The 285,348-nt window shown below is 50.5% G+C and overlaps 10 protein-coding genes across 13 annotated transcripts; 6 read left to right on the plus strand and 4 right to left on the minus strand.

The window, feature by feature from the left end:
- Positions 1 to 4,711: 4,711 nt before the first annotated feature.
- ALKBH6 (alkB homolog 6) lies at positions 4,712 to 16,206 on the minus strand. 2 transcript variants are annotated; one of them, XM_038767252.1, is made up of 6 exons: positions 16,122 to 16,206; positions 14,660 to 14,728; positions 12,981 to 13,041; positions 11,023 to 11,174; positions 9,443 to 9,571; positions 4,712 to 4,993 (listed from the first exon to the last, which is right to left on the minus strand). In XM_038767252.1, the coding sequence occupies exons 1-6, from the start codon at positions 16,173 to 16,175 to the stop codon at positions 4,730 to 4,732; spliced, it is 729 nt and encodes a 242-aa protein (XP_038623180.1). In that variant the 5' UTR covers positions 16,176 to 16,206; the 3' UTR covers positions 4,712 to 4,729. The 2 variants fall into 2 exon arrangements, with proteins under 2 accessions (XP_038623180.1, XP_038623181.1); XM_038767253.1 differs by lacking the exons at positions 12,981 to 13,041; positions 16,122 to 16,206 and having other exon boundaries at positions 14,660 to 14,711.
- Positions 16,207 to 27,415: 11,209 nt separating this feature from the next.
- On the minus strand, positions 27,416 to 47,973 carry CLIP3 (CAP-Gly domain containing linker protein 3). Of its 2 annotated transcripts, none has more exons than XM_038767133.1 (14): positions 47,938 to 47,973; positions 44,778 to 44,947; positions 41,101 to 41,240; positions 37,830 to 37,923; positions 36,287 to 36,448; positions 35,759 to 35,877; positions 34,291 to 34,527; positions 33,025 to 33,160; positions 31,973 to 32,104; positions 30,828 to 30,959; positions 30,621 to 30,744; positions 30,177 to 30,241; positions 29,299 to 29,371; positions 27,416 to 28,296 (listed from the first exon to the last, which is right to left on the minus strand). In XM_038767133.1, exons 2-14 carry the CDS (start codon positions 44,923 to 44,925, stop codon positions 28,242 to 28,244), a joined length of 1,617 nt encoding a protein of 538 aa, XP_038623061.1. In that variant the 5' UTR covers positions 44,926 to 44,947; positions 47,938 to 47,973; the 3' UTR covers positions 27,416 to 28,241. The 2 variants fall into 2 exon arrangements, with proteins under 2 accessions (XP_038623061.1, XP_038623060.1); XM_038767132.1 differs by having other exon boundaries at positions 30,828 to 30,962.
- Positions 47,974 to 53,928: 5,955 nt separating this feature from the next.
- On the minus strand, positions 53,929 to 66,483 carry THAP8 (THAP domain containing 8). The gene is made up of 4 exons (XM_038767392.1): positions 66,347 to 66,483; positions 61,204 to 61,396; positions 56,339 to 57,097; positions 53,929 to 54,568 (listed from the first exon to the last, which is right to left on the minus strand). Exons 1-4 carry the CDS (start codon positions 66,427 to 66,429, stop codon positions 54,425 to 54,427), a joined length of 1,179 nt encoding a protein of 392 aa, XP_038623320.1. The 5' UTR covers positions 66,430 to 66,483; the 3' UTR covers positions 53,929 to 54,424.
- A 5,288-nt stretch (positions 66,484 to 71,771) lies between these two features.
- WDR62 (WD repeat domain 62) lies at positions 71,772 to 125,227 on the plus strand. The gene is made up of 30 exons (XM_038767675.1): positions 71,772 to 71,930; positions 74,718 to 74,809; positions 75,922 to 75,984; positions 79,671 to 79,728; positions 80,238 to 80,408; positions 86,959 to 87,096; positions 92,726 to 92,908; positions 95,232 to 95,395; positions 95,516 to 95,690; positions 97,235 to 97,372; positions 98,257 to 98,432; positions 100,997 to 101,088; positions 103,178 to 103,303; positions 104,692 to 104,759; positions 105,058 to 105,179; positions 105,465 to 105,540; positions 106,903 to 107,014; positions 109,865 to 109,928; positions 112,689 to 112,811; positions 113,642 to 113,778; positions 115,396 to 115,448; positions 115,605 to 115,817; positions 119,303 to 119,442; positions 119,839 to 119,948; positions 121,285 to 121,425; positions 121,536 to 121,688; positions 122,595 to 122,712; positions 123,267 to 123,354; positions 123,518 to 123,584; positions 124,572 to 125,227. Exons 1-30 carry the CDS (start codon positions 71,772 to 71,774, stop codon positions 125,225 to 125,227), a joined length of 4,176 nt encoding a protein of 1,391 aa, XP_038623603.1.
- Positions 125,228 to 128,174: 2,947 nt separating this feature from the next.
- On the plus strand, positions 128,175 to 128,693 carry LOC119945906 (WD repeat-containing protein 62-like). Its single transcript, XM_038767179.1, has 2 exons — positions 128,175 to 128,341; positions 128,434 to 128,693. Exons 1-2 carry the CDS (start codon positions 128,219 to 128,221, stop codon positions 128,677 to 128,679), a joined length of 369 nt encoding a protein of 122 aa, XP_038623107.1. The 5' UTR covers positions 128,175 to 128,218; the 3' UTR covers positions 128,680 to 128,693.
- A 7,221-nt stretch (positions 128,694 to 135,914) lies between these two features.
- OVOL3 (ovo like zinc finger 3) lies at positions 135,915 to 138,709 on the plus strand. Its single transcript, XM_038767676.1, has 3 exons — positions 135,915 to 136,038; positions 137,939 to 138,276; positions 138,411 to 138,709. Exons 1-3 carry the CDS (start codon positions 135,917 to 135,919, stop codon positions 138,665 to 138,667), a joined length of 717 nt encoding a protein of 238 aa, XP_038623604.1. The 5' UTR covers positions 135,915 to 135,916; the 3' UTR covers positions 138,668 to 138,709.
- Positions 138,710 to 141,755: 3,046 nt separating this feature from the next.
- POLR2I (RNA polymerase II subunit I) lies at positions 141,756 to 147,936 on the minus strand. 2 transcript variants are annotated; one of them, XM_038767406.1, is made up of 6 exons: positions 147,865 to 147,936; positions 146,926 to 146,980; positions 144,332 to 144,405; positions 144,140 to 144,214; positions 143,201 to 143,252; positions 141,756 to 141,907 (listed from the first exon to the last, which is right to left on the minus strand). In XM_038767406.1, exons 1-6 carry the CDS (start codon positions 147,912 to 147,914, stop codon positions 141,845 to 141,847), a joined length of 369 nt encoding a protein of 122 aa, XP_038623334.1. In that variant the 5' UTR covers positions 147,915 to 147,936; the 3' UTR covers positions 141,756 to 141,844. The 2 variants fall into 2 exon arrangements, with proteins under 2 accessions (XP_038623334.1, XP_038623333.1); XM_038767405.1 differs by lacking the exon at positions 147,865 to 147,936 and adding an exon at positions 147,078 to 147,169.
- A 23,040-nt stretch (positions 147,937 to 170,976) lies between these two features.
- Positions 170,977 to 178,731, plus strand: LOC119946049 (sphingolipid delta(4)-desaturase/C4-monooxygenase DES2-like). Its single transcript, XM_038767420.1, has 3 exons — positions 170,977 to 171,088; positions 175,511 to 176,262; positions 178,327 to 178,731. Exons 1-3 carry the CDS (start codon positions 171,007 to 171,009, stop codon positions 178,525 to 178,527), a joined length of 1,035 nt encoding a protein of 344 aa, XP_038623348.1. The 5' UTR covers positions 170,977 to 171,006; the 3' UTR covers positions 178,528 to 178,731.
- A 7,184-nt stretch (positions 178,732 to 185,915) lies between these two features.
- Positions 185,916 to 195,044, plus strand: TBCB (tubulin folding cofactor B). The gene is made up of 6 exons (XM_038767268.1): positions 185,916 to 186,093; positions 191,230 to 191,373; positions 192,883 to 192,979; positions 193,224 to 193,415; positions 194,243 to 194,315; positions 194,632 to 195,044. Exons 1-6 carry the CDS (start codon positions 185,980 to 185,982, stop codon positions 194,744 to 194,746), a joined length of 735 nt encoding a protein of 244 aa, XP_038623196.1. The 5' UTR covers positions 185,916 to 185,979; the 3' UTR covers positions 194,747 to 195,044.
- A 5,022-nt stretch (positions 195,045 to 200,066) lies between these two features.
- Positions 200,067 to 202,522, plus strand: SDHAF1 (succinate dehydrogenase complex assembly factor 1). Its single transcript, XM_038767416.1, has 2 exons — positions 200,067 to 200,139; positions 201,406 to 202,522. The coding sequence occupies exon 2, from the start codon at positions 201,563 to 201,565 to the stop codon at positions 201,809 to 201,811; it is 249 nt and encodes an 82-aa protein (XP_038623344.1). The 5' UTR covers positions 200,067 to 200,139; positions 201,406 to 201,562; the 3' UTR covers positions 201,812 to 202,522.
- Positions 202,523 to 285,348: the final 82,826 nt, after the last annotated feature.

The raw sequence follows: 285,348 nt of genomic DNA on the forward strand, positions 1-285,348 counted from the left end.
AGGGCATCAAGGCACACCAGAGAGACGCCCCCACGATCCCTACTTCCAGCCGGCTTCCAGGAATCTCGAGTCCTCTCTCTCTCTGGGCCCCAGTTACCTCTTCTGTAAAATGGGGATTAAGATTGTGAGCCCCCGTGGGTCGACCTGATCACCTTGTAACCTCCCAAGTGCTTAGAACAATGCTTTGCACATAGTAAGCGCTTAATAAATGCCATTATTATTATTACCACCTGGAAAGTACTTGGAGATCCCACCCCTCCCTTCCTGAGCCCCCCTCCTTCCTCTCCCCCTCCTCCCCCTCTCCATCCCCCTGCCTTACCTCCTTCCCTTCCCCACAGCACCTGTATATATGGATATATGTTTGTATGTATTTATTACTCTATTTATTTATTTACTTTACTTGTACACACTTATTCTACTTATTTTATTTTGTTAATATGTTTTGTTTTGTTCTCTGTCTCCCCCTTCTAGACTGTGAGCCTGCTCTTGGGTAGGGACCGTCTCTATATGTTGCCAACTTGGACTTCCCAAGCGCTTAGTACAGTGCTCTGCACACAGTAAGCGCTCAATAAATACGATTGAATGAATGAATGAATGAACCGAGCCCCCAGTAAGCAGTAAACCTATTCTGTAGAGGGCATCAAGGCACACCAGAGAGACGCCTCCATAATTCCTACTTCCAGCCGGCTTCCAGGAATCTCGAGTCCTCTCTACCTGGAGAGTGCTTGGAAATCCCCCCCCTCCCCTTCCTGGGGGAACCGAGCCCCCAGTAAGCGGTAAATCTATTCTGTAGAGGGCATCAAGAGAAGCAGCGTGGCACAGTGGGAGGAGCCCAGGCTTGGGAGCCAGAGGTCATGGGTTCGAATCCCGACTCCGCCACTTGTCAGCTGTGTGACCTTGGGCAAGGCACTTAACTTCTCTGAGCCTCAGTTCCCTCGTCTCTAAAATGGGGGTTAAAACTGTGAGCCCCACGAGGGACAACCTGATCACCTTGTATCCCCCCCCAGCGCTTAGAACAGTGCTTTGCACATAGTAAGCGCTTAACAAATGTCATTATTATTATTATTATTATCAAGGCACACCAGAGAGACGCCCCCACAATCCCCACTTCCAGCCGGCTCCCAGGAATCTCGAGTCCTCTCTACCTGGAGACTGCTTGGAGATCCCCAGGGGGTGAGGGAAGAGGACCAGACCCCCTCCATCCATCCGCCCTTCCCAGACTGAGCCCCTTCCTTCCTCTCCCCCTCTCCATCCCCCCATCTTACCTCCTTCCCTTCCCCACAGCACCTGTATATACGTATATATGTTTGTACATATTTATTACTCTATTTATTTTACTTGTACAAATCTATTTATTTTATTAGTATGTTTGGTTTTGTTCTCTGTCTCCCCCTTTTAGACTGTGAGCCTACTTTTGGGTAGGGACCGCCTCTATATGTTGCCAGCTTGTACTTCCCAAGCGCTTAGTCCAGTGCTCTGCACACAGTCAGCGCTCAATAAATATGATGATGATGATGATCCACCCAGTGGGGATCCCAGGGGGTCTCAGGGAGAACGAAGGCCACCCCCATTCCCAGCCCGGGTTTCTGTGGCTCCTTTTCCCCCTTCCTGCTTCTCCCAGCTCATTTTGGGGGGGACAAAGATTAGCAATGGCTGGAGGAGGGAGAGGCGGGACACCCTGCGGGGAAATAAGGGGGCAACTTTTGGCCAAGGAGGGAGTCCAATGGGGCCTGGGGAGGGGAGGGAGTTGTGGCAGTACACCTGCTACAGGGGAGGGGCCTCCATCTCACCTGGGCATTCAATCCGCCCAGTCCACCCCCAGTCCACCCCAGTGGCGTCCACCCCAGTCCCTCTTACCGTGGCTGGAGGAAGGGGAGCAGCTTGAAGGCCTCAGGGCCGTTGGGCTTCCTCCTCCCCTGCCCCAAGGCCTGGAGGAGGAGCGGGGGACCCAGGTAACCGGATCCCCAGGTGAGTCAGGGTGTGGACTCCACCCGCCTGCTTAACCCCTCCCTCCCCGAGGGACGGTTTAAGCCAGCCAGTTCATTCATTCAGTCGTATTTATGGAGCGCTTACTACGCGCAGAGCGCTGGACTAAGCGCCTGGGAAGTCCAACTGGGCAACGGGCCCTACCCGACAACGGGCTCCCAGTCTAGAAGGGGGAGACAGATCATCATCATCATCATCAATCGTATTTATTGAGCGCTTACTATGTGCAGAGCACTGGACTAAGCGCTTGGGAAGTACAAATTGGCAACATATAGAGACAGTCCCTACCCAACAGTGGGCTCACAGTCTAAAAGGGGGACACAGAGAACAAAACCAAACATACTAACAAAATAAAATAGAATAGATATGTACAAATAAAATAAATAAATACATAAATAGAGTAATAAATATGTACAAACAGATATACATATGTACAGGTGCTGTGGGGAAGGGAAGGTGGTAAAACAAAACATGTGGACGGGTGTCAAGTCGTCAGAACAAATAGAATTAAAGCTAGCTGCACATCATTAACAAAATTCATTCATTCAGTCGTATTTATTGAGCGCTTACTACGCGCAGAGCACTGGAGTAAGCGCCTGGGAAGTCCACCTGGGCAACGGGCCCTACCCGACAACGGGCTCCCAGTCTAGAAGAGGGAGACAGACGGTAAAACAAAACATGTGGACAGGGGTCAAGTCGTCAGAACAAATAGAATTAAAGCTATCTGCACATCATGAACAAAATTCATTCATTCAATCGTATTTATGGAGCACTTACTATGCGCAGAGCACTGGACTAAGCGCCTGGGAAGTCCAACTGGGCAACGGGCCCTACCCGACAACGGGCTCCCAGTTTAGAAGGAGGAGACAGATGGTAAAACAAAATATTTTATCCTGAGGTAAAACCCTTAGCCCTAGTCCATAGAAGACCCCTCCAATTTCAGAAGAGTCGTTGGCACCGATCACCTTCTATTTATTTTATTTTGTTAATATGTTTTGTTTTGTTGTCTGTCTCCCCCTTTTAGACTGTGAGCCCGCTGTTGGGTAGGGACCATCCCAACTTGTACCTCCCAAGCACCTAGTACAGTGCTCTGCACACAGTAAGTGCTCAATGAGCCCCCTCCTTCCTCTCCCCCTCGTCCCCCTCTCCATCCCCACCGTCTTACCTCCTCCCCTTCCCGACAGCACCTGTATATATGTATATATGTCTGTACATATTTATTACTCTATTTATTTATTTTACTTGTCCATATCTATTCTATTTATTTTATTTTGTTAATATGTTTGGTTTTGTTCTCTGTCTCCCCCTTTTAGACTGTTTTAGACTGTTTTGTTCCCCCTTTTAGACTGTGAGCCCACTGTTGGGTAGGGACTGTCTCTATATGTTGCCAACTTGTTCTTCCCAAGCACTTAGCACAGTGCTCTGCACACAGTAAGTGCTCAATAAATACGATTGATTGATTGATTGTCTCCCCCTTCTAGACTGTGAGCCCACTGTTGGGTAGGGACTGTCTCTATATGTTGCCAACTTGTACTTCCCAAGCGCTTAGTCCAGTGCTCCGCACACAGTAAGCACTCAATAAATACAATTGATTGATTGATTGATTGATTGAATGAATGAAATGAATGCATACTGTCCCCAAACCGCCCTTCCCAGGCCCCTCCACCACCATCCCAGACAGGGCCACGCATCAGCAGGGACAACACAGTTTATTCTTTTCACTTGATACAAATGTCTTTGGCTGGGGGACTGGAAGGGGAGGGCGAGGCAGGCCTGTCCTGGGCCTTCCCCACTGTCCCCCAGTTCAGATTGGGAAGCCAAACCTAAACCAGTAACTTCACACCCAATGGTCTCCTGGAGGTGGGGGGCTTGGAGAGGGTCTCCTGGAGGTGGGGGGCTTGGAGATGGTCTTCTGGAGATGGGGGGCTTGGAGAGGGTCTCCTGAAGGTGGGGGGCTTGGAGATGGTCTCTTGGAGGTGGGGGGCTTGGAGAGGGTCTCCTGAAGGTGGGGGGCTTGGAGAGGGTCTCCTGGAGGTGGGGGGCTTGGAGAGGGTCTCCTGGAGGTGGGGGGCTTGGAGAGGGTCTCCTGAAGGTGGGGGGCTTGGAGAGGGTCTCCTGAAGGTGGGGGGCTTGGAGATGGTCTCTTGGAGGTGGGGGGCTTGGAGAGGGTCTCCTGAAGGTGGGGGGCTTGGAGATGGTCTCTTGGAGGTGGGGGGCTTGGAGAGGGTCTCCTGAAGGTGGGGGGCTCGGAGAGGGTCTCCTGGAGGTGGGGGGCTTGGAGATAGTCTCTTGGAGGTGGGGGGCTTGGAGAGGGTCTCCTGAAGGTGGGGGGCTTGGAGATGGTCTCTTGGAGGTGGGGGGCTTGGAGAGGGTCTCCTGAAGGTGGAGGGCTTGGAGAGGGTCTCCTGAAGGTGGGGGGCTTGGAGATGGTCTCTTGGAGGTGGGGGGCTTGGAGAGGGTCTCCTGAAGGAGGGAGGCTTGGAGATGGTCTTCTGGAGATGGGGGGCTTGAAGAACTGCCCCATGGACTTGAGTGCCTGGCTCTTCCCCCACCCTCACTGGGCAGGGGACACTGAGGTGACATTCCCCACCTCTGGCCCACTCCCTCCCATAACAGCAGGTCGGAACCAGGCGTCCCGGCTCCCAGTCCCTTGTCCCCGCTCACGGCCCACCTGAGCGGGGAACGGAGGACGGAAGGAGCCGGTGGACCGGTAGTGGGAGGCCCCCCCATCTTCCTCTGGTGGTCACTTGCCCAGGAGGAGGCCGGTCTGGAGGACCTGGGGCACGTGGCGGACCGTCAGGGAGACGCGGGTGCCGCGCGGCAGGGTGGCACCGGGCTGGGCGGAGGGGCAGGAGGGCAGGTTGGCCACGGGGCCGGTCAGGGTATCAGCGGTGACCGGGCGGATGCCGTGGAGGAGCCGCGTGTAGGCGGTGCCGGCCAGGACCAGCAGGCTGCGGCGCTCCAGCAGCAGGGATGAAAGATGGCGTTGCTGCTCCGTCTGGGGGCCCTGGGGGGCCGGGGGACGGAGGGGAGGGGGTCAGGACCCTCATTTTGGGGGGCCCGGGGTGGGACTCGACCCACTGTCTGAGGGGCCTGGAGGCGGGGGCTAGAGGGATCAATGGAAAGAGCACAGGCTACGGAGTCAGAGGTCACGGGTTCAAATCCTTGCTCCGCCAACTGTCAGCTGTGTGGCTTTGGGCAAATCACTTCTCTGGGCCTCAGTGACCTCATTGAATGAATGAATGAATTTACTATTCTATTCATTTTATCCTGTTAATATGTTTGGTTTTGTTGTCTGTCTCCCCCTTCTAGACTGTGAGCCCACTGTTGGGTAGGGACCGTCTCTAGATGTCACCAACTTGGACTTCCCAAGCGCTTAGTACAGTGCTCTGCACACAGTAAGCGCTCAGTAAATACAATTGAATGAATTGAATGAATGAATCTGTAAAATGGGGATTAAGACTGTCGCCCTCCATCCCCCCCACCTTACCTCCTTCCCTTCCCCATAGCACCTGTATATATGTATACATGTTTGTACGGATTTATTACTCTATTTATTTTACTTGTACATGTCTATTCTATTTATTTTATCTTGTTAATATGTTTTGTTTTGTTCTCTGTCTCCCCCTTCTAGACTGTGAGTCCATTGTTGGGTAGGGACCGTCTCTACATGTTGCCAACTTGGACTTCCCAAGCGCTTAGTCCAGTGCTCTGCACACAGTAAGCACTCAATAAATACGATTGATTGATTGGTTGATTGTGAGCCCACTGTTGGGTAGGGACCGTCTCTATATGTTGCCAACTTGGACTTCCCAAGCGCTTAGTCCAGTGCTCTGCACACATTAAGTGCTCAATAAATACGATTGATTGATTGATTAGAACAGTGCTCTGCACACAATAAGTGCTCAATAAATACGATTGAATGGATGAATGAATGAATAGCAAGCGCTTAACAAATGCCATCAAAAAACAACAACAAGGAAGAGAGTGGCGAAGTGTTTTGTCGTCTGTCTCCCCACTTCAAGACTGTGAGCCTGCTGTTGGATAGGGACTGTCTCAGTCTGTTGCCGAATTGTACTTTCCAAGCGCTTAGTACAGTGCTCTGCACACAGTAAGCGCTCAATAAATACGATTGATTGATTGATTGATTAGAACAGTGCTCTGCACACAGTAAGTGCTCAATAAATACGATTGAATGGATGAATGAATGAATAGTAAGCGCTTAACAAATGCCATCAAAAAGCAACAACAAGGCGAAGTGTTTTGTCGTCTGTAGGGACTGTCTCCATCTGTTGCCGAATTGTACTTTCCAAGCGCTTAGTACAGTGCTCTGCACGCAGTAAGCGCTCAATCAATCAATCAATCAATCAATCGTATTTATTGAGCGCTTACTGCGTGCTGAGCACTGTACTAAGCGCTGGGAAAGCACAAGTTGTAACTTGTAACTTCCCCAGCGCTTAGAACAGTGCTTTGCACAGAGTAAGCGCTTAATAAATGCCATTATTAATTACAAGTTGGCAACACAGCGCTCAATAAATACGACTGACTGAATGAATTGAATGAGGGAAGGGTGGCCTGCTCTCCCTGTTCTACCCAGCAACGGGTCTGGACCAATCAGTGAGTGCTACGTAGGGCTACAGCTGAGACGACTTGGGCAGATAAAAAGGCGCTCGTTTGTAGTGGAAGAAAAGCAAGGCAAGAAGAAAGTCCTAAGCAGGAGAGTAGAACCTGGAAGGAAAAAGAAGAAGCATCCGACAAAACGGGCTCCTTTGGCCAGAAGACTGGTACTGGACACCTGGTGAAGTGAGTGAGTGTGTTTGTCATTCCCCTGCACGTCGGTAAAAACTAAATAATAATAATAATAATAATAATGGCATTTATTAAGTGCTTACTATGTGCAAAGCACTTTTCTAAGTGCTGGGGAGGTTACAAGGCGATCAGTTTATCCCACATGGGGCTCACAGTCTTCATCCCCACTTTACAGATGAGATAACTGAGGCCCAGAGAAGTGAAGTGACTTGCCCAAAGTCACACAGCTGACAATTGGTGGAGCCGGGATTGGAACCCATGACCTCTGACTCCAAAGCCCAGGCTCTTTCCACTGAGCCACGCTGCTGCTGATGGCATTTATTAAGCGCTTACTATGTGCCAAGCACTGTTCTAAGCGCTGGGGAGGTTACAAGGCGATCAGGTTATCCCGCATGGGGCTCACAGTCGTCATCCCCATTTTACAGATGAGGGAACTGAGGCCAGAGAAGTGACTTGCCCCAAGTCACACAGCTGACAATTGGTGGAGCTGGGATTTGAACCCATGGTCTCGGACTCCAAAGCCCAGGCTCTTTCCACTGAGCCGCAGAAAACCTTCCCCAGTAACCTTGGTAGTTGGGGCAGTGGTTGGACTCTACTGTGTGTCACTGTGGCTCCCTTGGTCCAGGAAAGTCCCGGTTGGTAATAATAATCATAATGATAGCATTTATTAGGTGCTTACTATGTGCAAAGCACTGTTCTAAGCGCTGGGGAGGTTACCAAGTGATCAGGTTGTCCCACGGGGGGGGGCTCACGGTCTTCATCCCCATTTTCCAGATGAGGGAACTGAGGCCCAGAGAAGTGACTTGCCCCAAGTCACACAGCTGACAATTGGCGGAGTGGGATTTGAACCCATGACCTCTGACTCCAAAGCCCGGGCTCTTTCCACTGAGCCACACTGCTTCTCTAAAATGGGGATTAAGACTATGAGCCCCACGTGGGACAGGGACTGCATCCAACCTGATACCCTTTTTCTACCCCAGTGCTTAGAAGAGTGGTTGGCACATAGTAAGCACTTAACAAATACATTATTTTTATGATCTCATGTTCCACTGTGGATAATAATAATGGCATTTATTGAGCGCTTACTATGTGCAAAGCACTGTTCTAAGCACTGGGGAGGTTACAAGGTGATCAGGTTGTCCCATGGGGGGCTCACAGTCTTCATCCCCATTTTATAGATGAGGTCACTGAGGCCCAGAGAAGTGACTTGCCCAAAGTCACACAGCTGACAGTTGGCGGAGTCAGGATTTGAACCCATGACCTCTGACTCCAAAGCCCGGGCTCTTTCCACTGAGCCACGCTGCTTCTCATGGATGAAGACTGCGAGCCCCCCGTGGGCCAACCTGATCACCTTGTAACATCCCCAGCGCTTAGAACAGTGCTTTGCACATAGTAAGCGCTTAACAAATGCGCGTGGCTCAGTGGATAGAGCCAGGGCTTTGGAGTCAGAGTTCATGGGTTCAATTCCCGGCTCAGCCCATTGTCAGCTGTGTGGCTTTGGGCAAGTCACTTCACTTCTCTGGGCCTCAGTTACCTCATCTGTAAAATGGGGATGAAGACTGTGAGCCCCCCGTGGGACAACCTGATCACCTTGTAACCTCTCCAGCGCTTAGAACAGTGCTTTGCACATAGTAAGCGCTTAATAAATGCCGTTATTATTATTACAAGCCCGGGGCTTGCAGCAGTATTCCCCCGCGGTACTTAGTACAGTGTCTGGCACACAGTAAGTGCTTAACAAATGCCGTAATTATTATTGTTATTATTAAGTGACTTGTCCAAGGTCACACACCATCATCATCATCAATCGTATTTATAGAGCGCTTACTGTGTGCAGAGCACTGTACTAAGCGCTTGGGAAGGACAAGTTGGCAACATCTAGAGACAGTCCCTACCCAACAGTGGGCTCACACACCCGACAAATGGCTGAGCTGGGATTAGAACTCAGGTCCTTCTGGCTCCCAGGCTATTTCTCAGATATGACAAGATGTTCTGAGGGGCCTAGGAGAGGGGGGTTGCCACAGAGCACCACGTAGAGAGGGGGACAGGACACTTTGGGGGTCCTGGGAGCCCAGGAAAGGAGGGTGGGGAGCTGCCATGATGTTTGGGGGCAAAGAGTGGGGCAGGACCCTCCATTTGGGGGTTCGGGGGGCAGTAGCCGCCGCGGAGCGCAGGGAAGGTGGTGAATGATGAGGGGAAGACGGAAGGAGTGTGGGGAGCTGCCATGATGTTTGGGGGCAAAGAGTGGGGCAGGACCCTCCATTTGGGGGCTCGGGGGGCAGTAGCCGCCGCTGCCGCGGAGCGCAGGAAAGGTGGTGAATGATGAGGGGAAGACGGAAGGAGTGTGGGGAGCTGCCATGATGTTTGGGGGCAAAGAGTGGGGCAGGACCCTCCATTTGGGGGATCGGGGGGCAGTAGCCGCTGCCGCCGCGGAGCGCAGGGAAGGTGGTGAATGATGAGGGGAAGACAGAAGGAGTGTGGGGAGCTGCCATGATGTTTGGGGGCAAAGAGTGGGGCAGGACCCTCCATTTGGGGGTTCGGGGGCCAGTAGCCGCCGCCGCGGAGCGCAGGGAAGGTGGTGAATGATGAGGGGAAGACGGGATGGCCCTCCACTTGGGGCTGGGATGGTGGGGTGGTGGGGGGGCTTTACCTTCTGCTCTTCCTCCTCGGCCTCAGGCCCCAAAGCAGAACGGAAGGGCCGATACAGGTCCAGGAGCGTGTGGGAGCCCAGGCTGATGGTGCTGACGCGTGGGTAGTAGAGGGGCCCATCCTCGTGGGGCTGGGGCGGGTGGGTGGAAGGGGCACAGTTGAACTCAGAGGTGGGGAGGCCCCTCCGCTCCCACCCTCACTTGCCCCAATGGTCCTCCTCCCCGCTCGGCCACAGAAGACCGTGGTTAAGTGCTTACTATTCATTCAATCGTATTTATTGAGCGCTTACTGTGTGCAGAGCACTGGACTGAGCGCTTGGGAAGTACAAGTCGGCAACATAGAGAGATGGTCCCTACCCAACAGCGGGCTCACGGTCTAGAAGACCGTGGTTAAGTGCTGACTATGTGCCAAGCACTATACTAAACACTGGGATAGGTATAAAATAACAGGTCCCACACCGGGTTCACAGTCTAAGTCGTCGGGAGACTAGGTGTCGAATTCTCATTTTGCAGATGAAGGAACTGAGGCACAGAGAAGTTAAGTGACTCGCTCAAAGGTCACACAGCAGATAAGTGGCGAGGCCGGGATTAAAACCCAGGGCCTCTGTTTCCTCGGCCCATGCTCTTTCTACTAGGCCGTCCTGTTTCCCATGTTTTTGACTGTGAGCCCGCTGTTGGGTAGGGACCGTTGGGTAGGGATACGTCACCAACTTGTACTTCCCAAGTGCTTAGTACAGTGCTCTGCACACAGTAAGCGCTCAATAAATACAACAATGAATTTGCTATTCTATTTTATCTTGTTAATATGTTTTATTGTCTGTCTCCCCCTTCTAGACTGTGAGCCCGATGTTGGGTAGGGACCGTCTCTCTATGTCCCCAACTTGTACTTCCCAAGCGCTTAGTCCAGTGCTCTGCACACAGTAAGCGCTCAATAAATACGATTGAATGAATGAATTTACTATTCTATTTATTTTATCTTGTTAATATGTTTTGTTTTGTTGTCTGTCCCCCCCCTTCTAGACTGTGAGCCCGCTGTTGGGTAGGGACCATCTCTATATGTCGCCAACTTGGACTTCCCAAGCGCTTAGTCCAGTGCTCTGCACACAGTAAGTGCTCAATAAATACGATTGAATGAATGAATTTACTATTCTATTTATTTTATCTTGTTAATATGTTTTGTTGTCTGTGTCCCCCCCCCCCCTTCTAGACTGTGAGCCCGCTGTTGGGTAGGGACCGTCTCTACATGTCGCCAACTTGGACTTCCCAAGCGCTTAGTCCAGTGCTCTGCACACAGTAAGCGCTCAATAAATACAATTGAATGAATGAATGAATTTACTATTCATTTTATCTTCTTAATATGTTTTGTTGTCTGTGTCCCCCCCCCCGCCCCCTTCTAGACTGTGAGCCCGCTGTTGGGTAGGGACTGTCTCTACATGTCGCCAACTTGGACTTCCCAAGCGCTTAGTCCAGTGCTCTGCACACAGTAAGCGCTCAATAAATATGACTGAATGAAGGAATGAGGGTGTTGTTGGGGGAGTTATCACGATGCCCGGCGGGGAGGGAAGGGGCGGGGATGACTTACCATGATGCCCTGGCCGGGCTGGTACTCATTGATGAGGACGTGGTTGGCATGTCGGCCCCCGAACACCCCCAGGCTCGAGATCTTTTCAGTGTAGCGCTGCAACCAGGCAGGAAGTTGCTCCGGCACCATGCCCCGCGGATGGGGCAGCCCACCTGGGTGTGGAGGGGACAGTGGGAGAGTCGGAACTGCCCCCAGTTGGGCTTCCATTTCATTCATTCATTCATTCAATTGTATGTATTAAGCGCTTACTGTGTGCAGAGCGCTGTACTGAGCGCTTGGGGAAAGTACAATACAATGATAGTGCCCATAATGAGCTCGCCGTCTAGATGCGGGGAGACAGACATCGGTACAAAAAGAGAAAAGTATGGATCTATGCGTAAGTGCTGTAAGGTGGGATGGGGGGGAATCAATCAATCAATCATATTTATTGAGCGCTTACTATGTGCAGAGCACTGTACTAAGCGCTTGGGAAGTACAAATTGGCAACATATATAGACATACATATGTACATACATATGTCTATAGACATATAGACATATATAGAGTCTTTTAGACTGTGAGCCCACTGTTGGGTAGGGACTGTCTCTATATGTTGCCAATTTGTACTTCCCAAGCGCTTAGTACAGTGCTCTGCACATAGTAAGCGCTCAATAAATATGATTGATGATGATGAAGAGGAAAGGGAGCAAGTCAGGGCGAAGCAGAAGGGAGTGGGAGATGAGGAAAAGTGGGGCTTAGTCCGGGAAGGCCTCTTGGAGGTGATGGGAGACTGCTTACGGGAAGCAGCGTGGCTCAGTGGAAAGAGCCCGGGCTTTGGAGTCAGAGGTCATGGGTTCGAATTCCGGCTCCGCCAATCATCAGCTGTGTGACTTTGCACACAGTAAGTGCTCAATAAATACGATTGATTGATTTTGTTCAGTCTCCCCCTTCTAGACTGTGAGCCCACTGTTGGGTAGGGACCGTCTCTATATGTTGCCAACTTGTACTTCCCAAGTGCTTAGTACAGTGCTCTGCACACAGTAAGCGCTCAATAAATATGATTGATTTGGGCAAGTCACTTCACTTCTCTGGGCCTCAGTTCCCTCATCTGGAAAATGGGGATGAAGACTGTGAGCCCCACGTGGGACAACCTGATCACCTTGTAACCTCCCAAGCGCTTAGAACAGTGCTCTGCACATAGTAAGCGCTTAATAAATGCCATCATTATTATTATTAGATGGGCCTTCAATAAAGCTTTGAAGGAGTCATTGTAATAATAATGTTGGTATTAAGCGCTTACTATGTGCCAAGCACTGTTCTAAGCGCTGGGGTAGATACAGGGTAATCAGGTTGTCCCACACGGGGCTCACGGTTTGAATCCCCATTTCACAGATGAGGGAACTGAGGCCCAGAGAAGTGAAGTGACTTGCCCCAAGTCACACAGCAGATAAGTGGCAGAGCCAGGATTAGAACCCATGACCTCTGACTCCCAAGGCCGGGCTCTTTCCACTGAGCCACGCTGCTTCTCTATTGTCTGTGGGATTCGGAGACGGGTGAGATGGAGGCCCAGTGAGAAGTTTAGCTCTAGAGGAGTGAAGTGTGCGGGCTACACTGTAGGAGGAGAGAAGCGAGGCGAGGTAAAGACTGTGAGCCCACTGTTGGGTAGGGACCGTCTCTATATGTTGCCAACTTGGACTTTCTAAGCGCTTAGTACAGTGCTCTGCACACAGTAAGCGCTCAATAAATACAATTGATTGATTGAGGTAAGAGGGGGCAAGGTGATGGACTGCTTTAAAGCCAATCGTGAGGAGTTCTTGTTTGCTACGGGGGTGGCGAGGCGACCACTGGAGATTTTCGAAGGAGGTGAGGGTGACGTGTTCTGACTTTTTTTTATGGGAGATAATCCGGCCTCACCCTCGATTCCCCCAAAATGGAGCTACGTCCCCCTGATGTGGGGAGGGAATGGAGGAGGAGCTTACCCCAGTTCTGAAGTTTTCTCCCCGACAGCTGCGTCCACTTGGGCTTGGGGGCATTGTAGACCTGGGGGGGAGGTGGAGGGTCTCAAGGAGGATGGCTCCCCCCACATAGCCCTGGATTTCCCCATCCCTCCCTCCCTCCCTCCCTCAGCAGCAAGCCACTGCCCACCTTTCCTTTCCACCCGAGGTATGCCATTCACAACTCTAAGACTGTAAGCTCCTTGTGGGCAGGGAATGTGTCTCATAATAATAATAATTTTGGTAATAATAATAATAATGATGGCATTTGTTAAGCACTTACTATGTGCAAAGCACTGTTCTAAGCGCTGGAGAGGTAACAAGGTGATCAGGCTGTCCCACAGGGGGCTCACAGTCTTAATTCCCATTTTACAGATGAGGTAACTGAGGCCCAGAGAAGTGAAGTGACTTGCCCAAAGTCACCCAGCTGACAAGTGGCGGAGCCGGGATTTGAACCCATGACCTCTGACTCCAAAGCCCGGGCTCTTTCCACTGAGCCACACTGCTTCTCACTGTTCTAAGCGCTGGGGGGAATACAAGGAGATGAGGTTGTCCCACGTGGGGCTCAGAGTCTTAATCCCCCTTTTACAGATGAGGGAACTGAGGCCCAGAGAAGTGAAGTGACTTTGCCCAAGGTCACACAGCAGACATGTGGGGGAGGCGGGATTCGAACCCATGACCTGTGACTCCCAAGCCCGTGCTCTTTCCACTGAGACACGCTGCTATGGTATTAAGCGCTTAGTACAGTGCTCTGCACACAGTAAGCGCTCCATAAATATGATTGATTAAGCGCTTACTATGTGCAAAGCACTGTTCTAAGCGCTGGGGAGGTTACAAGACGATCAGGTGGTCCCACGGGGGGCTCACAAGTCTTTATCCCCATTTGACAGATGAGGGAACTGAGGCACAGAAGGGAAGTGACTTGCCCAGAGTCATCTAGCTGACAAGTGGTGGAGCGGGGATTTGAACCCATGACTTCTGACTCCAAAGCCCGGGCTCTTTCCACTGAGCCACACTGCTTTGTAATAAACTCGTCTCTGACCTACACTTTTCTAAACACAATGCAGAGTCTGTGAGGATTTTTCTTCCGCAGGGCCTATGCGGGGCTCACAGGAGAGCGAGAACAGGAATTAAAGCTCCATTTTGCAGATGAGGGAACTGAGGCCCATTCATTCAATCATATTTATTGAGCGCTTACTGTGTGCAGAGCCCAGGGAAGTTGTGACTTGTCCAAGCAGATATGTGGACGAACCAGGATTAGAACCCAGGGCCTCAGACTCCTAGGCCTGTGCTCTTTCCAACAGGCCATGCTGCTTTCCAAACACAGCCAGAGAACAGCAGACTCGGAGAGACCAAGCCCGTGAATAGCCCAGCGGGATAGAGCACAGACTTGGGAATCAGAAGATCGTGGGTTCTAATCCCGGCTCTGCCGCTTGTCTGCTGTGTGACCTTGGGCATAACACTTCGCTTCTCTGGGCCTCCGTTTCCTCATCTGTAAAATGAGGATTAAGGCTGTGAGCCCCATGCGGGATGCAGATTGGGTCCAACTTGTATCTACCCCAGAGTTTAGTACAGTGCCCAGCACTAAGTAAGTGCCTAACAAATACCATTTGGGGGGGGAAAAAAAAAGAGGAAAAAAAGCAGGGTCCAGGGCCCCCACATACCTGCCGCAGAAGATACTCCTCCTCCTCTTCGGACACAAAGTCAGGCATGTAGTAGATAGTAGGGGGAGCCTGCAAAGAAATCCCGCTCCTAAGAGCCTGGCCCCGACCCTTCGCCTTATTATTATTATTATTATTATTATTATTATTATATTATAATTAATAATTATAGAAATATATCATTATATAAACCATATATAAATGTTATATAGTGGTATGATATTATTATTATTAATAATAATAATAATAATAAGATCCAAGCCTCCCTCTCCCAACTCCACCCCCTCCGGCTCCAAATTCAATCTTCTCCAACATCCTGCTGCTCTAAGACCCCTGAGTTGGGTTCCAGGGCTCCTGGGACCCTGGAGGAGAGACTGAGGCCCAAGGAGCTGACTTTTTTTATTTTGGACTGGGGGAAGACAGGTAATAATAATAATAATAAGATGGCATTTATTAAGCGCTTACTATGTGCCAAGCACTGTTCGAAGCGCTGGGGGAGATACAAGGTGATCAAGTTGTCCCACGTGGGGCTCACAGTCTTAATCCCCATTTTCCAGATGAGGGAACTGAGGCTCAGAGAAGTGAAGTGACTTGCCCAAAGTCACACAGCTGACAAGTGGCGGAGCTGGGATTTGAACCCATGACCTCTGACTCCAAAGCCCGGGCTCTTTCCACTGAGCCACGCTGCTTCTCTATCTGACCTGATCAAGGGTTGCTGAATTTTTTTTTTTGGGGGGGGGGGGAGGTACATTGTTGGGTAGGGACCGTCTCTATATGTTGCCAACTTGTATTTCCCAAGCGCTTAGTACAGTGCTCTGCACACAGTAAGTGCTCAATAAATATGACTGAATGAATGAAAGGGGGAGGGCCCATAATAATAATAATAATGATGGTATTTGTTAAGCGCTTACTTTCATTCATTCAATTGTATTTATTGAGCGCTTACTGTGTGCAGAGCACTGGACTAAGCGCTTGGGAAGCACAAGTTGGCCACATCTAGAGACGGTCCCTACCCAACAATGGGCTCACAGGCTAGAAGGGGGGGACAGACAACAAAACAAAACATGCGGACAGGTGTCAAGTTATCAGAATAAATAGAAGTAAAGCTAGGTGCACAGCATTAACAAAATAAATAGAATAGTAAATATGTACAAGTAAAATAAAGTAATAAATCTATGTGCTAAGCGCTGGGTGGGGGGGGGGGGGATACAGGGTGATCAGGTTGTCCCACATGGGGATCACAGTCTTAATCCCCATTTGACAGGTGAGGTCACTGAGGCCCAGAGAAGTAAAGTGACTCACCCAAAGTCACCCAGATGACAGAGCCGGGATTAGAACCCACGACCTCTGACTCCAAAGCCCGGGCTCTTTCCAGTGAGCCCCGCTGCTTCTCTGTCCCTGATGGCCCAGCTGTCCCTGGGGTTTAGCCCTGCTCTTGGGCCCCCTTTCCTTTCCAACTCATTACCTGCTTCACCCGGAATGGCTCCAGCGCAGGGATCCAGGCGCCCAGCTCCTCCATCGTCCAGCTCCTTGCCGGATTCCAGAGGTCAGCCTGGAAAAAGCAAGGCAGGAGGAGAGGGGCCGCAAATTCCCACCGCCGTTCCCCCTTGGACTGGTCCGTATTCCACACTCCTCTCCTAATCCCATGGCAAGTCCACATCATCGTCACCCTGCAGACTGTTTTATATGCCCTTTTTCTCCTGTATACCTGTATATATGTTTGTACGTATTTATTACTCTATCAATCAATCAATCGTATTTATTGAGCGCTTACTGTGTGCAGAGCACTGTACTAAGCGCTTGGGAAGTACAAGTCGGCAACATATAGAGACAGTCCCTACCCAACAGTGGGCTCACAGTCTATATTACAGTTTATATTTATTTATTTATTTTACTTGTACGTATCTATTCTATTTATTTTATTTTGTTAATATGTTTTGTCTTGTTCTGTACTAAGCGCTTGGGAAGTACAAGTTGGCAACATCTAGAGATGGTCCCTACCCAACAGCGGGCTCACAGTCTAGAAGGGGGAGACAGAGAACAAAACAAAACATATTAACAAAATAAAATAAATAGAATAGATATGTACAAGTAAAATAAATAGAGTAATAAATACGTACGAACATATATATGTATATACAGGTGCTGTGGGGAAGGGAAGGAGGTAAAGCGGGGGGGGGATGGAGATGGAGAGGAGGGGATACATGGTGATCAGGTGGTCCCCCGTGGGGCTCACAGTCTTCATCCCCATTTTCCAGATGAGGGAACTGAGGCACGGAGAAGTGAAGTGACTTGCCCAAAGTCACACAGCAGACATGTGGCGGAGCTGGGATTAGAACCCATGACCTCTGACTCCCAAGCCCAGGCTCTTTCCAGTGAGCCACGCTGCTTTGGATACAACCAAATTGAGCTGGACACAGTCCCTGTCTCCCAGTCTCGATCCCCATTTTAAGAATGAGGCAACGGAGGACCAGAGAAGTGACTTGTCCAAGGTCACGCAGCAGACGAGTGGCAAAGCGGGGATTAGAACCTGTGACCTTCCGATGCCCAGGACTGTGCCCTTCCCAGTAGGCCACACTGCTGCTTATCCCACCCTTCCCTGCGGACTGCTCCATTCGCCCTCTTTCCTCGTCCCTCCCATTCATTCATTCAATCAATCGTATTTATTGAGCGCTTACTGTGTGCAGAGCACTGTACTAAGCGCTTGGGAAGTACGAGTCGGCAACATATAGAGGCGGTCCCTACCCAACAATGGGCTCACGACGGTGCGACAGGCCAGAACGAGGTACAGTGAGGACCCTCTCGCTCCCCCTTAGGACAGTCCCTCAGTCGGATTTGGTTGTATCCACCCCAGCGCTTAGTACAGTGCCTGGCACATTCATTCATTCCTTCAATCATATTTATTGAGCGCTTACTGTGTGCAGAGCACTGGACTAAGCGCTTGGGAAGTCCAAGTTGGCAACATATAGAGATGGTCCCTACCCAACAGCGGGCTCACAGTCTAGATGGGGGAGACAGACAACAAAACATATTAACAAAATCAAATAAATAGAATAGTTATTGGCACAAAGTAATGGCACACAGTAAGCACTCAACAAATACCATTATTATTATTATTATTATAGCTTGGATCAAGCCATTGTCATTATTATTATTATTACTTGAATCACAGCTTGGATCAATCCATTGTCATTATTATTATTATTTGAATCACAGCTTGGATCAAGCCATTGTCTTTATTATTATTATTGTTGTTGTTATTTGAATCACAGCTTGGATCAAGCCATTGTTATAATTATTATTTGAATCACAGCTTGGATCAAGCCATTGTCATTATTATTATTATTATTATTATTATTATTATTATTTGAATCGCAGCTTGGATAAAGCCATTGTCATTATTATTACTGTTATTTGAATCACAGCTTGGATCAATCCATTGTTATTATTATTATTATTTGAATCACAGCTTGGATCAAGCCATTGTCATTATTATTATTATTATTATTATTATTTGAATCACAGCCCCCTCCTCCCCCTCCCCATCCCCCAGCCTTACCTCTTTTCCCTCCCCACAGCACCTGCATATATGTTTGTACGTATTTATTACTCTATTAATTTTACTTGTACATATTTATTCTATTTATTTTATTTTGTTATACTATAAATATATAAATATAATATATAATATAAATATATTTTGCTACATAATATAAAATATAATATATATTTTATAATATAAATATTTATTTTATTTTGTTAATATAATATAAAATTATATATCCCCCTTCTAGACTGTGAGCCCGCTGTTGGGTAGGGACCGTCTCTCTATGTCGCCAACTTGGACTTCCCAAGCGCTTAGTCCAGTGCTGTGCACACATTAAGCGCTCAATAAATACAATTGAATGAATATTTACTATTCTATTTATTTTATTTTGTTAATATGTTTTGCTTTGTCGTCCGTCTCCCCCTTCTAGACTGTGAGCCCGCTGTTGGGTAGGGACGGTCGCTATATGTTGCCAACTTGGACTTCCCAAGCGCTTAGTACAGTGCTCTACACGCAGGAAGCGCTCAATAAATACGATGGAATGAATGAATGAACAGGTTGGATCAAGCCATTGCCATTATTATTATTATTATTATTATTATTTAGGTTATCTTGTTTCTACACCTCTGCTTAGTAAGTGTTTGGTACAAGGTGAGTGCTTAATACATACCTCCTTCCTCTCCCCCTCCCCATCCCCCCCGCCCTCCCTCCTTCCCTTCCCCATAGCACCTGTATATGTTTGTACAGATTTATTACTCTAATTTATTTTACTTGTACATATTTACTATTCTATTTATTTTATTTTGTTAATATGTATTGTTTTGTCGCCTGTCTCCCCCTTCTAGACTGTGAGCCCGCTGTTGGGTAGGGACCGTCCCAACTTGGACTTCCCAAGCGCTTAGTCCAGTGCTCTGCACACAGTAAGCGCTCAATAAAAACGATTGAATGAATATTTACTACTCTATTTTATTTTGTGAATATGTTTTGTTTTGTCGTCCGTCTCCCCCCTTCTAGACTGTGAGCCCGCTGTTGGGTAGGGACTGTGTCTATACGTTGCCCACTTGTACTTCCCAAGCGCTTAGTACAGTGCTCTGCACACAGTAAGCGCTCAATAAATATGATTGATGATGATGATATTTGTTAAGTGCTTACTATGTGCAAAGCACTGTTCTAAGTGCTGGAGAGGTTACAAGGTGATCAGGTTGTCCCACGGGGGGCTCACATCTTCATCTCCATTTTCCAGATGAGGGAACTGAGACACAGAGAACGATGATGATGATGGTACTTGTTAGGTGCTTACTATGTGCAAAGCACTTACCTCCTTCCCCTCCCCGCCGCACCTGTATATATGTTTATACATATTTATTGTACTTGTAGATATTCATTCTATTTATTTTATTTTATGAATATGTTTTGTTTTGTTGTCTGTCTCCCCCTTCTAGACTGTGAGCCCGCTGTTGGGTAGGGACCATCTCTACATGTTGCCCATTTGGACTTCCCAAGCGCTTAGTCCAGTGCTCTGCAATCAATCAATCAATCAATCAATCAATCGTATTTATTGAGCGCTTACTATGTGCAGAGCACTGGACTAAGCGCTTGGGAAGTACAAATTGGCATCACATAGAGACAGCCCCTACCCAACAGTGGGCTCACAGTCTAAAAGGGGGAGACAGAGAACAGAACCAAACATACCAACAAAATAAAATAAGTAGGATAGAAATGTACAAGTAAAATAAATAAATAAATAAATAAATAGAGTAATAAATATGTACAACCATATATACATATATACAGGTGCTGTGGGGAAGGGAAGGAGGTAAGACGGGGGGATGGAGAGGGGGACGAGGGGGAGAGGAAAGAAGGGGCTCAGTCTGGGAAGGCCTCCTGGAGGAGGTGAGCTCTCAGCAGGGCCTTGAAGGGAGGAAGAGAGCTAGCTTGGCGGATGGGCAGAGGGAGGGCATTCCAGGCCCGGGGGATGACGTGGGCCGGGGGTCGATGGCGGGACAGGCGAGAGCGAGGTACGGGGAGGAGATTAGTGGTGGAGGAGCGGAGGGTGCGGGCTGGGCTGGAGAAGGACAGAAGGGAGGTGAGGGAGGAGGGGGCCAGGTGATGGACAGCCTGGAAGCCCAGGGTGAGGAGTTTCTGCCTGATGCGCAGATTGATCGGTAGCCATTGGAGGTTTTTGAGGAGGGGAGTAATATGTCCAGAGCGTTTCTGGGACCTGCGCTGGTACAGAGGAATCCTTGGTAGGGGTTGAGGGGGAGCCGTCTTGGTGGGTGAGAGGGAGGGAAACAGCTGGGTGGTAGAGGGGAAGGGGAAGGTGAGGAATGGGAATGGCAGTTGGGAGCAAGGGAACTGAAAGTTCATGGTGAGGTCAGCAGGGCGAGTGACAGTACCGCGGGGGGTTAACAATTGAGATGCAGAAGCAATAAAACAGTAGCAATGATAAAAGTAGGCGGTGGCATCACAGGGTGTAGTTGAGCAATCAATATGCTATGGCAATAATAGAATTGGCAGACGATGATGCCACAGAGAGCAGATACAAACTATTAAGAGCTGGAGTAGGGTGGGCCAGTTAAGGGGGGTCAGGGAGCAGAGATACCTGGGGAGGGGAGCCAACAGTCAACTAGCATGGGAGGGCTGAGGAGGTGGGAATGAGGTTGTCGTTAATGTAACATGTAACATGGTGCTAACAAGGGCTTTTTACCTGGGGGCGGGCGGGGGGAGAGTCAGTCAGGACCGGACCGGGAAGGTGGGGGGGGGATGAGGGGCACTTTACGGAAGGCCTCCGAAGTGGGGGGGGTGGAAGCAGGGGGGGCGTCCGTGGGGGCGCTGAGATGGCGGGAGGGTGGGCGGCCAGGCCTCTCGGGAACAAAGGCCCGGGCGTCAATGGCGGCGCCCTGAGGAGAGGAGCCTTCCGGGAGCGGCAAGGCCTCGCAGTGTGATGGGGGCGGGCGGGCGGGCGGGCCTCTCGGGAACGGAATCCCGGGCGTCTATGGCGGCGCGCACACAGTAAGCGCTCAATAAATACGATTGAAAGAAAGAATGAATCCCCCCCGCCTTACCTCCTTCCCCTCCCCACAGCACCTGTATATATGTATATATGTTTGTACAGATTTACTACTCTATTTTACTTGTACATGTTTATTCTATTTATTTTATTTGGTTAATCTGTTTGGTTTTGTGGTCTGTCTCCCCCTTCTAGACTGTGAGCCTGCTATTGGGTAGGGACCGTCTCTAGATGTTGCCAACTTGGACTTCCCAAGCGCTTAGTCCAGTGCTCTGCACACCAGTAAGCGCTCAAATACGATTGAATGAATGAATCCCCCGCCTTACCTCCTTCCCCTCCCCACAGCACCTGTGTATATGTATATATGTTTATACAGATTTATTACTCTATTTATTTTACTTGTACATATCTATTCTATTTATTTTATTTGGTTAATATGTGTTGTTTTGTTCTCTGTCTCCCCCTTCTAGACTGTGAGCCTGCTATTGGGTAGGGACCGTCTCTCTATGTTGCCAACTTGGACTTCCCAAGCGCTTAGTCCAGTGCTCTGCACACAGGAAGCGCTCAATAAATACAATAGAAGGAATGAATGAATGAAGAGCTTGGATCAAGCCATTATTATTATTATTATTATTATTATTATTATTAGAATCAAGCCATCGTCCCTCAACCCCGGTTCGGTCTGCGCTCAGTAAATACGATTGAATGAATGAACAGCTTGGATCAAGCTATTATTATTATTTATTATTATCATTATTATTAGAATCAAGCCATCGTCCCTCCACCCCGGTTCGGTCTGCGCTCAATCAATAAGTATGATTGAATGAATGAACAGCTTGGATCAAGCCATTATTATTATTATTATTTATTATTATCATTATTATTAGAATCAAGCCACCGTCCCTCAACCCCGGTTCGGTCTGCGCTCAGTAAATACGATTGAATGAATGAACAGCTTGGATCAAGCTATTATTATTATTTATTATTATCATTATTATTAGAATCAAGCCATCGTCCCTCCACCCCGGTTCGGTCTGCGCTCAATCAATAAATACGATTGAATGAATGAACAGCTTGGATCAAGCTATTATTATTATTTATTATTATCATTATTATTAGAATCAAGCCATCGTCCCTCAACCCCGGTTCGGTCTGCGCTCAGTAAATACGACTGAATGAACGAACAGCTTGGATCAAGCTATTATTATTATTATTATTATCATCATTATTATTAGAATCAAGCCATCGTCCCTCCACCCCGGTTCGGTCTGCGCTCAATCAATAAATACGATTGAATGAATGAACAGCTTGGATCAAGCTATTATTATTATTTATTATTATCATTATTATTAGAATCAAGCCACCATCCCTCAACCCCGGTTCGGTCTGCGCTCAGTAAATACGATTGAATGAATGAACAGCTTGGATCAAGCTATTATTATTATTTATTATTATCATTATTATTAGAATCAAGCCATCGTCCCTCCACCCCGGTTCGGTCTGCGCTCAATCAATAAATACGATTGAATGAACGAACAGCTTGGATCAAGCTATTATTATTATTTATTATTATCATTATTATTAGAATCAAGCCATCGTCCCTCCACCCCGGTTCGGTCTGCGCTCAATCAATAAATATGATTGAATGAATGAACAGCTTGGATCAAGCTATTATTATTATTATTATTTATTATTATCATTGTTATTAGAATCAAGCCATCGTCCCTCCACCCCGGTTCGGTCTGCGCTCAATCAATAAATACGATTGAATGAATGAACAGCTTGGATCAAGCTATTATTATTATTATTTATTATCATTATTATTAGAATCAAGCCATCGTCCCTCCACCCCAGTTCGGTCTGCGCTCAATAAATACGATTGAATGAATGAATGAATGAACAGCTTGGATCAAGTTATTATTATTATTAATAATATTATCATTATTATTATCATTATTATTATCATCGTCCCTCAACCCCGATTCGGTCTGTAGGCCAATTGGTCCCCTCCCCTCCCCCGTTTCACCCCCGCCTCCCACCACAGGGGGGCGGGCAGGAGCCGCCATGTCTCACCTGGGCCACGGCGCTGAGTCACTTCCGGGGTTCGCCCAGGAGTGACAGCCCTGTCGTCCAATAGAAATCGAGACTGTGCCCTGGCCCCCGCAGGCAGACCAATGGGCGGCAAGAGGCGGGTCTCGGGCCAGCCACTGGGAAGGCGGCGGAGGCGGGACGTTGCCTTTCTCCCTCCAATCCCCTCCCTTCCCTCCTCCTCCCTCAGATCCAGGAGCGGCGTGGCTCAGTGGAAAGAGCCCTGGCTTTCGAGTCAGAGGTCATGGGTTCGAATTCCGGCTCCGCCAATCAATCAATCAATCAATCAATCAATCGTATTTATTGAGCGCTTACTATGTGCAGAGCACTGTACTAAGCGCTTGGGAAGTACAAATTGGCATCACATAGAGACAGTCCCTACCCAACAGTGGGCTCACAGTCTAAAAGGGGGAGACAGAGAACAAAACCAAACATACCAACAAAATAAAATAAGTAGGATAGAAATGTACAAGTAAAATAAATGAATAAATAAATAAATAAATAAATGAGTAATAAATATGTGCAACCGTATATACATATATACAGGTGCTGTGGGGAAGGGAAGGAGGTAAGACGGGGGGATGGAAAGGGGGACGAGGGGGAGAGGAAAGAAGGGGATCAGTCTGGGAAGGCCTCCTGGAGGAGGTGAGCTCTCGTCGGCTGGGTGACTTTGGGCGAGTCGCTTCACTTCTCTGGGCCTCAGTTCCCTCATCTGGAAAATAGGGATGAAGACTGGGAGGCCCCCCCCCCCCCCCCCCCCCCACGTGGGGCAACCTGATTACCTTCATTCATTCATTCATATTTATTGAGCGCTTACTGGGTGCAGAGCACTGTGCTAAGCGCTTGGGAAGTCCAAGTTGGCAACATATAGAGATGGTCCCTACCCACCAACAGGCTCCCAGCCCAGAAGGGGGAGACGGACAACAAAACAGATTAACAAAATAAAATAAATGGCATAAATAGGTACAAGTAAAATAAATAGAGTAATAAATATGTACAAACATATATACAGGTGCTGTGGGGAGGGGATTTGAAGAGGGAGGGCATTCCAGGCCAGAGGCTAGATGTGACATCTCCTCCAAAAGGCCTTCCCAGACTAAGCCCCCACTTTCCTCTTCTCCCATTCCCTTCTGCGTCGCCCCGACTTGCTTCTTCTCTTCTCTCCCCCGCGCCAGCCCCCCAACACTTATGTCCATATACCCGTAGAGAAGCAGCGTGGTTCGGTGGAAAGAGCCATGTTTGTACATATTTATTACTCTATTTTACTTGTACAAATCTATTCTATTTATTTTATTTTGTTAGTATGTTTGGTTTTGTTCTCTGTCTCCCCCTTTTAGACTGTGAGCCCACTGTTAGGTGGGGACTGTCTCTATATGTTGCCAACTTGTACTTCCCAAGCACTTAGTACAGTGCTCTGCACACAGTAAGCGCTCAATAAATACGATTGATTGATTGATTGATCTGGAGTCAGAGGTCATGGGTTCAAATCCCGGCTTCGCCAATTGTCAGCTGTGTGACTTTGGGCAAGTCACTTTTCTGGGCCTCAGTTCCCTCACCTGGAAAATGGGGATGAAGACTGTGAGCCCCCCCAGTGGGACAACCTGTTCACCTTGTAACCTCCCCAGCGCTTCGAACAGTGCTCTGCTCATAGTAAGTGCTTAATAAATGTCATTATTATTATTATTAGGTATTTATTTATATGTATTGATGTCTGTCTACCCCCGCAAGACTGTAAACTCTTTGTGGGTAGGGAATGTATCTGTTTATTGTAGTATTGTGCTCTCCCAACTGCTTAGTGTAGTGCTCTGCACACAGTAGGTGCTCAATAAATACGATCGAATAAATGAATGTGAGTGAGAGGTGGGCAGTGAGCAGAAATGAACAGAAGCTCTCCTCTCTTGCTGTGCTCTCAATTTTTGTTTCCCTCACGCTAAACTACTTATAGTGCCTCGCTCACTCTCTTCCTCCTACGAGAACTATCACAGACGACAAACCACAACAGTCTTCGTCTTCAAAGCCTTTCTGAAAGCCCAGCTACTCCAGGAGGCCTTTCCTGATTCATTTCTCCTTTCCACGGATTTATCATCCTCCTCCTCAACGGCATTTATCGGGCAGTTACTATGTGCAGGGCACTGTGCGTAAGAGAGTGCGCTTGGGAAAGTACGATACCACATAATTGGCAGACACATTCAATCAATCAATCGTATTTATTGAGCGCTTACTGTGTGCAGGGCACTGTACTAAGCGCTTGGGAAGTCCAAGTTGGCAACCTATAGAGACGGTCCCCACCTACAGTGAGCTTACAGTCTAGAGGGGGAGACAGACTTTTTTTATATGGTATTTTTTAAGCGCTCATTACGTGTCGAATGCTGTTCTAAGCTCTAGGATAGACACAAGTCAATTAGGTTGGACACAGGTTGGACGGTAAGAGAAATAATTTATAGTATATAATTTGAGGATATGTATTTAAGTGATTTATCCTTTCAACTACCATCCCAGCTGCTTCTTCCCTCAGTCACCTGCAGGACTTTGGTACATGTTCTATCTCTTAAGGGGTCATTCACTTAAATATCCCATCTTCTTCTTCCCTCAGTCACCTGCAGGACTTTGGTACATGTTCTATCTCTTAAGGGGTCATTCATTTAAATATCCACTCTCCTCCTTTTTTTTTTAATGGTATTTGTTTAACACTTATTTTGTGCCAGGCACTGAAATAAACGCTGGGGTAGATACGAGCTAATCAGGTTGGACTCAGTCCCTGTCCCACCTAGAGCTCACAGCCTTCACCCCCATTTTACAGATGAGGTAACTGAGGCACAGAGAAGTAAAGGGACTTGCCTGAGGTCACCCAGCAGACAAATGGCGGAGCTGGGATTAGAACTCGGGTCCTCCTGACTCGCGGGCCCGGGCTCTATCCGCTGGGCCATGCTGCTGCTTTCTATCCGTAAATTATCTCAGGGCGCGTCTCCCTTGCTAGATTATAAACTTTAGTCCCTAGACTTTAAACTCATCGTGGGCAGGGAACGTGACTACCAACCTCCCTCTAGATTGTAAACTCCTACGGGGAGAAAATGTGTCTACTAATTCCGTTGCCTTGGACTCTCCCACGTACATAGGACACTGCACATAGTAAATGCTCAAAAAATGCGATTGATTATAGTGTCCGCTCCCAACTACTTAGTACGGTGCTCTGCACCCAGTAAGCGCTCAATAAATACGATTGATTGATTAGAAAATCCTGCAGGGCGAGGATCACGCCTTCTCGCTTTATGGTGACTCTCTCTGCTCTGCAAACAGGCACTCATCAATCAATCAATCAATCAATCGTATTTATTGAGTGCTTACTATGTGCAGAGCACTGTACTGAGCGCTTGGGAAGTACAAATTGAACTTATGTCAACTGAACTCATTGATTACCACTGATTGACACAAGTTCAAACTTCCATAGGGCTTTCTGAGGGCCAGGAACTTAAAAATGAGGGATCTGAAGGCGGGGGAATCCTCCAGGCGAGGAAGAATCCATCAGTTCCTAATGCCACGTGGCGGAGAAGGAAAGGGGGGAGGCTGCGGGAAGAGGAATGGAGGTTAGAGCTGAGGTAGAACTTCCTGATATGTTGCCAACTTGGACTTCCCAAGCGCTTAGTACAGTGCTCTGCTCACAGTAAGCGCTCAATAAATATGATTGATGATGATGAAGGTGAAGTGGGGAAACACAGGATTGAGAGGGAGAAAGAGAGGCCGTCTCTTCTCCCGGAGACCGTTCTGCAGAGTGGACTCCCCCCATCCTGGCGGGCTGGAGAACCGAGACACGGGGAGGGTTGGGATGATGACGATGATGGTGGTATTTGTTAAGCTCCTACTATGTGTCGAGCGCCTGCTCTAAGCGCCGGGGTAGATACAAGCTGATCAGGTTGGACACGGTCCCTGTCCCACTTGGGGCTCCCGGTCTCAAAGCCCATTTTGCAGTCGAGGTAACCGAGGCCCAGAGACGTTAAGTGACTCGCCCAGGGTCACACAGCAGCCAAGTGGCAGAGCCGGGATTAGAACCCAGGTCCTTCAGGGACGACCCCAGAAGGCAGCAGGGTGGGATTGCAGCAACGACGGGAGTCCGGTGCACATAGAAACACTCTTTATTAATGCTTGGGAGGTGAGAAGCGGAGAGACAGACTGTTCTTGTCATGCTGTTTCTGGAGAGTGGGGGGCCGCGGGCTGGGGGGCATGCGGGGGCGCTCAGAGTGGTGGAAGGGGCCAGAGCAGCAATGCACTCACCGAACAACGTAACTCGGATCGAGAGAATAAAAAAAAGGGGGGGGAGAGGAGAGGAGGGGACCTCAGAATACGTTAGAGGCGGAGAAAGAGGAAACGGGGCTTGGGGAGACCCCTCTCCCCGACCCCAGGTCTCCACCCCCATGGACCAACAAGGGTACGCTGAGTCTGGAGAGAACTTGGGACACAAGCCACCCCCTCCACAGGGCCCTGATTTTGGGGGGGGCTCTGGAATCGGGGTGGAAGAGAGGGTGTCCAGGGTCCCCCCAGGTTGTCAGTCCTCTGACATCCCACCCCAATTGACAGCGAGTGGGCGATGACTGCGTGAGAGGGGCCTCTCACGGCCCTGTCCACGGCCCCCCGGGAGGAGAGGCTTGGATGGGCAGGTGTTGGGAAGACTTGGGAGCCAGGATTCCTGCCCCTCCGCCCTTCCCCTGCCCCTTCAGCGGGGCAGGGAGAAGGAGGGGGGCAGCCCAGTTCCGACTGGGGCTCCCGGTGAAGGGGGAAGGGAGAGACCGTTATTTTTAAAAATAGACATTTCTCTAAAAGAGCAAGAATGAAATATCCAGACATTTTTTTTTCTGGGGGGGGTGGGAGGGGCCACGGGGAAGAGGGGCACCTGCTCTAGGGGGGGAGACACATTGTGGGGTGGCCCGGGAGGTTTGGGGGTCCGTTTAAGACTGCATCTCTGCTCTCAACATCCACGGGAACCAGCAGCAGAAGAGCAACCTGGGGAGAGAGGTGGACAGGGGAGGGGTCAGCTGGGGGCTCGAATGGGCTGGGACCATCTGGATCCTCTCCCTGGGGCCAGGAAGAAAAGGACTTCTGTTGCCCCCTACAAAACAGGGACCCCCAGAAGGAGCCCCCCGGAAATCGAAGGTGGGGTGGGACTCGGGGAGAGGTAGCCTGGGGGTAGATCTGAAGCTTGTTGAAAGGGGAACGTCAAGTCTTGGGATAATAATAATAATGCTATTTGCTAAGTGCTCTGCACACAGTAAGCGCTCAATAAATACGATTGAATGCAAGCGCTTGGCACATAGTAAGCGCTTAATAATAATAATGACGGCATTTGTTAAGCGCTTACTGTGTGCCGAGCACTGTTCTGAGCGCTGGGGGGGATACGAGGTGATCAGGCAGTCCCACGTGGGGCTCACGGTCTTCATCCCCATCTTCCAGAGGAGGGAACTGACGCTCAGAGAAGTGACTTGCCCAAGGTCACACGGCAGACACGTAGCGGAGCCGGGATTAGAACCCACGCCCTCTGACTCCCAAGCCCGGGCTCTTTCCGCTGAGCCACGCTGCTTCTCTAGGTGCCAAGCGCGGTTCTAAGCGCTGGGGTAGTTACGAGGTCATCAGGTTGGCCACAGTCCCTGTCCCACGTGGGGCTCGCTGTCTTCATCCCCATTTGGCCGATGAGGTAACCGAGGCCCAGAGGAGTTAAGTGACTTGCCCAAGGTCACACAGCAGGCAAGTGGCAGAGCTGGGATTAGAACCCACAACCTCTGGCGCCCAAGCTCTCGCTACTAGGCTGTGATGCTTGAGCCCATTCTTCTAGACTGTGAGCCCACTGTTGGGTAGGGACCGTCTCTAGATGTTGCCAACTTGGACTTCCCAAGCGCTTAGTACAGTGCTCTGCACACAGTAAGTGCTCAATAAATACGATTGATTGATTGATTCCCTGGGTGAAGGGCAGACCAGGAGATGGGGGTGGGAGCCGGGGCCGAGCTGTACCTGGAGATCGAGTTTTCCGACGTGATGTCCTTCGGGGTGCGGACGGCAGTGAAGTTGCGTTTTGGCTGCGTCACTGCGAGGGAGATGGGGTGTCAGTGGTGCCTCCCCCCCTGCATCTCCCTGGCCTACACATATGCTCCTCCTGGACTGTAGCGGGAGATGGAAACGGGAGGCCATCTCCTCCAGGAGGCCTTCCCTGACTAAGCCTCCCCCCCTTCTTCTTCTTCCACTCCTTTCTGACTCGCTTCCTTTGTTCTTTCCCCCCCTCCCAGCCCCACAGCATTTATATACACATCTTGAATTTATTTTATTTCTATAAATGTCCGTCTCCCCGTCCCTGCAGACCATAAGCTCACTGTGGGCAGGGAGTGTTTCTGTTTAACAATAATAATGTTGGTATTTGGTAAGCGCTTACTATGTGCAAAGCGCTGTTCTAAGCGCTGGGGGAGATACAAGGTAATCAGTTTGTCCCACGTGGGGCTCCCAGTCTTCACCCCCATTTTCCAGATGAGGGAACTGAGGCCCAGGGAAGCGAAGTGACTTGCCCAAAGTCACACAGCTGACAAGTGGCGGAGCCGGGATTTGAGCCCACGACCTCTGACTCCAAAGCCCGGGCTCTTCCCACTGAGCCACGCTGCTTCCCTTATTGTTGTACTCTCCCAAGTGCTTAGTCCAGGGCTCGGCACACAGTAAGCGCTCAATAAATACGACTGAATGAATGAAAGGAGGCAGGGGTTACCAGGTGTTGGTGGAAGTAACCCTGGGACGAGGTGGGGGTAACTGGAAGGAGGGAGAGAATTTGGGGTGGGGGGGAAAGTCAGAGAGGAACGGATGCAGCAGCCCTTCCTGTCCCCTGGGTCATTGTGGGGGGCACGTACTGGTGACTTGATGGACTTTTTTCGCCAATGCACCGTCGCTCTGGGGGTCTTTGGGGCCGCCGAGCCTGCAGGGAGACAAGGGGACAGGCGACCCTCAGGGGAGGGAGGATGCTGAGGACAGCGGTGGCGTCACAGAAGAAAGAGAGAGAAAGAGAGAGTTCCCAGGAGGGGGACAGGGTCAGAGGGAAGCTGAGAGGGAGTGCTGAAAGACGGGGCCTCAGAGCCAGAAGCGAGCTCCTCCTTTAGACTGTAAGCTCCTTGAGGGCATGGAAAGTGTCTACCGACTCTCTTTCATCGTGCTCTCCCAAGCGCTTAGTGTTCAAAAAATACCATCGATCGATTGATTGATCGATAACCCCGGTGTCCCTAAACCACTGGCTGGGAAGGGGACCCCCCCCCCACCGCCCGCCGCCTTCTTCCCCGACCCCAACGCCTCCCCTTCACCTCTGCACGCGCGAGGCGGGGGCGAAGACTCCGTGCTTCGGGGGGCAGGTGAAGTAGCGGACGCCGAAGACGGAGCCGTCGTGCTTGCCCGTCGGCCGGTCCAGCTCGATGCCGAACCAGTAACCTGGCGGGGACGGGGGGGCCGGAGTCAGGGCACCCCGTCCCCCCACCAGATCCCGACCTCTGACCCCCCCGGCCCCAACTCACCGGGAGCGAAGTCGGTCTTGCCGTAGAAGCGGATGACTCCCTGCTTCTGTCCCGCCACCAGAACCTGCTCCCCCAGTTCGATCTTCACCCCGTCACGATCCAGGCTGCCCACCGAGGGGGACTTCTTCTTGACTGCTTTAAGGGGACAGCGAGGCAGAGCCGGCTCCATCAATCCATCAATAATAATAATAATATATGGTATTTGTTAAGCGCTTACTATGTGCCAGGCACTGCACTAAGCCCCGGGGTGGATACAAGCTAATCAGGTCGGACACAGTCCCCGTCCCACATGGGGCACTGAGTCTCAATCTCTACTTTACAGATCAATCAATCAGCCGTATTTATTGAGCGCTTACTGTGTGCAGAGCACTGTACTAAGCGCTTGGGAAGTCCAAGTTGGCAACATATAGAGACAGTCCCTACCCAACAGTGGGCTCACGGTCTAGAAGGGGGAGACAGAGAACAAAACCAAACATACTAACAAAATAAAATAAATAGAATAGATAGGTACAAGTAAAATAGAGTAATAAATATGTACAAACGTATATACATATATACGGGTGCTGTGGGGAAGGGAAGGAGGTAAGATGGGGGGATGGAGAGGGGGACGAGGGGGAGAGGAAGGAAGGGGCTCAGTCTGGGAAGGCCTCCTGGAGGAGGTCAGGATGAAGAAACTGAGGCCCAGAGAAGTGGAGGGAATTGCCCGACGTCACACAGCCAACAAGTGGCAGAGATGGGATTAGAACCCAGGTCTTTCTGATGCCCAGGCCCATGCTCACTAGGCCACACTCATTCTCAATCGTGAGCGAACCCGGGCATCCGCGCTCTCCCGCCTCCCAGTCCCTGCATTCATTCATTCAATCGTATTTATTGAGCGCTTACTGTGTGCAGAGCACTGGATGAAGCGCTTGGGAAGTACAAGTCGGCGACAGATAGAGATGATCCCTACCCAACAAGGGGCTCACAGTCTAGAAGGGGGAGACGGATGACAAAACAAAACATGGAGACGGGCGTCAAGATCGTCAGAACGGGGGAGGGCAGGATCCCCGGGGCCACTGAGGAGGGAGGTGGGAGGCCAAAGACCAGGGTCCTCGACTCGCAGCTGTGGGGGGGCTCGGATGATGCCGGCCCCCTCCCACACTGACCTTTCTTGTCCTTGCGGCCTTTGCCCGTAACCCGAGAGAAGTCCATCCGCGGAGTGCGGGGGGTGGAGGTGACTGAGGATGGCGTGACATCCGTCATCACCTTGGAGATCTTGGACACGGATGCGAATATACCTGTAGGGAACAGGGCAGCGACTGCTTCCTGAGGGGCGGCGGGGAGGGAGGGAGGAAGGACGGACGGGGAAGGGGGCTGCCCGGGACAGAACCCGGCTCCTCCGGGGATCGGCCCGACCTCAGGATTGTCTTCCTGACCCCTTGGCTGGTGGAGGCGTCGGGGTGGGAGTGGGCCCTTGTAATAATGATGGCATTTATTAAGCGCTTCCTATGTGCAAAGCACTGTTCTAAGCGCTGGGGAGGATGAGAACAGAGGCTGAGGAGTTGGGGACAGATGCTTGGCCGGTGTCACGAGTCACCGGTTGTCCAACCTAGGCCTGACCCACTGTGACCGTCTCAGAGACGGTTAGGGAAAGGGTATTGCCAGCTTGGGTCTAGATGGCTACCAGTTTGGGACAGGAAGTGGTAATGGTTTGGGGTGGGTAGGGCTACTGGTATAAGACAGGAAATGGAACTGGTTTGAGACAGGAAGTCGTGCCAATTTGGGACAGGAGGTGGTCCTGGTTTGGGTCCAGTTTGGGACAGGAGGTGGTCCTGTCCAGTTTGGGATAGGAGGTGGTCCTGGTTTGGGTCCAGTTTGGGACAGGAGGTGGTCCCAGTTTGGGTCCAGTAGGGGTGCTGGTTTAGGGCAGGAACTGGTACTGGTTTGGGACAGGAAGTGGCACCAGCTTGGAACAGGAAGTGGAACCAGTTCAGGACAGGAAATAGTCCTGGTTTGGGTCAGGATGTGTCCTGGTTTGGGTCAGGAGTGTCCTGGTTCGGGTCAGGAAATGCCCTAGTTTGGTACAGGAAGTGGTGCCCGTCTGGAACGGGAAATAGTACCAGTTTGGAACAGTGCATGGTCCAATTTGGGGCAGCAAGCGGTACTGTTTTGGGACAGGGAATGAATGACATTCCTTCCCCCCACTATCCCAACTCACCCTGCTTGGGGGGGCAGTTGAAGTAGCGGATGCCCCCAACGCTGCCATCATTCTTGCCCTCGGGTTCGTCCAGCTCCACGCCCACCCACTGGCCACTGGCGAACTCTGTGGTGCCACAGAACCGCAGGGTCCCAGCCTGGGCGAGAGGTGGGGGCGGGTGGGGAATTCACACTCAATAAGCAGGATCGATTAAGCATCTCTTGTCATAATAATAATAATAATAATTGCGGTATTTGTTATGTACCAGGCACCATACTAAGCACTGGGGTGGATTCAGCCCATGTAGAGTTCATCGTCTCAACCCCCACTTTACAAATGAGGTAACTGAGGCCCAGAGAAGTGAAGTGACTTGCCCAAGGTCACACGGCAAAGTGGCAGAGCGAGGATTATTATTATTATTACGGTATTTGTTAAGTTCTTAATATGTGCTGAGCACTATTCTAAGCTCTGGGGTAGATACAGGTAATCAGGTTTTCCCAAGGAGGGGGTCACAGTTTTAATCCCCATTTTACAGTTGAGCTAACTGAGGCCCAGAGAAGTGAAGTGACTTGCCCAAGGTCACACAGCAAAGTGGCAGAGCAAAGATTATTATTATTATTACAGTATTTGCTAAGTTCTTAATATGTGCCGAGCACTGTTCTAAGCTCTGGGGTAGATACAGGTAATCAGGTGGTTCCAAGGAGGGGGTCACAGTTTTAATCCCCATTTTACAGTTGAGCTAACTGAGGCCCAGAGAAGTGAAGTACCTTGCCCAATGTCACACAGCAAAGTGGCAGAGCAAGGATTATTATTATTATTATGGAATTTGTTAAGATCTTAATATGTGCCGAGCACTGCTCTAAGCTCTGGGATAGATACAGGTAATCAGGTTGTCCCAAGGAGGGGGTCACAGTTTTAATCCCCATTTTACAGTTGAGCTAACTGAGGCCCAAAGAAGTGAAGTGACTTGCCCAAGGTCACGCAGCAGACAAGTGGCGGAGCCGGGATTAGAACCCATGACTTGTTGACTCCCAGGCAAGTGGTCTGTCCATTATGCATGCTGCCTCTTGTGTGCTGAGCACCCCACTAAGCACTTTTAGGAGGATAACGGAGTTAGCATCCGTGGTTATTGTTGTATTGTCCTCTCCCAAGCGCTTAGTACAGTGTACCACACCCAGGAAGCTGTCGATAAATACGATCGGATGAACAGTAGTCCCCGTGTTTTCCCCTTCGCAGGCCCGAGCCCTGGACCGCGGGTGTCTGCCCCCCGGCCACGATCGTGCCCACCTTCTGTCCGTCCACCAGCACGCGGTCCCCCAGCCTTAGGCCCAGAGCGCTGAGCATCAGGTTCCCGGGGATGTTATCGTAGTTGGGCAGCGTGACCCGGGGCAGGGCGCAGCTGAGGGGCACGGCCTCCTGCAGCAGTGTCCGCAGCTCCTTGGCCACCATGGCGGCCTCCGCCTTGTCCAGCGTCATGTCCATGGGGTCGGGCACCACGTCGGCCGGCACCTGCCCCTTACTGTTCTGCGGGACCGGGGAGAGGGGCGGCGGAGGGAGGGGTGAGCCGCGGGGCAGTGCCACCGGACCCGGGGGCGGTCACTGCTCCACGAATCTTGGAGTCCCTGCTGTCCAACTCGTCCTTCCCCGCTCGCCCCCTGCCCCTCCCTGCTAGTCCTTCCCACTCGCCCCTGCCCCCTCCCTTCTTGTTGGTGGCCCTAGCCCCCTGCCCCTCTCTGCTAGCCCCCAACCCCTCTTTGTCCACCCCAGTTCCTCCCCACTTGTCCCTCTCTCTACTCACCCAACCTCTGCCCGCTCGCCCCTGCCCCTCTTCCTGCTAGCCCTAGCCCCTGCCCCTCTCTGCTAGCCCCTAACCCCTCTTTGTCCATCCCGGTTCCTCCCCACTTGTCCCTCTCCCTACTCACCCATCCTCTGCCCGCTCGCCCCTGCCCCTCTTCCTGCTAGCCCTAGCCCCCTGCCCCTCTCTGCTGGCCCTTAACCCCTTTGTCCACCCCAGTTCCTCCCCACTTGTCCCTCTCTCTACTCACCCAACCTCTGCCCGCTCGCCCCTGCCCCTCTTCCTGCTAGCCCTAGCCCCCTGCCCCTCTCTGCTAGCCCCAACCCCTTTGTCCATCCCAGTTCCTCCCCACTTGTCCCTCTCCCTACTCACCCATCCTCTGCCCACTCGCCCCTGCCCCTCTTCCTGCTAGCCCTAGCCCCCTGCCCCTCTCTGCTGGCCCTTAACCCCTTTGTCCACCCCAGTTCCTCCCCACTTGTCCCTCTCCCTACTCACCCATCCTCTGCCCGCTCGCCCCTGCCCTTCTTCCTGCTAGCCCTAGCCCCCTGCCCCTCTCTGCTGGCCCCTAACCCCTTTGTCCACCCCAGTTCCTCCCCACTTGTCCCTCTCCCTACTCACCCATCCTCTGCCCGCTCACCCCTGCCCCTCTTCCTGCTAGCCCTAGCCCCCTGCCCCTCTCTGCTAGCCCCAACCCCTTTGTCCATCCCAGTTCCTCCCCACTTGTCCCTCTCCCTACTCACCCAACCTCTGCCCGCTCGCCCCTGCCCCTCTTCCTGCTAGCCCTAGCCCCCTGCCCCTCTCTGCTAGCCCCTAACCCCACTTTGTCCACCCCAGTTCCTCCCCACTTGTCCCTCTCCCTGCTCACCCATCCTCTGCCCGCTCGCCCCTGCCCCTCTTCCTGCTAGCCCTCCGGCCCTCTGGCCGCTGGCCCCTCTGCCCGCCCGCTGGCCCCCGGCTCACCCTGAGGGCAGGGTTGGCTCCGTGCTCCAGCAGACACTTGGCGGCCCCCAGGCAGAGGTTGGAGGCGGCGATGTGCAGGGCGGTGCCGTGGTTGAAGTCGCTGCAGGTGGAGTTCACCACTGGGGAGAGTGGGGAGGGGGCGTGGAAGCGGGGTGGGGGGGTGGGCATCAGCCCCCAGCCGCCCTGCGGACCCCCCCCAGCACCGGCCAGGCCGCCCCCCGGCCCTTAAAGAAGCAGCGGAAAGAGCCCAGGCTTGAGAGTCATAAGTTGTGGGTTCTAATCCCGCTCCGCCACCTGTCTGCCGTGTGACTTTGGGCAAGTCCACTTCTCTGGGCCTCAGTTCCCTCCTCTGGAAAATGGGGATGAAGACTGGGAGCCTGATCACCTTGGATCCCTCCCCAGCGCTTAGAACAGTGCTTGGCACATAGTAAGCGCTTAACAAATGCCATTATTATTCTCATTAACCCCCCCGACTGTCTCCTCCTGTCCCCGCTCCCGGCCACGGGTCCGGTCCCCCGGGACTCCCACCGCGGGGCCGGGCGCTCTTGAGGAGGATGCGGATGAGGTCCGGCACGTCGAAGTAGGCGGCGTAATGCAGAGCGTTCATGTTAGTCCAGCGGCTGCGCAGGGTCACGTCCACCCCCAGGGCCAGCAGCTGCTGCGACAGGCGCACGGCCGCCACCGGGTCCCCTGAGGGTGACAGGGACGGGAGGGACGGAGGGTCACCCCAGCTCTGGCCCAGCCCCCCACCCTCCAATGCGACGGAGAGCCTGTCCAACCTGATTACTCCCAGCGCTTAATAATGATAATAATGCTGGTATTTGTTCAGCGCTCACTATGTGCCGGGCACTGTTCGAAGCGCAGGGGAGATACATGGGCATCAGGTCCCACATGGGGCTCACAGTCCTCATCCCCATTTGACAGATGAGGTCACTGAGGCACAGAGAAGGCAGTGACTTGCCCAAGGTCACACAGCTGGGATTCGAACCCATGACCTCCGACTCCCAAGTCCGGGCTCTTTCTGCTAACAATAATAATGTTGGTATTTGTTCAGCGCTTACTATGTGCCAAGTGCTGTTCTAAACGCTGGGGGAGATACAAGGTCATCAGGCTGTCCCACATGGGGCTCACAGTCCTCATCCCCATTTGACAGATGGGGTCACTGGGGCACAACGAAGGCAAGTGACTTGCCCAAGGTCACACAGCTGGGATTTGAACCCACGACCTCCGACTCCCAAGTCCGGGCTCTTTCCGCTAACAATAATAATGTTGGTATTTGTTCAGCGCTTACTATGCGCCAAGCGCTGTTCTAAGCGCTGGGGGAGATACAAGGTCATCGGGATGTCCCACTTGGGGCTCACAGTCTTAATCCCCATTTTACAGATGAGGCAACTGAGGCCCAGAGAAGTTAAGTGACTTCCCCAAGGTCACACAGCTGGCAAGTGGCAGAGCTGGGGTTCGAACCCCATGACCTCTGACTCCCAAGCCCGGGCTCTTTCCACTATTCAGTCATTCGATTGTATTTATTGAGCGCTTACTATGTGCAGAGCACTGTACTAAGCGCTTGGGAAGTACAAATTGGCAACAACGGGCTCACAGTCTAGAAGGGGGAGACAGACAACAAAACACGTGGACACTCAGCCACGTTGCCGCTCAACAGTGCGCTGAACAAATACCACAACACACAAACCCTTCCTCGTGAGGAACCCTCCACCCCTAACACCTTCCCTGCACCAGAAATTGATCCTGGGACGGGACCCCCCCGGCCCCCCCCCCCCAAATCATTATCAATCGTATTTATTGAGCGCTTACTATGTGCAGAGCGCTGTACTAAGCGCTTGGGAAGTACAAATTGGCAACATATAGAGACAGTCCCTACCCAACAGTGGGCTCACAGTCTAAAAGAGTGGGCCAAATCTTGGGGAAACCAAGGCAGGCCAGGGTTGAGGGAAGCTGAGATTTAGGGGACAGACAGGAAGGGGGATCGGGGTTGGGGGGTAAACTGAGGAATCTAGCGTGGGGCTCCGGGTTCAGAACCCCTCTCTCTGCCCGCCGGGGGTTCCCCGCTCACCCACGCCATGCGCCCCGGCCTTGCAGGCGTAGTGGAGAAGGGTCATATCTGTCAGTCCATCCCGGTCGTTGACGTGGCAGCCGCGCTTCAGGATCTAGGAGGGAAAATTGTGGGGTGCAGGGGGGTCACCTGGGCTCTTCCACCTCCCTCACCCCCTTTCCCGACGGTGGCCATTCCCGGGAACCCAAGACAGAGGAGTGACACTGAGAGAGGAAAGGGGAGAAGAAGAGAGAAAAGACAGAGAAGGGCCCCTGGGTGGGGCAGGGCGTCATCTAAAGTGGCAGGGGAACCTATCCCGCTTCACCCCCAAAGATGAGGGGCCGAAAGAGAAGGCCTGCAGCAAGAAGGATGGAGGGTAGACTCCAGCAGAAGGACTTCCTGATGAATGGGGAGTGGGGGAAGCTGATGGAGATCTCTCCACAGCGGGGAGATCCTGCTTGGTGTAGGGTTAGGGAATGGAGCTAAGGGGAGGGATGGGATGAGAAGCAGTGGGGTCTAGTGGAAAGAGCATCACCCTGAGCGCCAGAGGACCCGGGCTCTAATCCCGGCTCTGCCACTTGTCTATTGTGTGACCTTGGGCAAGTCCCTTAACTTCTCTTTGCCTCAGTTTCCTCATCTGTAAAATGAGGATTAAATAATAATAATAATGATGATGGCATTTATTAAGCGCTTGCTACGTGCAAACCACCGTTCTAAGTGCTGGGGAGGCTACAAGGTGATCAGGTGGTCCCACGTGGGGCTCACAGTCTTCATCCCCATTTTACAGATGAGGTAACTGAGGCCCAGAGAATAATAGTACTACTACTAATAATGGCATTTATTAAGTGCTTACTATGCGCAAAGCACTAAGTGCTGGGAAGGTGACAAGGTGATGAGGTTGCCCCCCGGGGGGCTCACAGTTTTAATCCCCATTTGACAGATGAGGGAACTGAGGCACAGAGAAGTGAAGTGACTCGCCCAAACTCACACAGCTAACTGGCAGAGCTGGAATTTGAACCCATGACCTCTGACTCCAAAGCCCGGGCTCTTTCCACTGAGCCACGTTGCTTCTTTAAATCCCACTCCCTCCTACCAAGACTGTGAACTCCATGCAGGGCAGGGGCTGTGTCCAAACTAATAACCTCATATCTACCCCTCTAGACTGTAAATTCCTTGTGGGCAGGGAATAGATCTGTTATATTGTTATATTGTACTCTCCCAAGCACTTAGTACAGTGCTCTGCTTAGTAAACTCTCAATAAATAGGAATGATTGATTGATTGATCTACCCCAGTGCTTAGAACAGTGGTTGGCACCCGAGTAAGCGCTTAACAAATATCATAAATATAAATGATTATTATGACATTTAGGATTGGGCCCTTTAAACATTTTGGTGCCCTTGATTTATGTCCACGTCTTTATACTCTGCCGCGTCCCCACTCCGTAATTTATTTTTATGTCTGTTTCCTTCTCTACACTGTAAATTCCTTGTGGGCAGGGACCTTATCGACCAACTCGACTGGACTGTACTCTCCCAAGTGCTTAGGACAGTGCTCTGCACGTGGTAAGCACTCAATAAATACCATTAATTGATCGATGATTGAGACAGGGTCCCAGAGGCTGGGGAAGGAGTTGGGGTCCTGGAGCGGGGAGCTGGGATTGTGAGCTGGTGTGAACCTCCAGGAATTCAGGTGTCCTGAACCTTCATGGGGGTTTGGCGGGGGAGAGTGGTGGTGGCCCACTTGGGAGGGTTTTTTTATTGTATTCAATCAATCAATCGTATTTATTGAGCGCTTACTGTGTGCAGAGCGCTGGACTAAGCGCTTGGGAAGTCCAAGTTGGCAACATCTAGAGACAGTCCCTACCCAACAGTGGGCTCACTGTTCTAAGCATTGGGGTCGAGACACGTTAATTAGGGCTGACACGGTCCCTTGTCCCAAAAGGGACACACAGTTTAAGTAGGAGTTGTTGCTAGGAAGCCGAAGCGGAAAGCCAGCCGGGGAGGGAATTCCCCGACGCCGGGGGTGGGAGGGAGAGGCCACAGGGAATCCAGTTCCCCGCCCCTGCCGAGGCTGAGCGAGGCCCGGGATCCAGAGATTGCCGACTCCCAGTCATCATCATCATCATCATCCTCAATCGTATTTATTGAGCGCTTACTGTGTGCAGAGCACTGGACTAAGCGCTTGGGAAGTCCAAGTTGGCAACATCTAGAGACGGTCCCTACCCAACAGTGGGCTCACAGTCTAAAAGGGGGAGACAGAGAACAAAACCAAACATACTAACAAAATAAAATAAATAGAATAGATATGTACAAGTAAAATAAATAAATAAATAGAGTAACAAACATGCACAAGCATATATACATATATACAGATGCTGTGGGGAAGGGAAGGAGGTAAGTCAGTCAGTCGTATTTATTGAGCGCTTACTGTGTGCACAGAGGACAAAATAGTATAACAGACACATTCCCTGCCCATAGTGGGTTTACAGTCTGGGCCCGGGGGGAGACAGACATTAAAATAAATAGAATGACAGATCTGGACGTAAGTGCTGCGGGGCTGGGAGGGGAGATCATCATCATCAATCGTATTTATTGAGCGCTTACTATGTGCAGAGCACTGTACTAAGCGCTTGGGAAGTACAAATTGGCAACACATAGAGACAGTCCCTACCCAACAGTGGGCTCACAGTCTAAAAGGGGGAGACAGAGAACAAAACCAAACATACTAACAAAATAAAATAAATAGAATAGATAGGTACAAGTAAAATAAATAAATAAATAGAGTAACATGCACAAGCATATATACATATATACAGGTGCTGTGGGGAAGGGAAGGAGGTAAGTCAGTCAGTCGTATTTATTGAGCGCTTACTGTGTGCACAGAGGACAAAATAACAGTATAACAGACACATTCCCTGCCCACAGTGGGTTTACAGTCTGGGTCTGGGGGGAGACAGACATTAAAATAAATAGAATGACAGATCAGGACGTAAGTGCTGCGGGGCTGGGAGGGGAGATGAATAAAAGGAGCAAGTCAGGGCGACGCAGAAGGGAGTGGGGGAGAAGAGGAAAGGAGGGTTTAGTCAGGGAAGGCCTCTTGGAGGAGATGGGCCTTCAGGAAGGCTTTGAGGGAGGGTGGGTTGGCGTGGGTGCCGGCCTCGGGCATGGAGCTGGGCGTCCTGGATGGGTGGCACCGCCCCACAGGGTGCTCTCTGCCCCCACCCGGCCCCCAAGCCATCGCCCACTTCCTCGTGGTCCGTCCCTTCCCTTGCCCCCGGCGGACTCTCCTGACCTCGTTGCCAATGACGTCGATCTTGTGCTGCACCTGGGGTACCCACTGGCGGATGATGGCGAACAGCTCCGGCACTGTGGTCTGCGGGTCGAACAGGATCTCCTGGCAGGCGGGGTCGTTGGGGTCGAAGAAAGTGAACGCTGGGAGGAGGGGACAGGGGAGAAGCCAGGGGCGTGAAACGGGGGCAGGAGAGGCTGGATTCCCAATACCTGATCCTCCTCACCCCCTCTTTCCCACCCCCTCGATCCAGTCTGTCCCCTAAATCTCAGCTTCCCTCAACCCTGGCCTGCCTTGGTTTCCCCAAGGAGATTTGGCCCCCTCTTTTAGACTGTGAGCCCACTGTTGGGTAGGGACTGTCTCTAGATGTTGCCAATTTGTACTTCCCAAGCGCTTAGTACAGTGCTCTGCACATAGTAAGCGCTCAATAAATACGATTGATGATGATGATGATGATGATGATTTCTATTTTATTTTGTTAGTAGATTTGGTTTTGTTCTCTGTCTCCCCCTTTTAGACTGTGAGCCCACTGTTGGGTAGGGACTGTCTCTATATGTTGCCAACTTGGACTTCCCAAGTGCTTAGTACAGTGCTCTGCACACAGTAAGCGCTCAATAAATACGATTGATGATTGATTGATTGATTTCACCCTCCCCATAGGGTGGATGGCCCTGGTTCCCAGACAAAAATCTCTCTCCTCAGACTGGAACCCTCCAAATTTCTGGACCAGATCTTACTCAAAATTTTTTCTACGGTATTTGTGATCAGTACTACTCTTACTACTACAACTAATAACAATTACGGCATTTGTTAAGAGCTTACTATGTGCTAAACACTGTACTAAACACTGGGGTAGATACAAGTTAGGTTGGATTACTTCTACAACTAATAACAATTACGGTATTTGTTAAGAGCTTACTATGTGCTAAACACTGTACTAAACACTGGGGTAGATACAAGTTAGTCAGGTTGGATTACTACTACAACTAATAACAATTACAGCACTTCTTAAGAGCTTACTATGTGCTAAACACTGTACTAAGCACTGGGGTAGATACAAGTTAGGTTGGATTACTACTACAACTAATAACAATTACGGCATTTGTTAAGAGCTTACTATGTGCTAAACACTGTACTAAACAGTGGGGTAGATACAAGTTAGGTTGGATTACTACTACAACTAATAACAATTACGGCATTTGTTAAGAGCTTATAATGTGCTAAACACTGTACTAAACGGGGTAGATACAAGTCAGGTTGGATTACTACTACAACTAATAACAATTACGGCATTTGTTAAGAGCTTAATATGTGCTAAACACTGTACTAAACACTGGGGTAGATACAAGTTAGGCTGGATTACTACCACAACTAATAACAATTACGGCATTTGTTAAGAGCTTACAATGTGCTAAACACTGTACTAAACAGTGGGGTAGATACAAGTTAGGTTGGATTACTACTACAACTAACAACAATTACGGCATTTGTGAAGAGCTTACTATGTGCTAAACACTGTACTAAACACTGGGGTAGATACAAGTTAGGTTGGATTACTACTACAACTAATAACAATTACGGCATTTGTTAAGAGCTTACTATGTGCTAAACACTGTACTAAACACTGGGGTAGATACAAGTTAGTCAGGTTGGATTACTACTACAACTAATAACAATTACGGCATTTGTTAAGAGCTTACAATGTGCTAAACACTGTACTAAACACTGGGGTAGATACAAGTTAGTCAGGTTGGATTACTACTACAACTAATAACAATTACGGCATTTGTGAAGAGCTTACTATGTGCTAAACACTGTACTAAACACTGGGGTAGATACAAGTTAGGCTGGATTACTACTACAACTAATAACAATTACGGCATTTGTGAAGAGCTTACTATGTGCTAAACACTGTACTAAACAGTGGGGTAGATACAAGTCAGGTTGGATTAATACTACAACTAATAACAATTATGGCATTTGTTAAGAGCTTACTATGTGCTAAACACTGTACTAAACACTGGGGTAGATACAAATTAGGCTGGATTACTACCACAAGTAATAACAATTACGGCATTTGTTAAGAGCTTACTATGTGCTAAACACTGTACTAAACACTGGGGTAGATACAAGTCAGGTTGGATTACTACTACAACTAATAACGATTACGGCATTTGTTAAGAGCTTACTATGTGCTAAACACTGTACTAAACAGTGGGGTAGATACAGGTCAGGTTGAATTACTACTACAACTAATAACAATTACGGCATTTGTTAAGAGCTTACTATGTGCTAAACACTGTACTAAACACTGGGGTAGATACAAGTTGGTTGGATTACTACTACAACTAATAATTACAGCATTTGTTAAGAGCTTACTATGTGCTAAACACTGTACTAAACAGTGGGGTAGATACAAGTCAGGTTGGACAACGTCCACGTCCCACATGGGGCTCATGGACGTAATCCCCATTTTACAGATGAGGGAACTGAGGCACAGAGGAATGAAGTGACATGTCCAAGATCGCACAACAGAAAAGGGGCAGTGTGAGGATTGGAAACCAGGTCCTACTAACTCCCAGGCCTGGGCTCTATCCACTAGGCCATACTGCTTCTCAACCCCCTTGGAAGAGTTTCCTCAGCCTCCAGGTTGAGGAATGATCTGGAACCCTCCAGATCTGGTGATCTCATTCCATCTCTGGACTACATCCCGATTCCTCTGATAATAATACTAATAATAATACTAATAATACTAATAATAATAATATTAATAATAGGCCATACTGCTTCAACCCCCTTGGAAGAGTCTCCTCAGCCTCCAGGACCAGATCTCATTCCATCTCTGGACTACATCCCGATTCCTCTAATAATAATAATAATAATTCTGGTATTTGTTAAGCAGCGTGGCTAAGTGGAAAGAGCCCAGGCTTTGGAGTCAGAGGTCATGGGTTCAAATCCCAGCTCCGCCAATTGTCAGCTGCGTGACTTTGGGCAAGTCACTTCACTTCTCTGGGCCTCGGTGACCTCATCTGGAAAATGGGGATTAAGACTGTGAGCCCCCCACCGTGGGACCACCTGATCACCTTGTAACCTCCCCAGTGCTTAGAACAGTGCTTAATAAGAGCCATCATCATTATTATTATTAAGCACTCACTGTGTTCCAATTTGTACTTCCCAAGCGCTTAGTCCAGTGCTCTGCACATAGTAAGCGCTCAATAAATACGATTGATTGCTTAGTCCAGTGCTCTGCACATAGTAAGCGCTCAATAAATACGATTGATGATGACGATGATGCCAGGCTGGGCTGGGGTGGGTACAAGGGAATGGGGTTGGACACAGTCCCTGTCCCACCTGGGGCTCCCAGTCTCAACCCCCATTCTTCAGATGAGGAAACCGAGGCCCAGAGAAGGGAAGTGACTTGTCCAAGGTCACACAGCAGACAAGTGGCAGAGCTGGGAGAAGGGAAGTGACTTGTCCAAGGTCACACAGCAGAGCTGGGATTAGAACCCACTGTCTTCCGACTCCTAGGCCCGAGCTCTGGCCACGAGGCCGTGCTTCTAAGTGGTTCTCCTTGGGTCTGCCAGGCTAGGGGAGCCTCGGTTCCGTTGCCCTGGTGACCCAGAGGATGGGGTCAGCGGGTCTGAGGGGTTATCCTTTGGACGGGCAGGGTGGGTAGTTACCATAGTCCTTGGGCAGGGGGGCCGGGGCCGAGGGGTGCACCACAGGCTTCTGTCTCCGCTCCAGGATGGGGCTCGGGGGGTCCGGTGGGGCCGGGGCCAGCGGCTTCTCCTCTTCAGGGACCCCGGCCACCGAGTCGGTTTTGGTCATGGTCCCAGTCCGGCCCCACCACCTGAATTCCCAGATGGAGGAGAGGAGGCGGGAAGTCGGGGGGAGGCTTCCACCCCCGCCCTCCCCAGGCCACGCTGAGGGAACCTGGGGAAGGGAGCCCACCTCACCCCCACAATCAGTGGGTTTTAGTGAGCACTCGCTCTGGACTAAGCGCTTGGGAGTGGACAGAAGCACAGACCATGGCAAGCGTCGTCCCCAGGAGTCCTGGCTCCCAGCGCTCGCTGGCTCTTCTAGACTGTGAGCCCGCTGTTGGGTAGGGCCCGTCTCTAGATGTTGCCAACTTGGACTTCCCAAGCGCTTAGTCCAGTGCTCTGCACACAGGAAGCGCTCAATACATACGACTGAATGAATGAATGCTTCTCCCCACTCCAACCCTCCCAGCTGGGAATAGATTCCATTCCAGATGAGTGGCACAGTCTAGGCCTCTCCCCCATTCTCCCCTCGGGCCCTGGCCCTGCTCCCCCCTCCCCCTCTCATCTGGGAACAGATTTTCGGGGTCTGGCTGCCCAGTCCTGCCCCGGGACCCTCTCCCCTCCGACCCCCAGCAGGCTCCAGATGCCCTTACCCTCCCTGCTGCCCCTCCCCATCTCCCCCACCCCAAATCCTGATCGTCTCCCCTCCGGACCCCCATCCCAGAAAGTAGGGTCTCTTCTCCTCCCCAAACCAGCCCCATCCCCCCCAATCCTCCTTCCAGTCCCAGGCCCCCGGGGTGGTCCTCCGAGGCCCCGCCCCTCCCCAGGCGGTACAATGGGCCCTCTGTGTCTGCGCCCAAGCCGATCCAGTCCCGAGGGGGGGGAGGAGAGGGAGATGGAGAAGAGGGGAGTCCCCACCAACAGCTTGGCCCCTTCCCCTCCCTCCTATCTCCCCTCTCCCCAGGACCCTATTTCTCCCCCCCAACCCAGTCTCCACCCATCAACGCAGAGGCTTCAGCCAAGGCCCAGAGAGCCTTCCATCCCTCCAACCCTGCTTTTTAGGGGGTCTTTTTTTGGAGAAGAAGGGGTCCCCACCGGCAGCTTTGCCCCTTCTCCTCCCTCCTATCTCCCCTCCCCACCCCCCAGGACCCTATTTCTCCCCCCCAACCCAGTCTCCACCCATCAACGCAGAGGCTCCAGCCAAGGCCCAGAGAGCCTTCCATCCCTCCAACCCTGCTTTTTAGGGGGTCTTTTTTTGGAGAAGGGGGTCCCCACCGGCAGCTTTGCCCCTTCCCCTCCCTCCTATCTCCCTTCCCCACCCCCAGGACCCCCAGCACCCTATCTCTCCCCCCGAGTCTTCACCCATCACTGCTGGGGTTCCAGCCAAGGCCCTGAGAGCCTTCCATCCCTCCAACCCTGCTTTTTAGGGGGTCTTTTTTGGAGAAGAAGAGGGTCCCCACCGGCAGCTTTGCCCCTTCCCCTCCCTCCTATCTCCCCCCCCCCCACCCCCAGGACCCCCAGCACCCTATCTCTCCCCCCGAGTCTTCGCCCATCACTGCTGGGGTTCCAGCCAAGGCCCTGAGAGCCTTCCATCCCTCCAACCCTGCTTTTTAGGGGGTCTTTTTTGGAGAAGAAGAGGGTCCCCACCAGCAGCTTTGCCCCTTCCCCTCCCTCCTATCTCCCCTCCCCACCCCCCCAGGACCCCCAGGACCCTATTTCTCCCCCCCAGTCTCCACCCATCAACACAGAGGCTCCAGCCAAGGCCCAGAGAGCCTCCCATTCCTCCAGCCCTGCTTTTCTGGGGGTCTTTTTTGGAGAAGAAGGGGGTCCCCACCGGTAGCTTTTCCCCTTCCCCTCCGTCCTATCTCCCCTCCCCTCCCCACCCCCCAGGAACCCCAGGTCCCTATCTCTCCCCGACAGTCTCCACCCATCACTGCTGGGGTTCCAGCCAAGGCCCAGAGAGCCTCCCATCCTTCCAACCCTGCTTTTTAGGGAGTCTTTTTTTGGAGAAGTGGGTCCCCACCGGCAGCTTTGCCCCTTCCCCTCCCTCCTATCTCCCCTCCCCTCCCCACCCCCCAGCACCCTATCTCTCCCCCCGAGTCTCCACCCATCACTGCTGGGGTTCCAGCCAGGGCCCAGAGAGCCTCCCATCCCTCCAACCCTGCTTTTTAGGGGGTCTTTTTTTGGAGAAGAAGGGGGTCCCCACCGGCAGCTTTGCCCCTTCCCCTCCCTCCTATATCTCCCCTCCCCCCAGGACCCTATCTCTCCCCCCCAGTCTCCACCCATCACTACTGGGGTTCCAGCCAGGGCCCAGAGAGCCTCCCATCCCTCCAACCCTGCTCTTTAGGGGGGTCTTTTTATGGGGAAGAAGGGGGTCCCCACCGGCAGCTTTCCCCCTTCCCCTCCCTCCTATCTCCCCTCCCTCCTATCTCCCCCCCGCCAGGACCCCCAGGACCCTATCTCTCCCCCGCAGTCTCCACCCATCACTACTGGGGTTCCAGCCAGGGCCCAGAGAGCCTTTCATTCCCCCAACCCTGCTTTTTAGGGGGTCTTTTCTTGGAGAAGAAGGGGGTCCCCACCGGCAGCTTTGCCCCTTCCCCTCCCTCCTATCTCCCCTCCCCACCCAGGACCCCCAGGACCCTATCTCCCCCCCAACCAATCTCCACCCATCAACGCAGAGGCTCCAGCCAAGGCCCAGAGGGCCTCCCATCCCCCCAACCCTGCTTTTTTTTTCCAGAGGGGACCATGGGGGTCTTTTTTTTGGCGGGGGCGTCTGGGAAACTCCTGTTTCTACCCATCAGAAGGGGGATGGGGGAAGGAGGAGCGTCCGGGCCTTCCAAGATGAGAAAGGTAGGATGGAAGAGGCCGAGGGCTGGTCAGGACGGCGACAAGCGCTTAGAACAGTGCTTTGCACCTAGTCGGCGCTTAGTCGATGCCATCCCAAAAAAGAAAAACGGAGGAAGAGGCCGTTATCCCCCCTCCCCTCCCCCTCAGTTTGTTTATCCCGGGTGTGAGGATGCTCCAGCCGCCTCCCTCGGCCGCCCCCCTCCCCCAGCCCCTCCGGGGGGCTTCTTCCTACCTCGGGGTGGGTCCTGGGGGGCCTGGGGGGCCCGGGGAGCAGAGGGAGGAGGCAGCAGCAGCAGAGGGACAGGGCGAGAAGATGCCACTGCGCATGCGCCGGCTGACCCCCCCTCCCCCTTCCCAAACACGCCCCGAAAGGGTGGGGGGCGCAGGGGGAGGGGGAGGGGAAGAGGGAAAGCGAGGACCCCCCCTAGGCCCAACCTGACAGCCCCTTGTTGGGCAGGGACCGTCTATGTTGCCAACTTGGACTTCCCAAGCGCTTAGTACAGTGCTCTGCACACAGTAAGCGCTCAATAAATATGATTGATTGATTGATTGATTAGGCCAGTGCTCTGCACACAGTAAGCGCTCAATACATACCACAGAATGAGTGGATGCACCTGGGGAGGGGGAGGTCTGCTTCCCCCCCAACAGGCCCCTTTTGACCCCAGCCCCCTCCCCTCCAAGCCCCCCCGATAAGATAATAATAATAATGATGGCATTTACTAAGCGCTTACTATGTGCCAAGCACCGTTCTAAGCGCTGGGGAGGTTACAAGGTGATCAGGTTGTCCCACGTGGGGCTCACAGTCTTCACCCCCATTTTCCAGATGAGGGAACAGAGAGGTCTGGAGAAGTGAAGTGATTTGCCCAGTCACACAGCTGACAATTGGCAGAGCAGGGATTTGAACCCATGACTTCTAATAATAATAATGATGGCATTTATTAAGCGCTTACTATGTGCAAAGCACTGTTCTCAGCGCTGGGGAGGCTACAAGGTGATCAGGTTGTCCCACAGGGGGCTCACAGTCTTCACCCCCATTTTCCAGATGAGGGAACCGAGGCCCAAAGAAGTGAAGTGATTTGCCCAAAGTCACCCAGCTGACAATTGGCAGAGTGGGGATTTGAACCCATGACTTCTAATAATAATAATGATGATGGCATTTATTAAGCGCTTACTATGTACAAAGCACTGTTCTAAGCGCTGGTGAGGCTACAAGGTGATCAGGTTGTCCCACGGGGGGCTCACAGTCTTCACCCCCATTTTCCAGATGAGGGAACCGAGGTCCAGAGAAATGAAGTGATTTGCCCAGTCACACAGCTGACAATTGGCAGAGCAGGGATTTGAACCCATGGCTTCTAATAATAATAATGATGGCATTTATTAAGCGCTTACTATGTGCAAAGCACTGTTCTAAGCACTGGGGAGGTTACAAGGTGATCAGGTTGTCCCACACGGGGCTCACAGTCTTCACCCCCATTTTCCAGATGAGGGAACCGAGGCCCGGAGAAGTGAAGTGATTTGCCCAAAGTCACCCAGCTGACAATTGGCAGAGCGGGGATTTGAACCCATGACTTCTAATAATAATGGTGATGATGGCATTTATTAAGCGCTTACTATGTGCAAAGCACTGTTCTAAGTGCTGGGGAGGTTACAAGGTGATCAGGTTGTCCCACGTGGGGCCCACAGTCTTCATCCCCATTTTACAGATGAGGGAACTGAGGCCTAGAGAAGTGAACTGACTTGCCCAAAGTCACACAGCTGACAAGTGGTGGAGCTGGGATTCAAACCCATGACCTCTGACTCCAAAGCTCAGGCTCTTTCCACTGAGCCACACTGCTTCTCTAAGCACTTATTAATGCTATAATGCTAAATGATAGCATTTATTAAGCGCTTACTATGTGCAAAGCACTGTCCTAAGCGCTGGGGAGGTTACGAGGTGATCAGGTTGTCCCACATGGGGCTCACAGTCTTCGTCCCCATTTTCCAGATGAGGGAACCGAGGCCCGGAGAAGTGAAGTGATTTGCCCAAAGCCACCCAGCTGACAATTGGCAGAGTGGGGAATTGAACCCATGACTTCTAATAGTAATAATGATGATGGCATTTATTAAGCGCTTACTATATACAAAGCACTGTTCTAAGTGATGATGATGATGATGATGGCACTTGTTAAGCGCTTACTATGTGCAAAGCACTGTTCTAAGCGCTGGGGAGGTTACAAGGTGATCAGGTTGTCCCACATGGGGCTCACAGTCTTCATCTCCATTTTCCAGATGAGGGAACTGAGGCCCAGAGAAGTGAAGTGACTTGCCCAAAGCCACCCAGCTGACAATTGGCAGAGTGGGGATTTGAACCCATGACTTCTAATAGTAATAATGATGATGGCATTTATTAAGCGCTTACTATGTACAAAGCACTGTTCTAAGTGATGATGATGATGATGATGATGATGGCGGCATTTGTTAAGCGCTTACTATGTGCAAAGCACTGTTCTAAGCGCTGGGGAGGTTACAAGGTGATCGGGTTGTCCAACGTGGGGCCCCCAGTCTTCACCCCCATTTTCCAGATGAGGGAACCGAGGCCCAGAGAAGTGAAGTGATTTGCCCAGTCACACAGCTGACAATTGGCAGAGCAGGGATTTGAACCCATGGCTTCTAATAATAATAATGATGGCATTTATTAAGCGCTTACTATGTGCAAAGCACTGTTCTAAGCGCTGGGGAGGTTACAAGGTGATCAGGTTGGCCCAGGTGGGGCTCACAGTCTTCACCCCCATTTTCCAGATGAGGGAACCGAGGCCCAGAGAAGTGAAGTGATTTGCCCAAAGTCACCCAGCTGACAATTGGCAGAGCGGGGATTTGAACCCATGACTTCTAATAATAATGGTGATGATGGCATTTATTAAGCGCTTACTATGTGCAAAGCACTGTTCTAAGCGCTGGGGAGGTTACAAGGTGATCAGGTTGGCCCAGGTGGGGCCCACAGTCTTCATCCCCATTTTACAGATGAGGGAACTGAGGCCTAGAGAAGTGAACTGACTTGCCCAAAGTCACACAGCTGACAAGTGGTGGAGCTGGGATTCAAACCCATGACCTCTGACTCCAAAGCTCAGGCTCTTTCCACTGAGCCACACTGCTTCTCTAAGCACTTATTAATGCTATAATGCTAAATGATAGCATTTATTAAGCGCTTACTATGTGCAAAGCACTGTCCTAAGCGCTGGGGAGGTTACGAGGTGATCAGGTTGTCCCACATGGGGCTCACAGTCTTCGTCCCCATTTTCCAGATGAGGGAACCGAGGCCCGGAGAAGTGAAGTGATTTGCCCAAAGTCACACAGCTGACAATTGGCAGAGTGGGGATTTGAACCCATGACTTCTAATAGTAATAATGATGATGGCATTTATTAAGCACTTACTATGTGCAAAGCACTGTTCTAAGCGCTGGGGAGGATACAAGGTGACCAGGTTGTCCCACGTGGGGCTCACAGTCTTCACCCCCATTTTACAGATGAGGGAACCGAGGCCCAGAGAAGTGAAGTGATTTGCCCAAAGTCACACAGCTGACAATTGGCAGAGTGGGGATTTGAACCCATGACTTCTAATAGTAATAATGATGATGGCATTTATTAAGTGCTTACTATGTGCAAAGCACTGTTCTAAGCGCTGGGGAGGATACAAGGTGATCAGGTTGTCCCACGTGGGGCTCACAGTCTTCACCCCCATTTTACAGATGAGGGAACCGAGGCCCAGAGAAGTGAAGTGACTTACCCAAAGCCACCCAGCTGACAATTGGCGGAGCGGGGATTTGAACCCATGACTTCGGACTCCAAAGCCCGGGCTCTTTCCACTGAGCCGCGCTGCTTCTCCTGAGGGCAGGAGAAAGGCTCTCCCAGCCCATCCTGGATTCCTTCATTTATTCAATAATATTTATTGAGTGCTTACTGTGTGCTGATGATGATGATGGCATTTATTAAGTGCTTACTATGTGCAAAGCACTGTGTGCAGAGCACTGGACTAAGCGCTTGGGAAGTACAAGTCGGCAACATATAGAGACGGTCCCTACCCAACAATGGGCTCACAGTCAAGAAGTCTGTCTCCTGGATGGGAAGACACCAGGAATCCTGAGTCCTAATTGCATCGGGACATTCACATTCCGTCGTATTTATGGAGCGCTGACCGTGTGCGGAGCACTGGACTAAGCGCTTGGGAAGGACAAACCGGCACCATATGGAGACGGTCCCTACCCGACAACGGGCTCACAGTCTAGAAGCGGCGTGGCCTGGTGACAAGAGCCCGGGCTTGGGAGTCTCAGGTCATGGGTTCGAATCCCCACTCTGCCCCTTGTCAGGTGACCTCACTTCTCTGGGCCTCATCTGAAAAATGGGGATGAAGACCGTGAGCCCCCCGGGGGGGGGCAGGGACTGTGTCCAACCTGCTGTATCCCCCCCCCCCCCCCCCAGCGCTTAGAACAGAGCTTGGCACATAGTAAGCACTTAATACCAACACTATTATTATTAATAATGATGGCATTTGTTAAACAGGCACATAAGCTCTTAATACCAACATTACTATTATTAATAATGATGTCATTTGTTATGCGCTATGTGCTGGGCAAGTCACTTAACTTCTCTGGGCCTCAGTTCCCTCATCTGTAAAATGGGGATTAAAATTGGGAGCCCCCCGTGGGACAACCTGATCCCCTTGTAACCTCCCCAGCGCTTAGAACAGTGCTTTGCACAGAGTAAGCGCTTAATAAATGCCATCATTATTGTTATTATTCTAAGCGCTGGGAAGATGGGCTCACAGGGGTAAAAGTGCTCGGCCCGTAGCAAGTGCTTAATAAATGTCATCATCATTATTATTATTATTTTTATGGGGGCCTGTAGCAAGAGCTGAATAAATGCCATCATCATTATTATTATTTTTAGGGGGGGCCCGTAGCAAGTGCTGAATAAATGCCATCATCATTACTATTATTTTTAGGGGGGCCCATAGCCAGTGCTGAATAAATGCCATCATCATTATTATTTTTAGGGGGGCCCGTAGCAAGCACTGAATAAATGCCATCATCATCATTATTATTTTTAGGGGGGCCCGTAGCAAGCACTGAATAAATGCCATCATCATTATTATTATTTTTAGGGGGGCCCATAGCAAGCGCTGAATAAATGCCATCATCGTTATTATTATTTTTGGGGGGGGGGGCCCGTAGCAAGCGCTGAATAAATGCCATCATCATTATTATTATTTTTAGGGAGGCCCGTAGCCAGTGCTGAATAAATGCCATCATCACTATTATTTTTAGGGGGGCCCGTAGCAAGCGCTGAATAAATGCCATCATCATTATTATTATTTTTAGGGGGGCCCGTAGCCAGTGCTGAATAAATGCCATCATCATTATTATTTTTAGGGGGGCCCGTAGCAAGTGCTGAATAAATGCCATCATCACTATTATTATTTTTAGGGGGGCCCGTAGCAAGTGCTGAATAAATGCCATCATCATTATTTTTAGGGGGCCCTGTAGCCAGTGCTGAATGCCATCATCATTATTATTATTTTTAGGGGGGCCCGTAGCCAGCGCTGAATAAATGCCATCATCATTATTTTTTTTAGGGGGGCCCGTAGCCAGCGCTGAATAAATGCCATCATCATTATTATTATTTTTAGGGGGGCCTGTAGGAAGCGCTGAATAAATGCCATCATCATTATTATTTTTAGGGGGGGGGGGCCCGTAGCCAGCGCTGAATAAATGCCATCATCATTATTATTATTTTTAGGGCGGGGGGGCCCATAGCAAGTGCTGAATAAATGCCATCATTGTTATTATTATTTTAGGGGGGGGCCCGTAGCAAGCGCTGAATAAATGCCATCATCATTATTATTATTTTTAGGGGGGGCCCGTAGCAAGCGCTGAATAAATGCCATCATTATTATTATTTTTAGGGGGGCCCGTAGCCAGTGCTGAATAAATGCCATCATCACTATTATTTTTAGGGGGGCCCATGGCCAGTGCTGAATAAATGCCATCATCATTATTATTTTTAGGGGGGCCCGTAGCCAGCGCTGAATAAATGCCATCATCATTATTATTTTTAGGGGGGCCCGTAGCCAGCGCTGAATAAATGCCATCATCATTATCATTATTTTCAGGGGGGCGTGTGTAGGTGGAGAAGGGCAGAGGACCCCCGGCCAGCTCCGGCCCACACAAGCACAGAGACCGCTGCCCGTTTCCGCGTTTTATTGGAACCTGAAAGAGGGTTGGGGGCGTGGAGGGCGGGGAAAGGGGGTCCCAGCCCCCCCCAGGAGCGCTTCACAGCATCCTCCGAGGGCTTCCCCCGGCCCGCGCCCCTTCCCTCAGCAGCAGCAGCAGCAGCAGCAGCGTGGGTGATGGGGGCCGCAGGAGAGGCCTCCCCCAGCCCAACGCCCCTCCAGCCCCTTGCCAAGGCTGAGCCCAAAGAGGAGGCCGGGGGTAGATTGGGGGGCAGGTGGGCCAGGTCCTCCCCCTGCCCCGTGGCAGCGTAATTTAGGAGGGAAGGGAGCATCTAAGGCAACCGTTCCTTGACCTGACTCCCTCCGGCCCACCCCCTGGTAAGGTGCCACAGCAGTAAGGCCACCAGGCAGATGCCCCTTCCCACCCCCTGAGGTGAGGAAGAAGCCAGCCACCCGTCCCTGAGCGATGCAGGGGTGAGGGCGGGCCAGGGGCTGGACGCCCCTCGCCCCCCGCTCACTCCTCTTCCATGTGGATGAAGGGGCCCGGCTCCTCGGGTTGAGGGGGCACCGTGTAGACGAGGGCTCGGTCGTCTTCCTGGCAGATGATGGCGACTGTGCCCCCGCCCTCGGGTACCACGGCGCCCGTCTGGAGGCAGGCCTGGAGGCGAGAAAAAAAGGACTTAACACGCGGACTGAGGCGTCTTCACAATGGCTTGGTTTTCTTGCGGGGTACCTATTAAGCGCTTACCTCCCGCCGGGCACCGCCTGTACCAGTTTATCAGGTTGGACAGAGTGTTTTTCTTGTGTGGCGCCTATTAAGCGCTTACCTCCCGCCGGGCACTGCACGTACAAGTTTATCAGGTTGGACGGAGTCTCCCTCGCCCGTGAGCTTCACGCGCTTAATCCCCGTTTTACGGACGAGGTAAAAGAGGCGGAGAACTAGCCGGAGCGAGAAGCGCCAGCCAGGAGGACCTGGGTTCTCATCCCAACTCCGCCACTTGTCTGCTGTGGCACCTTGGGCCAGCCGCTTCACTTCTCTGGGCCTCAGTTCCCTCAGCTGCAGAATGGGAATAAGAGTGCGAGCCCCGTGTGGGACAGGGACTGCGTCTAACCTGATTATCTCGTCTCCCCCCCAGCCCTTAGAATAATAATTTTGGTATCTGTTAAGCGCTTACTATGTGCAACGCACTGTTCTAAGCGCTGGGGAGGATGGGACAGGGACTGCGTCTAACCTGATTATCTTGCCTCCCCCCCAGCCCTTAGAATAATAATTTTGGTATCTGTTAAGCGCTTACTATGTGCAAAGCACTGTTCTAAGCGCTGGGGAGGATGGGACAGGGACTGCGTCTAACCTGATTATCTCGCCTCCCCCCCAGCCCTTAGAATAATAATTTTGGTATCTGTTAAGCGCTTACTATGTGCAAAGCACTGTTCTAAGCGCTGGGGAGGATGGGACAGGGACTGTGTCTAACCTGATTATCTTGTCGTCTCCCCCTCAGCCCTTAGAATAATAATTTTGGTACCCGTTAAGCGCTTACTATGTGCAAAGCACTGTTCTAAGCACTGGGGAGGATGGGACAGGGACTGCGTCTAACCTGATTATCTCGTCTCCACCCCCAGCCCTTAGAATAATAATTTTGGTATCTGTTAAGCGCTTACTATGTGCAAAGCACTGTTCTAAGCGCTGGGGAGGATGGGACAGGGACTGCGTCTAACCTGATTATCTCGTCTCCCCCCCAGCCCTTAGAATAATAATTTTGGTATCTGTTAAGCGCTTACTATGTGCAAAGCACTGCTCTAAGCGCTGGGGAGGATACAAGGTGATCAGCTGTGTGACTTTGGGCACGTCACCTCTCTGTGCCTCAGTTACCTCATCTGTACAACGGGGATGAAGACTGTGAGCCCCCCGTGGGACAACCCGATCACCCTGCAACCTCCCCAGTGCTTAGCACATAGCAAGCGCTTAATAAATGCTATCATTATTATCAGGTTGTCCCACGTGGGGCTCACAATCTTAATCCCCATTCTCCAGCTGAGGTAACGGAGGCCCAGAGAATCAATCAATCGTATTTATTGAGCGCTTACTATGTGCAGAGCACTGTACTAAGCGCTTGGGAAGTACAAACTGGCATCACATAGAGACAGTCCCTACCCAACAGTGGGCTCACAGTCTAAAAGAGAAGTGACTTGCCCCACGTCACCCAGCTGTCGCTTGGCGGAGCGGGGATTTGAACCCACGACCTCCCAAGCCCGGGCTCTTTCCGCGTAAGTGCTTAGCAAGTATCATTATTCTGATTAATAGGGTCTCACGGCGGACAAGTGACGCCGGGGAGGGGACACGGAGGGAGCGGGCGTGTGTTTGGGGGGACGCCGGCCTCCCCGCCTGCGGCCTCCTCGCCCCTCCGCCGCCCACCCTGCGGGCACCCACCATCTCCAAGAGGCGCAGCTTCTCCTCGGACACGAGGTTCTCCTTCCGCAGCTGCTCCACCAGCCCCTCCATGGCCTCCAGCTTGGCGCAGTGGCGCCTGTGCCGCTGCTGCAGGCCCTTGACCTTCCGCTGCAGCCCGGCCACCACCCCGGCCAGCTGGGCAGCGCTCAGCTCCGCTTTATGGTAGCCGTGCTCCGCCTCCAGCCGGCCCTCGGGTTCGGGCTCCCCGCCGCTGTCGCCTCGCTCCCCGTCGTCCTCCTCCTCCTCCTCCTCCATCTCTACCTCCCCGCCCAGTTCCCCGGCCCCGTGGTTGGAGACGATGGGGACGGTGGAGACGATGGGCAGGCTCAGGGCGGACGACAGCACCGTCTCCGGCGGGGGCGCGGGGGCCGGGGTCAAAGGGGCGGCCGTGGGGATGGTCTCGAAATAGGCCACCATGGGGGCGGGCGAGGCCGGTGGCAGCGGGAGGGGCTCCGGGAAGGGCTCGATGGCCACGTTCTCGATGACCAGGGCCCCGGGCTCCCCGGGCGGCTCAGCCCCCACCAGCTGCAGCAGGGGCACGAGGCTCACGGTGCCCAGCAGCGGGGCCCGCGGGCCCGGCTCGCCCGCGGCCTCCACGTAGACGGGGGCCGAGGCCAGGCCGGGGTCGATGGCGATGGCCAGGGCCCCCAGGGGCCCGCTCGCCGTCGGGCCGGCCTCCCCTTCCGCCGGCCTCTTGGGCCCCGGCTCCGCCGGCGGGCGGCCCGGGCTCTTCCGTTTCTGAAAGGCAAAGGCGGATCTCGTGAGCGGGCTTCCGTCCCCACCGTCGGCCCCGGATCCGTTGAGGCCTCACCCCGGGGTCATCATCATCATCGTCGTCAATCGTATTTCTTGAGCGCTTACTGCGTGCAGAGCACTGGACTAGGCGCTTGGGAAGTACGAGTTGGCAACATCTAGAGACGGTCCCTACCCGACAGCGGGCTCGCGGTCTAAAAGGGGGAGACGGAGAACAAAACCAAACATACTAACAAAATAAAATAAATAGGATAGATATGTACAAGCAAAATAAATAGAGTAATAAATATGTACAAACATATATACAGGTGCTGTGGGGAAGGGAAGGAGGTAAGATGGGGGGATGGAGAGGGGGACGAGGGGGAGAGGAAGGAAGGGGCTCAGTCTGGGAAGGCCTCCTGGAGGAGGTGAGCTCTCAGCAGGGCCTTGAAGGGAGGAAGACGGCTAGCTTGGCGGATGGGCAGAGGGATTGGGGGCATTCCAGGTCAGCTCCCATCCCCTAGCCGGCCACAGCCGGTTCCATCCGGGGGGGGGGGGGGGGGGATCATCATCGATTGTATTTATTGAGCGCTTACTATGTGCAGAGCACTGTACTAAGCGCTTGGGAAGTACAAATTGGCAACATATAGAGACAGTCCCTACCCATCAGTGGGCTCACGGTCTAAAAGGGGGAGACGGAGAACAAAACCAAACATACTAACAAAATAAAATAAATAGGATAGATATGTACAAGTAAAATAAATAGAGTAATAAATATGTACAGACATATATACATATATACAGGTGCTGTGGGGAAGGGAAGGAGGTAAGATGGGGGGATGGAGAGGGGGACGAGGGGGAGAGGAAGGAAGGGGCTGAGTGTGGGAAGGCCTCCTGGAGGAGGTGAGCTCTCAGCAGGGCCTTGAAGGGAGGAAGACAGCTAGCTTGGCGGATGGGCAGAGGGATTGGGGGCATTCCAGGTCAGCTCCGATCCCCTAGCCGGCCACAGCCGGTTCCATCCGGGGGGGGGATCATCATCGATCGTATTTATTGAGCGCTTACTATGTGCAGAGCACTGTACTAAGCGCTTGGGAAGTACAAATTGGCAACATCTAGAGACAGTCCCTACCCAACAGTGGGCTCATGATAGCCTCCACCCCTCCCTCAGTCTAGGCAGCACGCCCCGCGCCCTACAACAGGTCTGCCCCAGTCCCACCCCACCTCCCCGCTCATCCAGCGGGGCTCAGTGGAAAGAGCCCGGGCTTTGGAGTCAGAGGTCATGGGTTCGAGTCCCGACTCCGCCACTTGTCTGCTGTGTGGCCTTGGGCAAGTCACTTCACTTCTCTGAGCCTCAGGTCCCTCATCTGGAAAATGGGGATTAAAACTGTGAGCCCCACGTGGGACAACTTGATCACCTTGTATCCCCCCAGCGCTTAGAACAGTGCTATGCATAGTAAGCGCTTAACAAATGCTATTATTATTATTATTATCCAGGCTGCTTAGAACAGTGCTTTGCACATAGTAAGCGCTTAACAAATGCCATTATTATTATTATTATTATCCAGGCTGCTTAGAACAGTGCTTTGCACATAGTAAGTGCTTAATAAATGCCATTATTATTATTATTATCCGGGCTGCTTAGAACAGTGCTTTGCACATAGTAAGCGCTTAACAAATGCCATTATTATTATTATTATCCGGGCTGCTTAGAACAATGCTTTGCACATAGTAAGCGCTTAACAAATGCCATTATTATTATTATTATTATTATTATCCGGGCTGCTTAGAACAGTGCTTTGCACATAGTAAGCGCTTAACAAATGCCATTATTATTATTATCCGGGCTGCTTAGAACAGTGCTTTGCACATAGTAAGCGCTTAACAAATGCCATTATTATTATTATTATTATTATTATTATTATTATCCGGGCTGCTTAGAACAGTGCTTTGCACATAGTAAGTGCTTAACAAATGCCATTATTATTATTATTATTATCCGGGCTGCTTAGAACAGTGCTTTGCACATAGTAAGCGCTTAACAAATGCCATTATTATTATTATTATTATCCAGGCTGCTTAGAACAGTGCTTTGCACATAGTAAGCGCTCAACAAATGCCATTATTATCATTATTATCCGGGCTGCTTAGAACAGTGCTTTGCACATAGTAAGCGCTTAACAAATGCCATTATTATTATTATTATTATTATTGTTATTATCTGGGCTGCTTAGAACAGTGCTTTGCACATAGTAAGCGCTTAACAAATGCCATTATTATTATTATTATCCGGGCTGCTTAGAACAGTGCTTTGCACACAGTAAGCGCTTAACAAATGCCATTATTATTATTATTATTATTATCCAGGCTGCTTAGAACAGTGCTTTGCACATAGTAAGTGCTTAATAAATGCCATTATTATTATTATTATCCGGGCTGCTTAGAACAGTGCTTTGCACATAGTAAGCGCTTAACAAATGCCATTATTATTATTATTATTATCCGGGCTGCTTAGAACAATGCTTTGCACATAGTAAGCGCTTAACAAATGCCATTATTATTATTATTATTATTATTATCCGGGCTGCTTAGAACAGTGCTTTGCACATAGTAAGCGCTTAACAAATGCCATTATTATTATTATCCGGGCTGCTTAGAACAGTGCTTTGCACATAGTAAGCGCTTAACAAATGCCATTATTATTATTATTATTATCCGGGCTGCTTAGAACAGTGCTTTGCACATAGTAAGCGCTTAACAAATGCCATTATTATTATTATTATTATTATCCGGGCTGCTTAGAACAGTGCTTTGCACATAGTAAGTGCTTAACAAATGCCATTATTATTATTATTATTATCCGGGCTGCTTAGAACAGTGCTTTGCACATAGTAAGCGCTTAACAAATGCCATTATTATTATATTATCCAGGCTGCTTAGAACAGTGCTTTGCACATAGTAAGTGCTCAACAAATGCCATTATTATCATTATTATCCAGGCTGCTTAGAACAGTGCTTTGCACATAGTAAGCGCTTAACAAATGCCATTATTATTATTATTATTATTATTATTATTATTATCTGGGCTGCTTAGAACAGTGCTTTGCACATAGTAAGCGCTTAACAAATGCCATTATTATTATTATTATCCGGGCTGCTTAGAACAGTGCTTTGCACACAGTAAGCGCTTAACAAATGCCATTATTATTATTATTATTATCCAGGCTGCTTAGAACAGTGCTTTGCACATAGTAAGCGCTTAACAAATGCCATTATTATTATTATTATTCAGGCTGCTTAGAACTGTGCTTTGCACATAGTAAGCGCTTAACAAATGCCATCATCATTATTATTATTATCCGGGCTGCTTAGAACAGTGCTTTGCACATAGTAAGCGCTTAACAAATGCCATTATTATCATTATTATTATCCGGGCTGCTTAGAACAGTGCTTTGCACATAGTAAGCGCTTAACAAATGCCATTATTATTATTATTATCTGGCCTGCTTAGAACAGTGCTTTGCACATAGTAAGCGCTTAACAAATGCCATCATTATTATTATTATTATTATCCGGGCTGCTTAGAACAGTGCTTTGCACATAGTAAGCGCTTAACAAATGCCATTATTATTATTATTATTATCCGGGCTGCTTAGAACAGTGCTTTGCACATAGTAAGCGCTTAACAAATGCCACTATTATTATTATATTATTATCCGGGCTGCCGACGCGTTTCCCCCTCACAGGGCGCACACGGTGACCCCCCCATTCACCTCCTCCCGACTTCCCACCCCTAGGCCCGGCCTGATCCCCAAACTCCCGGCTCGGGATCTTCGGAGAGATGCGACGGCTGACTCGGGAGGCCGGGAATCCCCAGGAGAAAACGTGGTGGAGTACGTATCTATTCTATTTATTTTATTTTGTATGTTTGGTTTTGTCCTCTGTCTCCCCCTTTTAGACTGCGAGCCCAATGTTGGGGACTGTCTCTATATGTTGCCAATTTGGACTTCCCAAGCGCTTAGTACAGTGCTCTGCACATAGTAAGCGCTCAATATGATTGATTGATTGATTGACTGGGGGAAGGATGGGCCGCCGGGCGACCCCGGGCCTCTCACCGTGCCGCCGGCCGAGGCTCGGAAGATGGTGGGGACGGCGTCGGGCTTGAGGTAGCGGACGCCCCAGCGCCATTCGAAGCAGGACGGGGCGAAGTGGTCGCTGCACAGGTGCTGGTGCCGCGTGGGGACCCACTGATCCTGCCGCATCTGCTGCAGCCATTCCTGCAGCCTCGCAGGGTCCTGCAAGGGGAACCTGCGGGGGGGGAGAGGATGTCAGCGGGGCAGGACCTCGCACTCGGCCCCTGGGACCCCCTGGCTTTTTCGCCCCTCTCAGCCGGAGATGGTAGGGGCGGGAGATGAGAAGGGTGAAGGAGATGGACGGCAACGGTTTCCTCCCTGAGCCTGTCAGTGGGCCAGTGCCCCCTGCTCATTTTTATTTATTTATTTTACTTGTACCTATCATCATCATCAATCGTATTTATTGAGCGCTTACTATATGCAGAGCACTGGACTAAGCGCTTGGGAAGTCCAAATTGGCAACATAGAGAGACGGTCCCTACCCAACGGTGGGCTCACAGTCTGAAAGGGGGAGACAGAGAACAAAACCAAACTTACTAACAAAATAAAATAGAATATTTTCGCCCCTCTCAGTCGGAGATCATCATCAATCGTATTTATTGAGCGCTGTTATTTATTGAGATGTTAGGGGCGGGAGGCGAGAAGGGCGAAGGAGATGGACGGCAGCGGTTTCCTCCCCGAGCCTGTCAGTGGGCCAATGCCCCCTGCTCATTTATTTATTTTACTTGTACCTATCTATTCTATTTCTTTTATTTTGTTAGTATGTTTGGTTTTGTTCTCTGTCTCCCCCTTTTAGACTGTAAGCCCACTGTTGGGCAGGGACTGTCTCTAGATGTTGCCAATTTGGACTTCCCAAGCGCTTAGTCCGGTGCTCTGCACACAGTAAGCGCTCAATAAATACGATTGATGATGATGACGGGAACTGGAACCACGTGAAGGTTTTCACCCCTCTCATTCGTTCAGCCCTATTTATCATCATCATCAATCATATTTATTGAGCACCTACTTTAATCCTGCACCCTAACCCAGATCAATCAATCAATCAATCGTATTAGTCCAGTGCTCTGCACACAGTAAGCGCTCAATAAATACGATTGATGATGATGATGACGGGAACTGGAACCACGTGAAGGTTTTCACCCCTCATTCGTTCAGCCCTATTTATCATCATCATCAATCATATTTATTGAGCACCTACTTTAATCCTGCACCCTAACCCAGATCAATCAATCAATCAATCGTATTAGTCCAGTGCTCTGCACACAGTAAGCGCTCAATAAATACGATTGATGATGATGATGACGGGAACTGGAACCACGTGAAGGTTTTCACCCCTCATTCGTTCAGCCCTATTTATCATCATCATCAATCGTATTTATTGAGCGCCTACTTTAATCCTGCACCCTAACCCAGATCAATCAATCAATCGTATTAGTCCAGTGCTCTGCACACAGTAAGCGCTCAATAAATACGATTGATGATGATGACGGGAACTGGAACCACGTGAAGGTTTTCACCCCTCATTCGTTCAGCCCTATTTATCATCATCATCAATCGTATTTATTGAGCGCCTACTTTAATCCTGCACCCTAACCCAGATCAATCAATCAATCGTATTTTTTGAGCGCTTACTATGTGCAGAGCACTGGACTAAGCGCTTGGGAAGTCCAAGTTGGCAACATATAGAGATGGTCCCTACCCAACAGTGGGCTCACAGTCTAAAAGGGGGAGACAGAGAACAAAACCAAACATACTAATAAAATAAATAGAATAGATAGGTACAAGTAAAATGAATAAATAAATAACTAGAGTAATAAATATGTACAAACATATATACACTGTCCTAAGCGCTGGGGAGGATACAAGGGGATCAGGTTGTCCCACGGGGGGCTCCCAGTCTTACTCCCCATTTTACAGGTGAGGGAACTGAGGCCCAGAGAAGTCAAGTGGCTAACCCAAAGTCACACAGCTGACAATTGGCAGAGTCGGGATTTGAACCCATGACCTCGGACTCCCAAGCCCGGGCTCTTTCCATTGAACCTCGACATGTGGACAGGTGTCAATTTATCGATGATCAATTTATCGATTTTAGAGAAGCAGCGGGGCTCAGTGGAAAGATCACGCGCTTTGGAGTCCGAGGTCGTGGGTTCCAATCCCGGCTCTGCCCAACTGCCAGCCGCGTGACTTTGGGCAGGTCACTTCATTTCTCTGGGCCTCACTTCCCTCATCTGTAAAATGGGGATGAAGACTGTGAGCCCCCCGTGGGACAACCTGATCACCTTGTAACCTCCCCAGCGCTTAGAACAGTGCTTTGCACACAGTAAGCGCTTAATAAATGCCATCATTATTATTACTACTATCGAGCGCTTACTGTGTGCAGAGCACTGTACTAAAGCAGCGTGGCTCAGTAGAAAGGGCCCGGGCTTGGGAGTCAGAAGTCATGGGTTCAAATCCCAGCTCCGCCCCTTGTCAGCTGTGTGAGTTTGGGCAGGTCACTTCACGTCTCTGGGCCTCAGTGGCCTCATCTGTAAAATGGGGATGAAGGCTGATGACCTTGTAACCTCCCCAGCGCTTAGAACAGTGCTTTGCACATAGTAAGCGCTTAACCAATGCCATCATCATTATTATTATTGGGAGTCAAAAGTCATGGGTTCAAATCCCATCTCCGTCCCTTGTCAGCTGTGTGAGTTTGGGCAGGTCACTTCACGTCTCCGGGCCTCATCTGTAAAATGGGGATGAAGGCGGATGACCTTGTAACCTCCCCAGCGCTTAGAACGGTGCTTTGCACATAGTAAGCGCTTAACCAATGCCATCATCACTATTATTATAGGGAGTCAAAAGTCATGGGTTCAAATCCCATCTCCGCGCCTTGTCAGCTGTGTGAGTTTGGGCAGGTCACTTCACGTCTCCGGGCCTCATCTGCAGAATGGGGATGAAGGCTGATGACCTCGTAACCTCCCCAGCGCTCAGAACAGTGCTTTGCACATAGTAAGTGCTTAACCAATGCCATCATCACTATTATTATAGGGAGTCAAAAGTCATGGGTTCAAATCCCAGCTCCATCCCTTGTCTGCTGTGTGAGTTTGGGCAGGTCACTTCACGTCTCCGGGCCTCATCTGTAAAATGCGGATGAAGGCTGATGACCTTGTAACCTCCCCAGCGCTTAGAACAGTGCTTTGCACATAGTAAGCGCTTAACCAATGCCATCATCACTGTTATTATAGGGAGTCAAAAGTCATGGGTTCAAATCCCATCTCCGCCCCTTGTCAGCTGTGTGAGTTTGGGCAGGTCACTTCCCAGGTCCCATCCCTTGGGACAACCTGATCACCTTGTAACCTCCCCAGCGCTTAGAACAGTGCTTTGCACATAGTAAGCGCTTAATAAATGCCATCATCATTATTATTATCTCCGTCCCTTGTCAGCTGTGGGAGTTTGGGCAGGTCACTTCACGTCTCCGGCCCTCATCTGTAAAATGGGGATGAAGGCTGATGACCCTGTAACCTCCCCAGCGCTTAGAACAGTGCTTTGCACATAGTAAGCGCTTAATAAATGCCATCATTATTATTATCATCTCTGCCCCTTGTCAGCTGTGGGAGTTTGGGCCTGGTCACTTCACGTCTCCGGGCCTCATCTGCGGAATGGGGATGAAGGCTGATGCCCTTGTGACCTCCCCAGCGCTTAGAACAGTGCTTTGCACATAGTAAGTGCTTAACCAATGCCATCATCACTGTTATTATAGGGAGTCAGAAGTCATGGGTTCAAATCCCATCTACGTCCCTTGTCAGCTATGTGAGTTTGGGCAGGTCACTTCCCAGGTCCCATCCCTTGGGACAACCTGATCACCTTGTAACCTCCCCAGCGCTTAGAACAGTGCTTTGCACATAGTAAGCGCTTAATAAATGCCATCATCATTATTATTATCTCCGTCCCTTGTCAGCTGTGGGAGTTTGGGCCTGGTCACTTCATGTCTCCGGGCCTCATCTGTAGAATGGGGATGAAGGCTGATGACCTTGTGACCTCCCCAGCGCTTAGAACAGTGCTTTGCACATAGTAAGCGCTTAATAAATGCCATCATCATTATTATTATCTCCGTCCCTTGTCAGCTGTGGGAGTTTGGGCCTGGTCACTTCACGTCTCCGGGCCTCATCTGTAGAATGGGGATGAAGGCTGATGCCCTTGTGACCTCCCCAGCGCTTAGAACAGTGCTTTGCACATAGTAAGCGCTCAACCAATGCCATCATCACTATTATTATAGGGAGTCAAAAGTCATGGGTTCAAATCCCATCTCCGCCCCTTGTCAGCTGTGTGAGTTTGGGCAGGTCACTTCCCAGGTCCCATCCCTTGGGACAACCTGATCACCTTGTAACCTCCCCAGCGCTTAGAACAGTGCTTTGCACATAGTAAGCGCTTAATAAATGCCATCATCATTATTATTATCTCCGTCCCTTGTCAGCTGTGTGAGTTTGGGCAGGTCACTTCACGTCTCCGGGCCTCATCTGTAGAATGGGGATGAAGGCGGATGACCTCGTAACCTCCCCAGCGCTCAGAACAGTGCTTTGCACATAGTAAGCACCTAACTAATGCCATCATCACTATTATTATAGGGAGTCAAAAGTCATGGGTTCAAATCCCATCTCCACCCCTTGTCAGCTGTGTGAGTTTGGGCAGGTCACTTCCCAGGTCCCATCCCTTGGGACAACCTGATCACCTTGTAACCTCCCCAGCGCTTAGAACAGTGCTTTGCACATAGTAAGCGCTTAATAAATGCCATCATCATTATTATTATCTCCGTCCCTTGTCAGCTGTGGGAGTTTGGGCCTGGTCACTTCACGTCTCCGGGCCTCATCTGTAGAATGGGGATGAAGGCTGATGACCTTGTGACCTCCCCAGCGCTTAGAACAGTGCTTTGCACATAGTAAGCGCTTAATAAATGCCATCATCATTATTATTATCTCCGTCCCTTGTCAGCTGTGGGAGTTTGGGCCTGGTCACTTCACGTCTCCGGGCCTCATCTGCGGAATGGGGATGAAGGCTGATGACCTTGTGACCTCCCCAGCGCTTAGAACAGTGCTTTGCACATAGTAAGCGCTTAACCAAATGCCCCCTCATCGTTAGTGTTCCTTACTTGTAGAAGCTGATGCGTCTGTTGTCGGCGCTGAGGTGCCCGGCTGTGTTGGAGCAGTTGGGCGCCCGGCAGTACTTGGGCATCGCGCCCGGCCTGGCCGGGATCTAAGGACCACAGCGCTATAAGGAGCGGCGGCCCTGCCGGGATAACGCGGTCCCCCCCCCCACGCTCCGCCCTCCTCACGTGACCCCCACGCTCCACCCCCGTCACGTGCCGGGGGCGGGGGCGCCGCGGCGCACGCGCGGTCGAGGCGCGAGGCCCGCCCTCGCGCCTGCGCGGACGGACGGCGCCGCCGGCGGCGTGACTCTCCTCACGCAACCTCTGCGGACGGTACCATTTGTGGCCGGAGGGGAGGTCGAGGGCCGCCCCATCCAACCGCGGGGGGGTTTTCATTCATTCATTCATTCATTCATTCAAGCGTATTTAATCAATCAATCGTATTCATTCACTCAATCGTATTTAATCAATTAGTCAGTCGTATTTATTGAGCGCTTACTGTGGGCAGAGCACTGGACTAAGCGCTTGGGAAGTACAAGTTGGCAACATATAGAGACGGTCCCTACCCAACAGTGGGCTCACAATCAATCAATCAATTGTATTTATTGAGCGCTTACTGTGTGCAGAGCACTGTATTAAGCGCTTGGAAAGTACAAGTTGGCAACATATAGATACAGTCCCTACCCAACAGTGGGCTCACAATCAATCAATCAATCAATCAATCAATCGTATTTATTGAGCGCTTACTGTGGGCAGAGCACTGGACTAAGCGCTTGGGAAGTACAAGTTGGCAACATATAGATGCAGTCCCTACGCAACAGTGGGCTCACAATCAATCAATCAATCAATCGTATTTATTGAGCGCTTACTGTGGGCAGAGCACTGGGCTAAGCACTTGGGAAGTACAAGTTGGCAACATATAGATACAGTCCCTACCCAACAGTGGGCTCACAATCAATCAATCAATCAATCGTATTTATTGAGCGCTTACTGTGTGCAGAGCACTGGACTAAGCGCTTGGGAAGTACAAGCTGGCAACATATAGAGACAGTCCCTACCCAACAGTGGGCTCACAATCAATCAATCAATCAATCAATCATATTTATTGAGCGCTTACTGTGTGCAGAGCACTGGACTAAGCGCTTGGGAAGTACAAGTTGGCAACATATAGATGCAGTCCCTACGCAACAGTGGGCTCACAATCAATCAATCAATCAATCGTATTTATTGAGCGCTTACTGTGGGCAGAGCACTGGGCTAAGCGCTTGAGAAGTACAAGCTGGCAACATATAGATGCAGTCCCTACCCAACAGTGGGCTCACAATCAATCAATCGTATTTATTGAGCGCTTACTGTGTGCAGAGCACTGGGCTAAGCGCTTGGGAAGTACAAGTTGGCAACATATAGATGCAGTCCCTACCCAACAGTGGGCTCACAATCAATCAATCAATCAATCGTATTTATTGAGCGCTTACTGTGGGCAGAGCACTGGACTAAGCGCTTGGGAAGTACAAGTTGGCAACATATAGATGCAGTCCCTACCCAACAGTGGGCTCACAATCAATCAATCGTATTTATTGAGCGCTTACTGTGTGCAGAGCACTGTGTTAAGTGCTTGGAAAGTACAAGTTGGCAACATATAGATACAGTCCCTACCCAATAGTGGGCTCACAATCAATCAATCAATCAATCAATCATATTTATTGAGCGCTTACTGTGTGCAGAGCACTGTATTAAGTGCTTGTAAAGTACAAGTTGGCAACATATAGATACAGTCCCTACCCAACAGTGGGCTATCAATCAATCAATCAATCGTATTTATTGAGCGCTTACTGTGTGCAGAGCACTGTATTAAGTGCTTGGAAAGTACAAGTTGGCAACATATAAATACAGTCCCTACCCAACAGTGGGCTCACAATCAATCAATCAATCGTATTTATTGAGCACTTACTGTGTGCAGAGCACTGGACTAAGCCCTTGGGAAGTACAAGCTGGCAACATATAGAGACAGTCCCTACCCAACAGTGGGCTCACAATCAATCAATCAATCAATCGTATTTATTGAGCACTTACTGTGTGCGGAGCACTGCACTAAGTGCTTGGGAAGTCCAAGTTGGCAAGATATGGAGACGGTCCCTACCCAGCAGTGGGCTCACAGTCTAAAAGGGGGAGGCAGAGAATAAAACCAAACATACTAACAAAATAAAATAGAATAGATATGTACAAGTAAAATAAATAGAGTAATAAATATGTACAAACATATACATATATACAGGTGCTGTGGGGAAGGGAAGGAGGTAAGAAATAATAATGGTGTTTGTTAAGCGCTTGCTGTGTGCAAAGCACTGTTCTTTCTTTGTAGGTATTTATTACTCTATTTATTTATTTTATTTGTACATATCTATTCTATTTCTTTTATTTTGTTAATATGTTTTGTTTTGTTGTCTGTCTCCCCCTTCTAGACTGTGAGCCCGCTGTTGGGTAGGGACCGTCTCCAGATGTTGCCAACTTGGACTTCCCAAGCGCTTAGTACAGTGCTCTGTACACAGTAAGTGCTCAATAAATACGATTGATTGATTGATTGTTCTAAGCACTGGGGAGGTTACAAGGTGATCAGGTTGTCCCCCGCGGGGGGCTCACGGTCTTCATCCCCATTTTCCAGATGGGGGAACTGAGGCACAGAGAAGTGAAGTGACTTAGCGCTTACTGTGTATTAATAATAATAATAATAAGGGTATTTGTTAAGCGCTTACGATGTGCAAAGCACTGTTCTAAGTGCTGGGGTGGTTACAAGGTGATCAGGTTGTCCCACGGGGGGCTCACGGTCTTCATCCCCATTTGACAGATGAGGTCACTGAGGCCCAGAGAAGTGAAATGACAAAGTCACACAGCTGATAATTGGAGCTTCCCGGACTGAGCCCCCTCCTTCCTCTCTTCCTTCCCCTCCCTACAGCACCTGTATATATGTGTATATGTTTGTATATTTATTATAAATACAAATACAAATAGAGTATTTATTACTCTATTTATTTTATTTGTACATATTTATTCTATTTATTTTATTTTGTTAATGTTTTATTTTGTTTTGTTTTATTTTGTTTTTAATATGTTTTATTTTGTTGTCTGTCTCCCCCTTCTAGACTGTGAGCCCACTGTTGGGGAGGGACTGTCTCTATATCAATCAATCAATCGTATTTATTGTGCGCTTACTTTGTGCTGAGCACTGTACTAAGCGCTTGGGAAGTCCAAGTTGGCAACAGAGAGAGACAGTCCCTACCCAACAGTGGGCTCACAGTCTAGAAGGGATGTCAGATCTGTTGTATTATTCTTTCCCAAGCGCTTAGTACAGTACTGCTGCTGCACACAGTAAGCGCCCAAGAAACCCCATTGATTGATTGATTGATTGATTGAAAGAGATTCTGGAAAAAAAGGCGGCTATCGAGCAATATTAGGGAGCGGGCCCTGAGCCCAGAGGACAAGGGGTTCCTTTCTATCATAGGTTCAAATCCCGGCTCCGCCAAGTGTCAGCTGTGTGACTTTGGGCAAGTCACTTAACTCCTCATTCATTCATTCACTTATTCATTCATTCATTCATTTTCTGTGCTTCAGTTCCCTCATCTGTCAAATGGGGATTAAGACGTGAGCCCCCCGTGAGACAACCTGATCACCTTGTAACCTCCCCAGTGCTTAGAACAGTGCTTTGCACATAGTAAGCGCTTTACAAATACCATTCTTCTTCTTCTTCTTCTTCTCTGTGCCTCAGTTACCTCATCTGTAAAATGGGGATTAAGACTGTGAGCCCCCCGTGGGACAACCTGATCACCTTGTAACCTCCCCAGTGCTTAGAACAGTGCTTTGCACATAGTAAGCACCCCTCCCCACAGCACCTGTATATATGTATATATGTTTGTACGTATTTATTACTCTATTTATTTTACTTGTACGTATTTATTCTATTTATTTTGTTAATATGTTTTGCCGTCTGTCCACCCCTTCTAGACTGTGAGCCCGCTGTTGGGTAGGGACTGTCTCTATATGTTGCCAACTTGGACTTCCCAAGCGCTTAGTACCGTGCTCTGCACACAGTAAGCGCTCAATAAATACGATTGAATGAATATATCCCCCCTCCTCCACCTCCCCACCTTACCTCCTTCCCCTTCCCGCAGCACCCGCATTATATTTGTGTATTTATTACTCTATTAATTTATTTTACTTGTACATATTTATTCTATTTATTTTATTTTGTTAATATGTTTTGTTTTGTTGTCTGTCACCCTCCTCCAGACTGTGAGCCCGCAGTTGGGTAGGGACCGGCTCTAGATGTTGCCAACTTGGACTTCCCAAGCGCTTAGTCCAGTGCTCTGCACACAGGAAGTGCTCAATAAATACGATTAAAGGAATAAATGCCACTATTATTATTATTATTGTTATTATTATTAATCAATTAATGGTATTTACCCTTGTACATATCTATTCTATTCATTTTATTTTGTTAGTATGTTTGGTTTTGTTCTCTGTCTCCCCCTTCTAGCCTGTGAGCCCGCTGTTGGGTAGGGACCGTCTCTAGATGTTGCCAACTTGGACTTCCTAAGCGCTCAGTCCAGTGCTCTGCACACAGTAAGCGCTCAATAAATACGATTGAAGGAATAAATGCCACTATTATTATTATTATTCTTATCAATTAACGGCATTTACCCTTGTACATATCTATTCTATTCATTTTATTTTGTTAGTATGTTTGGTTTTGTTCTCCGTCTCCCCCTTTTAGACCGTGAGCCCACTGTTGGGTAGGGACCGTCTCTAGATGTTGCCAATTTGTACTTCCCAAGCGCTTAGTCCAGTGCTCTGCACATAGTAAGCGCTCAATAAATACGATTGATGATGATGATGCTTACTATCCCCCCGCCCTACCTCCTTCCCCTCCCCACAGCACCTGTACATATGCTCGTAAAGATTTATTACTCTATGTATTTTACTTGCACGTATTTACTATCCTATTTACTTTGTTAATGATGTGCATTTAGCTTAAATTCTATTTGTTCTGACTTGACACCTGTCTTCTTGTTTTGTTGTCTGTCTCCCCCTTCTAGACTGTGAGCCCGTCGTTGGGTAGGGACCGTCTCTAGATGTTGCCAACTTGGACTTCCCAAGCGCTTAGTACAGTGCCCTGCACACAGTAAGCGCTCAATAAATACGATTGAATGAATGAATCTTAAAGACCTCTCTGTGTGTATTTACGGCGCCAAAGGCGAAGGGGCGGCGCCGCGCGCATGCGCGCGCGCGCCCCTCCCATTGGCCGGCGGCGGGGCGGTGTCGCCTGGCTATTGGCCGCCGCCCGCGGGCGCCGGCCAATGGGGGCCCCGAGCCGGCTTTCCCGCGTCGGTTCGGAGCTCGGCGTCGTCGGGTAACGGCCGCTGGGTGCGGGGCGATGGCGGCCCCCGGGCCCCTGGTCGCGGCCGGTCCAGTCCCTGGCCGCAGGGGCCTCGGCTCCTCCTCCCCCCCGCCGCCTCCGCCGCCGGCCGCGCCGCCCCATCAGCGCCGAAGAACCCGCCTCCAGGGGGCGCCCGAGGAGACCGTGCAGAGCAGGGTGAGGCGGCCCCGACAACGCCCCGGCCCCGCCCCCAGCGGCCTCTCATCCTCTTGGTCCCGCCCCTTCTCTTCCCGACTCCGCTCCTTCTGGCCCCAACCCTCAGCGCCCTCCCCTCCCATTGGCCCGCCCCTCATCCGCCTCCCCTCCCATTGACCCTCCCCTCCTATTGGCCCGCCCCTCATTGCCCTCCCCTCCTATTGGCCCGCCCCCCCAGTGGCCCGCCCCTAAACGCCCTCCCCTCCTATTGGCCCGCCCCTCCTATTGGCCCACCCCCCCAGTGGCCCGCCCCTCAGCGCCCTCCCCTCCCATTGGCCCGCCCCTCAGCGCCCTCCCCTCCTGTTGGCCCGCCCCTCAGCGCCCTCCCCTCCTATTGGCCCGCCCCTCAGCGCCCTCCCCTCCCATTGGCCCGCCCCTCACCGCCCTCCCCTCCCATTGGCCCGCCACTCAGCACCCTCCCCTCCCACTGGCCCGCCCCTCAGCGCCCTCCCCTCCCGTTGGCCCGCCCCTCAGCGCCCTCCCCTCCCGTTGGCCCGCCCCTCACTGCCCACCCCTCCCATTGGCCCGCCCCTCAGCGCCCTCCCCTCCCATTGGCCCGCCCCTCAGCGGCCTCCCCTCCTGTCGGCCCGCCCCTCAGCGCCCTCCCCTCCCGCTGGCCCGCCCCTCACTGCCCTCCCCTCCCATTGGCCCGCCCCTCAGCTCCCTTCCCTCCCATTGGCCCGCCCCTCAGCGCCCTCCCCTCCCATTGGCCCGCCCCTCAGCTCCCTCCCCTCCTATTGGCCCCCCTCAGCTCCCTCCCCTCCCATTGGCCCGCCCATCAGCGCCCTCCCCTCCTATTGGCCCGCCCCTCAGCTCCCTCCCCTCCTGCTGGCTCGCCCCTCAGCGCCCTCCCCTCCCATTGGCCCGCCCCTCAGCGCCCTCCCCTCCTATCGGCCCGCCCCTTCCTCGTATCCCAACTCCGTCCCCTTCCGGCCCCGCCCTTCCTCTTGGCCCCGCCCCTGCACTCATTCATTCATTCAATCGTATTTGTTGAGCGCTCACTGTGTGCAGTGCACTGTACTAAGCGCATGAGAAGTCCAAGTTGGCAACGTAAGTTGCCACACTCCTCCCGACCCCAGCCCTTCTGGCCCCTCCCCCCCACTCCGCTCCTCCCGGCCCCGCTCTCTCCTCCCCGCCTTCCCTTCCTTTGGCCCCGCCCCTCCACCCCCCTCCTCCCGACGGCGCCCCCTTCCGGCCTCGCCCCTCAGCGCCCTCCCCTGCTCTTGGCTCCTCCAATCCCCCGCCTCCTCTTTCTTTCAAACTCCGCCCCTTCCGGCCCCGCCCTCGCCCCTCCGCCCTTCCTGGCCCCGCCCCTTCACTGCTCCCGGCTGCGCCCCCTTCCGGCCTCTCCCCGCAGCGCCCTCCCCTCCTCCCGGCCCCGCCCTCCCCTCTTCTGGCCCCGCCCACCACCCCCTTCCGGCCCCGCCCCTTCCGGCCCCGCCCCCTCAGCACCCCCTCCATGGAGTGGGGGTGGGGGGAGGAGTCCGGGGAATCGCCCGCAGAAATAATAATAATAATAATAGTAATGGTATTTGCTAAGCGCCTACTACGTGCCCAGCACTTTTCTAAGCTCTGGGGTAGCAACAAGGTCATCAGGTTGTCCCACACCCACAGTTTTCCTCCCCATTTTCCAGATGAGAGAACTGAGGCCCAGAGAAGTGACTTGCCCAAGGTCACACAGCAGACCAGTGGCAGAGGCAGGATTAGAACCCACGTCCTCTACCTCCCAAGCCCTTGCCGTGTCCACTAAACCACGCTGATGTCTCTCTATGTTGCCAACTTGTACTTCCCAAGCGCTTAGTACAGTGCTCTGCACACAGTAAGCGCTCAATAAATACGATTGATGATGATGATTCTTGGTGTTGGATGTGACAGTGCCTCTCCCCCTCCTTCAAAGCTTTCTTGAAGGCCCGTCTCCTCCAAGAGGCCTTCCCAGATTAAGCCCTCCTTTCCTCTTCTCCTCTTCCCTTCTGTGTCCCCCTGACTTGCTCCCTTTAATAAGAATGCTTGTATTGAGCGCTTACTATGTGCCAGGCACTGTACCAACCACCGGGGTGGACACAAGCAAATCAGGTTGAACACTGTCCCTTGTCCCATGTAATAATTATGGTACTTGTTAAGTGCTTATTATGTGCCAAGCGTTGCTCTAAGCGCTGGGGATAGATACAAGTGTGAGCCCGCTGTTGGGTAGGGACCATCTCTATATGTTGCCAACTTGTACTTCCCAAGCGCTTAGTACAGTGCTCTGCACACAGTAAGCGCTCAATAAATACGACTGAATGAATACAAGTGAGGTTGGACACAGTCCCCGTCCCACAACGAACCTACAATCCCGCGTCGGTTCAGTGGGCGGTTGTGGTCCCCTCGTCCCCCTCTCCACCCCCCCCATCTTACCCCCTTCCCTTCCCCACAGCACCTATATATATGTATATATGTTTGTACATATTTATTACTCTATTTTACTTGTACATATCTATTCTATTTATTTTACTTTGTTAGTATGTTCGGTTTTGGTCTTCTAGACTTGGACTTCCCAAGCACTTAGTCCAGTGCTCTGCACACAGTAAGCGCTCAAGAAATGCGATTGTGGTGGGTAACGGCCACACTGTAACGGCAGGGAATTTGTTTATTGTTATATTGTACTCTCCCAAGGGCTTAGTACAGTGCTCTGCACACAGTAAGCGCTCAATGAATACGACGGAATAAAGGAACGGATGAATGAATCGTGTTTGGTTTCCCTTGGAGCAGGTGACCCTGGAGAAGGTCCTCGGCATCACGGCCCAGAACAGCAGCGGCTTGGACTGCGACCCCAACACAGGCCAGATCGCCTACCTGGCCGGGTGAGTGCGGGCTCGTCTTCCCTCAACCGAGTTGCTGGGATGCCGACGCGCTGGGTGACCAGTCGCTTATTCCTCAACCTCTCTGGTGGACTGGAAGAGAGGGTGATGCTCCGTTAGATTTTTTTTAGATAGCACTTATCAGTGATAACAACAACAATCGTGGTACTCGTTAAGCGCTTAATATGCGCCAAGCACTGGTCTAGCGAGGGAAGGATACAAGGTAACCAGGTTAAACACAAGCCCTTGTCAAGCCCTTACTCTGTTCCAGGCACTGTACTAAGTGCCAGGGTAATAATAATAATAATAATAATAATGGCATTTATTAAGCGCTTACTATGTGCAAAGCACTGTTCTAAGCGCACGGGAGGTTGCGGGCTGATCATATTGTCCCATGGGGGGCTCACAGTCTTAATCCCCATTTTCCAGATGAGGGAACTGAGGCCCAGAGAAGGGAAGTGGCTTGCCCAAAGTCACACGGCTGACAAGTGGTGGAGCCGGCATTTGAACCCGTGACCTCTGACTCCAAAGCCCGGGCTCTTTCCACTGAGCCACGCGGCTTCTAATCTAGCTAATCTAATCGGACAAAGTCCATGTCCCACAGTTCTGAATTCCTATTTTCCAGCTGGGGTAACTGAGGCAGAGAGAAGTGAAGTCTTTTAGACTGTGAGCCCGCTGTTGGGTAGGGACTGTCTCTATACGTTGCCAACTTGGACTTCCCAAGCGCTTAGTCCGGTGCTCTGCACACAGTAAGCGCTCAATAAATACGATTGATTGATCGAAGTGACTTGCCTGGGATCACAGAGGAGGCAAGTGGCAGAACCAGGATTGGAACCCAGGTCCTTTTGACTCCCAGGCTGTATCCACTAGGCCGCACTCCTTCTAATGAAAGGAGAATGGTCATAGGGCTTGGCAGATTATTATTATTATTATTTGTCATATTTATTGAGCGCTTACTGTGTGCAGAGCACTGGACTAAGCGCTTGGGAAGTCCAAGTTGGCAACACATAGGGACGGTCCTTACCCAACAGTGGGCTCGCAGGCTAGAAGATTAGGGGTGAGGGAGTGGATGGGAGCGCCTTCCCCGCCTGACATGTCCTCCTCCACCTCTGCAGCTGCGTGGTGGTGATTTTAAACCCCGAGAAGAACAAACAGAGGCACATCCTGAACACATCCAGGTAAGGGAGAGGTGGGAATGGGGTGCGGCAGGAGAGAGGGGCGCGTCTCCTTTTTCCCCACCCACCTTGGCCCGTGCGGGACCCATCCTTCCTGGGACCAGGTTCTCCCTGTCCCCATCAGAGCCAGGGGGCGGGTGATAATAATAATAATCATGATGATACTCGTTAAGCACTTACTATGTGCCAAGCACTGTTCTAAGCACTGGGGTAGAGCCAATCCAATCGTATTTATTGAGCGCTTACTGTGTGCAGAGCACTGTACTAAGTGCTTGGGAAGTCCAAGTCGGCAACATCTAGAGACGGTCCCTACCCAACAGCGGGCTCACAGGCTAGAAGGGGGAGGCAGACAACAAAACAAAACATATTAACCAAATAAAATAAATACGAGTTAATCAGGTTGGACACAGTCCCGGCCCCACGTGGGGCTCACACTCTTAATCCCCGTTTTCCAGATGAGGTAACTGAGGCCCAGAGAAGTGAAGCGACTTGCCCAGGGTCCCACATCAGACACGTGGCAGGGCCGGGATTAGAACACAGGTCCTCCGGACCCTCGAGCCCGTGCGCTATCCATTAAGCCACGCTGCTTCTCCGTGCCCCTCTCCGTCGCGTGGCCTGGACTGCTTGCCAAATCCAACGGCTCATACTCTGTCCTAATCCTCCTCGACCTCTCAGCTGCCTTTGACACTGTGGCCCACCCCCTTCTCCTCCACACGTTATCTGACCTTGGCTTCATAGACTCCGTCCTCTCCTGGTTCTCCTCTTATCTCTCCGGTCGTTCTTTCTCAGTCTCTTTTGCAGGCTCCTCCTCCCCCTCCCATCCTCTTACGGTGGGGGTTCCCCAAGGTTCAGTGCTTGGTCCCCTTCTGTTCTCAATATACACTCACTCCCTTGGTGACCTCATTCGCTCCCACGGCTTCAACTATCATCTCTCCGCTGATGACACCCAGATCTACATCTCTGCCCCTGCTCTCTCCCCCTCCCTCCAGGCTCGCATCTCCTCCTGCCTTCAGGACATCTCCATCTGGATGTCCGCCCGCCACCTAAAGCTCAACATGTCGAAGACTGAGCTCCTTGTCTTCCCTCCCAAACCTTGTCCTCTCCCTGACTTTCCCATCTCTGTTGACGGCACTACCATCCTTCCCGTCTCACAAGCCCGCAACCTTGGTGTCATCCTCGACTCCGCTCTCTCATTCACCCCTCACATCCAAGCCGTCACCAAAACCTGCCGGTCTCAGCTCCGCAACATTGCCAAGATCCGCCCTTTCCTCTCCATCCAAACCGCTACCCTGCTCATTCAAGCTCTCATCCTATCCCGTCTGGACTACTGCACTAGCCTTCTCTCTGATCTCCCATCCTCGTGTCTCTCTCCACTTCAATCCATACTTCATGCTGCTGCCCGGATTACTCCCCTCCTCAAAAACCTCCAGTGGCTACCGATCAATCTGCGCATCAGGCAGAAACTCCTCACCCTGGGCTTCAAGGCTGTCCATCACCTGGCCCCCTCCTACCTCACCTCCCTTCTCTCCTTCTCCAGCCCAGCCCGCACCCTCCGCTCCTCCACCACTAATCTCCTCACTGTACCTCGCTCTTGCCTGTCCCACCATCGACCCCCGGCCCACGTCATCCCCCGGGCCTGGAATGCCCTCCCTCTGCCCATCCGCCAAGCTAGCTCTCTTCCTCCCTTCAAGGCCCTGCTGAGAGCTCACCTCCTCCAGGAGGCCTTCCCAGACTGAGCCCCTTCTTTCCTCTCCCCCTCGTCCCCCTCTCCATCCCCCCGTCTTACCTCCTTCCCTTCCCCACAGCACCTGTATATATGTATATATGGTTGTACATATTTATTACTCTATTTATTTATTTATTTATTTATTTTACTTGTACATTTCTATCCTACTTATTTTATTTTGTTGGTATGTTTGGTTCTGTTCTCTGTCTCCCCCTTTTAGACTGTGAGCCCACTGTTGGGTAGGGACTGTCTCTATGTGATGCCAATTTGTACTTCCCAAGCGCTTGGTACAGTGCTCTGCACATAGTAAGCGCTCAATAAATACGATTGATTGATTGATTGATTGATTGACTGGGGGCTTTGGAGAAGGGAGCCCCCATTCCCAGGATAGGGGGGCTCCGAAGCCTGTGATGAGGCCTACTGCCAGCACGGGCACTGGGCATTGGGTCGAGCGCCAGATATTCATTCATTCATTCATTCAATCGTATTTATTGAGCGCTTACTGTGTGCAGAGCACTGGACTAAGCGCTTGGGAAGTCCAAGTTGGCAACACATGGAGACAGTCCCTACCCAACAGTGGGCTCACAGTCTAAAGGTTGCTCCGCGGTAGCCTTTCCCTGGAACGGCCTTGGGGTGGGGAGGAGCTCGTTGTGGGCAGCGATTGTGTCTGTCTTTGTGTTGTAATAATAATAATTATGATATTTAAGCGCTTACTATGTGCCACGCGCTGTTCTAAGCGCCTGGGTGCATCCAAGCAAATCGGGTTGGACACAGTCCCTGTCCCACGTGGGGCTCACAGACTCAATCCGCACTTCACAGATGAAGTAACTGAGACCCAGAGAATAATAATAATAATGATGATGATGATGATGATGGCATTTGTTAAGCGCTTACTATGTGCAAAGCACTGTTCTACGCGCTGGGGAGGTTACAAGGTGATCAGGTTGTCCCACGGGGGGGCTCACAGTCTTCATTCCCATTTTACAGATGAGGGCACTGAGGCCCAGAGAAGTGAAGTGACTTGCCAAGGTCACCCAGCAATCAATCAATCAATCAATCAATCGTATTTGTTGAGCGCTTACTGTGTGCAGAGCACTGGACTAAGCGCTTGGGAAGTACAAGTTGGCAACAACTTGTTGCAGACATGTGGCAGAGCCGGGCTTAAAACCCAGGTCCCTCTGGCTCCCAGTTCCGGGCTGTATCCACTAAGCCACGCTGCTTCTCGATCCAGAATAATAATAATAATAATAATATAATAATAATAATAATAATAATGGTATCTGTTAAGCACTTCTATGTGACAAACACTGTTATAATAATGGCATTTATTAAGCGCTTACTATGTTCTAAGTGCTTCGGTAGATAGGAGATAATCAGGGTGGGCCCAGCCCCTGCCCCACATAGGGCTCACGGTCTTAATCCCATTTTCCAGCCGACGTACCTGCGGCCCAGAGAAGTGAAGAGCCCTGCCCGAGGTCACCCAGCAGACATTTGGTGGGGTCGGGATTAGAACTCCCATCTTTCTGACTCCCGGGACTGTGCTCTATCCACTGAGCAACACTGTTGCTGCTGCTCTCAGGCTTGGGTCAGGACCCCCAGGTGACAGCACCCCTTCTCCTCTCCCCAAGGACTTTTACTGGGGCTCTCCCAGACCGCCCATTCTCCGGAAGGGATGGCCGAGAGTTGGCAGACTCAGCTCTCAGACTCAGTAGTAGTAGGGTTGATGCTTACCTTTACCTCTACCTGTGCCATGGACTGAATCCGACAAACGCCACCACCATCATCCAACCTAATTAGCTTGTATCAATCAACCAATCGTATTTATTGAGCGCTTACTGTGTGCAGAGCACTGTCCCAAGCGCTTGGGAAGTCCAAGGTGGCAACATATAGAGTTCCTCAGGTGAGGAACTAATGCCGTTCTCGCTCTCTCCCCGTCTCCTCCTGTCTCTCTCGCGGGCCCCAGGAAGACACTGAGCGCCGTCTCCTTCTCTCCAGACGGCAAGTTCATCGTCACGGGGGAGGTGAGTCTGTGTTGGATGTAGCGTTGGGCCCGAGTCCTCCCCCTTCCCTTCTCCCTCTTCCTCCTCGTCCTCCCTCGAGCCCGACCAGCTCCGCCTCCGAGTCAGCGGACGGGGGCAAAAATCAGACCCTTTTCGCTCTCCCTCCTTCCTCCCTTTTCCCCTTTTCCCCACCCCGACCCGGGCAGGAAGAGCAAGTGAAGATCGCGTGGCCGTGGGCTGTCTGAGCGTGGGTCTGGGGCCAGTTATCCTTTGGGGTCAAAGGTCGCGCTAATCCGGCGTTGGGATCGGGAGCAAAATCCCAGTGACACACACACACACATGCCAACGTTACCAATCCACGCTCATGTTGTGCCCGGCTAAGCTGAGCAACCAGGCCGCCCTTTCGAGGTCGTGGGATCCAGCCCCCTGCCTCTGGGCGGGTGGTGCGTCTTCTTTCCGGGCCGGGGGGCCGCGGGCGCTGTCGGGTGGCCCACCCTCGCCCACGGCTCCTGCCCCCCGACCTCTTTCAGAACGGGCACAGACCGGCCGTGCGCGTCTGGGACGTGGACGAGAAGGCGCAGGTGGTCCAGCTGCTGGGCCATAAGTACGGCGTGGCCTGCGCGGCCTTCTCCCCCAGCATGAGGCACATCGTGTCCGTGGGCTCCCAGCACGACATGGTGGTCAATGTGTGGGACTGGAAGGTACCAACCGGGGACGGGGACGACGGGGTGGCGGGGTCAGGGACCCCTGAGCCCCTGCCGCTTCGGGCCCCTCGTGCGGAGCCGGCTCTTCGGCCAGGTGACTCGATCTCCGCGAGCCTCGGTTTCCTGGCTTCCTCATCCCTACGGGAGGCAGCGTGGCGCCGCCACGGAAGACCCGCGTTCCTGAACGCCGGAGGTCCCGGTTTTGAGTCGTTCGTTCATTCATTCAATCGTATTTATTGAGCGCTTACTGTGTGCGGAGCACTGGACTGAGCGCTTGGGAAGTCCAAGTTGGCGACAGCTAGAGACGGTCCCTACCCAACAGCGGGCTCACAGTCGAGAAGGGGGAGACAGACAACAAAACAAAACATATTAACCAAATAAAATAAATAGAATAGTAAATTCATTCATTCGATCGTATTTATTGAGCGCTTACTGTGTGCGGAGCACTGGACTAAGCACTTGGGAAGTACAAGTTGGCGACATACAGAGACGGTCCCTACCCAACAGCGGGCTCACAGTCTAGAAGGGGGAGACAGACAACAAAACAAAACATATTAACCAAATAAAATAAATAGAATAGTAAATTCATTCATTGATTGTCGTATTTATTGAGCGCTTACTGTGTGCGGAGCACTGGACTAAGCGCTTGGGAAGTACAAGTTGGCGACATATAGAGACGGTCCCTACCCAACAGCGGGCTCACAGTCTAGAAGGGGGAGACAGAGAACAAAACAAAACATATTAACAAAATGAAATAAATAGAATAGTAAATTCATTCATTCATTCATTCAATCGTGTTTATTGAGCGCTTACTGTGTGCGGAGCACTGGACTAAGCGCTTGGGAAGTACAAGCTGGCGACATATAGAGATGGTCCCGACCCAACAGCGGGCTCGCAGTCTAGAAGGGGGAGACGGACAACAAAACAAAACATATTAACAAGATAAAATAAATAGAATAGTAAATATGTACAAGTAAAATAGAGCAATAAATATGTACAAACATGCATATATACAGAACCTCCGTTCTGCAGAGGAGGGAACTGAGGGACTTGTACTTCCCAAGCGCTTAGTACAGTGCTCTGCACACAGTAAGCGCTCAATAAATACGATTGAATGAATGAATGAGTTTACTATTCTATTTATTTTATCTTGTTAATATGTTTTGTTTGCTCTGCTCTGACACCCGTTCCCCGTGTGGCTTTGGGCAAGTCACCTCACCCCCCCCCCCCCCCCCCCCGTGCCTCAGTTTCCCCAACTGTAAATTCGGGGTAATAATACCTGACCCCTATCTCGCAGGGGTGTTGCCAGGAGCAAACAACCAAACAACGTGAGGCGCTTTGGTAATAAAAGCACCACCCAGAAACACAAATATTATTACTAGAGTCTTTCAGCACTTTGAATGATTCTGGGCACGTAGTAAGCGCTTGACGAATGCCGTCATTATTATCGTTATTATCCCGAATGCCGTCATTATTATTGTTATTATCCCTCCTCCCCGCTCCCAGGAGCGTGGGAGCAAGAAGGAGGGAAATCTAGCCGAGCTGCCCTCAGGGGGTAGCTCCCTTATTTAGTCATTCAGTTCGATAGTAGTTATTAAGCGCTTACCGTGCGCAAGAGCACTGTACTGAGCGCTTGAGAAAGTACACCCTGCCTTACCTCCTTCCCCTCCCCACAGCACCTGTACATCATCATCATCATCAATCGTATTTATTGAGCGCTTACTATGTGCAGAGCACTGTCCTAAGCGCTTGGGAAGTACAAATTGGCAACATATGGAGACAGTCCCTACCCAACAGTGGGCTCGCAGTCTAAAAGTCTCGCCTGTATATATGTATAAATGTTTGTAGGTATTTATTACTCTATTTATTTATTTTATCTGTCCATATTTATTCTATTTATTTTATGTTGTTAATCTGTTTTGTTTTGTTCTCTGTCTCCCCCTTCTAGACTGTGAGCCCGCTGTTGGGTAGGGACCGTCTCTAGATGTTGCCAACTTGGACCTCCCAAGCGCTTAGTCCAGTGCTCTGCACACAGTTAGCGCTGAATAAATACGATTGAATGAATGAATGAATACAATCCCACAGTTAACAGTGACATTCCCCCTTCTAGACTGTGAGCCCACCGTTGGGTAGGGACCGTCTCTATAGGTTGCCAACTTGGGCTTCCCAAGCGCTTAGTCCAGTGTTCTGCACACAGTAAGCGCTCAATAAATACGATTGATTGATTGATTGATTCCCTGGGAGGTCGATGGCCAGTTGGTGTCCATTCAGGGCTCTGGAGAAGGAGGGGAGCGGGAGGCCTGATTGCGCCGTAAGAGGGGAACTGTTACCCTCCTCTTAGGAAGCGGGTGACTGTCTGACTGGCTCAGTGGAGAAGAGCCCGGGCTTTGGAGGCAGAGGTCATGGGTTCGAATCCCGGCTCCGCCCCATGGCTGCTGTGTGACCTTGGGCAAGTCATTTCACTTCTCTGAGCCTCAGTGACCTCATCTGTAAAATGGGGATTAAGACTGTGAGCCCCACGTGGGACAACTTGATCACCTTGTATCCAGCGCTTAGAACAGTGCTGTGCACATAGTAAGCCCTTAACAAATGCCATCATTATTATTATTCAGCGCTTAGAACAGTGCTTTGCACATAGTAAGCGCTTAATAAATGCCATCATTATTATTATTCAGCACTTAGAACAGTGCTTTGCACATAGTAAGCGCTTAATAAATGCCATTATCGTCATCATCATTATGACTGCCCTCCTGGAGCAGTCAGCTCCGATATTGCTGTTACTATTACAGGCTTATTCAGTCTCATTCATTCATTCATTCAATCGTATTTATTGAGCGCTTACTGTGTGCAGAGCACTGGACTAAGCGCTTGGGAAGTCCAAGTTGGCGACACATAGAGACGGTCCCTACCCAACAGGAGGCTCACAGTCTAGAAGGGGGAGACGGACGACAAAACAAAGCATATTAACAAAATAAAGAGAATGGTATATATTCATTCAATCGTATTTATTGAGCGCGTGGCTCCATGGAAAAGAGCCCCGGGCTTTGGAGTCAGAGGTCATGGGTTCAAATCCCCGCTCTGCCACCTGTCAGCTGGGTGACTTTGGGCAAGTCACTTCACTTCTCTGGGCCTCAGTTCCCTCATCTGGAAAATGGGGATGAAGAGTGGGAGCCCCCCATGGGACAACCTGATCACCTTGTAACCTCCCCATTAGTAATACTATTACTATTACTCTATTTATTTAATTTGTACATATCTATTCTATTTATTTTATTTTGTTAATGTGTTTTGTTCTCTGTCTCCCCCTTCTAGACTGTGAGCCCACTATTGGGTAGGGACCGTCTCTATATAATAATAATAATAATAATAATGACGGCATTTGTTAGGCGCTTACTCTGTGCAAAGCACTGTTCTAAGCGCTGGGGAGGTTACAGGGTGATCAGGTTGTCCCACGGGGGGCTCACAGTCTTAATCCCCATTTTACAGATGAGGTAACTGAGGCTCAGAGAAGTTAAGTGACTTGCCCAAGGTCACCCAGCAGACATGTGGCGGAGCTGGGATTCGAACCCATGACCTCTGACTCCAAAGCCCGGGCTCTTTCCACTGAGCCACGCTGCTTCTCTATATGTTGCCAACTTGGACTTCCCAAGCGCTTAGTCCAGTGCTGTGCACACAGTTAGCGCTCAATAAATACGATTGATTGAATGAATGAATGAACGGTGCTTTGCACATGGTAAGTGCTTAATAAATGCCATTATTATTTTTATTATTATTATCACCCCACTTCTCCCCACACCCCTCAACCCTTCCAACCAGGCTGGCCCTGGGATTTTGACCCACACAGGACTCAGTCAGTCTTTTAGACTGTGAGCCCACTGTTGGGTAGGGACTGTCTCTATATGTTGCCAACTTGTACTTCCCAAACGCTTAGTACAGTGCTCTGCACACAGTAAGCGCTCAATAAATACGACTGAATGAATGAGATCCTGGTAGCGAGCAAGCACCACTGGCGCTAGAGCAGCAAAGTGCCCTGGCTGGGCCGTGGTAGAGAAGCAGCGCGGCTCAGTGGAAAGAGCCCGGGCTTTGGAGTCGGAGGTCATGGGTTCAAATCCCGGCCCCGCCACCTGTCAGCTGGGTGACTTGGGGCAAGTCACTTCACTTCTCTGGGCCTCAGTTCCCTCATCTGGAAAATGGGGATGAAGACTGGGAGCCCACCGTGGGACAACCTGATCACCTTGTAACCTCCCCAGCACTTAGAACAGTGCTTTTCACGTAGTAAGCGCTTAATAAATGCCCTTATTATTATTATTATTATTATCTGGGCCTCGGTTCCCTCATCTGGAAAATGGGGATGGAGACTGGGAGCCCCCCGTGGGACAACCCGATCACCTTGTAACCTCCCCAGGGCTTAGAACAGTGCTTTGCACATAGCGCTTAATAAATGCCATTATTATTATTGTTATTCTCTGGGCCTCAGTTCCCTCATCTGGAAAATGGGGATGAAGACCGGGAGCCCCCCATGGGACAACCTGATCACCTTGTAACCTCCCCAGCGCTTAGAACAGTGCTTTGCACATAGTAAGCGCTTAATAAATGCCATTATTATTATTATTATTATTCTCTGGGCCTCAGTTCCCTCATCTGGAAAATGGGGATGAAGACCGGGAGCCCCCCGTGGGACAACCTGATCATCTTGTAACGTCCCCAGCGCTTAGAGCAGTGCTTTGCACATAGTAAGTGCTTAATAAATGCCATTATTATTATTATTATCATTCTGTGGGCCTCAGTTCCCTCATCTGGAAAATGGGGATGGAGACTGGGAGCCCCCAGTGGGACAACCTGATCACCTTGTAACCTCCCTAGCGCTTAGAGCAGTGCTTTGCACATAGTAAGTGCTTAATAAATGCCATCATTAGTTGGAGATAAGTGAAGTAAGGTAGGAGTAGGTGAGCTGATAGAGTGTCTTAAAGCCACTGGGAAGGCGTTTCTCTGTGGGATGCGGAATGGATGGAGCACGAGCCTGAGAGTCAGAGGGACATGGGTTCAAATCCCGGCTCCGCCACTTGTCTGCTGTGTGATCTTGGGGAAGTCACTTCACTTCTGTGAAGTGAAGAAGGAGAAGCAGCGTGGCTCAGTGGAAAGAGCCCGGGCTTTGGAGTCAGAGGTCATGGGTTCAAATCCCAGCTCCGCCACTTGTCAGCTGGGTGACTTTGGGCAAGTCACTTCACTTCTCCGGGCCTCAGTTCCCTCATCTGGAAAATGGGGATGAAGCCTGTGAGCCCCCCGTGGGACAACCTGATCACTTTGTATCCCCCCAGCACTTAGAACTGTGCTTTGCATGTAGTAAGTGCTTAATAAATGCCATTATTCTTATTATTATTCTGTGGGCCTCAGTTCCCTCATCTGGAAAATGGGGGCGGAGGCTTGTGAGCCCCAAGTGGGACAGGGACCGTGTCCAACCCGATTTGCTTGCATCCACCCCGGCGCTTAGCACAGTGCCTGGCACACAGTGAGCGCTTAGCAAATACCATTATTATACATTGAAGCGGCGTGGCTCAGTGGAAAGAGCCCGGGCTTTGGAGTCAGAGGTCATGGGTTCGAATCCCCGCTCCGCCACATGTCTGCTACGTGACCTTGGGCAAGTCACTACACTTCTGTGGGCCTCAGTTCCCTCATCTGTAAAATGGGGATTAAGACTGTAAGCCCCACGTGGGACAACGTGATCACCTTGTATTCCCCCCACCGCGCTTAGAACAGTGCTCTGCACATAGTAAGCGCTTAGCAAATGCCATTATTATTATTATTATTATATTAATTACTTCTTGAGGAGTGGGGCTTAGTGGTTAGGGCCGGGCCTTGGCGTCAGAAGGAACTGGGTTAATAATAATAATAATAATTATGGTATTTGTTAAACGCTTACTCTGTGCCGAGCACTGTTCTAAACACTGAGGTATGTACAAGGTAATCAGGTTGGACGCAGTCCCTGTCCCATATGGGGTCACGGTCTCAATCCCCATTTGACAGATGAGGCCACTGAGGCCCAGAGAAGTGAAGTGTGAGTTTCAGTGAAGTTTTCGACTGTGAGCCCACTGTTGGGTAGGGACTGTCTCTATATGTTGCCAATTTGTACTTCCCAAGCGCTTAGTCCGGTGCTCTGCACATAGTAGGCGCTCAATAAATACGATTGATGATGATGATGATGAAGTGACTTGCCCAAGGTCACACAGAAGACAAGCGTCTTGTGAATATGTTTTGTTTCGTTTCTCCCCCTTTGAGACTGTGAGCCCGCCGCCGTCGGGTAGGGACCGTCTCTAGATGTTGCCAACTTGGACTTCCCAAGCGCTCAGTCCAGTGCTCTGCATGCAGTAAGCGCTCAATAAATACAATTGATTGATTGATTGATTGATTGGGGCGATGCGGACTGAAGGGCCGAGACCGGCCCAAGGTCCGGGCAGGACTCGACGCCACCGGGACGGTGGGGGGAGGATGAGGGGGGCAGCGAGACCGGGGTTGGGGACCCACCACCCTCTTCTCCGACCCTCCGCAGAAGAGCAGCGTGGTGGCCTCCAACAAGGTGTCGTGTAAGGTGGTGGCTGTCTCGTTCTCCGAGGACAGCAGCTACTTTGTCACCGTGGGGCACCGGCATGTCAAATTCTGGTTCCTGGAGGCCTCCAAGGAAGCCAAGGTGAGACCCCCCTGCCCGCCGGAGTCCCCCGGAAAGATGGGGATATTGGGGAGGGGGAGAGGGGCCTCCCTCATCTGAGCCATTCCGGATCCCGGCTTTTCCTTGTCCCAGTCCGTCACCGTTCGGTGCCAGTCAGTCCGGGAAATCCCGATCGGCTCGGGGGTTGGCGTGATTGACAGCCGATGGCCTGAGGGGCCTCCCGGGCTGTAGGAAACAAGCCATTCCGGATCCCGGCTTTTCCTTGTCCCAGTCCGTCACCGTTCGGTGCCAGTCAGTCCGGGGAATCCCGATCGGCTCGGGGGTTGGCGTGATTGACAGCCGATGGCCCGAGGGGCCTCCCAGGCTGTAGGAAACGAACCGTTCCAGATCCCGGCTTTTCCTTGTCCCAGTCCGTCACCGTTCGGTGCGAATCAGTTTGGGAAATCCCGATCGGCTCGGGGGTTGGCGTGATTGACAGCCGATGGCCTGAGGGGCCTCCCAGGCTGTAGGAAATGAGCCATTCCGGATCCCGGCTTTTCCTTGTCCCAGTCCGTCACCATTCGGTGCCAGTCAGTCTGGGAAATCCCAATCGGCTCGGGGGTTGGCGTGATTGACAGCTGATGGCCTGAGGGGCCTCCCAGGCCGTAGGAAATGAGCCATTCCGGATCCCGGCTTTTCCTTGTCCCAGTCTGTCACCGTTCGGTGCCAGTCAGTCCGGGAAATCCCGATCGGCTCTGGGGTTGGCGTGATTGACAGCCGATGGCCCGAGGGGCCTCCCAGGCTGTAGGAAACAAGCCATTCCGGATCCCGGCTTTTCCTTGTCCCAGTCCGTCACTGTTCGGTGCCAGTCCGTCCGGGGAATCCCGATCGGCTCGGGGGTTGGCGTGATTGACAGCCGATGGCCCGAGGGGCCTCCCAGGCTGTAGGAAACGAGCCGTTCCAGATCCCGGCTTTTCCTTGTCCCAGTCCGTCACCGTTCGGTGCGAATCAGTTTGGGAAATCCCGATCGGCTCGGGGGTTGGCGTGATTGACAGCCGATGGCCCGAGGGGCCTCTCGGGCTGTAGGAAACGAGCCATTCCGGATCCCGGCTTTTCCTTGTCCCAGTCCATCACCGTTCGGTGCCAGTCAGTCTGGGAAATCCCGATCGGCTCGGGGATTGGCGTGATTGACAGCCGATGGCTCAAGGGGCCTCCCAGGCTGTAGGAAACGAGCCATTCCGGATCCCGGCTTTTCCTTGTCCCAGTCCGTCACCATTCGGTGCCAGTCAGTCCGGGGAATCCCGATCGGCGCGGGGGTTGGCGTGATTGATTTTATTTTATATTGATATATTGATATTTATTTTATTTTGTTAGAATGTTTGGTTTTGTTCTCTGACTCCCCCTTTTAGACTGTGAGCCCACTGTTGGGTAGGGACTGTCTCTAGATGTTGCCAATTTGTACTTCCCAAGCGCTTAGTACAGTGCTCTGCACATAGGAAGCGCTCAATAAATACGATTGATGATGATGATGATGATTGACAGCCAATGGCCCGGGGTGGGCGGCTCGGGGGTGGGGACCCCGTGAAGCGGCTAGAGAGTCAAAGGAGTGAGGTGTGACCCCAGACTAGAGGTGGGGCCCCCCTGGCCGGCCCAAGGCCCAGGGCCGTTAGTCCAGTATGGACTGGCTGCCAGGCTGCCCCGCCTGGGATCCAGCGTGGAAGCAGCTTGGCTCAGCGGAAAGAGCCCGGGCTTTGGAGTCGGTGGTCGTGGGTTCAAATCCCCGCTCTGCCGATTGTCAGCTGTGTGACTTCACTTCTCTGGGCCTCAGTTACCTCATCTGGAAAGTGGGGGTTGACCGTGAGCCCCCCGTGGGACAGCCTGATCACCTTGTATCCCCCCAGCGCTTAGAACAGTGCTTTGCACGTAGTAAGCGCTTAATAAAGGCCATTATTATTATTATTATTATTCCGGTCAGAATAGAGGGAGCGAGAGACAGAGAGACTCCGTCGTTGGTTTCTGTTGGTTCACCTGCCCGATCCCAACGCTTCTTCCCGCGTCTCGTGGTATCCCAGGTGTTCTTGGGACTCCTTAGTGACGACCCCCCCCCCCGGCCTCGCGATCTGGAACCAAAAGTTGTCTTGGCTGGCCTCTGCCAAACCCGGCCTTCCCCCAACCTCCAAACGTTCCCGCGAAGCCCACCTCCTCCGGGAAGCGCTTCCGTTCTCAGCCCGTCTCATCCCCTCCCTCCTCAAATCCTACAGGCAATCAATCTCCCCCTCTTCAAAGCCTTACGGAAGGCCCATCTCCTCCGAAAGGCCGTCCCTGACTAAGCTCCCCCTTTCCTCTTCTGCCTTACCCGAACTTGCTCCCTTTGCTCACCCCCCTCCCCGGCCCCACAGCGCTTACGTCCATATGTGTAATTTCCCTTCAAGGCCCTGCTGAGAGCTCACCCCCTCCAGGAGGCCTTCCCAGACTGAGCCCCTTCCTTCCTCTCCCCCTCGTCCCCCTCTCCATCCCCCCGTCTTACCTCCTTCCCTTCCCCACAGCACCTGTATATATGTTTGTACATATCTATTACTCTATTGTACTTGTACCTATCTATTCTATTTATTTTATTTTGTTAATACGTTTGGTTTTGTTCTCCGTCTCCCCCTTCTAGACTGTGAGCCCACTGTTGGGTAGGGACTGTCTCTAGATGTTGCCAATTTGTACTTCCCAAGCGCTTAGTACAGTGCTCTGCACATAGTAAGCGCTCAATAAATACAATTGATGATGATGATGTTTGTACATATCTATTACTCTATTTCACTTGTACCTATCTATTCTATTTATTTTATTTTGTTAATACGTTTGGTTTTGTTCTCTGTCTCCCCCTTCTAGACTGTGAGCCCACTATTGGGTAGGGACTGTCTCTATATGTTGCCAATTTGTACTTCCCAAGCGCTTAGTACAGTGCTCTGCACATAGTAAGCGCTCAATAAATACAATTGATGATGCTGATGTTTGTACATATCTATTACTCTATTTCACTTGTACCTATCTATTCTATTTATTTTATTTTGTTAATACGTTTGGTTTTGTTCTCTGTCTCCCCCTTCTAGACTGTGAGCCCACTGTTGGGTAGGGACTGTCTCTATATGTTGCCAATTTGTACTTCCCAAGCGCTTAGTACAGTGCTCTGCACATAGTAAGCGCTCAATAAATACAATTGATGATGCTGATGTTTGTACATATCTATTACTCTATTTCACTTGTACCTATCTATTCTATTTATTTTATTTTGTTAATACGTTTGGTTTTGTTCTCTGTCTCCCCCTTCTAGACTGTGAGCCCACTGTTGGGTAGGGACTGTCTCTATATGTTGCCAATTTGTACTTTCCAAGCGCTTAGTACAGTGCTCTGCACATAGTAAGCGCTCAATAAGTACGATTGATGATGATGATGATGTTTGTACATATCTATTACTCTATTTTACTTGTACATACCTATTCTATTTATTTTATTTTGTTAATATGTTTGGTTTTGTTCTCCGTCTCCCCCTTCTAGACTGTGAGCCCACTGTTGGGTAGGGACTGTCTGTATATGGTGCCAACTTGTACTTCCCAAGCACTTAGTGCAGTGCTCTGCACACAGTAAGGGTTCAATAATCAATCAATCAATCAATTGTATTTATTGAGCACGTACTGTGTGCAGAGCACTGTACTAAGCGCTGAGAAGCAGCGTGGCTCAGTGGAAAGAGCCCGGGCTTTGGAGTCAGAGGTCATGGGTTCAAATCCCGGCTCTGCCACTTGTCATCTGGGCGACTTTGGGCAAGTCACTTCACTTCTCTGGGCCTCAGTTCCCTCATCTGTAAAATGGGGATTAAGGCTGTGAGCCCCAAGTGGGACAACCTGATCACCTTGTATCCTCCCCAGCGCTTAGAACAGTGCTTTGCACATAGTAAGCGCTTAACAAATGCCATCATTATTATTATTGTTATTATTATTACTAAGCACTTGGGAAGTACAAGTCGGCAACACCTAGAGACAGTCCCTACCCAACAGCGGGCTCACAGTCTAGAATAAATCTAGAATTTATAAGTCTAGAATAAATACGATTGATTAATTTATAGTAACGTCTGTCTCATCATCATCATCATCATCATCAATCGTATTTATTGAGCGCTTACTATGTGCAGAGCACTGTACTAAGCGCTTGGGAAGTACAAGTCGGCAACACCTAGAGACAGTCCCTACCCAACAGCGGGCTCACAGTCTAGAGTGAATCTAGAATTTATAAGTCTAGAGTAAATACGATTGATTAATTTATAGTAATGTCTGTCTCATCATCATCATCATCATCAATCGTATTTATTGAGCGCTTACTCTGTGCAGAGCACTGTATTAAGCGCTTGGGAAGTACAAATTGGCAACATATAGAGACAGTCCCTACCCAACAGTGGGCTCACAGTCGTCTGTCTCCCCCCTGTCTAGACTGTAGCTCACTGTGGTCCGGGAATGTATCTGTTTCCTGTTGATTGGACTCTCCCAAGCGCTCCATACAGTGCTCTGTATGCAGTAAGCGCTCAAAAAATATGATTGAATGGGGGGGGGGGGGTGCTCGTCTGCCCTCTGACACGATGAGCCGGTGGCCAGAATCCGAATTTTAGAGCCGCGGGGGTTGGGGGATATGAAGTCGCCCGCCGACCGCTCCCTCCCGCGGGCTCTGCTGCCGGGTTTCCCTGGGTCTCACCACTCCCCTTGGCTCGCGCCTTGGGGCCCGTTTCCCGAAGCCCCTCGGCCCCCCATCAGTGGTCCCCGATCTGAATTTTGCGGTCCGGCCCCCCCCTTCTCGACCGTGAGCCCGCTGTCGGGTAGGGACCGTCTCTAGATGTTGCCAACTCGGACTTCCCAAGCGCTTAGTCCAGTGCTCGGCACACAGGAAGCCCATCAGCGGTCCCCGATCTAAATTTTGTGGTCCGTCCCCCGCTTCTCGACCGTGAGCCCGCTGTCGGGTAGGGACCGTCTCTAGATGTTGCCAACTTGGACTTCCCAAGCGCTTAGTCCGGTGCTCTGCACACAGGAAGCCCATCAGCGGTCCCCGATCTGAATTTTGTGGTCCGTCCCCCCCTTCTCGACCGTGAGCCCGCTGTCGGGTAGGGACCGTCTCTAGATGTTGCCGACTTGGACTTCCCAAGCGCTTAGTCCAGTGCTCTGCACACAGGAAGCCCATCAGCGGTCCCCGATCTAAATTTTGCGGTCCGTCCCCCCCTTCTCGACCGTGAGCCCGCTGTCGGGTAGGGACCGTCTCTAGATGTTGCCAACTTGGACTTCCCAAGCGCTTAGTCCAGTGCTCTGCACACAGGAAGCCCATCAGCGGTCCCCGATCTGAATTTTGTGGTCCGTCCCCCCCTTCTCGACCGTGAGCCCGCTGTCGGGTAGGGACCGTCTCTAGATGTTGCCAACTTGGACTTCCCAAGTGCTTAGTCCGGTGCTCTGCACACAGGAAGCCCATCAGCGGTCCCCGATCTAAATTTTGTGGTCCGTCCCCCCCTTCTCGACCGTGAGCCCGCTGTCGGGTAGGGCCCGTCTCTAGATGTTGCCGACTCGGACTTCCCAAGCGCTTAGTCCCGTGCTCTGCACACAGGAAGCGCTCAATAAATACCCCCCGTCCCTTGTTCCCGGCCTCACAGGTGACAAGCACCGTGCCCCTGGTGGGGCGTTCGGGCATCCTGGGCGAGCTGCACAACAACGTCTTCTGCGGGGTGGCCTGTGGCAGAGGGCAGCTGGCGGGCACCACCTTCTGCGTCGCCTGCTCGGGCCTCCTGTGCCAGTTCAACGAGAAGAGGATGCTGGAGAGGTGGATCGACCTCAAGGTAACGGGCCTCTCCATCCAGTCCGGGCCCCCCTCGTTTCAGTCATCGTCGTCGTCATCATCATCATCATCATCATCAATCGTATTTATTGAGCGCTTACTATGTGCAGAGCACTTTACTAAGCGCTTGGGAAGTACAAATTGGCAACATATAGAGACAGCGTGAAGCAGCGTGGCTCCGTAGACCGTGAGCCCGCTGTTGGGTAGGGACCGTCTCTCTATAATAATAATGACATTTGCTAAGCGCTTACTATGTGCAGAGCACTGTTCTAAGCGCTGGGGGGGGATACAAAGTGATCAGGTTGTCCCGTGAGAGGCTCACAGTCGTCATCCCCATTTTACAGATGAGGTAACTGAGGGTCCCCCTCTCCATCCCCCCCATCTTACCTCCTTCCCTTCCCCACAGCACCTGTATATATGTATATATGTTTGTACATATTTTTTACTCTATTTATTTTATTTGTACATATCTATTCTATTTATTTTATTTTGTTAGTATGTTTGGTTTTGTTCTCTGTCTCCCCCTTTTAGACTGTGAGCCCACTGTTGGGTAGGGACTGTCTCTATATGTTGCCAATTTGTACGTCCCAAGCGCTTAGTACAGTGCTCTGCACACAGTAAGCACTCAATAAATACGATTGATGATGATGATGATGATATATGTTTGTACATATTTTTTACTCTATTTTATTTGTACATATCTATTCTATTTATTTTATTTTGTTAGTATGTTTGGTTTTGTTCTCTGTCTCCCCCTTTTAGACTGTGAGCCCACTGTTGGGTAGGGACTGTCTCTAGATGTTGCCAATTTGTACTTCCCAAGCGCTTAGTCCAGTGCTCTGCACATAGTAAGCGCTCAATAAATACAATTGATGATGATGATTATTATTTTTATTCCCTGTCCCACAGAGGGCTTTCAATCTAAGTAAAAGGGAGAACCGGTGTTTAACGGATGAGGAAACTGAGGCACAGAGAAGTTTCCAGGGGCTCTTGGCGCTTCAAGAGAAGCAGCGTGGCTCAATGGAAAGAGCCCGGGCTTGGGAGTCAGAGGTCGTGGGTTCAAATCCCGGCTCCGCCAACTGTCAGCTGTGTGACCTTGGGCAAGTCACTTCACTTCTTTGTGCCTCAGTTACCTTATCTGTAAAATGAGGATGAAGTCTGTGAGCCCCACGTGGGACAACCTGATTACCTTGTATCCCCCCCAGCGCTTTGCACATATTAAAGCCCTGTATTTTATTTGTACGCATTTATTCTATTTATTTTATTTTGTTAATTCGCTTTGTTCTCCGTCTCCCCCTTTTAGACTGTGAGCCTGCTGTCGGGTAGGGCCCGTCTCTAGATGTTGCCGGCTTGGACTTCCCAAGCACATAGTCCAGTGCCCTGCACACAGTAAGCGCTCAATAAATACGATTGAATGAAGGACTAGTGAGCGCTTAACAAATCATCATCATCATCAATCGTATTTATTGAGCGCTTACTGTGTGCAGAGCACTGGACTAAGCGCTTGGGAAGTACAAATTGGCAACACATAGAGACAGTCCCTACCCAACAGCGGGCTCACAGTCTAAAAGGGGGAGACAGAGAACAGAACCAAACATACTAACAAAATAAAATAAATAGGATGGATATGTACAAGTAAAATCAATCAATCAATCAATCAATCAATCAATCGTATTTATTGAGCACTTACTATGTGCAGAGCACTGTACTAAGCGCTTGGGAAGTACAAATTGGCAACACACAGAGACAGTCCCTACCCAGCAGTGGGCTCACAGTCTAAAAGGGGGAGACAGAGAACAGAACCAAACATACCAACAAAATAAAATAAATAGGATGGATATGTACAAGCAAAATAAATAAATAAATAAATAGAGTAATAAATATGTACAACCATATATCCATATATACAGGTGCTGTGGGGAAGGGATGGAGGTAAGATGGAGAGGGGGAGAGGAAGGATGCCATCATTATTATGCCATCATTATTATTATTAAAGAGCCCCGTGGACGGGAGAGTGGAGGGAGGGCAGCGTGTGTGTGTGTGTGTGTGTGTGTGTGTGTGTGTGTGTGTGTGTGTGTGTGTGTTGGGGGTGGGAGGAATCTTGCTGTTAGCTGGAGTCGGGTGCTCTGCATCCTCGTGGGGTGTCTCAGGAGGGGGATTTGGTTTCAGGAAGAGCCTGGTGAGCCCCATGGAGCCCCAGATTCGGCCCAGCCCAAGCCGTAAGGATTTCCCCACCTCCAGCCCCTCTCCCGGCCCTCGTCCCCTTCCCCATCCGGCCGCGGGGCCCGCGGCTCGGGGCCCTGCCATGCCGCCGACCCCCCCAGGTCTCCCTGTCCTCCTGCCTGTGCGTAAGCGCCGACTCCATCTTCTGCGGCTGCACGGACGGGACGGTGCGCATCTTCCGGGCCCGCGACATGCACTACCTGCTCAACCTGCCCAAGCCCCATCACCTGGGCGTCGACGTGGCCCAGGGGCCGCAGCCCGGCAGGTACGGAGGGGCGGGCGGGCGGGCGGGGGGATCGCGGGGTCCCGGCGTCCCCCAACCGCCCCAACCCCTTGGTCCGAGGGGGAAGGAAAACGGCCTCTTCCTCGGCTTCCTCTTCCCCAGGAAAGCGGAGTCAGTATACCCGGACACGGTGGCCCTGGCCTTCGACCCCTGCCGCCGCTGGCTGTCCTGCGTGTACAAGGACCACAGCGTCTACGTGTGGGACATCAGGGACCTGAAGAAAGCGGGCAAGGTGTGGTCCAACCTCTTCCACAGCTCCTACGTGTGGAATGTGGAGGTGAGCGGCCCCTCGGCGTTCCCGGACCCTTCGCCCTCCTTTCCTGCCAGCCCCCAGCTGGTGTCCCCTGAGGGGAGGGCTCTCCCGCCAGAAGTCTCTCGCTCCAGTCCCCTGCCTCCGGACCACCTGGCAGTACCTCCCTCATCTGCCCGCTTTCCCGTCTCCTCCCCTGGCGATCCCAAAGGCCTTCCCGTGTCTGTCCGCTCGCTCCGCTGGCACGGCGGAAACCCGTTTCCCCTCGTGTGGGCCTCCGGGCGCCCGGAGAACCTGGGCCTCGTGCCTCTCCCGCCTCCTTCCATGAGTCCCCCTTCAGTCGGTCAGTCAATCAATCAATCAATCGTATTTATTGAGCGCTTCCTATGTGCAGAGCACTGTACTAAGCGCTTGGGAAGTACAAATTGGCATCACATAGAGACAGTCCCTACCCAACAGTGGGCTCACAGTCTAAAAGGGGGAGACAGAGAACAGAACCAAACATACCAACAAAATAAAATAAGTAGGATAGAAATGTACAAGTAAAATAAATAAATAAATAAATAGAGTAATAAATATGTACAACCATATATACATATATACAGGTGCTGTGGGGAAGGGAAGGAGGTAAGACGGGGGGATGGAGAGGGGGACGACGGGGAGAGGAAGGAGGGGGCTGAGTGTGGGAAGGCCTCCTGGAGGAGGTGAGCTCTCAGCAGGGCCTTGAAGGGAGGAAGAGAGCTAGCTTGGCGGATGGGCAGAGGGACTGGGGGCATTCCAGGCCCGGGGGATGACGTGGGCCGGGGGTCGATGGCGGGACAGGCGAGAGCGAGGTACAGTGAGGAGATTAGTGGTGGAGGAGCGGAGGGTGCGGGCTGGGCTGGAGAAGGAGAGAAGGGAGGTGAGGTAGGAGGGGGCGAGGGGATGGACAGTCTTGAAGCCCAGGGTGAGGAGTTTCTGCCTGGTGCGCAGATTGATCGGTAGCCACTGGAGATTTTTGAGGAGGGGAGTGACATGTCCAGAGCGTTTCTGGACAAAGATAATCCGGGCAGCAGCATGAAGTATGGATTGAAGTGGAGAGAGACACGAGGATGGGAGATCAGAGAGAAGGCTAGTGCAGTAGTCCAGACGGGATAGGATGAGAGCTTGAATGAGCAGGGTAGCGGTTGGGATGGAGAGGAAAGGGCGGATCTTGGCAATGTTGCGGAGCTGAGACCGGCAGGTTTTGGTGACGGCTTGGATGTGAGGGGTGAATGAGAGAGCGGAGTCGAGGATGACACCAAGGTTGCGGGCTTGTGAGTCGTATCTGAGCGCTTACTGTGTGGAGGACGCTGTACTAAGCGCTTGGGAGAGGACGATATAACAGACACATTCCCCGCCCACAGTGAGCCTCCTGTCTAGAGGGCTTCCCTCTCAACCCCCTCTCAGGGCTAGAGACCCCACTCTGTCCCCTTTTTGCCTGGCAACCGCATTTCTGTCCTTGTCGTGGCCCTCCATGGCCTCTCTCCCCGCCTCCCCTGGTCTGAGGGTCTCGAGCCTCGCCTCTCCCCGTCCTCCCCGGGGCCCTGCAGGTGTACCCGGAGTTTGAAGACCAGCGGGCCTGCCTCCCGTCGGGCTCCTTTCTGACCTGCTCCTCGGATAACACCATCCGCTTCTGGAACATGGACGGCGGCAGCAGAGCCGGCGACCGGAGGAACGTCTTCAGCCACGTGAGCGGCTCGGGTTGCTCCTCCCGGGATCCCGGCGCCAGAAGAGTCCTCGCGAGGAGAGGCCGGCCTGAGGCCCAGGCCCGGCCCAGCTCCTTCAGGGCTTGAAATGGTTGGGGCCTCATGGGGTCGGGGGCCAGGGGGAGGTGGGGCCGCAGAGACCTGGCTCTTCCTGGGGGATTCGTAGCCCCGATAGTCCACGGGGCATCCCCTGCATGAGCACGAACGGGCCGAGGGGGTGGGACCGCGCCGCCCACCCCGTCTCCCGGTCAATCAATCAATCAATCAGTCGTATTTATTGAGCGCTTACTATGTGCAGAGTACTGTACTAAGCGCTTGGGAAGTACAAATTGGCATCACATAGAGACAGTCCCTACCCAACAGTGGGCTCACAGTCTAAAAGGGGGAGACAGAGAACAGAACCAAACATACCAACAAAATAAAATAAGTAGGATAGAAATGTACAAGAAAAATAAATAGAGTAATAAATATGTACAACCATATATACATATATACAGGTGCTGTGGGGAAGGGAAGGAGGTAAGACGGGGGGATGGAGAGGGGGACGAGGGGGAGAGGAAAGAAGGGGCTCAGTCTGGGAAGGCCTCCTGGAGGAGGTGAGCTCTCAGCAGGGCCTTGAAGACGGTCGGTTCACTGCAGGCCTCGGCTTCCGGCCCCAACTGTCCGGGCCCCTCTGCCCCCTGGAAGGGTTTGGTCGCCCTCATACCCTGGCTTCCCGCCCTGATTCCCAGCCGGGCAGAGCGGGTCCTCCGGGAACGACGGGCTTCCGTCTGCCCGCCCGTCCGTCCTCCAGCCGAGCCGGGGCCCCGGCGGTCTCCCGGCTGACGGTGACCCCCGGCCACATGTGACTCCCCCCCCGCCCCCAGGACTTGCTGAAGGTGGTGTATGTGGAGAACGACATCGAGCACCTGCAGGACGGGGCGCACCCCCCGGACCGCAGCGAGGCCGGCGGCTGCGTGGACGTCAAGGCGGGCGTGCGGGTCATGCAGGTCAGCCCCGACGGCCAGCACCTGGCCTCGGGCGACCGTAGCGGGAACCTCAGGTGCGTAGGCCTCCGTCCCACTCGGGCTTCCGGGCCTCCTGGCCTACCGGGTGCCCATAGGGGATGGGTTCGGGAAACTGAGGCCCCTTCCCCTGCCGTTCTCCACGGCGCCCGCTCCCGGACCCTGATTCTCAGCCTCCCTTCTCCCCCTCCCACCCTCCCTCACGTTTGCCACCATGTGTACCCCCGATCCTGTGCCCGCAGACGTTGTACCTCCTCTGTAAAATGGGGATTAAGACTGTGAGCCCCCCCCACCCCCACTGTGGGACAATCTGATCACCCTGTGGCCTCCCCAGCGCTTAGAACAGTGCTTTGCACGTAGTAAGCGCTTAATAAATGCCATTATTATCATCCAGGGCACCAGGATCCGTTGGCGAGTCCGGCTCCCAGGAGGACAGCCCTTCTAGACTGTGAGCCCACTGTTGGGCAGGGGCCGTCTCTATATGTTCCCAACTTGTACTTCCCCAGCGCTTAGTACAGTGCTCTGCACACAGTAAGCGCTCAATAAATACGATTGAATGAATGAGGAGAGGGACGGAGGTAGCACGGCCTAGAGGGAAGAGCACAGGATTGGAACTCAGGAGACCTAATTCTTGTTCCTGCTCACCCTGGGGAGAGCCACTGTACCTCTCCTGGCCTCAGTGTCCTTGTCTGTAAACTGGGCATGAGATGCTCGCTCTACCCCTCTTTTGGACTGTGAGCACTGCATAGGATTGGATCTGGCTGCCTTCTAATAATAATAATAATAATGGCATTTATTAAGCACTTACTATGTGCAAAGCACTGTTCTAAGCTCTGGGGAGGTTACAAGGTGATCAGGTTGGCCCATTTTAATCCCCATTTTCCAGATGAGGTAACAGGCCCAGAGAAGTGAAGTGACTTGCCCAAAGTCACACAGCTGACAGTTGGTGGAGCTGGGATTTGAACCCACAACCTCTTTCATTCATTCATTCAATCGTATTTATTTAAGCACTTACTGTGTGCAGAGCACTGGACTAAGCGCTTGGGAAGTCCAAGTTGTCAACATCTAGAGACGGTCCCTACCCAGCAGTGGGCTCACAGGCTAGAAGGGGGAGGCAGAGAACAAAACAAAACATATTAACAAAATAAAATAAATAGAATAAATATGTACCAATAAAATATATAAATAAATGGAGTAATAAAGACGTTCAAACATATATACAAACTCCAAAGCCCAGGCTCTTTCCACTGAGCCACGCTGCTTCTCTGTTAAGCGCTTACTGTGTGCCAAGCACTGTTCTTAGTCATTCATACATTCAATTGTATTTATTGAGCGCTTACTGTGTGCAGAGCACTGTACTAAGCGCTTGGGAAGTACAAGTTGGCAACATATAGAGACAGTCCCTACCCAACAGTGGGCTCACAGTCTAGAAGGGGGAGGCAGACAACAAAACAAAACATATTAACAAAATAAAATAAATAGAATAAATATGTGCCAATAAAATAAATAAATAAATGGAGTAATAAAGACGTTCGAACATATATACAAACTCCAAAGCCCGGACTCTTTCCACTGAGCCACGCTGCTTCTCTGTTAAGCGCTTACTGTGTGCCAAGCACTGTTCTTAGTCATTCATTCATTCAATTGTATTTATTGAGCGCTTACTGTGTGCAGAGCACTGTACTAAGCGCTTGGGAAGAACAAGTTGGCAACATATAGAGACGGTCCCTACCCAACAGTGGGCTCAGTCCTGGGGTAGACACAAGTTAATCAGGTTGGATGCAGTCCCTGCCCTACACGGGGCTCACAGACTTAATCTTAATGATTAGAAAAGCAGCATGGCTCAGTGGAAAGATCATGGGCTTTGGAGTCCGAGGTCATGGGTTCAAATCCCAGCCCCTCCAACTGTCAGCTGTGTGACTTTGGGCAAGTCACTTCACTTCTCTGGGCCTCAGTTCCCTCATCCGTAAAATGGGGGTGAAGACTGCGAGCCCCCCATGGGACAACCTGATCACCTTATAACCTCCCCAGCGCTTAGAACGGTGCTCTGCACATCATAAATGCCGTTATTATTATTATTATTATTATTATTATTATTATTATTATTAATCCCCATTTTACAGACGAGGTCGCTGAGGCCCAGAGAAGTGAAGTGACTTTCCCCAGGTCACGGAGCAGACGTGTGGCGGAGGTGGGATTAGAACCCAGGTCCTCATTATTATTAATCCCCTTCTAGACTGTGAGCCCACTGTTGGGTAGGGACCGTCTCTATATGTTGCCAATTTGTACTTCCCAAGCGCTTAGTACAGTGCTCTGCACATAGTAAGCGCTCAATAAATACGATTGATGATGATGATGATGATGATGATGATGATGATTATTAATCCCCATTTTACAGACGAGGTCGCTGAGGCCCAGAGAAGTGAAGTGACCTTCCCCAGGTCACGGAGCAGGCATGTGGCGGAGGTGGGATTAGAACCCAGGTCCTCCCGACTCCCGGGCTCTTCCCACTAGGCCGCACCGCTCCGATGGTCTCGCGGGGACCCCAGCGCCCGCCCCAAGGGCTAAATGAAGGGTGGGCTTGGGGTGGGCTGTCCCGCAGAATCCACGAACTCAAGTTCATGGGCGAGCTGATCAAGGTGGAAGCCCACGACGCCGAAGTGCTGTGCTTAGAGTATTCCAAGCCCGACACCGGTAAGGCCCGGGCCCCCGGGGTGAGGCGCGGGAGGTCGCCGGGGCCCAGACAGCAAAAACCGCTGGAAAATGAGGGTCAAAACCGCAGTAACCGGGGGGGCTTCGGTCGAGGACTTGCGAAACGCACTGTCGTAAGCGTTGTGTCTTCGCTGAGGGCGTGGGGTTGCCAAGCGACCGCTTAAAAATAAAACCCGGGCGCGTGTAAATGATCGGGATTTGTCAAGTTTTTACTGATGGGCGGAACGCCAGGTGAGTCAATCAATCGTATTTATTGAGCGCTTACTGTGTGCAGGGCACTGTACTAAGCGCTTGGGAAGTCCAGGTTGGCAACATATAGAGGCGGTCCCTACCCAACAGCGGGCTCACAGTCTAAAAGCGGGGGACAGAGAACAAAACCAAACATACTAACAAAATACTATAGAGTGGTTAGACGCCGTCCCTGCCCTTGAGGGACTTAGTGCTGTAGTGGAAGGAACCGAGGTACAGAGAAATGAAGGGACTTGCCCAAGCGTGGCCCAGTGGAAAGAGCCCGGGCTTTGGAGTCAGAGGTCATGGGTTCGAATCCCGGCTCCGCCACAAGTCTGCTGTGTGACCTTGGGCAAGTCGCTTCACTCCTCCAAGCCTCAGTGACCTCATCTGTAAAAATGGGGATTAAGGCTGTGAGCCCCACGTGGGACTACTTGATCACACTGTATCCCCCCCGGCGCTTAGAACAGTGCTTTGCACATAGTAAGCGCTTAACAAATGCCATTTTTTTTTTAAAAAAAGGTAAGTCAGCAGCTGAGTGGCAGAGGCAGGGTTGGGTAGGGGCCGTCTCTATACGTTGCCGAATTGTACTTTCCAAGCGCTTAGGACAGTGCTCTGCACACGGTAAGCGCCCAATTTATTCTATTTATTTTGCTTTGTTTTGTTGTCAGTCTCCCCCTTCTAGACTGTGAGCCCGCTGTTGGGTAGGGACCGTCTCTATTTGTTGCCAACTTGGACTTCCCAAGCGCTTAGTCCAGTGCTCTGCACACAGTAAGCGCCCAATTTATTCTATTTATTTTGCTTTGTTTTGTTGTCAGTCTCCCCCTTCTAGACTGTGAGCCCGCTGTCAGGTAGGGACCGTCTCTCTATGTTGCCAACTTGGACTTCCCAAGCGCTTAGTCCAGTGCTCTGCACACAGTAAGCGCTCAGTAAATACAATTGAAAGAGTGAATGAATGAATATATTGACACGTGTCCACTTGTTCGGTTTTGCTGTCTTTCTCCCCTTTTTTGACTGTGAGCCCGTTGTTGGGTAGGGACTGTCTCTATATGTTGCCGAATTGTACTTTCCAGGTGCTTAGCACAGTGCTCTGCACACAGTAAGCACTCAATTTATTTTATTTTGTTTTGTTGTCTGTCTTTGCACATAGTAAGTGCTTACCAAATGCCATCATTACTAAGCGCTTGGGAAGTCCAAGTCGGCGACATATAGAGACGGTCCCTACCCAACAACGGGCTCGATGGCTAGAAGGGGGAGACAGACGACGAAACAAACCATGTGGACGGGTGTCGAGTCGTCAGAATAAATAGAAATGAAGCTAGATGCACAGCATTAAGAAAATAAATAGAATAGTAGATATGTACAAGTAAAATAAATAGAGTAATAAGTCTGTACAAACATATATGCAGGTGCCTCCAGGAGGCCTTCCCAGACTGAGCCCCTTCCTTCCTCTCCCCCTTGTCCACCTCTCCATCCCCCCATCTTACCTCCTTCCCTTCCCCACGGCACCTGTATATATGTATATATTTTTGTACATATTTATTACTCTATTTATTTTACTTGTACATATCTATTCTATTTATTTTATTTTGTTAGTATGTTTGGTTTTGTTCTCTGTCTCCCCCTTTTAGACTGGGAGCCCAGTGTTGGGTAGGGACTGTCTCTATATGTTGCCAACTTGGACTTCCCAAGCGCTTGGTCCAGTGCTCTGCACATAGTAAGCGCTCAATAAATACGCTTGATGATGATGATGATGCCGTGGGGAGGGGAAGGAGAAAGGGGGCTCAGTCTGGGTTGGGGGCTCCAGAGGGTCCACCCCAGGGCCCTGTCCCGCACTCTCCAGGGGTCACCCTGCTGGCTTCGGCCAGTCGAGATCGGCTCATCCACGTGCTGAACGTGGAGAAGAACTACAACTTGGAGCAGACCCTGGATGACCACTCCTCCTCCATCACCGCGGTGAAGTTTGCCGGTGAGCTGGGGGTGGGCCGGGGCGGGGTGGTCCCCTGGCAGCCGGAGCCCCGGGGCGCCGGCCCGGCCTGGCCCCCGGTGTGACCCTGGGAGAAGCAGCGTGGCCCAGTGGAAAGAGCCCGGGCTTTGGAGTCCGAGGTCGTGGGTTCGAATCCCGGCTCCCCCGCTTGTCAGCTGGGTGACTTTGGGCCAGTCACTTCTCTGGGCCTCAGTTCCCTCCCCTGGAAAATGGGGGTGAAGACTGTGAGCCCCCCGTGGGACAACCTGATCCCCTTGTAACCTCCCCCGTGCTGAGAACAGTAATCCGGAAAATGGGGATGAAGACTGTGAGCCCCCCGTGGGACACCCTGATCCCCTTGTAACCTCTCCCATGCTGAGAACAGTAATCTGGAAAATGGGGATGAAGACTGAGCCCCCCGTGGGACACCCTGATCACCTTGTAACCTCCCCCGTGCTGAGAACAGTAATCTGGAAAATGGGGATGAAGACTGTGAGCCCCACGTGGGACACCCTGATCACCTTATAACCTCCCCCGTGCTGAGAACAGTAATCTGGAAAATGGGGATGAAGACTGTGAGCCCCACGTGGGACACCCTGATCACCTTGTAACCTCCCCCGTGCTGAGAACAGTAATCTGGAAAATGGGGATGAAGACTGTGAGCCCCACGTGGGACAACCTGGTCCCCTTGTAACCTCCCCCGCGCTGAGAACAGCGCTCTGCACATAGTAAGCGCTTAATAAATGCCATCATCACTATTATTATTAGGGGAGAGGGAGTCTGGGGACCTCAGTCGCTTGCTGTGTGACTCTGGTCAAGTCATTTCGCCGCTCGGGGAGAGATCCGGTACCCGTCCTCCCTCCCCCTCCAACCGCGAGCCCCACACGGGACAGGGACTGTATCTGACGTGGTCATCTTGGCTCTACCCCAGCGCTTAGCCCAGTGTTTGGCCCCCAGTAAGTGCTTGACCAATGCCACCGTTACTAGTAGCGGCTCCGCCACCTGTCAGCTGTGTGACTTTGGGCAAGTCACTTCACTTCTCTGGGCCTCAGTCCCCTCGTCTGTAAAATGGGGGTTAAAACTGTGAGCCCCCCCCGTGGGACAACCTCATCACCTTGTAACCTCCCCGGCGCTTAGAACAGCGCTTTGCACATAGTAAGCGCTTAATAAATGCCATCATTATCATTAGTAGTAGAGGCAGGAGTGTTCCCTAACCTTTCTGGGCCTGTTTCCTCCCCGTTTAAGCGGGAGAGGACGACTCTTCTCCCCGACCCGCCAGGGTGAGCGCGGAGGCCCCCGGGGAAATGAGGCAGAGGGTGAAGGCGGGGGTCCGCCCGCCGGAATCAGAGGGCCCCCCCGTGCTCTCCCCCAATCCCTTCCCCTCCCCGCAGGGAACCGGGACCTCCAGATGATCAGCTGCGGCGCCGACAAAAGCATTTACTTCCGCAGAGCTCAGCAGGTGAGGAGCCTCAAGGCCCGGGGGTCGTGGCGGTAGGGTGACCGGCTCGGGGCGCGGTGACCAGGCCCCGGGCTCGGGGCTTCGGGAACACCACGGGACCCAGGGAACGGGCCCGGGGAGGGGTGATCCGGGCTTCCCAGGGGCCCGAGGTTGGAGATGGATGGAGTCGCGGGGGCTTCGGAGTCTGGGGGGAAGATGGGACCCGGGCCAGGCGGCCCTCGCAGGGTGGCCGGAGGCCAGGCGAGAACGGAAACCCGTGCTGTCCCCCGCGCCCCCGTCCCACCTCTCCGGAGCCCAGGTCTCGGACAGCCTGCACTTCGTCCGCACTCACCACGTGGCCGAGAAGACCACCCTGTACGACATGGACATCGACATCACGCAGAAGTACGTGGCTGTCGCCTGCCAGGACCGGAACGTCAGGTGCGGCCCCCCGCCCGCCTTCCCCTGGCGGCCCCCACCCCCGCCGACATCCTCCCCACCTCCCCGGTCCACCGGCGGCCGGAGGCCTCGCTGGGCGGGGGGTGACGAGTCGGTCTGGGGGTGGTCCCCACTGCGGAGGAGGTGGAGTGACGGGAGTGAGCCAGGACCCCTCTGGCGCTGCGGGGCTTTGTCCTCCTCACTTCCCGGGCTGGACACCTGCGGGCACAGGGCACGTCCGGCGTCCCCGACTCGCCCCAATCCCGGCCCACCCTCCCTCCACCCCAGGGTCTACAACACGGCCAGTGGGAAGCAGAAGAAATGCTACAAGGGCTCGCAGGGGGACGATGGCTCCTTGCTGAAGGTGGGCCGGGGGCCGCCGGGGCTGGGCTGGGGACTCTAGTAGGGAAGCATCTATTAAGCCCTCGCCGTGTGCGAGACACTGTACTAATCTCTGGGAGAGAGGCACGTGGGTGGGAAATAGGCGACGTCAGTGACCCTCAAAAAGCTCCCAGCTGTAGGGGAGTGGGGTTGCGGGGGGTTGGCATGCATCAGGGAAGGAGGAACCCGAGTAAGGAAAGATGCGCGGTGCCCGCGCTCCCCGGGCAGGGGAGTGGCCGGGCCCGAGTGGTGCCCCTGGGGGGCAAGTGCCTGGCTTAGCTGGGCTTGGGCAGTCTTCTATCAATCAATCAATCAATCAATCGTATTTATTGAGCGCTTACTAAGCGCTTGGGAAGTCCAAGTCGGCAACACATAGAGACAGTCCCTACCCAACAGCGGGCTCACAGTCTAGAAGGGGGAGACAGAGAACAAAACCAAACACACAAAATAAAATAAATAGAATAGATATGTACAAGTAAGATAGATAAATAAATAGAGTAATAAATACGCTTACTGTGTGCAGAGAACTGTACTAAGCGCTTGGGAAGTACAAGTCGGCAACACGTAGAGATGGTCCCTACCCAACAGCGGGCTCACAGTCTAGAAGGGGGAGACAGACAACAAAACAAAACATGTTAACAAAATAAGATAAATAGAATAGATATGTACAAGTAAGATAAATAAATAGAGTAATAAATATGCTTACTGTGTGCAGAGCACTGAACTAAGCGCTTGGGAAGTACAAGTCGGCAACACGTAGAGACAGTCCCTAACCAACAGCGGGCTCACAGTCTAGAAGGGGGGGACAGAGAACAAAACCAAGCACACTAACACAATAAAATAAATAGAATAGATATGTACAAGTAAGATAAATAGAGTAATAAATATGTACAAGCATATATACATATATACAGGTGCTGTGGGGAAGGGAAGGAGGTCAGATGCAGGGGGATGGAGAGGGGGACGAGGAGGTGAGGCCTCCTGGAGAAGGTGAGCCCTAGCACAGTTCTAGACTGTGAGCCCACTGTTGGGTAGGGACCGCCTCTAGATGTTGCCAACTTGTACGTCCCAAGCGCTTAGTGCAGTGCTCTGCCCACAGGAAGCGCTCAATAAATACGATTGAATGAATGAATGACTGAAGGGAGAAGAAGAGGTGGGTCGGGGCTGCTGACAGGGCACTCGCTGGCCTTCGGAGCGGGGGCTGAAGGGAGCCGACGTTGGCACTCCTCCTTGTCATTCATTCATTCATTCAGTCGTATTTATGGAGCGCTTACTGTGTGCAGAGCACTGTCCTAGTCCTCCTCCTCCTCCTCTTCACCTCTCCCGCTTTCCTCACCCCCCGCAGGTCCAGGTGGACCCATCGGGCACCTTTCTGGCCACCAGCTGCTCCGACAAGAGCATCTCAGTGATCGACTTCTACTCGGGCGACTGCATCGCCAAAATGTTCGGCCACTCGGGTATGTCCGCGGCTTCTGGCTCGGTCTCCGTTCGGGCCCGCCCACCGGCCTCCGGGGAAAATCTCCTCCTCCAGGAAGTCTCCCAGATAGCCCCTTCTCCCCCCCCACCCCCCGACACCCACCAAAGGCAGGAAGCTCCGCCCTGAGGACGATGCCTGTCTTCCAACTTGTACTTCCCAAGCGCTTAGTCCAGTGCTCTGCACACAGGAAGCGCTCAGTAAATACGATTGATTGATTCCCATCCCACTCCTCAGGCTTCACCCGACCGCGTTTTTGGTGGTCCCCTTCCCCCCAGTAGATTAGAAGCAACTGGAGGGTAGAAGGGTGTGAGCCTCCTTTTGAGAAGCACTGTGGGTTAGTGGTTAGAGCCGGGCCTTGGCATCAGAAGGAACTGGGTTAATAATAATAATAATAATAATTATGGTATTTATTAAGCGCTTACTCTGTGCCAGGCACTGTTCTAAACACTGAGGTATATACAAGGTAATCAGGTTGGACGCAGTCCCTGTCCCATATGGGGTCACAGTCTCAATCCCCATTTGACAGATGAGGCCACTGAGGCCCAGAGAAGTGAAGTGACTTGCCCAAGGTCACACATGAGCCCACTGTTGGGTAGGGGCTGTCTCTATATGTTGACAATTTGTACTTCCCAAGCGCTTAGTACAGTGCTCTGCACATAGTAAGCGCTCAATAAATACGATTGATGATGAAGTGTCTTGTTAATATGTTCTGTTTTGTTTCTCCCCCTTTTAGACTGTGAGCCCGCTGTTGGGTAGGGACCGTCTCTATATGTTGCCAACTTGGACTTCCCAAGCGCTTAGTACAGTGCTCTGCACACAGTAAGCACTCAATAAATATGATTGATTGATTGTTTTGTTGTCTATCTCCCCCTTCTAGACTGTGAGCCCGCTGTTGGGTAGGGACCGTCTCTAGATGTTGCCAACTTGGACTTCCCAAGCGCTTAGTACAGTGCTCTGCACACAGTAAGCGCTCAATAAATACGATTGAATGAATGAAGTGAAGCAAGCAGCGCGGCTCAATGGAAAGAGCCCGGGCTTTGGAGTCCGAGGTCATGGGTTCAAATCCCGGCTCCGCCAATTGTCAGCTGTGTGACCTTGGGCAAGTCACTTCACTTCTCTGGGCCTCAGTTCCCTCATCTGGAAAATGGAGATGAAGATTGTGAGCCCCGCGTGGGACAGCCTGATCATCCTGTATCCTCCCCAGGGCTTAGAACAGTGCTCTGCACATAGTAAGCGCTTAACAAATGCCATCGTCATCATCAAGTGGCGGAGCCGGGCGGGATTAGAACCCCCGTCTTTTGACTCCAAGCCCGTGTTTTTGCCACTAGGCCATGCTGCTTCTTTAAACCGGGTTCTAATCCCAGCTCTGCCACCTGTCTGCTGTGTGACCTTGGGCAAGTCATTTCACTTCTTTGGGCCTCAGTTCCCTCATCTGGAAAATGGGGATGAAGAGTGTGAGCCCCACGGGGGACAGGGACGGTATCCAGCCCGACTCACTTGTATCTACCTCAATCAATTAATCAATCAGTGTGGCCGTTACCCACCACAACCGCCCACTGAACTGACGCGGGACTGTAGGTTCATTGTGGGACGGGGACTGTGTCCAACCTAACTTGTATTCATTCAGTCGTATTTATTGAGCGCTTACTGTGTGCAGAGCACTGTACTAAGCGCTTGGGAAGTCCAAGTTGGCAACATAGAGAGACGGTCCCTACCCGACAGCGGGCTCACAGTCTAGAAGGGGGAGACAGAGAACAAAACCAAACGTATTAACATCATCATCACCATCATCAATCGTATTTATTGAGCGCTTACTATGTGCAGAGCACTGTACTAAGCGCTTGGGAAGTCCAAGTTGGCAACATATAGCGATAGTCCCTACCCAACAGTGGGCTCACGGTCTAAAAGGGGGAGACAGAGGACAAAACCAAACGTATTAACAAAATAAAATAGATAGAATAGATATGTACAAGTAAAATAAATTGAGTGATAAATCTGTACAAACATATATACATATATACAGGTGCTGTGGGGAAGGGAAGGAGGTTAGACGGAGGGGATGGAGAGGGGGAGGCTCGGTCTGGGAAGGCCTCCTGGAGGAGGTGAGCTCTCAGTAGGGCCTTGAAGGGAAGGGCCTCAGCACTGCGTGGCACATAGTAGATCAATCAATCAATCAATCAATCGTATTTATTGAGCGCTTACTATGTGCAGAGCACTGTACTAAGCGCTTGGGAAATACAAATTGGCATCACATAGAGACAGTCCCTACCCAACAGTGGGCTCACAGTCTAAAAGGGGGAGACAGAGAACAGAACCAAACATACCAACAAAATAAAATAAGTAGGATAGAAATGTACAAGTAAAATAAATAAATAAATAAATAGAGTAATAAATATGTACAACCATATATACATATATACAGGTGCTGTGGGGAAGGGAAGGAGGTAAGACGGGGGGATGGAGAGGGGGACGAGGGGGAGAGGAAAGAAGGGGCTCAGTCTGGGAAGGCCTCCTGGAGGAGGTGAGCTCTCAGCAGGGCCTTGAAGGGAGGAAGAGAGCTAGCTTGGCGGATGGGCAGAGGGATTGGGGGCATTCCAGGCCCGGGGGATGAGATGCTTAACAAGTACCATTATCATTATTTTTATTATTGTCCCACTCGCGTCGGTCTGCCTGGGGTTTGCGTTGGCTGCCACACTGTACGCCGCGGGACTGTCTCCCCTCCCCGTCGACGGAAGGGGGTCCGGTCCGGCCGTCTTGGTGGGTGGGCTGTGACCCCCTGACACGTCCAAACGGGGGGCCGGGGGGGGGGGTGTCTTCGGTTGGGTTCCAGAGATCATCACGGGGATGAAGTTCACGTACGACTGCCGCCACCTGATCACCGTCTCCGGGGACAGGTAACACGACCGGGGGCAGCGTTTTACCAGGCAGTAAGTGGGGAGGGATGGGCGGGGGGTCAGGGGTCGCAAACTAATCCCGTTGGTTTGTAAACTCAGTGTAGACGGGAAATGTGCGGTGTATTTATGTTGTACTTCCCAAGTGCTTAGCGCAGTGAACTGCACTCAACGTGTCGTCATCCTCTTCTAGACTGTGAGCCCGCTGGTGGGTAGGGACCGTCTCTATATGTTGTCAACTTGGACTTCCCAAGCGCTTAGTACAGTGCTCGGCACACAGTAAGAGCTCAATAAATACGATTGAATGAATGAATGAATGAACCAGCGGCAGCGTTGGCCAGGCAATAAATGGGGAGGGATGGGCGGGGGGTCGGGGGTCGCAAACTAATCCCGTTTGTTTGTAAACTCAGTGTAGACGGGAAATGTGCGGTGTATTTATGTTGTACTTCCCAAGTGCTTAGCGCAGTGAACTGCACTCAACATGTCGTCATCCTCTTCTAGACTGTGAGCCCGCTGGTGGGTAGGGACCGTCTCTATATGTCGCCAACTTGGACTTCCCAAGCGCTTAGTACAGTGCTCGGCACACAGTAGGCGCTCAATAAATACGATTGAATGAATGAATGAACCAGGGGCAGCGTTGGCCAGGCAATAAATGGGGAGGGATGGGCGGGGGGTCGGGGGTCGCAAACTAATCCCGTTGGTTTGTAAACTCCGTGTAGACAGGATATGTGCGGTGTATTTCTGTTGTACTTTCCCAAGTGCTTAGTACAGTGATCTGCACTTAACATGTCGTCATCATCTTCTAGACTGTGAGCCCGCTGGTGGGTAGGGACCGTCTCTATATGTTGCCAACTTGGACTTCCCAAGCGCTTAGTACAGTGCTTGGCACACAGTAAGAGCTCAATAAATACGATTGAATGAATGAATGAATGAACCAGCGGCAGCGTTGGCCAGGCAATAAGCGGGGAGGGATGGACGGGGGTCAGGGCTCGCAAACTAATCCCGTTTGTTTGTAAACTCCGTGTAGACGGGAAATGTGCGTTGTGTTTCTATTGTACTTTCCCAAGTGCTTAGTTCAGTGAACTGCACTTAACACGTCATCATCATCTTCTAGACTGTGAGCCCGCTGGTGGGTAGGGACTGTCTCTATGTCGCCAACCTGTACTTCCCAAGCACTTAGTACGGTGCTCTGCGCACAGTAAGCGCTCAATAAAGACGATTGAATGAATGAAAACACGGAGACAGGTGTCAAAATCGTCAGAACAAATATTGAGCCCGCTGTTGGGTAGGGACCGTCTCTCTATGTTGCCAACTTGTACTTCACAAGCGCTTAGTCCAGTGCTCTGCACGCAGTAAGCGCTCAATAAATACAATTGATTGATTGATTGATTGAGAGGGCCGTGGGCATCCCGGGGAAGGTGCCGGCTCCAGCCCTGTCCCGGCCCCCGGCGGGTGGGACGATTCCGGCGGCGGAGGCGTCGCCCCGGGGGATCCCGTTTCTCCTTCCCGATTCCTCTCGCTCTCATTCATTCATTCAATCGCATTTATTGAGCACTTACTGTGTGCAGAGCACTGGACTAAGCGCTAGGGAAGTACAAATCGGCAACATATGGAGACGGTCCCTACCCAACAACGGGCTCACAGTCTAGAAGGGGGAGACAGACAACAAAACATATTAACAAAATAAAATAAATAGAACAGTAAATACGTGCAAGAGTATGCACATTCATTAATTCATTCAATCGTATATATTGGGCGCTTACTGTGTGCAGAGCACTGTACTAAGAGCTTGGGAAGTACAAATCGGCAACATATAGAGATGGTCCCTACCCAACAACGGGCTCACAGTCTAGAAGGGGGAGACAGACAGCAAAACATATTAACAAAATAAAATAAATAGAATAGTAAACATGTCCAAGAGTATGCACATTCATTCATTCATTCAATCTCATTTATTGAGCGCTTACTGTGTGCAGAGCACTGTACTAAGCGCTTGGGAAGTACAAATCGGCAACATATAGAGACGGTCCCTACCCAACAACGGGCTCACAGTCTAGAAGGGGGAGACAGACGACGAAACATATTAACAAAATAAAATAAATAGAATAGTAAACATGTCCAAGAGTATGCACATTCATTAATTCATTCAGTCTCATTTATTGAGCGCTTACTGTGTGCAGAGCACTGTACTAAGCCCTTGGGAAGTGCAAATCGGCAACATATAGAGACGGTCCCTACCCAACAACGGGCTCACAGTCTAGAAGGGGGAGACAGACGACAAAACATATTAACAAAATAAAATAAATAGAATAGTAAACATGTGCAAGAGTATGCACATTCATTCATTCATTCAATCTCATTTATTGAGCGCTTACTGTGTGCAGAGCACTGTACTAAGCGCTTGGGAAGTACAAATCGGCAACATATAGAGACGGTCCCTACCCAACAACGGGCTCACAGTCTAGAAGGGGGAGACAGACGACAAAGCATAGTAACAAAATAAAATAAATAGAATAGTAAACATGTGCAAGAGTATGCACATTCATTCATTCATTCAATCTCATTTATTGAGCGCTTACTGTGTGCACAGCACTGTACCAAGCGCTTGGGAAGTGCAAATCGGCAGCATCTAGAGACGGTCCCTACCCAACAACGGGCTCACAGTCTAGAAGGGGGAGACAGACGACGAAACATATTAACAAAATAAAATAAATAGAATAGTAAGCATGTAGAAGAGTACGTACATGTGTGTGCTGTCCCCAGTTGCGTGTTCATCTGGCACCTGGGCCCGGAGCTCACGTCCTGCATGAAGCAGCACCTGCTGGAAATGGACCCCGGCGAGCAGCGGCAGGCGACGGAGGTCACCGAGTGGGCTGAACCCAGCAGGTCCGGAGCGCCCCGGGGGCCTGGGGGGCATGGGAAGCGCCGGGGATCACTGGAAAGAGCCCGGGCTTCGGAGTCGGAGGGCGGAGGTTCAAATCATCATCATCATCAATCGTATTTATTCAGCGCTTACTATGTGCAGAGCACTGGACTAAGCCCTTGGGAAGTACAAGTTGGCAACATCTAGAGACGGTCCCTACCCAACAGTGGGCTCGCGGTCTAAAAGGGGGAGACAGAGAACAAAACCAAACATACTAACAAAGTAAAATAAATAGAATAGATATGTACAAATAAATTAAATAAATAGAGTAAAAAAAAATCCCGGCTCCGCCGCTTGTCAGCTGGGTGACTTTGGGCAAGTCACCTCCCTTCTCTGGGCCTCAGTTCCCTCAGCTGGGAAATGGAGATTAAAACCGGGAGCCCCCCCGGTGGGACAACCTGATCACCTGGGAACCTCCCCAGCGCCTAGAACAGTGCTTTGCACGTAGTAAGCGCTTAACAAATAACCATCATTATTATCAGCACTTAGAACAGTGCTTTGCACCTAGTAAGCGCTTAACAAATCATTCATTCGTTCATTCAATCATCATTCAATCATTCAATCGTATTTATTGAGCGCTTACCGTGTGCAGAGCACTGGACTAAGAGCTTGGGAAGTCCAAGTTGGCAACATCTAGAGACGGTCCCTACCCAACAGCAGGCTCACAGTCTAGAAAGGGGGGACAAATAAATGCCATCATCATTATTATTATTATTATTATTATTATTATTATTATTATTATTATTATTGGGCTGGGCCTGAGGACCCCCCCGCCCTCTCCGGTTACCTCTAGGCCGGAGACCTACTTATCCGTGCCCTGCCGGACTCTGTCTCCGCCCGAGCAGACGGAAGATGAGATGGAGGAGGACGACGACGACGACGAGGAGGAGCCGTCGCTGCAGACGCCGGCCAAGGACAGCTTCGATTCCGGTGAGAGTCGGCTTGAACTGGGGGAGACCAGAACTCGGTGCTGGGAGGCCCCCATTCCCCGTCCTCGCCAAGCTTCCATCATCGTCATCATCATCATCAATCGTATTTATTGAGCGCTTACTATGTGCAGAGCACTGTACTAAGCGCTTGGGAAGTACAAATTGGCAACATATAGAGACAGTCCCTACCCAACAGTGGGCTCACAGTCTAAAAGGGGGAGACAGAGAACAAAACCAAACATACTAACAAAATAAAATAAATAGAATAGATATGTACAAATAAAATAAATAAATAAATAAATAGAGTAAAAAAAATATGTACAAACATATACATATATACAGGTGCTGTGGGGAAGGGAAGGAGGTAAGATGGGGGGGATGGAGAGGGGGACGAGGGGGAGAGGAAGGAACGGGCTCAGTGTGGGAAGGGCGGATGGAGGAGGTGAGCTCTCAGCAGGGCCTTGAAGGGAGGAAGAGAGCTAGTTTGGCGGAGGGGCAGAGGGAGGGCATTCCGGGCCCGGGGGATGACGTGGGCCGGGGGTCGATGGCAGGACAGGCGAGAACGAGGTACGGTGAGGAGATCAGCGGTGGAGGAGCGGAGGGTGCGGGCTGGGCTGGAGAAGGACAGAAGGGAGGTGAGGTAGGAGGGGGCGAGGTGATGGATGGACAGCCTTGAAGCCCAGGGTGAGGAGTTTCTTCCAGTGGGGAGGTAGGGCGGACCTGGAACCGGTTTATACCTGGGGCCAGAGCCAGCCAGGAGAGATGGGCTGGGAGCGGGAGCGGCCCTACTGAGAGCTCACCTCCTCCAGGAGGCCTTCCCAGACTGAGCCCCTTCCTTCCTCTCCCCCTCGTCCCCCTCTCCATCCCCCCATCTTAGCTCCTTCCCTTCCCCACAGCACCTGTATATATGTATATATGTTTGTACAGATTTATTACTCTATTTATTTTACTCGTACGTATCTATTCTATTTTATTTTGTTAGTATGTTTGGTTTGGTCTCCCCCTTTTAGACTGTGAGCCCACTGTTGGGTAGGGACTGTCTCTCTATGTTGCCAACTTGTACTTCCCAAGCGCTTAGTGCAGTGCTCTGCACACAGTAAGCGCTCAATAAATGCGATTGATGATGATGACCCGGGATCAGGGTGGGCTTGCGGATGAGGGTCGGCCCGGGCCTCCGGCTTCCCGGGGAGTTGGTTGCCGATCGGGGAGCCACACCGGGTCACGCGCGGTTTCCGCCGTGGGCTCCTCCTGTGTGGCGGAGTTTCCTCCAACTCGTAGACCGTAGGGCCCCGGGGCAGGGGACGGTCTGCGCGTCTGTCATCATCAATCATCATCAATCGTATTTATTGAGCGCTTACTGTGTGCAGAGCACTGGACTAAGCGCTTGGGAAGTACAAATTGGCAACATAGAGAGACGGTCCCTACCCAACAATGGGCTCACAGACCCCGAGGGCCTCCTTCAGGGCTCTGCCCCTGCCGTGCGTCTCCCCCCTCCCTCCCTGGGGGTGAAATTTCCCCGGGCGTTGAAGGTGGCATTCGGGGCATTCAAACCCCCCCCGCGCCCCGGGCCGCCCCGGGCCCGGCGCTTGAGCGGGACCCTCCGGGCCTTTCGTTCCAGACCCCCGCTGCCTGCTGACCAACGGCAGGCTGCCCCTGTGGGCCAAGAGGCTGGTGAGTGGGGTCCGGCCGGGTGTCCCGCGGGCTGCCCCGTGGATCGGTGGAGAGCGGCCGGGGGGCGGGGGTGAACCGGGGGGCTTGGTTCTCCCTCGGGGCGGGGGGCCGCGTTCCAGGGAAGCGGGCGACACCGGCCCCGTGGCCTCTCCCCAGCTCGGGGCCGAGGAGGCCGCCGACGGTGCAGCCCCGCACCCCAAGAAGAGCTACCAGCCGCAGGGACGCTGGGCGGAGCGGGCGGACAGAGACCCCATCAAGACCATCCTGGGCCCGCAGACCCTGGACTACTGTTTTACCCCCCTGCGGCCCAGGGCCATGGACGACTTGGACACGATACGGCCCCGGACCCTGGGCCGCCTGCTCTCCGAGGTCGGGACCGGGTTCCCCTCCCCTGGGTCAGACTTCTCCCCCCCCGGGAGTCCTGGGGGGCCTGGAGTCAGTCAGTCAGTCGGTTGTATTTATTGAACGCTTCCTGTGTGCAAAGTACCGTACTAAGCACTTGGGAGAGCACACTACAGCGTTAAACAGACACATCCTCTGCCCAGAACGAGAGCCGGGGACCCCTGGGCAGGTACGGGGCTCTCGGCTGCTTCTGGGGGCGGATCTGGGCTTAGAACAGCGCTTTGCACATAGTAAGCGCTTAATAAATGCCATCATTATTATTATTATCTGGGGTGGATCCAGATCTTTTAGACTGTGAGCCCAATGTTGGGTTGGGACTGTCTCTATATGTTGCCACTTTGTACTTCCCAAGCGCTTAGTACAGTGCTCTGCACATAGTAAGCGCTCGATAAATACGATTGATGATGATCCAAAGCCCCGAGTCCTGTGAGCAGTAGAGGTTTGAGCTAATAATGATAATTATGGTGTTTGTTAAGCGCTTACTATTCATTCATTCAGTCGTATTTATTGAGCGCTTACTGTGTGCAGAGCACCGTACTAAGCGCTTGGGAGAGGCAGCGTGGCTCAGTGGAAAGAGCCCGGGCTTTGGGGTCAGAGGTCCTGGGTTCAAATCCCGGCTCCGCCAATTGTCAGCTGTGTGACTTTGGGCAAGTCACTAAACTTCTCTGGGCCTCAGTTCCCTCATCTGGAAGATGGGGTTGAAGACTGGGAGCCCCCCGTGGGACAACCTGATCCCCTTGTAACCTCTCCAGCGCTTAGAACCGTGCTTTGCACATAGTAAGCGCTTACTAAGTGCCATTATTATTATTATTATTATTATTATTATTATTATTGGGAAGTCCAAGTCGGCAACGTATAGAGATGGCCCCTACCCAACAACGGGCTCACAGGCTAGAAGGGGGAGACAGACGACGAAACGAAACATGGAGACAGGTGTCAAAATAGAACAAAATAGAATTAAAGCTATATGCACAACATACTATGTGCCAAGCACTGTACTAAGCACTGGGGGAGATACAAGCAAATCAGGTTGGACACAGCCCCTGTCCCACATGGGGCTCACAGTCTTTACCCCCATTTTACAGATGAGGGAACAGGTACAGTGCAAGTTAAGCAAGTCGCCCAAGGTCACACAGCAGACAAGCGGTGGGGGCAGGATTAGAACTCAGGACCTTCTGACTCCCAGCCCTGTGCTGTATCCTCTAAGCCATCCTCTTTCTCACGCTGCTAGAATGCTAGAGAAGCAGCGTGCCCTAGTAATAATAATAATGATGGTATTTATTTAGCGCTTACTATGTGCAAAGCACTGTTCTAAGCACTGGGTAGGTTACAAGGTGATCACGTTGTCCCACGGGGGGGCTCACAGTCTTAATCCCCGTTTTCCAGGTGAGGGAACTGAGGCCCAGAGAAGTGAAGTGACTTGCCCAAAGTCACACAGCGGACAATTGGCGGAGCCGGGATTTGAACCCAGGACCTCTGACTCCAAAGCCCGGGCTCTTTCCACTGAGCCACGCTGCTTCTAAAGCCCTAGCGTGTAGAGCACGGGCTTGGGAGTTAAAAGGATCTGGGTTTTATGTTGGCATTTCTTAAGCGCTTACTATGTGCAAAGCACTGTTCTAAGTGCTGGGGAGGATACAAGGTGATCCGGTTGTCCCACGGGGGGCTCACAGTCTTCATCCCCATTTTACAGATGAGGCAACTGAGGCACAGAGAAGTCTTCTAGACTGTGAGCCCACTGTTGGGTAGGGACTGTCTCTAGATGTTGCCAACTTGTACTTCCCAAGCGCTTAGTCCAGTGCTCTGCACACAGTAAGCGCTCAATAAACATGATTGATTGATTGATTGAAATCTCTATATGTCACCAACTTGTACTTCCCAAGCGCTTAGTCCAGTGCTCCGCACACAGTAAGCGCTCAATAAACACGATTGATTGATTGATTGAAGTCTCTATATGTCGCCAACTTGGACTTCCCAAGCGCTTAGTCCAGTGCTCCGCACACAGTAAGCGCTCAATAAATACGATTGAATGAATGAAGTGGCTTGCCCAAGGTCACACAGCTGACGAGTGGCTGAGCAGGGATCTGAAGCGCTTAGTCCAGTGCTCTGCACACAGTAAGCGCTCAATAAATACGATTGCTGATGATGATGATGATCTAATCCCAGCTCCACCACTTGTCTGCTGGGTGACCTCGGGGGAGTCACTTCACTTCTCGGTGCCTCAGTTCCCTCATCTGCTAAAAGGGGATTAAAACTGTGGGCCAGGGACGGTCCAACTCGATTAGCTTGACTCTCCCCCAGCACTTAGAACAGCGTTTGACACGTAGTAAGCGCTTAACAATTACCCTCACCGTCATCGTTATTATTCTCAAATCCCGCCTGTGGTCAACCGTCCGTCCTTTGGGGTGGGCTCCTTGCGGGCCAGGACAGCCGCCCTTCTCCTTGTGATGTAGAGACCCCGGGTCACTGGCTTCCCCCAAACGTGCGCACACGTACAAAAATATGCACGTGTGCACCCTTTCTTGGCAATCAGTCAATCAATCGTATTTATGGAGCGCTTACTGTGTGCAGAGCACTGTACTAAGCGCTTGGGAAGTCCAAGTTGGCAACATCTGGAGACAGTCCCTACCCAACAGCGGGCTCACAGTCTTAAAGGGGGGGACAGAGAACAAAACCAAACATACTAACAAAATAAAATAAGTAGAATAGATATGTATTGTCCACACCCAGACCAGATTTACTGGCAACTCCAGTCTGTGATTTATGCGGACGGGACGTGGGAGAAAGGGACGGGCGAAGGGGACGCACCCAACTGCCATCAGTCACAGTGGGCGCTCAATAAATATGATTGAATGAATGAATGAGCCCCCCCATCCCCCCGGCCTCACCTCCTTCCCCTCCCCACAGCACCTGTATGTGTGTGTATATATATATATATATATATATATATATATATATATATATATATATAAATATGTGTGTGTGTGTGTTTGAACGTATTTGTTACTCAATTTATTTATTTACCTTATTTCTACATATTCTATTTATTTTATCTCGTTAATCTGTTTTGTTTTGTTGTCTGTCTCCCCCTTCTAGACTGTGAGCCCGCTGTTGGGTAGGGATCGTCTCTCTATGTTGCCAACTCGGACTTCCCAAGCGCTTAGTCCAGTGCTCTGCACACAGTAAACGCTCAATAAATACGAATGAATGAATGATGGGCAGGCCCAGGGGTCGGTAGGAGGGGAAGGGGACGGGAGAAGGTGGGTGGGGGAGAGGGGCACGCGTCCCCGGATCTGGGAATGGCCGAGCAGAGAGGGAGAGTGAGAGAGATGCCCCCTCCTTGTAGACAGAGAGGAGGGGTGTTGGGACTCAGGGCAGGGAGGAGGAGGAGAGGGAGGGATGGGGGCAAACTGCGGCCTCCGAACCCGGCCTGAGCCCCCGAAACCCTCCCACAGGCCGGCAGCGGGGACCCGGCCAGCCCACCGGAGGACCCGGCCCCGCCGCCCACGTTGGACCGGGCTGCCTCCCTCCAGGTGCTCACGGCGAGCGGCAGCGCCCACTTGGACCCCGGGGAGATGTCGGGCGACACCGACAGGTGGGTGCCCACCCCCGGCCGATTCTCGGGGGGCCCGGTTGCAGGTGTTCCTGAGACGGAGGGACGGTTTTGTTCTCCGTCTCCCCCTTCTAGACTGTGAGCCCGCTGTTGGGTAGGGACCGTCTCTATATGTTGCCACTTTGTACTTCCCAAGCGCTTAGTACAGTGCTCTGCACACAGTAAGCGCTCAATAAATGCGATTGATGATGATGATGACAAACCCCGCCGATCGGGAGGGTGATGCCGCCCCCCGTCCACTTACGCGTCTCCTTTCCCCGACCGGGGGCTGGAGAAGGCCCCTCTCTCCGGGCTGGGAGCAGGGGCGGGCAGAGGAGGTCCCAGACTTCCCGGTGGGGGAGTGGGGGGCCTGGACTCAGTGGAAAATCTTTTCCCAAGCACGTATTGCGTGAAGGACGCGGAGGGCCCGACCTCGGGGCGGCCGGCCGACAGCTACTCGCTCACCTCCGGGGACTCAGACACTTACGCCCTGGAGCGTCCGCTCGAGGGTAAGTCGGGAGCGGGGGCTACTTGGGGGGTGCCACAGGGACAGGATTTGGGGGGGATGGACATCTCTCCCTGCTCTGTGAGTCCCCGACCGGGCGGGGAACGTTTCTACAAACTGTTATACCCTCCCAAGCGCTTTCTACAGCTTTCTACATATTTATTACTCTATTTATTTATTTATTTATTTGTTTTACTTGTACATTTCTATCCTATTTATTTTATTTTGTTGGTATGTTTGGTTCTGTTCTCTGCCTCCCCCTTTTAGACTGTGAGCCCACTGTTGGGTAGGGACTGTCTCTATGTGTTGCCAAATTGTACTTCCCAAGCGCTTAGTCCAGTGCTCTGCACATAGTAAGCGCTCAATAAATACGATTGATTGATTGATTGATTAAGCACTCAGTAAATACGATTGATTTATTGATTGACCCCTCCCCCCCCCGCCTCCAACCATCCCCATTCTACTGGCCATCCCACCGTCCTCTCCACTCACTCCCGACCTGACCGCCCAGCCCTCCTGAAGCAGCGTGGCTCAGTGGAAAGACTCCCGGGCTTGGGAGTCAGAGATTATGGGTTCGAATCCCGGCTCTACCACTTGTCAGCCGTGTGGCTTTGGGCAAGCCCCTTCACTTCTCTGGGCCTCAGTGCCCTCAACTGTAAACTGGGGATGAAGACTGTGAACCCCCCGTGGGACAACCTGGTCACCGTGTGACCTTCCCAGCGTTTAGAACAGTGCTTTGCATATCGTAAGCGCTTAATAAATGCCATTATTATTATCATTCATTCATTCAATCATATTTATTGAGCGCTTACTCTGTGCAAAGCACTGGACTAAGCGCTTGGGAAGTACAAGTTGGCAACATATAGAGACGTTCCCTACCCAACAGCGGGTTCACGTTATTATCATCTTACCTCCTTCCCTTCCCCACAGCACCTGTATATATGTATATATGTTTGTACATATTTATTACTCTATTTATTTATTTATTTTACTTGTACATATCTATTCTATTTATTTTATTCTGTTAGTATGTTTGGTTTTTTTTTCTCTGTCTCCCCCTTTTAGACTGTGAGCCCAATGTTGGGTAGGGACTGTCTCTTTATGTTGCCAATTTGTACCTCCCAAGCGCTCAGTACAGTGCTCTGCACATGGTAAGCGCTCAATAAATATGATTGATTGATTGATTGATTATCTGTCCATCCGTCACCAGGCCCTGGGATGTGGCTGGGCGAGTTTCGTTTCCACCTCTCTGGCGAGGGCAGGGCCCCGGCTGAGCCCCCACGGCCACCCTCCAACGCGGCGGCCAAGGGCCGAGCACTGTAGCCCCGGTGTTTCCCCAGATGGCGACTCGCTGGGGTCGGAGGACACGGAAGCGGAAGTCGGGGACTCGGACGAGGGCCACGGAGCGGCTCCGACGTCCCCTCCGGCGTCGCCGCCGGAGCCGGGAGCGGCCGTCGGGCGGCTGTTTGGGGCGTTGGCCGGTGAGTTGGCTTTCAGGCATCTGGCGTGGGCCGTGCGTGGTGGCGGCGGGGACGGGACGCCTAGCGCGACCTCACTCAGCCTGGATCCGTGCCTCCCCCCCGGGGCCTAGGCGGGAGTGAGGAGGTGGACGATGAGGAGGAGGAGGAGGAGCCGGCTGAGATGGACAGAGCCGTGCCGCCCAGCAGTTCCCTGCCCCAGACGCCCGAGCACGAGAAGTTCCTCAGACATCACTTCGAGACCCTCACTGACGGCCACCCCGAAGGTGAAAGAGCCGAGCGGCCCCGGCAGCCCCTCGGACGTTGGCCAGTCTGTCCTCGCACGCTTCCTGGGGGCCACAGTCAGGGACCGGAGCATCCAGTCGGGGGGCCAGGCGGAGGAAGGGGGGCCGTCCGTCCTCCCCAGGCCCGTAGCTGGCCGATTGCAAGGGACAGTCTGTCACCTCAGGCGCCTTGGGGCGGGTGGGCCCCGGCGTCCCCGAGCTAGTGTAGTTGGGGTCGTGATTCCCCTCTGCCTGCCGGGCAGTGCCAGACCACGGACACGCAGGGGCCGTCCTACCACAGAGGCTCTCCCTGATCAATCAATAATCGTATTTATTGAGCGCCAACTGTGTGCCGTGCACTGTACTAAGCGCTTGGGAAGTCCAAGTTGGCAACATAATAGAGACAGTCCCTACTCAACGGTGGGCTCACAGTCTAGAAGGGGGAGACAGAGAACAGAACAAAACATATTAACAAACTAAAACAAATAGAATAGATATGTACGAGGAAAATAAATAAATAGAGTAATAAATCCGTACAAACATATATACATATATACAGGTGCTGTGGGGAAGGGAAGGAGGTAAGGCGGGGGGGAAAGAGGGGGAGAGGAAAGAGGGGGATGCGTCCCACCTCGTTCTGGTCCTCCCCCCCTGCTTCCCTGCACGCTAGGATGGGCCCGGCCAACAGCCACCCCCGCCAATCGATTATCACAGTCTTATCACAACATTATCACATCGCCAATCACAGTCTTTTAGACTGTGAGCCCACTGTTGGGTAGGGACTGTCTCTCTATGTTGCCAACTTGTACTTCCCAAGCGCTCAGTACAGTGCTCTGCACACAGTAAGCGCTCAATAAATACGATTGATGATGATGATGATGATGATTGGTTCTCGTGTCCGGCCCCCAGAGGCGTTCGGCAACTCCCTGAAGGACCTGAAGCCCCCGGAGGATGAGGAGAACTTCTTCCTGAACCCCCGGCTGAGCATATCGGCCCGATTCCTCTCCCGCTGCCAGAGGAATCCCAGGTGGGGGCCGGGCCGGGCAGGGGCGGGTCTGGGAGCTACCAGAGCGGGTAGAGCCGAGCACCCCATCTGGACTGGTGGGGCCACCCGGGGCGGCCCCCTACCCCCGGCCGGATTTCTCTCGTCCAAAAGACGGGCTCTTAGAAGGCCCGGACCCGGGAGCGGGGCCGGAGCTGAACACCCCCCCTATTCATATGTTGCCAATTTGTACTTCCCAAGCGCTTAGTACAGTGCTCTGCACATAGTAAGCGCTCAATAAATACGATTGAGGATGATGATGATGATGATTCAGGTCCCATGGTCGAGATTGGGGCCACCTGGTAGCCCCAGTCCCCCTCCGGACCCCCAACTTTTCCAGTTCAATAGACCCACTGGGACTTGGCAGACAGGTTGCCCCGATCATCGTCCCCAGCAACGTAACCTGCCAGAGGGTGCTGAGGGACTTGGGGGCGGTGGGCACGTGTATGCGTTGCCCCTAAGGGAGAACCCCTGGCTCTCCCAATCCCGTTTCCGGAGCCACGCTCACGACCGGGCCCCCCCCCACCGCCCCCCTGCAGGTTTGCCCACGCCTTCCCGCCCAGGGGGCTCCAGGAGGCCAAGACGGACGCCGCGGCCCCAGAGCGTCTCGAGGCTCCCAGAGCAGACGTGAGTTAGGCCTGGATCCCCCTTTCCCGGGACTCGCTGGGCAGCGCGGGGAGCGGGGGGATCGGATGCCTGGGCCCTGGGAGGAGTTGGGGGGGAAGGGGGTGCCGCGCCACCCCTGTACCCACCGTGCCGACCCCTCCCTGCCGCCCTGATCCTATTCCAGAGAGTCCAAGGCGAGAAGACGGTGGAGAGTGAGAAGAGCGTGGAGTGCGCTTCTTGGAGCCAGCCGGGTAAGCCCCCCACCCCCCTCAGCTCCAGCCTCACAGTCAGAGCCCAGGCTGGACCTCCCCGTCCCCCGCATCTCACTCTGCTCTCCCTGGTAGCCCCAGGGGGGAGACTGAGGCTCGGGGGTCGGCAGGGAGACCCCTCGGCCCCAAATCTGAGACCTCGGGGCTGCAGATGAGCCGTTAGGGAGATTACCAGACTAGAAGGTGGGAGGGCAGGGGTACACCGACTGTGACCTTTGGGGGGTGGGGGGGGGGCCCATCCCTGTCATCCCAAGCCTTCTGCCCAGCTCGGAGATTGAGCAGATTGGAACCCAAAGAAGAAGGAGAGGGAGAGTGGGCAGGATCCTGGTTGTCCAGGGGCGGGCCCAGCACCGATGCTGGGGGAAGAGCATAGAGGAGGGAAGAAGGCTCATCCCCTTCAGGGCAGGGGTGGCATCCCGACCGGGGAAGCGGGGCGGGCCCAGCCCACATACCCCAGCTAGGAGATGTCCAGCCGAGTCAACGGACGCGTAAGAATGCATACGTGGAAGCCCAATCATTGCGGAGATAGACCGAGCTGGAAGGAGCCGGAGGGTTCAGGGGCCGGGGTCAGGTGGGGGACATCTGGGATGCTTCCTAGGGAGGGCTTTCTACCAGTTTGGAAGGAAGGAGGCAAGTGGTTTGGGGATGGAGGAGAGCTCGGCATTTCAGGCCGGGAGCGTGACAGGGAGGAGAGGACATTCCAGGCTGGGAGCATGGCAGGGAGGAGAGGGGAGGGCATTCCAGCCTGGGAGCATGGCAGGGAGGAGAGGGGAGGGCATTCCAGCCTGGGGCAGTGACAGAGGAAGGCGGAGGGTATTCCAGGTGCAGGGGATGGTGAAGGAGGGGAGGGCATTCCAGACTGGGGGAATGACAGAGAGGTGGGGGAAAGGCATTCCAGACTGGGGGAATGGCCCGTGCCGGGCCTCAGAGGCGGGCGACTGAGCCTCGGCCGGGTTCTTCTCCGTCCAGTGGCATGCCACCCCGCCTCGTCGGTCCCGGGGCTCCCCGACGAGAGGAAGGCGAGGCCGCCCCTGCGCCCTTGGGCCCGGCCGGGCCGCCCCGCCCGGGGCCCGACCTACATGGAGGCCACGGCCAGCTCCCGGGCCAAGATGTCCCGCAGCCTCTCCATCTCCCTGGGTGACAGCCTGGAGCCCCCGAGGCCCGGCCCGCTGGCCCGGCCGCAGTCCACCGGCGAGCTGGCCGAGCCGGGCCGGGCCCGGGACGGGTGGCAGGAGGGAGACCGGGCGCTCCCCGCCCGGGGCAACCACGAGGCGAGAGCCAACTTGACGCTGGACCTGCCCAGCTTCGCCTCCCGCCTCCTGGGGCCGCCCCCTCCGGAGCCCACGGGGGCCGGGGGGTGCGCCCGCTCCCCGGGGGGCCCCGTCCCCCCGCCAGCCAACGGGACTCCGACCGAGATGAGATCGCCGGCGGGGCTCCGGCGCCCCGGCGGCCTCCGACGCCCGTCGGACCCGGAGCCCCCCGCCGAGGCGGGAGCCCCGGCTGACCCGTCACGCTGTGGGAATGGCTTTGGGGAGCCGGGGGCCGGCCCCGGGGCCCCCCGCTCGCCCCCCGCTCCCGAGGAGGACCCCAGGACCCGGCAGACGGACCCCGCGCCCAGTGAGTAGCCGCCGGCCCCGTTCTCCGGCTGGCCGAGGACCGGGGCCGCGTTATCATCATCATCAATCGTGTTTATTGAGCGCTTACTATGTGCAGAGCACTGCACTAAGCGCTTGTTGGTGTTGGTGTTATCTCCGGCGCGGACGGACGGTGGGCTTCTCCGGGGAGGGGCCGGCCCCCCAGGGAGAGCTCTGGGAGGAGGAGATGTCCCGATGGGTGGGAATCGATCAGTCCATCCATCGAGCGTATTTCGTGAGTGATTACTAAGCGCAGAGCACGGTACCCAGGGCTCGGGAGAGGACCACAGAGCGCGGTAGGTACGATCCCCACCCTAAAGGGGACTTATCGTCAGCGCTTAACAAATACCACTATTATTATTATTATCTAGACGGGGCGGCACATTAGAGAGATGAAAATCAGCGGAAGATAGGGACACAAGGCAGGGAGAAGGGTGGATTGTCAGGTGCGAAGCGGGAGCGAGTGTCAGGAGGACCCAGGGAAGGGGCCGGCGGCGAGACTCTCTATGTGTCACCGACTTGTTCTTCCCAAGCGCTTAGTCCAGTGCTCTGCACACAGTAAGCGCTCAATAAATACGATTGATTGATTGATTGATTGAGACGGAGGAGATGGAGGTACCGCGAATAGACTGGCGTCGGAGGAGTGAGGTGCCAGCCGGTCGTTTTATCGAGTGCTTTCGGTGGGCTGAACGCCGTACTAAACTCTTGGGGAGAGTATGCCGTAACAGTAAACAGACACATTCCCTGCCCTCAACGAGCTTACAGCCTAGAGGCAGGGAGACGGACATTAGCGTGAATAAATAAATTACCCAAGTGGGTGGGATGGGTTGTAATGGGAGCAGCGAGGTAACACAGGAGGAGGCCAGGCGTTTGTTGCTCCTCACGCGGTAAGCGCTCAATAAACGCGATCGAATGTTAAGCGCTTACTACGTGCCAGGCGCTGAACTGAGCGCTGAGGTGGATGTAAGCAAATTAATTGGTCAGGTGATCATTCATTCATTCAATCATATTTATTGAGCGCTTACTGTGTGCAGAGCACTGGACTAAGTGCTTGGGGAGTCCAAGTTGGCAACGGATAGAGACGGTCCCATAAAACAAATAAATAGAGTAATAAATAACGTGCAAACATATATGTTAAGCGCTTACTACGTGCCAGGTGCTGAACTGAGCGCTGAGGTGGATGTAAGCAAGTTAATGAATGAAGGCGATCATTCATTCATTCAATCGTATTTATTGAGCGCTTACTGTGTGCAGAGCACTGGACTAAGCGCTTGGGAAGTCCAAGTTGGCAACGGATAGAGACGGTCCCTACCCAACAGCGGGCTCACAGTCTAGAAGGGGGAGACGGACAACAAAACAAAACATATTAAGAAAATAGAATAAATATGTACAAATAAAACAAATAAATAGAGTAATAAATATGTACAAACACATATGTTAAGCGCTTACTACGTGCCAGGCATTGAACTGAGCGCTGCGGTGGATATAAGCAAATTAATTGGTTAGGCGATCATTCATTCATTCATTCATTCAATCGTATTTATTGAGCGCTTACTGTGTGCAGAGCACTGGACTAAGCGCTTGGGAAGTCCGAGTTGGCAACGTATAGAGACGGTCCCTACCCAACAGCGGGCTCACAATCTAGAAGGGGGAGACAGAGAACAAAACAAAACATATTAACAAAATAAAATAAATAGAATAAATATGTACAAATTAAATAAGTAGAGTAATAAATACGTACAAACATATATGTTAAGCGCTTACTACGTGCCAGGCACTGAACTGAGCGCTGAGGTGGATATAAGCAAATTAATTGGTCAGGCGATGATTCATTCATTCAATCGTATTTACTGAGCGCTTACTGTGTGCAGAGCACTGGACTAAGTGCTTGGGAAGTCCAAGTTGGCAACATAGAGAGACGGTCCCTGCCCAACAGCGGGCTCACAGGCTAGAAGGGGGAGACAGAGAACAAAACCAAACAGATTAACAAAATAAAATAAGTAGAATAAATATGTACAAGTAAAATAAATAGAGTAATAAATACGTACAAACGTATACATATATACAGGTGCTGTGGGGAAGGGAAGGAGGGAAGGCAGGGGGATGGAGGGGGGAGAGGAAGGAGGGGGCTGGGTGTGGGAAGGCCTCCTGGAGGAGGTGAGCTCTCAGTAGGGCCTTGAAGGGAGGAAGAGAGCGAGCTTGGCGGATGGGCAGAGGGATTGGGGGCATTCCAGGGCCGGGGGATGACGTGGGCCAGGGGTCGATGGCGGGACAGGCGAGAGCGAGGTACGGGGAGGAGATTAGCGGTGGAGGAGCGGAGGGTGCGGGCTGGGCAGTAGAAGGAGAGAAGGGAGGTGAGGTAGGAGGGGGCGAGGTGATGGAGAGCCTTGAAGGCCAGGGTGAGGAGTTTCTGCCTGATGCGCAGATTGATTGGTAGCCACTGGAGATTTTTGAAGAGGGGAGTAACATGCCCAGAGCATTTCTGGACAAAGACAATCCGGGCAGTGGCGTGAAGTATGGATTGAAGTGGGGAGAGGCAGGAGGATGGGAGATCAGAGAGAAGGCTGATAGAGTAATCCAGACGGGATAGGATGAGAGCTTGAATGCTCAGGGTAGCGGTTGGGATGGAGAGGAAAGGGCGGATCTTGGCAATGTTGCGGAGCTGAGACCGGCAGGTTTTGGTGACGGCTTGGATGTGAGGGGTGAACGAGAGAGCGGAGTCGGGGACGACACCAAGGTTGCGGGCTTGTGAGAAGCGAAGGATGGTAGTGCCGTCCACAGCGCTGGGGGTTCCAATCCCAGCGTTGCCACTTGTCTGCTGTGTGAGCTTGGGCGAGTCACTTCTCTGGGCTCCAGTTCCCTCATCTGGGAGTCAGAAGGACCCGGACTGTAACCCCGGCTCCGCCACCTGTCTGCTGCGGGTCCTTGGGCGAGGCCCCCAGAGCTTAGAACAGTGCTTGGCACATAGGAAGCGCGTAACCGATGCCGTCATTATCACCACTATTGTCTCCGTGCCCAGGCGCCCGACCGTCCCCGCCGTGGCGAGCCGAGAGCGTGGCCCAGCGTCTGCGCGGCGTGTTCCAGGAGGCCGTGGACCTGCACAAGGTGGGGATGGGCGGACTGGGGCGGGGGCCGGGGGCTCGGGCCTCTCCCGGCTCCCGCCCACCAGCAGCCCCCCGCGCCCGCTGTGCCCGCAGGTGGTCTCGGCCGGCGACGCGAGCGCCGAGCAGCTCCAGGTCCGAGCGGAGCTCCGGGCCACGTTCCTGTGGCTGAGGCGGCAGCTGGAGGCGGTGGGCTCCCCCGGGGGTCCCCCCGCCCGGACCCCCTCGCCCCAGCCGCCTCTCCTGCCCGGCACGGACCTGTGGGACTTGCTGGAGCGCTACTCGGAGCTGCTGGTTCGGGCCGTGCAGAGGAAGACGGGGGGGCTGGGGCCGGAGGGCTGAGCGGGCCTGGGGGACGCCCCCAACTTCGGCGGGACGCGGGCGGCGGAGGGGGACCCCCCGTCCATCCTGCCCGCCGGAGTCGCTCCCCCACGGATCCGCATCCGTCCGCCCGGACCCCCACTTGCTGCGTTTAACAATATATCTATTTTGGAACAGTAATGAGACTGCGGTGCGCCGGGCTTGGGGGTCTGCTTGAGGGAGGGGGGTTTTCCTGGGAAGATGTTCGGACCAGGGATCACGGCCCCACACCCGTTCCCGGCCCAACCAGAGGGAGATCCGGAGAGCCAGGGAACAAGCGCTCCCAGGAAGCGGGCAGCGTTGCTTCCCGTTTGGGAAGGCCTTCCTGAAGTCCGTCCTCCATCCCTCTGGCTGCCGTCTCTCCCCTTTCCTGTTTTCTCTGCTTCCTGAGGCCCGTTTTGTCCTTCTCCCTTAATCGGACTGACCGTTCATTCATTCAGCCGTGTTTATTGAGCGCTTACTGTGGGCAGAGCACTGGGCTAAGCGCTTGGGAAGTACAAGTTGGCAACATATAATGATGGTTGTCGTATTTATTGAGCGCTTACTGTGGGCAGGGCATGGACTAAGCGCTTGGGAAGTACAAGTTGGCAACATATAATGATAACGGTGGTTGTCATTTATTGAGCGCTTACTGTGGGCAGAGCACTGGGCTAAGCGCTTGGGGAGCACAAGTTGGCAACATATAATGATAATGATGGTTGTCGTATTTATTGAGCACTTACTGTGGGCAGAGCACTGGACTAAGCGCTTGGGGAGTACAAGTTGGCAACATATAATGATAATGATGGTTGTCGTATTTATTGAACGCTTACTGTGGGCAGAGCACTGGGCTAAGCGCTTGGGGAGTACAAGTTGGCAACATATAATGATAATGGTGGTTGTCGTATTTATTGAGCGCTTACTGTGGGCAGAGCACTGGGCTAAGCGCTTGGCAAGTCCAAGTTGGCAACATATAATGATAATGATGGTTGTCGTATTTATTGAGCGCTTACTGTGGGCAGAGCACTGGGCTAAGCGCTTGGGGAGTACAAGTTGGCAACATATAATGATAATGATGGTTGTCGTATTTATTGAACGCTTACTGTGGGCAGAGCACTGGGCTAAGCGCTTGGGGAGTACAAGTTGGCAACATATAATGATAATGGTGGTTGTCGTATTTATTGAGCGCTTACTGTGGGCAGAGCACTGGGCTAAGCACTTGGGAAGTACAAGTTGGCAACATATAATGATAATGGTGGTTGTCGTATTTATTGAGCACTTACTGTGGGCAGGGCATGGACTAAGCGCTTGGGGAGTACAAGTTGGCAACATATAATGATAATGGTGGTTGTCGTATTTATTGAGCGCTTACTGTGGGCAGAGCACTGGGCTAAGCGCTTGGCAAGTCCAAGTTGGCAACATATAATGATAATGATGGTTGTCGTATTTATTGAGTGCTTACTGTGGGCAGAGCACTGGGCTAAGCGCTTGGGAAGTACAAGTTGGCAACATATAATGATAATGATGGTTGTCGTATTTATTGAGCGCTTACTGTGGGCAGAGCACTGGACTAAGCGCTTGGGGAGTACAAGTTGGCAACATATAATGATAATGATGGTTGTCGTATTTATTGAGCGCTTACTGTGGGCAGAGCACTGGGCTAAGCGCTGGGGGAGTACAAGTTGGCAACATATAATGATAATGATGGTTGTATTTATTGAGCGCTTACTGTGGGCAGAGCACTGGGCTAAGTGCTTGGGAAGTACAAGTTGGCAACATATAATAATAATGATGGTGATAATAGTTGTGGCATTTGTCAAGCACTTCCTATGTGCCAGGCACTGTACCGAGCCTTGGGCCAGATACAGGAGAAGAATAACAATAATGATGGCATTTGTTAATAATAATAATGATGGCATTTGTTAAGCGCTTACTATGCGCAAAGCACTGTTCTAAGCGCTGGGGGGGGGATACAAGGTGATCAGGTTGTCCCACGTGGGGCTCCCAGTCATCATCCCCATTTTTTACAGATGAGGGAACTGAGGCTCTGAGAAGTTAAGTGACTTGCCCAAGGTCACACAGCAGACATGTGGCGGAGCCGGGATTCGAATCCATGACCTCTGACTCCAAAGCCCGGGCTCTTTCCACTGAGCCACGCTGTTAAGCGCTTGCTATGTGGGAAGCGTGCCCCACGGGGCTCCCAGCCTTAATCCCCATTTGACAGCTGAGGGAACTGAGGCCCAGAGAATCAATCAATCAATCAATCGTATTTATTGAGCGCTTACTGTGTGCAGAGCACTGGACTGAGCGCTTGGGAAGTACAAGTTGGCAACATGTAGAGACAGTCCCTACCCAACAGTGGGCTCAGAAAAGTGAAGTGGCTTGCCCAAGGTCACACAGCAGACAAGCGGCAGAGGCGGAACTAGAACCCACGACCTTCTGACTCCCGGGGCTGCGCTTTTCCCACTAGGCCAGGCTTCCCCTCCCCGTCACAGGGGGTCCTGGATCATCATCATCATCATCAATCGTATTTACTGAGCGCTTACTGTGTGCAGAGCACTGTACTAAGCGCTTGGGAAGTACAAATTGGCAACATATAGAGACAGTCCCTACCCAACAGCGGGCTCACAGTCTAAAAGGGGGAGACGGAGAACAAAACCAAACATACTAACAAAATAAAATAAATAGAATAGATATGTACAAATAAAATAAATAAATAGAGTAATAAATATGTACAAACATATATACATATGTTTGTACATATGTTGTGTATGTACATATATACATGTTTGTACACATGTTTGTACATATGTACATATGTTTATACATATGTTTGTACATATGTATATGTATATACATATACATATGTACAAACATATACATGTTTGTACATATGTTTGTACATATGTTTGTACGTATGTATATGTATATACATATACATATATATACATATATCCAGGGGGTCCTGGATGAGGAGGGAGGGTCTGCCCAGGGCAGACAGGCGGGCACGCAGTCTTCTGCCCCTGCGGTGCTCTCCCAACCGCTTAGCACAGTGCTCAGCTCACGAACAATCCCGAGATACTGTGGGCGAGGATCAGGACAACCAGACTGGGCAGGAAGGAGGAATAATAATAATAATAATAATAATAATAATAATAATGGCATTTATTCATTCATTCATTCATTCATTCAATCGTATTTATTGAGCGCTTACTGTGTGCAGAGCACACAGTATATGTTGGCAACATCTAGAGACGGTCCCTACCCAACAGCGGGCTCACAGTCTAGAAGGGGGAGACAGATGACAAAACATACTAACAAAATAAAATAGAATAAATATGTACAAATAGGGTAATAAATACGTACAAACATATACATCTATACAGGTGGTGTGGGGAGGGGAAGGAGGTAAGCGCTTACTCTGTGCAAAGCACTGTTCTAAGCGCTGGGGAGGTTACAAGGTGATCAGGTTGTCCCACAGGGGGCTCACAGTCTTCATCCCCATTTTACAGATGAGGAAACTGAGGCCCAGAGAAGTGAAGTGACTCGCCCAAAGTCACACAGCTGACAATTGGCGGAGCGGGGATTCGAACCCACGACCTCTGACTCCAAAGCCCGGGCTCTTTCCACTGAGCCACGCTGCTTCAAGCCGGCAGGATCGAGGGGGGTCAGAGGGGAGGGTTCTACATGGCCCACCCTTCCCCTTCCCACCCCTGGGTGAGCGCGGCCAGGGCCCCCCCCACCACCCGGACCCCTAAAATCAATCAATCAATCGTATTTATTGAGCGCTATTGCTATTAAACTATTAAGTAAGCTATTGAGCGCTTACTGTGTGCAGAGCACTGTACTAAGCGCCTGGGAAGTACAAGAGAAGCAGCGTGGCTCAGTGGAAAGAGCCCGGGCTTGGGAGTCAGAGGTCATGGGTTCGAATCCCGGCTCCGCCACAGCTGCTGTGTGACCTTGGACAAGTCACTTCACTTCTCTGAGCCTCAGTTCCCGCATCTGTAAAATGGGGGTCAAGACTGTGAGCCCCCCGTGGGACAACCTGATCACCTTGTAACCTCCTCAGCGCTTAGAACAGTGCTTTGCACATAGTAAGCGCTTAACAAATGCCATTATTACATTACATTACTAGTTGGCAACATCTAGAGACGGTCCCTACCCAACAGTGGGCTCCCAGTCTAAAAGGGGGAGACGGGATGCCCCCTTCCTGGGAGCCGAGGGGGGAGCCAGGAGAAGGGCAAGGAGCTGGGGGGGTGGGGGGGGCTTTTGGGAAGCAGTGTGGCTCAGTGGAAAGAGCCCGGGCTTGGGAGTCAGAGGTCACGGGTTCCAATCCCGGCTCCGCCAACTGTCAGCTGGGTGACTTTGGGCAAGTCACTTCACTTCTCTGGGCCTCAGTGGCCTCATCTGGAAAATGGGGATGAGGACTGTGAGCCCCCCCGTGGGACAACCTGATCACCTTGTAATCAATCAATCGTATTTATTGAGCACTGTGTGCAGGGCACTGTACTAAGCGCTTGGGAAGTCCAAGTTGGCAACATAGACGGTCCCTACCCAACAGTGGTCTCACAGTCTAGAAGGGGGAGACAGACAACAAAACAAAACGTATTAACAAAATAAAATAACCTCCCCGGCGCTTAGGACAGTGCTTTGCACCTAGTAAGCGCTTACAGGAAGCAGCGTGGCTCAGTGGAAAGAGCCCGGGCTTTGGAGTCAGAGGGCATGGGTTCGAATCCTGGCTCCACCACATGTCTGCTGTGTGACCTTGGGCAAGTCACTTAGCTTCTCGGAGCCTCAGTTCCCTCATCTGTCAAATGGGGATGAAGACTGTGAGCCCCCCGTGGGACAACCTGATCACCTTGTATCCCCCGCAGCGCTTAGAACAGTGCTTTGCACGTAGTAAGTGCTTAACAAATGCCATCGTCATCATCAATCGTATTTATTGAGCGCTTACTACGTGCAGAGCACTGTACTAAGCGCTTGGGAAGTCCAAGTTGGCAACATATAGAGACGGTCCCTACCCAACAGCGGGCTCACAGTCTAGAAGCGGGAGACAGACAACAAAACAAAACATATCAACAAAATAAAATAACCTCCCTGGCACTTAGGACAGTGCTATGCACCTAGTAAGTGCTTACAGGAAGCAGCGTGGCTCAGTGGAAAGAGCCCGGGCTTTGGAGTCAGAGGGCATGGGTTCGAATCCCGGCTCCGCCGCATGTCAGCTGCGTGACCTTGGGCGAGTCACTTAATTTCTCGGAGCCTCAGTTCCCTCATCTGTCAAATGGGGATGAAGACTGTGAGCCCCCCGTGGGACAACCTGATCACCTTGTATCCCCCCCAGCGCTTAGAACAGTGCTTTGCCCGTAGTAAGTGCTTAACAAATGCCATCATCACCATCAATCGTATTTATTGAGCGCTTACTGTGTGCAGAGCACTGTACTAAGCGCTTGGGAAGTACAAGTTGTACAGATTTATTACTCTACTTGTACATATGTATTCTATTTATTTTATTTGGTTTATATGTTTGGTTTTGTTCTCCGTCTCCCCCTTTTAGACTGTGAGCCCACTGTTGGGTAGGGACTGTCTCTAGATGTTGCCAATTTGTACTTCCCAAGCGCTTAGTACAGTGCTCTGCACATAGTGAGCGCTCAATAAATACGATTGATGATGATGATGATGATTGGGAAAGGGGTCAGGGGGCGGAGTGCCTCAGTTTCCCTGCTTGGGAAGGGGCAGCTGTAGGGGAGCCAGCCAGCGTGGCAGGACCAGCCGCCTCCAGCCACAGCACTGGGCTCCCCATTTTAACACCTCTAAGGCCCCAGCCGCCCTCTCCTCCTCCCCCAACGGGGCCAAATCTCGGTGGAAAATCAAAATCCGGCTTGGCCTCGGGTCGGCCCCGCTTCCAGGAGGCCGCCGTGATTTGAATAAGCCGGGCCCCGGGCCGTTGGCTGGCATGTGGGCGCTGATTTGACTGGCAAACGGGGAAGGGGGACAGTGCTCACCCGGCTACCGTCGGGGCCTGCCAAATCCAGGGCCCCCAGTCCTCCTCAGCCCCCCCAATATGGGGGTGGGGGGATCTTCTAGACTGTGAGCCCACTGTCGGGTAGGTACCATCTCTCTATGTTGCCAACTTGGACTTCCCAAGCGCTTAGTCCAGTGCTCCGCACACAGTAAGCGCCCAATAAATACGATTGAATGAATCTCCAGGGGTCCAGTGCTCTGCACACAGTAAGCACTCAATAAATACGATGGAATGAATCTCCAGGGGTCCAGCGCTCTGCACGCAGTAAGCGCTCAATAAATACGATTGAATGAATGAATGAATCTCCAGGGGTCCAGTGCTCTGCACACAGTAAGCGCTCAATAAATACGATTGAATGAATGAATGAATCTCCAGGGGTCCTGCACTCTGCACACAGTAAGCGCTCAATAAATATGAATGACTGAATGAATCTCCAGGGGTCCAGTGCTCTGCACACAGTAAGCGCTCAATAAATACGATTGAATGAATGTGAATGAATCTCCAGGGGTCCAGTGCTCTGTACACAGTAAGTGCTCAATAAATACGATTGAATGAATGTGAATGAATCTCCAGGGGTCCAGCGCTCTGCACACAGTAAGCGCTCAATAAATATGAATGAATGAATGAATCTCCAGGGGTCCAGTGCTCTGCACACAGTAAGCACTCAATAAATACGATTGAATGAATGAATGAATCTCCAGGGGTCCAGTGCTCTGCACACAGTAAGCGCTCAATAAATACGATTGAATGAATGAATGAATCTCCAGGGGTCCAGTGCTCTGCACACAGTAAGCGCTCAATAAATACGATTGAATGAATGAATGAATCTCCAGGGGCCACTGTGCCCTCCGGCCCCGCCGTGGATCTCCCTCGAGGTCCCTTCCTCCATCCCCGCTTGCTTGGCTGGAGATGTCTATGTTGCCAACTTGGACTTCCCAAGCGCTTAGTCCAGTGCTCTGCACACAGTAAGCGCTCAATAAATACGACTGATGATTGATTGATTGATTGATTGAGACCCCCCCCCGGTGCCCTCTGCGGTGGAAGGCCTTCCCAAGCCTGATCCCGCTCCCGGTGGCACTGGCTCCCATCCAGCCGGTGGGGCGGAGCGCGGGGGGCGGCCGGGCCGGGGATTTGCATAGGGAGGCCGGGGGAGACGGGGCTCACAGAGGGGCGGAAGCGGCCACCACACAGTCCAACGGGACCCCCGCGCCCCCCGCCATGCCCAAGTCCTTCCTGGTGAGGAGTCGCCGGCCGAGGCCCCGAGACTGGGCCCACCTGGCCGACCAACACCGTGGAGACGCCTACGTGCCAGGTAACCCTGCCCCTCGCCCTCCGCCGGGGCAACTTGGACTTCCCAAGCGCTTAGTACAGCGCTCTGCACACAGTAAGCGCTCAATAAATACGATTGATGATGATGATAGGGGGAGAGAAAGATCTCTGCGGACAGGGATTCATCCGCTCAGTCGTGTTTATCGAGCGCTTACTGTGTGCGGAGCACTGGACTAAGCGCTTGGGAAGAACAAGTCGTGTTTTGTTGTCTGTCTCCCCCTCCTAGACTGTGAGCCCACTGTTGGGTAGGGACCGTCTCTAGATGTTGCCAACTTGGACTTCAGTGTTCTGCACACAGTAAGCGCTCAATAAATACGATTGAATGGATGAATGAATTTATCGAGTGCATACTGTGTGCGGAGCACTGGACTAAGCGCTTGGGAAGAACAAGTCATGTTTTGTTCTCTGTCTCCCCCTTCTAGACTGTGAGCCCACTGTTGGGTAGGGGCCATCTCTATATGTTGCCAACTTGTACTTCCCAAGCGCTTAGTCCAGTGCTCTGCACACAGTAAGCGCTCAATAAATACGATTGAATGAATGAATTTATCAAGCGCTTACTGTGTGCAGAGCACTGGACTAAGCGCTTGGGAAGAACAAGTCATGTTTTGTTTTGTTCTCTGTCTCCCCCTCCTAGCCCACTGTTGGGTAGGGACCATCTCTAGATGTTGCCAACTTGTACTTCCCAAGCGCTTAGTACAGTGCTGTGCACACAGTAAGCACTCAATAAATACGATTGAATGAATGAATTTATCAAGCACTTACTGTGTGCAGAGCACTGGACTAAGCGCTTGGGAAGAACAAGTCATGTTTTGTTCTCTGTCTCCCCCTCCTAGACTGTGAGCCCACTGTTGGGTAGGGACTGTCTCTATATGTTGCCAACTTGTACTTCCCAAGCGCTTAGTACAGTGCTCTGCACACAGTAAGCGCTCAATAAATACGATTGAATGAATGAATGAATTTATCGAGCGCTTACTGTGTGCAGAGCAATGGACTAAGCGCTTGGGAAGAACAAGTCATGTTTTGTTCTCTGTCTCCCCCTCCTAGACTGTGAGCCCGTTGTTGGGTAGGGACCGTCTCTAGATGCTGCCAACTTGGACTTCAGTGTTCTGCACACAGTAAGCGCTCAATAAATACGACTGAATGAATGAATGAATTTATCGAGCGCTTACTGTGTGCGGAGCACTGGACTAAGCGCTTGGGAAGAACAAGTCATGTTTTGTTTTGTCGTCTGTCTCCCCCTCCTAGACTGTGAGCCCGCTGTTGGGTAGGGACCGTCTCTATATGTTGCCAACTTGGACTTCAAGCGCTTAGTCCAGTGCTCTGCACACAGTAAGCGCTCAATAAATACGACTGAATGAATGAATGAACAAGTCGGCGACATAGAGAGACGGTCCCTACCCAACAACGGGCTCACAGTCTAGAAAGAGATGCCGCGGCCGCCCTGGCTTTCTCCCCCCGATCCCTCCTGCTGCCAAGAAGTCTTTAGCCCCGTGCCGAAATCCGTGACCCCTCCGGCCTCCCTCCTTTCCTCTCTCAGTCCCACCTGCTGCCCCCCTGACAGAGAAGCAGGGCGGCCCAGTGGAAAGAGCCCGGGCTTGGGAGTCGGAGGTCACGGGTTCAAATCCTGGCAGCTGGGTGACTTTGGGCAAGTCGCTTCACTTCTCTGGGCCTCTGTGGCCTCCTCCGGGAAATGGGGATGAAGACCGGGAGCCCCACGTGGGCCAACCCGATGGCCTTGTGTCCTCCCCGGCGCGTAGAACAGTGCTTGGCACATAGTAAGCGCTCAATAAATACGATTGATTGATCGATTGATTAGCAAGTCCCCCGGGGCCTCCAACGCCGCCTGGGGAGGAGGAAGGGGGCACGGCCGGGGCGGTGACACCGCCTGGGCCCTGTGCCCCCAGATTGCAGCTTCGGACGAGGGCTGGAGGAGGGACCCCCGGGCGGGGACCTACCGCCTCACCCGCTGCCGGTAAGGGCCGGGGCCCCGGGGCCCCCGAGCCCCCGGCGGGAGGGGGAGCCCGGGGGGCCGGCCGGCCGCGGGGCCGAGCGTCCCCGGTGCCCGCAGGCCGGGCGGGGGGCCGCGGGGGGCCTGGGCTGCCCGCTCTGCCCCAAAGCCTTCCCGCTGCAGCGCATGCTGACCCGCCACCTCAAGTGCCACAGCCCCGCCCGCCGCCACGTGTGCCGCTGCTGCGCCAAGGGCTTCCACGACGCCTTCGACCTCAAGCGCCACATGCGGACGCACACCGGTCAGTGGGAGCCGGGGGCGGCGGGCGCCGGCGGGGGGGGAGGCCCGCGCCCACCTCCCTGCTCGTCGGCCTTCCCCGGCGCGGTGGGGAGGCGGGACTGGGGTCCCGGCGTCCTCACGGCCCCGTCCCGCCAGGGATCCGGCCGTACCGCTGTGCCACCTGCGCCAAGGCCTTCACCCAGCGCTGCTCGCTTGAGTCCCACCTGGGCAAGGTGCACGGGCAGCCGCCGCGCTACGGCTACCGCGAGCGGCGCGAGAAGCTGCACGTGTGCGAGGACTGCGGCTTCACGAGCGGGCGGCCCGAAGACTACGCCCGCCACCGCGCCCTGCGCCACGGCCCCGCGCCCGCCCCCCACCTGCTCCTCTACCCGCCGCCGGGCCCCTACTCCTGAGCCGCGGCCCGGTGCCTTGCCCTCTCTGTGCGGGGGAAACCACACAACCTTCCTCCCTTCCCCTGCCCTCCCCTCACCCCCCAACCCCCCGCCACGGGGCCCGAGGGTGGTACCCACTCCCCCCGTGCCCACCTCCACCCTAGCTACAGCCCCCGGACGGCCCACCGCGGGCTTGCTGAGCTCTCCTGACGGGCGGGGGCCCTCCATCCTGGCCTCAAGGGTGGCGGCCACCGCAGGGGTGGGCGACGGGGCGTCTCGAACACCGTGTACAGTGCTCCGCACACAGTAAGTACTCAATAAATACGACTGAATCAAAGCCGCCTGCCTTGGGGCCTTACACTGGGAGGCCCTCCACGGATACCCACGCGTCAGGGGGCAGGGCGGGTGGGGGACGGCGCCCGTCTGGCCGGGTCCTCCCCGTAGAGAAGCGGCGTGGCCCAGCGGGACGAGCACGGGAGCCAGAGGTCGCGGGTTCTAATTCCGGCTCCGCCACTTAGCAGCTGCGAGACCTTGGGTAAGTCACTTCTCTGGGCCTCAGCTCATCTGTAAAATGGGGATGAAGACCGTGGGCCCCAACGTGGGAGAACCTGGTTACCTTGTAACTACCCCAGCGCCTAGAACCGTGCTTGGCACCTAGTAAGGGCTTAATCAATCAATCAATCGTATTTATTGAGCGCTTACTGTGTGCAGAGCACTGTACTAAGCGCTTGGGAAGTACAAGTTGGCAACAAAGCTTAACACATACCATCATTATTATTATTATTATTGTTTATCACCCCCACCAGCTGCCTGGAGAATGGAGAGGCGAGGGAGACAGAAGCAGCTTGGCCTAACGGGTGCAGCCCATTATAACCCCCCCAGCGCTTAGAACAGTGCTTTGCACATAGTAAGCGCTTAATAAATGCCATCATTATTATTATTATTATTATTACAGCCCAGGCTGGGGATTCAGAGGTCGTGGGTTCTAATTCTGGCTCCGCCACTTAGCAACTGTGAGCAAGTCACTTCTCTGGGCCTCAGTTAGCTCATCTGTAATTTGTACTTAATTTGTACTTCCCAAGCGCTTAGTACAGTGCTCTGCACATAGTAAGCGCTCAATAAATACGATTGACTGATTGATTGATCTGTAAAATGGGGATGAAGACTGTGGGCCCCAATGTGGGACAACCTGGTTACCTTGTAACTACCCCAGCGCCTAGAACCGTGCTTGGCACATAGTAAGCGCTTAACAAATACCATCATTATTATTATCATTATTGTTCATCACCCCCACCTTGCTCCCCCAGGAGCTGCCTGGAGAATGGAGAGGGGAGGGAGACAGAAGCAGCTTGGCCTAACGGGTGCAGCCCATTATAACCCCCCCAGCGCTTAGAACAGTGCTTTGCACATAGTAAGCGCTTAATAAATGCCATCATTATTATTATTATTATTACAGCCCAGGCTGGGGATTCAGAGGTCGTGGGTTCTAATTCTGGCTCCGCCACTTAGCAACTGTGAGCAAGTCACTTCTCTGGGCCTCAGTTAGCTCATCTGTAAAATGGGGATGAAGACTGTGGGCCCCAGTGTGGGACAACCTGGTTATCTTGTAACTACCCCAGCGCCTAGAATCGTGCTTGGCACCTAGTAAGGGCTTGATCAATCAATCAATCGTTTTTAGTGAGCGCTTACTGTGTGCACAGCACTGTACTAAGCGCTTGGGAAGTACAAGTTGGCAACAAAGCTTAACACATACCATCATCATTATTATTGTTATTAGTGTTCATCACCCCCACCTTGCTCCCCCAGGAGCTGCCTGGAGAATGGAGAGGGGAGAGAGACAGAAGCAGCTTGGCCTAACGGGTGCAGCCCATTATAACCCCCCCAGCGCTTAGAACAGTGCTTTGCACATAGTAAGCGCTTAATAAATGCCATCATTATTATTATTATTATTACAGCCCAGGCTGGGGATTCAGAGGTCGTGGGTTCTAATTCTGGCTCCGCCACTTAGCAACTGTGAGCAAGTCACTTCTCTGGGCCTCAGTTAGCTCATCTGTAATTTGTACTTAATTTGTACTTCCCAAGCGCTTAGTGCAGTGCTCTGCACATAGTAAGCGCTCAATAAATACGATTGATTGATTGATTGATCTGTAAAATGGGGATGAAGACTGTGGGCCTCAGTGTGGGACAACCTGGTTACCTTGTAACTACCCCAGCGCCTAGAACCGTGCTTGGCACCTAGTAAGCGCTTAACAAATACCATCATTATTATTATTATTATTGTTTATCACCCCCACCAGCTGCCTGGAGAATGGAGAGGGGAGGGAGACAGAAGCAGCTTGGCCTAATGGGTACAGCCCATTATAACCCCCCCAGCGCTTAGAACAGTGCTTTGCACATAGTAAGCGCTTAATAAATGCCATTATTATTATTATTATTATTATTACAGCCAGGGCTTGGGAGTCAGAAGGTCATAGGTTCTAATCAATCAATCAATCAATCAATTGTATTTATAGAGCGCTTACTTTGTGTGCAGAGCACTGTACTAAGCGCTTGGGAAGTACAAGTTGGCAACATATAGAGACGGTCCCTACCCAACAGTGGGCTCACAGTCTAATCGCAGCTCTGCCACTTGTCTGCTGTGTGACCTTGGTCAAGTCACTTCACTTCTCTGGGCCTCAGGCGATTAAGACCAGGAGCCCTGTGTCACACAGGGACTGTGCCCAACCCGATTATCTTGTGCCTATCCCAGTGCTTAGAACAGTGCGTGGCACAGAGTAAGCGCTGAAGAGATAGAGAAGCAGCGTGGCTCAGTGGAAAGAGCCCGGGCTTTGGAGTCAGAGGTCATGGGTTCCAATCCCGGCTCTGCCAACCGTCAGCTGTGTGACTTTGGGTAAGTCACTTCACTTCTCTGGGCCTCAGTTACTTCACCTGTGAAATGGGGATTAAGCCTGAGCCCCCCACATGGGACACCCTGATCACCTTGTAACTTCCCCAGTGCTTTGCACATAGTAAGCGCTTAATAAATGCCATCATTATTATTACTATTATTATTAATGCCATCGTTATTATTATTAGGGGGCTGGGCAGACACCAGGACGGCACAAAGGGAGAGAGGCCAATTCAGAAAAAAACATTTAGTAGCAAAACTAACGACAAACATGGGGCCGGGGAGAAGCCTGTGAAGGGGCCGGTCCCCGGTCACTCGGTCCAGCGGTGGCCGCAGTGGGGAGCGGTGCAGACGTAGTAGAGCCGCATGGCATCCTAGGAAGGGGAGAGGGGCAGCAGAATTGAGTCCCAACCTCTTCTCCCTCACCCCTCCTTGACCACAGGCGAGGACTGAGGAGCAGCGTGGCTCCGTGGAAAGAGACCGGGCTCGGGAGTCAGAGGACCTGGGTGACTTCGGTAAAGTCACTTCACTTCTCTGGGCCTCAGTTCCCTCCTCTGGAAAATGGGGGTGACGACTGGGAGCCCCATGTGGGGCAGAGACTGTGTCCAGCCCGACTGTCTTGTGTGTTATCCCAGTGCTTAGTACAGTGTCTGGCACATAGCAGGCACTTAAATGCTATTAAAAAAAATTGGTCTCATACCCCTCAGCTTATCACTTTCATTCATTCAATCCCATTTATTGCACGCTTACTGCGTGCAAAGCACTGTATTTAAGTGCTTGGAGGTAGAGCAAACTGAAGGACAAACTTGCACCTTGGTGGAGGGGGAGGGGGGGTTTAGGCCTTAAGCTTATGCCAGTCTGGGAGTGGGCCCAGGATACCTGTGTTGTGGGGGGTGGGGGGGGTGGGGAGAGGGGGAGGAGGAGAGGGAGGAGGAGGGGGGAGGAGGAAGAGGAGGAGGGGAGGGAGGAGGAAGGGGAGGAGGAAGAGAGGGAAGAGGAAAGGGAGGAGGAGGAGAGGGAGGAAGGGGGAGGAGGAGAGGGAGGAGATGAAGGAGGAAGAAAGGGAAGAGGAGGAGAGGGAGGAGGAGGAGAGGGAGGGGAGGGAGGAAGAGGAGAGGGAGGAGGAGAGGGAGGGGAGGGAGGAAGAGGAGAGGGAGGAGGAGAGGGAAGAAGAGAGGGAGGAGGAGGAGAGGGAAGAGGAGAGGGAGGAAGAGGAGGAGGGGAGGGAGGAGGAGAGGAAGGAGGAGGGGGGGGAGGAGAGGGAAGAGGAGGATAGGGAAGAGGAGAGGGAGGGGAGGGAGGAGGAGGAGAGGGAAGAAGAGAGGAAGGAGGAGGAGAAGGAGGAGGAGAGGGAGGAGGGGGGAGGAGGAGAGGGAAGAGGAGAGCGAGAAAGAGGAGAGGGAAGAGGAGAGCGAGGAGGAGAGGGAAGAGGAGAGCGAGAAGGAGAGGGCAGAGGAGAGGGAGGAGGAGGGAAGAGGAGAGGAGAGAGGGAGGAGGAGAAGAGGAGAGGGAGAAGGAGGAGAGGGAAGAGGAGAGGGAGGAGGAGGGAAGAGGAGAGGAAGGAGGGGGAGGAGGAGGAGAGGGAAGAGGAGAGGAAGGGGGGAAGGAGAGGAAGGAGGGGGGGGAGGAGGAGGAGGAGGAGGAGAAGGGAGGCAGCGTCAGCTCACCTCGGCTCTGGCGCTGTGGGACTGGAAGAACACCGCCTCCTTGTGGCCGCACCTGGAACGGACGGGTGAGCGGGGGCTGACCACCGGGGGGCGCGCATGGGCGGGGGGCGCGCATGCGCGGGGGGGGGGGCCGCACCGAAACGGGCCCGCTCGTGCCATCGGACCCACTGAGCGCTTACTCTGTGCACAGCACTGGACTAATGATGCTATTTCTTCAGCAATTACTCTGTGCAAAGCACTCTTCGAGGCGCTTGGGAGAGGACAGTAGAACACTAAGCAGGCACATTCCCTGCCCACAAGGAGCTGACAGTCCAGAGGCCCAGGAGATAGATACACAGAAATACACATACGGATCAGGACACCCAAGTGCCCCGGGGCTAGAAAAGGGGAGCAAGTCAGGGCCACGCAAAGGGAGTGGGAGATAATTTTATTTATTTATATTGATGTCTGTCTCGGAGTGGGAGATGATTTTATTGATTTATATTGATGTCTGTTCATTTGTACTGATGTCTGTCTCCCTCCGACTGAGCCCATTGTGGGCAGGGACTGTCACTCTTTACTGCTGCATTGTACTTTCCCAAGTGCTTAGAAAAGTGCTCTGCACCCAGTAAGCCCTCAATAAATACGGCTGAATGAATGAACAGCGTGGCTCAGTGGAAAGAGCTCGGGCTTTGGAGTCAGAGGTCAGGGGGTTCAAATCCCAGCTCTGCCAATTGTCAGCTGGGTGACTTTGGGCAAGTCACTTCACTTCTCTGGGCCTCAGTGGCCTCATCTGGAAAATGGGGATGAAGACTGTCGGACAACCTGATCACCTTGTAATCTCCCCAGCGCTTGGAACGGTGCTTTGCACAGAGTAAGCGCTTTATAAATGCCGTCATTATTAGTATTATGAATGAGTGAATGGGAAAGCGGAGGGCCTTCCTGGCCGCCAGTACTGACTTCTGGCAAGGATGGTCCTCGGTCCGTGGCAGCGTGGGATCCTGGGAGACATCCGCGATGATTTGAGTCAGCTCACTGCGGGGCGGGGCGGGAGAGCGGCGGGTAAACAACCGTCCTGGGCCCCAGCCCCTCCTGCGATACAGGAGCGGGCGGACCCGGGCCCCCCGAGTCTCCCGCCGACCCCGGACTCACTCCACTTCGTGGGTGATCTTGTTGACGTAGATGCAGCTGTTGTCGGCCTCTTGCTGGTAGTCACAGTTCCGGCACTGGGGAAGCAATGTGGGGAGGCCGTGAGGGGAATGGCGGAATGGAGGGGGGACCGAACGTTGTGGGCATGTCACTCCCTTCCTTCAAAATCTTCAGTGGTTGCCTATCAACTTCCGTATCAAACAAAAGCTCCTCATTAGTGCCTTCAAAGCTCTCCATCACCTTGTCCCTTCTTACCTCACTTTCCTTCGCTCCTTCTCCATCCATCTAGACTGTGAGCCCGCTGTTGGGTAGGGACCGTCTCTATATGTCGCCAGCTTGGACTTCCCAAGCGCTTAGTACAGTGCTCTGCACACAGTAAGCGCTCAATAAATACGATTGATTGATTGATTGATCCCAGCCCACACACTTTCACTTGGCCTCCATCTCGCCTGCCCACCCCTGGCCCACGTCTTCACCCTGGCCTGGAATGCCCTCCCTCCACACATCCTTCCTCTCCACCGCCTTACCTCCTTCCCCTCCCCACAGCACCTGTATACATGTATATATGTTTGTACGGATTTATTACTCTATTTATTTATTTATTTTACTTGTACCTATCTATTCTATTTATTTTATTTTGTTAATATGTTTGGTTTTGTTCTCTGTCTCCCCCTTCTAGACTGTGAGCCCACTGTTGGGTAGGGACCGTCTCTAGATGTTGCCAACTTGTACTTCCCAAGCGCTTAGTACAGTGCTCTGCACACAGTAAGCGCTCAATAAATACAATTGATTGATTGATTGATTGAGGGTGAGTCCTTGTATCCTTGTGAGTCCTTACCTTGTATCCCCCCGGGACTTTGCACGTAGTAAGTACTTAACAAATGCCATCATAATTATTATTATTATATGTCTATAATTCCATTTATCTTGATGGTGTTGACGCCTGTCTACTTGTTCTGCTTTGTTGTCTGCCCCTTCTAGACTGTGAGCCCGTTGTTGGGTAGGGACCGTCTCTATACGTTGCTAAGACTGTGAGCCCCCCGTGGGACAACCTGCTCACCCTGTAACCTCCCCAGTGCTTAGAACAGTGCTTTGCACCTAGTAAGCGCTTAATAAATGCCATCATCATTATTATTATTAGTCGCCGAAGTGCAATAATAACGATGGCATTTATTAAGCGCTTACTAGGTGCAAAGCACTGTTCTAAGTGTACTTTCCAAGTGCTTTGTTCATTCATTCATTCAATCGTATTGAGCGCTTCCTGTGTGCAGAGCACTGTACTAAGTTCATTCATTCATTCAATCGTATTTATTGAGCGCTTACTGTGTGCAGAGCACTGGACTAAGCGCTTGGGAAGTCCAAGTTGGCAACATAGAGAGACGGTCCCTCCCCAACAGTGGGCTCACAGTCTAGAAGGGGGAGACAGACAACAAAGCAAAACATATTAACAAAATAAAACGAATAGAATAAATATGTACAAATAAATATACAGAGTAATAAATCCGTACAAACATATATACATATGTGCAGGTGCTGTGGGTAGGGGAAGGAGGTAAGGCGAGGGGGAGGAAGGGGAAAAGGAAGGAGGGGGTTCAGTCTGGGGTGCTTGGGAAGTCCAAGTTGGCAACATATAATAATAATAATAATAATAATAATAATAATGGCATTTATTAAGAGTTTACTATGTGCAAAGCACTGTTCTGAGAGCTGGGGAGGTTCCAAGGTGATCAGGTTGCCCCAGGTGGGGCTCACAGTCTTCCTCCCCATTTTCCAGATGAGGTCACTGAGGCCCAGAGAAGTGAAGTGACTTGCCCACAGTCACCCAGCTGACAATTGGTGGAGGCGGGATTTGAACCCATGACCTCTGACTCCAAAGCCCGGGCTCTTTCCATCGAGCCACGCTGCTTCTCTAACAGATAGAGACGGCCCCTACCCAACAGCGGGCTCGCGGTCTTGAAGGGGGAGACGGACAACAAAACGAAACGTATTAACAAAATAAAACAAACAGAATAGTAAATGTGTACAAGCAAAATAAAGACAGTAATAAATCTGTACAAACATCTATACAGGTGCCGTGGGGAGGGGAAGGAGAAGCGGCGTGGCTCAGTGGAAAGAGCCCGGGCTTTGGAGTCAGAGGTCATGGGTTCAAATCCCGGCTCCGCTACTTGCCAGCTGTGGGATTTTGGGCAAGTCACTTCACTTCTCTGGGCCTCAGTTACCTCATCTGTAAAATGGGGATGAAGACTGTGAGCCCCATGTGGGCCAACCCGATCACCTTGTCACCTCCCCAGCGCTTAGAACAGTGCTCTGCACATAGTAAGCGCTTAATAAACGCCATTTAAAAAAAAAAAGGAGGTAAGGCGGGGGGATGGGGAGGGGGGGCTTCGTCCAGTGCTCTGCACAGAGTCAGAGCTCAATCCATTGTTTAGACTGTGAGCCCACTGCTGGGTAGGGACTGTCTCTAGATGTTGCCAACTTGTACTTCCCAAGCGCTTAGTACAGTGCTCAGCACACAGTAAGGGGTCAATAAATGCGATTGATTGATTGATTGAATGAAGGAGGAGGTTGGTGGGGGTGGGGTGAGGGAGGTGTCTCACCGCGTAGAGCAGGATGCGGTTCTCCTTGTCCTCCTTAGGGTACAGCATGTTGTTGCTGGCGGGAAGGGTCAGGGGTCAGAGGTCAGAGGTCAGGCTGCGGCCCGGCCCCTCCCCCCGGGCCCCCCCACCCATCCCCCCCAACCCCCACCCACCACTCCTGGCAGAAGCGGATGCCCACGAAGCCCGGCTCGTACGTCCCGTCGGGCTCCATGCTCCCGGTACCCGGCCCGCTCCGCGCAGGCGCCGACGCAACCCTAACCCCCCCCCCAAACCCCACCCCTGCGCATGCGCCGGCGCGCGGCCTCAGCACCCCCCTCCGCGCATGCTCCGACACATCACCTCCGCGCATGCGCCGGCGCGCGGCCCCAGCACCCCCCCCCTCCGCGCATGCTCCGACTCACCACCTCCGCGCGGGCACCGACACACAGTTTCCGCGCAGGCGCCGGCGCGCGGCCCCAGCACCCCCTCCGCGCGTGCGCCGATACACCACCTCCGCGCGGGCACCGACGCACAGTCTCCGCGCATGCGCCGGCGCGCGGCCCCAGCACTCCCCCCTCTGCGCATGAGCCGGCGCGCGGCCCCAGCACCTCCCCCCTCTCGGCGCATGCGCCGACACCATCTCCGCGCGTGCTCCTGCGCACCATCTCCGTGCATGCGCCGGCGCTTGGCCCCAGCACCCTCCCCCCGCGCATGCGCTGGTGCGTGGCTCCTGCATCATCATCATCAATCGTATTTATTGAGCGCTTACTATGTGCAGAGCACTGGACTAAGCGCTTGGGAAGTACAAATTGGCAACATATAGAGACAGTCCCTACCCAACAGTGGGCTCACAGTCTAAAAGTCCTGCACCCCCCTTCTCCGCGCATGCTCCGACACACAATCTCCGCGCGTGCTCCGACACACACACACACACACACACACACACACACACACATATACCCCTCTGCGCATGCGCTGGTGCATGGCTCCTGCGGCGCCCCTCCGCGCATGTGCCGACACACCACCTTCGCGCATGCGCCGTCGCGTGGCTCAGCTTTCCCCTCCCCTCTGCGCGCATGCGCCGAAACAACTCCAGCACACCCTCTCCGCGCATGCACCGGCTGGCGGCTACGGCAAGCCGGAGCGGACACGCCGCGAAACGCGGCCCACCTCCAGGGCCACGCGATTCCTGGGCTGAAGCAGGGAAAGGGCCGCGTACCCGGATGTGTTTCCTCCTCCCTGAGATGGCTTCTTTTTTCTGCCCAGAATAACAACAATTAGTCCATTTTATTAAGCTTTTGTCCTTCCCAAGCGCTTAGTCCAGTGTTCTGCACACAGTAAGCGCTCAATAAATACGATTTGAATGAATGAATGCCTGCTGTGTGACCTTGGGGAAGTCACTTTACTTCTCCGTGCCTCAGTTCCCTCCCCATCCCTCCCCCCCCGCCCTACTCATTCATTCATTCAATCGTATTTCTAGACTGTCAGCCCACTGTTGGGTAGGGACCGTCTCTATATGTTGCCAACTTGTGCTTCCCAAGCGCCTAGTCCAGTGCTCTGCACCCAGTAAGCGCTCAATTCATTCACTCAATCGTATTTATTGAGCACTTACTGTGTGCAGAGCACTGGACTAAGCGCTTGGGAAGTACAAGTTGGCAACATATAGGGACGGTCCCTATTTATTGAGCGCTTACTGTGTGCAGAGCTCTGTACTAAGCGCTTGGGAAGTACAAGTTGGCAACATATAGAGACGGTCCCCATTTATTGAGCGCTTACTGGGTGCAGAGCACTGTACTAAGCGCTTGGGAAGTACAAGTTGGCAACGTATAGAGACGGTCCCTATTGAGCGCTGACTGTGTGCGGAGCACTGAACTAAGCGCTTGGGAAGTACAAGTTGGCAACGTATACAGACGGTCCCTATTTATTGAGCGCCTACTGTGTGCAGAGCACTGTACTAAGCGCTTGGGAAGTACAAGTTGGCAACATATAGAGACGGTCCCTACCCAACAGGGGCTCACAGTCTAGAAGCCTACCTCCTTCCCCTCCCCACAGCACCTGTATATATGTCTGTACAAATTTATTACTCTATTTATTTTTCTTGTACATGTCTACTATTCTATTTATTTTGTTAATAATGTGCATCGAGCTGTAATTCTATTTATTCTGACGATTTTGACGCCTGGCTATCTGTTTTGTTTTGTTGTCCGTCTCCCCCTTCTAGGCTGGGAGCCCGTTGTTGGGTAGGGACCGGCTCTCTATGTTGCCGACTTGGACTTCCCAAGCGCTTAGTACAGTGCTCTGCCTACAGTAAGCGCTCAATCAGTAGTAATAACGGTATTTGTTAAGCGCTTACTATGTGCAAAGCACTGTTCTAAGCGCTGGGGAGGATACAAGGTGATCAGGTTGTCCCACGTGGGGCTCCCAGTCTTCATCCCCATTTTACAGATGAGGGAACTGAGGCCCAGAGAAGGGAAGTGACTTGCCCACAGTCACCCAGCCGACAAGTGGCAGAGCCGGGATTAGAACCCATGACCTCTGACTCCAAAGCCCGGGCTCTTTCCCACGCTGAATGAATCTGTAAAATGGGGGTTGAGCCTGTGAGTCCCCTGTGTCCCATCCAATTTGCTTGTATCCACCCCAGGGCTTAGTACAGTGCTGTGCACATAGTAAACGCTTAACTAATATCATTATTATTTATGGAGCTTTTTCTATGTGCACAGCACTGTACTAAGCGCTTGGGAGAGTATAATACAACAGAATTAGCAGACACGTTCCCTGCCCATAAGAGTCCAGTCTAGAGATTCATTTGGGTAGGGATTGTCTATTTATTGCTGGATTGTACTTTCCAAGCGCTTAGTACAGTGCTCTGCACACAGTAACCGCTCAATAAATATGATTCAATCGCATTTATTGGGCGCTTACTGCGTGCTGAGCAACAGTAAGCAGACACATTCCCTGCCCACAACGAGCTCATAGTCTTGAAGATAATAATAATAATGATGATTGCGGCATTTGTTAAATGCTTACTATATGCCAAGCGCTGTACTAAGCGCTGGGTGCAAGATAATTAGCTCCCATATGGGGCATATAGTCTTAAGTAGGAAGGAGAACTGGTATTGGTAATAATGGCATTTATTATTAAGCGCTTACTACGTGCAAAGCACTGTTCTAAGCGCTGGGGAGGTTACGAGGTGATCAGGTTGTCCCACGGGGGGCTCCCAGTCTTCATCCCCATTTTACAGATGAGGGAACTGAGGCACGGAGAAGTGAAGTGACTTGCCCAAAGTCACCCAGCTGATAAGTGGCAGAGCCGGGATAGTCCCATTTTGCAGATGAGGGAACTGAAGCTCAGGGAAGTTAAGTAAGCTCATTATGGGCAAGGAAAGGGTCTGTTTGTTTTGTTGTGTTGTACTCTCCCAAGTGCTTAGTACAGTGTACATAGTAAGTGCTCAATAAATGCCGTTGATTGATCGGTTGGTTGATTACTAAGCGCTTGGGTAGATACATGCTTCGAGACTGTGAGCCCACTGTTGGGTAGGGACCGTCTCTCTATGTTGCCAACTTGGACTTCCCAAGCGCTTAGTCCAGTGCTCTGCACACAGTAAGCGCTCAATAAATGCGATTGATTGATTGATACAAGCTAATTAGGTTGGATGATGGTGGTGGCATTTGTCAGATTCAGTCCATGGCACAGGTAGAGGTAAAGGTAAGCATCAACCCTACTACTACTACTACTACTACTAATAATAATAATGATGGCATTTATTAAGCGCTTACTACGTGCAAAGCACTGTTCTAAGCGCTGGGGAGGTTACAAGGTGATCAGGTTGTCCCATGGGGGGCTCACAGTCTTAATCCCCATTTTACAGATGAGGTAACTGAGGCCCAGAGAAGTGAAGTGACTTGCCCCAAGTCACACAGCTGACAGTTGGCGGAGCTGGGATTTGAACCCATGCCCTCTGACTCCAAAGCCTGCTCTCTTTCCACTGAGCCCCGCTGCTTCTCTGATACAAGGGGACAGCTTTTTTAAAAATGGTATTTGTCAAGTGCTATGTGCTGGGCACTGCTCTAAGTGCTGGCCTAGGAAGGAGAGAAGAGGGGACAATCAATCAATCAATCGTATTTATTGAGGCGCTTACTATGTGCAGAGCACTGTACTAAGCGCTTGGGAAGTACAAATTGGCATCACATAGAGACAGTCCCTACCCAACAGTGGGCTCACAGTCTAAAAGGGGGAGACAGAGAACAGAACCAAACATACCAACAAAATAAAATAAGTAGGATAGAAATGTACAAGTAAAATAAATAAATAGAGTAATAAATATGTACAACCATATATCCATATATACAGGTGCTGTGGGGAAGGGAAGGAGGTAAGATGGGGGGATGGAGAGGGGGACGAGGGGAAGAGGAAAGAAGGGGCTCAGTCTGGGAAGGCCTCCTGGAGGAGGTGAGCTCTCAGCAGGGCCTTGAAGGGAGGAAGAGACAAAGGTGATGGAGTGCGTTAAAGCCAATGGTGAGGAGTTTTTGATTGATACGGAGGTGGTTAGGCAACCACTGGAGATTTTTGAGGAGGCGCGGGGGGACACGTACTGAACGTTTCTGGAGAAAGATGATCTGGGCGGCAGAGTGAAGTAGGGATTGGAGTGGGGAGAGGCGGGAGGCTGGGAAGTCCGCAAGGAAACTGATGCAATAATCTAGGCGGGATGCGATGAGTGATGGTATTACACGGTAGCAATTTGGATTGAGGGGGTCAAGGGCGGGGTTTGGGCCATGTCCCAAAGGGGAGACCGACGGGATTTGATGACAGATGGAATACGGGGATTAAATGAGAGAGCGGAGTCGAGGATAATGGCAAGTTGATGGGCTTGTGAGACGCGGAAGTGGCGATGCCGTCTACAGTGATGGGAAAATTGTGAAGGCGGGACCGACGGGATTTGATGACGGATGGACTACGTGGATTGAAAGAGAGGAGTCAGGGATAATGACGGGTTGATGGGCTTGTGAGACGCGAAAGTGGTGGTGCCTTCTACAGTGATGGGAAAATTGTGAAGGCCTTCCCAGACTGAGGCCCTTCCTTCCTCTCCCCACAGCACCTGTATATATGTTTGTACATATTTATTACTCTATTTTATTTGTACATCATCATCAATCGTATTTATTGAGCGCTTACTACGTGCAGAGCGCTGTACTAAGCGCTTGGGAAGTACAAATTGGCAACATAGAGAGACAGTCCCTACCCAACATTGGGCTCACAGTCTAAAAGGGGGAGACGGAGAACAAAACCAAACATACTAACAAAATAAAATAAATAGAATAGATATGTTTATTCTAGTTATTTTATTTTGTTAATACGTTTTGTTTGGTCGTCTGCCTCTCCCTCCTAGACCGTGAGCCCGCTGTTGGGTAGGGACGGCAAACTTGCATTTCCCAAGTGATTAGTACACAGGAAGCGCTCAATAAATACGATTGAATGAATGAGTGATGGGAAAATTGTGAAGGTGGGACCGACAGGATTTGATGACAGTATGTGTCAGTTGTCTTTCACTAGGAAGAGCATCCTTATGTAGATGCACGATCATCATCATCAATCGTATTTATTGAGCGCTTACTATGTGCAGAGCACTGTACTAAGCGCTTGGGAAGTACAAATTGCCCTTCCCTCCCCTCCTCTCGTCTCCAGGCACAAAGGACTCGAGTGCTCTGACCTCCCAACTCCGGAATTTTCCCCTGTTCCTCTACAAAAGAGCGGATCGGGCCAGAGGGGAGCCGATCCAAAGGGAGAGGAGGCTGGAAGAGTCTGGGGGAAATAAGGCGTCCAATTTGGGTGCCCGGAGAAGGAACCGATGAGAAACTGGGAATAATAATAATAATGATGGCGTTTATTAAGCGCTTACTATGTGCAAAGCACTGTTCTAAGCGCCGGGGGCGAAACAAGGTGATCAGCTTGTCCCACGTGGGGCTCACGGTAATAATAATAATAATAATAATAATAATAATGGCATTTATTAAGCGCTTACTATGTGCAAAGCACTGTTCTAAGCGCCGGGGGCGAAACAAGGTGATCAGCTTGTCCCACGTGGGGCTCACAGTAATAATAATAATAATAATAATAATAATGGCATTTATTAAGCGCTTACTATGTGCAAAGCACTGTTCTAAGCGCCGTTGGCGATACAAGGTGATCAGTCTGGAGGCCTTCCCAGACTGAGCCCCTTCCTTCCTCTCCCCCTCGCCCCCCTCTCCATCCCCCCCATCTTACCTCCTTCCCTTCCCCACAGCACCTGTATATATGGATATATGTTTGTACATATTTATTACTCTATTTATTTTATTTGTACATATCTATTCTATTTATTTTATTTTGTTAGTATGTTTGGTTTTGTTCTCTGTCTCCCCCTTTTAGACTGTGAGCCCACTGTTGGGTAGGGACTGTCTCTATGTGTTGCAAATTTGTACTTCCCAAGCGCTTAGTACAGTGCTCTGCACATAGTAAGCGCTCAGTAAATACGATTGATGTTGATGATCAGGTTGTCCCACATGGGGCTCACAGTAATAATAATAATAATAATGATGGCATTTATTAAGCGCTTACTATGTGCAAAGCACTGTTCTAAGCGCCGGGGGCGATACAAGGTGATCAGGTTGTCCCACGTGGGGCTCACAGTAATAATAATAATAATAATAATGATGGCATTTATTAAGCGCTTACTATGTGCAAAGCACTGTTCTAAGCACCGGGGAGGGATACAAGGTGATCAGGTTGTCCCACATGGGGCTCACAGTCTTAATCCCCATTTTACAGATGAGGGAACTGAGGCTCAGAGAAGTGAAGTGACTTGCCCGAGGTCACACAGCAGACAGTTTGTACGTATGTATTACTCTATTTATTTCACTTGTACATATCTATTCTATTTATTTTGTTTTAGTAAAATAAAATAAAATGTTATAATTGGAAATATAATTTAAATATAATTTAAATATACAAATATAATTTATATATGAAATATAAAATATATTCTATAAACTATAACATATTATAAAAATATTATATAAATTTTATGGTCATATACAATATTTATATTATATAATATATAATTAAAATATAATTTATATAATTTAATGTATAATTAAAAATAGAATTTTAATAAAATAAAATTAAAATAAAATGTTTGTTTTAAAATAAACAAAATTTATTTTGTTAATATGTTTTGTCCTGTTCTCTGCCTCCCCCTTCTAGACTGGGAGCCCGCTGTTGGGTAGGGACCGTCTCTCGATGTTGCCAACTTGGACTTCCCAAGCGCTTAGTCCGGTGCTCTGCACACAGTAAGCGCTCAAATACGACTGATTGATGTGGCGGAGCCGGGATTCAAACCCACGACCTCTGACTCCAAAGCCCGGGTTCTTTCCACGGTGGAGAGGAGGGCGGGCCATTCTTCTCGGGCGATTTCTGTGGGCTTCAAGTCTTCCACTAGCAGGTCGGCTTAGTCCCCCGCGTTTGACCCTGATCTCTGCCCTTTCTCCTCACCAAACCTCTCTGCTCTTTATTTCCGATTCTCCTGCCTCTGGCCCATTATTCGGGCTTTTCCCCTGACCCGCAGTCCCATCCTCCGGGTTCCTTATGCCGCCGCCTGCTCCTCACCGCGGCCTCATCAAAAAATCATCTCCTTCCCTGATTAACCCACCTTTCCAGTCATGCCACTTTAATCATCCGGCTCAGTATCGCTATATCCCATCGATACCCTTTTGAAATTACATTTTCGGGAGGCCTTCTCTTCTCCCTCTCTCTCCTTTTTAGTGGTATTTGTTCAACGCTTACTAGGGGCCGAGCACCGTATTGAGCGCCGAGGGAGATACAAGCTAATCTGATCGGACGCAGTCCACGTCTTCACGTGGGGCTCACGTTCTTCATCCCCATTTTGCGGATGAGGGAACTGAGGCCCAGAGAAGCGAAGTGACTTGCCCAAGGTCACCCAGCAGACAAGTGGCAGAGCTCCTTCTGATTCCCAGCCCTGTGCTCTTTCCACCGGGCTAAGCTGTTTCACTTCTTGTGGGCAGGGAAGGTGTCTGTTTATTGTCATATTGTCCTCTTCCGAGCGCTTAGTCCAGTGTTCCGCACACTGTAAGTGCTCAATAAATACGATCGACTGATTAGTGACCCTTCTTTGGTCAGTTTATCCTCTCCTTACAGCAGGCTCCTTGTGTGCAAAGCACTGGCGTAGTGGATAGAGCACTGGCCTGGGACTCAGAAGGTCACGGGTTCTAATCCCAGCTCCGCCACTTGTCTGCTTAATGACCTTGGGCGAGTCACGTCACTTCTCTGGGTCTCAGTTACCTCATCTGTAAAACAAGGATTGAAACTGTGAGCCCAGCGTGGGACAGGGACCGTGTCCAACCTGATTTTCTTGTATCCACCCCAGCGCTTAGTACAGTGGCTGGCACGTAGTAGGTGCATAACGAATACCGCAATTATTGTTATCGTTATTATCTAGCCAGGCACTTTAACCATTCATTTGGGCAGTCACATGCACCTAAAGAACTAATTAAGGACTCAACTTCCTCCACTTCTTCCCAGCAAACTATTTTAGTGTCTGCCGCCCCACTAGACTGTAAATTCCTCAAGAGCAGGGCTGCACCTTTTATTTCTTCATTCAGTCCCACAAGCACCTAGCCTGGTGCCCTGGAATGATAATAATAGTGATTGTGGTTATCTGTTGGTGTTTGCTAAGTAACAACTTCGTGCACTGGGGTGGATACAAGCAAATCAGGTCGGACTCAGCCCCCGTCCCACATTCGTTCATTCACTCACTCAATCGTATTTATTGAGCGCTTACTGTGTGCAGAGCACTGGACTAAGCGCTTGGGAAGTCCAAGTTGGCAACATCTAGAGACGGTCCCTACCCAACAGCGGGCTCACAGTCTAGAAGGGGGAGACAGACAACAAAACATATTAATGAAATAAAATAAATAGAATAAATTTGTACAAATAAATAAATAGAGTAATAAATCCGTACAAACATATACATATATACAGGTGCTGTGGCGGGGGAGGAGGTAAGGCGGAGGGGATGGAGAGGGGGAGAGGAAGGAGGGGGCTCAGTGTGGGAAGGCCTCCTGGAAGAGGTGAGCTCTCAGTAGGGCTTTGAAGGGAGGAAGAGAGCTAGCTTGGTGGATGGGCAGAGGGATTGGGGGCATTCCAGGCCCGGGGGAGGACGTGGGCCGGGGGTCGACGGTGGGACAGGCGAGAACGAGGCCTAACGGTGAGGAGATTAGCGGCAGAGGAGCGGAGGGTGCGGGCTGGGCTGTAGAAGGAGAGAAGGGAGGTGAAGTAGGAGGGGGAGAGGTGATGGACAGCCTGGAAGCCCAGGGTGAGGAGTTTCTGCCTGATGCGCAGGTTGACTGGTAGCCACTGGAGATTTTTGAGGAGGGGAGTAACATGCCCAGAGCGTTTCTGGACAAAGACGATCCGACCAGTGGCGTGAAGTATGGATTGAAGTGGGGAGAGACAGGAGGATGGGAGATCGGAGAGGAGGCTGATGCAGTAATCCAGTCGGGATAGGATGAGAGATTGAGCCAGCAGGGTAGCGGTTTAGATGGAGAGGAAAGGGCGGATCTTGGCGATGTTGCGGAGGTGAGACCGGTGGATTTTGGTGACGGATTGGATGTGAGGGGTGAACGTGAGAGCGGAGTCGAGGGTGACACCAAAGTTGCGGGCTTGTGAGACGGGAAGGATGGTAGTGCCGTCCACAGTGATGGGAAAGTCAGGGAGAGGGCAGGGTTTGGGAGGGAAGACAAGGAGTTCAGTCTTGGACATGTTGAGTTTGAGGTGGCGGGCAGACATCCAGGTGGAGATGTCCTGAAGGCAGGAGGAGACGCGAGCCTGGAGGGAGGGAGAGAGAGCAGGGGCAGAGATGTAGTTTTGGGTGTCATTCATTCATTCAATTGTATTTATTGAGTGCTTACTGTGTGCAGAGACGGTCCCTACCCAACAGCGGGCTCACAGTCTAGAAGGGGGAGACAGGCAACAAAACGTATTAACAAAGTAAAATAAATAGAATAAATATGTACAAGTAAAGTAAATAGAGTAATAAATCTGTACAAACATATGTGCAGGTGGTGTGGGGAGAGGAAGGGGGTAAGGTGGGGGATGAGGGGGGGAGAGGAAGGAGGGGGCTCAGCCTGGGAAGGCCTCCCGGAGGAGGTGAGCTCTCAGTAGGGCTTTGAAGGGAGGAAGAGGGCTAGCTTGGCGGATGGGCAGAGGGAGGGCGTTCCAGGCCAGGGGGATGACGTGGGCCGGGGGTCGACAGCGGGACAGGCGAGAACGAGGCCCGGTGAGGAGGTTTGCGGCAGAGGAGCGGAGGGTGCGGGCTGGGCTTATAGCCCAGTCCCAGCTGATAGATGGCAAATATCTGAGCAGCATTGAGTGCTTCACTAAAAAGGTAGACAGCAGTCATCTGACCACATTGGAATCTGCTGTTTCTGATGAGCCCAGGAAACACTTGTCAAAAGTGTCGCTAGTATTGACAAGCCACGTTATCTCTCCATAGGATGCCAGTTCTCCGTTCACATAACACCGGAGCTCAGTGTTTTTCCAACGGTTATAAATGTGCACTATTGTAACCATGTACCACCACTTTGGCTTGAAATCAGATTTTACACAATGCTGGAATCCTTTTCCTTTCGACTTTATTGATGTTACAATCAAACAGCCACCAACAAAATGAGCGGAATAGCCCAGTCCTTTGTTTGTTCTGAAACAATGTAAGTATGGTTTATCTTTATCCACATTGATGTTATTTATGGGATCCATTCTTAGCCAGGTGTGAAATGTAAATCCATTCTGGTATGGCCATTTGGCTACAGGAGGTATGCAATAGCCGCAGCACTCTTCCCTGGAAAGTTGAAGAAGGCATCAGGACCATATTTCTGGGGCATGTGTTTCAAGACAGACGGCAATTTGCCAGCATGTGGAGGCCGTTGTCCTCTGTCTCCTTGAAGTTTGCTGAAAAATAGCTCTAATTCTCGAACAGTCAAATTATAGCTAGCCAGGACTCCCAGCATGTCAACTAAGAGATTCATTCATTCATTCAATCGTATTTATTGAGCGCTTACTGTGTGCAGAGCACTGGACTAAGCACTTGGGAAGTCCAAGTTGGCAACATGTAGAGACGATCCCTACCCAACAGTGGGCTCACAGTCTAGAAGGGGGAGACAGAGAACAAAACAAAAACATATTAACAAAATAAAATAAATAGAATAAATATGTACAAGTAAAATAAATAGAGTAATAAATCTGTACAAACATATACATATATATACAGGTGCTGTGGGGAGGGGAAGGAGGTAAGGCGGCGGGGATGGAGAGGGGGAGGAGGGGGAGAGGAAGGAGGGGGCTCAGTGTGGGAAGGCCTCCTGGAGGAGGTGAGCTCTCAGTAGGGCCTTGAAGGAAGGAAGAGAGCGAGCTTGGCCGATGTGGGGAGGGAGGGCATTCCAGGCCAGGGGGATGACGTGGGCCGGGGGTCGACGGCGGGACAGGCAAGAACGAGGTACGGTGAGGAGATTAGCGGCAGAGGAGCGGAAGGTGCGGGCTGGGCTGGAGAAGGAGAGAAGGGAGGTGAGGTAGGAGGGGGAGAGGTGATGGAGAACCTTGAAGCCGAGGGTGAGGAGTTTCTGCCTGATGCGTAGGTTGATTGGTAGCCACTGGAGATTTTTGAGGAGGGGAGTAACATGCCCAGAGCGTTTCTGGACAAAGACAATCCGGGCAGCGGCATGAAGTATGGATTGAAGTGGGGAGAGACACGAGGATGGGAGATCGGAGAGGAGGCTGATACAGTAATCCAGACGGGATAGGATGAGAGCTTGAACGAGCAGGGTAGCGGTTTGGATGGAGAGGAAAGGGCGGATCTTGGTGATGTTGCGGAGGTGAGACGGGCAGGTTTTGGTGATGGCTTGGATGTGAGGGGTGAACGTGAGAGCGGAGTCGAGGATGACACCAAGGTTGCGGGCTTGTGAGACGGGAAGGATGGTAGTGCCGTCAACCGTGATGGGACAATAGTTAACAGTCAGGGAGAGGGCAGGGTTTGGGAGGGAAGACGAGTTCAGTGTTGGACATGTTGAGTTTGAGGTGGCGGGCAGACATCCAGATGGAGATGTCCTGAAGGCAGGAGGAGATGCGAGCCTGGAGGGAGGGAGAGAGAGCAGGGGCAGAGATGTAGATCTGGGTGTCATCAGTGTCGAGATGATAGTTGAAGCCATGGGAGCGAATGAGGTCACCAAGGGAGTGAGTGTAAATCGAGAACAGAAGGTGACCAAGAACTGAACCTTGAGGAACCCCTATCTGCAATCATGTTATCAGCTTTTTCAATTCTGAGGATTTGTTCCACAAGACCCACTTTGGTGCAGACTTGGAGATTTCTTATGCTCTTCTTCAGGATGGAGGCAAACATGCTCCGCTTGGCAAGTGATCAATCAATCAATCAATCAATCAATCGTATTTATTGAGCGCTTACTATGTGCAGAGCACTGTACTAAGCGCTTGGGAAGTACAAATTGGCAACACATAGAGACAGTCCCTACCCAACAGTGGGCTCACAGTCTAAAAGGGGGAGACAGAGAACAGAACCAAACAAACCAACAAATAAAATAAATAGGAAAGAAATGTACAAGTAAAATAAATAAATAAATAAATAGAGTAATAAATATGTACAACCATATATACAGGTGCTGAAGGGAAGGAGGTAAGATGGGGGGATGGAGAGGGGGACGAGGGGGAGAGGAAGGAAGGGGCTCAGTCTGGGAAGGCCTCCTGGAGGAGGTGAGCTCTCAGCAGGGCCTTGATGTCCCATCAAATGATGTCCCATTTGTCCAACAGATCCACCGTGCAGGTAATACTCTCACCTTCTTGTATGATGAAGTTCATTTCCAAATCAAACTGCCCACCAACCAGCAGGTTGAAGACGGTCTCTACAATATCCCGGTTGGTGACCTCTCCGACTTCCACCAGCCCTGCCAGGATAGCAAACCTCATCTCATCAGCGTAGAGATGATAGTTGAAGCCGTGGGAGCGAATGAGTTCACCAAGGGAGTGAGTGTAGATAGAGAACAGAAGGGGACCGAGAACTGACCCTTGAGGAACCCCTACAGAAGGGGATGGGAAGGGGAGGTGGAGCCCGCAAAAGAGAAGGAGAATGAATGGCCGGAGAGATAAGAGGAGAACCAGGAGAGGACGGAGTCTGTGAAGCCAAGGTTGGATAGCGTGTTGAGGAGAAGGGGGTGGTCCACAGTGTCGAAGGCAGCTGAGGGGTCGAGGAGGATTAGGATAGAATAGGAGCCGTTGGATTTGGCAAGAAGGAGGTCATCGGTGACCTTTGAGAGGGCAGTTTCGGTGGAGTGTAGGGGACGGAAGCCAGATTGGAGGGGGTCAAGGAGAGAGTTGGCATTTAGGAATTCGAGGCAGCGCGTGTAGATGACTTGTTCAAGGAGTTTGGAAAGGAAGGGTAGGAGGGAGGTAGGGCGATAACTAGAAGGGGAGGTGGGGTCAAGAGAGGGTTTTTTTAGGATGGGAGAGACGTGGGCATGTTTGAAGGCAGAGGGGAAGGAACCAGTGGAGAGTGAGCGCTTGAAGATGGAGGTTAAGGAGGGGAGAAGGGACGGAGCGAGAGATTTCATAAGATGAGAGGGAATGGGGTCAGAAGCACAGGTGGCTGGAATAGCACTTGAGAGGAGGGAGGAGATCTCCTCTGAGGGTACTGCTGGGAAGGATGGGAGAGTAGTGGAGAGGGTTGAGAGCCGGGGGGTTGGAGAAGGCGGGGGAGTGACATGGGACTCACAGTCTTAACCGTCATTTTACAGATGAGGTAACTGAGGCCCAGAGAAGTGAAGTGACTTGCCCAAGGTCAGACAAGTGGCAGAGCTGGGATTATCATCATCATCATCATCAATCGTATTTATTGAGCACTTACTGTGTGCAGAGCACTGTACTAAGCGCTTGGGAAGTCCAAGTTGGCAACATATAGAGACAGTCCCTACCCAACAGTGGGCTCACAGTCTAAAAGGGGGAGACAGAGAACAAAACCAAACATACTAACAAAATAAAATAAATAGAATAGATATGTACAAGTAAAATAAATAAATAAATAGAGTAACGAATATGTACAAACATATATACATATATACAGGGGCTGTGGGGAAGGGAAGGAGGTAAGATGGGGGTAAGATTAGAACCCATGACCTTCTGATTCCCAGACCTGACAATCTGATCACCTTGTAACCTCTCCAGCGCTTAGAACAGTGCTTTGCACATAGTAAGCGCTTAATAAATGCCATTATTATTATTATTATCCACTAGGCCATGCCGCTTCCCCGGACTCTGCAGCTCACTCAGTGTCGGAGACGCCGATCCTGCCATCCCCAGAGCCCACATCCTTTTGGAGGAGCTGCCACCCACTCAGTCTGACCCTTGGGAGGGACGGGAATCTAAGTAATTGCTCCCCTCATTAAGCCCTGGTGAATAAATATAATTATCCTAGTAAACCTTTCCTGATGTCAGCCCAACAATAGGTGATTATAATCGAATTAACTGGGCTCTTCCCCAAGCTGTTGGAATAGGCAAAGGCCAGATTCAATTAGGAAGTAAAAATAAATATAACGACAATAATAACGTCGGTCTTTGCTAAGCGCTTACTATGTGCCAAGTGCCGTTCTGAGCGCTGGGGTTAGATACAAGGTAATCAGGTTGTCCCACGTCGGGGCTCCCAGTCTTCATCCCCGTTTGACAGGTAACTGAGGCCCAGAGAGGTGAAGTGACTTGGCCAAGGTCACACAGCCGACAAGCGGCGGAGTCGGAATTAGAACCCGTGACACTTGCCACGGAGCCGCACTGCTTCTCTGTTGACAACTTCGATTATCCATTCAGCTTCTCCAGGGGAAGAGTGGAGCATGGAAGCCAGGCGGTCAGGTCTCCCGGCTTTCCCCGAATCCCCTTCCCGACCGCCTCATCTCTGTAGTGGGGAGGGGTCCTAGGGAAGGCCGAAAATGGGACTGGGAAAACGGGAATCCAATCGGAAGTGGCACCTGAAGCTTCCGAATCGGTAAAGGGCCGGTCGGGGCCCTCCCTGGACACATAAATCACATCAGATCGATCCCGTAATGGTATTTCCCGAGAGCTTACTTTGTGCAGAGCACTCTACTAAGAGTCGCAAGGAGTTCAGTATAACAGAGCTGGTAATAATAATAATAATAATGGCATTTATTAAGTGCTTACTATGTGCAGATCCCTGTTCTAAGCGCCGGGGAGGTTACAAGGTTGTCCCATCGCGGGGCTCGCAGTCTTCACCCCCATTTTACAGATGAGGGGAAGTGAACTGACTCGCCCAAAGTCACACAGCTGACAAGTGGCAGAGGCGGGATTTGAACCCACGACCTCCGACTCCCAAAGCCCGGGCTCTTTCCACGGAGCCACGCTGCTTCTGGACACCTTCTCTGCCCACAGCAGTCTAAAGGATGGGTGTCAATCAATCAACTGTATTTATTGAGCGCTTACTGTGTGCAGAGCACTGTACGGAGCGCTTGGGAAGTCCAAGTTGGCAACATATAGGGACGGTCCCTACCCAACAGTGGGCTCACAGTCTAGAAGGAAACGAGGGGAACTTGTCATTTCTCCCCCGGCCCGTCTCCTCCCTCATCCACCCACTCCCAGGCCGGTCTCCTGACTCCCAATTCCGTGTTGTGATCTCCACCTCTTCCTGCTCCTTACTCATCGCCTCATTTTCCCTGTGTCATAACAGTTGAGGGGGTGGTGCGGGGGCTGAGGAATGGGGGTTTCTCATCAGGCCCAGCGACTCTCCCAACTCCCAGTTTGAGCTTCCACCAGCGGGAAGAGGGGCCGGGAGCCAGGCCGGTGGGGTGAGAGGTCAAGCAGCCAAGTGGCTGAGGCGGGATTCGAACCCACGACCTCTGACTCCCAAGCCCGGGCTCTTTCCACGGAGCCACGCTGCCTCCCGCTCTAAGAGGCCCGAGAGGAGGTGAGGCTCGGGGGCAGAGAACACCATGTTTGAGTCCTTGATGTTATAGAAACAGGGTGAGTCATCATCATCAATCGTATTTATTGAGCGCTTACTATGTGCAAAGCACTGTACTAAGCGCTTGGGAAGTACAAATTGGCACCATCTAGAGACAGTCCCTACCCAACAGTGGGCTCACAGTCTAAAAGGGGGAGACAGAGAACAAAACCAAACATACTAACAAAATAAAATAAATAGAATAGATAGGTACAAATAAATCCAGTTCTGCTGTCGGAGCCACCTGGACCTCGGACCCTCATCCCTCCTCCCCCCACAGCGGTCGGTGGCACTGTACTAAGCGCTGGGATGGATACAGTCAGTTGTCAGCTGTGTGACTTTGAGCCAGTCACTTAACTTCTCTGTGCCTCAGTTACCTCACCTGTAAAATGGGGATTAATAATAATAATAATGAGGGCATTTATTAAGCGCTTACTATGTGCAAAGCACTGTTCTAAGCGCTGGGGAGGTTACAATAATGATGGCATTTATTAAGCGCTTACTATGGGCAAAGCACTGTTCTAAGCGCTGGGGAGGTTACAATAACGATGGCATTTATTAAGCGCTTACTATGGGCAAAGCACTGTTCTAAGTGCTGGGAAGGTTACAATAATGATGGCATTTATTAAGCGCTTACTATGGGCAAAGCACTGTCCTAAGTGCTGGGGAGGTTACAATAATGATGGCATTTATTAAGCGCTTACTATGGGCAAAGCGCTGGGGAGGTTACAATAATGATGGCACTTATTAAGCGCTTACTATGTGCAAAGCACTGTTCTAAGCGCTGGGGAGGTTACAATAATGATGGCATTTATTAAGCGCTTATTATGGGCAAAGCACTGTTCTAAGCGCTGGGGAGGTTACAATAATGATGGCATTTATTAAGTGCTTACTATGGGCAAGGCACTGTTCTAAGCGCTGGGGAGGTTACAATAATGATGGCATTTATTAAGCGCTTACTATGGGCAAAGCACTGTTCTAAGCGCTGGGGAGGTTACAATAACGATGGCATTTATTAAGCGCTTACTATGGGCAAAGCACTGTTCTAAGCGCTGGGGGGGTTACAATAATGATGGCATTTATTAAGCGCTTACTATGGGCAAAGCACTGTTCTAAGTGCTGGGGAGGTTACAATAACGATGGCATTTATTAAGCGCTTACTATGGGCAAAGCACTGTTCTAAGCGCTGGGGAGGTTACAATAACGATGGCATTTATTAAGCGCTTACTATGGGCAAAGCACTGTTCTAAGCGCTGGGGAGGTTACAATAATGATGGCATTTATTAAGTGCTTACCATGGGCAAAGCATTGTTCTAAGCGCTGGGGAGGTTACAATAATGATGGCATTTATTAAGCGCTTACTATGGGCAAAGCACTGTTCTAAGCGCTGGGGAGGTTACAAGGTGATGAGGTTGTCCCCCGGGGGGCTCACAGTCTTCATCCCCATTTTCCAGATGAGGTCACTGAGGCCCAGAGAAGTGAAGTGACTTGCCCAAAGTCACACAGCTGACAATTGGCAGAGAGGGGATTTGAACCCGTGACCTCCGACTCCAAAGCCCGGGCTCTTTCCACTGAGCCACGCTGATTAAGACTGTGACTGACTGAATGAATGAATGAACAAATACCATTATTAGAGAAGCAGCGTGGCTCAGTGGAAAAGAGCATGGGCTTTGGAGTCAGAGGTCGTGGGTTCAAATCCCGGCTCCGCTACTTGTCAGCTGTGTGACTTTGGGCAAGTCACTTCACTTCTCTGGGCCTCAGTTACCTCATCTGGAAAATGGGGATGAAGACTGTGAGCCCCATGTGGGACAACTTGATCACCTTGTATCCTCCCCAGCACTTAGAACAGTGCTTGGCACATAGTAAGCGCTTAAGAAATACCAACGTTATTATTATTATTTCTAGGCTGTGACCCCGTTGTGGGCAGGGAGTGTCTCTATCAGTTGTTGACTTGTAATAGGGAGGTTCCAAGGTGATCAGGTTGTCCCAGTCTTCATCCCCATTTTCCAGATGAGGTCATTGAGGCCCGGAGAAGTGACTTGCCCCAAGTCACCCAGCTGACAGTTGGCGGATCCGGGATTAGAACCCACGGCCTCCGAATCCCAAGCCCGGGGAAGCAGCGGGGCTCAGTGGAAAGAGCCCGGGCTTGGGAGTCAGAGGTCATGGGTTCAAATCCCAGCTCCGCCACTTGTCAGCTGGGTGACTTTGGGCAAGTCACTCAACTTCTCTGGGCCTCAGTGGCCTCATCTGGAAAATGGGGATGAAGACTGTGAGCCCACCGTGGGACAACCTGATCACCTTGGAACCTCCCCAGTGCTTAGAACAGTGCTTGGCACATAGTAAGCGCTTAACAAATACCATTATTATTATTATTACTGAGCCACGCTGCTTCTCCTACTGTCCCCAGCGCTTAGCGGAGAAGCAGCGCGGCTCAGTGGAAAGAGCCAGGGCTTTGGAGTCGGAGGTCATGGGTTCCAATCCTGGCTCCACCAACTGTCAGCTGGGTGACTTTGGCGGCAAGTCACTTCACTTCTCTGGGCCTAAATTACCTCATCTGTAAAATGGGGATGAAAGCTGTGAGTCCCCCATGGGCCAACCTGATAACCTTCTAACCTCCCCAGCACTTAAAACAGTGTTTGGCACATAGTAAGCGCTTAACAAATACCATTATTATTATTATTACTGAGCCACGCTGCTTCTCCTACTGTCCCCAGCGCTTAGCGGGGAAGCAGCACGGCTCAGTGGAAAGAGCCCGGGCTTTGGAGTCGGAGGTCATGGGTTCCAATCCTGGCTCCCCCAACTGTCAGCTGGGTGACTTTGGGCAAGTCACTTCACTTCCCCTCACCTGTAAAATGGGGATGAAGCCTGTGAGCCCCCCGTGGGACAACCTGATCACCTTGTAACCTCCCCAGCGCTTAGAACATTCATTCATTCATTCGTATTTATTGATAATAATAATAATAATGGCATTTATTAAGTGCTTACTACGTGCAAAGCACTGTTCTAAGCGCTGGAATAATGATGGTATTTGTTAAGCGCTTACTATGTGCAAAGCACTGTTCTAAGCGCTGGGGAGGTTACAAGGTGATCAGGTTGTCCCAAGGGGGGCTCATAGTCTTCATCCCCATTTTCCAAATGAGGGAACTGAGGCCCAGAGAAGTGAAGTGACTTGCCCAAAGTCACACAGCTGACAATCGGCAGAGCTGGGATTTGAACCCATGCCCTCTGACTCCCAATCAATCAATCAATTGTATTTATTGAGCATTTACTGTGTGCAGAGCACTGGACTAAACGCTTGGGAAGGACAAGTTGGCAACATCTAGAGACAGTCCCTACCCAACAGCGGGCTCACAGTCTGGAAGGGGGAGACAGACAACAAAACCAAACATACTAACAAAATAAAATAAATAAAATAGATATGTACAAGTAAAATAAATAAATAGAGTAATAAATCCGTACAAACAGAAATACATCTATACAGGTGCTGTGGGGAAGGGAAGGAGGTAAGGCGGGGGGGGGATGGAGAGGGGCAGGAGGGGGAGAGAAAGAGTCCGGGCTTTATTTTACTTGTACATATCTATTCTATTTATTTTATTTTGTTAATATGTTTTATTTTGTTGTCTGTCTCCCCCTCCTAGACTGTGAGCCCACTGTTGGGTAGGGACTGTCTCTATATGTTGCCAACTTGGACTTCCCAAGCGCTTTGTCCAGTGCTCTGCACACAGTAAGCGCTCAATAAATACAATTGGTTGATTACTGAGCCACGCTGAATCGAGCACTCAATAAATACGATTGATTGATTACTGAGCCACGCTGAATCGAGCGCTTACTGTGTGCAGAGCACTGTACTAAGCGCTTGGGAAGTCCAAGTTGGCAACATCTAGAGACGGTCCCTACCCAACAGCGGGCTCACAGTCTAGAAGGGGGAGACAGAGAACAAAACAAAACATATTAACAAAATAAAATAAATAGAATAGGTATGTATAAGTGAAATAAATAGAGTAATCAATCCGTACAAACACCTATACATATATACAGGTGCTGTGGGGAAGGGAAGGCGGGAAGGCGAGGGGGAGGAAGGGGAGAGGAAGGAGGGGGCTCAATCTGGGAAGGCCTCCTGGAGGAGGTGGTGACTATGCATTTGGGAAGTCCAAGTTGGCAACATAGAGAGACAGTCCCTAGCCAACAGTGGACAAGAACGGTGCTTTGTGCATAATAAGCGCTTAATCAATCAATCGTATTTATTGAGCGCTTACTGTGTGCACAGCCCTGTACTAAGCGCTTGGGAAGTCCAAGTTGGCAACATAAAGAGACAGTCCCTACCCAACAGTGGGTAAGAATGGGGCTGTGCGCATAAGAAGCGCTTAATCAATCAGTCAATTGTATTTATTGAGCACTTACTGTGTGCAGAGCCCTGTACTAAGCGCTTGGGAAGTCCAAGTTGGCAACATAGAGAGATGGTCCCTACCCAACAGTGGGCTCAACAGATACCACGTGGCTCAGTGGAAAGAGCCCGGGCTTTGGAGTCAGAGGTCATGGGTTCAAATCCCAGCTCCGCCACTTGTCAGCTGTGTGACTTTGGGCAAGTCACTTCACTTCTCTGGGCCTCAGTTCCCTCATCTGTAAAATGGGGATGAAGACTGTGAGCCCCAAGTGGGACAACCTGATCGTCTTGTAAACTCCCCAGCGCTTAGAACAGTGCTTGGCACATAGTAAGCGCTTAATAAATGCCATCATTACTATTAGAGAAGCAGCGTGGCTCAATCAATCAATCAATCGTGTTTATTGAGCGCTTACTGTTTGCAGAGCACCGTACTAAGCGCTTGGGAAGTACAAGTCGGCAACACATAGAGACAGTCCCTACACAACAGCGGGCTCACAGTCTAGAAGGGGGAGACAGAACAAAACCAAACATACTAACAAAATAAAATAAATAGAATAGATATAATAATAATGATGGCATTTATTAAGCGCTTACTCACAGTCTAGAAGGGGGAGACAGAGAACAAACCCAAACATACTAACAAAATAGAATAAATAGAATAGATATAATAATAATAATACTAATGATGGCATTTATTAAGCGCTTACTCTGTGCAAAGCACTGTACTAAGCGCTGGGAAATTTACAAGGTGATCAGGTTGTCCTACGAGTAAGATAAATAAATAGAGTAATAAATATGTACAAACATGAGCGCTTACTGTGTGCAGAGCACTGTACTAAGCGCTTGGGAAGTACAAGTCGGCAACACATAGAGACAGTCCCTACCCAACAGCGGGCTCACAGTCTAGAAGGGGGAAGACAGAGAACAAAACCAAACATACTAACAAAATAAAATAAATAGAATAGGTATAATAATAATAATAATAATAATGGCATTTATTAAGCGCTTACAGTCTAGAAGGGGGAGACAGAGAACAAACCCAAACATACTAACAAAATAAAATAAATAGAATAGATATAATAATAATACTAATGATGGCATTTATTAAGCGCTTACTCTGTGCAAAGCACTGTACTAAGTGCTGGGAAATTTACAAGGTGATCAGGTTGTTCTACGAGTAAGATAAATAAATAGAGTAATAAATATGTACAAACATATATACATATATGCAGGTGCTGGGGGGATGGGGGGATGGAGAGGGGGATGAGGGAAAGAGCACAGACTTGGGAGTCAGAGGTCATGGGTTCAAATCCCAGCTTCGCCAATTGTCAGCTGTGTGACCTTGGGCAAGTCGCTTCACTTCTCTGGGCCTCAGTGACCTCATCTGTCAAATGGGGATGAGGTGGGACAACCGGCTCACCTGGTATGTTCCCCGGCGCTTAGAACAGTGCTTGGCACATAGTAAGCCATCATAGTTCCCTCGTCTGGAAAACGGGGATGAAAAGGGACCGTCTCTCTATGTTTCCAACTTGTACTTCCCAAGCGCTTAGTCCGGTGCCCTGCACACAGTAAGCGCTCAATAAATACGACTGAATGAATGACTCCCCACAGCACCTATGTATCTATCTGTAATTTATTGTTTTATCCACTTGTATTAATGTCTGTCTCCCCCTCTAAGACCGTGAGCTCGTTGTTGGGTAGGGCCCGTCTCTAGATGCTTCCAACTTGGACTTCCCAGGCGCTTAGTCCAGTGCTCTGCACACAGTCAGCGCTCCATAAAGACGATTGAATGAATGAATCATGGTGATTAGTGCGCTCAGTAAAGACGCCTGGGTGGTTGAAGGGATCCTCTGCACATAGTAAGCGCTCAATAAATACGATTGATTGATTGATTGATTCCTCTCCCCCTCGTCCCCCTCTCCATCCCCCCATCTTACCTCATTCCCTTCCCCACAGCGCCTGTATATATGTTTGTACATATTTATTACTCTATTTATTTAATTATTTAACTTGTACATATCTATTCTATTTATCTTTTATCTTTTTATCTATTTTATCTATTTATCCTTTTTAGACTGTGAGCCCACTGTTGGGTAGGGACTGTCTCTATGTGTTGCCAATTTGTACTTCCCCAGCGCTTACTCCAGTGCTCTGCACATAGTAAGTGCTCAATAAATACGATTGATGATGATGCTCTTATTTTGTTAGTAGGTTTGGTTTTGTTCTCCGTCTCCCCCTTTTAGACTGTGAGCCCACCGGTGGGTAGGGCCTGTCTCTAGATGTTGCCAATTTGTACTTCCCAGGCGCTTAGTCCAGTGCTCTGCACACAGTAAGCACTCAATAAATACGATCGATGATTATTATTATTTATTTATTTATTTTGCTTGTACATATCTATCCTATTTATTTTATTTTGTTGGTATGTTTGGTTTTGTTCTCCGTCTCCCCCTTTTAGACTGTGGGCCCACTGGTGGGTAGGGACTGTCTCTAGATGTTGCCAATTTGTACTTCCCAAGCGCTTAGTCCAGTGCTCTGCACACAGTAAGCGCTCAATAAATACGATTGATGATGATGATTATTATTTATTTATTTATTTATTTTACTTGTACATATCCTATTTATTTTATTTTGTTGGTATGTTTGGTTTTGTTCTCCGTCTCCCCCTTTTAGACTGTGGGCCCACTGGTGGGTAGGGACTGTCTCTAGATGTTGCCAATTTGTACTTCCCAAGCGCTTAGTCCAGTGCTCTGCACACAGTAAGCGCTCAATAAATACGATTGATGATGATGATTATTATTTATTTATTTATTTATTTTACTTGTACATATCCTATTTATTTTATTTTGTTGGTATGTTTGGTTTTGTTCTCCGTCTCCCCCTTTTAGACTGTGGGCCCACTGGTGGGTAGGGACTGTCTCTAGATGTTGCCAATTTGTACTTCCCAAGCGCTTAGTCCAGTGCTCTGCACACAGTAAGCGCTCAATAAATACGATTGATGATGATGATTATTATTTATTTATTTATTTATTTTACTTGTACATATCCTATTTATTTTATTTTGTTGGTATGTTTGGTTTTGTTCTCCGTCTCCCCCTTTTAGACTGTGAGCCCACTGGTGGGTAGGGCCTGTCTCTAGATGTTGCCAATCTGTACTTCCCAGGCGCTTAGTCCAGTGCTCTGCACACAGTAAGCGCTCAATAAATACGATTGATGATGATTATTATTATTTATTTATTTTACTTGTGCATATCTATCCTATTTATTTTATTTTGTTGGTATGTTTGGTTTTGTTCTCCGTCTCCCCCTTTTAGACTGTGGGCCCACTGGTGGGTAGGGACTGTCTCTATGTGTTGCCAATTTGTACATCCCAAGCGCTTAGTACAGTGCTCTGCACATAGTAAGCGCTCAATAAATACGATTGATGATGATGATGATGGGGATGGGAGCTGGTTTGGGGAAGGGGAACTCCGCCCTGTGAAGCCCAACCCCTCGGGCCCTTGGGGCCCCAGGTGTCCGGCCCAAGGGAGGCGGGGCCGGCCGGAGCTTAGAAGAAGGAGGGGAGCAGCGAGGGCCCGGACTGTGGCCGGAGGAGGCCTCCCTGGGACCCCCGGACCCTCCCCAAATCCCCACCCCGGACCCCTGGGACCCTCCGGCCTCGCCATGGGGAACCGGGTGACCCGGGAGGACTTCCAGCGGGTCACCACCGACCAGCAGCACAATGCCCGGCGCCGGGAGATCCTCGGTGAGAAGCGGGGGGTCGTGATGGGGACAAGTGGGGGGTCTTCTTGGGGAACGGGGACTGGTTGGGCTGCCCCCAATTCCTCCCCCGATCCCAGCTCTTGGCAGCTGCCAGCTGCCAGTTGTCAATTGCAACACCTTCGTCCGGTGCCTGCGTAAAACAAATAATAATAATGGCATGTGTTAAGCACTTACTATGTGCAAAGCACTGTTCTAAGCGCTGGGGAGGCTACGAGATGAGCTCTTGGCAGCTGGCAGCTGCCAGTTGTCAACTGCAACAGCTTAGTACGGTGCCTGCGGAGAATGAGCACTTAAGAAGTAATGATAATGGCATTTATTAAGCACTTACTATGTGCAAAGCACATACGCCCAGCACTGTTCCTTAGTACGGTGCCTGTGGAGAATAAGCACTTAACAAGTAGTGATAATGGCATTTATTATGCACTTACTACGTGCAAAGCACTGTTCTAAGCGCTGGGGAGGTTACGAGGTGAGCTCTTGCCAGCTGGCAGCTGCCAGTTGTCAATTGCAGCACCTTAGTACGGTGCCTGCGTAGAATGAGCACTTAACAAGTAATGATAATGGCATTTATTAAGCACTCACTATGTGCAAAGCACTGTTCTAAGCGCTGGGGAGGTTACGCGGTGATCAACTGTCGGCTGTCCCCAGTTCCTCCTCCGATCCCAGCTCTTGGCAGCTGCCAGCTGCCAGCTGTCAATTGCAACACCTTCGTCCCGGTGCCTGCGTAAAACAAATAATAATGATGGCATTTGTTAAGCACTTACTATGTGCAAAGCACTGTTCTAAGCGCTGGGGAGGTTACTCACTATGTGCAAAGCACTGTTCTAAGCGCTGGGGAGGTTACGAGGAGATCAACTGTCGGCTGTCCCCAATTCCTCCTCCGATCCCAGCTCCCGGCAGCTGGCAGCAGCCAGTTGTCAATTGCAACACCTTAGTACAGTGCCTGCGTAGAAAAATTGCTTAACAAATAATAATAATGGCATTTATTAAGCACTTACTATGTGCAAAGCAATGTTCTAAGCGCTGGGGAGGTTACGAGGTGATCAACTGTCAGCTATCCCCAATTCCTCCTCCGATCCCAGCTCTTGGCAGCTTAGCAGCTGCCAGTTGTCAATTGCAACACCTTAGTCCGGTGCCTGCGTAGAATAAGCACTTAACAAATAATAATAATGGCATTTATTAAGCACTTACTACTTGCAAAGCACTGTTCTAAGCGCTGGGGAGGTTACGAGGTGATCAACTGTCGGCTGTCCCCAATTCCTCCTCCGATCCCAGCTCTTGGCAGCTGCCAGTTGTCAATTGCAACACCTTAGTACAGTGCCTGCGGAGAATGAGCACTTAAGTAATGATAATGGCATTTATTAAGCACTTACTATGTGCAAAGCACTGTTCTAAGCGCTGGGGAGGTTACGCGGTGATCAACTGTCAGCTGTCCCCAATTCCTCCTCCGATCCCAGCTCTTGGCAGCTGCCAGTTGTCAATTGCAACACCTTAGTACAGTGCCTGCGGAGAATGAGCACTTAAGTAATGATAATGGCATTTATTAAGCACTTACTACGTGCAAAGCACTGTTCTAAGCGCTGGGGAGGTTACGAGGTGATCAGCTGTCAGGTTACGAGGTTACGATTGTTGCTCTATTTATTTGTTACTCTATTTTACTTGTACATATCTATTTTATTTATTTTACTTTGTTAGTATGTTTGGATTTGTTCTCTGTTTCCCCCTTTTAGACTGTGAGCCCACTGTTGGGTAGGGACTGTCTCTAGTTGTTGCCAACTTGTACTTCCCAAGCGCTTAGTACAGTGCTCTGCACAGAGTAAGCGCTCAGTAAATACGATTGATGATGATGATGACGAGGTGATCAACTGTCAGCTGTCCCCAATTCCTCCTCCGATCCCAGCTCTTGGCAGCTGGCAGCTGCCAGTTGTCTATTGCAACACCTTAGTATGGTGCCTGCGGAGAATGAGCATTTAACAAGTAATAATAATGGCATTTATTAAGCACTTACTGCGTGCAAAGCACTGTTCTAAGCGCTGGGGAGGTTACGAGGTGATCAGCTGTCAGCTGTCCCCAATTCCTCCTCCGATCCCAGCTCTTGGCAGCTGCCAGTTCCCAGTTGTCAACTGCAGCACCTTAGTACAGTGCCTGCGTAGAATGAGCACTTAACAAGTAATGTTAATGGCATTACTTATAGGAGGAGAACGCGGATTGAATGAATGAATAATAGGAAAGGAGGGGCCCCCACCCTTTATCGGAGAAAGCAGATTAAATGAATGAATGAATGAATAATAGAAAAGAAGGGGGTGCCTCCACCCCTTATCGAAGGAGAACGCAGATTGAATGAATGAATGAATAATAGGAAAGGGGGGGCCCACCCCTTATCGGAGGAGAACGCAGATTGAACGAATGAATCAATCAATCAATCAATCAATCGTATTTATTGAGCGCTTACTATGTGCAGAGCACTGTACTAAGCGCTTGGGAAGTACAAATTGGCATCACATAGAGACAGTCCCTACCCAACAGTGGGCTCACAGTCTAAAAGGGGCTCACAGTCTAAAAGAATGAATAATAGGAAAGGAGGGGCCCCCCTACCCCTTATCGGAGGAGAAAGCAGATTGTCGGGGCGGATGCCCATCCTGGGGAGGGTGTGTGCCCTTTGTTGGGTAGGGACCGGCTCTCTATGTTGCCAACCTGTCCTTCCCAAGCGCTTGGTCCAGTGCCCTGCACACAGTAGGCGCTCAGTAAATGCGATTGAATGAATGAATGGATTCTCCGGGGTCGCCGAGAGGGCCCTGCAGCGGGACGGATGCAGGGTAGAGCGGAGGGCATGTGGAGAATGGAGCCAAGGGTGGAGGGAAGCGGGGGGGATGGGTGTGGGTGTGTGTCACCGAGGGCATTCATTCATTCAATCGTATTTATTGAGCGCTTACTGTGTGCAGAGCGCTTGGGAAGTCCAAGTTGGGAACATGTAGAGACGGTCCCCACCCAACAGTGGGCTCACAGTCTAGAAGGGGGAGACAGACAACAAAACAAAACATGTGGACCGGTGTCAAGTCATCGGAACAAATAGAGTTAAAGCTAAATGCACATCATTCACAAAATAAATAGAATAGTAATAGTAAATACGTACAATATGTTACAGTGATTCATTCATTCAGTCGTATTTATTGAGCACTTACTGCGTGCAGAGCGCTTGGGAAGTCCAAGTTGGCAACATGTAGAGACGGTCCCTACCCAACAGTGGGCTCACAGTCTAGAAAGGGGAGGCAGAGAACAAAACAAAACATATTAACAAAATAAAATTTTCATTCATTCATTCAATCAATCAATCAATCGTATTTATTGAGTGCTTACTGTGGGCAGAGCACTGGACTAAGCGCTTGGGAGGTCCAAGTTGGCAACATATAGAAATGGTCCCTACCCAACAATCAAGCAATCAATCAGTCATATTTATTGAGCGCTTACTGTGGGCAAAGCACTGTACTAAGTGCTTGGGAAGTCCAAGCCGGCAGCATAGAGAGACGGTCCCTACCCAACAATCAATCAATCTGGGCATGTTACTCCCCTCCTCAAAAATCTCCAGTGGCTACCAATGAATCTGCGCATCAGGCAGAAACTCCTCACCCTGGGCTTCCAGGCTGTCCATCCCCTCGCCCCCTCCTACCTCACCTCCCTTCTCTCCTTCTCCAGCCCAGCCCGCACCCTCCGCTCCTCCGCCGCTAATCTCCTCACCGTTAGGCCTCATTCTCGCCCGTCCCGCCGTCAACCCCCAGCCCACGTCCTCCCCTGGGCCTGGAATGCCCTCCCTCTGCCCATCCGCCAAGCTAGCTCTCTTCCTCCCTTCAAGGCCCTACTGAGAGCTCACCTCCTCCAGGAGGCCTTCCCAAACTGAGCCCCTTCCTTCCTCTCCCCCTCGTCCCCCTCTCCATCCCCCTCATCTTACCTCCTTCCCTTCCCCACAGCACCTGTATATGTGTATATGTGCCCGTGCATATTTATTACTCTATTTATTTATTTATTTTACTTGTACATATCTATTCTATTTTATTTTGTTAGTATGTTTGGTTTGGTTCTCTGTCTCCCCCTTTTAGACTGTGAGCCCACTGTTGGGTAGGGACTGTCTCTATATGTTGCCGACTTGTACTTCCCAAGCGCTTAGTACAGTGCTTTGCACACAGTAAGTGCTCAATAAATACGATGGATAGATTGAGCGCTTACTGTGGGCAGAGCACTGGACTAATTGCTTGGGAAGTCCAAGTCAGCAACATCTAAAGACGGTCCCTACCCAACAGCGGGCTCCCAGTCTAGAAGGGGGAGACAGAGAACAAACTAAGAAGTAGGATAAGTAACTATGTAGAAATAAAGGCCGAGCTGGCTGACGAGGCCCCCGTCCCTCCCTCAGCCAAGCACCCGGAGATCAAGCAGCTGATGGGTCCGGACCCCGTTCTGAAGTGGGTGGTGACGGCCCTGGTCCTGGCCCAGCTCCTGGGCTGCTATCTGGTCCGGGAGGCCCGCTGGAAGTGGGTCTTCTTCTGGGCCTACGCCGTCGGGGGCCCCGTGAACCACTCGCTGACCCTGGCCATCCACGACATCACCCACAACGTGGCCTTCGGCAACGGGGCCCCGGGCCGGAACCGGCTGCTGGCCCTGTTCGCCAACCTGCCCCTGGGCGTGCCCTACGCCTCGTCCTTCAAGAAGTACCACGTGGCCCACCACCGCTACCTGGGCGGGCTGGGGCTGGACGTGGACGTGCCCACGGCGCTGGAGGCCCGGCTCTTCTGCCGGCCGGCCGGCAAGCTGGTCTGGCTGGCGCTGCAGCCGCTCTTCTACGCGCTGCGGCCCCTCTGCGTGCGGCCGCTGCCCCTGAGCCGCCTGGAGGCCCTCAACGGGGCCCTGCAGCTGGGCTGCGACGCCGCGCTCTGGGCCGCCTGGGGCCCCAGGCCGCTCATCTACCTACTCGGGGGCTCGCTGCTGGCCATGGGGCTGCACCCCTTCACCGGCCACTTCGTGTCCGAGCACTACGCCTTCGTCCTGGGCCCCGGCGCCGGGGACACCTACTCCTACTACGGCGTCCTCAACTGCTTCACCTTCAACGTGGGCTACCACGTGGAGCACCACGACTTCCCCAGCGTGCCCGGGAGTCGCCTGCCCCTGGTGAGACCCCCCATTGGTCAGGACCCCCACGGGACACGCCCCCATTGGTCAGGCCCCTATTGGACACGCCCCCAATTGGTCAGGGCCCCCCCCGTTGGACACGCCCCTATTGGTCAGGGCCCCCCCACAGGACACGCCTCCCCATTGGACAGGCCCCTATTAATAATAATAATAATAATAATAATAATAATAATAATAATAATGGCATTTGTTAAGCGCTTACTATGTGCAATAATAATAATGGCATTTGTTAAGCGCTTACTATGTGCAGAGCACTGTTCTAAGCACTGGGGGGGGATACAAGGTGATTGAGTCGTCCCACGTAGGGCTCACAGTCTTATCCCCATTTTCCAGAGGAGGTAACTGAGGCTCAGAGAAGTGAAGTGACTTGCCTAAGGTCACACAGCAGACATGGGGCGGAGTCGGGATTCGAACCCATGACCCCTGACTCCAAAGCCCGGGCTCTTTTCCACTGAGCCACGCTGCTTCCCCCAGACAGGACACGCCCCTATTGGCCAGGGCCCCTATTGGACACGTCCCCTATTGGTCAGGCCCCTTACTGGACACGCCTCCGACAGGACACGCCCCCTATTGGTCAGGTCCCTTTTGGACACCACTCCTCCCAATTGATCAGGCCCCTTATTGGACACGCCCACGACAGGACATGCCCCTATTGGTCAGGCCCCTTTTCGACACCCCCCCCATTGGTCAGGCCCCCTTTTGGACACGCCCCCGACAGGATACGCCCCCTGTTGTTCAGGCCCCCATTGGACACGCCCCTATTGGCCAGGGCCCCTATTGGACACGTCCCCTATTGGTCAGGCCACTTTTGGACACCCCTCCCATTGGTCAGACCCCTTATTGGACACGCCCCCGACAGGACACGCCCCCTATTGGTCAGGTCCCCTATTGGACACCCCCCTCATTGGTCAGGCCCTTTATTGGACACGCCTCCGACGGGACACGCCCCTATTGGTCAGGCCCCCTATTGGACACGCCCCCGATGGGACATGCCCTTATTGGTCAGGCCCCCCGTTGGACACGCCCCCCATTGGTCAGGCCCCTTATTGGACACGCTTCCGACAGGACACGCCCCCTTTGGGTCAGGCCCCTTTTGGACACCACTCCTCCCCATTGATCAGGCCCCTTATTGGATACGCCCATGACAGGACATGCCCCTATTGGTCAGGACCCTATTGGACACCCCCCCCATTGGTCAGACCCCTTATTGGTCACGCCTCAGACAGGACACGCCTCCTATTGGTCAGGCCCCCCACTGGACATGCCCCCGACAGGACACGGCCCTATTGGACAGGCCCCCTATTGGACACGCCCCCCATTGGTCAGGCCCCTATTGGTCAGGCCCCCTATTGGACACGCCCCCCCATTGGTCAGGCCCCTATTGGTCAGGCCCCCTTTTGGACACGCCCCCGACAGGACACGCCCCCTATTGTTCAGGCCCCCATTGGACACGCCCCCCGACAGGACACGCCCCCTATTGGTCAGAACCCCTTATTAGACACGCCCCCTTTTGGTCAGCCCCCTTTTGGACACCCCCCTCATTGGTCACCCAGCTGACAATTGGTAGAGCAGGGATTCGAACCCATGACCTCTGACTCCAAAGCCCGGGCTCTTTCCACTGAGCCACGCTGCTCATCTCCCTGTGCATTCATTCATTCAGTCGTATTTATTGAGCACTTACTGCGTGCAGAGCACTGTACTAATCAATCAATCAATCATATTTATTGAGCGCTTACTGTGTGCAGAGCACTGGACTAAGCGCTTGGGAAGTACAAGTTGGCAACATATAGAGACAGTCCCTACCCAACAGTGGGCTCACAGTCCTAAGCGCTTGGGAAGTACACACAGCTGCCAGTCATGCAGCTGGCAGTTGGCGGAGCCGGGATTTGAACCCATGACCTCTGACTCCAAAGCCCGGGATCTTTCCACTGCGCTCTTGTCTATCATCTCCGTCCCCACCAGGGCTGGGGAGGGCCCTAGGAGGGGAGCTGGGCTGTCCGGATCCTGACCCCTGACCCCTGACCCCTGACCCCTCGCCCACAGGTGAGGAAGATCGCCGCCGAGTACTACGACCCGCTTCCGCATCACATGTCCTGGTGCCGGGTGCTCTGGGACTTTCTGTTCTGCCCATCGCTGGGGCTGTTCTCCCGGGTGGTCCGCGAATACCCCCTGACCAGGCCGCCGCCACCCCCGGAGACCCGGGATTCTCCCCCCGTCCACCCGGGCGAGGGGACGGACGGCTGAGCGGACACCAGGCCCCACTCGCCCGGGGTCCCTCTCCCCCAAGCCAGGGGGCTGGGATGGAGGGGACCTGGGTCTCCTCGCTGGACTTCGGCCGAGGAAGAGGAAGAAGGGCGTCCCGGAAGGCTGTCCGACTTGAACCAGAGGATGAAGGACTGGGAATACAATCAATCGTATTCATTGAGCGCTTACTGCGTGCAGAGCGCCGGACCGAGTGCTTCTTAATGTAATAATAATAAGGGCGGCATTTGGTAAGCGCTTATTATATGCCGGGCACTGTTCTAAAAACTGGGGGCATCCAAGGTGATCAGGTTGTCCCACGGGGGCCAGTCTTCATCCCCATTTGACAGATGAGGGAACTGGGCTTACAGTCCCTCCCTATTTTACAGCTGAGGCTCAGAGAATAATAAGAATAATAATGATGATGCCATCATCATCATTTATTAAGCGCTTACTATGTGCCAAGCACCGTTCTAAGCGCTGGGGAGGCTACAAGGTGATCAGGCTGTCCCACGGGGGGCTCACAATCTTAATCCCCGTTTTACAGATGGGGGAACTGAAGCTCAGAGAAGTGAAGTGACTCGCCCAAGGTCACGCAGCAGACAGGTGGCGGAGCCGGGATTAGAACCCACGACCTCTGACTCCCAAGCCCGGGCTCTTTCCGCTGAGCCACGCTGCTTCAATGTACTAAGCGCTTATTATTATTCTTATTAAGGGAATGAGTTGGAGCATCTTCCAGGACTGTTTCATTCATTCATTCGTATTTATTGAGCGCTTACTGTGTGCAGAGCACTGGACTAAGCGCTTGGGAAGGACAAATCGGCAATAGATAGATGGTCCCTACCCAACAACGGGCTCACAGTCTAAAAGGGGGAGACAGACAACAAAACAAAACATGTGGACACGTGCCAAGTCCTCAGAACAAATAGAAATTAAAGCTATTTATGGCACCCCGAAGGGCGTTCGTGACTGTTTGTATGTGCGCCTGTGTTTATGTGCGTGGGCAACGTGGAGGGGAGTGGTCTCTGACACCTGTCCACTTGTTTTGTTTTGCTGTTTGTCTCCCTCTTCTAGACTGTGAGCCCGCTGTTGGGTAGGGACCGTCTCTATCTATTGCCGACTTGGACTTCCCAAGCGCTTAGTCCAGTGCTCTGCACACAGTAAGCGCTCAGTAAATACGATTGAATGAATGACTGGTGGCTGTGGGGCAGGGAAGGCCGGAGAGGAGAGGCCAGTGGGGCTCTGAGTTTGTGGTAGGGCCTCCTCCTCCCCCTTATTTATTCTGGGGGTAATTCATTCATTCATTCATTCATTCAATCGTATTTATTGAGCGCTTACTGTGTGCAGAGCACTGGACTAAGCGCTTGGGAAGTACAATTTGGAAACATATAGAGACGGTCCCTACCCAACAGCGGGCTTACAGTCTAGAAGGGGGAGACAGACAACAAAACAAAACATATTAACAAAATAAAATAAATGTTTATTCTGGGGGTAATTCATTCATTCATTCATTCAATCGTATTTATTGAGCGTTTACTGTGTGCAGAGCATTGTACTAAGCACTTGGGAAGTCCAAGTTGGCAACGTATAGAGACAGTCCCTACCCAACAGCGGCCTCACAGTCTAGAAGGAGGAGACAGACAACAAAACAAAACATATTAACAAAATAAAATAAATATTTATTCTGGGGGTAATTCATTCATTCATTCAATTGTATTTATTGAGCTCTTACTGTGTGCAGAGCACTGGACTAAGCGCTTGGAAAGTACGAGTTGGCAACATATAGAGACGGTCCCTACCTGACAGTGGGCTCACAGTCTAGAATGAGGAGACGGACAACAAAACATATTAACAAAATAAAATAAATATTTATTCTGGGGGTAATTCATTCATTCATTCATTCAATCGTGTTTATTGAGTGCTTACTGTGTGCAGAGCACTGGACTAAGCGCTTGGGAAGTACGAGTTGGCAATATATAGAGACGGTCCCTACCCAACAGTGGGCTCACAGTCTAGAATGGGGAGATGGACAACAAAACAAAATATGTTAACAAAATAAAATAAATATTTATTCTGGGGGTAATTCATTCATTCATTCATTCATTCAATAGTATTTATTGAGCGCTTACTGTGTGCAGAGCACTGGACTAAGCGTTTGGGAAGTACAAGTTGGCAACATCTAGAGACGGTCCCTACCCAACAGCGGGCTCACAGTCTAGAAGGGGGAGACAGACAAGAAAACAAAACATATTAACAAAGTAAAATAAATAGAATAGTAAATATGTACAGGTAAAATAAATAGAGTAATAAATCTGTACAAGCATATATCCAGGTGCTGTGGGGAGGGGAAGGAGGTAAGGCAGGGGAGAGGAAGGAAGGGGGCTCAGTCCTGCCATCACACCCTCCTCTGAGCTGCCCAAATTCCCACCCACTCCCTCTCGTGAATGTGGGTTAGCAGTCTCCCACTGCTCCCTGATAACCAAAGTCACTCCATTCCCAGGGACACGGTTCATTCATTCATTCATTCAATCGTATTTATTGAGCGCTTACCGTGTGCAGAGCACTGGACTAAGCGCTTGGGAAGTCCAAGTTGGCAACATCTAGAGACTGTCCCTACCCGACAGCGGGCTCACAGTCTAGAAGGGGGAGACAGACAACAAAACCAAACATATTAACAAAATAAAATAAATGGAATAAATATGTACAAATAAAATAAATAAATAAATATTCATTCATCCATTCAATCGTATTTATTGAGCACTTACTGTGCGCAGAACACTGGACTAAGCACTTGGGAAGTACGAGTTGGCAACATGTAGAGACGGTCCCTACCCAACAGCGGGCTCACAGTCTAGAAGGGGGAGACAGACAACAAAACAAAACATATTAACAAAATAAAATAAATAGAATAAATATGTACAAATAAAATAAATAAATATTCATTCATTCATTCAATCGTATTTATTGAGCTCTTACTGTGTGCAGGGCACTGTACTAAGCACTTGGGAAGTGCAAGTTGGCAACATATAGAGACAGTCCCTACCCGACAGCGGGCTCACGGTCTAGAAGGGGGAGACAGACAACAAAACATATTAACAAAATAAAATAAATAAATATTCATTCATTCATTCAATCGTATTTATTAAGTGCTTACTGTGTGCCTAGCACTGGACTAAGCGCTTGGGAAGTCCAGGTTGGGAACACATAGAGACGGTCCCTACCCAACAACGGGCTCCCAGTCTAGAAGGGGGAGACAGACAACAAAACATGTAGACAGGTGTCAAAATCGGCAGAACCAATTGAATTATAGCTATAGGCACATCGTTAACAAAATAAATAGAATAGTAAATATGTACAAGTAAAATAAATAGTGTAATAAATCTGTACAAATATATACAAGTGCTGTGGGGAGGGGAAGGAGGTAGGGCGGGGGGATGGGGAAGAGGAGAGGAAAAAGGGGGCTCAGTCTGGGAAGGCCTCCTGGAGGAGGTGAGCTCTCAGTAGGGCTTTGAAGGGAGGAAGAGAGGATGTTGTGGATGTTGTGAGCCCACTGGTGGGTAGGGACCGTCTCTATATGTTGCCAACTTGGACTTCCCAAATGCTTAGTACAGTGTTCTGCACAGAGTAAGCGCTCAATAAATACGATTGATTGATTGATGTGTGGAGGGAGGGCATTCCAGGCCAGGGGAAGGACGTGGGCAGGGAATGTGTCAGTTTATTGGTGTCCTCTCCCAAGAGCTTAGTACACTGCTCTGTGCCCAGTAAGTACTTAATAAATCATCATCATCAGTCGTATTTATGGAGCGCTTACTGTGTGCAGAGCACTGTACTAAGCGCTTGGGAAGTACAAATTGGCAACATATAGAGACAGTCCCTACCCAACAGTGGGCTCACAGTCTAAAAGGGGGAAATAAATAATAATAATGATGGTACTTGTTAAGCACTTACTCTGTGCGAAGCACTGTTCTAAGCGCTGGGGGGGATATAAGGTGATCAGGTTGTCCCACGTGGGACTCACAGTCTTCATTATATGATATAATTATATATGTTATTATAATTAATAATTCTTACATATTATATAATTATATATAATATATGCTATTATTATTATTATAATGATGGTATTTGTTAAGCGCTTACTATGTGCAATATTATTATTATTATTCGAATCCACGCCCTCTGGCTCCCAAGCCCGGGCTCTTGCCGCTGAGCCCTGCCTCTTGAATGTCTGAATGACGTCCAAGCAGTAGCCGGCGGGCACCGTCTTCAACCCACGGCAGGTCCACCTCAGAGCAGGCCTTGGAGGCCTTTAATAAATAAAATTTATTTTATTTGTACATATTTATTGTAATTATTTTATTCTGTTAATATGTTTGGTTTTGTTCTTTGTTTCCCCCTTCTAGACTGTGAGCCCGCTGTTGGGTAGGGACCGTCTCTCTATGTTGCCAACTTGGACTTCCCAAGCGCTTAGTCCAGTGCTCTGCACACAGTTAGCGCTCAATGAATATGATTGAATGAATGAATGAATGAACGACATCCAAGCAGTAGCCGGCGGACACCGTCTTCAACCCATGGCGGCTCCACCTCAGAGCAGGCCTCGGAGGGAATATTTATTCTATATTATAATATTACAAATATTATAAATATTCTCTCGGAGGGAGTATTTATTTATGGACTTCACAAGCGCTTAGTCCAGTGCTCTGCACACCGTAAGCGCGCAATAAATATGATTGAATGAATGAACGACGTCCAAGCAGTGGCCGGCGGGCATATCTTATTCTATTTGTTTTATTTTGTTAGTATGGTTGGTTTAGTTCTGTCTCCCCCTTCTAGACTGTGAGCCCGCTGTTGGGTAGGGACCGTCCCTATATGTTGCCAACTTGGACTTCCCAAGCGCTTAGTACAGTGCTCTGTACACAGTAAGCGCTCAATAAATATGATTGATTGATTTTGTGAATATGTTTTGTTTTGTTGTCTGTCTCCCCCTTCTAGACTGTGAGCCCGCTGTTGGGTAGGGACCGTCTCTAGATGTTGCCAACTTGGACTTCCCAAGCGCTTAGTCCAGTGCTCTGCACACAGTCAGCGCTCAATAAATACGATTGATTGATTGATTTTGTGAATATGTTTTGTTTTGTTGTCCGTCTCCCCCTTCTAGACTGTGAGCCCGCCGTTGGGTAGGGACTGTCTCTCTATGTTGCCAACTTGGACTTCCCAAGCGCTTAGTCCAGTGCTCTGCACCCAGTAAGCGCTCAATCAATACGCTTGATTGATTGCACTTCCCAAGCGCTTAGTCCAGTGCTCTGCACACAGTAAGCGCTCAATAAATATGCTTGATTGATTGTACTTCCCAAGCGCTCAGTCCAGTGCTCTGCACACAGTAAGTGCCCAATCAATACGCTTGATTGATTGTACTTCCCAAGCGCTCAGTCCAGTGCTCCGCACCCAGTAAGCGCTCAATCAATACGCTTGATGGATTGCACTTCCCAAGCGCTTAGTCCAGTGCTCTGCACACTGTAAGCGCTCAATCAATACGCTTCATATATCATAAATCATAAATCATATTTACTGAGCGCTTACGATGTGCAGAGCACTGGACTAAGCGCTTGGGAAGTACAAACTGGCGACCTATACAGACAGTCCCTACCCAACAGTGGGCTCACAGTCTAAAAGGGGGAACAAAACCAAACATACTAACAAAATAAAATAAATAGAATAGATAGGGACAAAATCAATCAATACGCTTGATGGATTGTACTTCCCAAGCGCTCAGTCCAGTGCTCCGCACACTGTAAGCGCTCAATCAATACGCTTCATATATCATAAATCATATTTATTGAGCGCTTACGATGTACAGAGCACTGGACTAAGCGCTTGGGAAGTACAAACTGGCGACCTAGAGAGACAGTCCCTACCCAACAGTGGGCTCACAGTCTAAAAGGGGGAACAAAACCAAACATACTAACAAAATAAAATAAATAGAATAGATAGGGACAAAATCAATCAATACGCTTGATTGATTGTACTTCCCAAGCGCTCAGTCCAGTGCTCTGCACACTGTAAGCGCTCAATCAATACGCTTCATGTATCATAAATCATATTTACTGAGTGCTTACGATGTGCAGAGCACTGGACTAAGCGCTTGGGAAGTACAAATTGGCAACATCTAGAGACAGTCGCTACCCAACAGTGGGCTCACAGTCTCAAAGGGGGAACAAAACCAAACATACTAACAAAATAAATAGAATAGATAGGGACAAAATCAATCAATACGCTTGATTGATTGTACTTCCCAAGTGCTCAGTCCAGTGCTCCGCACACTGTAAGCGCTCAATCAATACGCTTCATGTATCATAAATCATATTTATGGAGCGCTTACGATGTGCAGAGCACTGGACTAAGCGCTTGGGAAGTACAAATTGGCGACATAGAGAGACAGTCCCTACCCAACAGTGGGCTCACAGTCTAAAAGGGGGAACAAAACCAAACATACTAACAAAATAAAATAAATAGAATAGATAGGGGCAAAATCAATCAATACGCTTGACTGATTGTACTTCCCAAGCGCTCAGTCCAGTGCTCCGCACACTGTAAGCGCTCAATCAATACGCTTCATATATCATAAATCATATTTATTGAGCGCTTACGATGTGCAGAGCACTGTACTAAGCGCTTGGGAAGTACAAACTGGCAACATCTAGAGAGACAGTCCCTACCCAACAGTGGGCTCACAGTCTAAAAGGGGGAACAAAACCAAACATACTAACAAAATAAATAGAATAGATAGGGACAAAATCAATCAATACGCTTGATTGATTGTACTTCCCAAGCGCTCAGTCCAGTGCTCCGCACACTGTAAGCGCTCAATCAATACGCTTCATATATCATAAATCATATTTATTGAGCGCTTACGATGTGCAGAGCACTGGACTAAGCGCTTGGGAAGTCCAAGTTGGCGACCTATAGAGACAGTCCCTACCCAACAGTGGGCTCACAGTCTCAAAGGGGGAGACAGAGGACAAAACCAAACATACTAACAAAATAAAATAAATAGAATAGATAGGGACAAAATCAATCAATACGCTTGATTGATTGTACTTCCCAAGCGCTCAGTCCAGTGCTCTGCACACAATACGACTGAATGGAATTGAACCGTCTTCAACGCCCACCTCAGAGCAGGCCTCAGGGGGAGCACGCGCGCGCTCCCTCCCGCGCATGCGCGGTCCCCATCCCGCTCCCCCCGCCCTCCCCGAGGCCGCCGCGGGCTCTCGCCGTCTCTCGCCTCCCCATTGGTCGGCGGGAGAGGCCGCTTCTGTAAAGCGGCTGGGGATTGGCTGGAGTCCGAGGGGAGCCGCGTACGGGGGCCGAGGGCGTCCAAGATTGGTCGGGGTTGGGCCGGGCCGAAGCTTCCAGAAACGGTGGCCACGACGACGGAGGAGGAGGAGGAGGAGGCCCGGGATGGATGGAGCCGGGGGCTCGGCCCCCGTCCTCACCGTCTTCATCAGCAGCAGCCTCAACTCCTTCCGATCCGAGAAACGCTACAACCGGGGGCTCACCCTGGCAGAGTTTAAGGTGTGGATGGTGGGGGTGGGGATGGTGGTGGTGGTGGGAGCTCAGAATAATAATAATAATAATAATAATCATGGTATCTGTTGAACGCTTACTACTACTACTACTAATATTGGTATTTGTTAAGCGCTTACTAGGTGCCCAGCACTGTTCTAAGCGCTGGGGGAGGGATACCAGTGATCAGACTGTCCCACGTGGGGCCCACAGTCTTCATCCCCATTTGGCAGAGGAGGGAATTGAGGCCCACAGAATAATAATAATATTGGCATTTATTACTAATAATGATGGCATTTGTTAAGCGCTTACTGTGAGCTATTATTTGCTATTTATTTTATTTTGTTAGTCTGTTTGGTTCTGTTCTCTGTCTCCCCCTTTTAGACTGTGAGCCCGCTGTTGGGGAGGGACTGTCTCTCTACGTTGCCAATTTGTACTTCCCAAGCGCTTAGTCCAGTGCTCTGCACATCGTAAGCGCTCAATAAATACGATTGATGATGATGATGATGATGTGCAAAAAGCACTGTTCTAAGCGTTGGGGGAGGGATATCAGGTGATCAGGTTGGCCCACGTGGGGCTCACAGGCTTCATCCCCATTTGACAGGTGAGGGAATTGAGGCCCACAGAGTAATAGTAATATTGGCATTTATTAATGATAATGATGGCATTTGTTAAGCGCTTACTGTGTGCAAAAAGCGCTGTTCTAAGCGTTGGGGGAGGGATATCAGGTGATCAGACTGTCCCACGTGGGGCTCACAGTCTTCATCCCCATTTGGCAGAGGAGGGAACTGAGACCCACAGAATAATAATAATGATGATGGCATTTGTTAAGCGCTTACTAGGTGCCAAGCACTGCTTTAAGCGCTGGGGGGATTCAAGGTGATCAAGTTGTCCCACGTGGGGCTCACAGTCTTCATCCCCATTTGACAGAGGAGGGAACTGAGGCTCACAGACTAGTAATAATAATAATGATGGCATTTGTTAAGCGCTTACTATGTGCAAAGCACTGTTAATAATAATAATAATAGTGATGGCATTTGTTAAGCGCTTACTAGGTGCCAAGCACTGTTCTAAGCGCTGGGGGAGGATTACCTGGTGATCAGGTTGTTCCACGTGGGGCTTACATTCTTCATCCCCATTTGGCAGAGGACGGAACTGAGGCCCACAGAATAATAATAATGATGTCATCTATTAATAATAATAATAATGGCATTTATTAAGCGCTTACTATGTGCAAAGCACTGTTAGTAATAATAATAATAATAATAATGATGGCATTTGTTAAGCGCTTACTATGTGCAAAGCACTGTTAATAATAATAATAATGATGATGATGGCATTTGTTAAGTGCTTACAGGTTGTCCCACGTGGGGCTCACAGTCTTCATCCCCATTTGACAGAGGAGGGAACTGAGGCCCACAGACTAATAATGATAATAATGATGATGGCATTTGTCTATGTGCAAAGCACTGCTAATAATAATAATAATAATACTAATGATGGCATTTGTTAAGCGCTTACTAGGTGCCAAGCACTGTTCTAAGCGCTGGGGGAGGGATACCAGGTGATCAGCTTGTCCCACGTGGGGCTCACAGTCTTCATCCCCATTTGGCAGAGGAGGGAACTGAGGCCCACAGACTAATAATAATAATAATGATGGCATTTGTTAAGCGCTTACTATGTGCAAAGCACTGTTAATAATAATAATAATAATGATGGCATTTGTTAAGCGCTTACTAGGTGCCAAGCACTGTTCTAAGCGCTGGGGGAGGGTTACCAGGTGATCAGACTGTCCCACGTGGGGCTCACAGTCTTCATCCTCATTTGGCAGAGGAGGGAACTGAGGCCCACAGACTAATAATAATGATGGCATTTATTAATAATAATAATGATGATGGCATTTGTTAAGTGCTTACTATGTGCAAAGCACTGTTAGTAATAATAATGATGGCATTTGTTAAGCGCTTACTATGTGCAAAGCACTGTTAATAATAATAATAATAATGATGATGGCATTTGTTAAGCGCTTACTATGTGCAAAGCACTGTTAATAATAATAATAATAATGATGATGGCATTTGTTAAGCGCTTACTATGTGCAAAGCACTCTTAATAATAATGGCATTTGTTAAGCGCTTACTATGTGCCGAGCACTGTTCTAAGCGCTGGGGGAGGGATACCAGGTGATCAGGTTGTCCCACGTGGGCCACACAGTCTTCATCTCCATTTAACAGAGGAGGGAACTGAGGCCAACAGACTAGTAATAATAATAATGATGGCATTTGTTAAGCGCTTACTATGTGCAAAGCACTGTTAATAATAATAATAATAATAATAATAATGATGGCATTTGTTAAGCGCTTACTATGTGCCGAGCACTGTTCTAAGAGCCGGGGGAGGGATACCAGGTGATCAGGTTGTCCCACGTGGGGCTCACAGTCTTCATCCCCATTTGACAGATGAGGGAACTGAGGCCCACAGAATGATAATAATGATGGCATTTAATAATAATAATAATAATAATAATAATGGCATTTGTTAAGCACTTACTATGTGCACTGTTCCAAGCGCTGGGGGGGATACCAGGTGATCAGGTTGTCCCACGTGGGGCTCACAGTCTTCATCCCCATTTGACAGATGAGGGAATTGAGGCCCACAGAATAATAATAATATTGGCATTTATTAATAATAATGATGGCATTTGTTAAACGCTTACTATGTGCAAAAAGCACTGTTCTAAGTGTTGGGGAAGGGATATCAGGTGATCAGGTTGTCCCACGTGGGGTTCACAGTCTTCATCCCCATTTGGCAGATGAGGGAATTGAGGCCCACAGAATAATAGTAATGATGGCATTTGTTAGTAATAATAATAATGATGGCATTTGTTAAGCGCTTACTATGTTCCAAGTGCTGGGGGGATTCAAGGTGATCAAGTTGTCCCACGTGGGGCTCACAGTCTTCATCCCCATATGACAGATGAGGAAACTGAGGCCCAGAGAATAATATAATAATAATGTTATTTATTATTAATAATAATAATGATGGCATTTGTTAAGCGCTTACTATGTGCAGAGCACTGTTAATAGTAATAATAATAATGGTATTTGTTAAGCGCTTACTATGTGCCAAGCACTGTTCTAAGTGCTGGGGGTATACCAGGTGATCAGATTGTCCCACGTGGGGCTCACAGTCCTCATCCGCATTTGACAGATGAGGGAACTGAGGCCCACAGAATAATAATAATGATGGCATTTATTAATAATGATGATGGCATTTGTTAAGCGCTTACTATGTGCAAAGCACTGTTCTAAGCCCTGGGGGGGATTCAAGGTGATCAAGTTGTCCCATGTGGGGCTCACAGTCTTCATCCCCATTTGACAGATGAGGGAACTGAGGCCCAGAGAATAATAATAATAATGGCATTTATTAATAATAATAGTAGTGGCATTTGTTAAGCGCTTACTATGTGCAAAGCACTGTTAATAATAATAATGATGATGGTATTTGTTAAGCACTTACTATGTGCCAAGCACTGTTCTAAGCGCTGGGGGGATACCAGGTGATCAGATTGTCCCAAGTGGGGCTCACAGTCTTCATCCCCATTTGACAGATGAGGGAACTGAGGCCCAGAGAATAATAATAATAATAATAATAATAATAATAATAAGGACATTTATTAATAATAACAATAGTGGCATTTGTTAAGTGCTTACTATGTGCAAAGCACTGTTAATAATAATAATAATGATGATGGTATTTGTTAAGCGCTTACTATGTGTAAAGCACTGTTCTAAGCGCTGGGCGGATACCAGGTGATCAGATTGTCCCACGTGGGGCCCACAGTCTTCATCCCCATTTGACAGATGAGGGAACTGAGGCCCACAGAATAATAATAATGATGGCATTTATTAATAATTATACTGTGTGCAGAGCACTGTACTAGGCGATCGGGAAAGTACAGCGCAACAATAAACAGTGACATTCCCTGCCCGCAATGAGCTCACAATATAGAGGGGAGGAGACAGTGTGACTTTGGGCAAGTCAGTTCCCTTCTCTGTGCCTCAGTGACCTCATCTGTAAAATGGGGATGAAGACTGTGAGCCCCCACCGTGGGCCAACCTGATCACCTCGTAACCTTCCCGGCGCTTAGAACAGTGCTTGGCGCATAGTAAGCGCTTAATACGTGCTATTATTATTACGAATAGTTCTTGTTAAGTGCTTACTATGTGCCGGGCTCAGTTCTAAGCACTGGGGTAGATTCAAGTTACTCAGGTTGGACACATAGTCCCTGTCCCACGGGGGGCTCACAGTCTTCATCCCCGTTTTACAGATGGGGTCACTGAGGCCCAGAGAAGTGAAGCGACTTGCCCAGGGTCACACAGCAGGCAGGTGGCGGAGCTGGGATTAGAAGCCGTGCCGTGCCCACTGAGCAGAGGGGAACCAGAGTGGGAGGGGAGTGGGATTTGGGGATTTCCTCTCGGGGGTAACATCTTTTCCCACCGCGCCTCCCAATCAATCAATCAATCAATTGATCGTACTTATTGAGCGCTTACTGTGTGCAGAGCACTGTACTAAGCACTTGGGAAGTACAAGAAGCAGAAGCAGTAGGAGAAGCAGCATGGCTCAGGGGAAAGAGCCTGGGCTTTGGAGTCAGAGGTCATGGGTTCGAGTCCCGGCTCCGCCACATGTCTGCCGTGTGACGTTGGGTAAGTCACTTCTCAGAGCCTCAGTTACCTCATCTGTAAAATGGGGATGATGCCTGTAAGCCCCCCGTGGGACAACCTGATCACCTTGTAACCTCCCCAGCGCTTAGAACAGTGCTTGGCACATAGTAAGCGCTTAACAGATGCCATCATTATTATTACAAGCAGGCTCTCGGGAGTACCATCTTTTCCCACCACGCCTCCCAATCCATCAGTCGTTTTTCTTGAGCGCTTACTGTGTGCAGAGCACTGGACTAAGCGCTTGGGAAGTCCAAGTCGGCCACACATAGAGACGGTCCCTACCAAACAGCGGGCTCCCAAGTGACCGAGTTGGGGCTGTGATGGTCGGGGGGTTTGTTCTTCCCAAGCGCTTAGTCCAGTGCTCTGCACATAATAAACGCTCAATAAATACGATTGATTGATTGATTGATTGATTCTGCAGTGTAAACTGGAGCTCGTGGTGGGCAGCCCAGCCTCTTGTATGGAACTGGAGCTGTACGGCATCGACGACAAGTTCTGTATGAAACTGGACCAGGACGACGCCCTGCTGGGCTCCTACCCCGTGGAAGACGGCTGCAGGATCCACGTGAGGATGCCTTTCCCCCTTTCCCTCCCAACACCGGAATTCCCGAGAGCCCTCTCAGTGTCCTGACCCCCCCCCCAAAGTTTCCCAGGGCCCCAGCGTGGACTTGAAACAGATGGATGTGCAGGGAATTTTCATTCATTCATTCAGTCAATCAATCAATCAATCCTATTCATTCATTCAGTCAGTCATATTTATTGAGCGCTTACTGTGTGCAGAGCACTGGACTAAGCGCTTGGGAAGTCCAAGCTGGCAACATAGAGAGACAGTCCCTACCCAACATTGGGCTCACAGTCTAGAAGGGGGAGACAGAGAACAAAGCCAAACATACTAACAAAATAAAATAAATAGAATAGATAGGTGCAAGTAAAATAAATAAACAAAGAGAGTAATAAATATGTACAAACATATATACATATATATGTACAAACATATATACATATATATGTACAAACATATATACAAATATATATATAGGTGCTGTGGGGAAGGGAAGGAGGGAAGGCGGGGGGGATGGAGAGGACATTGCAGAGAATGTGTCTGTGGTATGGTACTCTCCCAAATGCTTAATACGTTCATTCATTCAGTCATATTTATGGAGCGCTTACTGTGTGCAGAGCACTGGACTAAGCGCTGGGGAAGTCCAAGCTGGCAACATAGAGAGACGGTCCCTACCCAACGGCGGGCTCACAGTCTAGAAGGGGGAGACAGACCGCCAAACGTATTAACAAGATAAAATAAATAGACTAAATATGTACAAGTAAAATAAATAGAGTAATAAATATGGACAAACATATATACGTATATTCAGGTAATTTTCACTCCCTGCTCAGCTGCAGCGAGAGCAGGAAGGGGAAGAGGCTTTAGAGGGATGGGCAGGAGATTTGATTTAACGTGAGTGGGAACCTCTGAAGGAGTACTTCAGAGTACTTCAAGGCCCTACTGAGAGCTCACCTCCTCCAGGAGGCCTTCCCAGACTGAGCCCCTTCCTTCCTCTCCCCCTCGTCCCCCTCTCCATGCCCCCCATCTTGCCTCCTTCCCTTCCCCACAGCACCTGTATATATGTATATATGTCTGTACATATTTATTACTCTATTTATTTATTTTACTTGTACATATCTATTCTATTTATTTTATTTTGTTAGTATGTTTGGTTTTGTTCTCCGTCTCCCCCTTTTAGACTGTGAGCCCACTGTTGGGTAGGGACCGTCTCTAGATGTTGCCAACTTGTGCTTCCCAAGCGCTTAGTCCAGTGCTCTGCACACAGTAAGCGCTCAATAAATACGATTGATTGATTGATTGAGTAGGGGTGGAGCGCTGGGAGAATAAGGGTGATTTATGGTTTAACCGGATCCCGTCTAAGAACAGGGGGCGGGACAGGGGACCCATTCCTTCCTTCATTCAGTCGTATTTATTGAGCACTTGCCGTGCGCAGAGCACTGTACTAAGCGCTTGGGAAGTACAGTTCAGCAGCAGAATCAGTTTCCATTCCCGTGCCTTTTCCCTCCCCAGGTGATCGATCGGAGCGGAGCCCGGATTGGCGAGTATGAAGACCTGTCACGGGTGGAGAAATACGAGATCTCCCAGTCTGCGTACGAAAAGCGACCAGGTAGCGTCCGGGGCTCTTGGGGTGGGAGGGAATCCCGAAGGTGGCGGATTGCCGTTTGGTGCTTCCTGAGTTCGTTCCCTGTCCTGGGATGAGCCCGAATGTCCGCGGCCGAGGAGGGGAGGTGCTAACTGCTGTGCTTCCTACCCCGCTGTCGAGAGGCGGGGGCACATGGGGCTCGCCCCCGAGGGGCTCTGCTCAGGGTGGTGGCCTCCGGACCGCTGACCCCGGGGTCTCCGGCCCGCAGATTCGGTCCGCTCCTTCCTGAAGCGCAGCAAGATGGGCAGGTTCAACGAGGAAGAGCAGAGCCGGCGGGAGGCGGAGCAGGAGCAGCGGCTGGCGGAGGAGAAGGCCTTGGCCGAAGCCATGACCGTGGGCTCCCGGTGTCGGGTGCGGGCAGCCGGGCAGCCCACCAAGCTGGGCACCGTGATGTACGTGGGTGAGTGCCGTCGCCGCCTTCCCTTCTCTCCGAGGCCTCGGGGCAATCAATCAATCAATCGTATTTATTGAGCGCTTACTGTGTGCAGAGCACTGTACTAAGCGCTTGGGAAGCACAAATTGGCAACATATAGAGACAGTCCCTACACCCAACAGTGGGCTCACAGTCTAAAAGGGGGAGACAGAGAACAAAACCAAACATACTAACAAAATAAAATGAATAGATACGTACAAATAAAATAAATAAATAAATAGAGTAATAAATATGTAGGAGCAGGAGTGGGCAGGAGTGGGCCAGGGGGTGGGGAGTCGGGGAAGTGAAGAGCAGAGAGACGAATCGGGTGGAGCTGGGGGCCCGTTTCCCCTCTCGGTGAGGCAGCAGGAGAGAGGGAGGGAGAGAAAAATCCCGGCAATTGGGAGGCTTTCCCTGCTGGGAGCCCCCCGATTCCCACCCACCTCTTCATTGCGACCACCCCGGGCGTGAAGATGGGAACAAGGTGGCGTCGGGGCCCCATCCCCCTTTACCCCTCTGCCCATCTGTCTGCCCACGCTGAAGCAGCGTGGCTCAGTGGCAAGAGCTGGGGCTTTGGAGTCAGAGGTCATGGGTTCGAATTCCGGCCCCCTGCCAGTTGTCAGCTGTGTGATGTTGGGGCAAGTCACTTCACTTCCCTGGGCCTCAGTTCCCTCATCTGTAAAACGGGGATGAAGACTGGGAGCCCCCCGTGGGACCACCTGATCACCTTGTAACCTCCCCAGCGCTTAGAACAGTGCCTGGCACGTAGTAAGCGCTTAATAAATGTCATCATTATGATTATCTGTCCTTGGCAGGCCTCACAGAGTTCAAACCAGGATACTGGGTCGGGGTGAGATACGACGAACCTCTGGGAAAACACGATGGCAGGTAACACCCCCCCTCCAGCCCTTCCACCCCCGCCCCGTGAGAGCCATCCCTCCCCGTCACTTGGGGCTGGTGAAGATACGGGTGTGGGGAGTGGGGGCTTTAGGATTCCTCTGCGGAGATGGGTTGGGTGTCCCCTCTCCCACCCATGGGGTGCCACCAGCCTCCCCCAACCCTCTGCTGGGATGGCAGGGGGCGGAGGGGCCGGGAAAGGGATGGGGGCTGCGTGGGATTGGAGGGTCCTCCTCCTCCTCCTACTGTGGCGGGCCTGACGTTGCGCCCTCTGACTCTCCCCTTCGCCGCCCCGTCCGCCGGCCAGCGTGAGCGGCAAACGCTACTTCCAGTGCCAGCCCAAGTACGGTGCCTTCGTCAAGCCGCAGAGCGTCACGGTCGGGGACTTCCCCGAGGAGGACTATGGGCTGGACGAGATGTGACTCGGGCGGGGAGGGGGCTGGGGGCGGGGGCAGAGCTAGAAGGGGTAAACGCCAGGCCGGAGTCCGGCCACCCCAAGGGCCCAGGGGCTCGGCGTTGGCACCGCTGGCTGTCCGTCCGTCTGTCCGTCCCCGCCCTCCGCCCGGACCCCTTCCCTCTCCCCCGTGTTCGTGTGGCTCGGGCCCAGTGTCCTGGTCCAGCCTGCCCCTTCCTCTCCCCCGAGATGTATTTTTTTCGTGCACCTTCCCCCTTGGCTTTTGTGAGACCGTGAGCCCCATTAAACCTGCACCTTGAACCCTGCCTGTGTGGAGAGGCTGAGGGGGATGGGGTCAGAGGGAGGGTCAGCCAGCTGGCCCGGATTCCCGGCCGCTTCCTCCGGTCCTTTCCAGCCCCCTTCCCTTGCGCGTGACCTCCGGGTGGGTTTTAGTGGTTGGGGGGCGGCCCCTGGCGAGGCTGAGGTGTCTCGATCTCTAGACCCGTGCCAGCGGCCATCTCGGCCCCAGGAGCCGTACCCCACCCGACCGAGCGCCGTTTGATCGTCGCCTGGCCGGCTCCATCCTACGCCCCGCGGAGACCCGGCAGGAAGCGCGCCAGGAACAGGCCGGGGCCTCTCAACACCCGGCCTCCCGCCCCACTTTGGCCCAGAAGGAATTTGGGTGGGGGCCGTCCCACACAATGGCAGCGGAAGCTGCCACCCTCTCAGGGGTTTGTTGCTGAATGGTGTGTCGTCTCTTAGGAAAATATTTGGGCACAACCCCCTCCCACACTTTTCTCCACGGGCTCATAGGTGCCCGAGTGAGGGCACGGGCCCGAGATGGGGGTTGGCTCTCCAGCCAGGCCCGGTTCAACTAATAGTAATAATAATTGTGGCATTTGTTAAGCGCTTACTATGTGCCAGGCAGTGTTCTAAGCACTAGCGAAGATACAAGTCCCACAAGGGGCTCGCGGTCTAAGTAGGAGGGAGGACAGTCAACTAATATTAAGAATAATTGTGGCATTTGTTAAGCGCTTACTATGTGCCAGGCAGTGTTCTAAGCACTAGCGAAGATACAAGTCCCACAAGGGGCTCACGGTCTAAGTAGGAGGGAGGACAGTCAACTAATATTAATAATAATTGTGGCATTTGTTAAGCGCTTACTATGTGCCAGGCAGTGTTCTAAGCACTAGCGAAGATACAAGTCCCACAAGGGGCTCACGGTCTAAGTAGGAGGGAGGACAGTCAACTAATATTAATAATAATTGTGGCATTTGTTAAGCGCTTACTATGTGCCAGGCAGTGTTCTAAGCACTAGCGAAGATATAAGTCCCACAAGGGGCTCACGGTCTAAGTAGGAGGGAGGACAGGATTGAATCATCATCATCATCATCAATTGTATTTATTGAGCGCTTACTATGTGCAGAGCACTGTACTAAGCGCTTGGGAAGTACAAATTGGCAACGTATAGAGACAGTCCCTACCCAACAGTGGGCTCACAGTCTAAATGGGGGAGACAGAGAACAAAACCAAACATACTAACAAAATAAAATAAATACGATAGATATGTACAAGTAAAATAGAGTAATAAATATGTACAAACATATATACATATATACAGGTGCTGTGGGGAAGGGAAGGAGGTAAGGCGGGGGGGATGAAGAGGGGGACGAGGGGGAGAGGAAGGAAGGGGCTCAGTCTGGGAAGGCCTCCTGGAGGAGGTGAGCTCTCAGCAGGGCCTTGAAGGGAGGAAGAGAGCTAGCTTGGCGGATGGGCAGAGGGAGGGCATTCCGGGCCCGGGGGAGGACGTGGGCCGGCGGTCGATGGCAGGATAGGCGAGAACGAGGCCTAACGGTGAGGAGATTAGCGGCGGAGGAGAGGAGGGTGCGGGCTGGCCTGGAGAAGGACAGAAGGGAGGTGAGGTAGGAGGGGGCCAGGGGATGGATGGCCAGCCTTGAAGCCCAGGGTGAGGAGTTTCTGCCTGATGCGCAGATTGATTGGTAGCCACTGGAGATTTTTGAGGAGGGGAGTAATATGCCCAGAGCGTTTCTGGACAAAGATAATCCGGGCAGCAGCATGAAGTATGGATTGAAGTGGAGAGAGACACGAGGATGGGAGATCAGAGAGAAGGCTGGTGCAGTAGTCCAGACGGGATAGGATGAGAGCTTGAACGAGAAGGGTAGCAGTTTGGATGGACAGGAAAGGGCGGATCTTGGCAATGTTGCGGAGCTGAGACCGGCAGGTTTTGGTGACCTTATTTTGCAGGTGAGGTGACTGAAGCACAAAGTTAAGTGACTTACCCAAGGACCCAGGCCCGTGCTCTATCCACTAGGCCATTCCACCCCCCTGGCTCCGGTCCCCCCAGGCCCTGCTGGGAGCAGTTACTGGAGCAGGAACCAGTGAACCTCGCTGGTCCACCCACCCGCTGGGAGCCATCCTCCTAACTCCCTGCATGGTGGATAGAGAACGAGTCTGGGAGTCAGAAGGTCGCGGGTTCTAATCTCGGCTCCGCCACTTGTCTGCTGGCTGACTTTGAGCAAGTCACTTCACTTCCTTGTGCCTCAGTTGCCTTCTCTGTAGAATGGGGATTGAGACTGTGAGCCCCACGTGGGACGGGGGCTGTGTCCGACCTGCTTCGCTTGTAGCCACCCCAGCGCTTAATACAGTGCCAGGCACACAATAATAATAATAATTATGATGGCATTTGCTAAGCGCTTACTATGTGTGAAGCACTGTTCTAAGCGCTACGGGGGATACAAGGTGAGCAGGTTGTCCCACGTGGAGCTCCCAGTCTTCATCCCCATTTGACAGATGAGATAACTGAGGCTCAGAGAAGTTAAATGACTTGACCCAAAGTCACACAGCTGACAAGTGGAGAAGCAGCGTGGCTCAGTGGAAAGAGCACAGGCTTTAGAACCAGAGGTCATGGGCTCGAATCCCGGCTCCACCACCTGTCTGCTGTGTGACATTGGGCAAGTCAATTCTCTGAGCCTGTTACCTCATCTAATAATAATAATAATAATGATGGCATTTGTTAAGTGCTACTATGTACAAAGCACTGTTCTAAGCGCAGGGGGGGATACAAGGTGATCAGGTTCTCCCACGTGGGGCTCACAGTCTTCATCCCCATTTGACAGATGAGGGAACTGAAGCTCCGATAAGTTAAGTGACTTAACCAAGGTCACACAGCAGACATGTGGTGGAGTGGCATTCGAACCCATGACCTCTGACTGCAAAGCCCCGGGCTCTTTCCACTGAGCCACGCTGTAAAATGGGGATGAAGACAGCCTCACGTGGGACAATTTGATCACCTGGTACCCCCCCCCCCCCCAGCGCTTAGAACAGTGCTCTGCACCTAGTAAGTGCTTAACAAATGCTATTATTATTATTGTTATTATTATTATTATTATTATGTGGCAGAGCTGGGATTGGAACCCATGTCCCTGATTCCCAAGCCCGAGCTCCTTCCACTGAGCCACAATGCTTCTCTCCTTTGGGGCGTGGGCTACCAGGGGCAGTAGGGAGTGTGAAGATTAGGCCTTGAAGGCAATTTTTATTTCCCTCCCCATTCATTCATTCAATCGTATTTATTGAGCGCTTACTCTGTGCAGAGCACTGGACTAAGCGCTTGGGAAGTCCAAGCTGCCAACATCTAGAGACGGTCCCTATCCAACAGCGGGCTCACAGTCTAGAAGGGGGAGACAGACAACAAAACAAAACATATTAACAAAATAAAATGAATAGAATAGGTATGTGCAAGTAAAATAGAGTAATAAACACGTACAAACATATATACATATATATAAAAATAAATTTTATAAAATTTTATGTTTTATAAAATAAAATAGAATAGATATGTACAAGTAAAATAAATAAATAAATAGAGTAGTAAATACGTACAAACATATATGTATATCCCCCCCCCTCCAGGTTAACATTTATAGGTCTTTAAAGCTGTGACTTCCGGCCGCCATAGGCTGGACCGAGAGGCCAGAGTTCGGGCCTGCCCAGAGACGCCCCGCCCACCGCCCGCGGGAGCCAATCGCAGCCCAGGACTATCTCGCGACGCCCCGCCCACCGCCCGCGGGAGCCAATTGCGGCCCAGTACTGCCTAGTAACGCCCCGCCCACCGCCCGCGGGAGCCAATCACAACCCAGGACTGTCTAGCGGCGCCCCGCCCGCGGGAGCCAGTCCCGGCCCGCCCAGTGACGCCCCGCCCACCGGCCACGGGGGCCAATCACAGCCCAGTTCTGCCTAGTAACGCCCCGCCCACCACCCGCGGGAACCAATCACAGCCCAGGACTGTCTAGCGACGCCCCGCCCGCCGCCCGTGGGAGCCAGTCCCGGCCCGCCCAGCGACGCCCCGCCCACCGGCCGCGGGAGCCAATCACAAACCCAGGACTGTCTAGTGACGCCCAGCCCACCGCCCGCGGGAGCCAGTCACGGCTCCGGCCCGCCCACAGCCCACGGGAGCCAGTCACGGCCCCGGCCTGCCCAGCGACGCCCCGCCCACCGCCTGCGGGAGCCAATCACAGCCCAGGACTGCCCAGCGACGCCCCGCCCACCACCCACGGGAGCCAATGACGGCCCCGGCTTGCCCAGCGACGCCCCGCCCACCTCCCGCGGGAGCCAACCAGGGCTCCGGCCTGCCCAGTGACGCCCCGCCCACAGCGCTCGGGAGACAATCATAGCCCAGGCCCGCCCAGCAGCGCCACGCCCACCTTCCGCGGGAGCCAATCACAGCCCAGTCCTGCCCAGAGACGCCCCGCCCACCGTCCGCGGGAGCCAATTACGGCCCCGGACTGCCCAGCGACGCCCCGCCCACCGCCTGCGGGAGCCAATCACAGCCCAGGACTGCCCAGAGACGCCCCGCCCACCGCCCACGGGAGCCAATGACGGCCCTGGCTTGGCTAGCGACGCCCCGCCCACGTTCCGCGGGAGCCAACCAAGGCTCCAGCCTGCCCAGAGACGCCCCGCCCACCGCGCGCGGGAGACAATCATAGCCCAGGCCCGCCCAGCAGCGCCACGCCCACCTCCCGCGGGAGCCAATCACAGCTCAGTCCTGCCCAGAGACGCCCCCGCCCACCGTCCACGGGAGCCAATTACGGCCCCGGCCCACCCAGCGGCGCCCCGCCTACCGGCCGCGGGAGCCAATCACAGCCCAGGCCCGCCCATCATCGCCCCGCCCACCGGCCGAGGGAGCCAATCGCGTGCGGCGCGCCGGGCGCGGGGATGCTCCCTCTGGGCGGGGCTGACATTACCCGCCAGCCAATAGGAGAAGCAGACGGCGCCCGCCAGCCAATAGGAAGAGCTGACGGCGCCCGCCAGCCAATAGGAGGAGGCGGCGGGGAGGATTGCTTGCCCTTCTGACCCTTCGGCTGGCCCTCGCCTTGTGGCCTTGCTTGGCCCGCTTTGCATCAGGTGAGTCCGACGAGGGGCGGGGGAGGGGCTCAAGGGGACCGTGCCCAAAGTAATAATAATAATAATAATCACCATAATCATATTTGTTAATATTTGTTAGAGAAGCAGCGTGGCTCAGTGGAAAGAGCCCGGGCTTTGGAGTCAGAGGTCACGGGTTCAAATCCCGACCCCGCCAATTGTCAGCTGGGTGACTTTGGGCAAGTCACTTAACTCCTCTGGGCCTCAGTGGCCTCATCTGGAAAATGGGGATTATGACCGTGAGCCCCTCGTGGGGGCTCTCTGATCTCCCATCCTCGTGTCTCTCCCCACTTCAATCCATACTTCATGCTGCTGCCTGGATTGTCTTTGTCCAGAAACGCTCTGGGCATGTTACTCCCCTCCTCAAAAATCTCCAGTGGCTACCATTCAATCTGCGCATCGGGCAGAAGCTCCTCACCCTGGGCTTCAAGGCTGTCCATCCCCTGGCCCCCTCCTACCTCACCTCCCTTCTCTCCTTCTCCAGCCCAGCCTGCACCCTCCACTCCTCTGCCGCCAATCTCCTCACCGGGCCTCGTTTTCGCCTGTCATCATCATCAATCGTATTTATTGAGCGCTTACTGTGTGTAGAGCACTGTACTAAGCGCTTGGGAAGTACAAATTGGCAACATATAGAGACAGTCCCCACCAACGTCGACCCCCGGCCCACGTCATCCCCGTGGCCTGGAATGCCCTCTTTCCTCACATCCGCCAAGCTTGCTCTCTTCCTCCCTTCAAGGCCCTACTGAGAGCTCACCTTCTCCAGGAGGCCTTCCTACGCTGAGCCCCCTCCTTCCTCTCCCTCTCTCCATCCCCCCCGCCTTACCTCCTTTCCTTCCCCACAGCACCTGTATATATGTTTGTACGGATTTATTACTCTATTTTACTTGTACATATCTATCCTATTTATTTTATTTTGTTAATTTGTTTTGTTCTCTGTCTCCCCCTTCTAGACTGTGAGCCAGCTGTTGGGTAGGGACCGTCTCTATATGTTGCCAACTTGGACTTCCCAAGCGCTTAGTCCAGTGCTCTGCACACAGTCAGCGCTCAATAAATACGATTGATTGATTGATAAAGCGGGGCACCCCGACAACTTCCGTCTCTATATGTTGCCAACTTGGACTTCCCAAGCGTTTAGTCCAGTGTTCTGCACACAGTCAGCGCTCAATAAATACGATTGATTGATTGATTGATTGATAAAGCGGGACACCCCGACAACTTCCCCTGTCTCCTCTCCCCCGTCCTGCGCAGGGTCGCCTCCCAACTCGCCGAGAACCAACGCCGGTCGTCTCTCAAACCACCAGGACCACACCGCCGCCTCCCCATCGGCTCAGGGCCCGCTCTGACCCTCGGCTCGGCCTCGGCCGCCCTGTCCCCACAGTCCTTTCTCTCCCTTTCCCCGCGGGCCATGAGTCGCCACAGCAAGCTGCAGCGGCAGGTGCTGAGCCTGTACCGCCAGTTCCTGCGGGCCGGGAGGGAGAAGCCCGGCGCCGTGCCCCGCATCCGGGCCGAGTTCCGCCAGCACGCCCGCATCCCCCGGGCCGACGTCCTGCGCATCGAGTACCTCTACCGCCGCGGGCAGCGCCAGCTGGACCAGCTCCGGGATAGCCGCACCAAGCGGCTCGGGGCCTTTGGTGGCACCCCGGAGGGCACGTGATGCCTCCGACAAGCCGGAGACCCCTGGAGACAGGGCCCACCTGCCGGAGCCCCCGACGGTTTTCTCCTCTAATCCTCCCACCCCCCAACACTCAGTGAACCAGAGGGGAATAAGGGTTAGTGGGGGGTGCGATGAGAGGGACAGACTGGGGCGGGCTTTGGGGCGACTTTAAGCGGGGAGATGGGGTTGGAAGCTGGTTTGCAGAAATAGAGCCTGCCCTGTTGCGTCCCAAAGAGGCAGGAGCAAGGTGGAGGGTTCCTGGCTGCCAAACAACTCTCGACTAACCACAAGTGGATGATCCGTCACAGATGGACGGTCAAACGCTCCCCGACGGTCAGCCGGCCTTGGCTGGGCCTTCTCCCGCGCCGCGGCACACGGCGGCTGAAACGGTGACTCCGTTTCTCTCCTTGCTACACCAACGAGGCAGGTCCGGGCCTTCCTTCATTCTGGGCTACTTCCCTCGTCCGTGTCACCTGTTGTCTTGTATTTTCCGACCCGTCCCTCCGCTCCGTAGGCCCCCCACCCAATATACCGGGGTGCCAAGTTAAGGTGGGGGCTGGTCCTTCTCTGCGGCACGTAGTGTTGTTGGGGGCAAGGACGTGCCTGGCTTTGGGTTTTAAACGGATCCGGGATTCAGGGGTTGGGGCTGTGCCCTCGCAAGGATGTTGTTGGGACTGAAAGAGGAAAATAATAATAATAAATAATGGTATCTAAGCGCTTACTCTGTGCCAGGCACTGTTCTAAGTTCTGGGGTAGATAGAAGATAGAACATCTCCCCCTTTTAGACTGTGAGCCCACTGTTGGGTAGGGACTGTCTCTATATGTTGCCAATTTGTACTTCCCAAGCGCTTAGTACAGTGCTCTGCACATAGTAAGCGCTCAATAAATACGATTGATGATGATGATGATGATGATTGGGTTGGACTCAGAGCGCTCACAGTCGTAATCCCCATTTCACAGATGAGGGAACCGAGGCATAGAAAAGTGAAGCGTGTTCCTCGTTAGTATAGTGGTGAGTATGACAACCTCATCACCTTGTATTCCCCCCAGCGCTTGGAACAGTGCTTTGCACATAGTAAGCGCTTAATAAATGCCATTATTATTATTATTATTATCCCCGCCTGTCACGCGGGAGACCGGGATTCGATTCCCCGATGGGGAGAGGGAGTATCTTTTCCTTGCTTCTAGGCTGTGAGCCCACTGTTGGGTAGGGACTGTCTCTATATGTTGCCAACTTGTACTTCCCAAGCGCTTGGTACAGTGCTCTGCATACAGTAAGCGCTCAGTAAATGCGACTGATTGATTGATTGATTGAAGTGACTGACCCAAGGTCACAGGGAAGACAAGTGGCCGAGCTGGGATTAGAACCCAGATCCTCCGGACACTCGGGCCCATGCTATATCCACTAAGCCACGCTGCTTCTCTACTTTCCCCCGTCGGACGGGGCAGATCATCGAAAGCTCCCACGGTCTGGGCAGCCAGGGTCTGGCGTGCCTCATCTGCCAGTCATCAAAATCCTGATTTTGGGGGCAGTGTGGCCTGGTGGAAAGTGCGAGGGGCTGGAAGCCATGGGTCCCAGGTCCTATTCCCAGTGCTGCTGTGTGACCTTGGCAAATCACTTCATCTCTCTGAGCCTCAGTTTCCTCAGCTCTCAAATGGGGATGATACCCACTCTCCCTCTTGAGCCCCAGGCGGGACAGTTGCTTTATGATATTTAATTGCTTACCATGGGTCAAACACTACTGTAAGAACTGGAGTAGTTGCAAGTTAATTAGGTTGGACACAATCTGTGTCCCGCACGGGCCTCAGTCCAAGTAGGAGGCAGAGGAAACTGAGGTACAGAGAAGTTAAGCGACTTGCTCGAGGTCACACAGCAAGCAGTTGGCAGAGCTGGGATTTAAAACGGGGTCATTCGTTCAATCGTATTTATTGAGCACTTACTGTGTGCAGAGCGCTGTACTAAGCGCTTGGGAAGTAGAAGTTGGCAACATATAGAGACGGTCCCTACCCAACAGCGGGCTCACAGGCTAGAAGGGGGAGACGGACAACAACACAAAACATGTGGACGGGTGTCAAGTGGTCAGGACACTCAGGCCTGTGCCACACTGCTTTTCACCTTGGGTGAGACTTGAGTCCAAACTGGTGATCTATGTTATGTTACCAACTTGTACTTCCCAAGCGCTTAGTACAGTGCTCTGCACACAGTAAGCACTCAATAAATACGATTGATGATGATGATGATGATGATCTACCCCATCAGAAAATACCCTAATATGACCTGGGTTCTAATCCCGAATCTGCCACCCGCCTGCTCTGTGACCCTGGGCAAGTCATTTAACTTCTTTGTGCCTCATTCATTCATTCGATCGTATTTATTGAGCGCTTACTGTGTGCAGAGCACTGGACTAAGCGCTTGGGAAGTCCAAGTCGGCAACATAGAGAGACGGTCCCTACCCAGCAGCGGGCTCACGGTCTAGAAGGGGGAGACAGACGACAAAACAAAACATATTAACAGGATAAAATAAATAGAATAAATATGTACAAGTAAAATAAATAAAAAGAGTAATAAATCTGTACAAACATATACATATATACAGGTGCTGTGGGGAAGGGAAGGAGGTAAGGTGGGGAGGATGAGGAAGGAGGGGGATTCAGCTCTCTTCTCCCTCCTACTTAGACTGTGAGCCCCACATGGGACCTGATTACCTTGTATCTACATCAATCAATCAATCAATCAATCGTATTTATTGAGTGCTTACTGTGTGCAGAGCGCTGTACTAAGCGCTTGGGAAGTACAAGTCGGCAACACATAGAGACAGTCCCTATCCAACAACGGGCTCACAGTCTAGAAGGGGGGGAGACAGAGAACCAAAGCGAACATACTAATAAAATAAATAGAATAGATATGTACAAGTAAGATAAATAAATACATAGAGTAATATTACATGCAGTGCTTAGTCCAGGACATAGTAAGCGTTTAACAAATACCACAATTACTGTTGTTATTTTTATTGGGGGGGTTTGGCGCCACAGCCCTCCCTTCCTCTTGTACTGACTCTGAAATTCCCGTAAAAATGCGATTAAAACGCGGCCTGTTGGTTTCCATCCAAGCTTTCTGCTTCAAAGTTCCCAGCCCATTTATTTATTTGAATTTTCAAAGCGGCTTCCTCCCCGGCACCCCCCTAGGATGTGAGGACAAAGGATGTTCTGTTTTCTGAACATGGGGCACATTGCGAGCGAAGGCCCGGCTCCCTGAGCTGGCTGCTTCCTGGCCCTTCCTCCTTGTAGCGTCCCCCCCCACGTCCCCATGGATATACTGGAAGAGGGGGTGATTTTGAGAAGCAGCCTGGCTCAGTGGAAAGAGCCCGGGCTTTGGAGTCGGAGGTCATGGGTTCAAATCCCGGCCTTGCCACTCATCAGCTGGGTGACTTTGGGCAAGTTACTTCACTTCTCTGGGCCTCAGTTCCCTCATCTGGAAAATGGGGATGAAGCCTGGGAGCCCCACGTGGGACAACCTGATCACCTTGTACCCTCCTCCAGGAGGCCTTCCCAGACTGAGCCCCTTCATCTCCCCCTCGCCCCCGTCTCCATCCCCCTCATCTAACCTCCTTCCCTTCCCCACAGCACCTGTATATATGTATATATATTTGTACATATTTATTACTCTATTTATTTTACTTGTACATATCTATTCTATTTATTTTATTTTGTTAGTATGTTTGGTTTCGTTCTCTGTCTCCCCCTTTTAGACTGTGAGCCCACTGTTGGGTAGGGACTGTCTCTATATGTTGCCAACTTGAACTTCCCAAGCTGTGCCTCAGAGAAGTTAAGTGACTTGCCCGAGGTCACACAGTTGACAGTTGGCGGAGCCGGGATTTGAACCCATGACCTCCGACTCCCAAACCCGTGCTCTTTCCATTGGGCCACGCTGCTTCTCCTAATTTGCTAAGCCCCCACCCTGTCCCGGCCCCCGGCCCAAACAGCCTCCCACCCTCCAACTCTTTGAAAATGCTTTCTAGGAAGTAATAATGGTAATAATAACGATGACATTTATTAAGCGCTTACTATGTGCCAAGCACTGTTCTAAGCGCCAGGGAGGTTACAAGGTGATCAGGTTGTCCCACGGGGGGCTCACATTAATCCCACTGTTCTAAAGCGCTTTGGGATAATAATAATAATATAATAATGGCAGTTATTAAGCTCTTACTATGTGCAAAGCACTGTTCTAAGCGCTGGGATATACAAGGTGATAATGGTATTTGTTAAGCACTTACTATGTGCAAAGCACTGTTCTAAGCGCTGGGGGGATACAAGGTGATAATAATGGTACTTGTTAAGCATTTACTATGTGCAAAGCACTGTTCTAAGCGCTGGGGGGATACAAGGTAATAATAATAATGGTATTTGTTAAGCACTTACTATGTGCTAAGCACTGTTCTAAGCGCTGGGGGGATACAAGGTGATAATAATGGTATTTGTTAAGCACTTACTATGTGCAAAGCACTGTTCTAAGCGCTGGGGGGATACAAAGTGATAATAATAATAATAATAATGGTATTTGTTAAGCGCTTACTATGTGCAAAGCACTGTTCTAAGTGCTGGGGGGATACAAGGTGATAATAATAATAATAATAATAATGGTATTTGTTAAGCGCTTACTATGTGCAAAGCACTGTTCTAAGCGCTGGGGGGATACAAGGTGATAATAAAAATAATAATAATGGTATTTGTTAAGCACTTACTATGTGCAAAGCACTGCTCTAAGCGCTGGGGGGATACAAGATGATAATAAAATAATAATAATGGTATTTGTTAAGCGCTTACTATCTGCAAAGCACTGTTCTAAGCGCTGGGGAATACAAGGTGATGATAATAATAATAATAATGGTATTTGTTAAGCGCTTACTGTGAGCAAAGCACTGTTCTAAGCGCTGGGGAATACAAGGTGATGATAATAATAATAATAATAATGGTATTTGTTAAGCGCTTACTATGTGCAAAGCACTGTTCTAAGTGCTGGGGGGATACAAGGTGATAATAATAATAATAATGGTATTTGTTAAGCGCTTACTATGTGCAAAGCACTGTTCTAGGTGCTGGGGGATACAAGGTGATAATAATAATAATAATGGTATTTGTTCAGCGCTTACTGTGCAAAGCACTGTTCTAAGTGTTGGGGGTATGCAAGGTGATAATAATAATAATAATAATAATAATAATAATGGTATTTGTTAAGCACTTATTATGTGCAAAGCACTGTTCTAAGAGCTGGGGGGATACAAGGTGATAATAATAATAATTATGGTATTTGTTAAGCGCTTACTATGTGCAAAGCACTGTTCTAAGCGCTGGGGGGGGTACAAGGTGATCAGGTTGTCCCACGTGGGGCTCACAGTCTTAATCCCCATTTTACAGATGAGGGAACTAAGGCACAGAGAAGTTAAGTGACTTGCCCAAAGTCACACAGCTGACAATTGGCAGAATCAGGATTTGAACCCATGACCTCTGACTCCAAAGCCCGGGCTCTTTCCACTGAGCCACGCTGCTTCTCTAATCTGTAAAATGGGCATTAAGACAGCCTCAAGAGGGGCAGGGGCTGTGTCCATCCTGATTTGCTTGTATCCACCCCAGCGCTTAGTACAGTGCATGACACATAGTAAGCGCTTAACAGAGAAGCAGCGTGGCTCAGTGGAAAGAGCCCGGGCTTTGGAGACAGAGGTCATGGGTTCAAATTCCGGCTCCTCCAGTTGTCAGCTGGGTGACTTTGGGCAAGTCACTTAAATTCTCTGGGCTTCAGTTCCCTCGTCTGGAAAATGGGGATGAAGACTGTGAGCCTCACATGGGACAACCTGATCACCTTGTATCCCCCCAGCGCTTAGAACAGTGCTGTGCACATAGTAATCGCTTAACAAATACCAACATTATTATTATTATTAGTCCACTGCTCTGCACACAGTAAGCGCTCAATCAAGAAGATTGAGAAGACTGGAGAAGCAGCGTGGTTCAGTGGAAAGAGCCCGGGCTTTGGAGTCAGAGGTCATGGGTTCAAATCCCGGCTCTGCCAACTGTCAGCTGTGTGACTTTGGGCAAGTTACTTCTCTGGGCCTCAGTTCCCTCATCTGTAAAATGGGGATTGACTGTGAGCCCCCCGTGGGACAACCTGATCACCTTGTATCCCCCCAGCGCTTAGAACAGTGCTTTGCACGTCACAAGCGCTTCTCCTACCTCCTTCCCTTCCCCACAGCACCTGTATATATGTATATATGTTTGTACAGATTTATTACTCTATTTATTTATTTTACCTATACATATCTATTCTATTTATTTTATTTTGTTAGTATGTTTGGTTTTGTTCTGTCTCCCTCTTTTAGACTGTGAGCCCACTGTTGGGTAGGGACCGTCTCTATATGTTGCCAACTTGGACTTCCCAAGCGCTTAGTACAGTGCTCTGCACACAGTAAGCGCTCAATAAATACGATTGATTGATTGATTGATTGATTTTTTTTACTCTATTTATTTATTTAATTTATTTGTACATATCTATTCTATTTATTTTATTTTGTTAGTATGTTTGGTTTTGTTCTCTGTCTCCCGCTTTTAGACTGTGAGCCCACTGTTGGGTAGGGACTGTCTCTAGATGTTGCCAATTTGTACTTCCCAAGCGCTTAGTACAGTGCTCTGCACATAGTAAGCGCTCAATAAATGCGATTGATGATGATGATTGATTGATTCTCTGGGCCTCAGTTCCCTCATCTGTCAAATGGGGATGAAGACTGGGAGCCCCCTGTGGGACAACCTGATCACCTTGTGTCCCCCGCCCAGCGCTTAGAACAGTGCTTTGCTCATAGTAAGCGCTTAACAAATACCATCATCATCATTATTATTAACAAATGCCACAATTATTATTATTAAGGAAGAGGAGCCCGTGGACCCCAGCGGGGCCGGGAGGCGCACCGCCTCGTCTCCGCCAGGGGGCGCCACGTCCTCGGTAATGGGGAAATAGGCCGGGGGTCTGAGTTCCAATTCGGCGGAGGTGGGAAGTGAGAGGTGCGAGGATGAGGGCACATTCAGCAACGATGGAGTGTCCCCCTTCCACTTCTTCCCCTGCTGAACATCTCCCCACCCCCTGCTCCATCACGCTGCGACCCTCTCATCTCCTCCCTCGGCCTCCTGACCTTGGGTTTTATTTTTATTTTTGCAGAAATGGCAGTTGTGGTATTTGTTATTCATAATAATAATAGTAGTAGTAATAATAATAATGATGGCATTTATTAAGCGCTTACTACGTGCAAAGCACTGTTCTAAGCGCTGGGGAGATACAAGGTGATCAGGTTATCCCACGGGGGGGGGGCTCACAGTTAATCCCCATTTCCCAGATGAGGGAACTGAGGCCCAGAGAAGTGAAGCGACTTGCCCAAAGTCACACAGCTGACAGCTGGCAGAGCCGGGATTTGAACAGAGCCAGGATTTGAATAGTGGTGGTATTTAGGTGCTTACTATGTTTCAGGCACGTGGGGGGCCAGGGGAGAGGGGAATACAAGCAAATTGGTTTGGACACAGTCCCTGTCTCACATTCGTTCAGTCAGTCGTATTTATTGAGCACCTACTGTGTGCAGAGCACTGTCCTAAGCGCTTGGAAAGTAAAATTCGGCAACAAATAGGGACAATCCCTACCCAACGGGCTCACAGTCTAGAAGGGGGGAGACGGACAACAAAAACAAAACAAAGCAAATGGACAGGCATTAGTAGCAGCAGTGTAAATAGAGTTATAAGGATATACACATCATTAATAAAATAAATAGAATAATAAATATGTACCTGTGGGGTGGGGAGGTAGAGCCGAGGGAGGGAAGAAGGAGCAGAGGAAAAGAGGGGCTTAGTCTGGGAAGGCCTCCTGGAGGAGGTGAGCTTTCAGTAGGGCTTTGAAGGGAGGAAGTGTAATAGTTTGACGTGAGGAGGGAGGGCATGCCAGGTGAGAACAAGGCATGTGGTAAGCACTTAACTACCACAATTATCATTATTATTATTATTATTATTAGGTCCTTCAGACTTCTAGGCCCGTGCTCTATCCTCTAGGACATGCTGCTTCTGCTCATTTCTTCCCAGGTCCTTGTTCCAATATCTCCTGTGCCCTATAATAATAATAATAATAATAATAATATTTCTTAAGCGCTTACTATGTGCAAAGCAATCAATCAATCAATCAATTATATTTATTGAGCGCTTACTGTGTGCAGAGCACTGTACTAAGCGCTTGGGAAGTACAAGCTGGCAACATATAGAGACAGTCCCTACCCAACAGTGGGCTCACAGTCTAGAAGGGGGAGACAGAGAACAAAACCAAACATACTAACAAAATAAAATAAACAGAATAGATAGGTACAAGTAAAATAAATAAATAAATAGAGTAATAAATCTGTACAAACATATATACATATATACAGGTGCTGTGGGGAAGGGAAGGAGGTAAGATGGGGGGATGGAGAGGGGGACGAGGGGGAGAGGAAGGAAGGGGCTCAGTCTGGGAAGGCCTCCTGGAGGAGATGAGCTCTCCTCCACCGTTCTAAGCACCGGTCTAAGCAATGGGGCAGTTACAAGGTGATGAGGTTGTCCCACGGTGGGCTCATAGTCTTAATCCCCATTTTACAGATGAGGCAACTGAGGCCCAGAGAAGTGAAGTGACTTGCCCAAAGTCACACAGCTGACAAGTGGCGGGGCCGGAATTTGAACCCATGACCTCTGTCTCCAAAGCCCGGGCTCTTTCCACTGAGCCACGCTGCTTCTCCTATGTCCCCATGTCCCCAGAGTGGTGGTGGAGAGGGGAGGCGGCTTGGCTGCCCTCCGTGCCAGCTGCTGAGCTTTCCCGTTCATGCCAGGCTGAGGGTGCCCTCCAGTTCTTCGCTCTCAGACGAGCTCCAGGGAGAGATTCATTCATAATCGTACTTATTGAGCGCTTCCTGTGTGCAGAGCACTGTACTAAGTGCTTGGGACAGTACAAGTCGGCAACAGATGACAGAGACGCTCCAGTAGGAACAGCAGGACACCACTAGCCTCCATCACTCAAGCCTTCAACCTTAACGTCATTCTTGACGCCTCCCTCTCTTTTAAACTCCATATTCAATTTTTTATGGCATTTTTAAGTGCTTACCGCACTAAGCTACAGAATAATAGGTTGGACCCAGAACATGTCCCACATTCATTCATTCATTCAATCGTATTTATTGAGTGCTTACTGTGTGCAGAGCACTGTACTAAGCGCTTGGGAAGTACAAGTTGGCAACATATAGAGATGGTCCCTACCAAAATTCATTCATTCAATTGTATTTATTGAGCGCTTACTGTGGGCAGAGCACTGTACTAAGCGCTTGGGAAGCACAAGTTGGCAGCATATAGAGATGGTCCCTACCAAAATTCATTCATTCAATCGTATTTATTGAGCGCTTACTGTGGGCAGAGCACTGTACTAAGCGCTTGGGAAGTACAAGTTGGCAACATAGAGATTCATTCATTCATTCAATCGTATTTATTGAGCGCTTACTGTGTGCAGAGCACTGTACTAAGCGCTTGGGAAGTACAAGTTGGCAGCATACAGAGATTCATTCATTCAATCATTTATTGAGCGCTTACTGTGTGCAGAGCACTGTACTAAGCGGTTCTCGCACTCTTAACCCCCATTTTACAGATGAGGGAGCCGAGGCCCGGAGAAATGAAGTGACTTGCCCGCGGTCGCGCGACAGACGTACGGTAGGGTCGGCGTGAGAACCCAGGTCCTCCTGGCTCCCAGGCCGGAGCTCCATTAGCCAAGCCACGCTGCTGTTCAGACGGAGAGAGCCAATAGAGAAAATGGAGAAAGCAATAGAGAAAATGGGGAAACCAATGGAGAAAATGGAGAAAGCGGGATGGAGAGAACGAATAAATACTATGGAGATAGCGGGGTGTAGATAAGTGGTGAGAACCAACAGACAAAATGGAGACAGGTGGTAGAGAGCCTTGAAGTCAATGGTTGGGTGTCTCTGTTGGAAGGGGAGATCTGCCAATTGCCGTCGGAGATTTATAGGGCAGTGGGGTGTAATGCGGGCTTGAAAATGGCTACAAACCAGAGAGGGACATATTCATTCAATCAATCAATCAATCAATTGTATTTATTGAGCGCTTACTGTGTGCAGAGCACTGGACTAAGCGCTTGGGAAGTCCAAGTTGGCAACATCTAGAGACAGTCCCTACCCAGCAGTGGGCTCACAGTCTAAAAGGGGGAGACAGAGAACAAAACCAAACATACTAACAAAATAAAATAAGTAGAATAGATATGTACAGGTAAAATAAATAAATAAATAGAGTAATAAATATGTACAAACATATATACATATATAATACATATATTCATTCATTCAATCGTATTTATTGAGTAATAATAATAATTGGCATTTGTTAAGCGCTTACTATGTGCAAAGCACTGTTCTAAGCGCTGGGTAAGATACAGGGTGATCAGGTTGTCCCACGTGGGGCTCACGGTCTTCATCCCCATTTGACAGAGGAGGGAACTGAGGCCCAGAGAAGTTAAGTGACTTGCCCAAGATCACACAGCAGGCATGTGGGCGGAGTGGGGATTCGAACCCATGACCTCTGACTCCAAAGCCCGGGCTCTTTCCACTGAGCCAGAGTACTGTGTGCAGGGCACTGTACTAAGTGCTTGGGAAGTCCAAGTTGGCAACGTATAAAGACGGTCCCTACCCAACAGCGGGCTCACAGTCTAGACGGGGGAGACAGACAACAAAACAAAACATATTAACACAATAAAATGAATAGAATAAATATGTACAAATAAAATAAATAAATAGAGTAATAAATACGTACAAACATGTATACAGGTGCTGTGGGGAGGGGAAGGAGGTAAGGCAGGGGGGATGGGGAGGGGGAGGAGGTGGAGAGGAAGAAGGGGGCTCAGTCTGGGAATGCCTCGACATATTCTCCGGGGGCTAGTGTGTGTGTTTGTGTGTTTGTGTTGGGGGGGGATGTCCTGTGCCCTGCGCTCTGCTCTAGCCGGATGGGGTGGGCTTAATAATAATAATAATAATGATAATGATGATGGTATTTGTTAAGCGCTTACTATGTGCAAAACACTGTTCTAAGCGCTGAGGGGATACAAGGTGATCAGGTTGTCCCACATGGGGCTTTATTTTATTTATTTTATTTTGTTGGTATGATTGGTTTTGTTCTCTGTCTCCCCCTTTTAGACTGTGAGCCCACTGTTGGGTAGGGACTGTCTCTATATGTTGCCAATTTGTACTTCCCAAGCGCTTAGTACAGTGCTCTGCACATAGTAAGCGGTCAATAAATACGATTGATGATGATGATGATGGGGCTTCCAAGTCTTCATCCCCATTTTACAGATGAGGCCCAGAGAAGTTGAGTGACTTTCCCAAAGTCCCACAGCTGAGAAGGGGCGGAGCCGGGATTTGAACTCCAAAGCCCGGGGTTTTCCCACTGATCCACGGCAGCTGGCCATGTAGCCGATCTAATTTCCATGTTGAACCCTGGGGCAGGGCTGTCAATACTGCCTAATAGGCCATGAAATGCGGCGTTTACCTGCTTAGGATCCAGGCTGGTTAATTAAACCTCAGATTTATCGCTGGGGAGCGCGCCTTGGGAGACGTAGGCGGCCCAGTGGCCCGCCATGTCCTGGGATTTGGGGTGCAAGGAGGAGGGGGTGTCCTTGGGATGCTGGTCCTCGTCCGGGGATTCCCGGTTGAGCGGCCTGCAGGAAAATGATGATTTCAGGGTCCGCTCCCCCAAAACACAGCCCCTTCCTGGATCCCAGTGGGAGCCTGGCTCAGTAAAAGCAGCGTGGTGTGATGGTTAGAGCATGGGCCTGGGAGTTGGAAGGTCATGGGTTCTAATCTTGGTCTTAAGTGACATTGGGCAAGTCGCTTCACTTCTCCGAGCCTCAGTTCCCTAATCTGGAAAATGGGGGTTGAGACTGTAAGCCCCACGTGGGACAGAGGCTACGTCCAACCCGATTTGCTTGTATCCACCCCAGCGCTTAGTACAGCACCTGGTACATAGTAAGTACTTAAATACCACAATTGTTATTATTATTATCATCATCATCATCAATCGTATTTATTGAGCGCTTACTATGTGCAGAGCACTGTACTAAGCGCTTGGGAAGTACAAATTGGCAACATATAGAGACAGTCCCTACCCAACAGCGGGCTCACAGTCTAAAAGGGGGAGACAGAGAACAAAACCAAGCATACCAACAAAATAAAATAAATAGAATAGATATGTAATAAATAGAAGCCTAGGCCCCACCCTCAACTCATTGGGAAGCCACAATCCCAGTCCATTTTTTTAATGGTATCTGATTAGTAAGCACTTAACAAATACAGTATAGTATGCTACTGATGCCTGTCTACTTGTTTTGTTTTGTTGTCACAGTCTTCTAGACTGTGAGCCCGCTGTCGGGTAGGGACTGTCTCTATATGTTGCCAACTTGTACTTCCCAAGCGCTTAGTACAGTGCTCTGCACACAGTAAGCGCTCAATAAATACAATTGATTGATTGATTGCCTGTCTCTTCTATAATAATAATAATAATGGCTAGACTGTGAGCCCGTTGTTGGGTAGGGACCGTCTCTATATGTTGCCAACTTCTACTTTCCAAGCGCTGAGTCCAGTGCTCTGCACACAGTAAGTGCTCAATAAATACGATTGATTGATTGTCTCTGTCTTCTATGATAATAATAATAATAATGGCTAGACTGTGAGCCCGTTGTTGGGTAGGGACCGTCTGTATATGTTGCCGACCTGTACTTTCCAAGCGCTGAGTCCAGTGCTCTGCACACAGTAAGTGCTCAATAAATGCGACCAGATACCATCATTATTATTATTATTAATAAATATGACTGAATGAATGAAGTGCTCAACCAATACCATCATCGTTATTATCAGGGGACGGTGAGGCGGCCTCGAGAAGGAAGGAAGAATCCACAGCCACACAAGAGGGGGGATTTTTAGTGTTTATGTGCCAGGCACTGTAATAATAATAATAATAATAATATTTAAATGCTTATTATGTGTCAAGCACTGTTTTAAACACTGGGGTAGATACAAAGTAATCAGGTTGGACACAGTCCCTGACCCACATGGGGCTCCCAGTCTTAATCCCCATTTTACAGATGAGGTAACTGAGGTCCAGAGAAGTTAAGGGACTTGCCCGAAGTCACACAGCTGACAATTGGTGGAGCTGGAATTAGAACCCAGGTCCTCTGACTCCCAAGCCTGGGCTCATGTCACTATCAATCAATCGTATTTATTGAGCGCTTACTGTGTGCAGAGCACTGTACTAAGCGCTTGGGAAGTACAAGTCGGCAACACATAGAGACAGTCCCTACCCAACAACGGGCTCACAGTCTAGAAGGGGGAGACAGAGAACAAAACCAAACATACTAACAAAATAAAATAAATAGAATAGATATGTACAAGTAAGATAAATAAATAAATACAGTAATAAATATGTACAAACATATATACATATATATATATAGGTGCTGTGGGGAAGGGAAGGAGGAAAGATGGGGGAGATAGAGAGGGGGACGAGGGGGAGAGGAAGGAAGGGGCTCAGTCTGGAAGGTCACTCTCCCCCTTCTAGACTGTGAGCCCACTGTTGGGTAGGGACCATCTCTATATGTTGCCAACTTGTACTTCCCAAGCGCTTAGTACAGTGCTCTGCACACAGTAAGCGTTCAATAAATACGATTGAATGAATGAATGAATGAATGAACTAGGCCACGCTGCTTCCCGTACTGGAGTAGATACCAGCTAATCTAGAGAAGCAGCGTGGCTCAGTGGAAGGAGCCCGGGCTTTGGAGTCAGAGGTCATGGGTTCAAATCCCAGCTCCGCCACTTGCCAGCTGTGTGACTTTGGGCAAGTCACTTCACTTCTCTATGCCTCAGTTACCTCATCTGTAAAATGAGAACGAAGACTGTGAGCCCCACGTGGGACAGCCTGATCACCTTGTGAGCTCCCCAGCGCTTAGAACAGTGCTTTGCACATACTAAACGCTTAATAAATGCCATCATTGTTATTATTAATCAAGTTGGACAGCTCTCCCCTCCCGTGTCTGCTTGGGCCAAGGACTGTGGACCTTGGACACTGACTCCCGGGAAAATTCTGGGGTTCGCTCGGGTCTGACAGTGGTCCAAGGTGGCCAGGTTAGGCCGGGCAATGGTCTGTTGTCCCTCAGGGACAGGTGTCTCCTGGCCAGAGCTGTCTGCACAATGCAGATTCATTTATTCATTTATTCATTCATTTATTCATTCATTCATTCAATCGTATTTATTGAGCGCTTACTGTGTGCAGAGCAACCCACCCTCCTGCTGTCGACTGACAGACTCAGAGCAGGCAGGGAATGCCAGGGGTCATTGGGTCCACCCCCTGTCTCTGGGCAGGTGGACGAGTGTCCTCCCAGGATGGAGATTTCATGGTCCCCCCCAGTTTCCTGCCCCAGCGTTTCCCCCCCAGGATGTTAGAGAAGCAGCGTGGCTCAGTGGAAAGAGCCCGGGCTTTGGAATCAGTGGTCATGGGTTCAAATCCCACCTCATCTAGTTGCCAGCTGTGTGACTTGGGGCAAGTCACTTCACTTCTCTGGGCCTCAGTTACCTCATCTGTAAAATGGGGATTCAGATTGTGAGCCCCCCGTGGGACAACCTTATCACCTTGTAACCTCCCCAGCACTTAGAACAGTGCTTTGCACATAGTAAGCGCTTAATAAATGCCATTATTATTATTATTATTATATCCCGGCTCCGCCAGTTGCCAGCTGTGTGACTTGGGGCAAGTGGCTTCACTTCTCTGTGCCTCAGTTACCTCATCTGTAAAATGGGGATTCAGATTGTGAGCCCCCCATGGGGCAACCTTGTAACCTCCCCAGCGCTTAGAACAGTGCTTTGCACATAGTAAGCGCTTAATAAATGCCATCATTATCATTATCATTATTATTATATCCCGGCTCCGCCAGTTGCCAGCTGTGTGACTTGGGGCAAGTCGCTTCACTTCTCTGGGCCTCAGTTACCTCATCTGTAAAATGGGAATTGACTGTGAGCCCCTGTGGGACCACCTGATCACCTTGTAGCCTCCCCAGCAATTAGAACAGAGCTTTGCACATAGTAAGCGCTTAATAAATGCCATCATTATTGGCCTGAGGGCGAAGACCCAGCCTGCCCCCCTCGCTCAATCAATCAATCGTATTTATTGAGCGCTTACTGTGTGCAGAGCACTGTACTAAGCGCTTGGGAAGTCCAAGGTGGCAGCATCTAGAGACGGTCCCTACCCAACGGTGGGCTCACAGTCTAGAAGGGGGAGACAGAGAACAAAACCAAACAAACAAACCTGGAGCCCGCCGCTCACTGACAGGGTGGCAGGACGAGGCCCTTAGGAGAGGAGGAAAGCCGAAATGATTTCCCTCAGGCGACCCGCAGATGGTGGTCCAAGGGTGTGAGCACATTTCTGCTCATTTCTGCACATTTCACATTTCTGTTCACCTCCTCCAGGAGGCCTTCCCAGACTGAGCCCCTTCTTTCCTCTCCCCCTCGTCCCCCTCTCCATCCCCCCGTCTTACCTCCTTCCCTTCCCCACAGCACCTGTATATATGTATATATGGTTGTACATATTTCTTACTCTATTTATTTATTTATTTATTTATTTTACTTGTACATTTCTATTCTATTTATTTTATTGTGTTAGTATGTTTGGTTCAGTTCTCTGTCTCCCCCTTTTAGACTGTGAGCCCACTGTTGGGTAGGGACTGTCTCTATGTGATGCCAATTTGTACTTCCCAAGCGCTTAGTACAGTGCTCTGCACATAGTAAGCGCTCAATAAATACGATTGATTGATTGATTGATTTTGTTCTCTGTCTCCCCCTTTTAGACTGTGAGCCCACTGTTGGGTAGGGACTGTCTCTATAGGTTGCCAATTTGTACTTCCCAAGCGCTTAGTACAGTGCTCTGCACATAGTAAGCGCTCAATAAATACGATTGATGATGATGATGATGATGATGATAATTGTGTCCCGGGAGGTGTGCGTCGGGGGTGAGGATGTCTGAGGGGAACCTGGGAAATTCTTGTAACCAGGCAGGTCGGAGAGGTCCTCAGCTGCCCCTACCCCCCTCCATCACCACCCCCGCCTCCTCCCTGCTCCGTCCCTGACTTGGTTGTTTTCCTTCCAGACAAGCTGTGCTCCCACTGGATGAGCCGCTCGAGGTCATCTGTAGGTTTGGATATCGTACTGGGTGTCACGGAGTTCAGCGATTCTGTTTCCATGGTGACTGGACCTGAGAGAAGGGATTTAAACCGCAGTAGCATTCGTTCAGTCGTATTTACTGAGCGCTTCCTGTGTGCAGAGCACTGTACTAAGCGCTTGGGAAGTACAAGGCGGCAACCTATAGAGACGGTCCCTACCCAACAACGGGCTCACGGTCTAGAAGGGGGAGACAGACAACAAAACAAAACATGTTTTAGACTGTGAGCCCACTGTTGGGTAGGGACTGTCTCTATATGTTGCCAACTTGGACTTCCCAAGCGCTTAGTACAGTGCTCTGCACACAGTAAGCGCTCAATAAATACGATTGATGATGATGATGTGGACAGGTGTCGAAATCGGCAGAACAAATAGAATTAAAGCTATAGAGCCCGGGCCCGGGAGTCTTCTAGACTGTGAGCCCGCTGTTGGGTAGGGACCGTCTCTGTATGTTGCCAACTTGTACTTCCCAAGCGCTTAGTACAGTGCTCTGCACACAGTAAGCGCTCAATAAATACGATTGATGATGATGATGTGGACAGGTGTCAAAATCGGCAGAACAAATAGAATTAAAGCTATAGAGCCCGGGCCCGGGAGTCTTCTAGACTGTGAGCCCGCTGTTGGGTAGGGACCGTCTCTATATGTTGCCAACTTGTACTTCCCAAGCGCTTAGTACACTGCTCTGCACACAGTAAGCGCTCAATAAATACGACTGATGAGTCAGATGGACCTGGGTTCTAATCCCAGCTCGGCTGCTTGTCTGCCGTGTGACCTTGGGCAAGTCACTTCACTTCTCCGTGCCTCAGTTCCCTCATCTGCAAAATGGGGATTAAGAGTGTGAGTCCTGTGTGGGACAGGGACCGTGCCCGATCCGATTAGCTTGTATCTACCGCAGTGCTTAGTACAGTTCCTGGCACATAGTAAGCACTTAACAAGTACCTTCATCATTATTATGATCTCACCTGACGGCAGAGTTCCTCCTCCACTGGATGATGAGCTCCATGTGGGACAGGGACTGTGTCCGGTCGAAACCCCAGCTCTTGGAACAGTATTTGATTCATAGTAGGTGTTTAACAAATGCTGTTTAAAAAAACAAAAAACAAAAAAACAGTCCCTGTCCCTCACGGGGCTCACTGTCTAAGTAGGAAGGAGTAACTTAGTGGAAAGAGCCCGGGGTTGGGAGTCAGAGGTCATAGGTTTGAATCCCGGCTCTGCCACTTCATTCATTCGTTCAATTGAATTTATTGAGCGCTTACTGTGTGCAGAGCACTGTACTAAGCGCTTGGGAAGTCCAAGTCGGCAACATATAGAGACAGTCCCTACTCAACAATGGGCTCACAGTCTAGAAGGGGGAGACAGACAATGAAACTGGCCAGCAGTGTGACCTTGGGCAAGTCACTTAACTTCTCTGTGCCTAAGTGGCCTCATCTATAAAATGGGGATGAAGACTATGAGCCCCACGTGGGACCTGATTACCTTGTATCTACCCCAGCGCTTAGAAGAGTGCCTGGCACGTAGTAAGTGCTGAACAAATACCAACATTATTATTATTATTTAATCCCCATTTCACAGATAGGGTATGGGAGTTAGCCCAGAGAAGTGAAGTGACTTGTCCAAGGTCACATAGCAGACATGGGGCAGAGCAGGGATTAGGTCCTCTGATTCCCGGGCCTGTGTTTTTCCCACTAGGCCGGGCTGCTTTATAATAATAATAATAATAATGATGGCATTTGTTAAGCACTTACTATGTGCAGAGCACTGTTCTAAGCGCTGGGGGGATATAACATGATCGGGTTGTCCCACGTGGGGCTCACAGTCAATCCCCATTTTCCAGATGAGGTAACTGAGGCTCAGAGAAGTTAAGTGACTTTCCCAAGGTCACACAGCAGACATGTGGCGGAGCCGGGATTCAAACCCATGACCTCTGACTGCAAAGCCCGGGCTCTTTCCACTGAGCCACGCTGCTTCTCCAAAGCCACGCTGCTTTAATAATGTTGGTATTTGTAAAGCGCTTACTATGTGCCAAGTACTGTTCTAAGCGCAGGGGTAGATACAAGGTAATCAGGTAATCAGTCTTCATCCTCATTTTACAGATGAGGGAACTGAGGCCCAGAGAAGTGAAGTGACTTGCCCAAGGTCACCCAGCTGACAAGTGGTGGAGCTGGGATTTAGAGCCCAAACACGGGCTCTTTCATTCATTCATTCAATCGTATTTATTGAGCGCTTACTGTGTGCAGAGCACTGTACTAAGTGCTTGGGAAGTCCAAGTCGGCAACATAGAGAGACAGTCCCTACCCAACAACGGGCTCCCAATCTAGAAGGGGGAGACAGACAACAAAACATTCTTCTAGACTGTGAGCCCACTGTTGGGTAGGGACCATCTCTATGTGTTGCCAACTTGGACTTCCCAAGCGCTTAGTACAGTGCTCTGCACACAGTCGGCGCTCAATAAATACGACTGAATGAATGTAGACAGGTGTCAAAATAGTCAGAACAAATAAGCCACGCTGCTTCTCTATGGATAGGACACCGGATAGCATCCTAGCTGGCATTTTGATTTTCCGGTCGCAGCCTCCGTCTGCCTCGCCTCCTGCTCCAAGTTCCAGGGCTGGAAATTGGTGTCTGTGTTGGGAGGTGTCTGTGCACACTGTTGGGGTGCCCTCCAACCTAGCCAGTGACCCCCATACCGGGGCTTTGCAGAGCAGGGAGAGGATGCGATCGAATAATTCCTCCAGCAGATCATCATCATCACATCAATCGTATTTATTGAGCGCTTACTGTGTGCAGAGCACTGTACTAAGCGCTTGGTAAGTACAAGTTGGCAACATATAGAGACAGTCCCTACCCAACAGTGGGCTCACAGTCTATTGTGAGGACCCCCAACCGGGCTTTGGACCCAAGAGCTCGGGTCTCCGGCAGCTGCAGGCCCTAAACTCCGAGGCCTTCAAAACCTGGTTTTGTTGTCTGGTTTGTTCCCGGTGAACAAAGCTGGAGCCCACCTCCCACACTCCTCTCTGGGGGGGCCCTCGTCGTGCCCCCCTGTCCCCCAGCCTGCCATCAAAAGGTTGTACATATTTATTACTCTATTTATTTATTTATTTATTTATTTATTTTACTTGTACATTTCTATCCTATTTTATTTTGTTGGTATGTTTGTTTCTGTTCTCTGTCTCCCCCTTTTAGACTGTGAGCCCACTGTTGGGTAGGGACTGTCTCTATGTGTTGCCAATTTGTACTTCCCAAGCGCTTAGTACAGTGCTCTGCACATAGTAAGTGCTCAATAAATACGATTGATTGATTGATTGATTGATTGATCAAAAGCCGCCCCCTCATCTCCTCTCCGCCGAGCCGACACAGACAGGCGAAGGCGGCAGTTTAAGGACTTTTCTTTTTCGGCATCGTCTGGGCCCGACAGGAGTTTAAAGAGCAACCCATGCCTAATCCTCATCATCAGTCGTATTTATTGAGCGCTTACTGTGTGCAGAGCACTGGACTAAGCGCTTGGGAAGTACAAGTTGGTAACACATAGAGATGGTCCCTACCCAGCAGGGGGCTCTCAGTCTAAAAGGGGGAGACAGAGAACAAAACCAAACATACTAACAAAATAAAATAAATAGAATAGCTATGTACAAGTAAAATAAATAAATAGAGTAATAAATCTGTACAAACATATACATATATACAGGTGCTGTGGGGAAGGGAAGGAGGTAAGATGGGGGGATGGAGAGGGGGACGAGGTGGAGAGGAAGGAAGGGGCTCAGTCTGGGAAGGCCTCCTGGAGGAGAGTGAGCTCTCCTAATGTTCTGGAGGGGACCAGAGGCCAACCGGGAGGGGAAGTTGAGCCTGGAAAGGGTTCCCCGGCTCCCGGCAAAATCGCCTCTGAGTCTGCCCCATAATAATAATAATAATAATAATAGCATTTATTAAGTGCTTACTATGTGCAAAGCACTGTTCTAAGCGCTGGGGAGGTTACAAGGTGATCAGGTTGTCCCACGGGGGGCTCACAGTCTTAATCCCCATTTTACAGGTGAGGTAACTGAGGCACAGAGAAGTTAAGTGATTTGCCCAACTCTCTCAGTCTCTCTCTTCCCCCCTCTTGTGTGGCTGTGGATTCTTCTTTCCTTCCCGAGGCCACCTCGCTGTCCCCTAATAATAAGGATGATGGTATTGGTGAAGCACTTCATTCATTCATTCAGTCGCATTTATTAATAATAATGATGATGGAATTTGGTCATTCATCCATTCAGTCCTATTTATTGAGCGCTTACTGTGTGCAGAGCACTGGACTCAGCGCTTGGAAAGGACAAGTCGGCACCATATAGAGACGGTCCCTACCCAACAACGGGTTCACAGTCTAGCCATTATTATTATTATAGAAGAGAGAGAGACAGACAACAGCAACAAAAAAACAAGTAGACAGGCATCAGTAGCATACTATATTGTATTTGTTAAATGCTTACTATGTGCCAAGCACTGTTTTTAAGCGCTGGGGTAGATATAAGGGAATCAGGTTGTCCTACGTGGGGCTCACAGTCTTAATTTCCATTTTACAGATGGGGTAACTGAGGCACAGAATTCATAAGCGCTGTGCTTACTTTGTGCCAGGCACTGTACTAAGCGCTCGGGTGGATACAAGCAAATCGAGTTGGACACAGTCCCAGTCCCATGGCTCACAGTCTCAAGCCCCATTTTACAGATGAGGCACAGAGAAGTGAAGGGACTTGTCCATGGTCACACAGCAGGTAAGTGGTGGAACCAGGATTAGAACCCATGACCTTCTGAATTCCAGGCCCATGCCCTATCACTCCACCATGCTGCTTCTCGCCACGCTCCCCTACTCCAACCAGCGTCTTCATTAAACCATCCGAGACAAGCCAAAATCTGACTTATTTGGGCACCCCCCAGGTCTGAGTATTTTGGAACAGTGTCGGGGGGTCCTGTATTTCCCTCCCCCACCCCCACGAAGGGTATTTGGGTTGCAATTTGGGGTCCTGAAGTGGACGAGACCAGGGCAGCCCATATCCCCGGGTTCTCAGCCACCCCTCAGCGCTTAGTACAGTGCTTGGCATGTAGTAAGCACTTAACAAATACTATCGTTACTATTATTATTATTAATAATAACCTCCTGAGCCCAAGGGGATGTTTTCAGCTCTGGAAATTTCAGCAGCCGGTTTATTCCCAGGAGGTGATCTTCCAAAAGCTCTTTTCCATCATCATTTCTAGGCCAAGCCCTTACTCGAGTCAACACAGGGAAGTTTGACTTCCGAAGGCCGAGGATTATTTTTCATCCGATAGGGGCCCGGGATCTGGTTTAGAGTGGACTTGGAATCGGCGGATTGCACAGATCTTGGCCTCAGGGTATTTTGCAGCCTGTTCCAGCTGAAGTGTAGCTTTGTGTTTCATCAGTTAGGCAGCCTTCAGTGCTTACTGTGTGTGGATCACTTTACTGAACACTTTGGGAGAGTTCAACAACGAAAAGACACATTCCCTGCCCACAACGAGCTTTCAGTCGAGTGGTGAAATACAGAGTGGCTTTTGCTTTCAAGAATACCTGCAGAGAAGGGATAACTCCCTTCAAGGCCCTACTGAGACCAGACTGAGCCCCTTCCTTCCTCTCCCCCTCGTCCCCCTCTCCATCCCCCCATCTTACCTCCTTCCCTTCCCCACAGCACCTGTATAGATGTATATATGTCTGTACATATTTATTACTCTATTTATTTATTTTACTTGTACATATCTATTCTATTTATTTTATTTTGTTAGTATGTTTGGTTTTGTTCTCTGTCTCCCCCTTTTAGACTGTGAGCCCACTGTTGGGTAGGGACTGTCTCTATATGTTGCCAATTTGTACTTCCCAAGCGCTTAGTACAGTGCTCTGCACATAGTAAGCGCTCAATAAATACGATTGATGATGATGATGATGATGATGATGGCATTTATTAAGCGCTTAGTATGTGTGAAACACTGTTCTAAGCGCTGGGGTGGGGATACAAGGTGATCAGGTTGTCCCACGTAGGGCTCACAGTCTTCATCCCCATTTTACAGATGATGATGGCATTTATTAAGCTCTTACTATGTGTGAAACACTGTTCTAAGCACTGGGGGGGATACAAGGTGATCAGGTTGTCCCACGTGGGGCTCACAGTCTTCATCCCCATTTTACAGATGATGATGATGATGATGGCATTTATTAAGCGCTATGTGCAAAGCAATGTTCTAAGCGCTGAGGGGGGTTACAAGGTGATCAGGTTGTCCCACGGGGGGCTCACAGTTGTAACCCCCATTTTACAGATGAGGGAACTGAGGCACAGAGAAGTGAAGTGACTTGCCCAAAGTCACTCAGCTAACAAGTGGCAGAGCTGGGATTTGAACCCATGACCTCTGACTCCCAAGCCTGGGCTCTTTCCTGTATATATGTATACATGTTTGTGCATATTTATTACTCTATTTATTTATTTATTTATTTTACTTGTACATATCTATTCTATTTATTTTATTTTGTCAGTATGTTTGGTTTTGTTCTCTGTCTCCCCCCTTTTAGACTGTGAGCCCACTGTTGGGTAGGGACTGTCTCTATATGTTGCCAACTTGGACTTCCCAAGCGCTTAGTCCAGTGCTCTGCACACAGTAAGCGCTCAATAAATACGATTGATTGATTGATTGATTGATTGATTGATTTCCACTGAGCCACGCTGCTTCTCTACCTCGGAGAGGTGATGCAAGAGGTCTGAAAACCTGCAGATGAGCCCCTCGGCTGCTGGTTTTTTGGGGGGCAGCGGGTTGAGGGGGGTTGGACTTTGGGTCAAAGCCTTATTAGATGGGGGGAAGAGGGGCACCTGGAAATGGACATGGGGAGGGGGGAGAGAATGAGCTGGCTGGTTGGGGGGTGAGGGGTGGCTTGGTGGCATCCTGAGCTAAATTATAAAAAAGCAGTATGGCTTAGTGGATAGCGCACAGGCCTAAGAGTCACAAGGACCTGGGTTCTAATGCCGGCCCTGCCACTTGTCGGCTGTGTGACCTTGGGCAAGTAACTTCACTTCTCTCCAGGGCCTCCGACTCCACTAGGCCATGCTGTATTATATTGAGCACTGGGAAGTTCAAAGCAAAATAATATTCAAAATAAAGAAGCATAAGAAGCAGCATGGCCTACTGAAAAAAGCACAAGCCTAGGAGCCAGAGGACCTGGGTTTTAATCCTGACTCCACCACGTAAGTGCTGTGTGACCTTAGGCAAGTTAATTAACTTATCTGTATCTCAATTCCCTCCTCTGCAAAATGGCAGTGCTCTGCACACAGTAAGCGCTCAATAAATATGATTGATTGATTCTCTGTGCCTTGGTTACCTCCTCTGTAAAATGGGAATGACTGTGAGCTCCATGTGGGACAGGGATTAGCTTGTGTCTACTCCACATGGACTCCACTTGGACTCCACTTGGACTTTCCAAGCGCTCAGTACACAGTAAGCACCTCAATAAATACGATTGAATGAATGAATACTCCAGGGCTTAGAACAGTGCTTGGCACATAGTAATCACTTAACAAGTGAGCCCACTGTTGGGTAGGGACCGTCTCTATATGTTGCCAACTTGTAATAATAATAATAATAATGGCATTTGTTAAGTGCTTACTATGTGCCAAGCACTGTTCTAAGTGCTGGGGAGGTTACAAGGTGATCAGGTTGTCCCACGGGGGGCTCACAGTCTTAATCCCCATTTTACAGATGAGGGAACTGAGGCACAGAGAAGTGAAGTGACTTGCCCAAAGTCACACAGCTGACAATTGGCGGAGCCGGGATTTGAACCCCTGGCCTCTGAATCCAAAGCCCGTCCTCTTTCCACTGAGCCACGCTGCTTCCCAAGCGCTTAGTACAGTGCTCTGCACCCAATAAGCACTCAATAAATACGATTGAATGAATGAATGAAAGTACTGTAATTAATAATAATAATAATAATGACAGTGTTGCAAACAACTACCGTCATCATCATCCAGGCACCTTGACACATGATGCCTCACCGTCAGGTGCAATCAATCAATCAATCAATCAATCAATCGTATTTATTGAGTGCTTACTGTGTGCAGAGCACTGCACTAAGCGCTTGGGAAGTACAAGTTGGCAACATATAGAGACAGGTGGGTTCAGCCGGGCTACAGGTGACAGGGTCTGGAGGGGTTGCCCCTCCCTCCAGGAGTCATTCATTCATTCAATTGTATTTATTGAGCACCTACTATCATCATCATCATCATCATCAATCGTATTTATTGAGCGCTTACTATGTGCAGAGCACTGTACTAAGCGCTTGGGAAGTACAAATTGGCAACATATAGAGACAGTCCCTCCCCAACAGTGGGCTCACAGTCTAAAAGGGGAAGACAGAGAACAAAACCAAACATACCAACAAAATAAAATAAATAGAATAGATATGTACAAGTAAAATAAATAAATAAATAAATAGAGTAATAAATATGTACAAACATATATACATATATACAGGTGCTGTGGGGAAGGGAAGGAGGTAAGAAGGGGGGGATGGAGAGGGGGACGAGGGGGAGAGGAAGGAAGGGGCTCAGTTTGGGAAGGCCTATGTGCAGAGCACTGTACTGAGCGCTTGGAAAGTACAATTCGGCAACAGGTAGAGATGATCCCTACCCAACAACGGGCTCACAGTCTAGAAGAGAAGAAGCATAGAGAAGCAGCGCGGCTCAGCGGAAAGAGCCCGGGCTTTGGAGTCAGAGGTCATGGGTTCAAATCCCGGCTCCGCCAATTGTCAGCTGGGTGACTTTGGGCAAGTTGCTTTGCTTCTCTGGGCCTGGTTACCTCATCTGTAAACTGGGGATTGACCGTGAGCCCCTCGTGGGACAACCTGATCACCTTGTTGCCTCCCCAGCGCTTAGAGCAGTGCTTCGCACATAGTAAGCACTTAACAAATGCCAGCATTATTATTATTAGAAGGATCCTCTGCTGAGCCCCCTCTCCCACCCCTCGACTTTTTCTAGAGCCCCCAAGCCCATTCCCCATTAAGTAAAGCTGAAATGTCACTGGTGGCGGCTGGCGGACAATACTGCGGATTTTCTTGCGAGCTCTGCCAGGGGAAATACACTGTGGTGACATTTCTATCAGGGAGTGAGTCAGAGGCCCGTGGCCTTTTGTCTCCATGCTGATGCCCCCGAGGAAATTCATGGTTTCCAGAATGTGGCTTTTGCTTTTAAACTTATCTCTTTCATTTCCCCGAGTCACCCTCAAGCCGGCCTCCCACATAGTGAAAGCTTCCAGTGCGTAATAATAAGAATGATGGCATTTATTAAGCGCTTACTATGTGCAAAGCACTGTTCTAAGCGCTGGGGAGGTTACAAGGTGATCAGGTTGTCCCACCTGGGGCTCACAGTCTCAATCCCCATTTTACAGATGAGGGAACTGAGGCCCAGAGAAGTTAAGTGACTTGCCCAAAGTCACACAGCTGACAATTGGCGGAGCCGGGGTTTGAACCCATGACCTCTGACTCCAAAGCCCGTGCTCTTCTCCACTGAGCCAAGCTGCTTCTCTGCGATCGTCTTCCTCCCAAAGAACCCCCCACAAACTCTGACCTTGGGTAAATCACTTGATTTCTCTGTGCCTCAGTTCCCTCATCTGTAAAAAGGGTATTCAATACCTGTTTTCTCTCCTACTTAATAATAGTAATAATGGTGGTAGTTGTTAAGCGCTTACTATGTGCCAAGCACTGTTCTGAGCGCTGGGGTAGATACAAAGTAATCAGGTTGTCCCACGTGGGGCTCACAGTCTTAATCTCCATTTTACAGATGAGGGAACTGAGGCACAGAGAAGTTAAGTGACTTGCCCAAGGTCACACAGCAGACGAGTGGCGGAGCTGGGATTTGAACCCATGACCTCTGACTCCAAAGTCGGGGTTGGAACCCATGACCTCGTCCCCCTCGCCATCCCCCCCGTCTTACCTCCTTCCCTTCCCCACAGCACCTGTATATATGTATATACGTTTGTACATATTTATTACTCTATTTATTTATTTATTTATTTTACTTGTACATATCTATTCTATTTATTTCATTTTGTTAATATGTTTGGTTTTGTTCTCTGTCTCCCCCTTCTAGACTGTGAGCCCACTGTTGGGTAGGGACTGTCTCTATATGTTGCCAACTTGTACTTCCCAAGCGCTTAGTACAGTGCTCTGCACACAGTAAGCGCTCAATAAATACAATTGATTGACCTCTGACTCCAAAGCCTGTGCTCTTTCCACTGACCCATGCTGCTACATAGACCTATGAGCCCCATGAGGGAGAGGGACTCTGTCCAATCTGATTATTTGGAATTCATTCATTCATTCAATAGTATTTATTGAGCGCTTACGGTGTGCAGAGCACTGTACTGAGCGCTTGGAAAGTACAAGTTGGCAACATATAGAGATGGTCCCTACCCAACAACGGGCTCACAGTCTAGAATCTATCCTAGAGGGCTTAGCATCTAGTGAGCATTTGACAACATTGTCATTATCTTTATTTTTATTTCATTTATTTGTTTATTTGTAACCTCCCCAGCACTTAGAACAGTGCTTTGCACATAGTAAGTGCTTAATAAATGCCATTACTATTATTATTATTATTACTGAATACAGAATATTGTACTAACTGCTTAGGAAAGTTCAATATGACAGAGCTGGGAGAGCTGATCCCCATTTCACAGAGGAGGAATTGAGGCACAGAGCAGTTAAGTTGGTAGAATGGGGATTAGAACCCAGATCCTCTGAATTCTAGGCCCTTGAGAACCCCATTTTACAGAGGAGGAAATTGAGGCACAGAGCAGTTAGGTTGCTAGAATGGGGATTAGAACCCAGATCCTCTGAATTCTAGGCCCTTGAGATCCCCATTTTACAGAGGAGGAAATAGAGGCGCAGAGCAGTTAAGTTGGTAGAATTCTAGGCCCCTGAGATCCCCATTTTACAGAGGAGGAAATTGAGGCACGGAGCAGTTAAGTTGGTAGAATGGGGATTAGAACCCAGATCCTCTGAATACTAGGCCCTTGAGATCCCCATTTTACAGAGGAGGAAATTGAGGCACAGAGCAGTTAAATTGGTAGAATGGGGATTAGAACCCAGATCCTCTGAATTCTAGGCCCTTGAGATCCCCATTTTACAGAGGAGGAAATTGAGGCGCAGAGCAGTTAAGTTGGTAGAATTCTAGGCCCTTGAGATCCCCATTGTACAGAAGAGGAAATTGAGGTGCAGAGCAGTTAAGTTGGTAGAATGGGGATTAGAACCCAGATCCTCTGAATTCTAGGCCCTTGAGATCCCCATTTTGCAGAGGAGGAAATTGAGGCACAGAGCAGTTAAGTTGGTAGAATTCTAGGCCCTTGAGATCCCCATTTTACAGAGGAGGAAATTGAGACGCAGAGCAGTTAAGTTGGTAGAATGGGGATTAGAACCCAGATCCTCTGAATTCTAGGCCCTTGAGATCCCCATTTTACAGAGGAGGAAATTGAGGCGCAGAGCAGTTAAGTTGGTAGAATGGGGAATAGAATCCAGATCCTCTGAATTCTAGGCCCTTGAGATCCCCATTTTACAGAGGAGGAAATGGAGGCACAGAGCAGTTAAGTTGGTAGAATTCTAGGCCCTTGAGATCCCCATTTTACAGAGGAGGAAATTGAGGTGCAGAGCAGTTAAGTTGAACCCAGACCTCTGAATTCTAAGCCCTTGAGATCCCCATTTTACAGAGGAGGAAATTGAGGCACAGAGCAGTTAAATTGGTAGAATGGGGATTAGAACCCAGATCCTCTGACTTCTAGGCCCTTGAGCTTTCCACTAGGTAGCAGGAGGGATGGCGATGGCGGGAGGGTCCCACTGGCCAGGGGCAAGGAGGGGCGTGGGGGGAGGCAGAGGTGGTCTAAGCCCAAGGAGAAAAGCAGTGTGGCCCAGTGGATAGAGCACGGGACTGGGGGTCAGAAGAACCTGCCTTTTAATCCTGCCTCTACCACCACTTGTCTGCTGCGTGACCTTGGGCGAGTCACTTCTCTGTGCCTCAGTTACTTCACCTGTAAAATGGGGATTAAGGCTGTGAGCCCTATAAGGGACAGGGACTGTACCCATCCTGATTAGCTTGTACCTGCCTAATGCTTAGTACAGTGCCTGGCACATAGTAAGCGCTTAACAAATATCTTTGGGAAAAAGGGGGGAATGGATAAGGCTAGTGGGGCAGAGACTGTGTGAATCTGAGAAGCAGCACGAGATAGCGGATAAAGCACGGGCCTGGGCATCCACAGGACCTGGATTCTAATCCTGGCTCCACCACTTGTCCGCTGTGCGACCTTGGGCAAGTCGCTTCACTTCTCTGGGCCTCATTTACCTCATCTCTAAAATGGGGATTACGACAGGGAGCCCATGTGGGACAGGGACTGTGTCCAACCCGATAACCTTGTCTCTACTCCGGGGCTTAGTAATGATGATAATGGTGATGGCATTTGTTAAGCGCTTACTATGTGCAAAGCACTGTTCTAAGCGCTGGGGTCGTTACAAGGTGATCAGGTTGTCCCACAGTCTTAATCCCCATTTTACAGATGAGGGAACTGAGGCCTAGAGAAGTGAAGTGCCTTGCCCACAGTCACCCAGCTGACAATTGGCGGAGCCGGGATTTGAACCCTTGACCTCTGACTCGAAAGCCCGTGCTCTTTCCACTGAGCTACGCTGCTTCTCAGTGCCTAACGCGTAGTGAGCGCTTAATAATAATAATAATAATATTAATTTTGGACAAGCAACTACCACAAAAAGGCTACGTTGGGACGAGGCGGATGTCTCTGAGCCAGGGTTGACTGGAAGCCCTCCTTGAAAGTCTAACCTGCAGCCCTCCTGCTGGAGGTTCAGCTCTCGCTCTGTCCCTCCAGCTGAGGGAGGGGGACGGCACCCCTCCTTCCCATCTCCTTGTCCCGCTCCGTCTTGGGGCCTGGGTTGCTGAGCCTCGGCTCTCCTCCCTCCGCAGAGGGGATTATCACAGCCTCAAGACCCAGCCCGAGTGCTTCATTCTGGAACGCTTTAATCCTCTTAATAAATTAAAATGAGGGGCGCCCAGGCGTCCCCAGTCCCCCCCTGCAGCGAGTTCTAATCCTTTCCGCCCCCGATAGCTCCAGTCTCGTTATTCGCACAACTCACCCCCTCCCTGCATTATTGTTCTATTATAACAACAATAATAACAATAATTGTACAACTCGGCCCCTCCCTGCATTGTTGGTGTTCTATTATAACAATAATAATAATTGTGGCATTTGTTAAGCGCTTACTAGGTGTCAGGCACTGTGCTATGCGCTGGGTTAGATACAAATTTATCAGGTTGGACGCAGTCCCTGTCCCCCACGGGACTCACAGTCTTCATCCCCCTTTTACGGATGAGGGAGCTGAAGGACAGAGAAGTAAAGTAATAATAATGATGGCATTTGTTAAGCGCTTACTCTGTGCAAAGCACTGTTCTAAGCGCTGGGGGGGATACAGCGTGATCACGTTGTCCCACCTGGGGCTCGCAGTGAATCCCCGTTTTACAGATGAGGTGACGGAGGCTCAGAGAGGTGAAGTGACTTGCCCAAGGTCGCACAGCAGACAGGTGGCGGAGGCGGGATTCGAACCCAGGACCTCTGACTCCAAAGCCCGGGCTCTTTCTACTGAGCCATGCTGCTTCAAAGTGATGTGAGCCCACTGTTGGGTAGGGACTGTCTCTATATGTTGCCAAGTTGTACTTCCCAAGCGCTTAGTACAGTGCTCTGCATACAGTAAGCGCTCAATAAATATGATTGATTGATTGATTGATTAATTGATTGATTTGCCCAAGGTCACCCAGCAGACAAGTGGCAGCGGCGAGATTAAAACCCAAGACCTCCTGATTCCACAGTCCGTGCTTTATCCACTATGCCATGCTGTTACCCTTCCAAACGCTTAGTACAGTGTTTGCACACAGTACAATGAATACTATTGAATAATAATAATAATTATGGTATTTGTTAAGCACTTACTATATGCCAGGCACTGCAGTAGTGCTGGGGCGGACACAAGGTTATCAGGTTGGACACAGGCTCTGTTCCACATGGGGCTCACAGTCTTCGTCCCCATTTTACAGATGAGATAACTGAAGCGCGGAGAAATTAAGTGACTTGCCCAAGGTCACACAGCAGACAAGTGGGGGAACCGGGATTAGCATGTATCATCATCATCAATCGTATTTATTGAGCGCTTACTGTGTGCAGAGCACTGTACTAAGCGCTTGGGAAGTACAAGTTGGCACCATCTAGAGACAGTCCCTACCCAACAGTGGGCTCACAGTCTAAAAGGGGGAGACAGAGAACAAAACCAAACATACTCACAAAATGAAATAAAAATAAAAATAAAATAAAAGCATGTATGACCTTCTGATGCCCAGGCCCATCCTCTGTCTACTATACCATGCTGCTTCTATCTTCGCATCTCCAGTACCTCTCTCCCCGCGACCCCAGCGTGGCTCAGTGGAAAGAGCACGAGCCTTGGAGTCGGAGGTCATGGGTTCAAATCCCGGCTCTGCCAACTGTCAGCTGGGTGACTTTGGGCAAGTCGCTTCACTTCTCTGTGCCTCAGTTACCTCATCTGTAAAATGGGGATTAAGACTGCGAGCCCCCCATGGGACAACCTGATCACCTTGTAACCTCGCCAGCGCTTAGAACAGTGCTTTGCACATAGTAAGTGCTTAATAAATGCCATTATTATTATTATTATTACCCCGCTTGAGCCCCCCATGGGACAACCTGATCACCTTGTAACCTCCCCAGCGCTTAGAACAGTGCTTTGCACATAGTAAGCGCTTAATAAATGCCATTATTATTATTATTATTACCCCGCTTGAGCCCCCCATGGGACAACCTGATCACCTTGTAACCTCCCCAGCGCTTAGAACAGTGCTTTGCACGTAGTAAGTGCTTAATAAATGCCATTATTATTATTATTATTACCCCGCTTCTTCCCTTGCTCTTTTCCCCACTACAGCACAGGCCTAGAAATCAGAGGTCCAGGGTTTTAATCCCAGCTCTTCCACTTCCTTGCTGTGTGACCTTGGGAAAATCACTTAGCTTCTCTGTGCCTCGCGTTTCTTAAACGTAAAATAGGGAATCAATACTTGTTCTACTTCCTAATTTGACTGTTAGCCTCAAGTAAGACAGGGATCTCTGTGCCTCGCATTTCTTAAATGTAAAATAGGGAATCAATACCTGTTCTACTTCCTACTTTGACTGTAAGCCTCAAGTAAGACGGGGATCTCTGTGCCTTGCATTTCTTAAACATAAAATAGGGAATCAATACCTGTTCTACTTCCTACTTTGTAAGCCTCAAGTAAGACTGTGTCTGAACTGATTAACTTGTGTCTACCCCAGCGCTTAGAGCAGTGCTTAACGTGTAATAAGCACTTATCAGATACCATTAAAAAACACTGATGCCTGGCCCAAGTTCTTCCCACCATCTCCAGGAAGCCCTCCCAGGAGGATCTCTCTGATGCCTTGTCACAATCCCTTGTAGTAATAACTGTGGTAAATTAAGCGTCTACTCTTGGCCAAGGACTGTACTAAACACTGGAATATACAGAGGGATCAGATACTGTATCCCCTTCCCCCCAACTCTAAACTGCAGTCTCATTATGGGCAGGGAACGTGTCAGTTAATTCTGTCGTATTATACTCTCCCAACTGCTTAGTACAGTGCTCTGCACGTAGTAAGCAGCATGGCCCAGTGGATAAAACACGGGCTTGGGAATCAAGAAGGTCATGGGTTCCAATCGCGGCTCCGCCGCTTGTCGGCTGTGTGACCCTGGGCAAGTCACTTCACTTCTCCGTGCCTCAGTTCCCTCATCATCATCATCATCAATCGTATTTATTGAGCACTTACTGTGTGCAGAGCACTGTACTAAGCGCTTGGGAAGTACAAGTTGGCAACATATAGAGACAGTCCCTACCCAACAGTGGGCTCAGCCTAAAAGGGGGAGACAGAGAACAAAACCAAACAGACTAACAAAATAAAATAAATAGAATAGATAGGTACAAGTAAAATAAATGACTAAATAAATAGAGTAACAAATATGTACAAACATATATACATATATACAGGTGCTGTGGGGAAGGGAAGGAGGTAAGATGGGGGATGGAGAGGGGGACGAGGGGGAGATAATAATTATTAGTTATTATTAATTATTATTATTGATTGTTAATTATTATTGATTGTTATATCAATTATTAATTAATTAATTAATTAATAATTACTATTATCCCTCCTCCTTTCCTGGCTTCTGCCCAAGCTCCCTCTGTAGCCCAACTCCTCTCTGGACCTTGGGCCACCTGAGAGCTGGTTCTTCTAGCCAGGGTTGAGCGGTGGTGACCCAGATGATGACGACGATGATGATGATAACCTCATATCAATCAATCAATCAATCATATTTATTTAGCGCTTACCGTGTGCAGAGCACTGTACTAAGTGCTTGGGAAGTACAAGCCCTCATCTCTACAATGGGGATTGAGGCTGTGAGCCCCAGGTGGGACAGGGACCGTGTCCAGTCCAATTTGCTTGTATCCTCCCCAGTGCCTGGCACAGAGTAAGCGCTTAACAAGTACCATCGTCATCATCGTCCGCTGCTTCCCAGAGCGTTCAGACAGAACCCAGGGCGCTCAGACAGAAGCCCGTGCACGGAGAGGGGAGGGAAGAGGGAACGGGGATGAAGAGCAGGTTGGGGGGGAAGGCCAAACTTTTTCCGAAGAGCGGATGAGGCTGGTGGCAGGAGGGAAAGGGCTAATACCTTGTATCTACCCCAGTGCTTAGAACAGTGCTTGGCACGTAGTAAGCGTTTAACATATCCCATTATTATTATCACTATTAATAATAATAAATGGAAGGAAACCTCCTCGGCCCACTTGATAATAATAATGATGGTATTTGTTAAGCACTTACTATGTGCAAAGCACTGTTCTAAGTGCTGGGGAGGTTACGAGGTGATCAGGTTGTCCCACGGGGGGCTCACAGCTTTAATCCCTATTTTACAGATGAGGTAATTGAGGCACACAGAGAAATGAAGTGACTTGCCCAAAGTCACACAGCTGACAGTTGGCGGAGCCGGGATGTGAACCCATGACCTCTGACTCCAAAGCCCGGGCTCTTTCCACTGAACCACACTGCTTGGATGGATGGATGGATGAATGAATGAGTGAATGAATGGATGGATAATAACAATAATAATAATTTTGGTATTTGTTAAGCACTCACCATGTGCCAAGCACTGTTCTAAGCACTGGGGGAGATACAAGGTAATCAGGTTGTCCCACATGGTCTTCCTTCCAAGGAGAGCGCTCCGGGTTGTAATTCTCCTTCAAAATTCGTGCGCCGTCCTTCCGGCCAGCAGCCTCTCTCCTCAGCCTTCTTCCTGATAACAATGATGGTATTTGTTAAGCGCTTACTACGTGCCGGGCCTTGTAGTAAGCGCTGGGGTGGATATCAGCAAATCGAGTTGGATGCAGTCCCTGTCCCTTGTGGGGCTCGCAGTCTCAACCTCCATTTTACAGATGAGATAAACTGAGGCACAGAGAAGTGAAGCGACTTGCCCAAGATCGCACAGCGGACGGGATTAGAACCCAAGACCAATCTACCCTCCCAAGACCCACGGCCTCATGTCCCTCTCTGTTCAGACCCCCGAGTCTGCCGCGGTTCCCCCAGAGAGAGGCTAATACTGATAAATGCCTCTTTTTGGAGTCCCCTGCCCTGGATCATGAAATATTACATCGCTTTATTATCTTAATGCTCAGTTCATGAATCCGGTGACATTCCTGTTTATGAACTGTAAATACAATTTATCTCCTAATTACCGCTCCGCGCTAACACTTCCACTGAGCCGGCCTCGCCTCCTGGGGTGGAGCGGGAGCAGGAATCTGGCTCTGGCTGAATCTCCCGTCCCGATTAACCCCCTTTAATAATAATAATAATAATAATAATAATAATAATAATAATAATAATAATAGCATTTGTTAAGTGCTTACTATGTGCCAAGCACTGTTCTAAGCAGACTATAAGTTCACTGGGGGCAGGGACTGCATCCACCATCTCTGTTATTTGGTACTTTCCCAAGCACTCAGTCCAACACTCTGCAAACAGTAAGCGCTCAATAAATATTATTGATGGATTAGTCTATTACTGAGACGGGCAGGGCTGGGGGAGGAGAGGAGGGAGCAGCTCTAGCACCCAGCCTGGGAGGAGGGGGAAGCTGGAGGGTGGTTTCATTCGTTAATAATAATATTGATGGGATTTATTAAGCGCTTACTATGTGCAAGGCACTGTTCTAAGCGCTGGGAAGGTTACAAGGTGATCAGGTTGTCCCACGGGGGGCTCACAGTCTTAATCCCCATTTTACAAATGAGGTAACTGAGGCACACAGAGAAGTTAAGTGACTTTCCCAAAGTCACACAGCTGACAAGTGGCGGAGCCAGGATTTGAACCGATGACCCCTGACTCCAAAGCCCGTCCTCTTTCCACTGAGCCACGCTGCTTCATTCATTCAATCATATTTATTGAGCGCTTACTGTGGGCAGAGCACTGTACTAAGCGCTTGGAAAGTACAATTTGGCAACAGATAGAGGCAATCCCTACCCAACAATGGGCTCACAGTCTAGAAGGGGGGGGACAGACAACAAAACAAGTAGACAGGCATCGATAGCATCAATAATAATAATAATCATCATCAATCATATTTATTGAGCACTTACTGGGTGCAGAGCACTGTACTAAGCGCTTGGGAAGTACAAATTGGCAACATATAGAGACAGTCCCTACACAACAGCGGGCTCACAGTCTAAAAGGGGGAGAGATATAATAATAATGATAATGTTGGTATTTGTTAAGCACTTACTATGTGCCAAGCACTGTTCTAAGCGCTGGGGTAGATACAAGGTAATCAGGTTGTCCCACGTAGAGTTCACAGTCTTAATCCCCATTTTACAGATGAGGTAACTGAGGTCGAGAGAAGTTAAGTGACTTGCCCAAGGTCACCCAGCTGACAAGCGGCGGGGCCGGGATTAGAACCCACAACTTCTGACTCCGAAGCCTGGGCTCTTTCCACTAAGCCACGCTGCTTCTCTATATAAATATAAAGAAATCGAATTATGGGTATATACACGTCATTATTAAAATAAATAGAATAATAAATATGTACCTATATACATATTTGCTGAAGGGCAAAGATGGGGGAAGAGCAGAGGGAGGGAGTAGGGGTGATGGGGAGGGGAGATTTGGCTTTGGGCGACCCAGGGGGGCAATCTCCTGGGCGCAGGGGATGCTCTCCACTTTGGGTAGCGCGGGGGCTGCTAGTAAAGGCTTAACAAATACCATTATGTTATTGTTATTACTATTATTAATAATAGAGAAGCAGCATGGCTCAGTGGAAAGAGCACGGGCTTTGGAGACAGAAGGTCATGGGTTCTAATCGCGGCTCCGCCGCGTGTCCCTTTTAGACTGTGAGCCCACTGTTGGGTAGGGACTGTCTCTATATGTTGCCAACTTGGACTTCCCAAGCGCTTAGTCCAGTGCTCTGCACACAGTAAGCGCTCAATAAATACGATTGATTGATTGATTGATGTCGGCTGTGTGACCTTGGGCAAGTCACTTCACTTCTCCGTGCCTCGGTTCCCTCATCTGTACAATGGGGATTGAGCCTGTGAGCCTCAGGTGCCCCCTCGTCCCCCCCGTCCATCCCCCCCATCTTACCTCCTTCCCTTCCCCACAGCACCTGTATATATGTATATATTTTTGTACATATTTATTACTCTATTTATTTATTTTACTTGCAGCTATCTATTCTATTTATTTTGTGAGTATGTTTGGTTTTGTTCTCTGTCTCCCCCTTCTAGACTGTGAGCCCACTGTTGGGTAGGGAACTGTCTCTATATGTTGCCAGCTTGTACTTCCCAAGCGCTTAGTACAGTGCTCTGCACACAGTGAGCGCTCAATAAATACGATTGATTGACTGATTGATTGACAGGGACGGTGTCCAATCCAATTTGCTTGTATTCTCGAGCTTTAGAGTCAGAGGTCATGGGTTCAAATCTCGACTCCGCCAATTGTCAGTTATGTGACTTTGGGCAAGTTACTTCATTTCTCTGTGCCTCAGTTCCCTCATCTGGAAAATGGGGATTAAGACTGTGAGTCCCCCATAGGACAACCTGATTACCTTGTATCCTCCCCAGCGCTTAGAACAGTGCTTTGCACATAGTAAGCGCTTAATAAATGCCATCATTATTATTATTATTATTATTCTCTGGGCCTCAGTGTCCTCATCTGTAAAATGGGGATGAAGACTATGACCCCCCCCCCCCCCCCCGGTGGGACAACTTGATCACCTTGTAACCTCCCCAGCGCTTAGAACAGTGCTTTGCACATAGTAAGTGCTTAATAAATGCTATTATTTAACGCTGAGATTATATATTGTATATGTTATTATATAACACTGAGAAGCAGCGTGGCTCAGTGGAAAGAGCGCGGCCTTTGGAGTCAGAGGTCATGGGTTCGAATCCCGGCCCCACCACGTGTCTGCTGTGTGGCCTTGGGCAAGTCACTTCTCTGGGCCTCAGTTACCTCATCTGTAAAATGATGACTGTGAGCCCCACGTGGGACAACCTGATCGCCTTGTATCCCTCCCCAGCGCTTAGAATAGTGCTTTGCACATAGTAAGCGCTTAACAAATGCTCAGTGGAAAGAGCACGGGCTTTGGAGTCAGAGGTCATGGGTTCGAATCCCGGCCCCACCACGTGTCTGCTGTGTGGCCTTGGGCAAGTCACTTCTCTGGGCCTCAGTTACCTCATCTGTAAAATGATGACTGTGAGCCCCACGTGGGACAACCTGATCGCCTTGTATCCCCCCCAGCGCTTAGAATAGTGCTTTGCACATAGTAAGCGCTTAACAAATGCTCAGTGGAAAGAGCACGGGCTTTGGAGTCAGAGGTCATGGGTTCGAATCCCGGCCCCACCACGTGTCTGCTGTGTGGCCTTGGGCAAGTCACTTCTCTGGGCTTCAGTTACCTCATCTGTAAAATGATGACTATGAGCCCCACGTGGGACAACCTGATCTCCTTGTATCCCTCCCCAGCTCTTAGAACAGTGCTTTGCACATAGTAAGCGCTTAACAAATGCTCAGTGGAAAGAGCACGGGCTTTGGAGTCAGAGGTCATGGGTTTGAATTGCGGCCCCACCACGTGTCTGCTGTGTGGCCTTGGGCAAGTCACTTCTCTGGGCTTCAGTTACCTCATCTGTAAAATGATGACTATGAGCCCCACGTGGGACAACCTGATCTCCTTGTATCCCTCCCCAGCTCTTAGAACAGTGCTTTGCACATAGTAAGCGCTTAACAAATGCTCAGTGGAAAGAGCGCGGGCTTTGGAGTCAGAGGTCATGGGTTCGAATCGCGGCCCCACCACGTGTCTGCTGTGTGGCCTTGGGCAAGTCACTTCTCTGGGCCTCAGTTACCTCATCTGTAAAATGATGACTGTGAGCCCCACGTGGGACAACCTGATCACCTTGTATCCCCCCCCCAGCGCTTAGAATAGTGCTTTGCACATAGTAAGCGCTTAACAAATGTTATTATTATTATTATTACTGTGGCCACGCATGCACTGTTTAATGCCATCATTATTATTATTATTACTGTGGCCACGCATGCACTAACAGGCTGTGACAGATGTCCGGGGGAGTCTGCGGAGACTGCAAGTCCCATCAAGGCCCAGGGATGTCAGCCACCTCCCATCCCACCCGGCGTTTTCCAAGCTCCTTTTCCTAGGGATTTCCCAGCAGGAGAGAGGCAGTGAAACCTCCCCCATCCCCGCCATCTGCCTGGCCAGAGGAGTGGAGGCAGGGGGATGGATGGGATGAAACCCAGCAACTCCCGCTCTCCCCCAACCCCTGTCTCCCCCATCCATCTCATTCTAGTGGCTAGAGTCCGGGTCATGGGTCAGAAGGTCATGGGTTCTAACCCTGACTCCGCCACTTCTCCGCTGGGTGACCTCGGGCAAGTAGCTTCACTTCTCTGTGCCTCAGTTCCCTCATCTGTAAAGTAATAATACATAATAATACATACATGTAAAGTAATAATAATACATAATAATCAATCAATCAATCAATCAATCGTATTTATTGAGCGCTTACTATGTGCAGAGCACTGTACTAAGCGCTTGGGAAGTCCAAATTGGCAACACATAGAGACAGTCCCTACCCAACAGTGGGCTCACAGTCTAAAAGGGGGGGACAGAGAACAGAACCCAACATACCAACAGAATAAAATAAATAGAATAGAAATGTACAAGTAAAATAAATAAATAACAAAAACAAACTAACAAAATAAAACAGATAGAATAATCCATATATATTAGCAACCAATCATAATGAAGGCACTTGGTACTATGTGCGAGGGGGGAGACGGACAAGAAAACACACTAACAAAATAAAACAGATAGAATAATCCATATATATTAGCAACCAATAATAATGCAGGCACTTAATCACACAGCGCTTACTGGGTGCAAAGCACAGTGTGCTAACCTCCTCACTGGGCCTCGTTCTCACCTGTCCCCCCCCCCGTTGACCCCTGGCCCACGTCTTACCTCTGGCCTGGAAATTTATTTATTTTAATTGTACACATCTAGTCTATTTATTTTATTTTGTTAATATGTTTGGTTTTGTTCTCTGTCTCCCCCTTTTAGACTGCGAGCCCACTGTTGGGTAGGGACTGTCTCTATATGTTGCCAATTTGTACTTCCCAAGCGCTTAGTACAGTGCTCTGCACATAGTAAGCGCTCAATAAATACGATTGATGATGATAATAATAATGATAGCATTTGTTAAGCACTTACTCTGTGCAAAGCACTGTTCTAAGCGCTGGGGAGGATACAAGGTGATCATCAATCGTATTTATTGGATTTATTGAGCGCTTACTATGTGCAGAGCACTGTACTAAGCGCTTGGGAAGTACAAATTGGCAACACATAGAGACGGTCCCTACCCAACAGTGAGCTCACAGTCGAAATCAGGTTGTCCCATGGGGGGCTCACAGTCTTCATCCCCATTTTACAGATGAGGCCCAGAGAAGTGAAGTGGCTTGCCCAAAGTCACACAGCAGACAAGTGGTGGAGTCGGGATTAGAACCCGTGACCTCTGACTCCCAAGCCCGTGTGCTTTCCACTGAGCCACGCTGCACTGTTCTAAGCGCTGGGGAGGATACAAGGTTGTCCCATGTGGGGCTCACAGTCTTCATCCCCATTTGACAGATAATAATAATAATAATAATAATGGTGATATTTCTTAAACGCTTACTATGTGCCAAGCACTGTTCTAAGCGCTGGGGAGGATACAAGATTGTCCCACATGGTCTCACAGTCTTCATCCCCATTTGACAGATAATAATAATAATAATAATGGTGATATTTGTTAAACGCTTACTATGTGCCAAGCACTGTTCTAAGCGCTGGGGAGGATACAAGGTTGTCCCACGTGGGTCTCACAGTCTTCATCCCCATTTGACAGATAATAATAATAATAATAATGGTGATATTTGTTAAACGCTTACTATGTGCCAAGCACTGTTCTAAGCGCTGGGGAGGATACAAGGTTGTCCCACGTGGGTCTCACAGTCTTCATCCCCATTTGACAGACAATAATAATAATAATAATGGTGATATTTGTTAAACGCTTACTATGTGCAAAGCACTGTTCTAAGTGCTGGGGAGGATACAAGGTTGTCCCACGTGGGGCTCACAGTCTTCATCCCCATTTGACAGATAATAATAATAATAATGGTGATATTTCTTAAACGCTTACTATGTGCCAAGCACTGTTCCAAGCGCTGGGGAGGTTACAAGGTGATCGGGTTGTCCCACGTGGGGCTCATCCTCATTTGACAGATGAGGATTGAGGCTGGGAGCCCCACTTGGGACTGGGCCCAACCGAATTGCTTTTATCGACCTCAGTGCTTAGTACAGTGCCTGGCGCACAGTAGGCGCTTAACAAATACCATAATTATTATTGTTAGTATGCTTCTCCCTCGTTCCGCGCGTCTGCTGTTCTGTTGTGGGAGTGGGGGCTTCCCAAGGGGGAGAGAGGGATCCGGATGCCCAGGAGGCAGGAGAAGCTGGCTGGACTCCATCCATCTGTCGCCCCCTCCTCCTTTCCCCCCCGTGACCCCCTTCCATGTTCAGGGGTGCTGTAGTAGAGGGAGGTCACCTCTCCAAGGCCTTGTCAGGCCGCAAACCCCCAGCTCTGCATCCATCGCCCGTTCGCAAGCTCTCCGCGCTCCTTTGCCTAGCATCATATTCATTTGCATAGCACCGTGGTCATTTGCATACCAATTAGTTCATGTCAGACTACTAATAATAATGATGGCATTTGTGAAGCGCTTACTGCGTGCCAGGCACTCTTCTAAGCGCTGGGGAGGATACAAGGTGATCAGGTTGTCCTACGGTGGGGTCACAGGCTTCCTCCCCATTTGATAGATGAGGGAACTGAGGCACAGAGAAGTTAAGTGACTTGCCCCAAGTCACACAGCTGACAAGCGGCGGAGCAGGGATTTGAACCCATGACCTCTGACTCCCAAGCCCAGGCTCTTTCCACTGAGCCATGCTGCTACTAATAATGACGGCATTTGTTAAGCACCTACTATGTGCCAAGCCCTGTTCTGAGCGCTGGGGAGGATACAAGGTGATCAGGTTGTCCCACACGGGGCTCACAGGCTTCATCCCCATTTGACAGATGAGGGAACTGAGGCACAGAGAAGTTAAGTGGCTTGCCCCAAGTCACACAGCTGACAAGTGGCAGAGCAGGGATTTGAACCCATGACCTCTGACTCCCAAGCCCGGGTTCTTTCCACTGAGCCACGCTGCTACTACTACTAATAATGATGGCATTTGTTAAGCACTTAATGTGTGCCAAGCATTGTTCTAAGCGCTGGGGAGGATACAAGGTGATCAGGTTGTCTCACAGGGGGCTCACAGGCTTCATCCCCATTTGACAGATGAGGGAACTGAGGCACAGAGAAGTGAAGTGACTTGCCCCAAGTCACACAGCTGACAAGTGGCGGAGTTGGGATTTGAACCCATGACCTCTGACTCCCAAGCCCGGGCTCTTTCCACTGAGCCATGCTGCTACTACTACTAATAATGATGGCATTTGTTAAGTGCTTAATGTGTGCCAAGCATTGTTCTAAGCGCTGGGGAGGATACAAGGTGATCAGGTTGTCTCACAGTGGGCTCACAGGCTTCATCCCCATTTGACAGATGAGGGAACTGAGGCACAGAGAAGTGAAGTGACTTGCCCCAAGTCACACAGCTGACAAGTGGCGGAGCAGGGATTTGAACCCATGACCTCTGACTCCCAAGCCTGGGCTGTTTCCATTGAGCCACGCTTCAGAGGGTTCCTACCGTCCCTGCCCCCCCCAAACAAAACATCGCCTTCAGTCCAGCCTCAGTGTCAGTCAGTCATCAGTCAATCGTATTTGCTGAGCGCTTACGGTGTACAGGGCATTCATTCATTCAGTCATATTTATTGAGCACTTACTATGTGCAGAGCACTGTACTAAGCGCTTGGAAAATACAATCCACCAACTGAGACAATCCCTACCCAATAACGGGCTCACAGTCTGGAAGCGGGGAGACAGACAACAAAACAAGTAAACAGGCATCAATAGCATCTATATAAATGAATAGAATTATAAATATATACACATCATTAATAAAGTAAATAGAATAATAAATATGTACATATATACACAAGTGCTGTGGGGCGGGGAGGGAGGTAGAGCAGAGGGAGAGAGTCGGGGCAATGCGGAGGGGAGGAGGAGCAGAGGAAAAGGAGGGCTTAGTCTGGCTTTTTGTGTGCAGAGCACTGTACTAAGCGCTTGGGGAAGTGCAATACAATAATAAACTTTGGCATTCTCGGCCCACAACCAGCTCACAGTCTAGAGCGGGGGAGACAGGCAGTTTGGATCGAGAGGAAAGGGCAGGTCTTGGCGATGTTGTGGAGGTGAGACTGGCAGGTTTTGGTGACGGATTGGATGTGTGGGGTGAATGAGAGAGCGGAGTCGAGGATGACACCAAGGTTGAGGGCTCGTGAGACGGGAAGGATGGTAGTGCCGTCCACAGTGATGGGAAAGTCAGGGAGAGGACAAGGTTTGGGAGGGAAGATTAGGAGCTCAGTATTGGATGTGTTGAGTTTTAGGTGGCGGGCGGACATCCAGGTGGAGATGTCCTGAAGGCAGGAGGAGCCTGGAGGGAGGGAGAGAGAACAGGAGAGGAGATGTAGACTTGGGTGTCGTCTGCGTAGAGGTGATAGTTGAAGCGAATGAGTTCACCAAGGGAGTGAGTATAGATGGAGAACAGAAGGACATAATAAGTGCTGTGGGGCTGGGATTGGGGATGAATAAAGGGAGCAAGTCAGGGAGACACAGAAAAGAGTGGGAGAAGAGGAAATCAATCAATCAATCAATCGTATTTATTGAGTGCTTACTGTGTGCAGAGCACTGTACTAAGCGCTTGGGAAGTACAAGTTGGCAACATATAGAGACAGTCCCTACCCAACAGTGGGCTCACAGTCTAGAAGGAAAGGAGGGCTTAGGAGGAGATATGCCTTCAATAAGTGTCCCAACTGCCCCTACACTTCTCAGCCTCTGCACTTTTCCTTCCCCCCAGGATCCTGCCCCTCTGGTCTTCCCACAATCCACCCTCCTTCCAAGCGAGGCCAGGACGGGACTGGAACAGGACCGGGTCCGTCTCTCAGTGGAGACGGCCTTCTTTGCTTCGGCTTTCTCTATATGTTGCCAACTTGTACTTCCCAAGTTCTTAGTACAGTGCTCTGCACACAGTAAGCGCTCAATAAATACGATTGATTGATTGATTGATTCTCCCTTGTCATTCCTCCCCCAGACCCTCCAGATAGGGACGTGAGGGTTGCTGTGCCTCTGGGGCCAGAGCTCAAGGGAAGGAATTATACTAGGCTCCCCATCTCCATCCTGTTTCAGCATATCCCAAGTGATTGCCCAGGATGTCTAACCCCCATCCCTCTTGCTGCAGCCTCTGTTTTTCCCTCTCTTACTCTCCCCTCCCTAGGGACAGGAAGCAGCAGGCTCCTTCCCCAGAGAAACAGTGTGGCCTATTGGAAAGAGCACGGGCCTGATTGTCACAGGAGCTGGGTTCTAATTCGGGCATCTCCGCTTGTCTGCTACGTATCCTTGGGCAAGTCACTTAACTGCTCTGTGCCTCAGTTACCTCATCTGTAAAATGGGGAGATAGACTGTGAGCCCTATGTGGGAGAGGGACTGCATCCAACTCGATTTACTTATATCCACCCCAGCTCGTAGTACAGCGCCTGACACATAGTAAGCGCTTAATAAATACCATTAAGAAAAAAACAACAAGACTGCAGAGCCTGGTCAGTGCTCCCAGAGGCCTCCACCTTTTCTCATCTCCAAGCCTGGCTCCCTGTCTTGGAGATTCCCGTTTGGCGCCCTGTCCTTTGTGTGCTAAGCCCTGGGGTAATTACAGGATAATCAGGTTGGACACAGTCTGTGTCCTACCTGGGGCTCAGTCTTCATCCCCGTTTTACAGCTGACTTAACTAAGGCACAGAGAAGTTAAGTGACTTGCCCGAGGTCGCACAGCAGGCAGGTGTGGAACTGGGATTAGAACCCAGGTCCTTCCGATTCCCAGGTCCTTGCTCTAGCTGTTCTGACGACTTTGACACCCGTCTCCATGTTTTGTTTTGTTGTCTGTCTCCCCCTTCAAGACTGTGAGCCCACTGTTGGGTAGTGACTGTCTCTATATGTGCCAACTTGGACTTCCCAAGCGCTTAGTCCAGTGCTCTGCACACAGTAAGCGCTCAATTGATTGATTGATTGATTGATTGGCTGTGAGCCCGTTTTTGGGTAGGGGCCGTCTCTCTATGTTGCCAACTTGGACTTCCCAAGCGCTTAGTCCAGTGCTCTGCACACAGTAAGCGCTCAGTTGATTGATTGATTGATTGATTGGCTGTGAGCCCGTTTTTGGGTAGGGGCCGTCTCTCTATGTTGCCAACTTGGACTTCCCAAGCGCTTAGTCCAGTGCTCTGCACACAATAAGCGCTCAATAAATACGATTGAATGAATGAATGGAGGAAGGCTGGTGGGAAAGAGAGGAGAGGGGGTGAGGCCATCAGATTTTTGCTGCTCTCGCGGGGCGGCAGAAGGGTTAGGGTGCTTGCTCCCAGAAGACATTCTCGAGTGGCTTCGGCTGCATCTATTTGTGCGCCCTCCGCCAGGCCTCCTCCCTCTCTCCCCAGCACGGAATTAAATAAACACCACAATTAAAGTGAGGCCCCCAAACAGCAATTACCCAGACAGGCTCCAAGTGGCTGATTGGTGTTTTCACGGGCGCACACAAACACAAACACGCACACGTACACATTTCCGCTGAAGAGTTGTCTTTCATTTCTATTTCTGCGGCCTGCAGGGAGCGGGGCCGGCGGCTGAGAGAAGGGCAGGCGGAGACACGGCATCTCTTCTTCCCCTCCATCCCCAACCGGTTTCCTGGTCAGTCTCGGAGGGCTACTTGGAGGCAGTGGACAATTCATTCATTCAATCGTATTTATTGAGCGCTTACTGGGTGCAGAGCACTGGCCTAAGCGCTTGGGAAATCCAAGTTGCCAACATCTAGAGACGGTCCCTACCCAACAGTGGGCTCACAGTCTAGAAGGGGGAGACAGAGAACAAAACAAACCATATTAACAAAATAAAATAAATAGAATAAATATGTACAAATAAAATAAATAGAGTAATAAAGACAAGGAAAGATGAGGATGAAGCGGGTAGAAGAGGCGGTGCTTTAGAGAAGCAGCGTGGCTCAGTGGAAAGGACACGGGCTTTGGAGTCAGAGGTCATGGGTTCAAATCCCGGCTCCGCCACTTGTCAGCTGTGTGAGTTCGGGCAAGTCACTTCACTTCTCTGGGCCTTAGTTACCTCACCTGTAAAATGGGGATGAAGACTGTGAGCCCCTCGTGGGGCAACCTGGAGTTTGGGCAAGTCACTTCACTTCTCTGAGCCTCAGTTACCTCATCTGTAAAATGGGGATGGAGACTGTGAGCCCCCCGTGAGACAACCTGATCATCTTGTAACCTGAACAGTGCTTTGCACATTGTAAACGCTCAATAAATACGATTGAATGAATAGTAAGTGCTTAATAAACGCCATCATTATTATTATTATTACCCAGGGTGGATTATGGAGGGGGAGCGATGACTGATTTTCAAAAATGCCCGAAGTCTTGACTCTAAAAGCCATAGGGGCTAATTTCACATGCAGGGTCTTTATTTAAAGTTAAAATGCAAATGTTGCCGACTTGTACTACCCAAGCGCTTAGTCCAGTGCTCTGCACACAGTAAGTGCTCAATAAATGAATGAATATGTTTGTACATAGTTGTTACTCTATTTTACTTGTACACATTTATTCTATTTATTTTATTTGGTTAATATGTTTTGTTTTGTTGTCTGTCTCCCCCTTCTAGACTGTGAGCCCGCTGTTGGGTAGGGACCGTCCCTTTATGTTGCCTACTTGGACTTCCCAAGTGTGCTCTGCACACAGTAAGCGCTCAATAAATACGATTGAATGAATGAATTTATTTGTTTTACTTGTAGATATTCTATTTATTTTCTTTCGTTAATACGTTCTGTTTTGTTGTCTGTCTCTCTATGTGGCCAACTTGTACTTCCCAAGCGCTTAGGACAGTGCTGTGCACACAGTAAGCGCTCAATAAATATGATTGAATGAATAAATTTGATTGAATGAATAAATATGATTGAATGAGTGAATGAAATAAACATCCTACCAAAAGTCACCCCCACCAGCCAAGTCTTCCAGCCCCTGCTGCACCAGGCTCAGCCTGTCTGGAAAAAATATTGGTCCCTCCGCCAGCGCCAGCGGTAGCCCTGGCTACCAGAATGTGTGCGTGTGTGTCTTTGTGTGCACGCATCCGCACACACGCCTTAGCATTCATGTACTTGTGGTCTAGACCAAGGGGATATGAGTCTGAGGAGTGTATTGAATTCCTCCAGCGGGCTGGAAAACGCAGAGCCTCAGAGTAGTTTAATTTTAGTCTCGGTTCTGAGGGGCAGCTAGGCCGAGCGCGCCATTTGGCCTGGAATCAATTCATCCATCCATCAGTTGTATTTATTGAGCCGTTACTTCGTGCGGAGAGAGTACAATATCACAGAGTTGGCAGATACGTTCCCTGCCCACAGTGAGCTTACAGTCTAGATGAACCCAGCCTGAGGATTTTACGATTTTTTAAAAGAAGCAGCAGCATGGTTCGGTGGAAAGAGCCCGGGCTTGGGAGTCAGAGGTCCCGACTCCACCACTTCATCATCATCATCATCAATCGTATTTATTGAGCGCTTACTATGTGCAGAGCACTGTACTAAGCGCTTGGGAAGTACAAATTGGCAACATATAGAGACAGTCCCTACCCAACAGTGGGCTCACAGTCTAAAAGGGGGAGACAGAGACCAAATATACTAACAAAATAAAATAAATAGAATAGATATGTACAAATAAATTAAATAAATAAATAAATAAATAAATAGAGTCAAAAAATATGTACAAACATATATACATATATACAGGTGCTGTGGGGAAGGGAGGGAGGTAAGATGGGGGGATGGAGAGGGGGATGAGGGGGAGACCACTTGTCAGCTGTGTGACGTTGGGCAAGCCACTTAACTTCTCTGGGCCTCAATGACCTCATCTGTAAAATGGGGATGAAGGCTGTGAGCCCCCCGTGGGACAACCTGATCACCTTGTAACCTCCCCAGCACTTAGAACGGTGCTTTGCACATAGTGCGTGCTTAATAAATGCCATTAAAGCCACTTAACTTCTCTGGGCCTCAGTTCCCTCATCTGTAAAATGGGGATTAAGACTGTGAGCCCCACGTGGGACAACCTGATCACCTTGTGACCCCCAGTGCTTAGAACAGTGCTTCGCACATAGTAAGTGCTTAACAAATACCTTTATTATTATTATTATTATTAAAAGGCCAGATGGGTCCCTTCCTCCAAGGGCCCTTGCTCTGATCCTCCTCGCGATCCAGTGGCCCCCACCCCGAGTCATCCTGTCATATGTTGCTGGCTTGTGCTTCCCAAGCGCTTAGTACAGTGCTCTGCACACAGTAAGCGCTCAATAAATACAATTGAATGAATGAATTCCTCCCCCCAACCCCACCTCCACACAGGCCAGATGGGGAAGGTGCCGTGTCAATATGGAGACAGCAGGAGAGGTTAGATAGTGGTGGGAGGGTAATAATAATAATACTTATGGTCTTTGTTAAGTGTTTACCATGTGCCGAGCACTGTACTAAGCGCTGGGGTGGATACAAGCAAATGGCATTGGGCACAGTCCCTTGTACATGTCTCTTCTAGACTTTGGGAGGGATTGTCTCTGTTGCTGAACTGTACTTTCCAAGTGCATAGTACAGTGCTCTGCACACAGTAAGTGCTCAGTAAATATGATTGAATGAATGGGGCTCAAAGTCTCCATCCCCATTTTACAGATGAGGTAAAGAGAGTTAAGAAGAGAGAAGTTAAGTGACATGCCCAAGGTCACACAGCAGACAAGTGGCAGAGCCAGGATTAGAACCCGTGACTTTCTGACTCCTAGGCCCGGGTTTTGCACACAGTAAGCGCTCAATAAATGCAGTTGAATGAAATGAATGAATGCTCCATCCATTAGGCCGTGCCGAGGATGGGGACTGGGCTTACTGTGTGTCCTTGGGAAAGATACACATCCTCTCTGGGCCTCTGCTTGCTCATCTAGGGAAGCAGCATGGCTCAGTGGAAAGAGCCCGGGCTTTGGAGTCAGAGGTCATGGGTTCAAATCCCGGCTCTGCCACTTGTCAGCTGTGTGACTTTGGGCAAGTCACTTCACTTCTCTGGGCCTCAGTTATCTCATCCGTAAAATGGGGATTAAGATTGTGAGCCCCCCGTGGGACAACCTGATTACGTTGTACCCTCCCCAGCACTGAGAACAGTGCTTTGCGCATATAAGCGCTTAATAAATGCCATTATTATTGTTATCTGAATCACCGGGTAGCCCCATCCCTGCCTATTCCGGCCATGGAGAGCTGAAGGGGGAAGGGCTTTAGAAAATATCCAGCCCACCAATGATCAATCAGTCAATTGTATTTATTGAGCACTTACTGTGTGTAGAGCACTGTACTAAGCGTTTGGGAGAGTCCAATATGACGATAAACAGACACATTCCTAGCCCACAGCCATCTTATAGTCTAGTGGTATTTATGGAGCACCTTCTGCGTGTGAAGCACTGTGCCAAGCACTTGGGAGAGTTCATCATTAAGGAGACACGCGTGCCCTGCCCTCAAAGAACCCATACCGAAATGGAGATTGTGAACTCTAACCTCCATCCATCCTGCTGCAGCGTGGGCCCACCTAAGCCGGGGCAAAGTCCAGTCTGGCTCAGAGGGCCCATGAGAGGTTGGGGCAGCTGCAATGGGGAAGACGGGGTTGAGCTGGATGGAGACTCAGCGGTTGGATTGTTTGGTCTATGTGGAAAAGGCAGATTAATAAAAGAAAGCGGAAACCATATGCCTTTCCTCCATTTAAATTAACAACAAGGGTTTAATCTGCAGTGAAGTGTAATTAAGTAATTGCGAACAGGAAGCTGAGAGATCTGCAGGTGGGGGCGGGGACGGCCGGGGGAGCAGCAGTGAATGTGCTTGTGAGATTATGAAGGGAAGAGATTTAAGAATTCAGTCCTCTTGGGCTCATTCCATCCATTCCCCTGCCTCTTTGCCACCCCCAGCTCAGGACCCACCTCTGCGGACAGATGTCCCAGGATCAGGACCATCTCTCCATCATCATCATCAATCGTATTTATTGAGCGCTTACTATGTGCAGAGCACTGTACTAAGCGCTTGGGAAGTACAAATTGGCAACATATAGAGACAGTCCCTACCCAACACCCATCCTAGCCTCCCTCTCGCTTGTCCCATTTTCGCTTTTCCCATCCCTGCCCAATGGAGAGATCTGACATCTGACCTGAATCCCTGCTGCTGCAGTCTGAGTGTCTCTGGGCTCCTGTCTTCCACCCCCTTGTCTGCTGAAGTGCCGTTACCTCCTGCTGTAAAGTGGACAGCCCTCCGTCTTTTTCCCAAACCGTCGGTCCCCACTTTTTTCCATAATTTCCTGCCTTTAGGGCTTGGGAGGGGCAGGGTGGACTGGAGCGGGGCTCACTATGGTGGAGGACGAGTTAGGGGAGGAATCATCAGGGTCCCTGTCCTTGCCCTGGAGAGAAATAGGAACAAGCCATCCCACAGACCCTCCCGACTCCCCAGCGAGAGAAGTACCATGGCCTAGTGGCTAGAAAACGGAGTCAGAAGGCTCTGGGTTCTAATCCCAGCTCGCCACTTGCCCGCTCTGTGACCTTGGACTAGTCACTTCACTTCTCTGCGCTCCAGTTACCTCATCCGTAAAATTGTGAGCCCCACATGGGATAGGGATGGTGACCGATCTGATTAGTTTATATCTACCCCAGCGCTTAGTACAGTGCCTGGCACTGTAGTGAACGCTTAACAAATACCATAAAAAACAAACAAACAAAAATCTACGACTTCCCGGGCTCCTCAAACACAGTGGGGCTGGGCTAGGGGACAGAAGGATGCCCAATCCCGGCTTTGAGATAATAATAATAATAATGGTATTTGTTAAGCCTTGTGACCCAAAAAGACATTACGTAGGTCACATATATAAATACATATAAATGTACATTAATTTGCATTAATGTCTGTCTCTCCCTCTAGACTGTCAGCTCCTTGCGGACAGGGAACGTGTCTACCAACTCTGTTGTATTGGACTCTCCCATACACGTTTGAGGGATTGATTTATTGGGAGGGACACAGAAAGCAATTTTTCTCTGCTCTCAGGGTGCTTACGGTCCATTAGGGGAATGCAGATGGGCTCAGGAAAGTTATTAGTCATTTTCAAATGAACAAATTTGATTTCTGTGGGAGACCCGGAGCCCTCCTTGGCAATCCGGCCCCCACCTCTACCTCCAACTCAGCCCACCCCGAGCGGCTCCGTGGCGTAAGAGCACTGGCCTGGGCGTCAGAAGGTCATGGGTTCTAATCCCGCCTCCGCTACTTGTCTGCTGTGTGACCTTGGGCGAGTCACTTTGCTGTGCCTCAGTTATCTGTAAAATGGGGAATGAGACTGTGAGCCCCACGTGGGGCAGGGACTGTGTCAAACCCGATTTGCATGTATTCAACCCTGTGCTCAGTACAGTTCCTGGCGCATAGTAAGGCTTAACAAACACCATAATTGTTATTATTAATTATTGTTATTAAGCCCAGCCTCCCCGCTCCTTCTATCCCTGCGCCTCACTTCTGCCAGGTATGTCTTCAAGTCTAACCTCCATCCCCCTCGCTTCAGGCGAACCCATTTCCCTCACCCTGGTCCCAGGATGTTTGGAAACGGCATCGACGCTGACGGCCCTTTCCGTGAGGGAAGGAGAAAGTGCGTTTTGTGCCTCTCCTCCTTTCCCACTAGGGCCAAGCTCAGAGAGGCAGCATATGGCTAATGACTAATTTATCAGGTTTAAATCCTGCCCGCCGTCGTGTGCTTGCCTGCTGAATAATCCGACGGCCCAAGAGGAAGGTCTGCTTGCGCACCCCTCTTCCCTTCCAGCCTGACACCGCCGTCCAGGGTGGAGGGAGGGCAGGGGGCGGGAGAAGCGGCCGGGAGATGGGGGTGGAGGGGATGGGAAGAGGGAGGGGTGCTTGGAGAAGGGGCAGGAGGGAAGAAATCCTGCCAGCCAACTGGCCAACTGCTTCTTGGGATCATCCCATCCTCCCCAGGCCTCCGTCCCCTCGTCCATCCCTGGGGGAGGAGGCGTCCAGCTGCCAGGCCGGTTTGGCCCAGGCCCTTGTCTTCTAGCGAGGAAGTTGTTAATCAGGTCTGCCCCACTGCCCATCGGACAATCCTGTGGGTCCCCGAGGCGTGCGGGTGGGAGCCGGGGGCTCTTAGTTCCAGATGGGCTGGTGAGCGGATCTACCACAACACAGCTGTGATTCCCTCCATCTTCTCTGGAGAATTGCACGTGTCTGTCGGGCGAGATTAGCACTGAGCGGTAAACGGGTGAAAATCAGCCAAGTTTGAGGGGATGGGGCAGGCCAGAGGGGGCCGTCGCCTCCCCCCGAAAGCGGATTCTTCTCCTCCCTTCTTCCCCCCCAGGCAGATCTTCCTGGAGTCTCCCAGGCTCAGAGGGAAACCTGCAATCCGCTGGGGAGTGTACCCGTCTGCCTCTGTGTGAACCCTGTACATAAAATAATAATAATTAATTCAATCGTATTGATTGAGAAGCAGCGTGGCTCAGTGGGAAAGAGCCCGGGCTTTGGAGTCAGTGGTCATGGGTTCAAATCCCGACTCCACCACTTGTCAGCTGTGTGACTGTGGGCAAGTCACTTCACTTCTCCGGGCCTCAGTTCCCTCATCTGTAAAATGGGGATGAAGACTGTGAGCCCCACGTGGGACAACCTGATCACCTTGTAAATTCCCCAGTGCTTAGAACAGTGCTCTGCACATAGTAAGCGCTTAATAAATGCCATTATTATTATTATTATTATTATTATTGAGCGCTTACTGTGTGCACAGCACTGTACTGAGCTCTTGGGAAGTACAAATAGACAACCTATAGAGACGGCCCCTACCCAACAACAGGCTCACAGTCTCGAAAGGGGAGACAGACAACAAAACAGAACATGTAGACAGGTGTCAAAATAATAACAATTGTGGGATTTGTTAAGGGCTTACTATGTGCCAAGTGCTGTGCTAAGCCCTGGGGTGGATACAAGCAAATCAGGATGGACACAGTCCCTGACCCACATGGGGCTCACAGTCTCAATCCCCATTTTGCAGATGAGGTAACTGAGGCACAGAGAAGTGTAGTGACTTGCTCAAGGTCACAGAACAGGCAAGTGGTGGAGGCGGGATTAGAATCCAGATCCTTCTGATTCCCAGACCCAGCCTCCATCCACTAGGCCATGCTGCTTTTCTCCTTGTCTCCATGTTTAGCTGGTTACCTTGTATCTAGCCCAGCACTTTGAACAGGGCTTGGCACATAGTAAACTTTTAACAAATGTTATTATTATTAATATTATTGTTATTATGTGAGGATGTCCCATGTGAAGGTGTCTCCACGTAGAGGTGTCTCCATTTGAGGATCATCAGGTTGAAACCAGTCCCTGTCCCACATGGGGTTCACAGTCTGGTGGGAGGAGGGTTTAATCCTCATTTCACAGATGAGGAAACTGAGGCACAGAAAAGTTAAATGACTTGCCCAAGGTCACAAAGCAGGCAACTGGCAGATCCAGGATTAGAACCCAAGTCTTCTGACTCCCAAACCCGTTCTTCTTCCATTAGGCCTTGCTGCTTCTCTTGTGATTCCATATTTGTCTACTTGTGTATGCCCGAAGCTCTTCAAGAGTGGGTCGCCTGGGAGCAGAAGGGATGGAGGTTAGACTCAAAAAGGACTTTTATCGCCCTTTCTGAGTCTGACCCGGCATCTGGAGAAATAGAGACTGTAAGCAGGAAACGCATATACGAACTCTGTACTCTCCTAAACACTGAATATAGTGTTCTGCACACACTAAGCGCTCAATAAATACCATTGATTGATGGAAAGTAGACTCAAGGAGGACTGCAATCTCCCTTTTTGAGGCTGATCCAGCGACTGGAGGGATGAAAATTAGTCTCAAGGTGTTTTTGTTGTTGTTGTTGTTGTTTTCCCCAGCCAGGGGCGAAGAGGGCCAGGGGGCCAGAGGGAAAGAAGGAGAGAGAATGAGATTGAGAGGAGAGAAGCCATGATAGTTTTTTCCCTGGAAATTCGACCATATCTCAGAGCCCTCATTCCCAGTCCTGTTGGAGGAACCAACCCTGGGAAGGCCCCACCTCCCAGGCCTTCCTTAAGAACGGGGCATCCGAGGTCCCGCCGCCCACAGCCGGAGTGCGGGAGAAACGTGTGGTCAGGACGATTCCAATGGCTGCTGTCCCCGCAACAGGCCGCACGACTGGCCACCCCACTCTCTCCCCTGCTCACCCGCCTTCTCTCCAACCCGCTTGCCCTCCCCGAAGTCCGCTCACCCTTCCCCACCCTTCCCTCCCTTCCCCTAGCTTACCCGCCATCTCCCCAGCTCGCCCACCTCCCCCTCAGCTCGCCCACCCTCTCTTCCCCCAGCTCACCCTCTCTTCAATCAATCAATCAATCAATCATATTTATTGAGCGCTTACTGTGTGCAGAGCACTGTACTAAGCGCTTGGGAAGTACAAGTTGGCAACATATAGAGACAGTCCCTACCCAACAGTGGGCTCACAGTCTTCCCGCAGCTCACCCTCTCTTCCCCCCGCTCGCCCACCCTGCCTCTTCCCGAAACCCAAAGGGGCTGGAACAAATGCTTGTTTAGGTTTGATGCCATTTTGCTCTGTTTCCGCGGCAGCTTAATGGCCCGGAAAAATTCTCCGAGAGTTCGCACATCCCCATCCCCACAGCGCCTGCAGGCCTTGCCTGGAAACTCAATCACCACCCAGGCGCCGGAGGGGGCTGGAGCTGGACCGAACCGGGCCGAACTGGACCGAACCGGGCCGGGGCTTGAAAGTTCTGAGGGAATGACCAGATTGCGGGGTCGAGGGGATGGCAGGACCGGGCCAGGTGACCCGAGGAGGGAGCTGGATGTCTGGGGTGGCTCTGTTCTCCTGCCTCAAGAGGGGAACCCACCTCCCCACCCCAAGGGGAGAGCGACAGGGGAGATGTTGCAGCAGGAGGGATGCGGGTTAGACCTGAGGAGGACTTCCTGATGCGGGGGGCACAAGTGTTAGTGAAGAAAGAAGGGAAGGCTGGCAGCTCTTCCTTCTCGCCAGGCCGGGGAACGGAAGCAGGGGGAGGGACAGAATGACCCTGAGCGGGGGCCAGAGAATTAAACAATCTCCCCTTTAATCATATAACGCTGCTCTGGGGGAGGGGATCCTCTCACTCCATCTCTCCTAGGTGACTGGGTGGGCAATAAGAGCGAGTCAATAATTCGCATTGATGGATTGACTGCTTCCACTTCAGAAAGGACATCCTTGACAAGTAGGCAGAGGGAAGTCGGGGGGAGAGGGAGGCCTGGCAGGAGGGATGGGATCTCTCCCCGGAGAACGGTCCCTCCCCTGCTTCTGGCTGGGAGATTGTGAAGTAGGCCCGGGGGAGAGGGGATGATTTGGAGACCCTCCCCAATCCAGCCCCAGTGATGGGTGGCTGTCATTCCCTCGCCCCTTTTGTCGAGGCCGGATCCGGCATAATGGATAGAGCACTGTCCTAGGAGTCAGAAGGAGCCAGAAGGGTCTAATCCCAGCTCCGCCACTTCTCTGTGTGTGACCCTGGGCAAGTCGTTTGACTTCTCTGGGCCTCAGTTACCTCATCTGTAAAATGGGAATTGAGACTGTGAGCCACACTTGGACAGGGATTGCATCCAACCCGATTGGCCTGTTTCCACCCCAGGGCTTAGTACAGTGCCTGGCACATAGCAAGCACTTAACAAATGCCATAATAACAACAACAAAAACAACAACAATAATAATAATAATAATAATAATAATAATAATAATAATAATAAACTCCAAACCTGACGGAGAAGCGGAAGCCTGATTCGAAGCTAGTAGGGTAAGTCTCTGAAGAGAAGCCACCAAGCAGCTGTGCCGGGCTAGATGGGCTTACCCGGGATAAGCCCCCACCTCCCCGCCTTCACCCCCTTCCCCTCTCTTCTCCCTATCCCTACTCCGGCTAATTCTTGCCCTCTAGCAGCTCCACGCTCCCCTCTCCCTTTCCCTTTCCCCTTCCCCTTCACCTCCCTGTGACTGCCCTGGGAGTCTGGGGGAGCCCAGACTCTTAGAATCTCAGTCAGATCCACCCTGATTAACTTATATCTACCCCAGTGCTTGAAACAGTGCTTGGCACATAACACTTAACAAGTACAGTAATTAATATTATTATCCCGATTTCTAACCCTCCTTGGGAAAGGGGCAAGAGTGCGGAGGGGGCTTTATTTTGTCCTCTGTCTTCCCCTTCTAGACTGTAAGCCCACTGCTGGGTAGGGACTGTTTCTATGTGTTGCCGACTTGTACTTCCCAAGCACTTAGTACAGTGCTCTGCACACAGTAAGCACTCAATAAATACGATTGATTGATTTGGGGGGGAGCAGGCTGAGGAGGAGGAGAGCAAGGGGGTGAAGGGGGAAAGGAATAGGTCTGGGGATCACCTAGGGGTAGCGTCACTCAGGGAAAAGAGCCCGGGCTTGGGAGTCAGAGGTCATGGGTTCAAATCCCGCCTCCGCCACTTGTCTGCTGTGTGACTTTGGGCAAGTCACTTCACTTCTCTGTGCCTCAGTTCCTTCATCTGTAAAATGGGGATTAAGACTGTGAGCCCCACATGGGACAACCTGATCACCTTGTATCCTCCCCAGCACTTAGAACAGTGCTTGGCATGTAGTAAGCGCTTAACAAATACCAAAATTATTAATGGTGGACCGAGTCAGAGAAGAAGGCTGACACTGCAGCAGTTGGGATAAAAGGTAGACTCCCCGGAGGAATTCCACAGGAAGAGGGGGTAGTGGGAGTCCCAGGCGGCCCAGGGGCAGCGTTTGAGCTGGGAAGGCCCAGCCAGTTCCCCAGCGCATCTGAGAATTGAGTTTCCTTGAGACTGTAAGCTTGTTATGGGCAGGGAATATGCCTGTTTATTGCTGTATTGTCCTCTCCCAAGTGCTTAGTACAGTACTCTGCACAGTAGTAAGCGCTCAATAAATACGATTGAATGGATGAATGAAAGAATGAAACTACGCTTTGGTGACGGGCCTGTGCGGGTTCTGGACGGGGGAAGTGGAGAGGCACTTTATGGGAGAAAAACTAGTAGACCCTCCCACAGGCCATCCCCTCATCGCCCCCCAAATCTTGTGCCACCCCCTGTCCAGGGTCTTCTGTCCCCTCCCCTTCCCCCTGCCTGATCCCCTTTGCCACCGCCACCCCGTTCCTTCTGCTTCCTACCTCATTTCTCGCCCCCAGAATTTCTCTCTGCCTGGCAGAGGGGAGCATCGAGGACACCACTAGGTCCAAACTCCTGACCCATAAAATCCGGCTCCTCTGCCCCCTCCCTCCAGCCCTTAACCCCAAGCCACCACCCCAATCACTCCCCCAGCCTGGAATGCCCCCCTCCCACCCTCTTTGAGAGAGTTGGTAGGGGGGAGGGCAAGCCAAAAACCCACCTCTTCCAGGAAGCTCCCCCGGATTAGTCCCACTTGGCTTCAATTCTTCTGGTCTGATCCCCTCACCCCTCACCCTGACCCTGCTGGGGAGCCATACCAGGAATGAGCTAGTGACCAGATGGTCTTGGCTAGGGTGAGGGACCTGGGGGGGACGTTAGGGGGGAGGGATATCATGCTGCTGATTGATTATTGCCTAGTTATTAGCTGACCTAATTGCACAATTTCCTTTTAGGGAAGCAGCGTGGCTTAGTGGCAAGAGCACGGTCTTGGGAATCAGGGGACGTGGATTCTAATCCTGGTTCTGCCCTTGTCTTCTGTGTGACCTAAGGCAAGCCATTTAACTTCTCTGGGCCTCAGTTTACCTCATCTGTAAAATGGTGATTCAAACTGCGAACCCCACCTGGGACAAACTGATTACTCTGTATCTACCCCAGCACTTAGAACAATGCTTGGCACATAGTAAGCGCTTAACAAACACCATCATTATTACTATTTCTTTTTACAGCCCACTGCCCAATTTCCACTGAACCCTGCTGTACAATTTCTCTTTTGGCTCCGCCGCCTGATTTCCTTTAGGCCCTGTTTCCTGATTTCCTTTTAGACCCTGGTGCCTGATTTCCTTTGGGCCCTGCTTCCAAGAGCTTAGAACAATACTTGGCACATAGTAAGCACTTAACAAACACCATCATTATTGTTATTATTACTATTTCCTTTTACAGCCCACCGCCTAATTTCCATTGAACCCCACTGAACAATTCCTTTTTTTGGCTCTGCTCCCTGGTTTTCTTTAGGCCCTGCGGCCTGATTTCCTTTTAGACCCCGCTGCCTGATTTCCTTTGGGCCCTGCTTCCAATCTTCTTTCAGTCTCCCCTGGGCTGGGATAAGAGACAAATCCCTCCAGCTCCATCTCTGTGGCTTTGCCGCTGGAATAGACAAGACAGCAGGGTCTCCCAGGTTCCCTCCGCCCCCGACCGTGCTCCGTCTTCCCCCCACAAACCCCAGAGAAGTGACAGTAATTGTTGTCAGCGGGAAGCGGCTCCAAGCAGGGGTTTGTCCCTCAAGTGGTGAGTAAAAATGTCTTACTTTTAAGGGATTTGGGTTCCCGTTCCAGATCCTCCCGTGCGTCTGGCAGCCCCCGGACTCAGTCTCTCTGGCTGCAGGGGACAGGGGAGGAGGTCACCCCGCCTACCCAAGCTAGGTCTTCCCGCTGGGGTAAGATTTCTAGGGAAAGAGAAGAGCGGCCTCCCGCTTCCTCTTCTTCTTGCTCATCTACTCCGGCCTTTACTGAAGCCTTTAATTCCACTCCTCTTGCTGGCACTTTGTGTGAGTATGGGGTAGGGCATAGCAGACTCCCCCCCACCCCCATATCCAAGAATGCCCCTTCAGAGCCTCCTTCAATCAATTAATTAATCAATGGCATTTATTCCGCATTTACTGTGTGATGAGCACTTTACTAAGCGCTTGGGAGAGTAGAACACAACAAGAAGCAGACATTCCCTGCCCACAGTGAGCTTACAGTCCAGAGAGGGAGACAGGCATTAATAAAATAAGTAAATTACAGATATGTACATAAATACGGAACAAGTGCTTTCCCTTCCCCCATCTAATCCGCTTCTCTCTGCCCGACCCCCAGGTAGCACGGTACGGACTCCTTTTATTGCAGCAGGAGGGATTGAGGTTAGATCTCGGGAAGAACTTCTTAGCTCTCAGGGAAGGGAATAAGGTGAAAAGAGGGGAGAAGGGGAAGAGAAGCAGGGAGGCCTAGTTGGAAGAGCACAGGCCTGGGAGTCGGAAGGACCTGGGTTCTAATCCTGATTCCGCCACTCATCTGCTGTGTGACCTTAGGCAAGTCACTAAACTTCTCTGTATCTCAGTTACCCCGTCTGTAAAATAGGGATGAAAAGTGCAAAACCCATTATTCTAAGAGGGACATCTTGATGGTTACGGATGGAGGAGCTCCCCTTCCTTCTACCCCACTTTCTACGGTGGTATCTCCAGGGAGGGGAACCCCAGTCTCCCCACCCCCAGCCTTTTGGGAAGTACTTCCTGAAACCTAACTCTCTTCCCTCCTGCTGCAGCTGAGGAGCCCTCCTGTCCTGTTCCTGCAGAAATCCTACCACAGGATGGGTTCCTTTAAGAGCCTCGGTCTCCTCCTCTCTCTCCCTGCCTGGACCAGGGGTGGGGCCCAGTTTTAATTTGGAGATGGGGGAGACATCACGGAGAGAGAATTAGTCTCTAAATATGGTTTTTAAAGCAGCTGACACAGTCCTATCGGCTGTGGCCTCTAAGATAAGGTGGTGAGAGGCAATGATTTCAGGCCCGTTTTGTAATTACTGCAACAATACCTTGGAACAGGATTTCTGTAGCAAATTCACCCCATCCTTCCCTGGCCCCCAGGATCACCCCCCGGGGTCCTGCGCTGCCAGGTGTATCTGGTGTCTCAGAATCTCCAGCACAAGAGGGAATTGGAGGCAATGAAATATAGTGTGGATGTGGCAGGGGGGTGGGCATGGAGAGGGAGGGGATGGATGGAAGCAGCGTGGCTCAGTGGAAAGAGCCCGGGCTTTGGAGTCAGAGGTCATGGGTTCAAATCCCGGCTCCGCCACTTGTCAGCTGTGTGACTTTGGGCAAGTCACTTCACTTCTCTGGGCTTCAGTTCCCTCATCTGTAAAATGGGGATTAAGACTGTGAGCGCCCCCCGTGGGACCTTGTAAACTCCCCAGCACTTAGAACAGTGCTTTGCACATAGTAAGTGCTTAATAAATGCCATTATTATTATTATTATTATGGACAAGGGATCTTCCAATCATAACCCAACCCTCTGAGCCCCATTTCCCAAACCTAAAAGGAATCAGTCCAGACTTTTCAGTCCTCATGGCTCTAGTTATCCTACCTCCTCAAATCTGACAGACAACTACCCACCTCTGCTTCACGGCCTTATCGAAGGCAGTAGTGTGGCTTAGTAGAAAGAGCACGGGCTTGGGAGTCGGAGGTCGTGGGTTCTAATCCCGGTTGTCCCACGTGGGGCTCACAGTCTTAATCCCCGTTTTACAGATGAGGTAACTGAGGCACAGAGAAGTTAAGTGACTTAATCGCCCATCCCTTCAGGATACTTCTGGAGACTCCCCCCACTCCAGGAAGTTCCTGCTGTGTGACCTTGGGCAAGCCACTTAACTTCTCTAGGCCTCAATTTGCCTCATCTGTAAAACAGGGACTAAGAGTGTGAGCCCCATGGGGCAAGGACTGTGTCCAACCAGCGTGGTTTAGCAGAAAGAGCACGGGCTTGGGAGTCAGAGGTTGTGGGTTCCAATCCCAGCTCCACCACTCGTCAGCTGTGTGACTTTGGGCAAGTCACTTAACTTCTCCGTGCCTCAGTTACCTCATCTGTAAAATGGGGATTAAGACTGTGAGCCCCACGTGGGACAATCTGATTACCTTGTATATATCCCAGTGCTTAGAACTGTGCTTGGCACCTTCTAGGCTGTGATCCCACAGTTGGGTAGGGACCGTCTCTGTTGCCAACTTGTACTTCCCAAGCACTTAGTACAGTGCTCTGCACACAGTAAGCGCTCAATAAATACAATTGAATGAATGAATGAATGGACATAGTAAGCGCTTAACAAATACCAACATTATTATTATTATTATTATTATCTACCAAGAGGCCTTCCCTGGCTAAGTACCACCCCCTCCCCGCCCTTCCTCTTCTCTCACTCCCTTTTGTATTCCCCTGACTAACTTTCTTTATTTATCCTCCCTCCCAGCCCCACAGCACTTATGTGCCTATCTGTCATTTATTTATTTATATTAATGTCTGTCTCCCCCTCTAGACTGTAAGCTCATCATGGGCAGGGAATGTGTCTGTTTATTGTTGTATTATACTCTCCCAAGATCTCACAGTGTTGTGCACAGAGTAAGCACTCAATAAATACGACTGAATGAATGAATGAACTGTGGGAAGGTCCTCAAAGGTGAGCTGGAGGTCAGAGTGGGCCCCAAGAAGAGCGGACATCATCCAGGGAGGGCTCCCTCTCGGGAGTTGGGAGAGGAGTTTTTCCCCAATCTAGTTCTGATTGCCTGGGGCGAGAGCTAATCCTTGCCTGCTGTGTGCCCTTGGGTAAATCACTTCACTTTTCTGTGCCTCAGTTCCCTTAACTGTAAAATGTGGATTAAGACTGTGAGCCCAGTGTGAGACAGGAACTGTTTCCAACCCGATTTGCTTGCATTCCCCCCCAGCGCTTAGTACAGTGCCTAGCACATAGCACTTAACAAATACCACAGTAATAATAATAATAATCATGGTATTTTTAAAGCGCTTACTATGTGCCAAGCACTGTTCTAAGCACTGGGAAATATACAAGGGAGTCAGATTGTCCCATGGGGGGCTCACAGTTTTAATACCCGTTTTACAGATGAGGGGACTAAGGCACAGATAAGTGGCTTGCCCAAGGTCACACAACAGATAAGTGGCGGAGCTGGGATTAGAACCCACGTCTCTGACTCCCAAAACCGTGCTGTTTCCACTAAGCCGTGCTGTTTCCCCATAATAATGCCACACAATAATTCTAATTATTACTTCAATTCCTCCCTCCTGTCCTCCCACTGAATGAGGGTGGCATGGGAATAAGGCTAAAATGGATCTAGCCTCCCTTTCCCCACCTGGTACAAACTATTCTTTTCCTCCGGTGCAGACGGAGTCCCCTCCCTACACCCCCGGAGTCCCCCCACCCGCAGGGATTAGCCCCCCTGAGGCTCGGCGGCCGCTTTGGGAGAGCTGATGTTCTCTGGAGTTCTGGCAGGAGAACAGATAACCACACTTGGAAATGTTCCTCTCCCTTCCTTCCCCATCCCGCTCCACCCAGGCCGAGGCGCGGTTTAAAGATTTCCTTAAAACCAATCCAGCTCTCGGACAGGTTAAAATGGCCTGGCCCGGCCTTCTCCTTGCAATGGGCAGCCAGCATGTCTGCAGCAGGACGGAAGGAGTTGAGACATCAGGAGCAAATTTATTTTTTTTTTATATGGTACTTGTTAAGCTTTTACCATATGCCAAGCACTGTTCTAGGAGCTGGGGTAGATACAAGTTAATAATAATAATAATAATGGTATTTGTTAAGTGCTTACTATGTGCCAAGCACTGTTCTAAGCGCTGAGGTAGATACAAGGCAATCAGGTTGTTCCATGAGGGGGTCTTAATCCACATTTTATAGATGAGGTAACTGAGGCACAGAGAATAAAAATGATGGCATTTGTTAAGTGCTTACTATGTGCAAAGCACTGTTCTAAGCACTGGGGGGGATACAAGATAATCAGTTTGTCCCACAAGGGGCTCACAGTCTTAATCCCCATTTTACAGATGAGGTAACTGAGGCCCAGAGAAGTTAAGTGACTTGCCCAAAGTCACACAGCTGACAGGTGGCAGAGCTGGGATTAGAACCCATGACCTCTGACTCCCAAGCCTGTGCTCTCTCTGCTAAACCACGCTGGTTGGGCACAGTCCTTGCTCCCATGGGGCTCACACTCTTAGTCCCCGTTTTACAGATGAGGCAAACTGAGGCTCAGAGAAGTTAAGCGGTTTGCCCAAGGTCACACAACAGGAACTTTCTGGAGTGGGGGGAGTCTCCAGAAGGATACTGGAGGGATGGGCGATTTGCGTATGAAGACCTCTCTGTAGGTAATAATAATTATAATAATACTGATGGTATTTAAGTGCTTACTATTCAATCATTCAATCGTATTTATTGAGTGCTTACTATCAATCAATCAATCAATTGTATTTATTGAGCGCTTACTGTGTGCAGAGCACTGTACTAAGCACTTGGGAAGTACAAGTTGGCAACATATAGAGACGGTCCCTACCCAACAGTGGGCTCACAGTCTAGAAGGGGGAGACAGAGAACAAAACCAAACATATTAACAAAATAAAATAAATAGAATAGATATGTACAAGTAAAATAAATAGAGTAATAAATGTGTACAAACATATATACTAAGTGCTCTGCACACAGTAAGCGCTCAATAAATACCATTGATTGATTGGGAAGTACAAGTTGGCAACATATAGAGACTGTCCCTACCCAACAGTGGGCTCACAGTCTGCCAAGCACTGCACTAAGCGCTGAGGTGGATACAAGCAAATCGAATTGGACACCGTCCTTGTCCTGTGTGGGACCCACTTTACAGATGAGGCCCAGAGAATTGAAGTGACTAACCCAAGGTCACTATGGTGCATATGTATATATGTTTGTACATATTTATTACTCTATTTTACTTGTACATATCTATTCTGTTTATTTTATTTTGTTAATATGTTTGGTTTTGTTCTGTCTCCCCCTTCTAGACTGTGAGCCCACTGTTGGGTAGAGGCCGTCTCTCTATGTTTCCAGCTTGTACTTCCCAAGCGCTTAGTACAGTGCTCTGCACACAGTAAGCGCTCAATAAATACGATTGATTGATTGATTGATTGGTGGAGGGAGTGAACAGGGTGATGGGGGACCCCGAGAGGTCTGACCGGTTCCTGGGGGGTGGGCCCGCTGGCAGGGATTTGGCCGGAGGTTCCTCCAGATCAGGCAGAGCAGACCAGTCCGAGAGACCCTCCCCACAACCTCCCCTTACATCCAGACACCCCTGGATCTCGTCTACCTCCCCTCCGACCTCTTGCCCACATCCTGTCTCTGGCCTGGAACACCCTTCCTCTTTGTATCTGATGGAGGATCACTCTCCCAACCTTCAAAGCCTCATTGAGAAGCAGCGTGGCGCAGTGGAAAGAGCCTGGGCTTTGGAGTCAGAGGTCATGGGTTCAAATCCCAGCTCCGCCAGTTGTCAGCTGTGTGACTTTGGGCAAGTTACTTAACTTCTCTGGGCCTCAGTTCCCTCATCTGTAAAATGGGGATTAAGACTGTGAGCCCCATGTGGGACAAGCTGATCACCTTGTAACCTTCCCAGCACTTAGAACAGTGCTTTGCACATAGTAAGCGCTTAATAAATCCATTATTATTATTATTATTATTATAAGTCACTTCACTTCTCTGGGCCTCAGTTACCTCATCTGTAAAATGGGATTAAGACTGTGAGCCCCAGGTGGGACAACCTGATTACTTTGTATCCCCCCAGCGCTTAGAACAGTACTTGGCACACAGTAAGTGCAGGGTGGCTCAGTGGAAAGAGCCTGGGCTTGGGAGTCCGAGGTCATGGGTTCTAATGCCAGCTCCGCCGCTTGTCAGCTGTGTGACTTTGGGCAAGCCACTTCACTTCTCTGTGCCTCAGTTCCCTAATCTGTAAAATGGGGTTTAAGGCTGTGAGCCCCACGTGGGACAACCTGATCACTTTGTATCCTCCCTAGCCCTTAGAACAGTGCCTTGCACATAGTAAGCGCTTAAAAAATGTCATCATTATTGTTATTAACAAATGCCATTATTATTATTATTGAAGGCACATCTCCTCCATGACGTCTTCCCTGGCTATTTCCTCATTTCCTCTTCTCCCACTCCCTTCTGCATCAACCTTGTACGCGGATTTGCCCTCTTTATTCACCTTTCCCTCAACCCCATGGCTCTTATGTACATAAACGCTATTTATTGATTTGTTTATATTAATATCTATCCCCCCCTCTAGACTGTAAACTCTCTATAGGCAGGGATTACCTACCCTGTTATATTGTAATCTCCCTGGCACTTAGTACAGTGCTGTGCACACAGTAAGTGCTTGATAAATAGAGAAGCTCAGTAATAGAGAAGCAGTGTGGCTCAGTGGAAAAAGCCCAGGCTTTGGAGTCAGAGGTCATGGGTTCAAATCCCAGCTCTGCCAATTCCCAGCTGTGTGACTTTGGGCAAGTCACTTCACTTCTCTGGGTCTCAGTTACCTCATCTGTAAAATGGGCATTAAAATGGGGCAACCTGAACACCCTGTAACCTCCCCAGTGCTCAGAACAGTGTTTGGCACATGGCAAGCACTTAGGAGGCCTTCCCAGACTGAGTCCCCTCCTTCCTCTCCCTTTCCTCCTCCTCTCATCTCCCCGCCTTACCTCCTTCCCTTCTCCACAGCACCTGTATATATGTATATATGTTTGTACATATTTATTACTCTATTTATCTATTTTACTTGTACGTATCTATTCTATTTTATTTTGTTAATATGTTTTGTTTTGTTCTCTGTCTCCCTCTTCTAGACTGTGAGTCCACTGTTGGGTAGGGACCGTCTCTATATGTTGCCAACTTGTACTTCCCAAGCGCTTAGTACAGCGGTCTGCACACAGTAAAAAGTGCTCAGTAAATACAATTGATTGATTATTATTATAAATAGGATTGACTGATTGCAGATGTCAGCTTAAGAGGGAGGGGGAGAGAGGAGAAGATCCCTTGATACCAGGCAGGATGGCGAGGGGTGGAGGTGTCTCTGTCTCCACCTTCAATCGAGACGAATCCATGAGAGGGGCAGCCCAGGACCCCAGCCCCTCTCAAGCAGGGAGGCCTTCTTGGAGGAGCTGCGGGAGAACTGAGAAAGAGGGTAGCAGGGAGGCAGGGTGGCAGGGAATGGAGAGATGATGGAGAGCGGCACGTGTCCTGCATGCTTAAATGCTGGCCGAGGAGATAAAACGAGGCGAGATCTTTTCATGTTGGAATCCAAAGAGGGACAGCTTGACAGGCGGGTAATTAAGCCGTCCCTTTCCCTGTTTACATGATTCTGGTGATAAAGAGCCGGAGGGGAAGCTCCGGAAACTCTATCAGACGTGGGGAGGGGGCAGCTGAGAGAACTTCGATTGTTTCCCACCACTCTCCCTCCCCTCAAGCCCACCCAAACAGGGAAAGACACGCTCTGCCCCACCCCTCAAAACAGTTCTTCCTCGAGTCTAACTCCCCGCTAATAATAATAATAATGATGGCATTTATTAAGCGCTTACCATGTGCAAAGCATTTCTCCTGCTTCAGTCTCCACGCAGGGCAACAGTCATCCGGAGGAGATTCTCTAAGGACTCTAAGAGAATCTCTAAGGATTCTCTAAGGATTCTCTAAGGCCTTCCCCGGTCACCCATCCCTCCCGCCCCCAACCAGTGTTCACTTATTAGGAATTTGGGGGTTGGATGGGGGCAGAAGGGAGAGGGTCTGGGAAGGGGTGAATCACCCGAACCTTTGTCCCAGACTCTAAAAGATGGGTATAATAATAATTATGATGATGGTATTTGTTAAGCTATGTATGAGGCACCGTACTAAGCACTGGGGTGGATACAAGCAAATCAAGTTGGACACAGTCCCTGTCCCACAGGGGGCTCACAATCTTAATCCCCATTTTACAGATGAGGGAACCGAGGCACAGAGAAGTGAAGTGACTTGCCCAAGGTCACACAGCAGACAAGTGGCGGATCTGGGGTTAGAACCCATGACCTTCTGACTCTCAGGCCCCTGCTCTACCCACTAGGCCATGCTGCTTCTCGGGTCGAAGGTCACTGGAATGGGGAAGCCTGGGGAAACCCCCCCCCCCCCCCACCTAGGTGGGAGACAGAAGGAGTGATGGATGATCCTGAGAAGGATTGGGGAAGGATATCTGCACACGGAAAGAATCTAAACTGACTTTACATCTTTTTTTTTTCTTTTCCATAGAATGATTTCTTTTAGACACTACTGCCTTGATTTCACCAGGCCCTGGGCTCCATATATTTCTGGAAAACCATTCTAAGCCTACCCACTCCATCCCTCCCAACAGCCCCCAACTCTGCACATAGTTTTCGCTGGCAGGGTCACCAGGTTTTTGAGGCGGGGGATTCCGAGAGCCTGGGGGGGCTGTGGGAAGATGAACTGGCAGAGACTGAACCCGTCCAACTTCTTACTCCTGATGACACCGCCGTTTCTCAGCCATCTCTCCTTCTGCGTGTGGCTCCCGGCGCAGGACAGAAAACGTTTAAAACGCAATAAAATAAAATGAAAAATGACGCGCTGATGGATTTTTTTTCCCCCTTTTGAAATTTCAGGCGATGAAATAGGCTCCAGAAGGATTGCTCTCTCCCTCTGTCTCCCTCTCTCCTCCTCCCTCCCCTCTTCTCTCCTTCCCTTCTTCTCCTGCCCCTGGTAGAAGGTTGGGTGGGATGGCGATGGAGCCACACAGAAGAGGGTAAAGCAGCCATGCAAATCAGCTCAGAACCTCATTATCCACAGGGAGATGATATGGAAATGGCTGACCACTTCTTCAGGTGGAAGGTGGGGAAGAGAGGAAGAATGGGGTTTATAAAGCGCTGATTCGGGGGGGAACGGTGGAGTTTGGGTCGGAATTGTCCAGTCAGGAATTTTCCTGCCAGTCTCTCCTCACGGGCAGTTGGCAGACAAAGAAAAGGATTATTCTGGGCTCCCTCTGGGGGTTTGGTCTTAATCTTGGGGTCTAAATATGCCCAGTACATTTTCCCCTCCCAGGTACCAACAGGACAAGAGAAGCAGCGTGGCCAAGTGGAAAGAGCATGGACCTGGGATTCAGAGGACCTGAGTTCCGACTCCGGTTCCACCACTTGTCTGCTGTGTGACCTTGCGCGAGTCACTTAGCTTTTCTGCGCCTCGGTTAACTCATCTGTAAAATGGGGATTAAGACAGTAACCCCTATGTGGAACAGAGACTGTGTCCAACCTGATTATCTTGTTTCTATGGCAGCAATTCTACAGTGCCTGGAACATACTAAACACTTAACAAATGCCATAAAAAAACCCACCTGCACTATACTTTACCTATTACAAGCGCTATATATGTAAGGTAGTCCTTATTTTCCCTGCTAGACTAAAACAGAGGAGTCTCTTTTCTCAACTCTTTCTGTTTCCCACCCTCCCTGTGGGCCCAGCTGTCTGCCTGTTTCTGGTTTTCTCTTTGTCTCCTGAAGTTCTCTCTCTCTCTCTCTTTCTCTTTCTTGTTCTTCTGCACCTTCCCCTGTCTACCTCTCTGACCTCCTGCTGGTGACTCAGTGAGGTAGTGAGGGAAAGCTGTAGAGAAAATGATTTTGGAGAGAATGAATGTCTGTTTTCCTCCCTCACCCCCTTCTATCCTCCCATCCCTCCTGGCCCCTGCCCCTTCGGTGACGACCAGCCTGGCCCATCTCAAGAGGTGGAATTGTCCATTTCAGGGCCGAGGCCTCTGAAATTGCTTCTCTCTGAAATTGCTTCTCTCGCTCAGGCTGGCCGGCCCCCTTGGCCTAAGCCTTTTCACACTTCAACCCTGGCAGCCGCTTCTCTTTCCTCGGGGCTCACCGGGCCAACCGATGACTCCGTTAGCCAACTGTCAGAGCTAAATTGGTTTCCAAATCCTTTACTGACTGAGTATAAAACTCACCCAGCAAACACGCCCTCCCGCCCTTCCTTTCCCTGTTAAATTAATCCGGTCTGCTATATGGGAAATTACGACAGGCCGGGGGGTGAGTTTTTCTTTAAATGACACGAGTGCTACAGTGGGGACATAATGGTGGGTTAAGTGAAGGGGGAGAGGCCTGGGGGGAAGGGACATCAGGGATCGGTTTCCTAAGGTTCCAAGAGGCCGGAATGGTGGAAAATTTCCCAGTGGAGTGCTCACGATAGCCTACCTCGGTGGCCCCGGCCCCAAGGAGCTGAAGGGAAGAGGGAGGATTTGGGATGAGTCTGTTTTTGATGGGCAAAGCTTCCCCAGAGGGAGGGTCACAATGGGGACACAAAAACTAAGAGACTCCTTCAAAGCCCATTAAAATCACATCTTCTCCAATAGGCCTTCCCTGACTAAGCCCTCATTTCTCCTATCTGCCCTCTGTGCCTCCTTTGCGTTTGTTTGCATACCCTTTTTTTTTCACATTTGCTAAGCACTTATTATGTGCCAGGCACTGTACTGAGCACTGGGGTAGATACAAGCTAATCAGGTTGGACACAATCCATGTCCAACATGGAGCTCACAGTTCCCATTTTACAGATGAGGTAAGTGAGGCATAGAAAGCTAAGTGACTCGCCCAAGGTCACATAGCAGATAAATGGCAGGGCCTGGAGTACTTTCTTATGCACTTGGATGCTTTATCTAGTCCCACAACATTTATGTTCTTATCCTTACACTCTGCTCTTTCTCCTAAATGTAGTGTATTTTAATGCCTGTCTCCACCTGGAGACTGTAAGCTCCCTGTGGGCAGAGATCATGCCCAACAACTGTATTAATAATTATAGTATTTGCTAAGCTCTTACTATGTGCCAGGCACTGTTCTAAGTGCGGGGGTAGATACAAGCTAATCAGGCTGGATACAGTCCACTTGTCACCTGGGGCTCACAGTCTCAATCCCCATTTTACAGATGAGGTAACTGAGGTACAGAGAAGTGAGAAGTGATAAACCCAAGCTCACCCAGCAGAGAATTGGAGAAGCTGGGATTAGAACTCATGACCTTCTGACTCCCAGGCTGGTGGTCTATCCACTATGCCGTGTATTGTACTTTCCCAAAGTGCTTAGTACTGTTTTCTGCACAGAGTAAGTGCTCAGTAGATACCATGGATTGATTGATTAATTGAGAGATAAAATCGGGGGACACAGACTCAAAAAGACACAACGGGTTTACAGGGAGAGATAAAGTCCAGGGCACAGACATCTTCAAAATCCTTCTGAAATCACATCTCCTCTGGGAAGCTTTTCCCATTAATCTCTTATTTCCCCACTCTTTATCCCCACAACTGCCATTTTAGCACTTCAATGCACACTAAACCTTTCTGTCCCCACAACTCCCCATGGCACATGTATACACATCTGTGAGCCCGTTGTTGGGTAAGGTTGTATACGTTGCCAACTTGTACTTCCCAAGCGCTTAGTGCAGTGCTCTGCACACAGTAAGCGCTCAATAAATACGATTGAATGAATGAATGAATCTTACATACCCCATTGTTTAAGCAGCAATTCATGTACGTATCCACAAATTTGTAAAGTACTGAGGGCTGGGATCACGTCTTCTTACTTGTATTGCCTTTCCCCAAGTGCTTAGAATGGTACTCTTCACCTAGTAGGCACTCAATAAATGCTATTGTTTGATTTGTCCTTCCTCCTCCTAACTATAATTTATTTTAGTCTTTGTTTCCCCTGTTAGATTATAAATTCCTTGAGGGCAGGGATTGCATCTACTCATTTTATTGTAATCACTCAATATTATTTATTTATTACTGGTATTTCTAAAGTGCTTACTATGTGCCAGGCACTGTACTAAGCGCTGGGATACAATGCCTGGAACACTGTACCGGCTGGATACAGTTCCCATCTCACATGGAGCTCAAAATCTTAATTTTTTTTAATGGCATTTATTAAGCGCTTACTATGTGCAAAGCACTGTTTTAAGTGCTGTGGAGGTTACAAGGTGATCAGCCCACAGGGGGCTCACAGTCTTAATCCACGTTTTACAGATGAGGGAACTGAGGCACAGAGAAGTGAAGTGACTTGCCCAAGGTCACACAGCAGACATGTGGGGGAGGCAGGATTCGAAAACATGACCTCCGACTCCCAAGCCCGCGCTCTTTCCACTGAGCCACGCTGCTTCTCTGTGAAGCGCATGCCAGGAATCCCACACGTGGCATTAACTCCGCAGCCCAGATCTCCCTCCTCTCCCACGTGGCAACCGAAGACCCCTCCCGAGCTAGCCACATCACTCCGGCCTCTGGGGCGGCGGGGAAGGTAAGGCAGGAGGGACACACAGCATCCCAGCGAAGCAGCATGGCTTAGTGGAAAGAGCACAGCCTTGGGAGTCAGAGGTCATGGGTTCTAATCCCGGCGCCTCCGCTTGTCAGCTGTGGGACTTTGGGCAAGTCACTTCACTTCTCTGGGCCTCAGTTACCTCATCTGTAACATGGGGATGAAGACTGTGAGCCCCCGTGGGACAACCTGATCACCTTGTAACCTCCCCAGCGCTTAGAACAGTGCTTTGCAATCAATCAATCAATCGTATTTATTGAGCGCTTACTGTGTGCAGAGCACTGGACTAAGCGCTTGGGAAGTACAAATTGACAACATAGAGAGACAGTCCCTACCCAACGGTGGGCTCACAGTTTAAAAGGGGGAGACAGAGAACAAAACCAAACATACTAACAAAATAAAATAGAATAGATATGTACAAGTAAGATAAATAAATAGAGTAATAAATATGTACAAACATATATACATAAATACAGGTGCTGTGGGGAAGGGAAGGAAGTAAGATGGGGGGATGGAGAGGGGGGCGAGGGGGAGAGGAAGGAAGGGGCTCAGTCTGGGAAGGCCTCCTGGAGGAGGTGAGCTCTCAGTAGGGCCTTGAAGGGAGGAAGAGAGCTAGCTTGGCAGATGGTCAGAGGAGTAAGCGCTTAATAAATGCCATTATTATTATTATTATTATTATTATTATTATTATTATTCTCTGGGCCTCAGTTACCTCCACCTGTAAAATGGGGATTAATAATAATAATAATAATGGCATTTGTTAAGTGCTTACTATGTGCAAAGCACTGTTCTAAGCGCTGGGGAGGATACAAGGTGATCAGATTGTCCCACGTGGGGCTCACAGTCTTCATTCCCGTTTTACAGATTAAGACTGTGAGCCCCAAGTGGGACAACTTGATTGCCTGGTATCGCCTCGGTGCTTAGAACAGTGCTTGGCACATAATAATCGCTTTACAAATACCATTATTATTATTATTACCATCATCATCATCACATGGGGACAGAGAGAGACTACACACACACACAAGCAAGGAGGAGGACCGAGAGAGAGACCTCCCTTGGGGGTGGTGGGGTCTGGGGTCACCCCTACACAGAGGCTCCTGCCTTTCCCCACTGCTCTCTAAAATGCAGTCTAACTCGATTCCCTCCTATTGCCACCCTACTGACCCCGCTCCGGGGCTGCAGACGAGGGAAACGGAGAAGGCCTGAGCCCGCTGTTGGGTAGGGACCGTCTCTATATGCTGCCAACTTGTACTTCCCAAGCGCTTAGTACAGTGCTCTGCACACAGTAAGTGCTCAATAATAAGTGCTCAATAAATACGATTGAATGAATCTCTCCGCAAAGAGTAGAAGCAGGGTGACCTAATGAATAGAGCACGGGTCTGGGTTCTAATCCCTAATCCTCCACTTGTCTGATGTGTGCCCTGGGGCAAGTATTTAACTTCTTTGTGTCTCAGTGACTTCATCTGTAAAATGGGGATTAAAACTGGGAGCCACTCGTGGGACACGGACTGTGTCCAACCTGATTACCTTGTATTCACTCAGTCGTATTCATTATGCGCTTATTAATAATAATAATGATAATGGTATTTGTGTGCAGAGCACTGTACTAAGCGCTTGGGAGAGTATAATACAACAGGATTAGTAAACACGTCCCCTGTCCATAACGAGTTTTATAGGCCAGGGGGGAATAGACATTTGCATGAATGAATAAATAATGTATTTATTATTATAAATAATAATAACTTTGTGTGACTCTGGGCAAGTCACTTCACTTCTCTGTGCCTCAGTTCCCTCATCTGTAAAATGGAGATTAAGACTGTGAGCCCCCTGTGGGAAAACCTGATCACCTTGTAACCTCCCCAGAGCTTAGAGCAGTGCTTTACACCTACTAAGTGCTTAATAAATGCTATTATTATTATTATTATGGTGCCTGGCATATAGTAAGTGCTTAACACGTTATTATTATTATTATTATTATTATTATTATTATTATTATTATGCCAATGCAGTGTTACCTGGTGGAAAGAGTCCAGCGATGGAAGTCAGAGGAACTGAGTTTGGATTCCAGCTCTGCCACTTGCCTGCTGAGTGACCTGGGGCAAGTCACTTAACTTCTCTGTGCCTCCATTTCTTCATCTGCAAAACGGGGATAAAATATCCATTTTCTCCTTCCTTTGGACGCAAGTCGCACATCCCAGGCACTGTATCTGATCTGACTGTATCATATCTATCCCAGCACTTGCTATCATCCCGGACATGTAGTAAGCACTTAACAAGTGCCACGATTAATACTATTATTATTCCCCCTCTAGACTGTAAACTTGTTGTGGGCAGGGAACGTGTCTACCAACTCTACTGTATTGTACGCTCCCCCGTACTTTGTATAGTACTCTGTGCACAATAAGCACTCAATAAAGAAACAGAGTGGCCTTGTGGATATCGCAAGGGCCTGAGAGTCAGAAGGACCTGGGTTCTAATCCCGGCTCCACCACTTCATTCATTCAATTGTATTTATTGAGCGCTTACTGGGTGCAGAGCACTGTAGTAAGCGCTTGGGAAGTACAAGCTGGCAACATATAGAGACGGTCCCTACCCAACAACGGGCTGCTGTGTGACCTTGGGCAAGTCACTTCACTTCTCTGTGCCTCAGTTCCCTCATCTGTAAAATGGGGATTAAGACTGTGAGCCCTATGTGGGCAGAGACTATGTCCAACCGGATTATCTCACTTAGAACAGTGCCTGGAAACAGTAATTACTTAACAACTACCATAATTACTATTATTCATTATTATTATTAATAGATCAATCAATCAATCAATCAATCATATTTATTGAGCCCTTACTGTGTGCAGAGCACTGTACTAAGCTCTTGGGAAGTACAAGTTGGCAACATATAGAGACGGTCCCTACTCAACAGTGGGCTCACAGTCTAGAAGGGGGAGACAGACAACAAAACCAAACATATTAACAAAATAAAATAAATAGAATAAATAGATATGACTGATGGATTGATTATTGATTGATTATTTCACCAGGTTTATTGGGGGAGGGGAGAGAGCACCCCCTTCCCTTCCTCCTGTGCCCGGCTCTGGATTGGGCAAGCTCCTATCCCTTCGGTCTGGGTCTGGGAGCCGAGCAGACTACGAGGCTCGAGTGTTAGGGACTCAATCGATTCCTGAAGCCTGACAGGAGCTAGGAATGAGAAGGGCCTTATCGCTGAGGCCCAACTGGAGGAAATAGATAGGGGCTGCAATAAGAAGGATTCAGGTTAGACTCGAGACAAACTCTCTGGCCTTCAGGGGATGAACAGTTAGGACTGATGCCTGAGGGAAGGAATGGGGTCTCCAGCCCTTCAGGTCCTTCAAGTCAGGGTGGCTACCAACTCCCCCTGGATGGGCCGGGCCAGAGACCTTAAACTAGGGATAACTTGGAGTGTAAGGGAGGAAGGGAAAGATGATGATGATAATGATGATGATTGTGCTTACTATTTGTCAGGCACTGTACTAAACGCTGGGTTAGATACAAGATAATCGGGTTGGACACAGCCCCTGTCCCACAGAGGACTCCCAGTTCTCAATCCCCATTTTATCGATGAGGTAGCTGAGCCAAAGAGAAGTTAAGTGACTTGCCCAAGGTCACACAGCAGACAGGGGAGATATGAACATGGAAGAAGGCACAGAGAGATTGAGAGAGAATGAAAGTGAGGAAGAGAGAGACAAGGAGAAAGCAAGAGAGAGAGAGAGGTGGCCTTGTGGTGGGGTAGGGGAAAGCCATGATAATAATTATGGTATTTGTTAAGTGCTAAATATATGCCAAGCATTGTACTAAGCACTGGGGATCATCAAGTCCCACATGGGGCTCATAGTCTAAATAGGATGAAGAACAGGTATTGAATCTCAATTGAATTTCAAGGCCCCACTGAGAGTTCACCTACTCCAGGAGGCCTTCCCAGACTGAGCCCTTTTCTTCCTCTCCCCCTTGTCCCCCTCTCCATCCCCCCCATCTTACCTCCTTCCCTTCCCCACTGCACCTGTATATATGTATATATGTTTGTACATATTTGTTACTCTATTTATTTATTTTACTTGTACATATCTATTCTATTTATTTTATTTTGTTAGTGTGGTTGGTTTTGTTCTCTGTCTCCCCCTTTTAGACTGTGAGCCCACTGTTGGGTAGGGACTGTCTCTATATGTTGCCAACTTGTACTTCCCAAGTGCTTAGTACAGTGCTCTGTACACAGTAAGCGCTCAATAAATACGATTGATGATGATGATGATGATGAATCTTCATTTTGCAGATGAGAGAACTGAGACACAGAGAACTTAAGTGACTTACCTAATGTCACACAGCAGACGAGTGGCAGTGGCCTTCGGACTCTCAGGGCTGTGATCTATCCACTAGGCCGTGTTGCTTCTTCTGTTTCTTGGAGTGGCTCACAGCCCAGAGGTAGGAGACTGGATGGTAAGCTCCGTGTGGGCAGGGAATGTAACCACCAATTTTGTTGTATCACATCAAAGCAGATGGAAGCTGGGGTCAGAAGGACCCTTTACAAGGTCACTGTGGCCAGTCCACTGCTTCCGAGGAGGGTTTCACTCCCAGACTGAGCTCCCTTCTTCCTCTCCCCTTCCTCCCCCTCTCTATCCCCCCCGCCTTACCTCCTTCCCTTCCCCACAGCACCTGTATATATGGATATATGTTTGTACATATTTATTACTCTATTTATTTATTTTACATATCTATTCTATTTATTTTATTTTGTTAATATGTTTTGTTTTGTTCTCTGTCTCCCCCTTCTAGACTGTGAGCCCACTGTTGGGTAGGGACCGTCCCTATATGTTGCCAACTTGTACTTCCCAAGCACTTAGTCCAGTGCTCTGCACACAGTAAGCGCTCAATAAATACGATTGATTGATTGATTCACTCAATTCGAGCCAGAGGAAACTCTCCTGGTTCAAAACCCTCAGAAATGCAAGCTTCCTGTAGTCCTCCATCCACTTCCCAAGTGGGAAGGGAAGTTCTCCATCCCTGTTGCTGTTGCTTTTCCTGTGCGCCAACACCCACCACGCACCCAAATCAGTTTGGAGCTGGAAAGAAAAATAAAATAAGACATCCAGGCTCGGAGGGCATTTCTCTCTCCCACCGCCCCACCATTGTCCCCGCGTCCACCGTGTCCTTAATAGACTCGGCTGGACCGGGGGCAGTGGAGCCGGAGCTCTCCGCCTGTCTCCCATTAGGCGACGTGATTCATTAGTTCTCAGGAACTCGCCTAGCGTTGGCAGTCCGGGCCGGGAGCTGGACAGAGCTGAGAGGAAATCGATAGAGTGAGAGCAGCCGGGAGCCGGGAGAGAGGAGTCCGTGATGGATAGAGAAGAGTTTTTCGACCTGATCCAGGATCCGCGTCAAGGGGGGAGTGGAGGAGGAGGGAGAGCCCTAGGCCCCAGACCCTGACACGGCCTTGCAGTTAAGAAGGAGACGGACCCGCCCGGGACTCTGCCCTCAACGGCAAAGTGGGAATTAAGATCATGAGCCTCATGTGCGAGAGGGACGGCGTCCAAACCGATCTGCTGGAATCCACCCCAGCGCTTAGTACAGTGCCTGGCATATAGTTTTGTTTTGTTGTTTTGTTTTGTTGTCCGTCTCCCCCTTCTAGACTGTGAGCCCGTTGTTGGGTAGGGGCCGTCTCCACATGTTGCCGACTTGTACCTCCCAAGTGCTTAGTAATCAATCAATCAATCAATCAATCGTATTTATTGAGCGCTTACTGTGTGCAGAGCACTGGACTAAGCGCTTGGGAAGTACAAGCTGGCAACATATCGAGACAGTCCCTACCCAACAGTGGGCTCACAGTCTAGAAGGGGGAGACAGAGAACAAAAGCAAACATACTAACAAAATAAAATAGAATACATAGGTACAAGTAAAATAAGTAAATAAATACAGTAATAAATATGTACAAACATATATGCATATATACGGGTGCTGTGGGGAAGGGAAGGAGGTAAGATGCGGGGGATGGAGAGGGGGACGAGGGGGAGAGGAAGGAAGGGGCTCAATCTGGGAAGGCCTTCCGGAGGAGATGAGCTCTCAGTAGGGCCCCGAAGGGAGGAAGAGACAGTGCTCTGCACACAGTAAGCGCTCAATAAATACGCTTGAATGAATGAATGAATGAGGCTAGTTGGTTCATTCATTCATCCATTCAATCGTATTTATGGAGAGCTTACTGTGTGCAGAGCACTGTACTAAGCGCTTGGAAAGTACAGAACAGCAAAAGAGACAATCACCTCCCTCCGTGAAGCCTCAGGGAAGGAAAGAGGCTGGGTTGGATTCAGCCTGGGACTGGAAGGAGGTGGGAGGGGGGGGGAGGGGGGGAGTCCATTAGGGTCTCTTCAGAGACTGGGTTACAGATTGGGACCACCATAACTTCCCCAAGGGCCTGTTGGCGTCTTGCTCCAAGCGAGCGGGGTGTCTCATGCCTAGTGGAATGTGAGCGCTCCTCCGAGGCTCAACCCAGATAATAATAATAATGATGGTATTTGTTAAGCGCTTACTATGTGCAGAGCACTGTTCTAAGTGCTGGGATAGACACAACGTTATCAGATGGTCTCAAGAAGCCCGTCTCAAGAGAAGCAGTGTGGCCTACTGGATAGAGCACAGGCCTGGGAATCGGAAGGACCAATGAAATGAAAACTGTTCTTTAATAATAATAATAATAATAGTGGCATTTATTAAGCACTTACTATGTGCAAAGCACTGTTCTAAGCACTGGGGAGGTTACAAGGTGATCAGGATGTCCCCCGGGGAGCTCACAGTCTTAATCCCCATTTTACAGATGAGGTAACTGAGGCACAGAGAAGTTAAGTGACTAAGTGACTTCACCCCCACCACTTCTCCAAGCCCCAGCTTCTTCTCACCTGTCTGAAATATGGACTTATTAATTGGAGAGATAAAGAACATTGATTATTTGGAAACGCCTCTCCCCTGGCCTGGCTCTCGCCCCACCCCGGCCCCTACCAGATTCAATCAATAATTGAGGGCGAATGATCATTGATTGCAATGATATTTATTGAGCATTTACTGTTTGCAGAGCACTGTACTGAGTACTTCGGAGCATAGAGAAGCAGGGTGCCATAGTGGATAGAGCATGGGACTGGGAGTCAGAAGGTCGTGGGTTCTAATCCCATCTCTGCCACTTGTCTGTTGTGTGACTTCGGGTAAATCACTTAACTTCTCTGTGCCTCAATTTCCTCATCTGGAAAATGGGGATTGAGATTGTGAGCCCCCTGTGGGACAGGGACTGTGTCTGACCCAATTTGCTTGTACCCACCCTAGGGCTTAATACAGAGCCTGGCACATAGTAAGCGCTTAACAAATGCCATAATAATAATAATAATTAATAATAATAATAATAATATGACAGAGTTGGTAGACACATCCCCTTCTCACAGGGAGTTTACATTTTGTATTCCCCCTGAATGGATTAGCGGGAAGAGAGGAAGTGGGCGGGGGGCGGCACCTATTCTGAGCTGTGGCTCTAGGGGTGGGGAAAAAGGAGTTCTGGGACCCCTGGTCCAGGCCTAGGCTATGGGGGTCTCTCCAAAATCCAGGATACAGCAAGAGGGCTGCAGGTTAGACTGGAGGAAGGACTGTGAGACTGAAGGATTTCTAGACTGTGAGCCCGCTATTGGGTAGGGACCATCTCTATATGTTACCAACTTGTGCTTCCCAAGCGCTTAGTACAGTGCTCTGCCCACAGTAGGTGCTCAATAAATACGAGTGAATGAATGAATGAATGACTGTTGGGGGGTTGAAAGTGGGGCGAGATGGCTTGACTTTTCCCTGTCTTGAGGGGGAAGAGGAATAAGATTGAGGGGAATGTTGGGAGTGGGGAGATGAGGAGGAAGGGAAGAAGGAGGAGGAGGAGAATTGAGGAGAATGAGGAGAAGGATGATGATGATGATGATGGTATTTGTTAAGCACTTACTATGTTACTATGTGCCAAGCACTGTTCTAAGCCCTGAGGTAGATAAAAAGTCGTCAGGCTGTCCCAGATGGGGTTTACAGTCTTAATCCCCATTTTACAGATGAGGTAACTGAGGCCCAGAGAAGTTAAGTGACTTGCCCAAGGCCACACAGCAGATAAGTGATGACTCCCAAGCCATTCAATCTCTTTCCACTAGGCCATGGTGCTTCTCCGAAGTGGGAAACTGATGGGGCCGGGTTTGTCCCGCTCAACCCCAGGACTGATGTCACACTGGGCAGCCGAATGTCGCAGAGATGAGGATCCTTGGGTCCCTCGATTCTTATCCCGAGGGGCCCCCAGGGGCCGGGGCGGTGACACAGCGGCGGAAGAGGCGGTCGTGTGGCCAGAATAAGAAAATCTGGGTCCCAAATGGTCTCTGGCCGTCAGTGAGCCAGCCTTGAGCGGAGGCTGCAGCGGTTCAAATCTAATAAAGAAATCAAAATCCCTCCCCCGTTCATTTGGGAGCCGGTTTCCTCCGTGAGCCGGGAACGGACGGCAAAGGTCGCTTTGTGCGGTCGCCTTCCCGCCTCCCAGTGGGCCCGCTCCTCGGTGGACAAAGAAACAAATTTTCCTCTGACAACGACATTTATTGCTTCATTATTTACTGTTTTCTTACACGTGGTTGTAGAGGGCAAGGGACAGGGCAAAGCTTCTGCTGCTTCTCTGTTGGGTAGGGACCGTCTCTATATGTTGCCAACTTGTACTTCCCAAGCGCTTAGTGCGGTGCTCTGCACACAGTGAGCGCTCAATAAATACGATTGATTGATTGATTGATTCTCTTGCTTCTCTTGAGCTGGATGCACACACACACACACAATGCAGCCCTTCCTCCCAGCTCAGATATACACCTCCATTCAGCTCTCTGCACACACAGACGTGGATATTCCCACCGCTACACAGTTAATCGGGCCTATCTGCACACCTGCTCTTACGCACAGACATTGATGCGTACACACCCACATCCCGTCACGGATTCACCCGCCCTACAGATGTGCACACCCACCCCCAGACACTGATATGCCCACACAGGCACACACAGATACTGATAGGCACACACCCACACTCAGACACACAGACGCTAATAATCACACCTATATAGATACGCACACCCCCACACAGCACAAATATCCACGTAGACCTGGGTATACACAGGACTGTGGGCTGTGGGCTAGACTGTGAGCCCACTGTTGGGTAGGGACCGTCTCTATATGTGTCTCTATGTGTCTCTATATGTGTCTCTATATGTATATCAGTCAATCATTTGTCTTTATGTGTATTCATTTCATTCATTCAATCGTATTTATTGAGCGCTTACTGTGTGCAGAGCACTGTACTAAGCTCTTGGGAAGTACAAGTTGGCAACGTATAGAGACGGTCCCTACCCAACAGTGGGCTCACAGTCTAGAAGGGGGATATGTATATGTATGTGTGTCTCTATATGTGTGTCCCATCTCTATATGTGTCTCTATATGTTGCCAACTTGGACTTCCCAAGCGCTTAGTACAGTGCTCCGCACACAGTAAGCGCTCAATAAATACAACTGAATGAATGAAATGAATACACATACCCACACAGGCACACACGGAGACACGGATATATATATATTCACATACACACATTCACAACTTCCCCTGAGAAGCTGCTGTGGCTCAGTGGAAAGAGCCTGGGCTTTGGAGTCAGAGGTCATGGGTTCAAATCCCAGCTCTGCCAACTGTCAGCTGTGTGACTTTGGGCAAGTCACTTCACTTCTCTGCGCCTCAGTTACCTCATCTGGAAAATGGGGATTAAAATTGTGAGCCCCCCGTGGTACAACCTGATCACCTTGTAACCTCCCCAGCGCTTAGAACAGTGCTTTGCACATAGTAAGCGCTTAACAAATACCAATATTATTATTATTATTATTATTATTACACATCCCTATGCAATAGGCCCAAGTTTATTTAACCCCTCACGCATACAAACACAGCTCCAGTACAGATAGACACAAGCATCCCGACAGTCCCAACAGGGACTGTGATGGATCTAATTATATTCTACCTTACTCCAGCGCTTAGCACAGTGCCGGGCCATAATAAACACTTAATAAATAGAGTAGCTAACTATCATTTAAGCACGGACACCCACATGATTCATCTACAGACACATACACATCTAGGGATACATTCGATCATGACTAGAATATACAAACACCTGCACAGACACACACAGCCTGCAAAGCTACAATAGTCCCAGCTTGTCTATCCATGTGTCTGGTTGTGTTTGTGTGCGGGGGTGCATGTGTGTTGATTGTCAGGGGAAGTCTCTGTTGGTTCAGGGACTTTTAGACTGTGAGCCACTCTTTTAGACTGTGAGCCCACTGTTGGGTAGGGACTGTCTCTATATGTTGCCAACTTGTACTTCCCAAGCGCTTAGTACAGTGCTCTGCACACAGTAAGCGCTCAATAAATACGATTGATTGATTGATTGATTCAGGGGGGAGGGATTGAAGAGCAGGGTGGGAGTGGGGCAGACATTAGCCAGAGGAGAGGGAGGACGGGAAAGGCGGGGCGGGAGTTTAGGTGAACAACCAGGACAATCGCCTCCCCATGACACCTCGCTCAATCAGTCATCGAAACTACCTATTGAGCGCTTACTCTGTGCAGAGCTCCAATGTCAGGGAGCGTAAAAGAGAAGCAGCCGTGGCTTAGTGGATAGAGCATGGGCCTGGGAGTATAAAGGACCTGGGTTCTAATCCCGGCCGGCTCCACCGCACGTCTGTTGTGTGACCTTGGGCAAGTCACTCCACTTCTCTGGGCCTCACTCGCCTCATCTGTAAAGTGGGGATTACGAGTGTGACCCCCATGTGCGAGGGAAAGAGACTGTATCCAAACCGATTAACTTGTATAATAAAAATAAAATAAATAATAATGGCATTTATTAAGCATTTACTATGTGCAAAGCACTGTTCTAAGCACTGGGGAGGTTACAAGGTGATCAGGTTGTCCCACGGAGGGCTCACAGTCTTAATCCCCATTTTACAGATGAGGGAACTGAGGGACAGAGAAGTTAAGTGACCTACCCAAAGTCACACAGCTGACAAGTGGCGGAGCTGGGATTGGAACCCATGACCTCTGACTCCAAAGCCCGGGCTCTTTCCACTGAGCCACGCTGCTTCTCTTAACAAATAATAATTATAGTATTTGTTAAGTGCTTACTATGTGCAAAGCACTGTTCTAAGCGATGGAGTAAGTGAAGTAAGCCCTTACACAGTAATTGCTTAAAAAGTACCATATTGATTATTGCTATTACAAGCAGAAGTTTTCCTCTGAGAATCTTGGTGAGGCAAATTCACTCAACGCTATTTGGGGGTGGGGGTGCTCATATTCTGTGCCGAGCACTGAGCACTGTATTATGTGCTTCCCAAGCGCTTAGTACAGTGCTCTGCACACAGTAAGTGCTCAATAAATACGATTGAATGAATGAATGCTTTGGAAAGTACACTAAAGTCCATAGACGTTTATAGAACATTCATTCATGCATTTAATCATATTTATTAATAATGATAATAATGACATTTGTTAAGCACTTACTATGTGCAAAGCACTGTTCTAAGCACTGGGGGGATACACGGTGATCAGGGTGTCCCACGTGGGGCTCACAGCCGTAATCCCCATTTTACAGATGAGGGAACTGAGGCTCAGGGAAGTGAACTGACTTGCCCAAGGTCTCGCAGCAGACATATGGCGGAGCCGGAATTCGAACCCATGACCTCTGACTCCAAAGCCCAGGCTCTTTCCACTGAGCCACGAGCACTCACAGTGTGCAAAGCACTGTACTAAGCGCTTGGGAGAGTGCAATATAACAAAAGCAGGCATATTCCTGCCCGCAACGAGCTCACAGTCTAGAACATATAGTCTGGCGGGTGGGAGGCAGGTATTAAAATATATTACAGTAGTAATATATTTACTATAGTAAAATATAGGAAAATATAGTACAGTAGTAATATTAAATCATATCACTATAATAATAATTATCAAATATTATTTAATTTAAATATTTTATTATTTATTATTATTCATTATAATATTTTAATTATTTTATTTAAATATTACATTATTAATTATTAAATTATTATTATATTCTTATGTTGCCAATTTGTACTTCCCAAGTGCTCTGCACATAGTAAGCACTCAATAAATACGATTGATGATGATGATTATGGGAAATTTAGAGATTCTCCTCTTCCCCACCATTCCCTCCTCTCCTTCCTTTATCCCAGGTAGTTCTCCGTCCTCCCCTGACCCTGACGAATGGCAGGGACCAGTCCCAGCTCCCCAGATCCAGCTGTGCAACACCTGGGGAGGTGGCCCCAGCAGGTTTCCTGACGGACAGACGGACAGACGGACAGGAAAGCAGCCGGGAGCTGGGAGCAGGAACAGATGCCGGGGTCTCCCTCTCCGGCTCGCCGGCCCTTGTGCTGCGGTTTCTGAATCTGTTTCCTTGGCAGGTGTCTCTGAATACCATCCCCTGGGTCAGATCCACTGACCTCCCTCCTCCCCAGCAAGAACGGGGGTTGGGGGGAGGTCTGGGATGTGCAGGCCCTGGGCTGCTGCAGGGATGGGCATAGTGGATAGGGCACGGGCCTGGAGTTAGAACGTCAGGGGTTCTAATCCTGCCTCCTCCACTTGTCTGCTGTGTGGCCTTGGGGAAGTCACTTCACTTCTCTGGGCCTCAGTAACCTCATCTGTAAAATAGGGATTAAGATTGTGAGCCCCATGAGGGATAGGGACTGTGTCCAACCCAATTTGCTTGTGCCCACCCCAGCACTTAGTACTGTCATTCATTCACTCATTCAATCGTATTTATTGAGCGCTTACTGTGTTCAGAGCACTGTACTAAGCGCTTGGGAAGTACAAGTTGGCAACATATAGAGACGGTCCCTATCCAACAGCGGGCTCACAGTCTAGGAGGGGGAGACACATAGTAAGCACTTAACAAATACCACAATTATTATTACTAGCGTTTGCCATGATAATCTACTTGGGAATAATGGGTTGTCAACCTGATGCCCCAAATGTCGCTTTTTTTTTGCTGCTGTGCCTATCATTCACAGACCGGGAGTAGGGGCAGGGTTTGGAACAGAGGAGGTGGGTGAGTTGGGGCCCCTTTTTCTGAACCAGGGTGCGATTGACATTGGAGCAACATCGGTAACTCTAGTTGGCACTGGGATAGATAGCAGATAATCAGGCTAGGCGACTATA

Source organism: Tachyglossus aculeatus, chromosome 26 (assembly GCF_015852505.1).
Source record: "Tachyglossus aculeatus isolate mTacAcu1 chromosome 26, mTacAcu1.pri, whole genome shotgun sequence".
Taxonomy (NCBI): Eukaryota; Metazoa; Chordata; class Mammalia; order Monotremata; family Tachyglossidae; genus Tachyglossus; species Tachyglossus aculeatus.

Bases quoted from the DNA above. Each gene is read 5' to 3' on its own strand.
- LOC119945906 (XM_038767179.1), top strand. From the start codon at position 128,219: ATGCCGTCATTATCACCACTATTGTCTCCGTGCCCAGGCGCCCGACCG. The intron at 128,342-128,433 runs GTGGGGATGGGC...CTGTGCCCGCAG, and splicing joins AGGCCGTGGACCTGCACAAG to GTGGTCTCGGCCGGCGACGC.
- CLIP3 (XM_038767132.1), bottom strand. From the start codon at position 44,925: ATGACCAAAACCGACTCGGTGGCCGGGGTCCCTGAAGAGGAGAAGCCG. The intron at 41,241-44,777 runs GTAACTACCCAC...CCCTCCTCCCAG, and splicing joins CCCCCTGCCCAAGGACTATG to CGTTCACTTTCTTCGACCCC. The intron at 30,963-31,972 runs GTCAGTGTGGGA...GTCCCCTTAAAG, and splicing joins AGGCCGCAAGGACAAGAAAG to CAGTCAAGAAGAAGTCCCCC.
- SDHAF1 (XM_038767416.1), top strand. From the start codon at position 201,563: ATGAGTCGCCACAGCAAGCTGCAGCGGCAGGTGCTGAGCCTGTACCGC.
- ALKBH6 (XM_038767252.1), bottom strand. From the start codon at position 16,175: ATGGAGGAGCTGGGCGCCTGGATCCCTGCGCTGGAGCCATTCCGGGTG. The intron at 14,729-16,121 runs GTAATGAGTTGG...ATTTCTTTGCAG, and splicing joins AGCCATTCCGGGTGAAGCAG to GCTCCCCCTACTATCTACTA. The intron at 11,175-12,980 runs GTAAGCTCCTCC...CTCCACACCCAG, and splicing joins GAGAAAACTTCAGAACTGGG to GTGGGCTGCCCCATCCGCGG.
- POLR2I (XM_038767405.1), bottom strand. From the start codon at position 147,136: ATGGAGCCCGACGGGACGTACGAGCCGGGCTTCGTGGGCATCCGCTTC. The intron at 144,215-144,331 runs GTGAGTCCGGGG...CCCGCCCCGCAG, and splicing joins AAGATCACCCACGAAGTGGA to TGAGCTGACTCAAATCATCG. The intron at 143,253-144,139 runs GTCAGTACTGGC...CGTCCGTTCCAG, and splicing joins GAGGACCATCCTTGCCAGAA to GTGCGGCCACAAGGAGGCGG.
- WDR62 (XM_038767675.1), top strand. From the start codon at position 71,772: ATGGCGGCCCCCGGGCCCCTGGTCGCGGCCGGTCCAGTCCCTGGCCGC. The intron at 104,760-105,057 runs GTGAGGAGCCTC...TCCGGAGCCCAG, and splicing joins ACTTCCGCAGAGCTCAGCAG to GTCTCGGACAGCCTGCACTT. The intron at 107,015-109,864 runs GTATGTCCGCGG...GTTGGGTTCCAG, and splicing joins CAAAATGTTCGGCCACTCGG to AGATCATCACGGGGATGAAG.
- OVOL3 (XM_038767676.1), top strand. From the start codon at position 135,917: ATGCCCAAGTCCTTCCTGGTGAGGAGTCGCCGGCCGAGGCCCCGAGAC. The intron at 136,039-137,938 runs GCAACTTGGACT...CCCAGATTGCAG, and splicing joins GCCCCTCGCCCTCCGCCGGG to CTTCGGACGAGGGCTGGAGG. The intron at 138,277-138,410 runs GTCAGTGGGAGC...CCGTCCCGCCAG, and splicing joins CCACATGCGGACGCACACCG to GGATCCGGCCGTACCGCTGT.
- TBCB (XM_038767268.1), top strand. From the start codon at position 185,980: ATGGATGGAGCCGGGGGCTCGGCCCCCGTCCTCACCGTCTTCATCAGC. The intron at 191,374-192,882 runs GTGAGGATGCCT...TTCCCTCCCCAG, and splicing joins AAGACGGCTGCAGGATCCAC to GTGATCGATCGGAGCGGAGC. The intron at 194,316-194,631 runs GTAACACCCCCC...TCCGCCGGCCAG, and splicing joins CTGGGAAAACACGATGGCAG to CGTGAGCGGCAAACGCTACT.
- THAP8 (XM_038767392.1), bottom strand. From the start codon at position 66,429: ATGCCCAAGTACTGCCGGGCGCCCAACTGCTCCAACACAGCCGGGCAC. The intron at 61,397-66,346 runs GTAAGGAACACT...CCCCCCCCGCAG, and splicing joins AGACGCATCAGCTTCTACAA to GTTCCCCTTGCAGGACCCTG. The intron at 57,098-61,203 runs GTGAGAGGCCCG...TTTGCCTTTCAG, and splicing joins GAGCCTCGGCCGGCGGCACG to AAACGGAAGAGCCCGGGCCG.
- LOC119946049 (XM_038767420.1), top strand. From the start codon at position 171,007: ATGGGGAACCGGGTGACCCGGGAGGACTTCCAGCGGGTCACCACCGAC. The intron at 171,089-175,510 runs GTGAGAAGCGGG...TCCCTCCCTCAG, and splicing joins CCGGCGCCGGGAGATCCTCG to CCAAGCACCCGGAGATCAAG. The intron at 176,263-178,326 runs GTGAGACCCCCC...CCTCGCCCACAG, and splicing joins CCGGGAGTCGCCTGCCCCTG to GTGAGGAAGATCGCCGCCGA.